The 288,358-nt window shown below is 39.4% G+C and overlaps 7 protein-coding genes and 1 long non-coding RNA gene across 17 annotated transcripts; 4 read left to right on the plus strand and 4 right to left on the minus strand.

Annotated features, from left to right (window-relative positions):
* The first annotated feature begins 414 nt into the window (after positions 1-414).
* Positions 415-2,930, plus strand: LOC120743968 (L-rhamnose-binding lectin SML-like). 2 transcript variants are annotated; one of them, XR_005698281.1, is made up of 10 exons: positions 415-537; positions 901-933; positions 1,011-1,073; positions 1,409-1,544; positions 1,648-1,757; positions 1,841-1,885; positions 1,984-2,116; positions 2,316-2,419; positions 2,567-2,639; positions 2,670-2,930. XR_005698281.1 is itself a non-coding variant. In XM_040048023.1 (9 exons), the coding sequence occupies exons 1-9, from the start codon at positions 507-509 to the stop codon at positions 2,587-2,589; spliced, it is 678 nt and encodes a 225-aa protein (XP_039903957.1). In that variant the 5' UTR covers positions 415-506; the 3' UTR covers positions 2,590-2,930. The 2 variants fall into 2 exon arrangements, 1 of the variants encoding a protein (XP_039903957.1); XM_040048023.1 differs by having other exon boundaries at positions 2,567-2,930.
* Positions 2,931-3,093: 163 nt separating this feature from the next.
* lrrc47 (leucine rich repeat containing 47) lies at positions 3,094-7,651 on the minus strand. The gene is made up of 7 exons (XM_040048020.1): positions 7,031-7,651; positions 6,218-6,679; positions 6,000-6,116; positions 5,798-5,913; positions 5,256-5,358; positions 4,917-5,006; positions 3,094-3,573 (listed from the first exon to the last, which is right to left on the minus strand). The coding sequence occupies exons 1-7, from the start codon at positions 7,598-7,600 to the stop codon at positions 3,352-3,354; spliced, it is 1,680 nt and encodes a 559-aa protein (XP_039903954.1). The 5' UTR covers positions 7,601-7,651; the 3' UTR covers positions 3,094-3,351.
* A 411-nt stretch (positions 7,652-8,062) lies between these two features.
* On the plus strand, positions 8,063-46,074 carry cep104 (centrosomal protein 104). 5 transcript variants are annotated; one of them, XM_040048017.1, is made up of 23 exons: positions 8,063-8,171; positions 9,671-9,797; positions 10,065-10,238; positions 10,576-10,714; positions 11,604-11,666; positions 14,241-14,317; positions 14,672-14,840; positions 18,007-18,162; positions 18,313-18,540; positions 19,388-19,603; positions 20,506-20,673; positions 23,281-23,454; positions 26,925-27,101; positions 31,557-31,757; positions 34,147-34,242; positions 34,524-34,611; positions 35,721-35,793; positions 36,004-36,112; positions 36,260-36,398; positions 38,264-38,331; positions 40,492-40,579; positions 41,455-41,525; positions 44,184-44,318. In XM_040048017.1, the coding sequence occupies exons 2-23, from the start codon at positions 9,685-9,687 to the stop codon at positions 44,208-44,210; spliced, it is 2,814 nt and encodes a 937-aa protein (XP_039903951.1). In that variant the 5' UTR covers positions 8,063-8,171; positions 9,671-9,684; the 3' UTR covers positions 44,211-44,318. The 5 variants fall into 5 exon arrangements, with proteins under 5 accessions (XP_039903951.1, XP_039903948.1, XP_039903950.1 ...); XM_040048014.1 differs by lacking the exon at positions 41,455-41,525 and having other exon boundaries at positions 44,184-46,074; XM_040048016.1 differs by lacking the exon at positions 44,184-44,318 and having other exon boundaries at positions 41,455-41,677.
* A 175-nt stretch (positions 46,075-46,249) lies between these two features.
* Positions 46,250-48,487, minus strand: b3gnt7l (UDP-GlcNAc:betaGal beta-1,3-N-acetylglucosaminyltransferase 7, like). The gene has a single exon (XM_040048021.1). The coding sequence runs from the start codon at positions 48,211-48,213 to the stop codon at positions 46,978-46,980; it is 1,236 nt and encodes a 411-aa protein (XP_039903955.1). The 5' UTR covers positions 48,214-48,487; the 3' UTR covers positions 46,250-46,977.
* Positions 48,488-49,756: 1,269 nt separating this feature from the next.
* On the plus strand, positions 49,757-53,335 carry cunh1orf174 (chromosome unknown C1orf174 homolog). Its single transcript, XM_040048024.1, has 4 exons — positions 49,757-49,984; positions 50,873-50,944; positions 51,134-51,499; positions 52,191-53,335. Exons 1-4 carry the CDS (start codon positions 49,973-49,975, stop codon positions 52,329-52,331), a joined length of 591 nt encoding a protein of 196 aa, XP_039903958.1. The 5' UTR covers positions 49,757-49,972; the 3' UTR covers positions 52,332-53,335.
* dffb (DNA fragmentation factor, beta polypeptide (caspase-activated DNase)) lies at positions 51,920-57,038 on the minus strand. The gene is made up of 7 exons (XM_040048022.1): positions 56,833-57,038; positions 56,054-56,180; positions 55,754-55,939; positions 54,614-54,693; positions 54,342-54,515; positions 53,883-53,983; positions 51,920-53,783 (listed from the first exon to the last, which is right to left on the minus strand). Exons 1-7 carry the CDS (start codon positions 56,944-56,946, stop codon positions 53,534-53,536), a joined length of 1,032 nt encoding a protein of 343 aa, XP_039903956.1. The 5' UTR covers positions 56,947-57,038; the 3' UTR covers positions 51,920-53,533.
* nphp4 (nephronophthisis 4) lies at positions 56,095-228,144 on the plus strand. 5 transcript variants are annotated; one of them, XM_040048010.1, is made up of 30 exons: positions 56,095-56,204; positions 58,136-58,318; positions 58,836-58,973; positions 79,600-79,769; positions 80,499-80,563; positions 92,079-92,228; positions 99,472-99,608; positions 117,803-117,987; positions 122,219-122,351; positions 140,902-141,120; positions 141,652-141,793; positions 145,003-145,055; positions 161,496-161,633; positions 166,308-166,465; positions 169,350-169,538; positions 173,636-173,823; positions 187,074-187,234; positions 187,810-187,993; positions 197,887-198,021; positions 200,139-200,338; positions 201,770-201,975; positions 210,575-210,764; positions 211,446-211,529; positions 216,788-216,944; positions 217,487-217,557; positions 218,367-218,452; positions 219,381-219,552; positions 221,936-222,115; positions 224,668-224,811; positions 227,840-228,144. In XM_040048010.1, the coding sequence occupies exons 2-30, from the start codon at positions 58,139-58,141 to the stop codon at positions 227,978-227,980; spliced, it is 4,356 nt and encodes a 1,451-aa protein (XP_039903944.1). In that variant the 5' UTR covers positions 56,095-56,204; positions 58,136-58,138; the 3' UTR covers positions 227,981-228,144. The 5 variants fall into 5 exon arrangements, with proteins under 5 accessions (XP_039903944.1, XP_039903945.1, XP_039903943.1 ...); XM_040048011.1 differs by lacking the exon at positions 56,095-56,204 and having other exon boundaries at positions 57,539-58,318; positions 141,655-141,793; XM_040048009.1 differs by lacking the exon at positions 56,095-56,204 and having other exon boundaries at positions 57,542-58,318.
* Positions 147,841-154,298, minus strand: LOC120743970. Its single transcript, XR_005698282.1, has 4 exons — positions 154,189-154,298; positions 150,308-150,379; positions 148,383-148,466; positions 147,841-147,942 (listed from the first exon to the last, which is right to left on the minus strand). It is a non-coding gene; the product is annotated as an uncharacterized LOC120743970 (long non-coding RNA).
* Positions 228,145-288,358: the final 60,214 nt, after the last annotated feature.

The raw sequence follows: 288,358 nt of genomic DNA on the forward strand, positions 1-288,358 counted from the left end.
CATATCCATCTGAGCCTGTGTGAGAAAATCAGAAAGTGTTCAAAGGCATAAATTAAAACGTGTAAATAGGAGTACTGGGACTAAAAACATGCTGTATATTTTGTTTGATTTAAAATCCACTTTAGTAGTGTACAGAGGTAAAATGTGTCAGACAAATTATGGACCTAATTACAAAGCGCTTTTCTACTCTGAGCACTCAAATTTTCAAGAATAATGAATGAGCCCATTGTTGGGCTTGAAAACAAAAACCACTTTGATTATGTGAAATTCTTACCATCATCATCATTACAGTCCAAAGACAACAAGTCATTGTCCATTGCCTTTGTTGCACTTGAACAACAAAGGCAATGGACACATGTTCACATTTTTTCACCAGGAAGTAAGAGCCAGTAGTTGTGCAAGATCGAGATCTTGTTCAATTCTTGAGCCAGCAGGATAAATACCAGCGTAACCGTCCCAGCCACTATCAGTTCCGCAAGCCTCTCGAGACTGGAGCTTCTACAGCCATGCTCTCCTTCAGACTCTGCACCACACTGCGTGAGTATACAAGTGATTCACTGCCAGTGTGACAATTATGTGGGTTCATATTCAAATTAGGATGCATTGGAGGTAAATTTATTTATTTTATGATTTCAGTCATTACAGAATAAACTACAGTGTTTGCTACCTATGGAGTAAAGAATGAGGGAAGAATTGATTGATTTGAAACTGTTGTTACCAGTGTACAAACTTTACTTAATAAAATCTGCAGAAACTAATATTGTTGTTAATATGTTCTATGTATTATAAAAAATTAATAAATAATGTATGCTTCTCTGCAATAATAGAGAAATTTTTCAAACTTTAAAAAGTGTAATTTTTTCTTTTATAATAAAAATTGACACTGATGTTTGTTTTCAGTGCTTGCAACAGCTTGTTTGCTCACATCATCAGGTAAATATCTGATAGTGCAGCATTTATTGTCTATATACTTAATCTATATACTTAATCTTTCATATTTATTGCTTTAGTTGTTTCCACGGAGACAGCAGTGACCTGTGATGATGGAATCAATGTCCAGCACTTAAGCTGTGGTATGTGTAAAATATCCAAGACTGTGTGTCAGCATCCACAACAAACAGCACATCTCGATTTTTAAAGCATAAATATTTTTCATCAACCAGCATTGTAGTTTTACACATTAAACATCAGCTTAAATAACCCTGAAAATGTTAATGTTATAACATGATAAAGATGTCAGGTTAAAAATACTGCCTTAGTAGCATTTTTTCCAGAAATGTGTTGAAAGCTCATAAAGCTGTGAAAAGTGCTTTTGCAGTTTTGGCTGAGCATATAATCTTGGCTTAAGGACAAAGTATACAGTATAGTTGTACTCGGGTGCAAAAAGACATTCCTTGGTGTTTAACAGATAATGGAGCGATCATAGTGCAGGCTGCACTGTACGGACGTAAAGACCGTGAGACCTGCAGTGAGGACAGGCCTCGGAATCAGCTTCAAAATACACAGTGCTCTCAAAGCGGCACCGTGGATATCCTTAAGAGAAGGTATTATATTTTAGTGCTCAACTGCCAGAGAGTCTTCAGGTATTTTTCTATATATTTTATGTTATATACACTACATACATAACACTCACTGTTATTCCTAAAGGTGTGATGGCAGGAAGGTGTGCGAGATAAACACAAATGTCGTTCGTACCTCGGATCCCTGCGTCGGCATCTTCAAATACCTGGAGACCAACTACACCTGCTTCCCAGCAAGTCAGTCACATGTCTGCATGAGTCTGCTAACCAGTCTGTGTGATGTGATTGATGTTTATTTTTGTTGGGGTTTTTTTTGACAGTTCAAACAGTGACCTGTGAGGGTTCTTTGGCACATTTGTACTGTGGTAAGATTACGTTTTTTTGTATTTGTGTTGGAACAATGTGACGAACCTACAAATGAGCTACTTTTCATTCCGTGCCTCTTTCCTCTTCTTTGGCATAGATGTTGGGCAGGTGATATTGGTCTACGGAGCTTACTACGGACGCCTTGACAAGACCACCTGCTCTTTCAGGCGGCCTGACTCTCAAGTTCAAAATGTGTACTGCTCAAACCCCACTCCCAAAGTCGCTGAGAGGTCAGTGAGTGACGCATAAACAAGTTCCCTTGTTCACTTCGGAAGGAAATAAGGCAAAGAATGAACCACGATGGTGGAGGTTTTATATACAAGGATAAAAAAAAGAAAATAATTCTAGATGTTGCCCATATTTAGTAATGTATTCCATGGGATCAGTGACTCAATGGCCCTTTTCAGTCATGCCATTCTACGTTTACAGGTGTAACGGGAAAAACAGCTGTACTATCAGCGCCAGCAACTCAGTGTTTGGAGACCCCTGCGTTGGCACGTACAAGTACCTGGAGGTGTCTTACGTTTGTGATTGTAAGTACCTGTTTGGCTGTTTGCACTGTCAGTGCAAACAGCTAATCTAGCCATAAAGAGTTTTTGTGTCGGGGTGTGGAGAAATGCAAGATACACACTGAATATGGCAACAATCTTACCATACCTTTGTTTTCCACTCTTTTGCAGATCCTGTCACCATCACTCCATAAACGTCTCTGATATTAGTTTCATGTCACAAGCATTTACTTTACTTTCACAAATATAAGATCAAAATTTCTGTCTCATTCAAATTTTGAATAGGACACTTTGTTATTCTTGTGGTTTCTCACTGGGAAATATATAATATTTGTCAACTCTGTACAATCTGCATAACACAATAAACATAGCAAATTTGCATACTATAAAAGCTTTGAGTCTTGTTTTATGTTGTGCTGCTGCACAGGAAATGATGCGGTTCATTTTTCCTGTTTGGGTTGTATTCTGCATGAGCAGCTGTAATCAAGAATGTCAATATCTACAATCAGAAATAAAGTTTATTAAAACCTACTTAGGAATGACTTACTTGAAAAGTTGTTTTTTTTAAAGGAATTCTGAAAAAAGCCAATAAAATCTGCCACTAATAAAAAGTGACTACCCCGAGTTAAAATCAACCACCATTTCCACATGAATGGCTATCTCCGTTTTAAAAATGATGCCTCAGATGCACAGCATGATCGCTGAATTTGGAAATGGATTTATTAAAGTAATTATGGTTCAAAAAGCTTTACATGAATCAGCAACATGTATTAACAATGTCAGAGTTTTTCAAAATAAACCATTGTTCAACATTGTTATTGTATGTTTGAAGCACGTTTAAGTCAAAGTCATAAACATGAGCCTCAATGCTCACACAGCCCCATCCTTTAAACTGTTAAAATAACTTCACGTAGCATGTGAATGAGTACAAACATGAGGTTTAATCCAATGCACTGTTACCAAATAATAGTCAAGTTGTTCATGTCGTTGGAGAGATCTGTCTTTGACGGGTACACCACCTTCAGGTTCCCGTCCTGGTCGACCGTTCGCACCTGCTGGATGATCAGCTGGCTGGATGTCTCGCTGCTGTCAGCAGGCACTGGTGGGCCACCCCCTTCTCCATCTGACCCCACCTCTTCCTGATGCTCTGCTGTGAACTTGTTCAACTCTGCCATTTTCTGCAGAGAAACATGAACTGCCTGTTAAATGTGTGTATGCAATTTTTTTCGATTGTTATTTTACCAAGAAGTCCCTCAGAGAGAGATCAGATCACCTCAAAAGTCTATACAAAACACCCCATAATGTAAAAGTGAAAAAGGTTGGATTTAAATTCTTTATAAAAACTAAAAACACATTGGTATTCACAGCCTTTGCCATGACACTCAACATCTCATTGAACCCTGATGGAGCTTGAGAGGTTTCCCCAAAGAATAATGAGAAAAACTATAGGTATGCTAAACTTGTAGCATCATACTCAGAAAGACTTGAGGCTGTAATTTCTGCCAAAGGTGCTTCAACAAAGTATTGAGAAGAGGCTGTGAATTCTTTTATACACGTTATATTTTTGTTTGGTTTTTTTTACTTTCAAAAGATTTGCAAGGACTTCAACCATTTTTTTTTTTCAATTTGCCATTTTTATATAAAGAAAATTAATTTGTCCATTTTGGAAAAAGGCTGGAACTTGATGCGCTGCATAACACTCACCGAAAATTTCTCCTTTAATAATTTTTTTATAATGCCTTTACAATAAATAATCAGCCTAAGCATGGAAAATTTCAATTCTTCTGCGAGGTGTGTAGTAAGAAAACGCCAATTATAAAGGTGCAAATACTGTGTAACACTACAAAACTGCTCCACAGACACACACACACACACACAGAAGTAAAGGTACTTCTTAATGTCACTGATCGTCTCTCTTTTCTTTGATTCATTCTACTCAAAAACCTCTGCTAGGAATTTAAAGCACTTCAAGTCACAGCACGGACTCCTTGTATTTAAGCAGTTCTACAATTAAGAAAGTCTGGCTTTGTACACTGCTCACAGGTTGCAACACCTTTCTGAACTCTCTTCTTCAAGTTTCTTCATTTCCTCCAAACAGTACCGCTCATGACAAGGTGTTAACGGCCTAGAAATACCACTCAGGAGAAAAAATTAGTGGACTTTGCAAACTGCAAAAAAACTGATTCTGTTAAACAGATTTCCTAAACCAAACGTGTGTACCATCATCAATCCCCATTCCGGCCTTACCGGAGGCATTACCCTCACAGTGTCAGTCTACTAAAAGGTTTTCCATTAACTACCAAGCACATTACCATGACTGAGGCTTTCACTTGCTCAAAAACATTCCCCTTAAATTTACTTAGAACTGAACCTTGAATGAGTTTCCTCTTGCTACCCTCAGGACACTGTTTTTACTTCAGGGTCTCTCTAACAAGTATTACAGTCAGAACTGTGCATCCCTGTCTCGTGTTGTGATACAGAGATAAATTATCATTCACTAAAGAAAAGGCAGTGCACTTACTACAATCAGAGCATCCATAACATCTTTACAGGTCTGCAGGCTGGTCGCACTCGTGACCTCCACGAACAACTCTTTGGTCGTCTTCTTGATCTGTACAGTAAAGCTCATGTAATTATTTCCGTCAGATCACGAAAAGATACAAAAACAGCACAATGATGCACAGAACATCAGCTGATAAGCACCTCTGATGAGCTTTAATTCTGTCTTGTTAAATCAGGACAGAATGCAAGCTGACTTGTTATTTCTCTAAAAATCAAATCCATTGTATTCTGTAAAAGTAATGTAAATACTAATGTAAATGACTAATATAAGATAGGGAGAATATCCACATGTACACACCTTGGTTTTCTCACTGTTGGTGATTGGTGGGAATGAAATCACGTCACCTTCTGCATCTACTAGACATGGATAGAGTGGCTTTCCTTGCAGAAGCTGGAGGTATCTTTAAAAACAACAGAAAAAGAACAAAAAACTGTTTGGCTGGTGACAGAGACAACAGAATAGGCGAGAGGTTTGTCTGCAATTAAAACCATTAACCTTGCAGAACTTAAAACTGGTGTTCTGGTATTTATTTCTGAAACCTCAGCCGAAGTCTTGGCACTGCCCCTGACTTTGTTAAACAGAACAATACTTAGTGCTCAAGGCCAAAATACTCAAACCAATTCTGTGGTCTGACACACCTCTGCTGCCCTCATGTGTTTAAACATCTCGCACACCTCTAATCTAAACAGTCCCTTGGATTTTTTTACATAAATTGTTTTTTGTCCTTAAAATTGGTTCGAGCCTTGAACACAAAGGTTTTATGAGGCTGACTAATGGAGATCTTTGACCCAGTGTTAACAAAGCTTGTGCTGTGTGGAAAGGTCACATGCAGTACTGACTTGTGGAGGCCTGTAACATTCTGCCTCTTCTTCTGCTTCCTCAGCTCTTCAGCCTCTAGATGAAGATGCCTTATAAGCTCGACGGCGGTCATCTCCTTCCGACCCAGCGCAACAATCTAATGGTGAATAAACATGTGAAATTAGGAGTCTTTTTTTTTTTTTAAAGAGTGTTTAACAAACAAGACGTCTCTGTCATTTGTACCTTGAGCTGGGTAGGTTGTTTGACATCATACATAAGGGGACTTTTGAGCTGCTGCACATCATGAGTTGCAATGGTTGCTATGGTCCTCTTACCACACAAGTCATCATGAAGTTTTGTCTGGAAAAACAAAAAGCTATTCTTTCTGGACTCTATACCACATATTTGGGTATGTCAGATGTGATGCCGAATTAATATCATAGTGAGGTTTTGGATCTTACCTGAGCCATCAGAAACCGTTTGAGAGCGTTCCCAGACTTTAGGTTCATACCTCTGACTATGCAGCACACCAGGTAGGGTCTCACATCTTTCACCTCTGCACTCACTTTGACTGTAAGTGCCGTGGGAGCATCTGAAACATGGAGAACCCTCACCACCATCTTGTTCAGCTCTTCCACCTCATCCTGCTCATCTGATGCCTTCTCCTTCTTCTTCCTCTGCTGCTGCCTTTTTTTCTTGTCTGTGCTGCGTCCTCCGTCAGCATCACCTTTATCTTCCCCTTGTCTGCCTCTTCCTTTTCCTCTCAGGTAATCGAGGATCGACTTGGTCTGGCACCCGTTGACCATCTTCTCCAGACGCTTGTCATTCAGCTTGTTGCCTTTGAAGCTGATTTCCTTCAGCTTGGGGCAGTCACTCAGATCGGAGGGAATCTCTCTCAGCTTATTATTGGAGAGATCCAGGACCTGCAAAGATGGGCCGGAGGAAGACAAAAACAAGGGCAGAGTGTCACAGGAGTCTCACACTCTAAAAAAGTACCCTGAAGTTTAAGTGTACATAATTTAAGCTTTTACAGCAACCAAGCGGGCACACATATAGGACCTTCTATTTACAAAGCATGTTTAAAAATGTGACAGTTTATCCAGCATATAATATTAGCAAAAAGTGAAAGCCATCTTAAACCATATGTTAAGAGCTTTCCTGCCCTGGTGAACATGGCTCATATTGTGGTGAGCCATGTGTCGAGCAAAATGAAATTAAGGCAGGTTTACACTTGTTGATTGGTGGAAAACAACATTTTTGTGAATGGAGTTCACCTTCAGAGCAGCTAGTTTGTGAATCTCTCCACTCAGCTCTTCGATTAAGTTGTCAGAGGCCACCACGGTGCTGAGCAGGTCCAGTTTCTCAGAGTAAAAGTCAGCAGGAAACCCGATGACGCGATTCTTGGAGATGTTGATGGAGGAGAGCTTGGTGCACTGAGAGAGTCCCTCAGGCAGGACCTCCAGGTTGTTACAGCTCACATTGAGCGTGTTCAGCTCCCTTAACTGGGTGACCCCCTCTGGTAAGACTGTAAGGTTGTTGACTGACAGGTCTAGGACCTTTAGAGACTTGAGGTTGCCGATGACATTAGGGATGGATGCGAGCTTGTTTCTGCAAAGGATGAGACTCTGGAGGTTTGTCAGATGCCGGATATCCTCGTGGATCTCTGTCAGACTGGGGCACTGGCTAACTTCCAGATAATTCAGTAGTGTCAGAGAGTAGATGGAGGAGTCGAGTCCCCCGTTTGAGGAAATTCTCTTATCAACAGCGGGCCCCTGTAAAACCAATTCACGCCTCTTCTCTGTCGCTGCTTTTTCTACTTCTGGCCATTTCTTCGTGTCATCCATGCTGCTAGATTGACGCAAGTGTGCTAAAGCTCACAACTTCCGTTTAAAAATTTCAAACTAAGTGAATATCATTTAAAAGAAATACACGTATGGGCGTGTGTACGAAACTCTAGTAAATGTATCAAAATGTAGCTTTAAGAAATTAAGCAAAGAGTTAGTGTTTTAGTCTCTTTTGCATTTTATTGCCTTTACTGTTGTCATGTTATTGCTAAGATAATTGAAAAACAAATCTTGAAGCTACTGCTACTTTATGCCTTTATTCTGAAGGTGAGATCAAACTTCCTTTATTATTGTTGCCGTATTATTGCTGTTCTGAAGCACAATACAAAACGTTTATGAATTTATTGAAATTCCTACCGTATCCAAATACGCACAAAAAACATACAAAAGAACGTGCAAAAGACGAATTAAAATGATAAACGTCGCTAGCCAATGCTGCTGATAAAACTACACTGACCACAATACATTTAGACTGCGACGTTCACGACTGCGCATGTCTGCAGTGGTTGTTGTCAGCGGTGGTTATGGAGACATGGGGCTTCGAGCTGTCAACATTGCGGTGATGTTTGTGGTAAGATACCTTTAAGGTAAACGCAGGAAAACGCTGTTTACACCAGAAATGTAGAAAAATGTTGTGGGACGCAAAGAAACATAGTCACCAGGAAATGTATCAGATTTCAAAACCCCTAGACATTAGACTACCTTAGTTAGCTACGGTATGTGGGCTGATAGTTAACGGTTAGCTTGTACCCATAAAGGGTTGTACTACGAGGTGAGATTAATAAGGCAGCGAACTACGTAGCGCTCAAAGTAAGAACATGGCGTTCTACCTATCTGTCTAAATCACCGTGGTAACTTATGCTGAAAACACAACCTCGTTAGGTCACTCACACACACACTCTCTCTCTTTCTCTCTCTCTCTATTTCGCTCACACACACACACACACACACGCGCGCAACATGTTTAACTGCGATATAGATTATTATTATTATTATTGTTGTTGTTGTTGTTGTTATTTTAGGAGAAGTTTTATATGTCGTGCCTTACTATTATGAATCAATCCCAGCTGTAAAGTTAACAGCAGTACAAACTTCGCGTCACATTGTTGCATTTATTCATTTGGTGATGCAGAAAATGTGCCGGTGTATTTATGCCCGATTCTAGTTTGCTGCTAACCACTCTGCCAACAAAATAAAGCATGTTTCAGAGCTTTATTGTGCAGCCGTCATGTAAGAAATAAACTCGGCATTAAATAATAAGTGTGAATTTAAAAAAAACAATATTTTGCAGAAACTACTGCCTGACCTCATCTGTCAATCCAGCTGACACCATGTCATAACTAACATCCAACCTGTGGGGCAAATACACTGACAACATTCAACACAACCCCTTTGATTTTCAGTTTCAAACTCAGGATCCTAGCAGTTAACACAGGCATGTTTCGTAAATCGTCACAATCTCAACAGCCCATATAGGAAGGAAGACACTAATTTATTAACAAAGGTGCCTTTCTGGGAATTATAAAATGGAAGTACCCAGGTACGAATTTCAATTGCCTGTGAAGATCATCAATTAACATTAACAGGTGTTAAACAGCTGACACGATGCATGCATATAATACATACATGTTTTGATCAAGGTGATCGGTGGTGTCAAGGGAAAAGTGTTTCCTTGTGATTTAAGTCACAAAAACAAATATATATGAGCCCAATCAATGGGCTTTTTTATTTTAAATGTATTCAAATATTTTTTTTAATTTGTATAATTTGTATTGTTTTCTGAAGTTTGTGGTTGCAGCATCTGTAAAACGGACAGTGGAAAGTGTAAACAAGCTCCACCAGCTAACAAGAAAACCAGTTAACCCCTACCCTACCCAACCTAAACTTATTCCAGGCAGCATGAAGTGGTTTTCTGCGCCACTCACAAAGTATGTCCATGCTGCTTGCAGGATACTTTGGAGAGCTTGGAACCTATCCCAGTTGCACGGGCAAAAGGCAGGGTAGGCACACCCAGGTGTAGGACATATATGTATAAATAATAACACTTCATTTTTTTGTTTGTTTTATCAGTGTCCAACAGAGGGATGCCAAGGAAGATAGGATTCACTGTGGTCAGCTCTTCCAGTCATGATGACAACTTTAGTGCTAAGGAGCTCATGGTGCATGCACCTACAGTCAACGGCTGGAGATCCAGCAGGTACCATAAAAAATACCATAAAGGTTAAACTTTTTTCTGGCAAGTTTTTTAATCAGAATAAAGGCATAAGACAAGTTTACTTCATCTGTAAGATGGAAAATTTCAACACTGGTCGTTATCAGAATGTAGTCAAGAGGAAATTTCCTGTAAAACTGAAGGCCAGCATCTAGTACTCAAAGGCTGTACCCCTTGTCATTTTTCTTGTGACTTCTAAGTTTTTTTTACTTTTCAACTTAAAGAAACATGTGTTGATCACTTTTACTGCAGGCTGTGCTCCTACCCTCAGCACATCACGCTCCAGCTGGTTGAAAGAAGTAGGGTAAGGAAGCTGCAGCTATTGGCTCATCAGTACATGATCTCAACCAAGGTTGAGTTCTATATTGGTGACACTCTTCCTGAAACGAGCTCTCCAGGGTTCCCCAGGCAGCTTCGCAGACTTGGGTGAGACTGCAGACTTGGCCAGGCTTAATTTCCACACCCTGTTGTTGGACGTTAGGTTGATATGAATCATTTCATTTGGGATCCATTTTTTTTATTAACCTAACATACCAGAAACAGGATAGATGCAGGCTTGCTCTGTGGTTCGGTCTTATTCTGCAGACTAGCTGTTCACTCCTGTTGAATATATAGAATTACCACACTGAGACGTGCACTATCTAGATAGCATATAATCACCAAACTGAAATTTAGTAATCATTTCTACTCTTGTAAATGTCATTTACATCAATATCTTAGAAGGAATTTTGACCCAGACTAACAAAACTTTACTTTCACATAGGTATGTGTCTTTGTCGGACAATGAGAAGACAGACTTCAAAGCTCGGGAACTGAAGTCAGTCCATGTAGATGCCGTTGGAACATATCTGAGAATAACCTTCCACAGAAACTATGGCAACCGTTACAATCACCATAATCAGGTACTCTGTTACATGGTAACAATGCACTGTGGCCACTGAGTTATTTAAGGGTAGTCTGGTCTGAGAAGGTTAAGGCTTGCATTTTTTATGAATTCTGCTTATTTATGCAGAGAATTAATTTGCTGTAATCACGTTGTCAGTTATATTCTATACTTCACAAGCTTTATGTGCATTTACATTAGTGGAGAAGAGCCCGATTGAATCCTTTTGTTTTCTTCTTATGCTATCCCCGAAGAAGCCTGTTTTCTAAAAAATCTATAGAATTTACATTATTATAATGATTTTATTTACCTTGAACTCCTACAGCTCTCTTTCGTTATTTATTGAACTTTGAACTGCTTGTGTCATTAAAAACAGGAAATATGGGGTGTTACATGTCGGGTTAATTTTTCTTATGAGTGAAGACGAATAAAGGTTGTGAAAATTTATTATTAATCGTTCAAAGGTTCAAGTAATTTTACATGGCGCCATGGATGTGTCATTCAGCCATTGGACAAAGAAAAGGGTACCACTCCCACACACCAGAAATTATGGGCATGTTTTACTCTAGGTTTGGGTCAGCCTTAACTCGACACCGTAAAGTTTCTGTGCCTTGCTGTGTCATCGCAGGACACATCCTATCAGAACCCCCACACATTCCTAACGGAGGGCGGGTCTTGTCTGTGCTTGGGTCTGTTGGTGTCTGTGTACCAGGCTAAATTCAATACCATAGATAATCTGTCAGAGAGCATTTTCTTTAACTGTAATTAGATGGGTCCTCTATTTGCTTCACACTTACCTATCATTCATTATATTTATTTATTGATTTTTGTTTTGAATGATTTCCTTTACTTTTTGATTTACTTACTTTAGTTCGCTCACCATCGTCATCTTCTTTTAATGATTTCAGGTTGGTTTGGTTGCCATTAATGTTCTGGGAGATGCTTTGGATGGCAATGCTTTTAACACAATAGTAAGTGAGCACTCTCCTCACATATCACCCTTCACTTATGTTTATCCCCTCAGCAGTAGGTGGCGATGTTGTGCTGTGATTCAGTCACATTCAGTCACATTCACTCAGAGAAGGATTCATTTCTTATCATGCGTCTGCTTACGCTGAACCAACCACAGCTATGAACATGTCTGTCAAACAGAACTTGTCAAGTATTCCTCACATGTTGTCTGCGTTTATTTATCATTCACAGAACATCATTAAACAATAAACTGGGTTTCAAAGCTTCAGTTTTCCCCTCTTTTTATTGTTTTAATCTGTGCAGACTTACTTATATTTACTTATTAATTTAATAAACAGCAACTCAATATAATTGGATAGGAGTTGTTGAGTCACTTTATCTTCAAATGAAGTATTTTGTGTTGTTACTGTGCTATGTGATTATATGTGGTGGATGCACCCGTGTTTACCTAAGTGGTGTGTGTGTGTGTTTGTGCGTAGGTTTGTATATATGTGTCAGGCATCTAGTAATGAGACACAAAGGGAGGGCAGTATGCAACAGTATGTATCAAACAGGAGGCCTTTAGTTAGTCAGTGTAATCAGATAGTCCTGCAGATGGACAGCTCCTGGAGGAGTGAGAGCACCTTAAAATACACACACACACACACAAACACAGACATGGAAAAACATGGACACACTGTCGCACAGATTCCAGTGAACAAGCTTTGCATTGTTGGTCTACTAATCCGACTCTGAGCACTTCCATCACAGCAGTGATCTTGCCCAGAGGGTCGGCTAGATCTTGTTCTCCTATATCTGCCTTATGGGTGGAAGTTATGGAAGGGACACTGTGGTGTGAATACAGAGAAAAAGCTTAACTTTTGGCTGCTTTAAATTGTTAGCAATCCAAATTGTGAAAAGGAAAAAAAAATCACAGCAGCTCGTCAACTACAATGATCAGTTTAATAACAACTTCTTTAACTTTAACCTTTGAAACTCACCGTTGCCATTTTTCTGTTAGTTTTTTTTAGAATGTGCATTTTAAAAGACATTTACCACATATTACTAATAATATTAACAATGACTATGCTTTATGCAGTGGTCCCACTGCGCTATACAAGTGTACCAATGAGCGAACATTTACAATACCAAACCATATTTGTCTTTATGTCTTTTTTTGTTTCTTTTTTTTTACCTGTGCTTTTGGTTGTGCAAAGTGTCATAAAAATATCAAAATTAATTTGGTTTAACTTGTTTTTTTCACAGTAGAAAAGAAATATTAGTAACTGATGTATGTTAGATGTAAATAAAAACTGAATGCAATGGTTGGCAAATCTCATAAAACCATGTTTTATTCACAACGGTATATATAAAAGATTTAACTTCTTTTTTTTTTTAAAACCCTACATCTTCAGTTTGATGGCTGCAACACATCTCAAAGTTGGAATGGGAGAAACAAAAGGTTTCTTTTAAGTGATACTTACAAGTTAAAGCTGTAAAAACATTTTGCAGCTAATTATGTTAACTGGTCATTAACATGATTGGGTAAAAAAAGAACATCAGAGAGCCACATTTTCACAAATCTGTAGAAAACTGTGTTTAGAAATTGTGGAATAACGTTCTTCATGTTAAATTATGAAGACTTAATATCATCAGAAATTTTCAAGAATGCTGTGTAGAAGGGACGCGGCTTAAAAGCCGATGTGATGCTGTCGTGGAAATTGTTGCATGGGCTTAAATACACTTCCAGAAATCCTTGTCTGTGGACACAGCTTGTGGAGAAATCCACAAGTGCAGGTTAAAGCTTTGTTATGCAAAGAAGGAGCCATACATGAACATGATCTAGAAACGCTGCCATCGTCTCAGGTTATAGAGCAGCGTATGCTCTGATCTAGATGGCATCTTTTTCTGGGAAGGCCTTGCATATTTCAGCAAGACAATGATACAGAGACATACTGTTACAAGAGCATGTCTCTGCACTAAAAGAGTCTGGACCGGCCTACAATCCAAACAAAACACTTGGTGCCCCACGAAACTAAAAAATATGACCAAAAATAATCTCTATTCTAAACATAAATCATGCAAAGACTATGAAAAATGACATATAAAAACACAAACGTGTGTCTTTTTCTCTTGCAGTATTTTTTCTTATTGAGAGCATAAGAGCAACATGGTATGACTGTTCTTACACATTACTGTGAAGGAACAATATTCTGTGAAAAAGTCTGTCTTCTTTACTATTAAGTTTAATTCTGCTGATAATGAGCAAGAATGCCATCAGTGGCAATGTTTTGTGTAATGCCTTGCTAAGTATTCAAGGTAAAAGCAGTGTTTGCTCTTAGTCTCCATATGGCCGTAGCCTTGAGGGTGATGATAACGTTTGCATGTGTTTGTGTATTTGAGTGAGTTAGTGTTCTTATCTTAATACCATTGTAAGATCCAGGTGGTTGCTGGTGCAGTACTTTTGTTTGATCAACACATTTTAAAGATGCAGAGGGATCATTAGTTTTAGGATAAGCCAGTGGGATTAAAAGTCATGTCTTCCTCAACACAGTACGCACGTGTGTGTAATTTGTCCATCTGTTTACCCCCAGCCAAGCAGAGAGCAGCTGATCGAACACTACCTCAACAGTACCCAGCTGGAGGCTGCCTTGGAGTCGACCTTCATGGGGTGAGGCTAAGTCATTGAACCCTGGTTTCTTTTTCTTGTGACAATAACATTGTGTAACAAAGCCATTTAGTCTGGAAGACAACCAATCAGAAACTGAAGGTCACGTGCATTGGTAGATGATGCAGGTGGTGGCCAGTACAGGGAAAAAACACTTTTTGAAATATATGTTTTTTTAATATGTACCCCCAAGGGATGTTTCACCTAGAGGTGAAGCATCCCTTGGGGGCTGGTGAAGAATTGCACAATTAAGAGATAATACACTGAAATGATCTCGGCTTCAACAAGACAGGTGTGTCAAGCCATATAATTAATTTCTCCAATGTTTGTTATCCGTCTGTCCTGTTTTCAACTCAGCAAATGTGAATCCATTTCCCCCTTGGACGATCTGGCCTTTGATATGTACCAGGACCCCGAAGTTGCCCACATCATTCGTCTCCTGGACCAAAAGAAACAAGAGATGGTCCGGCAAGAGAAATATGAGGAAGCCAAGAATTTAAAGCAGGCTATTGCTGACCTTCAAAAGGTACTGTAGCTGCTAGGAATTAGATCATGGTACTAATAAATAGGTACTGTACAGTGAGCTATGGCATTCGGATAGTAGTGTAAATTTGGGCAATAAGTCTTTGTTGTAGCACACACGTAGTATATGAAGAGACAGATGTAAAGATGGACAAGCAAATATATGCTAAATGCCCCGACTTACTTCATGCATCTATTTCCAACAACAGGCTTTCCCAGAAAATTCCAACAACTGTATTGCTGGAATTTAGTTTAATTGTGGACTCACTTACACCACTTTTTTCACAGATATCTAGATTTATTTCACTACTGTTTGTAACAGGAGTTGTTAAACATTGTTCAGATTCCTGTTGCAGACCTCCTTTGTCTAAAACGTTACCATGCAGACCATGAATTCTTAATAAGCTCGACAGCTGCAGCGAGGGAGAACTTGGATATTTTCTCTCCCATCTCCAACTGCAAGCCATTCTGTAACTGGATAACATACACACCTACTCAGACACCTTGTTAGCATGGCATAAAAGCGGTGGTTGCCAAGGTAGTCATCCTGTAAATCCCTTGTCATCACACCCTCAGGATGTCATAGAATGGTTTATGATGTCACATGATATCTGACAAACGCAGGGACATACAAGACGAAGACAAGAGAAGGTTTTGGCTTGCTGTATTTCTTTCACGTTGGACAGTCAAATTATACACTACTCAAAAAAATTTAAGAAATGCTGAGAAAACACATCAGATCTCTATGGGAAAACTCATGTGAGATGTCTAAACTGACATGGAGAAGGTAACGAGCTGGGGATGAATGGAGGCCACATTTTTTGATGGGAATGAAAATTATCAACCTACAGATGACTGAATTCAAAGACACCCCTAAAATCAAAGTGAAAAAACATGTGGCGGGCTAGTCCAAATTTCATTGCAGCAGCTAAAAATAGTACTAAATAGGTTGTGTGGTCCCCAACTGCTTGCATGTAAACCTGACAACATCAGGGCATCCTCCTAATGAGACAGCACTTGCTGTCCTTGGAGAACCAGGGCATCACTGAGCTTCTGGACAGCCTTCAGTGCAACTTGGTGGCAGCAGAGGGACCAAAATATAATGTTCCAGAGGTGTTCTATTGAATTTAGGTCAGACAAGTCAATGCTATCAATTCTTTCATGACACTAGGCATTGTTGTACTGCCATCTGTCAACAGACATCTTGGTACTTAATGGCAGTCAGGGTGCCGTTGTCTAGCCTGTAGAAGGCTGTGCGTCCCTCCATGAATATGCCTCCACAGATGGTCACTGATCTACTGCCAGACCACTCATGTTGAACGATGTTACAGGCAGCATATTGTTCTCTAAGGCTTCTCTCATCATGTCTGTTTTTGATTGTTTGCTCAGAGACATTCACACCAGTGGCCTGCTGGAGGTTATTTGTATAGCTCTGGTAGTGCTCAACCTGTTCCTTCTTGCACAAAGGAGCAGATATCAGTCATGCTGATGGGTGAAGGACCTTCTTCAGTCCTCCCCAGCTCTTTCTCCTGTAATCTCCAGACTGCTTCTGAGACCGTGCTGATAGACACAGCAAACAAATGGCATATGTTGCTGTGCCATCCTAGAGGAGTTGGACTACCTGTGCAACATAGGGTCATCAAAAATCCAAGTATAGGGTCCAAGTATTTCCTCATGCTACCACGAGTGGCACTGACCCTAGCCAAATGCAAATGTAGTGAAAAAAATAGTCAGAAAAGATGAGGAGGAAAAACATGTCGGTGGCTTTCATCTGTAAAACAATTCCTTTTCTGTGGGTTGTCTCATTGTTACCCCTCCACTGCACCTGTTGTTCATTTCAATAAGCCCAAAGCTGCTGCAACTGTTTAACAACCCCTTCTGCTACTTAACTGACCAGATCAATATATCAGATTTTAAGAGGCTTGATGCTGTACTTGCTGATTAAAAAGTGTTTCTTTGACTTTATCTTTTCTTTTGGATATTTATCATTGAGTTTTATTAACTGAGAAATCAGAAAGAATAGAAAAAAGTTTAAAGTAGATTCAGGTTGTACCATTTGTTTTGTCAAAATTAATAATGTATTATTGTAGGGTCTTGAGTTGCCTTGAGGCAACTGTTGGGATTAGGAATGCACACATATATTTATATATCTTAGTTGAATTGAATCGAAACAGTTCAGAGGTCATGAGACTGTTTCAGTTGGCAACAAATTAGCTAATAAATTTGGTTCACTAGAATTTTCTCGTTCACATGTTATGTCTGAGTTTCTGAAGTTGATGTCAATTTTACATCCTGTAAAACCTGTCAGGTGACACTAATAGTTTTGTTTTATCAGTTCCATATTCCATGTTCACTGTTACATGTTCTCTCATATACACAAGAGAACAACACTGGTCATTTTTTAGTGATTTCATTGGGCATCATGTCTGCTGACTCTTCCCTGCTGTGTCCAGGCAGGTCCCTTATCTAATCAAAATGGGGTCATTCTGATAGTGAGACGGTCTCCCACTGTGTGGTACATGTCAGAAAGGTCAGCTTTGTATAAACTGCCCGTCCTGAGCTGCACAAGTTTTTCAGGAGTTCTCGTATGAAAACCATCAAACCGAAGATGCAGATTTTCTGTTTACACTTAGATTTGTAAGTAGATGCAAGTTCAGAGTTCATGAAACTCTTTCAGTTGGCAACAAATTAGCTACTGAATTTAGTTCACTAGAATTTCCTCATTCACATGTTATGTCTGAGTTTCTGAAGTTGATGTCAATTTTACACCCTGTAAAACCTGTCAGGTGACACTCATAGTTTGTTCCAATAAAGAACATGTCAATTAAATAAACAAATAAATAAAGACCCATAGCCTCCTCAACACTAAATGCAAATTCTTTTTAATAATGGCTCATGATTTGAAGTGTAGTCAAATCTCTCACCAGTAGCGCAGCTTAACAAGATGGAAAATTATAATTTGAGCTATCTCTCCTGACAGCTCAAATTATAATTTAGGAGAAGAAGAAAAAAATAGCACGCAGCAAACAGTACATAGACTTGCAGTCACTAAAGGTACAAATTGACATAAATCTTATCTCATAAATTGTTCTCATCTGTTCAAGCTTGTAGTGTAGAGTCACAGTGTAGCTGCAGGGCTGCTTTTACCTCCATATTCTTTGCACTTCCAGGTCGGGGAGCGTTTGGCTAGATACGATGTGGAGAAGCGATGTGCGATTGAAAAGGAAGACTATGATCTGGCCAAAAAGAAGAAGGAGCTGATGGAGGAGTACAGGAAGAGTGTGTACCAGCAGCTGGAAGTACACAACCTGCTGGATATGACAATGGTATGTCAACAGCTACTGGTTTGGTAACAGCGAGGTGGGCTGTTATTGTTTTGTAAAAGATGGAGAAAATATGCGGGGGAAATCTTGCATTATTCATGGCTCTTTTTGATCTAAAATGATCTCTGTTATTCTATCTTTCCATGTCACCAGGTCACGAGGGCAGCAGAATCAACCCTGGCCCAGTACTCTCCTCCTGTTCTGTCTTCTCCAGGTCGTTCTTCAGTCTATACCAAGCCTCTTGTATCCACAGACACAATCAGCAAAGGGAAAAATCCAGACATTCATAAAAACCAACAATTAGCTGAAGAATCTATCACATCCAACCTGAGCAGCCAACCTGACACACCTTGTACGCCTGCTGCTGTACTCAAAATCGATGTAAGCATCTTCCTGTATCAAATGTGTTTAGATGTTATAGAAATAATGCATGAAACGTGTCCATCTCAAACATACTTTATAATCAAAACAACAGTTTTTCTAAATAAGCAGTGCTTATTTAGACATGACAATCTTCCCTGATTATAAACACAAAGATTTTTTTATTGGTCCAGTTGTGCACATTGTTCTGAATTCCATGAACTCCTGTGTTATTATAAAAAAATAATAATAGGAAAGCACCTTAAGAAAAAGTCTCCTGTGTAGTGTTGAAACCCAGGGCACACAAGGAGATTATGACCAGTGGGGTCCTTTGTGCTTTACTCACCACCTACTAAGACTACCCCTAGTGCAGGTTTAGGTTTCACTATTTAATTAAAAGCGTGCAACAGTTGGCTGACTGCAGCGGCTCCCAACCTGGCCTCAAGGCAGGGCTTTGAGCCTTGCACTAGGCAGCAGTGTGCCAGTTGGCCCAGGGGCACCGGAGACAGTACTCTGCTCGGCTGGCTGGAAGTTTGGCTTGAACAGAGAGGGTTCAATATTCATTGTCATCCTTATGTTGAATGATTGACCTTTTCACTAGATGAATGTTAGTGAGAGTTAGTGAAAGAGCAGAGGTAATCAATTTTTCAAAAGTATTTCTCAGAAGGGAAAATGCAGATCAGCTTTCTCTAAACTTTCCATCTCTAAACTTTCCATCTCTAAACTTTCCATCTCTAATTTTGGATGCTGAGACATTAAACAGTATAGCAAAATCAAACCGCCGTAGTAAGAAAATATAATATACATTATATTTTCTTCAGCATGTGGTGTCAATATTTTTTCAGTTTCTGCTTTCTTCTGGTGACAGGTTACCAGTGTGCCTTACGACGAAAGGCCGCTGCCAGCCCTTCAGAGGAAAGATCAGCCACTGGAGGCCACTCAGAGCCCTGCGGAGGAGCACTCCCCGATATCAGAAGTGCAAAGGACTCCACAGAGCACTGAAATGAGTGGAGAACCAGAACCCCTGACAGAGAAGGTGCTGAGAGAGGCTGGTCTTTCAATAGAGGTCTTTGGAGAAAGCCTGGTAAGAAAAGATAAACATATGTGAAACAAACAGCCAGCTAGGCCAGCGATAGCTGTTAACTTTGCGCTGTGTTTATATTTCTACATGTCAGGATCTCAGTGGGCCTCTGGGAGTGACTACACTCATAAGCACAATTTCTCTTTGTGTAGCAAAGGCATTGACCTTTTTTTGGCACAAATCAGTTGCTTCTGTTTTCAACAATTTTGGCAAAAAATCATGGGTATTGTCCTTGGGTACATACCGAAATGAACAGAAGTAGTTTTAAAAAAGTAATTATTATTGTTATTGTGCTTTTTCCGGTTGTTGTTAAGCCAGTTCCAAGGTCATAGTGGGTGTATGAAGTCAGTTAAAGTCATAGTGTATTTCAAAAACTGAGAAGAAAAACAAACCTAGAGCGTTGTGTTATTTTATGTCACTGGAGTACTTTACTTTCTTACTGTCAGTGCGAAAATAAAACCTGTCAGCTTTTAGTATTTAGTCAGTTTTGTAAGTAGCCCAGTCAGAGAGATTTCAATGTGTATTTGAGGGAAAACCCAACTAACTGTTGGCTTATTTTTAACACTGGATAATGTAAGTACTCTTCGAGTTAAAAAAATAAGTATAATAGGAAAAACAAATTTTGAACTCTTTTGAAAACACTTAAATAGCCTATTTTATACAGATGCTATTAGCACACTAACTATAATTATAGTTCATCACTGTTCGAATGACCATGCAACAAATAGCTGGCATTTCCTTTTAAAAAGTTGTTTTAAATTAATAAGTGAATGCCTTTGGAGTATTTGCTGCATTTAAATCTCACAGCATATACCACACACTTTTATTTCCACATGCTACAATACCAATGTAACTAATATGTATATTCTCATCCTCTTGGTAAATCTGCTGCCATTCACTCCCAGGTGGCGGGGGTATATTCTAAAACCTGGTGTTACAGAGTGGACGCCCTGCTTTCTGTGTATAAGAAGCTTTTGGAGGTCTCTCCCACCACCCCCAAGGAAGAGCTGAGGAACATGATAAGAGCTGCTGTGTTCCTCGTCAAAAAAGCCCTCTTGGATAAAGTCACATCTGTGAGTCATTTCCTCAAAAGAAATTCATCTTAACATAAAAATAAGCCCAATTAACACATACTACATAGGTTTCAAGCAGTGCTAACATACGTGTTGTTAAAAATCAGCACCCGCTTATACAGCCACCCCCTGAACAATGTTCCCCCTGTACCACATGCAGCCTCCCAGAGCTAGCTTCTTTAAACAAATAGAGTTGACAAGGATGGCTTTGTAATCCTTCTGCGTGGAATGGTAAAAATGGATGAAAAAGGCTTGGCTGCAATAATTCCTAGTCACTTTGATGCACAGAATACTCCATTAAGATGTTAACTGGTTAATATACTGCGTAGAAATGGGCTTGTTTAATTCACGCTTAACAACCTTGGTTTCTATTAAATATTATTATATCCTGGTTCTGAATCTAACCTTGGGTAGTTGTTGCAGAAATCTTGTAAGAGCAGGTTTATTGATGTAGGGAGAACCTTTCATTTAAGCTAAAAGATGATACTCGAGTGCCATGTAAGCAATGCCATGAATTTTGCTGTCATTTATAGTGGCTTTACTTCCAATCTTGTCCTGGGCTTTCAGTTTTGTGTGTATCTGTGGGTGTGTATGAGTCCTTCGGCCCAGCCAAACAGAGCAGTGATGCAAGAAAAACACTAGCCAAAATTTGAGAACCCCCCTCTGATTGACCTTTTTTGAGAAAAGTGAAGAACAGAAACACTTTCATAAATTTAAATTCACAAGTTTAATATAGACATACCATCACAATCTAAATTATTTGAGAGACGCAGTAAGGCCAAGGAAATGTCTGTTTCAACAGAAAGGTAAGTGTTCTTTTTTTCTTTTTAATTAATTGCTAATAGTGATATTTAATAAAAGCAAAATGTGGCACTGTTTCAGGGAAATGCCACAATTTTGTTGTACATGTTAAATCACAGTAAAGGACTATTCTATTTTTTTCTATTTTAAACAGGCTTATAAATAAATGGTATAAGATTTATTGCCAAGAAGGATTGTTACAACAAAGACAATTAACCAAACACACATTTGCATACTTTTTGTCCTAAATTTATACACGATTGTGGAATTGAATAAAATGTATATGCTAAATAGACGTTGGCACTCACAGTGCCCAGGCAATATTTATGCAAATTCTAAAAGATCTAATACAATGTTCTAATGTATTTAAAACCAGTTTGTTCAGCTGTGAATAAGGCGAATGGCTAATTTTAGAAACCTGACATCCAAATTAGGCAGATGTAAGCAAATCTTTGCAGAGCTTTTGGTAAATAAACATGCAATGCTGCTCTTTTCTCTTAGATAAGGAGTACCATCACACTTTTTTATTACAATGCAGTGTCACTATAAACAAGTACAGACAAAACCTTTTACTGTATAGTGATTTTATAGAGAAGAGAAAGAGCATTAAAAAAGTCCAAAGTATTTCTGATGATGAAGGGTTGGAATATAAACCAAAGGCTCTTTACTTTTACCTAATCTTGTGAATAGATCACACTCAGTTTTAGCAGAGTTTAGATCCAGTTCAGCTCTCCCAGCTTATGATTGACTAGTTGTTTTTGGAAATGTATCAAAAGCAGACTGTAGTTTTGCAATAGTCAGTGGCATAATAATTTTTTTAAAAACTCTATAAGCATGGTAGTTTATGCATACTAGCTCTGCTGCTATAGGTAGCAGAGATAGTATATGGCATAAACAGAAGAGGTATATAAGACTGGATCCCTGTGTAACACCTATAGTAAGGAAAAATGGACTAACCTGAAAAATCTGAAGACTCCTTTCAGAGTTCTATGAGAAAGACTGCCATAAAAACGACTTTTCATGTAAACTGACTGAGCATAACTTTTCAATCAGAATGCCATGATCTACTGAATGAAATGTTAACTGTACGAAAAGTGTAGCACAATACTGATGGTTATTAAGGTTCGTTGTACTGTGGCATGATTTAAATTCTGACTGTTCTGATGTTAAAATTCAGGTACAGTCACAGTTCAGCACTTATAAAGGAATCTAAGGGCTTTTGATAAGCAGGGCATTTTTGAGATGGGATGTCGATTATTTAGGCCATTAGGGTCGACTTTTTTGTGTAATGGTAGGACCTGTGTTGCGCATCAGATTTTTTATTTTATTTTAGCTGTTGCAAGGGATAAATTACAAATGTATGAGCAGCGATTAGGTCTTCAAGTACATACACTAGTGCAAAATGCATAACTTTTATTACTTTTAAAATGTCAATCATACTGACTATTTATTAATTTAACATATAAATCTGATCAAAATTTACTTTAAATTTAATTTAATCTTCCACTACCTTTACTCTGCTTAATTTGGAATATTTTTTCTTTTACAGCCTTAATTTGCGGCTTTTCTTCTTCTTTATGAGGATTTTAGCATCAGTGTCTCTCTCAGACCTCTTTAAGATATTTTTAAAAAACAAAAAGAGAAAAGATATCAAACATAGATGTTAATAACTGTGTCTGCTCATTAATTGGTGGGAGGCGGTAGGTCCATACAGAGATATATGAGTACATATGGTGCTACCATTGTAGTAAGATTTTAGAAAGAGCACCAAGTTTTAAGTTTCATTACAAAAGGATCTTGCTTTAGGTTCTCCATGCCTCGCTGAAGCTGCTGCGGCTAATGCTAAGCCAGCTGATCCCAGGTGTAGGGCTGGGCCGAGCTGAGGTGACCCACTGCTTGGAGCAGACCTTTCCTAATCTGCTTGCCAGGACCGGAGACTCCACTACTCGCGTTCGGGCCACAGTTTCTGCCTTCATACAGGTATTGTACAGTTAGACCCAACACTATTCATCAACCTTTTGGTCTTTTGTGTCACCCTGCTCTCTCCCATCTTCTTTTTATTGTGTGTTTGCTAAGTGAAAGCCTTTATTTATGATATGTTAGAAAAACCAACTGACCTATGATTCATTCAAACAAAAAAAGTCACCTAACTCACAGGATGAACTGGTGAACTTGGAGAAAAAGAATGCCAGCAGTAACAACCTTTGGCATGCATAGTTTTACACAGTTTTTACACCAGAGGAATGCCCTATTCTTGTCTGGTATGACATTGTAGCTGCTCAACAGTGAAGCTAGAAGTTACACAGAGATTTCTACAGATTCTCAGAATCTTTTGATGAGTCATCTCACATTATTCCCATGCTTGTGTTGTTGGTAGGTTAATGGTAAATTCCAAGTTTTGCTTTGATATCCAACCAAACAACAATGGTAGAGTGAGCCAGCACTAAAATATTCTGCAGTAGGAGTAGCATGTGGGTGTGTTGAAACGTCACATCTTGAGTTAGGTCATGCTTTTTCCATTTATAATTACGGTACATAAAGAAAATATGGCAGTCTAATGTTATAGCTGGGATTTGTTAAAGCTAAACAGCTTTCCCTGTTGAGTACTAAATTTCCCACACAATGACACAATGGTAAAAATCTTTGCTTATTTCTCATTTAGGCAGCCACCATGAGTCTGCATTCAAAGTTATTTTCAAATTAGTATTAATAAATACTACACAATAATCAAAGACACCGAAGAGTTCCAACATGTGCAAAACTCAATCCAACTTTCCTCCCAGTGCTCCTCCAAAAAGTATTACTTTTGTGTGATGCCTCTGTATATCTGGATTGAGGCACCATTTTTAGCACAATATGCTGTTTCATCTCCCTAAAACTGGATTGGTTGTTCCAAAGTATAATATTTTCTGTTCTTTGTGCATAAACATCCAAGGTCCTTATTCCAGCGTAAAAATGAACAAATGATGTTTTCTTAGAATGTCACTTTAAAGTTGGGGCTAAATACTGGTAAATATATCAAAATGCTTCTTAAAATAATTATTAGTTATCCCCTTAAGTAGAAATACTATTAGGAGTGTGGAAGATGACTTCTATGAAACTTAAACTGAGGAGAAAAAAAGGAAAGGCAAAGTGGTAAAACATCATAGCAACACTTAGGTCTAGTTAGTCCAGTTAATTTTTCTAAGCATTGGAAACTCCAGCCATGACTAATCTGTCCAATATTTCTAAAGGCATTCATAAAAAGAAGACAATGGACAAAGCAGTTTAATGCATAATTAATGTAAGGTGTGGTGACTGATTGTGGACTTGAAGCATGCACTACGTAGCACGCAGGACAACATTCCTTCTTACAGGTTCTTTGTAGCAGTTTCATGCATAATTAATGTAAGGTGTGGTGACTGATTGTGGACTTGAAGCATGCACTACGTAGCACGCAGGACAACATTCCTTCTTACAGGTTCTTTGTAGCTCCTGGCTTGGCTTTGAGATGCAAGCTGTGCATTTATTTATTGGTTTGTTTGTTTATAAACCCGGTTGATGTAGACATGGATGGAGAGACTTGAACTATTCATGTAGTGATGATTTGACATTAACGTATAAACTTGCATCACGTAATATTAGTGGTCAGGAAATGAGTAGAAACTACTAAGCTCCGTGTGTACACGTCAGCAGTGCCTAAACACTACAAAAAGAAAGAAGACATACTCTTAAAATGCTGAATGGCATTGAGTTAGTGAAACGCTTCGGCTCTTACATGCTGTAACTTTAAGTGTTAAAGTGATTATTGCAAGACTAAGAAATGGAAACAGTGATGCAGTGATAAATCAGGTGTGTCTGATGGCAGCACTGTTCAGGGAAAGTATTGCAGTGTTCTCACAGGTTTATTATTAAACTGATTAACTGCTAAATATACTTAGTGCACATGCACTGACATGTAAATCGACAACCGTTAAGATAGGTCTGTGTGCTCAAATGGAGGCTAAACGATCGCTTACAAGTTATATTTAAAAGAGATCTCTATGACATTAAATCATTAGCTCACGGTTAGCTTTTTCTAATTGTACTGTCATGAACATTTAAATTAGGCCTGTAAAGTCTGAATAATCTATCTCTTGTTTATTTATTTATTCATTGCTTTTTTTGTTCATTTTTTCTGAGCAGTGCATGGTCTGAGCTTTTGGTAACTTTGCTGGGAATATTGTGGCATTGTATTAACACACCCGAATGCTCCAGATCAACAAACCACAAAAATATCTGGCTTTATCGAGGTGCTCACACTTTCTGATGATGATGTTAATCAATTAGTCATTAAATGCCTTTGATTAGCAGCACCGGACACTTAGCTTCTTGCTATGGAAGCAGCAAGAGTGTATTTTTCGCAAGAGTGCATAGAGTCTTGTAAATCACCCACTGAATGAAAGCAAGTATTACTGGTTGAAGAAAACTTGCTTTCTTTTAGGTGCTAGAAAGAGTTACTTGCAAATGCAAAGCAATCTTTGGCAAATTTGAATCTGTGCAAAGCAGTCAATTATAAATAAATTTAATTATGGGGAGTTTTGCATTTTAGATAGCTAGAAACAGAAGGCGAGTAAGGAAGTGTCTTGAGGTGTTGCGACAAACTGCACAACCTTCAGACAGGCCCCAGACGCTGAAGTCACCACTTGTGTGATTTCATTACCAAAGTGGAGTGGTATAGGTAGGTATAATTTGTGCTCTGTACTGGTGCAAGATAACAAACAAGATAACAAAACATAATGCAGCACAATAATCATTTGATGTCAGTTATTCTGTTTTAACTGTAATTCAACTATGAAATTCTCTTTATTGCACAAGCACGCTTTCATTTGGACTTTTGGGTTGAAAGAAGAAAATGTTTCTTGGCTGCTGGATGGACAGATGACGTACACTGTATATTTGTGTATTTGGTTAATCAAATTCGTTCCTGTGTGCTCATGGATGGGCGTGTGTTGAGTAAGAAAGGGTGGGTGCCCTTTCGCTCAGTAGCTCACAGACTTAAGCTCGCAGCCCCTCTATCTGCTGGATTGTGTTCAGAGCTTGACTCAGGGACTGATTGAATGGTTCTTTGTGTGTCGAGGGCCAGTTGCACACTTCTTTTCTGCGTGTCTTCCTATATTTCCAACATACATTCCACTCACCTGATGTGGTTAAAACAATGACAGGGTTTTCTAAGACCCTTCTTCAGTCTTACTCCGATTGTCAGCTTGTATTTTCTGTCATGACTTGTGCCTATGCCAGAGGCCAATGTTGAATGACAAATTACCGTGTGCAGCATCACAAGCATACACTGTAATTTGTTTGAGGTACATAGCACTTGCATTACTTCTGTACTACAAGTCTACAAGACTTGCAGGTGCAAGTCTACAAATACATTGCGTGATTTACGCCCCCTTAAAACTTGCTGTCTATTTCTCTTGTCCCTCATGTAGGAAATTGCTGTTCTGAAGGATGTCAGGGCCCTGCAGATGATCCCTGGTGAGCTGGTGAAACCCTTCAAATCCAACTTTCCCTCTCGCCTGGCTGAGAGTCGGGCTGAGCTACTCGAGAAACTGCTCATTGAATTTGGTACAGAAAACTCTGGCTTCACCCTGGAAAATGTCATGACGGTAAACAACCTGAACCATAATAAATATGTTTGGTGTGATAATTATGTCACTTATAAATATGAATGTACTAATGTGTTTTCTTTGGGTGTGCAATTAAATAAAGCCTACTAGGTCAAGTAGGACAAACTTTGTTTAAATGATTAAACATTTCAAAAGCTCAAATAAAAAGATACACATTCACAGATAAATAATTAAACAATTGACTGCTGTTTTTCTTTAAGGCAGTGTTTCAATTCATAGTTAATTCCTTTCCAGAAAGAGCAACTACAGCATGATATGTACTATATAAACTATATAAAATATGGAAATCTGTGTCATTCCACTTCAAAGTAGAAAAGGATAAGGAAAGATCCTATAAGCTGACTTTCTGTTAAATTTGGGTCAGTAGTTATGGTGCGACTTTACAGAAAAGCAGCAGTCCCTCCCAGTCCTTCTGTGGCCATCCATTTACGTAAACAGGCCCTCAGTAATGTCCAGTCAGCTGAGTCAATGTTGTCACTGCTGGCACCCTCTTTAACGTCTCCTGCACTCCTTTGGTTTCCAGCAGTGACCTAATATCTATGTGCAAACTATCCAACTGTTAAACTGAAGCAGGCCAACAAACTGTCTCGTACTCCTCTCCGAAACCTTTTTGAGAACCAGTACATGTAATGCTGCTGGCTTTAGTCATTTGTTCAGACATGCGTCACTTTCAAATTAATGTTACTCTCAATTTTATTAACTTATTCTGGCAACAGTAAAAGAAAAAGCCACAGTCTTGCAGTATTACAGTATGTGCTGTTCGGTAGATTGACAGTATGTCTAGGGACACATATAACATGAGGTCAGTTTTATTAATTTAGCTAAAGGATTTCTGTTGAGGAAAACTCCGAATATGAACAAGGTATTTAGTGATTTCGTTTTTCTGTGTGCACCTCGTGGTAAAGGCTCACAAACTGTGCAAAAACTGCAGAATTTGTGATGTACGTGTACCACCGCCGGTGCTGAAATGTGAAAATTTCTTAATGTTCAGATGTATGTCCACTGTGCAGTTTAACATAGTGTTTTATCATATTGGACCAGCTTTGAGGCTGAGATTAGAGATTACATCAAGACACTTATGGCAGGTGTCTCATTCCAAAAGTTTTTTTTCTTCCCTCGTGTCATTATTATCATGTTTCTCCAAGACATCCTGGTCTTTTAAATTAGCTGAGTGAGTCAAAATACGAGAGAGAAAAGCATGCATTTGCAATCTGGTGCTTTTCCAACCAGTGTGTGAACTCAGATATGAAGTAAACTTAAGGTGCTCTTGGATTCATGGAAAGGATTTTATGAATCTGTTAAAAATGTGTGTAATTTTTAACCACTCCTACTTTACCCCCCCCCGCGCGCGCACACGCCGCCCCGTCCCACTCCCAATTCAGCCCTAGTCTTGAGCAAATTGTTAGGTTTGTCCTCTGAGTTTCTCCGCCTATTGAAGCCAAAGCCACATAGGTGGAACTGCGCGGACTGTGTTTGCATGCTTGGGCATGCTTGCATAGCTCCGGACCCTTTTTTGTATTGACTGCCACATGTGTTTGCTTGGAAAATATTTTCTGCCTGAATTGAGATGTAACAGGACCGCTGCGCTTCTTTCCTGACTGTCACACTTTCTGCTTTCATGTAAAACACGAGCAGACAGCATGTTTAAACTGAAAGTCAATGAGAAATTTATGAATTGCCAGTTAGTTTTATTACTTAGTTGCCTTGTCCCCGATCTTTCCCTTCAATATCCCTTAATCCACCTTGCTAATCAGATTTAGAGCTGTTTTACCCACAGACTTCTTCTTGTTAACATCGGGCACTTTTAACAAACCATCATCAGAGAAATTGCAACAGAGGTGTTAATATTTCTCACGGTGAAGACAGAAAAATAGAAATGGTTTGGTTTAGTTTCAGTCTGATACATAACAATAAGTAATGCAACTTTCTTTTTGAAAGAATAGAGTGTTCAGGCTGGCTGCTTGAATTATCCCTGTTGCGCAAACACAGAACTGCTACACTCTTCCTGAGGGTACAAAAGCAATCATGACAAACCACAAAGCTGAGCCCGTATCATCATTGTGGTGACTGCGCATGTGAGCGTTCCTTGCAGTACTGTACTTTCCCATGTTATCGTATTTCTGTCACACTTAGGGAGAAAGATCTGAATGATACTGCTAAACATACATAGCTTATCTATGTTCATTTGATTTGCTCTAGCAGCTAGGTAAGTTACTGAATTGAATGAATGTGGCAGATGAAGCACCTAAAATGTTTTTTCCCTTTAAAAAGACACGAGCACAAGTGCTCAATTCACATGAAGGATGAACTGATGACAGTTGAATATCAAGGTCATTTTCAGTTGGAAAAACCCCAGATACTGACTATGACAGACTTTGAAGTGATAAGGTCATGCTAAGGTCAACTTCACTGTTGTAGTAGTTCAGAATACTTTTTAAGGCCACAGCTCAGGAGCAAAGAAAACTCCATCCTCATTCATGGAAGTTTTTCAATTCTGTTACATCAACAGCGTAAAATGTGAGATTTAATGAAATCTGGTCAAATGAAATTTACTTGATTGGTATACATTCAGTTCATACTAAGCACATTTTCCATAATGAGTAAAACTTTGAATAAATACATATTTGACTATGTATATTTCAGTAGCATTTTACTCAGAATTTTATTGCAAGTTTATTGAGCGTGAAGAATCATTTTTTGGAATGTGAGCATATTTCACAAAAATTACAAACATGTTTAATCCCCACATATTATTTCCATTCAAAGCCTTCCATACATGTTACTGTTAACCACACCTTCACGTGTTCACGGCCCTTAGATAGTAGTTCTAGTTTATCGTGTCTTTGGGCTCCTGTGACTGTCCCCCTCGACAGCTCAGCTACGGTTTAGCTAACATATTTCCTTTTTCTTCCACTGTTACTAGGGTGATCTACTCTGAGGTGGAAGCCAGAGTGAAAAAGGGGGTGATTGAATTTCCTATAATTAAAATGAGAAATGGTTGGAAGATACAACAGAGAATAATGGCATGCTGTCCCTGAGCCGGTTGAGCAAGGGATGGGTGGCCTTTGTACACACTTTACTTCTCAATGTTAATGTCCTCCACTGGCAGGATGGCCTTTCTATCATCCCTCTCTTCACAGCAATTATGCTGGATAATAAGTTCATTTTATATTATGAGTGTCACTCCTCTGAAAGGACTCTCAACAACGTTGTACATGAAGCTAAACTGGGCATAAATCGGATACTGTAGAGTGTAAGTAAATATGGATGTAGCTTAACACATCCGTGGCCTTTCTAAGAAAAACAAAAGGTGTGTATCTCCTGAGGTGCCTTTCAAATGCTAAAAATGTTTAAAGATAGATGACGGAATCTGTTGCAGATATCGATCGAACAAGTTCTCTTTAGTTTGTTAAAGGGGGTGGTTTTCCAAATCAGATGAGTTTTTCATTTATTAAATTTTGTGAATACATTTAGATATCATTTAGAAGTATGTGTTCCAGTATAAAGGTTTAATGGTAGAAGGAAAGGGGTAATGCACAAAGTCTTTTTTGGTTCTTAGATGTAATATATTCCCAAAGAAATCAGGTTTGAAACAGTTAACAAGGTAAGCTTGTAGAAGGTCAGTAATCAGATTTTAAATGATTTTCTCTTAGCCCACGTCTGTCTGTTCATCCATCCATCCACTGTCTTCCGCACTTCCAAATATGCAAACATTGTCCTGTAGTGTTTTGCATGTAGACTGTATACAAAAGATGGATGTAGCCACAGTGACAACACACTGTTTTATGGACATTTTGATACCTCATTTTCATATTTTTCTTTCTTTTTTAACCAAAAATGATCATATTCAGGTTACAGTAGTAATTTAACAACTAATGATAGCAGGCTTGGTTTATTAAACTGCACCAACTGACTGTATGTTCTAAGTAACAAGCAAATAAAATACTAGGATTTCACTCGTCTAAATGATAGCTCATTGGACTGGACGTACTAAACTGGACATTGGTGTTGCTGTGTGGTACTTTTAGTATTTCTGGAAATCTGGTATGTCTTAAAACAAAAACACTGACCACCCAAATGGATATTATATATGGTTCATTGTGCCAGTCTGTAAGCATGTTGATAGCTGACGTTAGCTATTTTAAATGGTATAGTCTGGACTGTTTTGAGCACTTTGCTGTTGGCTTTTTGTTTTTAGCTTGGAAAAATGCAGCTTAAAGATTTTTCACATAGTTTTTCAAATCCGAATTGTAACTGTGACGTCAGCACATAAATGGACTGTCGTTTGTCGCTCAAGTGATGATCCCTAATTATCCCTAAATATTTCAACCTCAGTGTATTATATAATTTTTTTTGGCATATTTTGGATTAGAAATGGAATAATAATAATATAGACCTTTTCATGTTTGTGGAAACCCTGTTGTTCCCTGTTAGTTCTGTACAGCGGCATTGGCGCACAGCGCATCAACAGTTCGAGAGCTGGCAGTGCGAATCATCTTATCTGTGTACCAAAAGGAGAGAAGTGCCGTCCTAAGCTACCTTCCACCCAACGATGCTGCAGTCCGAAAGAACTTCCTCTACAAAAACCTCTTTGATGGCTTTGCCAAGATTGACGGAAAGCTGGTAGAGACTCAGGCAAGTGTTTCTTTTCCCCATTGCTGGTATTAAATTTTTATCTTATACTTGGTATCTTCTCTTCTTAAAAAAAGAGAAGGGGGCCTCTGGCGCATCGGCCTAACTAGGGGGCTCTTCAACTGACGGGGAGTTTGTTCCATCCTTGCAGGAGTCCACTCTGCAGGTGGGGGAGAGTATAGGAGAGGTGGAGAATAAACTTAACCTGGGTGTCTACTGTCTTGTGCAGTCTGGGAGATGATTGAATGTTAGGGTGGGTACAGTTTCCTCTGCGGTGGGGTCGGGTGGGCTGCCCCGGGTCCTGTGGGGCTGCTGCCGTAAGATGGGCCCGGGCTCCCTTGCCTTGGTGGGTGCCGAAGGACGGGGGTGCCTACTGGGGTCAGCGGGGGAGCTGGCCCCAGGGAGGGGCATCTTGCTCCTCCCTTCTTTTCCTCCCCATCCCTGGCTGCCTCCCTCTTCCCGCTCCAACACACCCACCCACACAATTAGGGCCTTGGGGTGCGGGTGTGTCACCAGGGTGCAGGGGAGGCACCCCCCTGTCCCTTCTGTCTCATAAGACATACATATAGGGCCTTGAGGGTGGGCACGTTAACGGTGTCCAGTGGACGGTCTGTATTCAACCCCACCTCTGGTGCCGGTGCCCACCTCTCAATTTTAAATCCATGTAGATATTGAGGGTTCTCGGGAGGGGCCGTGCTAACACCTGCTGCTCTCTGGCAGCAGCACCATGCTCTCCCGTGTTTTAAATGCACCTTAGAACAACACGCAGCAACACTACACATGAGCGAGAGGAGGGAGGTTTGGGGTCTTCACACACCCCTGTTCTCTGCTGGACATCGGGGCGGGGGGGCTGGGAGGAGGTGTTGGCCGTCCGATTGGGATCTGGGATGCGGGGCCTCCCTGCAGCTGCGGAGCCTGGGGCGATCTGCTTGCCTCCACCCCTGGGGGAAAGGGTAACATCTCCTGGGTCTAGGTGCCGTTTCCCCCTCCAGGGGTGAGGGTACCTGGACCTGGGGTATAGAGTTTGTTTGGGGAGTGTGATTGTGTGTACAGTGTCCATGTATGTCTATCCCTATGTTGGGTGAGTGCTGAGTATTTGTATATGTGTGCATGAGGGTGGGAATGCATGTTTGTGTCTGCCGGTAACTGATGCCCTCAGGGGTCGGTGCGTTGGTGGTTCTTGGTGTCCGGGGCTGGGCGCTCAGGTATGTACTAGCTCACTCCCGGTGACTACTTGGCGTTGCCTGGTGCCTGTTGCTCGGTCAGGCCTCTTCCGGGGCAAAGGGGGCCCTCGGGCCTCCGGCTTCTGGGCCTGCGGCTCGGTTCACTCTGGCACAGCTGGCTGCCGGCAGAGCCGGCGGGCATGCCACTGCAGCCCCCTCTGGCTTCTGCTCCGTGGCTACTGGGTGACCCCTCATCTGGGGCTCTCTTCAGCTCTTCCCAGGAGGGTGGCACGGATGCCCCTCTCGCACTCTGGGGCCTCTGGATGTCTGGAGCCTGGATCTCCTCCATGCCTGCTTCATGCCCTGGGGGACGGGGCTATGGCTCTCTACACCCTCTAGCAGACCATTACATGGGGAAACCTTTTGAATACAAGCGCGCTGAGCCACACAGGTGTGCACACGGGTGTTCACTGTTCATAGACATAAACTACACCTTTATTGGCTGCTATTTCCAAGCACATTATGCGCTGTCGGTCCTGCTTGCTACATAACAACATTCAATATTTAGTATTTACTGCTGTTTACACTTAGCTAGATTAACGTGATGGTGTTGTGTTTAGTATGTTGCTCTGTTTTTTTTTGCTTGTTTTCTCTTCTTTTTCTCTCAACAGGTGATCCAGGACATTTTTTTTTCTCTTCTTTCTCTTTTTAAGTGCCCTTTCTCACTGTCCTTCTTCCCTTCTGTTTTTCTTTTCCTTCATCTTTCTTTCTCCCTTTCCTATCCCTCAGTCATGTCTGTCCCATCTGTAACAACTGAAAATAAAATAAAATAAATAATAACAACAAAGGTTGATCTAATGGACCAATACGGCAAGGCCGTGATGATCCATTTGGCAAAGTAAATCCATTGAGTATCCTTGTTGGTCTTCAGACAACAATTCTGACGGCTAAAGAACCAAATGGGACAGGCACAAAAGAAAAAGAATATTAAAACTACCCCAGAATTTGAATGGCTATGTAAAATAGCACCTAAAGCCTCAGTCTGAAGAGCTTTAGGTTTGTGTAACCTTAATTCTAGACCTTAATAACAAGAGATGCCATAACATAAGAAATGAAGGGTAATAATGTGTAAAAAGCTAACAATTACAGAATGAAAATGAGTTGATAGAAGGTAAGCATGGTAGAGAACTGAATATGAAATGGACTAATGGCATGCCACCTTCTCCTAGACTTTAAAGAAAAGTGGGGGTCAGCCGGACGGACAGAAGGAGAAGGAGGAGATCCACTCTCTTCAGGAGCAGCTGGCTGCCTTAAAAGAGATCACAGTATGTTGCGCTGTCATCAGTCTGCAATGATATCACATCTCATAACAACTGTTAATTTCTATTTATGACTCTAGACTGTATTTTTACCCCGTAGGTGGTCACACACCAAGTAATTCACATGCATATAACACTTACACATTATAGCCTCCCTTTATGCCCTGTCTCAATTAAAGGCGAATGATTGCATGTCTTGTTTTTTGGAACTTTGCTTTTTGACGTTGACTGTTCTTACACACATATATATATATATATAAATATATATATTTTGTCTGCTTGTAAAGGAGAGAGGCAATGAAAGCACCAAAGGACAAATAGCCAAACGAGAAGTTCACAAAGCTGAGAAAGATTCCCAGAAAGCTGGCAAAGGAAGTATGTACCTACATAAATCACACTTCAGTTCCTACTCACATCTGCAGGTCTGAGGCAGTGCACAAAAGGGAAATTTGTTTCTATGTGCTGACAAGGATGTGCCGATAAGCTCAGTGTTTTGAAATAGGCCCTGCTCATATGCAAACAGTAGGTGGAAAGGTGTTTTCAAGTCACCTTTATGTTGAGCTGTAATTTACCTGACCCTCCAGCAATTTTGACAAAAGAACAATTTTGAGGACTTTGAGGGGATTGAAATTTGTAACACAGATTTCCATTTATGTGGTTTACTGTGTATCATAAGACTACGATAATCAGATCAATGGTCTTATAGACATGAGAGCTTAAAAATGAAAAGAAAAAGTGTTTATATTCAAGTTTATTGTTATATGTGAAAAAAAGACATCATATAACAACAGTATGCAGACGGCATCTACGGCCTCAGAATTTATAATCTAATTGTTATACCGCTGACAGATTTTGAGATAGAGACCTAAAGTGTGTCCCTCACGCACTTGACTAAATTATGTATGACCTATTACCCCAGTACTTCAGCTGTGCCTTTAGATACAGAAATAATGGTGCAAAAAAACTGATATCAGCATGTGTGAGCATTACCTTTGCTTGAATAGCTTTAAAATTTGACAGGTAGGGTTTGTTAAAGTGTGTAGAAACACAAAGGTCTGTTAACCCTGTAAGACCCACCCCATCAAAAAATAGCCAGAAAATTAGGATTTTTTGCAACTGAGATGTTTATTAACCCTTATAACAAAATCCACATTTTTTTTTGCATATCATGTTGTGTATGATATATTTTTATTATATATTTATTATATATTTTTTGCATCACATTTAATAGATTGGGCGTTTTTGTTAACAACAATGTTAATTTTAGACAAAAAAAATAGTTTTGTCCATAACATTTTGAAATTATGGCAAGTATTGATCATGTTGATGAGATAGAGGTCTCAGAAACTCATGTATCAAATACGTTACAAAGGGCATTGTAGGGTTAATAGAATAACACATCAGTCATGCAAATTCTGAATTACAATATGGGTTTTGATTCAGTAGTGCTGGCTGTTACAGATAACTGTCTTATTAATTTCCAGCTGTCACAAAAGGGTCCCAGAACAAGAGGATGGAAAGTTGTGATGTCCAACAATCAATCAACTGTCTGGACAAGTATGTTCCTTAAAATCCTGTAAGCTATATATATATATATATATATATATATGAATCAAATGGCCTTTATTTTTGAGAGTTTTAGTTTTTAGTGTGTATTCACTGCTTTTTCCAGTCGAGGTATTCATTTATCGTTCATGTTGTGTTCAGTAATTGTCCTATGGTAAACTTTGGTACCATTTGATCCTCTAACTTTACACTCTGTTGTAGCTTGTGTATATTCTGCGGTAAAAAAGACGAGTCTTTCACAGAAGACGGATTGGACCTTCACTACTGGAAACATTGTCCGATGTTGCAGCGCTGTGACGAATGTCGACAGGTAGACTGCTAGTTTTTTTTATTTATTTTTCTCACTAGGTTTTCACTTCTGTTATAGAGCTGAAGTCAAAGAGTTAGATCCAGGTGCTGAAAGTGTCTGTTCTGCATTACCAAGTTGATTGAGTATAGCTTTGCATTGTGTTCACAGGTAGTTGAAATAGCCAGCCTTACGGAGCACCTACTGGGTGAATGTGAAAACAGGTCCAAATTCAGCCAGTGCCCACTCTGCTCAGAGGCTGTGGCCAGCGAGGACCTGGTTCACCACGCTCAGGGTCCTGGCTGCAATCGTGAGTTCTCTCTGATTTTCCATGCAGCAGGAAACTGACTCGGTTTTTTTTATATTTCTCTGTTATCACTTTCATTATTAGGTGGCAAAATGGTAGGCAGGAATGATTGTGAGAGCTTGATCTGTGCATGGTAGGCCTCACTTATATGAGTGTAACTGAGAAAAAAAACTGTACATGACAGCGAATGACAATTTCATAAAATCAAAACTGAACCAGTGAATATCCAATAATAGTAATAAGGCAGCAGTTCCACAATATATAATGCAGCTATTTTTTAATCTTTGGTAATTCAAGGTTGGATCTATTTTGGTTTAACTACATGAAATAATAAACTGGGAAGAAAAAAACAGTTCAAAGATTTGACCTGATAAAAACAAAAGCAAAACATTTACATTCTAAAAACATTTCATTTTCCTAACCTTGTATATTACCCTGGATTTGTTAGTCAGGTGTTAGCCAGGCGACAGGAGGTGAGGTCCAATAATAATAATAACTAATACACACTAAAAGAAGATTTCTACTGAGCTGCATGCTCTCTGTAAATGTACTATTTATTTATTTATTTATTTACATCATTATTTACATTTTTAACTCTGTAATCCTGGAGCACTGTCACGGTCCTGGGTCGGTGACCCAGTGTTTTGAGTTTCTTGTGTCTGAGTTTTTGTATTATGATCTTAGTTCTCTTTGTTGCCCCAGTTTATTCTTTAGTCTAGTGTCTTAGTTTGGCTTTCTTGTATTCTCTTTAGTTTTCTGAGTATTTAGTTAGCCGCCCTCTGTGTCTCCCTGTTATTGTTCTCTGTGTTTCTTAGTTGCTCTGTCTCCCCTAGTCAAGTCTGCGTCTATGTTACATTTCCTGTTTTACTTTGAAGGTCTGTGTCCTACGTGAATGTATTGAGTTTCGCTTCCCTTGGGTCTAGGGCTGGGCCATATCATACCGTTCACGGTAATAAAAAGCTGCCATTTTGAGTTCAATCCCGTTTCTCGTGAGTTTGCGTTTGGGTCCAATTCCTGCCTGCACACAGCCGAAACATGACAAGCAAACTAGCATGCAAATAAAGTCTTGACTATTTGGCTGCATATCATTTGGAGTGAATGATCAGTCTCTCGTAGGCCTGCAACATCAGGTCTGCAAAGCAGCCAGCTCCACAGCTTCCTTGTTTTTTGTTTTTGTTTTTGTTTTTTGCAGTTTTACAGTAACTTAGCTATTTAGTTATCCTTTAGTTACGTTTCTCTTAATCCATGTCTGTGTTGGGATTTTCCCTTCCTTATTTTACTGCAAAAATTTCCCATGTCAGATTTCAGCATTTTATTAGTTTCAGAAGGCATACTTCCTGAAATAGTGATTAATTATTCCCCTATAGATAAACCTGCTTCCCCTCGTGTACTTTTCCTCCTGGTTTTAACTCGATTTTCTCTGGGTTTCTTCCACTGACTTTGGGTTTAGCACCCTGTGGTTGTACATTTCTTTGATTGCGTTTGACTCAAATTACTGAACCGTTCCGTCTGAGAGTTTGTAACCTCTCTTTTCATAGTTGGGTACCGTTGCTCCATCGCATTTACACATGTTCACAAAGCCAGCATCTTCAATATTCTGCAATAAAACACTGCAAGGCTTACACTACTTCTTCAAATGTTCCATGAGTAATTGACACGGCAAGCCTTTTGTTTACAGTAGTTCCTGTTGGTTAGGCAGATAAACGAAACTTTCACTTGTGCGTAAGCATACGTTTCCCACAATAGACCCAGTGCTCAAAGCTGTGTTTTGTTTGAAGCAGATTTCTTTCAGTACTGTAAACTCATTCATGGGAACTTTTCTGTAATTCTGTAAGAGCTGACTTGAAGGTGTCATCTTTGTGTTTCAGCCCCCGTTTTGGGTAAAGGCTCCAACCACTGTCCTCTGTGTCACAACAACTTCATGCCCGGAGAGGAGGTGAGACTGTGTACTTGCACAAGTCAGTTAGTTAATTATGAAATAATGGCAACAAGTTTCACCATTGATTTATTGGCATATGCAGAAATCTTCTTTGTCAGAAGCAGAAGTAGAAATGCTTCACATATAATAAAACAGAGAAGCCTTTCACAAACGAGGCTTTAGCAGCAAACAGGTGTTGAAGTAAAGCACAGCTAATGTTGACCTTTAAGGACTTCAAAGAAAGCAAAGCCTTTGTTCTTAATGGGCTGTTTCACTGAGAAGATGAAGAAAGTACAATCACATTCCTCACATTCCTGCTAGTCTCAGAAGAACTAAAGACAAAAGATTCTGATTAGCTGCTCATAGATAAAACTTAACCGGATACAGATTATTCAGTTTAATTAATTTTATTTGTATACGACCAAATCACAACAGCAGTCACTGCAAAGCTGCAAGTTATATTGTAAGGTAAACAATAATACAGAGAAACCCCAACACTCAGATGACTTCCTTTGAGCAAGTACTTGGCAACAGTGGGAAGAAAAAAATTCCCTTTTCCCAGGAAGTAAACCCCGGCAGAACAAGACTTAGGGAAGGGCGAGAGGAGGGATACAAAACAAAGATGCCCTGTGGACGAGAACCAGAGATTAATAATACCTACAGCGTGGATTAGAAACACATTCACACATAGACAATGAACACATCTCATCTTCCTACAATTGCAAAATAGACCACATTTTATTTGAAACAGCGGCAGTTTGGCTGCTGACGCAGTTCACAGCTCGGTATTATGTAGGTAAAGTTTCATCCCGTTTGTTTCTATTCAAGATTTGACAGTCACTGCGTCAAATGGGAAATATAAATAAACCTTGAATACACATTTGAATAGAAGTTGTTGAATGTAATATAAACACAGGGATAATAGTTTTGTGTCATCTTTAACAAGCAGTGCTCGTATTTCAGTGCTTTTGGAGTCGCACAGCCATCCATGCTTCTCTTTGGTGTGTCTGGGAAGGTGAAAGTGGATACGGAGCGAACAAGATTCTCTGTCTCACAAGGAGACGCAACGCTTGGTTCTCCGTTTCATTCATCTTTCGTTCTGGTTTGTGTCTTTGTGGGGCCTAATGAATCATGCAACTCATGTTTCAAAGACACAGGTCTTCCTGCAAGTGTGCTCGCCCCGCCTGCCTCAGTTAGCAGCAACATTGTTGAGACACTTAATAGACCAGGGCATAAAGACCTAAAGGTGTGACTGTTGGGAAAGTTTGTGGATGTCATATATTACTTAATTTCCCTTGGCAGAATCTGTAGAGCAGATGTTTAATTTTTTCCAAGGAAAAAAAAGGAAATGTAACTAAAGCAAAGTTGTAAACATAATGTAGTAATGGTCCTTTTTATATATGGATAAATGCAACAGTTTGACTCGATCGCCCTTTGTTTACAAATATCCTTTCCTTTCATTAATATTCTATGTAGAAAGGCACATTGCCAAAGAATGATGCTTTACTGCACACTACAGTGACTAACTTCCCTCCTCAGTACATACTGACAATCTGAAGTCAAAGTAAAAAGAGACAAAGAAGGTCTCTAAATGAAATGGAATTACTAGAATGAGGAAAGAGGTTTCAGAGTTTTCACTAAATATTTTTTAACTGTAATAATATTAATGACATAAGTACAGCTTGCTTGTCAGGTGTATTTAATAATATCCATTTAGTCCTGTTGGTATGACAAAATATGGGTTAAGAACGATTCAGAAAAGACAAAGAATCACAAGAATAATTATTGATTAAACTTCTTAATCCTTAAAAATCACTTGCAGCCTAAACAAAACATGAGATATAGATTATACACATCGTTTTTTCCAACTTTATGGTGACACATGCAAAGTATTATTGAGCCTTTCCTGCGATGCGTTTGTGCTCTCATTAAAAGTTTGACTCACTGCATGCAGTTTCTCACTTCACGCCCTCACATAAGGGAGAAAAAACTTACAGAAAGTTGCACTCTCTTTGCTGGAGGAGAGGCTGTAAGCCCAATGAAAGACTGCAGTGTTAGTAGGTAGGGAGGGCAGCCATTTAGGCCTTGACTGGGCCTACAGTAACCCCATGGTTGTCGCAGTCGTGAAAGTGCCTGGGAGAGGAGCAAACTCACTGAGCTACTTTGTCCCTGTTCCAGGCCTGGAAGGCTCACCTCATGGGCAGGGAGGGCTGTAAACAAAACTCACGCAGGACTGCGGCATCCCAAAGAACCCAGCCAGCACAAGGTAAAGCATTCATACACATCCCGGTTTTTTTTTCTTCTTTTTTAGCCACTTTCCCAACGCTTACTGTGACAGGTACAGAAAGCACCCACGTTCAGCAGTTTTCCACTGTGGTTTTGTCCCCTAGTTGATAAAAGGATGTATGTAAATTATAGTGAGAGATTAATTTGGAGTCTAGTGTAATGGGCTTTAGTGTATCATTTAGATTGATGTATGCTAGAACCCTCCTTTTTGGATGTGTGATTGATTGTTTTGTTTTTTTGTATCATACCTGATTGCGTGGTGATGCTAAAACAGCCCGTATTACTGTTTACATTATTTGATGCCAGAGAACCTTTAGTTCACTGTACACTTTAGGGCCATGGATCATTTGAAGCTGTCCTGTGGAGCTTTTTTTGTTGACAGTGTACACCTACATTTTATTAATCTTTTGGCATGCTACTACCACCAAATGACCATCGTGAGAATAACTTGAAACGTATGAAACAGGGACCTGCTCTGAAAAATGTTGCTTCATAAGTCGACTGTTTTTGCAGTTGATCTTCATGTTTTCATTCTCACTGGCCGTCTTTGAAATTCTTTCCAGCTCACATTTGGAAAAGTGGCGTATAGGTGCATCACTGGTTTATAGCACAAACAATAAGCGTTTGATTTGATCAGAATGACATCACCATTGTTATGCTGACATCGCAAAACCTTTTTGTTTATACTGGCCTTTCTAGTATTACAGGTTTCTTTGTTAAGTCTCCTGACAGTGGCGTGTCCAACGGGGTGGCCTGGGGGGGGGCACAGGCCACCCCCCCCAACCAGACTGGCCACCCCGAAGCTAAAACAATAAAATTCAATGAAATATCAAATGTATGATTATGTTTTCACAGTGAAACTCAGATATCCGAGTGTGAGTGAATGCAGCATCGGCTTCTGCACTATGAGCATCATGTTAGCAAAGGTAGGAGAGCCAAGCACAAAAGACGGCACCACAGAAAACAATTTTTTGGCGAAAGATTAACAGGTTAACATAGCTGGACTGGCCATCGGGCATACCGGGCATTTGCCCGGTGGGCTGATGACTTTTTTTTTTTTTTTTTTTTTTTTGTAACGGCATGAACAATGAGAGGTGGTGGATTGGCCAGATGCTGGCCGATGTGTAAAAATAACTTCTTCTCTCATTCTCTCCCCCTCCCTCTCCTGTTCCTACTTCAATCATGAAACTGATCAATGATCAGCTGATCGGCTTTTCTCTCTTGTTTATTTATCGCCCACTTTGCGCCAGAAAGAGGAAACCAGCGGATGTCGTGCTAAACAACAGCAGCACGTTTAAGTTTGATCAGCTGTTGTTAGAATTTATTTAATATTAATTTCTAGTATCAGCTGATGTTTGCTGGAGCCACAGCTGTAAAAGCTGCTGGTCATGATGTTGGTTTGGTTATCTGGTGAGAGGGAAACATGAAGATGAAACCAGGAGATGTCCTTACTGAATCATCAGAGCTGAACAGGTGATGGAGAAACAGGTTTACCTTTTAGGTCACGTGAATGAGTTGAAGGGAAGTTATGAACTGTTTCTGAGAGACAAATAACACCAGCATCCTTTTCTAAGTAGCTGACAGCTGGTAACTGTGCAGGGGCGGGTCTAGGAAAGTTTTGCCAGGAGGGCCAGGTAGGGCATTAACAGGGAAAGGGGGGCACAAAGAAATACTTTTCTTTCTTATTCTCATTTAAAATATCTAGCTTTTATTAAATAATTATCTGAATCTTGCGAACAAAGTTTTTATCTATCTTAAAATGTATAGAAATCATACATATACCAAAAAGACAGTGTACATCACTGTCACAACAGCGTTTGTTTTCATTCAAAGGCTTTATGGCTTTAATACCTGGTGGGCCGGTCTCTAGTCAAAATGCCCAATTTTTTGTCCCAGTCCAGCCCTGCAGGTTAATACTGGCAGTGTCACCATGCCAGCTGACTGTATTTCATCATCAGCCAGTGTTGTTCTTTATACATCAATATTACTAAAGTTTATCATAAGGCAGCATAGAAAGTATTTACTTGCTTTCAGGTTTTATTCAAATGTTAGTCTTTTCAGTTGTTTCCCCACTTTTTTCCTGTTTCAAAATCAAACAATAGTTTGTAAGAAGATTATCTTCTTTTTTTAATAGGCAGATAAATTTTTACATTGGCATTGGCTAATTTGCCAATTGTATGTTAAAAATGTTCGTATTTTAATATTCAAAAATGTTTTTGCCCAAAACATATGTGCACTATATGTCAGTAAAAATACTATGCAAATATTGAAGTCCTTGAATGCTGAATAAACACTGACAAAGCACTGATTGTATCTCTTGTACTTTATCAACACAGTATCTAAAAAACTTTGCACCGTAGTGGTTAAAATCTCATTCTAATAAGAGTTAAAAGCGCATTCGGTTATTAGGTTTATAGGGTTATTGAATTATGGAAAACGGTTGGTAGAATTTTTTTTTAAACATTATCTGCCAATTACATCTGCCACCCTTCTCCAAATCTGTGCCCCTACCTGGCCCCCCCAACAAAAATTTTCTAGATACGCCACTGTCTCCTGAACAATTTATTCTTGTCCTCTGTGGAGGGCACGACTCTGAGAACTTTTATGTAATCTACAGTGTCTTCTGCCAAGAGGAAATCCTGTGCTATCTGCTGACAACTCATTTGTTGGGGCTGGGCTAACAGGTTTTTACAGATGTTATGATTCTGTTACTAAAAATCAAATAGTTACTTTCATTTGGTGTCCTTTGTGGTGGAGGACAAGGTGAGACGGAAAGGATTTTACTCAAAATTGTGCAACGTAGCGCTGTCATGAGAGGAAGTGGAGGAGGGCCAGACATTAGAGTGTGAAGGTGAAAGCTCAAAGGAGGATACACCAGCTTTTGAAGAGCCTGGGCAATGATAAAATGATCACATTCACCTTACATTTACATAATACATATTATTTAATGTAGGGCTTTGAAGTTTTGTGGTATAATAATTCCTAGAATGTGTAATAAGAATACACACACACACACACACACACACACACACACACACACACACAGATCAGATAAAAGTTTGATTTCTTCTTTGACCCTGTTGATCAGTATGATTAATAATATTTATCCTACAAGCGCATTAAACTGTAGCTCCCCTGTCGTTATCAATTCAATATTTAAACAGTACTTACATTTTGCAGTATGTAGCATTAAACAGGAAAACAGGATGATGCTAACCATTATCACCAAGATAGCTGGTCCTCTGAATACATCAAACAGACAATAGTGAACCAGGTTTTCGAAAAAAATTAATATCAGATCACACGACTCAAAGGGAGTTGCTAATTTTTATTGGTAGCATTATAACGTAAAACATTATTCAGCATATTTGTGTTAATGACTCAGATAAGCTAGGATACAGGTTTACTGGTTCTTTCAAAGCCCTTTCTTACATAATACTTTTACATAATATTTTTAGGCCAGGTCTTGGGAGGTTAATGACAAAGTGCATGCAAGAATATAAAGGCTCCCTGCTTTAATATTCCTCTATCAGTTTACTGTAAAGTACCATTTTGTTTGTGCATATGTGTTTTGGTGTTTCCAGGCAGAGCTTTCGGTGGAACCAAGCTAAAGCAGGTCAGGTCATATGGAGCCCGAGCCAGAGCCAGGCCCATGGGCAGGGGCAGCCGAATCCCATCACTGGCTCCTTTAGCCAGAGGGTATCCACCAGGGAAGCGTTAAAGCTGGTCTGAAGAAGCCCAGAGACGTCCCCTCACACTTCAACAGGAGAAAGCCAACAGTACCAGACGACCCCACCCACTCCATTATTTCCACATTCGGGCACTTTTGAGACGCTTCAGATGTATTCACTGACATATGCAATATATTTAAAGCCATTATTACTTTATGATTGAAGCCATTAATATATTTAAAGTCTTATAAGATCACAGAATTACAACACGGTGTTTTACCCGTTGTTGAGACGATGACGTAAATTCTAATCCTGTTATGTGCGACAAAGTTCACACAGAACAGAAAATGCTTTTCACTACACGTCAAGCCTCTAGCCTCTCACACACCTGTCAAGTAAACATAGGCACACAGAGTGCTGTTTGCTGAAATCCCCTTATAGGATTTGTTGGTTTTGAGGCTCTTTTTTTCACTGCCATTTAGAGGAATTGTACAGCTTTAACGGGTAGTCCCTCACTGTTGGACCGCACTTCCCAACTGTGACTTTGTGTGACTCACAAGATGGATTTTAAACAGAGTTTGTGTAAAGGTAAAGCAGCAGTGTACAGGGTGATAGAACTTTAGGCTTGTGTTTTAGAAGTTGACCCCTCATAATGCAACCAGTGTAGTGAGGTTTTATGATTAGTTTCTGAGTGGTTATCTGCAATTTATAATTTATACATCCTTAAACTGCAGTACAAGCTCTCGCGTATAAACGTGCTATCGCAACGATTTTCTCACACCTAAAAAACAAACAAACAAGTGTAGCATGTAAACATTTATTTTATCCTAACCTTCAAATTGTAGAGTTTGAAGAGGCTTATTGCCTTCATCTATGTAAATCTGCTAGTGCAAGTTTGGACCTTTTAAGGTTTCATCCTCTGATCCATGCACCTTGCAGATAGCTAGCTGTCCCATGGAACTAAAATCAACAGTTTCTTGTGTAGAATCGGACTACACCAGATGAATGGGTTGAGAAACTTCTATGGGTAACCGTCGCAGTTTCAGTAAAAATATGTCTAATTGCTACATCCCTTCAGAAGACGATGACTCATACCTTCTTGCACACCCAGTAACAGGAGGCGGAACGAGATCACAGTTTAGTTACAAGCAGATGTTCTTTGCTTTGAGGGAAGCTTTGCTGTCGACTTCACACTTAGCCAACTGTTTACATATTTGCTTTCCTTTTATAATAATTCTATATAGAAATAGCACTTTGCCAAAGGATGATGTTTTACTGCTGAATTTCTAGCACACTGCAGTGGCTTACTTCCCTCCACAATGCCTACTGATAGTATGAAGTAGAAGTAAAATGAGACAAAGTAGGTCTCTGAGTGAAACAGTACTGCTAGAATGAGGAAAGAAGTGGACATGAATATGCTACATACTGTATGTACACCACATGGTTTTCCCTCCAGTGTTCAGAATCACATCACTGGCTTCAAACTGATAGAATCACAAGCTGAAAAGTTAAATCCTACATATAACATTAAGCCTGGTTTATAATTATCTCTTCAGTTGTGCTGCTGTTGTGCTGCACAGTGTTATGATGACGACAAAGTGATTGTGATGTATCTGGAAACGGTAATAACGTTAATGTGAGCGTATGTTTTATTAGTGGGGAAAACAACTTGCTTTAGTATGCTTCTGTACTGAGAGCTGCAGCAAAAGTAGATGTAAAAGTTGTGTTCATGCATTTGTAGTCAACAGCATTTTGACTTCTTTTTTTCTGCAGATGTATTTGTTAAATAAATCATTATTCAGGGATTATTGCACATGTGCTTCCATGTAATCAAAATTCCCCATAAAAGTTACATGTAATACACGGCTCTGTTTAGGAGCCCCCTGTGTATTAAAAAAAATGGGCAGTGTCCAACTTCCAGGATTATTGTTGAGCAATATAAAACACATATCAATCAAGTTTTGCAACGTTATTCAGTGTTTACAAGAGAGCTCTGGTTTTATTGACACTAACACACATGAATTTACAGTGTTACACATGTGGTTTCTTTGGTTTCAAGGCTGCCTCTGTAAATCTTACAAAACAAGGTAAAACAGAACCAATATATTATCTTTAAAATACCCATAATTAGATTTTTACAATTTACAATTTCTATTCAATAAAATAATCATTCAAATATGAATGCAGCTGTGTGTTCTATGCTGTAAATCATGTAGTCGCATGTTGCACTTGAACGTTGCAATGAAATCCTGAAGTCGGAAAAGAAAGCTTAAGGGAAACACTTGGATGTAACAAGTCAGTCTTTTTCGCACCTGCACGAACACCCGTGGGTTTATTACATCTACGTCTCTAAATAAGTTTTTAAATTCAGATTAAGGCAGTACAGTCTGGAATGGCACAGATACACGGATGCTTTCACAATGCAAAAGCTGTGCTCTAGTGGTTTTTACAAAACGGAAAATCAACCCATACAGAAGTGGAGAGGAGAGCGCCAACCTGCCGAGTCAGCTGAAAACAAATCAACCGTTTTAATGTGACACACAGTATTAAATTCAGTTCATCTTCCATGTCAGACCCATGCCTAACGGTAAAGGAAAAATTAACGTGACTCCGCAGATTGCGTAAAGATCATCAAGTATGATCGGCCAAAGAAGACTTTCCGTGAGCTCAGATTTAGTGAATGCATTTACTTTATACTTTCTGTCAATCATATCGAAGTTTTTTGTGCGCAGATCAGGTCTTGGCTGTGCACCACGCTCCACATCCTGAGCAGCTCCTGCGCGCTCAGTTTGTGGACCACGATTAGGTTTTTATAAAAGCAGGGCTCTGTGTTCATTGTGCTCGCCCTGCGTCTGGTAATGCCGAATGTCCTGAAGCCCGGATGCATCTCTGGGGATAAGTGGAGCCTCTGCAGGCACATCCCCAAAAACACATCGTCAATGGGGTACAACTCCACGCCCTCCGAGGCCACGAAGAGCCTTCGGGCTAAATAGGCGGACATCAGAAACCCCCCACCTCCCACGTAGGGTGGATACGGCTTGTCGTACAACTCCTTGGGGATGTAATATTTGCTCTGTCGGTTTCGGATGGGGATCGCCTTGGAGATGGTGTCCCCCATAAATAAGTTGGCCGCTTTGCGCTGCTCCACTTTGAAGTCGATGAGCTCCAGGAGGTTGTGCGTGTTCACAAACACATCATCGTCCCCCTTAAATATAAACTGCACTTTGGGGCAGTAGATATAGAACCACTTGAGAAAATTTACCTCTTTCAGAGTCAGGTTGAAGAAAGTGTCCATGAAGTCCCACTGCAGGATGTCCCCAAAGATTTGGTCCTCATACTCGATCAGTTTCTGTAGGTTCTTGGCGTCTTTGCCAGTGTTTGGGCTTCCGAGTAAAAACAAAGTTTTAATTTTCTTCCCATTCACGGTTTGCTCCTTCCCCCAGGTTTTACGCACGGCCTCCCTCCGGTCGTGCTGCTCGATAACGGACTTGACCACCACAAGGAGGTGAACGTTTCCATCGGCGCACTTCTCCGGGTGATTGATGAGCAAGGGGAAATACCTGCAGTGTCTGTGAAGCACAAACTGGTGAAATCTCTGGTCCAAGCGCCGGAACCAGTCCTGGGTCCTCACCGATGCGTCCGCGCTACAGTTGAGAACCTGCGCGTCCCAAGAAGACCGAGTTACATTCGGGACCCGCTGTATCTCCAAATCCTTGACGGGCACGGGAGAATCTGAGGTCCCCGAACTGGTCGCAACTGTCTTCTTGAATGAAAAACACTCAGAGCCGCACCAGGCCGGATCCCTCACATGTTTAACCCCCACTGCGTCTTTCTCCGACAGTTTCAGCTTTTGGATCATGAGAAAAGACGCAAAGATCAGAGACAGACTCAACAGGGGTTTCAGAAAAGCGGGGATCCGCTTTCTACGAAAAAAGTGATCCATTGCTGTCACCGTGACACGCTGGGACCCTCAGATGCCTTCATAATGTTTCACAACTGTGCGCACCTCAGGAAGACACGGGGTAAGAGCGCTCAGTCAAGTGTCTCCTTGGCCACTTCTTGACCATGACAGCGCAGAGTGAAGTCACACATTCGTCCCTTTTGCTGTCTAGTTCGTCCCGAAGCTTCTTCTCAGGGTTTGGCTCCACACAGACTATCTGGAGACCTGATGGAGGATACCACTATCTCACCCCACCCCCCAAATATCTCCTCCCCTTAATGAACTAAACTGATCTGGGACCGGCAGATATCCCATTTCTCTCTCTCTCTCTCTGTCTAACACACACACACACACACACACACACACACACACACACACACACACACACACACACACACACACACACACTTCACCAGGTTTTGCGATCCACTAGCCACCACAACCTTATCTTATTCTTAATATTAAATATCAGTAGCTCCTTTAATCCGCGTTAATTTTCATGATTACAAGTGATAGAAAACAGAACTAAAATACAACGAAATGATTCAGAAATAATTCAACAACCATCCACGTGTGAGGAATAAAACAAACACCACAGCGTTTATAAAGGAACAGCGATGATGATTTTCTAAAGAAGTTTGACAGTCCAATTTTAATTCCAGTGCTAGGTGAGAAATACTGGACTACAGCCCTCCTCGAGCTGTCTCGGTGTTTTCTGTCTCCTAACGTACAACAATCCCACACTGAGTCCGTGACGCCGAGATCCGTGGGGCCCCACCATCTGTTGCCGCGTGTTGTTGTAGGTTGCTCTGGAGGAGAGGGAGGCAATCAATAGCCTCCTGACTGGAACTGTTCGATGAATGACAGAACATGAAATGATTTCTAAATTATGTTTATTTATTGTTTTGTTACCGGACAGAGTCAACTGTATGTTCTAAATTATTACATAGCTGTTAAAACCGAAGCCAGTGTGATCTGTTGGCTGACTAAAAGAATTAGACGCTTCTTTAAAAACCTTATTGCGCCATCTTGTGGACATCGATTGGAACTGCATTCGACTTCCGGAATCTCCTCCTTCATACGTCACTGCTAAACAAAAGCCAAACTTTGAAACATGGCGTGAACTGGCATTTTACGTATGATTGTCCAATCTCTCAAAATAACACGGAGAAATACGAGCTTACTGTGCACCAGCGTGTCACGAGAACCCCTTTCATTAGCACAAGTCACGAGATGGGTGGAAACAACTCCCGCAGAATCACTGAGATGGCGTAAAAGTGGAGAAAGCCAAGTTTGTCAAAAAATAAAATATTAAAATAGTGTGGGGAAAAAAACCTAAACGAAAATAACATACATAGAAAAATAGATCTAGTAAAAAGCATTTACAACCCCCTCGAACTAAACTACTTTTAATTACATATATATTTTGTAATAGAAATCTAATATTATATATAAAATAACACGTGCATTTTAAGATATACTTATTTTTTTCTCTATTTTCTCTAATGCTCTTTAGTACGGGGTGGCGTCGATGGCGGTGTACTGTGGCGCAGAGGACGTCCTGATATTGAAACTGCAGACCTCTGAGTGAACCTCACCAGCAGGAAATACACCGGGTAGGCGGCGGGGAGCGCTTACGTCGTAAAATTATCGCCGTTGTTTAGTCGCTAGTTGAAGCCAGCCGATTGGAAAGCCAGAAAACCCCAAGGTGGTGCAAACTTTCAATATCGTAGCTGAAAAACCTAAATATCCACGCCGGCAAATGATACATAAGGTAAGTACGTGTTTAATTAAATGAGAAAACCGACAGGCAGGTCAAATTAGTTATTTTTTCTCTCCTACTGTTAGCTCGTAGCTGGCCGCATTAGCTTGTTGCCGAGATGTCGAAATTAGGCGTTTTTGTTGTGTTTAGTGACGCCTAGCTTCGTCGTGACCTTCGTGTTGGTGTTATTGTACCGATACAGACGGCTGGAGTCATTGTTCTAGCAACATAACTAGCATGGTTCACATTATGATACCCGGGGCATTTTTGACTGGGGGTGGGTGGGTTATTTTCCGACGATATTGCTTTGATTTTTCTAGGCGAAAGCTAGCTGCTGTGCTGAGCAGGTGTTGTTGTCTTAGCAGTTCAACTATCAGCTGCCTTTTATGGACTTACATTCGGCGTAGCTCGGGCACGTCTACATGTGAAAAAGCAACGCTGGAGGGATTAGGGATGTACTGGAAGAACTGGGTCATAGTTGACGAGTAACGTGACTTTAATTTGCCAGTAAATTAGCAGGAGTTTAGCCGGCGGAGGATAGAGGGGTGCTGTTGGAGGGTTTAAGCAGCTCAGCGGGACTGCAGAGCCAGCTTTATAGCTATCCATTGACGTTGTCCACTATTTAATTTTTTTTTTGTTAAGACAGTGTTTAAAATGGAAAATGACAAATCTGTATGCAAGCGAAAATTCTAAAACTGTCCCCGTTAAACAGCTGTCCGATAAATTTAGTTTCTTTTACTGAGTGGAGTGAAAACATTTGCTAATGTTCTGCTTAGCAGGAGCAAACGCTGGCATTATGACGGCTTCCTCTCAGTTGACTAAAACCAGTTTGTTTTTTTCCCACGATGTCATTGCATTAATAAAGTACTTCATATAAACAAACATCATGATGCTTTGCAGATGCCTGGTGAAGTTGATCATTTGAAGCCAAGAAAGAGGAAGAGCAGCTCTGAGACCAGAAACTCCAGAAAGGTTTGTTTTGTCTGTGTACATAATGCTGCAGATGTGTGATGAGTCAAAAAGAAAGGGAGGAGTTATAGTTTTCTACACCCGGACAGCTGTGAGTGGCTCCAAATTAACTGGATCTGATTACTGCAGTGGAGTCCCACTGTGGTTACCCCAACATCATCCTAACTTTGTTCCTTAACTTTTGTATCATAGACATCTGCTGCAAGGAGATGTGTGAAAAGTCCAAAGGCGAACTCGTCATCTGAGAGCAGCCCAGCAGTTGGGAACACTAAAGCAGCTGGTCCTCTGGAGAGAGACTCCTGCATCAGCTGTGAATGCCACCAGTCTTCTGGCAGGAGGAGGTGCTCAGCATCACCAGAGCATGAAGGACAGGAAGGTAAAGAGAACACGCTGATGATGGGACAAGATTCAGACAGCTGCGTAATGAATAGCATCTGGGACAAATATGAGCCTGAGCATATGGATTATGAAGAAACGAGCAGAATTATGTTCCCAGATGATGACAGTAATCAGATCCTTCCTGTGGAGCAGTTCTTTGGAAACTTGGATGCTGTACAGGTGAGGCACGTTGGTTTTAATTCCTGGGGGAAACAGGGTTGTTTGTTGTTGTTGTTGTTGTTGTTTTTTTTTTTGTTTGGTAAAGAAAACATCTGCTTACTGATGATCAGTTTAGAAGAATCATCATCCATATCTATTCATTTAAAGCTGCACTTCTAGGGTGTTTTGCAATAGACATGGGAGTTGAAAGATATGTTAGACTTGTTATACATTTGGACCTTGAAATTGGTGCATTATTGGATGTACCAAAAGGCTCTTCCTGCTAATAAAACACAAAAGGTGGGCAATAATGTGCAGAGTAGAAGACCACGAGTTGTTACATAAAAGCCTCACTGTGCCAGGAGTCCCTAACGTATACATTATAAGTTCGCCTTGAGGTTTGGATTCTTTCTCAAATAAATGTGATTGCTGATTTTTTTTCCTTCTCTTTTTCTGGTCTCATTCACAGTTAACATTAAATAAACTGACATTTCACCCTCTTATAAGCAGGGCTGGAGTAATATGAGAGCAGTAACAACCCCTAGTTAGATTTGTTACTCACTGATAACTTTAATTTTATCCATACACATAGATTTTATCCCCCCACTCCCACCACATCTCTAGGCCCATCATTCCTGCAGTTATATCTTCAGCACAATTGGTGAAAATAATGTTGCATTAAATGAATTCTAAATACGGATTCATCCCACAGGATTTTCCTGAAAGATCATCCTCGTCTTCTAGCCGCGCCCAAAGGAAGAACAGGAGGCGACATTACTACGCTAGAGAGGACAGCGATGAAGATGAGGTGGATTTCAGCGGTGTGCAGCGAGACAACGGGGTGGGCACTTAGTGAAGAGTTGCTGCTCTTATAACTGAGAAAGTTCTGCTCGTGAAAAGACATTAAACCTCTCAGCACTTAAAAAACTACCTGCTCAAACATTGCATTCAATCAATAATTAGGTTTTTAAAAAGTCATAACTGCAATAGTAAAATGAAAATGGCCAATGTGAGTAAATGCAGTAATGTTTGTGAAATTATTGCTGAATGTATGCTCACATAACACCTGGTGTAGCTATATCTGGTGTAACCATCACCAGTGTTTATAGCACTTTGTGTAGAAAATTGAAATCCTGAGCGCAGCTTCAGATTAGCCTCTGAGATACTAAAGAAAATGCTGGATTTAAGTTTTTGTTTTCCCATACAAATGAAAACTGATTAATTGCCAATGTTACATGCTGACAAGAGCAACAGAGTGACAATTTCAGTCAAATTTTAGATTACACGTCTGTAATGAGGAGGGATTGAGCATGAACATCTGTACTGAGAGCTTTAATAGCACAAATTCATTGCTTAAGCTGAACATCTTCAACAGTTTTCTGCATAAAAGTCATTCACCAAGTGTCTCTTCATCCTCAACTCGTGTGTGTGCTCACGTTTCTGGCAGCTTTGAAATATATAACATCTGTATCAATACATAATCAATGTAATGAATTAATTTTCCCTGAGAGGGTTCTTCTAAAATTTGTAAGAGAGTGTTGTTTTAAAAAACAAAACAAAGGTTCCTCATACAAGACTGCAGTCTGAAAGACTGGATAATTTAAACCTGAGTGAAAATGTAATCTAACCAAGAGGTTAACAGTAATTGCACTAGATGTTGTCGCCTGTATTTTTTACATGACTGTTCTAAACCGTCCAAATATTTTATATATTTACTGCCTTATTTATGTCAATTTGCTTTTCACATTCTATGCAGCATTCTCAGTAAATGCATGATTCGTTATCATCTTTGTACTTAATTTGTGTACTTTACATCACAGTGCCAATACAGTGAACAAATAAATGAATTTCATGGTTTCTTAAGTGTGGTCGATCACTTCCAATATGAAATTAAAGCTCAGCATGGTGGGTTTGGAGCTCAGAAGCTGATGTCACGATTACGTCGAGGAGATTGCAAAGGCAAATTTACCTTTCCAGCTGATGTGATGGGTTCTTTTCAGAGTTATTTACCAAGTTCATCAAACAAATCACAGTCCACTCATTTGTCACAGGACTTCAAGTCATGCGCCGTTTCTTTACTTTGGGCTTCTGTTTTGCTTTTAGATCCTTGGTGGCATTATTATAGATCTTCTTGGTGTCACACTGCAGGTTGTGAGCTCCTTTTTTGTGGCAGACGATGTGGACCAGCTTCAGGTTTTCCCTCGTGAACAGGAGTTGGTAGAAGTAGTTCAGGTTGATGTCAGTGCTCCTGTGATTCTGCAGAGCTTCCAGCAGAGCGGGAATAACTGTCCTCTTCTTTTCAATCCTGGAAACAAATTGAAGAATTGCATGAAAGGATGTAAAGCAAAAAAAAAAAACAACTCAAAAAAAAAAGTCTTGTAAATAAACTAAAGGTGGCGTGAACCTGTGGTCCAAATTCCAAGTGCTGAAGACAATCCTGCCCTCGCGGCTTCCATAGGGGTTGATAGAGTGAAGAGATTTGCACACTTTCTCATCAAATGATCCCTGAGGACGCAATTTAGAGGAAGAGGAACTTAGTCTGAAGCACATCTGGACTTAATATTTTTGAGACATTTTAAATGTAATGACTGTTAAGCAGAGTTAAACACTACTTTTTATCTTTGCACTGATTCTCACACCACAGTGCACTTTTGTCTCCGACTCTTCTGTTCACATACAACTAACCTCGGACAAGTCATTTGGAGCAGATCCCAGCTACTCTGTACAGATTCAAGAGTCTTTCCCTCAGAGCTCAAAAGCCTGTCTGTGACAGTGTAAAACTCATGTTGCCTGCATTTGTTTCTCATGCCCATTCAACTCTGTTAGACCTCTTAATACCTCACAGCTTGTATTCTTGTAGTACCTGGCAGGTGAACCATCCCTCCTGAGTACAAAGGCGATCTGGTTGCTTTTCAGTCCTGTCAAAGTAGCAGCCATTATACTTGGCTGTTTTAAGCATTTCTGCGAGGCTCTGGGAGGTTTTCAAAAACTCTGCCCTCACTTTTGCTTTCTGTATGGATTTGGTGGCATCATCCAGCTGACAAAAACAACAAAAAACAACTGTTAGAACAGCTGACTGTGGAGCAATCCTGTAGAGACCTCAGGTACAGAGTGTTACCTGGCTCCCAAGTTTACCTCTTTCAAGTAGCCGCGTATCCTGCTCTCACAGTTGTACTTCATGTAGGCAGACTTTGTTTTAAATCGAGAATCAACACCTGAAGAGAAACACAAATAACAAGATGCTCAACAGATTCATTTAGACTCACATCAAGAGAAACATCTGTGAAAAAGTGATCAATTATACAGACGTAGTCACACTGCTCAAACATTTTTTCAAATATAATGGTGTTGAGTCTTCACAATGCTTTTATACTGGAAAAAGACACATGACTGACTTAATCTATTCATGGTTCCCCAGTTTTCTAGTAACAGTAGCACATGTCTTATAGTGCTTTTCTTTAAAGGGATTTCTTTACATTGACACAATATTTGTAATACTGCCTATGTCAGGGGTGTCAAACTCAAATACACAGTGGGCCAAAATTCAAAACTGGAACAAAGTCGCAGGCTAACGTTAATATTTATTGAAATATATTTATTCCTCCAGATATAAGAATGAATCTTTTCTTATGGACTCAAACACGTTTTGCTGAAAAACTGAATATGGAACAAGCAAAGCTTAATACTAAACAATATATATATTAGCTGTATAATACCAGTAGGCCAGCTCTTATAGTAATTTGGTATGGCTTCGCCAAATGTAATTAGGCTGCGGGCCAAATTTGGCCCACGGGCCAGAGTTTGACACCTATGGCCTATGTACAGCACCATAATGGATTTTAAAATCAATCAAAATGTGATTAAAGTGCAAATTTTCAGCTTTATTTCAAGGGGTTTGATCAAAGTGTTGCATTAACTGTTTGGGATTTCTAGTCCTTTTTATACATAAGCCCCATTTTCAGAGGCTCAAAAGTTAGGTTTTTTTTATTTATTTAAATCTATTTATTTATTAATTATTATAATTTATATTATTATTTACAATACATGTGATGAAGTAGCAAAGTCCAGCAGAGAGCAGTAGGGCGGGGCAGCCTCCACCCTTCATGACCCTCATAGGTCAAGGCTCAGCAAGCCTGTTAAATCCCTTGAATTAAAGCTGAAAGTCTGCACTCCAATCACATCTTGATTGTTTGCTTTAAAAGCCACGACAGGAAAAGTCTGAGGAACTCTAAAACAAAACAAAGAGTGCTTCTCCAAGAGGATGAAGGCTGCTACCTTGGAACCAGTCTTCGTCCTCCTCTCTGCTCTCCAGCTCCGACCTATCCTCCAGGTTCTGTAGCAGGTCTGTCAGGATTTTACGCCTCTTTGAAGATTTCTCATCAGAGAGGAGCCCCTTCGCTGCTTCAATGAGGCTGTTGGCATGCCGGTCTGTGTTGAGTAGCTGGCTGATGTCACACACAACTAAAAATCAGATAAAGATTAGGCAACATCACAATCATCCAGCAGTTTAGCTGACTGGGAGAATAAAAACACAAGTTTACAGTAGAAACCCTTGTCTGGTGTTGATCCTCCTACCTCCACTCCAGGTCTGCCCTTTAGATATAAGAACCAATTCGGTGTTATCCGCCAAAGTTGGGAAGAACTCCTCCGTCACTATTGTCCCGTCCTCATACAAGCAAACACGTGCACCAGAGAGTGGCACCTGGACTCGTGGAGAACATAACAGGTAAAAACACCAATGACAAATGTGTTGTGTGGACTACAAGTAGAAGCTTTTTAGACCAGATAACTAATCTGTAAACCTGACATATTTTATAAGAGAGCCATCTGTGAGAGTCTGCTCAGATTAAATGGATTTATTTATCCGATGTAAACTCCAATTAAACCAAATCCCTGCAGTACAGATTTCCACCAACAGATCATTTTCTCTTTGTTTCAGCGAGTTTATACAAAATGTGCCCGAGGCCATACTTAATAATGAACGAATTCTGCTCCCAGCCCATCATAAACAGAATTTAATCTAAACGGAATAAAAAAAGCATCTTGAAATATGAACGTAGACGCTACATGTCACTTTGACCTGAACGTGACATAACTGTTGCTTTTTCACTTACATCCTGTTTACCGAGTTCTCTAAAAATGATGCGAAAATTATTTTATGTCGTATCTTCTTCACAGTGGAGATGATCTTGGACCAAACCAATCACGTATCGAGTTACTACTAATTAGGAAAAATAAAAGCCTAATTTATTTTGTTTACTAGCAGCGATGACGTTTATGTCACATCCTCTCAGATAAAAAAGCGGAACAGCCGTATAAGGTGTTAAAAACTAACTAATTCCCACAAGACTCACCAGTAGCAAATTGCAGGCCTTCTTCAGTAGTTCCTTCACATCTTTTGCGGCAATTCCGTATTTCCTGTTTTCACTGTAACTCCTAATTTTCACAGGTTTAATTTTCCCGAACATTTCGCTGTTTTGTTTTCGGTTTGTACCTACCGCTTCCTTCTTCTTCCTCCTCCTCTTGAGGCTCGGAGCAGCAGCGGAAGTGTGTGATTGCCCCCTACTGGTGCTTTTCCTTACTTTCTTTGCTATTGTGGCGGGATTGATGGTGAAAGTAACTTATATTTATTTACATTACAGTAATATCTTCATGGGGAAAACATTCCGCGTGTAGTAGACACACTGGATATCAAGTACACGTTGTTAATATTAATGATTACAATAATAATGCAATTCAAATGGCTTTATTAGCGTTACAGTTTATATAGGTTATGCAACACTTGATAACAAGTCACACATCTGTCTCAATCCCTTTTGAAATTTTCATTGGATTCTCACAGTTCTGTTTTTGTCTTCCTCTTTCAAACACTGGGCCAGTACTTGGTTAGGATTTTCTCTGCTATATATCTCGGAAAGTGGAGAGCTATTTTTGCCAGATCATAATACATAGATTATTCTGACATTCTCTTTTCTTTTCAGTGCATAATTTGTTTTTCTGTCTATTGGTTTTAGACAGCAGTGTTTTGTGAGAATGGGCAGCGTGTGTCCTTCTGGGGGAACTGAGTCTAAGCACTCCCCTGAATTAGCTGCTCATGTGTTCGCCATATCAGCTTAAGACTACAGCCACAGCTCCTCCTACAAATTATACTCTGCTAATATATTAAAGATAATTATTACATGTGTATATTTAAAAAGAAAATAACATTTATATTGCGAGTGTGGCAATAAACTAACTTTAAATTGGAGATGCTGACGTTCATACAAGATCTAAATGGAAAGATGAGTATTACCATAGCAACTGACGCAGCACGACGGGAAATACCAACTGAAAGGTATGAACGATTATAGGCGGCCAATGCGAATTTTTCTGTATATTTTAAATTTCGGGAATAAAATGTAGACTTGCATTAGAAAATACAGTTCGTATATTAAGTATATTTTCAAATAATGTTCTCCCTCGTGAACGCTCCTGATGAAATAATTTATTACATATCCCCCCTTTGTTCTAAATGATAGAATCTGATTTCAATATGGCGGCCACGGCTTAAACATATGAACGGATGGAGAAGACTAAATTCAGAGTAAAACATTGGTTGCGTTCAACATTTCTGAGTTTTTTTGTTCAATGTCAGGCTAATGTTTATTTTAACTAAAGGACATGGTAAAAATAGAAGACATACCCAGCATGGCGGACGACTGGAAGCAAGTGTTTGAGAGGAACCGGATGGTTCCCCCGCACAGCCAGACCGTAAGGCTGGCTGTGGAAAGCCGCTTCACCCAGTCCCACGGCTTCCAGCTCACCCTCAACCGTGTCACTGCAACTCACCTCCCATCCCAGGTGACTGTTTACAGTTAGCTTTCAGTGCTAATTAAAAACATAGAAAAAACTCTGCTATAGCAATTCACTAGAGGTTTAGCAAACCTAAATTCAATGTATTTTAATCTGTGAGCTTGACTTTGTATTGACTGTCAAAATAAAAGTCACGATAAGGCCTATTCAGTATCCATCTCTGTGACACTGCGCCTGAAGAAAAATCGCGAACCTTTGAAAAATGTTATATTTGAAGGCAACCATACATTTTTTTTAAATCAAACACACAATCAATGTAATGGGATAATTAGTAAATTCGGTCTATATGTAGAGCATCAAACAGTACCAAAGTGAATCTGACATTCACTACTTGCTGGCATTATCAGTTACAGGGATGCAAAACTGAGCATTCAGATATTGGGAACCTCATTCTGGGGTGTTTTTCATGAAGTTGGATAATAGTCATAAAGGAGGATTTAAGTTTAACTCTTCACTTGTTAACAGTGACTTTTCTAAGATGCATATGCTTCCTTTTTGCTCATAGGAGAAGGCAGTGGGAGAACAAAGTGTGACTTACCAACTACGGGCAACGCTGTTTGACAGAAATCATCAGCACTTTTTTGGGAAAACATGGAAGAGCTCACCTCAGACAATAAAAAACAACAAGATCACTTTCAATGAGGTAACTCTTCTCTAACAGGCATCCCACTGAAACAAGTTTACTTCAAACAGCACACAGCTGTTGCATATATATAGGCTCTTTTAAAAACCCCTCTCATGTTATTTTGGCAAACAGCGAGTCGATGATTATGTAGTAAAATCAATGTGTATTCATCCATAAATTCCATTCATTTAGGGCAGCCGTTATTTAATTAAAAGCAACTCAAAAGCTTTACCAATTAGCCGTCTTTAAATTAGCAGCATTGATTTCCCTAAGTTCTGCTATGCTCTTGAGGATCTTGTCAGCTAAAGCACAGCAAATTACAAACTGAAGTGATTGCCAATAAGTGATTCCAGTTACATTTGATGATTTCGATTCTTTTTTCTCATCCTGCAAGTTGAAGAAGAGCTAATTTCCTTGTGAGGTAAAAACTTTGTATTAGAGAGAACTTTGAGACAAAGTTTCATAGAAAATATCATGATTGTATTACAGATGTGTGCCACTTTATGGCAGTGATCAGTTAGTCCTGGAAACTCTAATAACTGGAAAAGCACGTCATTCATTACATTGATAGAAAAATCACATATTATGTCCAGTATTGCTAGAAAGACCTTTTACTCGTTCATTAACTAGTCTTTACTTGTCTGACAGTGGTAATTGTATATAATGTGGTGTAATAAATAGCTTAGTCCCCCCCTGCCCCTCCCCCCCCAAAAAAAACAAAAAACAACATTATACAAATTGAAAAATGAGAGTTTTTCAATTTTGTAATTTTTATTTCAAAAATACCCCCCACTAGCCCGTTTTGATTTTGTTCACTTTGGATAGTGTGCCCAGGTTAAAGTTGTGTGGAGTAATATACAGTGTGTAGTTGTTCAGCTTAATGAACTAGACAAACTGTACAGCTCATCCTGTAACAGCAGTGCCAAAACCAATAGGAGGATCAGACAGATTCATATCTCAGAAGTATGTGATCGCATCTCCCCATATCAGTGAGACTGAAGTTTGCCTGCTGAAATTCACGTGTTATGGTGCCAAAAGTAGTAGTGCAACATCATCATGTTTCTTAATACTTTGTATTACTCTTAATGTCAGGTTCAGACAGAATGACCTCTGTGCAAAGTGAGGGAATTTTCAGCCGCCAGCAAATGTGTTTGAGCTAGTTTCATCTAGAAATGAATGACATGAGAGCTTTGCCCTTTCTGGGCCATTAGGTGAAGTCCAAACAGGCTGAAATAAGTGTGAGTGACCACATGAGACCGACAGCGGCAGGGCAAAAAAGAAAGATGTCCATTTGTAACTGTTCAGCAGTTCTGCTAAGCACCAGCTGGGGGGTTTTGAGTAAGCCATTGCCCTTGGAGATGCTGTGATTTGCTTTCTATGATTGTGTGACAACCAATCATAAAAAAAAAAAAAGCTGCCAGTGTAACATTGTGGAGACTTTGGTTTGTTGTGCTACTTTGGCTCAGCCTTTTCTGCTTCACACTCTCTCTGAACAGATGTGATTGAAAAATCAATCAACTCTTTTCACTCAAGACTGTGTACTAGCTACAGAAAACTTAACATCTAATAGTGCACATAGCAGGGTACCTCATTTAATGTGCTCGCAGTTGCAACTCATTAGTTATCTGCCCATGCACACAAGTGAACAAGAACAAACATGTCTGCTACCTTGCTATAACTGTCATCATGGATTTAACTTGTGCAATCAACAAGATCAGCAGTCCTGCTAAGAAATCAGCATGAGGTTGTTTGCAATTGATACACAAAACCTGCAAAAGACCCAGTGAACTATAAAATGGGCCAAGTAACTTGTGAGGAGTCTTTGGCCATGGTAGCATTTCTGCCTGGACTGAATTACAGTACAGCACCCTGGAAGCCGGCTTCCCAACCAAAACACTCTTTTTTTTGTTTACTCAAAAAAAAAAGAAAAAAGATACAGTGGGCGTTTAGTGTTATCCTACTGTGTTGTGCTAGTGAGATATTGAGTCTCAGAAGATACCAGAGGCTTGTAGTACAAAGCAGGATTTTGTCTTATCCAGATAACTTCTTAATTAACCCTGAGTTTGCCCCCTGACCCTTCAATTCTCTGGAAAATAGCGACACCATTGTTGGACGAGCCTTTGCCCACTGTACCCACATAGTAGGATGGGATAAAGTTTTTTTTAAAATAAAATCTCATATCAAGGAATTTTCCCCCAGTAAGAATTCCCCCAGTAACTTCCAATTCTAGACTTTCACATTTATTCAGTCTCACGTTTATTCAGAGCGCCTTTGTATTTGTGGTTTTTGTATCAAATTTCCTACATTAGAAATCTGTTTTTTTATTTTTATTCTTTGGTTGGTCTCACACTCTTAAACACCACTGAGACTGCAGCTGAAAGAATAAAAGCTAAAACCTGTCTTTTAAAAATTAATTGAATTAAATACTCAATTATATTCCATCAGATTCTCCTGTGGCCTAATGATAGAGCTGTGATACGGATAAATCTGTTAAATTATACAATCAGTATTTTTGCCAGCTCTCTTCCCAGGCTTCAAATACGGTAGACTTTATTACTATAATAGATCTTGTCCAGTCTTATTGACTGCAAAGCACTTAAAGCGCTCACGTGTTTATATAGGACTTTTAGTATTAAACTGTTGTATAGTGCTTTCCCTCTCTCTCTCTCTCTCTCTCGCTCTCAGACACACACACTCTGCTGCTTTTTCTGTAGCAGATGTGTTGCTTTCTGTCTGCATTGTGTGTTTAACAATCAGCTGATCTGCTACCAGTACACTTATCCATGCTTGTAATTGGTTAGCCAGTTGGTCTCCTGCATGGGAAGCCCTGGGTTAACTTAGTGAGCTGATAACCAGGCTCATGTGAGGGCTTATTCTGATTGGCGAAGTTAAAATCAGTCAATCCAGAAAACAGAGTTGCAGAGGGGTGCAACATAACTAAGATTGCCCTTTGGGACAGCTACAAGTACTTATGTAACGCTTGGTGTGATTTAGCACATGTATTAATATTTTTATGTTTATTGACTTGGGATTGCAGTTGTGTGCAGTTTCAGTCAAAGGTCAGATTTGTTGCGCTTTAGTCTTTACGATTCATTTTCTTTTTTTCCAAACATGGTTTCAGTCTGTTCAGAGTCTTTGAGTCTTTTCTTCTCTGTAATCAAGGGGAACAAAAACGGGGAACAAAAAAGTATTTTTGATGTCAAGCTGCATGGTGTACTCTGTGAAAGATCTGCTTTGATGATGAAATTTTCAATTTCTTATTGAAAATACCGAAGGGAATGTTGTGACAGCCAAAGACTTGAGATACAAAAGATAAAATATACCGCACTGATATTGAAGTGCACCGCAACTTGGATGATCTTCATCCGTTGGGTGGGTTTCCTACAAGAGAAATATACCAGGTCAAATCTTGATTGAGTGGATGATGTCTGGAGTTAGTCCCCTAGGCGCTTCATGGTGTCTGCACGCTGCTCCAAATACTTAAGACAGGGACAAATTTTCGTACAGTATGTGGATCAATGAAAGAATCCATATATTCAAATGGAAAGATCCTCTTTTCAGCCAGGAACCCACCAGCGACTTTCCTGTACTGTGAGTAAACTCATGATAGCAACAAGTAGCTTTTTGTGCATCACCAGAGCTTTATTGGTTAGGTGTGAGGATAGTTTGCCAAAGAAGCTCCCACTGATGCATTAACATCTAATGCCCCTACCATGCAGTTTACTAAAGGTTCACTTTATATCAATGCTGGCAGCGTTGGAATTTTCCTTGTAATGTCAAGCCTCCTTTCTACTTTCAAACCAGAAGTAAGATCAGAGCTGAATCTGATAAATCCCCTCGATTTAAAAACAGTATTTTGTTTCAAATGTAACTGTGCCGTCAATCCACACATCTACCCACCCACCTGCTTAAATCACTTTTTTAATGTAAGTGTGCATGCGGTGAAAAAGTTCAAGCTTTTATATTTCAGCCATTACTGAGATTTAAAAAGAGAGGTCTTGTTAAATCACGACGTGCTGTTAGATTTGCTTGTAGATTAGTCCGCCAGTCAGCCATCTCATCTTAACAGCTACTTTAACACTGGATGTTAAATGATTTACAACTGAAGTGGCTGTAATGTGTCTTTTATGTATTACATGAATACATTATTTTAGTTTGCAAAGACTGCTACATGTGGTGATTGTGACTGGATGCCATATTGAAGTTCCACATTGCATGTTGCATTTTCATTTTAATTTATGCAAGTTTGCATTGTACCCCAAAATGGTGAGCTTCTGGTCCTGGCAAGCAGGGAGTTTGTTCTAAGAAGGTGCTTCAAAAGGACTGACAGCAGAGTCAACGTGTAAGTCTCAAAAGATTAGACATAGAATTTTTGAGGTAATCTTTTTATTTGTGCTAAAAGCAAACAACTAACTGCAGATAAATTATGGGATACACAGTATTTTGCAACTGTTTTAGCCACTTTTTTTTAAAAATCCAAAGCTGCTATTGGTGAGGTGTCTCACAAATGAGACAGATGAGATGGCACATGACCCTAAAGTACTGCCAGAGCCATTCAGCAGATGGTATGACCCCTACAGAGCCCTAATGTCGTTACAAGAAAGTGCCATCTAAATCCAGAGATCTCTGGCAGCTGCTAAACTGCAAAATTTTGGAAACAGGAATTATGTACCTCCCTCTAAATTACAGAAAAGTCAGGTTTTTAGTTTTGCATATATGACATCTTCTATAAGAGAATCTTGGGGATGCCACCTTCAGTTTGTGCAGAATAGTCACCCTGCTGATGGTGGGGCTGTATTATCTTCTTGTCTGACGAGTGACTGCATTTACCTGCCAGAAGCTTTCTTTTGAAAAGCCCTTAAGTTGTGAACTACATAAGGTGCCCCTGTGTAGCCGCATTCCTTGAAAATGTTGTCTCCCTGCATCATATTTACTATAATTTACTGGGCATTTTGCTATGTTTGAGCAGATTTCTGGAGAACAGCTGGATGTGTGTGTTCTCTCTCTCTCAATCAAACATCTGAAGGTCTCTGCCTCCTGGTCGGAGGCCAGCGACCCACTGTTTTTATGATTGCATCAGAGCAATGCAAGCTCCTCGGTAGCTTCCAAATTTGGAGGTGCCTCATGAGTTTAGAGTGTTGTACATGGTGTTTTGAGAAACCCTTTTAATGGAAGGGGTACTGTGAACTGTGGCTGGCTGGTAAATGCAGAGTGTTGCATAAGTCTTTGTGCAGAGACACCAATGAGTCACAGCTATGGCACATTCATGATTTCCAGTTTTGTCACCATCTGTTTTCTCCCCTTTCCTCTGCGTGATGTTCTTTTGATCGAACAATATCTCACAGTGAATGGCCTTACTTTGATCCGCCGTAATAGTCATAGCCTGTATAAAAAAAAAAAAACTCCGCTTGGTGTCCCAATAAGCATCCAAATCCAATTATCCATCCAGGGTAATAATATAAACCACATCATATCCTATCATGATGATAAAGTGGGCCTGGCCCTCTCTGTGTCATGCCGCAAGAGCTCCGCTAGCTTTTTTTAAATTTTTTTTATTGGATTTGGCCCAATGCACTTGCATTCATGCTGGTGTTTATGAGTGGCAAATTGCTGTTTGATATCCAAATAACGTCGGGGGGGTTCTCTCCTATGTTACGGGAGCACAGGGAAAATTGCAAGGCACCCCCCTCCCCCCAGTCAGCCATGATGGATTGGTTTTAATATCTGGTGAAAAGCTAAGATGCACGGTGATTAAAAAGAGAGCGCTTACTAATTCTTTTTCCCCCCTCTCTTTGCATCTCTTTCTTTCCCGATAGAGGAATGACATCTTGTCAACTGTGCCAGCTCCTTTGTGGGTTGTTTTTAATTGTTAGGTCAGACTTATTAGGCTTTTATTTTGAAAGTAGTGCCATTTTAATTGCCATGCCAAGCCTTCAGTGGGTCTGAAAAAGATTTATGCATGCAAAACAGAAACTACTGTGAAGTCCAGTCGTAGTTTCAGACCTTCTGAATCAAAATGAACCTTGTTTTGTGATGTGTTTGACTTGTGTGTCAAATATGTCCCTTTTGAGAATTTTATTTTTTATTTTTTGTAATCTTTTTGTTGTTGTACAACTCAATATGTCCTGAATTATCAAACTTACACTTACTTCCCCGGTTGTTGGTTTTCTCAAATCATGACTCAGATTGTTTGGGAGGTATAGGGATATTTTAACTCTCCTTTGAACACATTGAGGCAAAGGGAGCGCTGTGATCAGTAGAGGGCAATGTTGTGCTACAGATGCACAGATTTAGGAGTCGAGAGAATGGTAGAGAGAGAAATGTGCATCTTTCTGCATTGTCTCTCACTGTGATCACTCCATTTGAACTCCCTGCCTTCACGGGGAGCCAGTGGTTTCTTCTCATATGTGCAACATTATCAGGCCGACAGATGGGCTTGAGAGAAAAGGCCAAGCTTTGTTCGTGTCCGTGCAACCTCTGTTTCTCTAGGTCTGCAAATGCTATTTGGCATTGCATGCTATAAACTAAGAGTAACATACACACACACACACACACACACACGCGTGTGTACACACACATGTTTATTCCTCACAATGTTACTAAAAACAGTACCCTTTATACCAGCATACGCATCATCACACACGCATTATTACATGACTTCAAAGAAGTAAAAAGCAGACAGTGCTTCACCGATGGGAAAATATTTAAACATCAGATGTGCAATTCCGCCACTTTTGTTTCTTGAAACGTTTTTCTCTTAAGAACAAACTTTCAAAGTGAAGAATCCCTTATGGTTCAAACTTGAGCTCTGAGTAATGAGTACAAGGCAGCAGACACACTCATCTGCAAAGTGTAAGTTTCTAAAACATACAATAGATTGCCAAATTTAAGCTGTCAGAGCTGTAACAAAGCCACAGTTAAAGCCTCAACCCTTTCTACTTTTCCTTGCTTTCTTAAAGCAGAGACATACTCCAGCAAGGCTTGCTCAGATGAGGGGGAAAAAAAAAACCTTCTCTTTGAAGTCTGGTGTATTTGTTGTGTGCCATGCACAGTGTTTTGCAGTCTGCCACGTATGACTCCACACATGATTCCCAGCCACTCAACCGTGGACATCGAGCTGTCACATACGTCTTTTCGGAAAAATGTGACATGATCTAACTCTCATGTCCACTTTTCATGTCACTCCGTGAGAAGAGAAGAGCTTAACATAAATTATGTTCATCCCTGGTAATTTTAGCTGTTTTGGGTTGAATACAAGGAAACATCTGTAATGGTATTATTCCACTGATTCATTTCACTTTACCAGACTTTTTCTCTGATGATGGATTGCATGGCCTGTATGTTGGTAACCATACCAGTTTATGTATATTTTATTCATATAGCAAGAAATATATGCACTTAGCTGCCACTTAATTAGGTACACCTTGATAGTGCTGGGTTGTACCTCCTTTTGCCTTCATAACTGTCCAAATTCTTAGTGTCATGGACTTAACTAGGTGCTGGAAATATTTATTTGTGATATTGATCCATATTGACGTGACCTGTTCCACCACATCCCAGTGGTGCTCTGTTGGATTGGGAGCTGATGACTGTGGAGGCCATTTGACTACCAGCGAACTCACTGTAATGTTAAAGTAGCTGGTTTTAAATGATTTAAGCTTTGTGACATGGTGTGTTAGCTGACAGTAGTTGCACCTGGTGTGGTCTTCTGCTGCTCTAGACTCTCTGTTTCAAGGTTCAGTGTGTTTAGAGAAGCTCTTCTGCAAGCCTTGGTTGTAACAAGTGATTATTTCCTAACCTCCAGGTGAAAATCACATCAACAAGAGAGCTGCTGGTCACTTAATCCCTTTAAGTCTCTCTCTTCTCCATTCTGATGCTTGGTTTGAACTTCAGAAAGCCATTTCGACCATTTCTGCATGCCTAAAAGCACAGAGTTGCTGCCATGTGATTCGCCGATTAGATAATTGTTTGTTGCAGTTGAACGGGTTTACCTGATAAAGAGGCCAGTGAGTGTATATTTTTCAAATGCAATTCCATTAAAAAAATATACCCTGACTGACTAAAAAAGAAAAACCCAAAACCGTCACACGGTGATAGGTATAATTGATGCTAGTATCTGTACTGGCTTTTATATTGAATTGATATTCATCCATAATTCTGTAAATAGAAGCCTTTCTAAAAGGAGGCTATATCTATGCCACAGCAACTATTGCATTTACTGTGTTTTTCATTTACTTTGTTAAAGTTAGCCCACATGTTTTACCCTCTTTGCTCTAACTATAGTCCACAGATTGTAAACAAAGTTAGAGTGACTGGGAGAAAACATTAATTACACAGTAGGCAGTCTGAAAATGCCTAAAGTTAAAAGACTTAAATGACTCAGTGGTGTCCATATACTGATGAGAGGATGACAGCTCTGGAGCAGTATTTTAGCGCTAATATAATCATCAGTTGATAAGTCTATAAGTAAGTAAGTACATTTTATTTATATAGTGAATTTGAAATTGAAGTACAGTAAAAAATAAAAGGGTTCCTAAAAATTCATGGTACACACTATTTACATAAAGTAACACAACAACAACAATAACTTGTGCTTCAGCCACAGTTCCAAAGATTAGCATTTTCTAAAAGGTTGACAAAAAAGGTATATATTTAGTTTAGATCTGAAGGTTGGAGGTCACATGGGAGGAGTACCAACTCCTTTTAAAATGAATTTCAGCAGCACTCAAGAGTGGTTGGTAAGCAGTCCTTAATGATTTTGAGGGAGAATATGGACATAGCTGTTTTAATAATAATAAAAAAAAGAGTTAAAAGTGCCCAGTTATTCATCAAGCTCTCAGTTAATAGTGGAGGAACAAACAATATGTCCTCTGTTTTGAACTTAGTTAACTGTATGAAACTGTAAGCCATCTATTTTTTAATATCCAAAATGTACTCATTGAGCTGCATTATGGAACAGTGATTTTCAATATTTAAAGGTAAAAACAGATAAATGATATTACAAGATTTTATGTTGGTAAATTAAAAAAAAAAAAAAACTGGTGGGAGGAACAAGAAAAAAGAAACAGACCCCAAGATTGATCCTTGCAGAACTTCAGATGTCATAACTCGTGATGCAGAGGAATATTTTCTAGCGTTAACTGAGAGAGGTTTTTTTTTGTTTTTTTTTAGAGTGTTCGTGAGTTTTAGAACTTTAGACAAAAATGGTAGATTTGAGAAAGGTGGACAATTACTCAGGACATCCACTTCCAAATGTAATTTCTGTAAGAAATGTTGGACTACTGTGTGCTTAATACATACCATTTCAGTATATAGGACCATAAAAATATGATATTATATAGCATAATAAAATTGTATCTGGTGTTAACAAACAGCAGATACAATTTTTAACTCACAGCATGAATCTTTTTAACAGATTTTATGCTTTTCACGTTTAATTTCATGGTGTTTTGTCCCTACTGTGTGGAGATGCCCTTAAATTGCCAGCACTTAATTGAGAAAGCACTTGCCTCATAAATGCAGAGTGAGCATTTTAATTTTAGGCCTGTCTTGATGGCAAATTGGTATTGATTGGTTTTTGTCCACTCAATTCATGCATGAATCTGGCTACAAATTCATTTAATGTAAATTTGCAAAACAAAAACAGAACAAATAATGAATTGCTAAATTCATTTTTGCAGCAATAACACTTAAAGTAAAAATAAACACCAATATATGCAATGAAAAGTAAGCCCATAAACCAAACAGAATCAAACATGCCACTATTTCTGCCCCTACAAATGTCCACAGATTGGTAAAACTTCTCACTAGATCACTCTATAATGAGTTATGGCAACATACTATTGACTACTACTGTCCTATGTTTAGAATAAAGTATTTTTTAGAAATAACACAATTATGGCTCCTAAGATGCATCTGGTGTATATCTAAAAATAGACCATAACTTGCACTAGTTTTAGATTTTATTAAACCAAAACAAGCTCTGCTGGGCCAAAGAAAAAATATCCATCTATACACAGCCATGGCTTTTTCCAGTATTGGTATTGCAGACAGGAAGCTGAAGCAGACATGTTAATTACAAGACAGCAGAGTGTAATTTACTCTTACTAATGGGCAGTAAAATGCATAGCTGGGAAAAAACTCACACTGGAAGAAGACTTTAAATTTCATATATTTAATAAATAACTTGCAAAATAACCTTGAAAAATCACTGAAATAAACATGCAGCATACTCTGTTATGACAATTAGCAGTCAGTTATGTTTCATTCGCAGCTCACTGGGCAAATGATAGAAGTTTAGCACAGTATATTAGGAACCTAAATGCTTTCCTTGTTATTGTTTTTTCTTTCTTTTTTTTTCAAACCCAAATTGTTTTGATCCTGAATTAAATTGTGGCACCAATAATTAAATTGGGAGGTTGCAAAATACTTTAACCGCTAGTGCTGTTGAAGGAGGTTCATAAGTTAAGAGGATCACTAAAGCATTGGCAAATTATCTTGAGGGGCATTTGAGTGTCTTTATAGAATTTTATGTTGAGGTGTTCGATACCTATTAAGTATTTTCCACTTAAAACCAAAACTGTGAATCTCATAGTGGTTTTCAATGGGATCACTAAAGTCACCCTTGATATTTTTCTGTGTGGACCAAATAGTCTAACCTGAAGTTCAGACGGACAATGCCATTGCTCTTATGCTAAAGGCACATAGCTGAAAATTTACCCAAAGTCATTATCGCATGCATTTAGAAAAGATTGTGGACACACTACTTGGTTTTTTGTTGTTGTTTGTTGTTGTTAGTTTTTGTTTTTTTTAAACAATTTGGCAAGGCTATACTTTATTTAATGAACCTTTTCAATTAATAAATGAGAAAGTAAATGTGTGGGTGGTGTCTGCTTTAATGGTGCAATTATCACCTTTATTTTCTATGCTTGGCATTCACTTAAAGCCCATGAGCTCATCGTCTTGTATTTTTATGCAACTGCCCTAACCAGAGAGGTTTTATTGAGTTTAGAGGTCTGCTGCTGGCATGTAGATGGCCTAAAGAAGTAATGAAAAACTTTTTCCTTGATAGATATATTGCTATTGCTTTAGTGGTTTTGAATATTCAGTCGACTACACATAGGTATTAAACTGAGAAGTTGGTTGCAAGACATTTATACATCACCTTTTGACTGCACCATTAAAGGCACTCAATCAGTTTATATTATAAACAGCTTTATTACTGTGTTATTGTGTTTTTAACTTCTTTAATAATTTCTTTAGGACAGATACTGCCATTTTTCAAAGACAAGAAGCTGGCTGTTCTAGGAGTTCAGTGTTTCTAATTTCTGTCTTTTGATATTTAAAAAAAAAAGAATATCAGTAGATGCTTACAATGGTTAACACATTCACTTGGCAAGTGAAAGGTTGCTGGTTCCATTCCAGCTGGAGACATGTATCCCATGTTGGGTTGCTTGAAGAAGGATGTCCGGAGCTACCTCCTGTGGTGACCCCTTGTGGCAAGAGAGTAGCTTAAAATAGCTCTACTACGCGCTATCTACAGTGCATAGGAATGTTTGGGGAAAATAGTATCACTTTGAATTGATTTTTAAAGCCAATTCTGCTTTTTTGGATTGGTTTTTTTTTTTGTTTTGTTAAGGATGTGCTTGAGAGCGACTATATTAAGTCAAAGTGTTGATGAGTTGAGTTGCATTCTTGGTTCTTTCTCTTTGTTGCTGGAAATATAACTACATCTGCTATATATTGAAATGAATTCCTTTTAAGAATGTTTGCTTCCCCAGAATGACTCAAAAGAGAGCTCAGATAATGACTAGCTGTACAACACATATGTGGGTCTTGCTATGTCCTGTCTTCCCTTCTTTGTTTGCTTTTTATAGGGTATGGCACCTTCTCAAGTCAAAGTAGAAGGCTAATGAAAACCCTCTGTCTGAAAAGCTATATGATTGATGGATAAAGAAGCTGCCATGGCAGCATAGACAGGCCTTCAGCTTACCTCTGTGCTTAATTCCTTCTCCCGACTGGCATTCCACACTAAAAGATATACACTTCAATTATACATGGGGACGGTGGGGGCACAGGCTGCTCTGCCTTGCCTGAGAACTGATCAATATTTCAGCTCCAAGGGGACCAAACATCTAGCGGAGCAGCTGCTGCTTAACAGCTTTACACAGTAGAGTGGCACACCCAGTAATATGCAGCTATATACTGTGGGTGTGTGTATGTGTGATCGTGGGATTTCAAGGGCCGCAAGAACTACTGCCGAGGTGACAGTAGGGAGAGATGAGAGCCTTGAGGAGGTTTTAGGTGTGTGTGTGTGTGTGTGGCTGCTTTCTACTGTGTGTGCTGTGTATTGACTTGATTCTTACTTGACTGTTCTTTCTCCATCCCTATCTCATTTCTCTTTCTGTCACTCCCTCTTTTCCCTCCACAGACAAACACACATACACACAGAGCTCGTCCCTATAATTCGGCTATCAGCGCTCCCCGGGGTCTGCACTGCCTCTGTGTGTGTGTTCAGACAGAAGAAAAGAAAGAGAATCTGTCTGTCTCATACTTTGTTGTTTCAGGCTTAGACATGTCAATTCAATCTTTACCTATTTGTATCTGAAGTCTGGCAGACTTCCTCTATTTTCTTTCATTGTTTTATATTTCCTGCATTCCTTCTGTATTGTGATGCATTTCCAGGATTCAGACAGTGCCCACAGTTTGTTTGCGAGGCATTTCAGACAGGATTTACAAAATGTCAGGAGACCAAAACCTGGGTGACAAGCTAAGACTTAGAGCGAGTGCTGAGATCTGTTGCTGGCGAAGCTGGGATGTTGTAGAATTTTGTCGGAGTTTGAGACAAAGCTGCAAACAGAGGCACACAAACCGAAGTGGTGGAAGTCAGAAAATGATTGTGAATATTGTGCTGATCATGAGGAATCATGAGAAAACTGGCCTAGGAGAGTTCAGGCTGTGTTCGAGAATAAAGGTGGTCATACCAAATATTGCCATTCAAGCTCCACCATTTATGGTTGCACATTTCAATGAATTGCTGCAACTATTTCCCACTTTCTTAACAACAGAACTGAGGGGTGGTTTAAGACTTTTTCACAGTAGTGTAAGAAACATATCCAGAAATCCAGGCCAAAACTTCAACATTTCTTGATAACTTAGCTCATTCACCATTTGAATAATGTGATTGGTTACAGTTATGTATATGTGATTTAGTGCTGCAAGATGGTAGACATAGACAACATAGCACAATAGACATTCTATTACCAGAAGACTTCATGCACATACAATATATTTTACTTTCACATTTTGTTCTCGTTGGATGTCATTTTGAAAGGATTTCATCACTTTAAATTTTACTAAATAAAACTAAAAATAAGAAACCTATCACCAGACACTTTTCTCAAACATAAATGGTTTATTATTCTAGCATTCCTTATTGACAATTCCTGATAGTGAATTTATAATGAATAAATTCTGATTTAAATCAGAAGCTGTTTGAAGAAAACAATTAAATTCTACATTTTGATCATCCCCACACATTCATATCAACAAAAGTATTTACATTTACTTTCAGTGGACAGAAAGTAAATGTAGTTCTTATTTAGTCTACTTATATTTTAAGTGATTTCACTAGCTGTTAAAGTTTTCTGTAGTAAAATAGCCTAAGATTTTTGAACACTGAGAATTACTGCCCTGTGAAAGTTCTTGCTGGATAGAAATCGCATCACTGTCACCTCATTCCTCAGAGGGATTCCACATAATTGGGCTATTTCTCCAGTAATTGCTGCAGTCCTCTTTGCCTGATAGCTCGGCTTTTGCCTGTCCTTCACTTGTTTTTTTCCCTCTCTTTTTTTTGTCCTTATAACATATCAAACCTCTTTTTTTAAACAACTTCAGCCACATTACACATCTCCTGGGATGCAGCATTTATTACCACTGTGAATGCAATCCAAGCCGCCCCCCCCTTCACTTAAACCCATCACCGAAGTGATAGAAAAAAAAAACACATTTTCTCATCAGCTCCAATTTTTGTTCTTTTTTTCAACCAGCTTTAGGCTCTCGCTTGCTGCATCCTCTGTCTTCAGCGTTCCAAAAAGAACTTTTCTTTATAAAGTATAGAACATAACAAATTTATTAGGCCGCCTGTCATGAAAACAGTAAGGCACAAATATTTAACAAAATCTGTCAAAACCTTGTTTAAAACTAAAAATTCATGGATAAAAATGTCATTTTGATTAAAGAGCTCGCACCTACTGTTGGATTAAACATTACAGACATAACAAACTCCATCCATTCTCTTCCGCTTATCCTTGTCAGGGTTGTGGGGGGCCTGGAGCCTATCCTAGTTTCTTAGGGCGAGAGGCAGGGTATGCCCTGGACAGGTTGCCAGTCTGTCGCAGGGCTAACACATAGAGAAAGCAACCATTGGCACCCACATTCAAACCTATGGGTAATTTAGAGTTACCAATTAACCTATCCCTACTAACTGCATGCCTTTGGAATGTGGGAGGAAGCATGAGTGCCTGAAAAAACCCCACGCAAACACAGGGAGAACATGCAAACTCCACAGATGATTTAGTTAATTACCAATATTGATATAAACCTTACATTGGGTGATGATTTAATAAACTCTTTAAGAACTATGTAAATTTTCAAAAGCTTATTTTGGCAAAGGTAAGAGTATAAGTGCTAGTCACTTATTCAATTCCACATTTATCCAGGAACAAAAACCACTGCAGCTGGATTCGGTGATCGTTTTTCATAACATGATTAAGATCATTTCTGTGCTGGAGCCCAGTGTGCTTCACATAGATGATCGTTTTCTGACAACGAAGAATGATGGCTGACATATCTGTCCTGTTGATACTCAACAGACTTTGGACCTGTGAGGACCTCTTGTTGAAAGTGTTTTTTGTCTGTCACACATATACATACCAGTCTTACCAGCCCAGAAACGATCAGTGACATTTATTACTGGCCATAAGGAAGCCCGAAGCTTCTAACACTGTCATTTTCTCTGCCTCTCTATCATCCGCACCACCATCTCTCATCTCTCCTATGCTAGCGACAGTTATAGAATTTCATACCAAGAGGATTTGTGATGCTGACACCCGCTGGTTCTGTGCCTGTAAAATGATGTGCTGCGTTTCTCTTGCTTTTGCGCTCTCTTTCTCCCGCTCCCTCTCTTCCCTCTACCTCAAGGCGTTGGCTATGCTGCCAAAACTTGTATCAAAGCACTACAGCTAAGAATCTCCCTGAGCACATGTGCTTGCTTAACTTCATAAATCTTCATGAGCTGAGTTGTATGACTTTGAGTTCAACAGGGAAAGTCCAAGGGTAATAGCACATGGTATACAGCACATCTACTTGTACATCTAGAGTTTAGGGTTAAATGTATATGTGTGCTAGCTTACTGCATCGCCTAGTTGTGATTCATTGTACTTTGTTTTTATTGTGTTTTAGCTATAACAATGACTTTTAGTCAGCTTAGCTACCTACAGGTACATGCATTACATGTGAATAACACAGGCATGCAGACATAGGGAACTGGCTGGTTAGCTAAATCCCAGGTAGCTTACACTTTTGTTCCCAGGCTCCTAGCCAATGTGTGGGCTAAATGGAAATGCCCTGTTTGCTTTTCTTTTGGGAAGCCTCCAATGGTTGAACAACAGGTCGATGTCAATTATACTCCAGTTGCTCTGGACCTCTGTTTGCAAAACCAATGCTCATTTGTAGCCTTTTTCTGTTGTGCATTGCCCATGAAATTCCTCTTAGTGCTTGCCTCAGTAGAACAGTTGAATGACCACCTCAGGGGGGCAAGAAGAATTAGCTTTAGCTTTTATACTCTGACAATGCAAAGACAGGATCATAAATGTGTCACTAGTGCCTATTCAGCTTCTTTAAATATAAACATATCCCATAATATAGCAATTCATGTTGCTTGTTCTGTGTTTTCTTCTATAGCCTTAAATCTCACATCATCAGTCTTTCATGGTTTCATTTGCCTCTTCTCTTTCACCCACAAAGAGGTCCCAGAAAACCTCCCCAGAAGCTGCAGACAAGCTTGTTGTTAGCAGTGACAGTGACTTCCAGCCACATGCCTCTGCGCTGATGATGTTTTAATGTCATCCCGTTTCTGTTCTTCCCTCTTTACTCAAGTTATGGGCATTGAATATTTACCCCTGTGAGAATCGATTACTGCTCTGTTGACGGTTGCCGCAGAGTATAACCTCTCATTAGAGCCGACATATGCTGCGCCTGGCGTTGCTGCCGATGCAAGCTGTTTTTTCAATGACATCTCCCAGTGTTCCCATGGCGTTGTGAGCAAGATCTTACAACACTGCCTTGAAGTGAAAGTTGTGGGGAAAGAACTGCTATTATGTTGGATGGCAGATAGTACAAACTTAGAGATGTGGCAGTGTAATTGCTGGTTGGACCATAATACACATATATATCCATATATGGGGCTGAACATACAGAGTTCAAATTTGTCCTTTTTAAGTTTTGATAAAGTAAAGGCCATAGCCTCCAGTACAACTGGCCGATTGGTTGCTCGGTATACTTGTCCAAGTTCTATTGGTATTTGCCACTGCTACCTTTGTAAGGAGCAAAGGCGCAAATGAGCTTCTGTGGAAAAACAAGTCACTATTTGGCCCACCCTGACAGAGATGGCTGTGTTTTTATTCAAAGTGATGGACAGAAGGTGGAGTGTAAACGCTTTGTCGTATGTTTTGTTTCATATTGTGACACATTTTTTTTCTGCTGGCAGTGTCAAGACTGCACGAAGACCGGTTCAACCCCCAGACTGCTACGATAGCAGCGTGCTCATATAATACATGCAGTGGTTATGTGGTTTAGTATTCTTTTGCTGAAATATACAACACTTTACCTGAAAAATATTTTGTCTGGATGGGAGCACATGCTGTATAAATCCCTCAGCATTGATGATGCCTTTCCAGATATGCCCAAATGTGCTACTGATCTTGCCTGAGCTTGCCATTCAAAACAAGCTAATATTTTTCTTAAAATCATACATTTTCTCAGTTCAAACACTTGATATGTTTTCTATGTTCTACTGTAAATAAAATTTGGGTTTATAAGATTTTCAAGTCTTTGACTTTTGTTTTTATATACATTTTATACAGTGTTTGGACTTTGGTTCTGTTCAGAAACAGTCCATCCAGCCATCACTATTATTATGCAATACAGGGCTGCGGAGCTGTCTTGGGGCAGGAGGCAGGGTAAATTGTGGACAGTTTGCCAATCTGTTGCTCGGCTAATGTACAGAGACCGATAACCATACAGTCTCAAGGGCCATTTAAAATTACCAGCTAACCTAACATGGATGTCTTTGAGCTGTGTGAGGAAGGCAGAGTATCTGGGGAGAACTTATTAGGAGACAGTACTAACTATCACACCGTTATTGTATGAAGAGTAATTGTTATATTATTATTGATTATTGATGGTAAACGTATCTCCTGTAAGTAAGTGATAATAGAGGCAGGATCTTAACAACACCGACGAGCAAAGAACGCTCCACCTGTGAATTTGTACTAGAAAATGACCTAAATAAGACTCAGTATAGCTACAGCAGTATCAGTCAGAACACTTGTTATTATTTTATCTTTAGTTGAGCTTGTCTGTTTCAAAATGTTCAGTCACGGCTGTTCTTTTTAGCTCTGACTACATTTCGTCTGTAAATCTGAATAATTGCAAATTGAATATGGGAGGTATTTGCTCTATGGGGACATGAAGTGGGATTTTTTTTTTGTTCCAGAGACTGGACTGAAATCAATTTGGAGTTGTATCAAAGCATTGGAGCGTATGAAAAAGGAATTCAAGCTTGAACTGGAAATTCATCATGAACAATGTCCATATTTGGATTGCTTTTAGACTGGGGACTGCGTCTTTAACCGCAATGCAGATTCTACAGTATCACGGTGGGAGGGAACTTGGGTGAACATGATAGAATATGCCCCCCCCCCCCAAACCCAAAATGTCTTGTTATACAACTTGGGGATAGGTTCAAAAGAAGTTCGTTCAAAAATGAGGCTTTGATTTGGGAGTTAAGGTTGGAAATAAATAAACTGAGTGAAAGTAAAGTTTTCAGTCCATGAATACTGAATGACATGCATCTAGGGATGTGGGATATTTTTACTTTCTCAGCTCAGCCAGTGTTTGTTGTTGCTAAAATATCTGTCTGAATTCCAGCTCAGCAAACAGAGTAAATGCTCAGTGAGGAAATGTACACCATCATTTCTGAGAATAAGGGAGGATTTGGATTAAAACAGATTGAGTATTTTAAAATTTAATACAAGTTTCTCTAAAATTCTTCATTGGAAGCTTGTTGATCAAAACGATTTCCTCAACAGTTCTCAGCTTCTATGTTTAGGCTTTGAACAAAGGGAAATATGTCATTGTTGAATTTCTTCCAACAGGGAGTTTCTTTTTTAGCAGAGACACCAGTTTGTGAACCACACTATTCTGTAAGTGTCAGCTTCCTTGTTGATGAGGCAAAGACTAGTGGGTGTAGATACAAGCAGACAAATAACTAAACCAAACCACACGAGTACCTTTACTTCCCATGTTTTACATTTGTATTCACCAGTGTTTGTATTTTGAAAAGAAGTCATTTAAACTCACCGTGCATAGAGATAAAAGCGATGTGGCCGAAATAGCAATGCCTCAGAGGCTTTGAATTTGAATAAATGGCTCAGTGGTGGCTGATAGCTGGGTCTAAAGATGAACAGGGTCTGCCTCAGTAGGCTGGGAGAAATTGGTTCTATATTTCAAGATAGCTCATGTCTACTTATACCGTTTTTTTTTTTTTTCTTTTTCTTTTGATGCCGTCATGTTCTTCTCTATGGTTTTGAAAAACAACAGGCTTTATTGTGCTCAGGGACGAATGGATCAGAGAGAATTTGTGGGCCTCTTTATCTTATTCAGGCCTTTGTGCATGTAAATCAGTGTGGCTCTGCTGTAGGTAGGCTGTTATTTCGAATTTGAATGACTGTCCCTTCTGAACTAGTTAAGTAAAAAAAACCAAGGTCATCCTCACCTGCATAATCCTATAGAGTTTCTTTATCAGGGGACATTCCCTCCTCTTGAATGTTAGATTTGCCAATCAGGTATTCTGGTCAGGATGTTTGGCTCATTCTTTCTAGAGACCTGCAATATGGAGACTGACACAGATGTGCTTGGAGTGACCACAGAGAATCCGAAGATGGTAAATGGTAGAAATTTTGAAGTCTTTTTAAAATAAAGAAAAACATCTAACAAGATGTATGCTATCGTGATTGGAACGAAGACAAGCAATCTGTTACAATTACAAAGCAATTAAATAAATCAAAGAAATATGCTTGTGAGCAACCTGTACAGCTGTTGCTGTTTTCCTGTCAATATTATTCAAGAATGAAGCTTGATTGCATGTTGATGTATTTATTCTGTGTACCATGTTTCGGGCTTGCTGGCTTGTTTGTTTCTTTCTCTTTGTACTTATGTACCTTTTATTTCTTGCCATATGAAGTGGCTATTAATAGCCACATTGATTTCATTCACAGTGATCTGAAGTGAATGCATACCAGGTGCACACTAAATATCTCTGCACTGTGTGTTTTATGTGGTATGGTATTTTTTTCACTGTTTTTTAAATGAATTAATGACCTGGGGAGAGGGAAGCCATGTGCCTTAAAAAAATCCTAGTCAGAACAACTATGTGTAGAATTGCTGTGTAGTCATGGAAACTTTCAATTTGTTTTAATGGTGTACTTTTGTAAGGTGGTAAATCAGTTTCTTGTTTTTAGCTGTTTATTCTCAGTGTCCCCGGGATCCCGGTTTCGTAGTCCAAATAGTAAATGTGTATTTTGTTCCTAGTTTGATTATCCTTGTACTACAGTAACTCAAATGACAGCAACATTTGATGCTTCAAGCTGAAGTAGGTACCAGGGGATTGTACACCATCTGTACTTGTTTATAGGTCATTTCCCTGAAATGATTTTCAACATACGCACACAGTTTAATGGCTATATGTCATATAAACCTTCTTGAGCTTAGTACTGTCTGCATTATGCTTTCAATTTGTGCTAAATATGGAACATACATCTAAAAACATGTATTAAAATTGCTTGCTTGCCTAGTTATTGTTCTCATTGTTCTGTTACTTGTTACACTTATTACATTAATATTCATAACCTGTTATTTTGTAAAATACATTTTTAAAGCAAATGTTTATTAATATAGTGTTAATGTAAACACTAATTTGCATACAGTGTTTAGTGTAATTTACTTTAAAACCATGTGCTGAGTCATGAAGTATAAGGAGAACGAAAGATGTTGGGGTACCTTTCACCTGTAGATGCAACTCTTCATCAGCTAAGTGATTTGAAAGTTTTGTTGTCTTCTTTAAGCAGTACAGTTTAGATCCCAGATGTCTGTGATTGACAGGTTGCTGCCTTTGTACCATGTTATATAGAAATTTACACCTTGGATGCCACACATAGGTTAAAAAAACTATTAAACAAAGCAAGATGATGATGGCCAACACGTAAGAGGAGGCAAAACCAGGTTTCCACAAATCATTGGCCCTGTTATTTTCATTTTGGCTTAATTTCGGATCTTTTTTTACTCCTTGTGTTTCTTTTTCTAGGTACTGTATGTCCATACGTCTTTGACTTTACCCAGCACACTGTTGGTTCTGGAGTTGGTGTCATTATCACCCAGACCAGACTGCTCTCATCAGGCTCTGGGACGAGGCTTTACTGTCCTGGAGCTTTTCACCAACAGGCCAGACACCCCAGCTGCTGATGGGGAGAGAAGGTGATTAGTCCATTCTTAATTCCTCTGCCGAAGGATTATTGAACTTTCTCATGAAGAGATTATTAAAGAGCAGGTGTATTTAGAGTGAAAGAGTTTCTGCCAGAATATTATCCAGGGACTTAGAGTTCACCTAGTTTTCTTGGTCTTTCAAATTTTTAGATCAGTATTCATGTGTAACATATAGATATGGCTTTTTACTCCATGTAGACCTACTATTGTGTGTAAGGTGTTTAAATCAAACCTATGTTGGTAAGTACAGTGGAACCCCGACTTACGAAATTAATTCGTTCCTGAGGGTCTTTCGTGAGTCGAAAATTTTCGTAAGTCAAAGCACCCATCGCGCCTTTTGAGTGAACGATAGGCTATAGGCTAATTGCTAACTGCAACAACAATACATCGTTCAAGTGGAACAGCGAAGCGCAATTACGAAAGCCAAGGGGGTTGTCACATGATTCGGAAGGCATTGTGGGCATTGTAGGCATTGTAGGCATTCTGGGCTCAGCCAATCAGAGCCAGCGGATTTCGTTACGCTGGCATTTTGCCGTAACACAGGCAGAAATATTGCCGTTAAGTTCCTTCATAACTTGAATTTTTCATTAAATGGGGTATTCGTAAGTCGGGGTTCCACTGTAGTAGAGTTATATGTAGCCTGTGTGTTTTTGTTATGTGGGGAGTAGGAGTTTTCTTTACGTGTGAAGTCATGGGTGTTGGTGTTATTTTATGTCCTAGGCTGAATCTACATCACGGATCACCAAGAGCCTTGCTTCACCCTCTAATAAAGGACGCTGTTGACTGTAAGAATACTTTATTCATACTATCTATTTATCAGGTGTATTCACTTTAGGTATTTTTCTCTAGAGTACTCTGGCATGAAAGCTGCTAGGACCACAGTGCATGTGGTCTTTAGCAGTATTTACTTCCAGGCCAGTGAATTTACCTGTATTTGACGTAAAACTTTGACGCCCGCTTAATTTTTAGCTGGGGTTAGGGTTAGAGAAACGGCTGTCAACCAAATGTTTTGAGCTGAACAGTTTTGAACTTTGCTACATTACAAAAATGTGAGCTGTTCAAAAAGTGCGTTATACCTGTGATTCATTTGCTGCTCCTACTATCTGAAGGGATTATGTCATCAGGTGTAACCTTTGGAAAGGTTACCGTTATTGTAGTGGTGACCTGTTCTGTCAGTTTTTTCTTTGTACAGAGTCAATCTGCATAAATCTAACTCACAAAACTAAATGCTCTGTACTATGAGCTACAAAATTTCAGGGAAGCAAAATAAAATAGTTGCAGTAGTTATTTTAGGTCAGCTAAAGTGACACAGAGATACTAAAACTTGACTGATGACTAAAGAAGTCTTTGGTGGGGAAAATCAAACAGTTGTTTGCAGTTGGTGCTAGAATAAAAAGTTACAGCTGATAAACAGTATAATAGAGAATGACAGCCAAATGCGAAATAGAGATCAGAGATATAGTAATTATAGTGAGATGATGGGACATCAGGAGGCATTGTGTGGGCCCTCTGCCATGTAAAGTGACGCAAAGATGTGTCATTTGTCAACTAGTATTTTAACTTTTTTTTTTTTAACCAGGTACCATCGCATAAAGATAGCACTTTGGTCAGCTTACATGAAAGAGGGTGTTCAAGAGAGAAAAGGCAGTGACAGATAGCCAGACGTCATACTGTAATGATGATAAAGATTTTTTTATGGCCTCTCAGCGCTTGAATCTTGTTTAAAAATAGTGATCATGACGCAAACTTTCAGAAATATTTTCCATTTGGTCGATCACATCAAAGTGCCACAAAGGTGTGTGTGTAACAAACTAAGAACAAGGACTAGAAAGAGAGGAGCACTTTACAGCAGAGGCAGTAGAGTTATAATAATTAAAAAAATATATACAGTTTTTTTAAGCATGTCATTTTTGACAGATTACAACTCCGAGGTCCATCTACAGTAACATCGAGTAATTGACCTGAATCATTTTCAAGGACAGTGCTCAAGCTGACAGTTGTTTTATTAACATAACATCAAGCGTTACATGGTAGAATCCTCACTCAAAGACTTTAAGTGAGTCTGGGACCATGGGTCACAGAAGGCTGCAGCTGCACCTTTGTGCAAAAGAAGGGCAGCCTCCAGGATTTCCTTCTGGTGAAGCCACTCCTGGCAGGCTTGGAAAGTCCTGTTTTAAGATGCTTTTGCCAACTTTTGATCCTTTCCCCTGGGAGAAATGTTTCCACTTCAAAACTGTTTTAGTGCTAATGGAAAAAGAGACAGATTAAATAAATTGTAGGTACATTATGACATAATTTTTATAACCCTATCCTTTTTAAAATCGACAAAGAGAAAGTCTAACATAACCTGATTCCCGGAGTGGGCATTTCTTAGCGTAGACGATCTAGTCATCAATTTTGCAAATTTATATAGGCTGACAGAGGCATCCCCTACCTGATGTTAGAGAGGAGAGAGGTGTGATGTAACGGGGTTTCTGACACCAGCAGTTGTACCGACCCTAAAGCCTGCTTAAGCCACACATTTGAAGCAGACACCTTCTTCACCTTGAAAATATTTTCCTAGGTAGCACTTGGTCAGTGGATTATTGACTATATGACCTCAATGGTTTTTTTTCAAGGCCATTTTCCCCCTTTGAGACAAAATGCAGGTTTTCGCTCCCTGGTAAAAGCTGACAGTTTTGGTTATCTGGTTTACCTTAGATTTAGAGTTGTTTTGGATAATTCTTGGGTTTTCTGCTAAAGCACTGGGTTGATCTAGAATTGTCTTTGACTTAAAGCCAAGGCTATGAATTACAAAACAGACGTGCCTCACAGTATGAATAACACGGTGCCCAGTGAGAGCCAGAGTTCCTGTCTTGGCTATCATGTCACATGAATATTAGAAAACCTCCTCTCAAACGGACTGTTATGCTCTCTGAATTATTAAACGTAAGCCTGTTATTTAGTGGAAAGTTGCTTCTTTCTTTTAAGAGCCATGTTGCTGCTGCTTTTGCTGTAGCTCTTTTGTGTCCAAAGCCTTTTTTTTTTAACTTTTAATAACTTTTAGTTTCATCCACTGTGACAGAGACCCGCAGTCCCTATCTGCTGGGTGACATGGAATACTTAGGAGTGGTTTTATTATTTTATTTTATTTTTTAAATAAGTGTCTAAAAAAATTTTGTGCAGAAGTGAATTAAGCACGTTCTTATAGTGGCCATTCATGTCTTATGGTGTGGAAGAATTATAATGAGAAATCATTCCCTAGAGGATGTTTCTTTTTACCCTTCATTCATTAGCAATTCCACATTATGTAATTTCCCTGACTTTGTTTTTGAAAATACTGTGGCTCTAGAGAAGGATAATATCTTTTTTTATGTCTTGATGTGTTGCAAATGAGTCTGGGGTTAAAAGTTGAATTGAATAAAAGTGAATGAATTTAAATAAAAAATGGCTGGATTTCCACACGTCTGCTATATTACAGAGATAGCAAGCATTATAAACCCTCTAATGCTTGCTTGATAGCAACCATTAGAGGGTGTTTCCTTATAGTAATTATAAAAGCTGCTAGCTTAAGGGCTCACACATTTTAGTCCAGAAATGACCACACACAGCAAACATATCACTTTTCCATCTCTATGCACTCTATGCAGTCTTGTGAAAAAAATAATAGCACACTTACTGGTTCCATTAGGAATAAAAGGGTAAGTAGCAGGCAGGTGTTGCTATATAGATACACTTGATTAACTGATCTTCAGTAAGTGTGACCATCTGAATAAAATAATAAGTTTTGACAGCCTGCTGGTCTGGAGCGCAATGCTACAGTTTTCTCAGAAGTGGACATCCCAGCAAATTCACCCCAAGGTCAGTTTGTGCAATGCTCAGAAATTGCAAGAAAACCCAAGAGCTACCCCAGTTAGGATGTTAAATGTTAAAGTTCATGACAGTGCAGTTAGGAAAAGACTGAACTGTAATAGCGTGTTTGGAAGGGTTGTCAAGAGAAATCCTGTTCTTTCTAAAAAAGAATCTGGCAGCAAAGTTGTATCTCAACAAAAGACTTTTGCAACAGTGCCACTTGGACCGATGAGACCAAAGTGGAGATGTTTGGCCATAATACACAGTACCATGTTTGGTGAAAGTGAAACACAGCATATCAGCACAAACACCTCATACCAGCTCTCAAGCATGGTGCTGAAGGGTGATGGTTTTAGGCAGTGTGTGATTATCAAATACTTTTATCAAAATAAAAAGTATGTCGTACAGCTCTCTCCATGGCCTTTCATCATATATCTTATAGTTAATTTGGTGTCTTTAATTTTTTTCCAAGGTCAACTTTGACCTTGGGAGCTAATGATCAAGGTCAAGGTCAACCACTTAAGCCAACTGAGGTACTCATGCCCTCAAGGCCTGGTAGATTGGTTTGAAGTTTGAAGATGATCCATGAAAAACCTGTGGATAATATAAAGCTTTTTACATTTGGTGTGTGACCTTGACCCGATTTTCACCAAAATTAAATCCGCTTTAGCTGTTATGGGTTTATACCATCACACAAAATTTGAGCATCAAATCTTTCCTATCTGTCAGACAGATAGACGGAAAGACAAATGAACAAATGGAATTACATAGTCTCTCCCTTTGGGGGAGAAAAAAAGATGAAAGTGCTAAAAGCTTAAAAAAAATTACAATAAACAAAAAAATCTGTAGTATTTTTTCTCTTGTCTATTGATGTATTAAACCTTATACTGCTTCCATTTATGTCTTTGTGATTGTGTGTACTGTGTAAATACTGTGTGAACCTGCCTTATTCAAAAACATCAAGAAAACTTTGAGCCATCTATATACAATAGACCTAATTTTCTTTTTTGAGGCCACCACTTGTGCTTCATTTGTAGGCACACTCAGCCGGACAAACATTCTTTCCACTGTTTGCGGAGCAAAATGCAGCCTTTATCAAAACAATCTACTGAGAATTGTCTGCTAAATCACAATATAAAGCCTTAAAATGAATCAGTAGCAACTTTTGTTTCCTTTTTGCAATTTTTCATGGGAAAATGCATTCATGGGGTTCTTCTCTACGTAAAAATAAAGATAGATCAATGGAAAGAGTGAGTGAAGCGTACGTTTGAAAATGGACCCAATCAATCCAAATGTCAGCAAATTCAAGTTCATGTGCTTTTGGACGGGAGAAAAAGAAATGGGATTTAAGGTTGTGACAGATTTCTACAGCCACATTCAAATGACATTATGGTCACGCTATGCTTTTACTTGACCAACACACTATTACTTTGAGTTAATTAAAGAGGATTCATTTCTTTAATATAACTTATTACGAGATTATGGCATACAAAGCAAGGCGGGAAATGCATTTAAAACTGACAGGCCTCGCTGACTGATGCTCTGAAAGTTTCTAAACCCATTCAACATGTAATTTTTTTTGATTCTAGAAAACTTTAAGTTGAAGTGAAGAATATCAGTTATTTGAAAACTGTCACCTAAAACCACTGAAACGTAAATGTGAGCTTTTACCCCCCACACATACAGTAAATTGTGTTCTGTGTATGTTTATATAGAAAGTAAAGGTTAATGGATGTATTTAAAAGTTTCACAGTCTGTTATAACAACATAATTTTATAAAGATAATGAATGCCTAGTATGGCAGGTCGTAGTGCCAATATAACCAGTGACTGTCTGCCTCTGGTTGAGTAAAATGGATGGCAACACAGGCAGCTGTAGCGATAGTGTTCTGCTGGGCTTCAGCTGGGCTAATTCTGGTCAGTGAACTTGTGCTTTCAACTATGTCTGTTGTGTCGGTCTTTTTATTATAACTGTCAAATAATGTAAATTGGTGTGTGGTTATTTTTGTATACCTTATAAAAAGTCTGTACTCCACTTTTGATGAGTGAAATTCTTGTTTTTTAACTATATGTCTATTAACAATTACCAGATATGTCTGGCGATGCACTTATACAGTCTATAGATGCATCTTACTAACCAGGATTTCTAGCAAAACTCTAGCATAACTATGTCCTCTACCGTATGATCTAAGTATTGTGATAGTGATAAGCTAAAATACAGGCTTCAAAACTGAGATCACAAACCAATATGAGATGCCACATGGGGCTTTGTCCATCTTCTGTATTCAGTCTATGGGGATTGCAAAACTGGGTTATTTAAATGTGAAGCACCTACAGTGTTCAGTGATAAAATGAGGGGAGAATTATTATTCTGAAATGCTGTAGACTTATTTGAAACCCGTGATACTGGGTAAGCAAGCATCTTTTTTTTTTTTTCTTTAAGTGTATGTGAATTGTCTTGACATTTAGATTTTTTTTTTTACTAGACCACATACACTTAAATTGTTACTAATTTTAGGCATAGGCTTGGTGACCTTTATATCAGAAAACCAGTGGAGCAAAGATGTAGACAAAGCAAAAGATTAATATGACAAAAGTATTTTCACACCAGCCCAAGCTACTTTGGCTTTAACTTCACTCTTTCAGCGCCACCTGTGGGTGAAGTACCTCAGTCATAATGTGATGAAATGTAATTCTTTTTTAAGAATTGTTTTATTCATTTTCTTCTGTTTTTTGCTGAACAAACACTGGCAAAGTAAATAAAAGACACCTAATTCTTGTCATATAATTGAAATGAACATCAGGGTAAATTATCTGATAAATAAGGTCAGATGTTGGGAAAAAAAGACTAGTGCAGCCTGGCCTTATTAAAAGAAGACAAACAAAAGTGTTTCATGACTCTAAAAACATGACACCTTAGATAAACATATTTCATCTTCCAGCAGAAGATAAAGTTTTCTTCAATGGTTAAACACTGCTCTAGTCTATAAAACACAGTTCATATAAAAGGCATACAATTGTCCTTCCGTATTGAGTTTCATTATACAATTTGAATTGGAGAGAGCTTAAGACAGGAGAAAATGGTGGCAGCAAAGAAGTCAAAAACCCCCCATTTTCCAGTGCTGGAGTCAGGGTCAAGAGGCAGGAAATGGGAAAAGGAGGAAAAATGAAAGGAAGGAAGTTGCCGTGGGGCTTTTGAAAGTCTTAAAGGATAAAAGCATGAAGGGAGGCAGTATGCTCATTGGCCTGATCTAAGCTTCTCCTCTCAACCAACTGGGAGAAAAGGGGAAGACGCAGAGAGAAGAAAAACTGAAATGAGGATCGAGAGCTGCTCTGGGGACCTGTTAATGTGATGAGAGGACACACAGATGGTACATTGTGTTCATATTAGCATAGCCTTATTTGAAGCCATGATGCATTAATTTATTGTGTATGTCTGAGCATAAGGGGATAGAAAGGTTGTGTCATGACAGATTTTGTCAATTACACACTTAAAAATCCTATCTGTGGCCAAAAAGGAGGTTTTTCAGTGCTTTCAGCAGAGTTATTGCTGTAAATGCTACAAAAGTGTTTGCTTTCGTCACTGCTATGTTTAGTTTGCAATTAAACAATGCTTTTTATCGGATGCAACTCCTTGAGGCTCAAATTGAGCTAGGTTGAAGTCATCATCATGGTGAGGTTTTTCTTGCTGTTATATCTCTTGGTAACTGATTAAACACAGCACTGGTCGCAGCTACATCAACTTCCTCTAGATAGGCTGGTGCCTATTTGCACCAACAAGGTAGGAGCCCATCTAAGCTACTATAGGGCCATAGGCAGGGTACACCCTGGACAGGCTGCCAGTCTGTTGCAGGCCCACAGAGAGACAGACAACCATTCACACTCACGTTCACATCCATGGACAATTTAGAATCACCAATAAATTAAACCCCTTTGGACTGTGGGAGTACCCAGACGCAGACACAGGGAGAGCATGCAAGCTCCACACAGAAACGCCTCGGGCAGATGTGAAGTTGCTGCGAGGCAACAGTGCTAACCACAGCGCCACCATTCTGCCACCTGACAGTTAAAAAATATGTTATTATGACGTTTTATTTTTTTAAAATAAAACGACAGTGCACATAATACAGTAAAGGCAATACAGACATTTTTCTCTCATGCGTAGAACCAACTGGGTTTCTGGATCGGGTCGTGAGAGGGACCACTGAGCCGTACATTGTTGTGTGGATTTAAACGAGGCAGCAAAGCAAAGAATTTGCATCAGTTTTTTGTAATCTGACTTACTTGATGAATCACCACAGGCCTATTAGAATTCATTTTAAGATAAAATAAATGTTTTAAATTTTTAAGTATAATGTGAGTGGACAAGTAGCTAATAGAACCTTTGATGTGAGGCTTGAGAGAGAAATTTGGACTTGCCAGATGACTTGGATTTGAATCTATTTACTTAGTTAATAGTCTGGGAGCTCAAATTAACCCCCAAAATACTCAAAAAATTTCCTGCTGAACAGCTCTGCCAAATAGTCCTGAGTAATTAGCTATATCACCAATTTCATTATGATTTAATGCACACACATTAGGAAACTGTTAGATCTTGATTTAGAGTATACTCTAAATTCTGATTAAAGAAAACAAATTAAAAAAGTCAAAATAAAAGGAATTGGTTTCGACAGATAAACCAGTAGTTCTGTAGATTTTTATCCAGTGTATCGCCTCCCTGCAGGAGTCCATATGATTCAGATGTGCTAATTATAGTAAATCCTAATAATCATATTGGTAGTGATTTAGTACCTTGTCTTGTAAATACAGCCAGAACATTGCACTTATTAAAGAGAATTAACAAGGTCCCAAAAGCGATTGATCCTCTTCTCACTCATCCCTTTGTATCTCACAGGTGGTCTCTACACCCTTGTGTACAATATTTCCCTCTTCATCATGTCTCAGACGACAGTATCTTTCCCTCCCGCTGGTAGTTACCTTAATAGCTCACCTCACAGTTGAGTGATGTCATTCATTACGCGCCTGCTTCACACTGCTGAGTATTATATGGCTGTCGCTGTCACACCGTGATCTCTGATTCACCCTGAACCTGAATGCAGTACAGTTAAGCCTGATTTGTAGACACAAGCTGCTGCGGTACCTATTTATCATTCAGTTGAAGCAAATGAGCATCTTAAAAAACAAAACGACTAAAGTTGATCTGATGTTTCTTACACTCTTCCAATCAAAATGACATAGTTTAACTTGTACTGAAAAACTCTGTAACCTAACATAATGAATTATGTATTTAATGTAGTAAGTTTGATTCACTGCAAAAAATGAATATAAAGCCAGCAAATGTTAAACTAACAAGTGCCCCTGTATGTGCTTGATTTTCAGTAACGCCTAAGCTCTCATCTTTATTACTTCTTCTACACAACCTTCTCCCAAAACCACTACCTCTGTTTGATGCCGAGCCATTTTTTTGTTTTTTTTTTCCCCCCCCGCTCTCCAGTTTCTCGGTTTCACATCTCTTGCCAAGTTGCTGCTCAACTGACTCTGCGGTACCACACTCTGCTGTAAGGAAATTTTGGGGTAGTTTTCTAATCTATGCACAGCATCTGACTGAAACCCAAGCTTGATGCATAATGAATAACACGAAATAAAAGATGAAAAAGTTGCAGACACCTGGGCACCATCTGTGTCAAGAAAGTTCTGTGTTTCTTTTCCCTTTTCCTTTCTCTGCCCATCCTACTTTTCCCTCCCTCCTGTGTGTTCATGGTAAGAAACACCCTTTCAGCGAGAGCTGCTGTTGCCACTAAAAACGTCTGTAGAACAGTTGACACAGTATGACAATCTTAGAATTTTCCCCAAACCCCTTTTCTTCTTCTTCTACTTCATCTTTTTTGTTGGGTTTTGACATAAGCACTTTTTTTGTACTGGTAGAGAGAGTTAAAGGGTTTGTGTGGGATGAGTCATAGACAGGGAGGGGAGGGGAACACAGTGATATACTCCATCATCTTCTTTCCTTCTCAATCCCCTTTCAATGACTTTAGCGATAAAGGTACTAGCGCTGCCCTGAAAATGGATGAAAAGCTGTCTACATCCGAAATGGACGTTCTGTCCATCCTTTTTGGGACTTCAACAGCTTTTCATAAAAATATTATTCTGTGCAGTTGGACGAGAAAAACTAACATTGTTTGTTTTGCTGATTTTTTTTATTTATTTTTAATTTAATTTTTTTAAGCTTAAATATACATGTTTGTGATAGATTTTTATATCAGTGAACTTTGTTCTTTTTATTTTCCAAACTCTGATGCATACAGGGGAAAAAACAGCTTCTGTGTGGCTGAGATTCAGCAATTTTTCCAGACTACTGGATTTTGAGTAGTTTTTCTTATAACTGCAGTGCTGCCTCATCATATTTTGATGCCTGGTGCTTTGGTCTAAAGAAGAGAGTAGACTGAGTTTTTGCGGGCACATTCACAGTCATTGTATTTGTATTAACATATACCATTAACAGTCTTTAATCGTTTGCACAACTCCTTTGCAAGGCGAAAAAGGAAATGTACAAATCTGATGAGAGTTTCAAACACAACATTGTGCCTTCCACAGAGCAGACAAAAGGGTATCCATAAATAGAATAGGAGGAGTTGCAGAGAATATTTTGGCAGGGCTCATACTGTGGAAGATCCGAAATGACACAAAGGTAATCCTATAAAACCCCAACTGCAGGGGGGTTACTTGTCGGAGTGAGTACTCGCAAGCATTAAAGATCTTTAACCATACTGCAGTGCTGTTAGGGCTGAGCTCATTTTTAACCTTGTATGTAGGAAACATACACTGTAGTGTAGTTTGGCCTTTTCTAACTGTATGAAGTTGTGATGAATTTACAAAATCAAAAAAAAGAAAAGAAAAAGAATGTAGAAGGTAATTTTTTTAATTATCATTTTTCAAGGCAAAGTGGTAGAATTTAACATCAATAGCAAACCAAAGTCAAACAGTCTATTTGTGTTAGAGGTTAAAGTTAAACTGTCTTCAGTTGGATCTGCCCATTAAATTTTAATCACATCTTGAACCCTGGATTCCCTGAGAGTTTGTAAAACACTGTAGCACTCTGTTATGGATCCAACTTGTGATGTAAAAATATATTTTTCAGTTTTATATTTTTCCTGAATAGTTTGAGGCTGAAGACATGGTGGGTGAAGAGTTAGCAACAAGGTTATGATAATTAATTAAAACTAAATGAAAATAATAGCCAGGAACAAAACATTTTGGTCGCCTAAGATGAAAACTAAAATTACGATTAAATAATTTTGGGAAACGAAATAACTAAATAAAAAAAATATATCTATAAGGGTAATTTTTAGTATTTGTTAATTTGGTAAAATATGATTAAGTGTTTATTGACACTTTACGGTTCTACAAGACTGTAAATCATCTGCTTTTCAAAACTCTTTGTGTTTGTATTCTAATACCCAGATCTTGCCCCTTTAAATATACTATATATTATATTTATATATCAGTCATATCCAGTCATGACCACTATCATTAAAACAAACAAACAAACAAAAAACATTATTTCCATTTGTAGACATATATATATTTGCTGGTATATGTCACCACTTGTACATGAAAGGTTAGATATGGGCATTAAAAACAGGACAAGGATCAGATGGGGTGGAACTGGGTTGATCAGTTATTACTGCAGGTCACTGACCAGCCTCTAGGTCGGTGTGCCTGGAGCTTTAGCAATCGATTTCACAGTGATTTCCAGCAACCACTTTCAAAAATATGCATATTCTACTGCTTATGTGTTACCTTTAGGTTCCTCAATGCCATTGTCTTGAAACAAGCTACTGAAGTGAATGGAGCATCATGTATTGATTGTTACTGATGCTGTTGAAGGTGCAGTCATTAACCCTGTCAGAGAGAAAGATTGCAATGCTTTGCCAGGCTTGAAGGAAACCAACATACGCAGCGCATCAAACTCCACTTGACTCACCTTCCAAATGATCTGTGCTTTGTGTTGATGGCAGGAGTTGTGGGTTGTTGCTTGTCATTGGACGACCTCCTTGAATGATGACGATGTCTGCTTTATTGCTCATACCTTGTGTCTCATCTACGCTGCAGTGCCCCTCTGGACGAGCGTGTTTTCCAAGTTGAATTGTTGTCATTTCAGTTTCAGCCCTGGAAAATGATGCTTGGAGTGTAATGGAACATTGCACATAAGTCACGAACAGCAAAAATGGAATATTGAAAAATGAAAGCGTCTATGTGTGTTGGGTGTCAGGTGAATCCCTGCTTCTGGAGAAATATTAGATTGCATCGTGCCAAGGAGATGGATAACATTTTTCTGGGGAACTTGAGGATAATGACAGGGTAAAACAGCATATCTTTCTCATTTGGATTCAGAAGAAGAGTTTGCCTATTTGTCATGAAATGCGTGCAGAACATTCAACGTAAATTTGCTGTATGTCTCCTTTTGCAGATCATAATATGTTGAAGATTATTGAAGGAGCACATTTGGCCTGTGTCCTGAAAAAACATCCTGCACTGGATTCTGTCTTGCACCTCTTTCCAGAGAATGTCCTTGTATCCGGGGAAGAGAACATTCCTGGACTAGTAGCTTCCCCGACAGGTAAACTTTACATCACTGAGAAATTTTAGGATCTTAAGGCCCTTTTAAATAGGACATGCTGCGCCCTGAAACCCATTCTTTTCCTTTGCTTGCACCACCACACAATAATTGTCACTCACCCAACTTTGACTGCTACATGCTGTGACATACCTTCATGCAACCAAAAGAAATGAAGCCTAGAGCTGTTCTAAATTCAACCACACAATGTACCAAAACTGAAGAAAGAAAAGTTGATTCTGTGCCTATTTGAGTTCAATAAACTTTATGACATAAGTTTATGTGCATGTAAGGACCTCGGGAGGAAAGCAGTGTGTTGTGGAAACGACAGTTTTCACAAGTAGGGGCAGCATCTAAGCTTTCTTTTTTATCGATGTGAGATACATGTTTTGAATGACTGGGAGTAGGCGCATCTAGTACATGGCGAGGAGTACTCACGTGTACTTAGTTATGCACTCCTCGTCAGAGTTTGTGTTAATATGTCAGCCTGCAAGAGTACAAAGCAGCATGTCAGTTAAAATACGTATGAATATTCATTGTGTGAACTACTTTAGAAAAATATTGATATGTTTTGAGATCAGCGTAAGACGAAAGCTCCCTAATGAATTGAATATCTGTAAGTCTGAGTTTTGGTTTTTACAGCTGGGTGAATTCAAATTGTTTGCCTTCAGCTTATGTGGCTGGATTGTTACTCTCATTAAGATTATTTTAAACACATTAAATCCTAATGACTGTCATGAGGCCTGTGAGCAGGAGAAGTTACTTGTTAGTCATTGTCTTGACTAATCAGCCTACTTTTGCCTTTTACTCATTTATTCAATATATGCTTCTACAGACACCCCCCCAATAAGGTTGGCTGTTAATGTGGTGTGCCTTTGCCCATCTTAAAGCGTCAGTTCACTTATGAAGTACAAGACCTTATAAAATTTCAGAGAGAAGGATAAAGCCCCAAACACACCACAAGCCTAGAGAGTGTTTAGGACCATCTGGTAACTGGTCACTAGAGAAAAATGCGTAATCCTCATTTGGCTGGCGAGTGGTTGCTGCAGGTTGCTTGGTGTTGCTAGGTGAAGTTGGTTGCACAGAAGAACATGATGCTTCATGGAAAACTCCTTGCAATTGCTTTGCTCACTAGCAAATTGCTGTGGTCACTCACATTCTTCAAGAAGGATTCCAGCTTGTCTGCAAACACTTCCTAAATAGTTGCAGAACAGTAGTGAAAGTGAAAAGTGTTACACAAACAAAAAACAGAGACCGTTAACCTTCAAAAAAATGTTGCACCTTTTGAAACATGTTAGCTTTAGTGGGAAGTTACAGCAAACATTCTTTTTTTTCAGTCAACCTTTTCAACTTTTGCAGTAGTTTACAAAAAAGTTGGCCTCTTCCATGTAAATGAGTGGCTGCTGCAATTTTCTAGTATCCAAAGCAATCATGAGGTTTTTGTTGTAGCACCCTCTTTGTGACCGATTTCACCTAGCAACTGCAGCAAGATCGGGGAGTTAGGCCTGGGGGACTGAGGCCTCAACACCTTAGTTCAGTGGAAAGTAAAAGGGGCAAAAGTGAGCCTAAAGAGCATAATTGTGCAGCTACTTACCAGTTAGTAAAGTATTGTGACAGATTGAGAATTTTATTGGGTGTACCTGCACTCATGTGTACTACAGATTGTGTGTACTTGTTGCACATTTTGTCCCCTTTCAACACCCCAGTGAGTTTAGAGTTGGAGTGATGTCACTTGAGTAATATGACACGGCTCAGTCAAAAACATTTAACATGTCATGTCTGATCTTATATTATATAGATCAACCGCTTCTCACTTTTCTCCTTCAAGCTGTCACAATAACACACGGGACATTCATCATAGTTATTCCCTTTTTTACAAACTTAGTTCCATCAGAAGTTGAAATGTCTGCAGTACTTAGAAAGTGAGTTTCTAAGGGGGAATGTAATGAAGTCTGACAGTGCAGAGCTATAATCATTGGGAGTCAGTGGGAGGTATGGTAGCAGGCTAATCCTCTTCATGTTCTGGGGCTGTGAGCAGCAGAGACCTAAGCTGCCTTTTAAGACCACAGCCACTGGCTTGATATTCACACTGCATTCAGAACAGTCCAACTCTGCGCTCCTGAGACAAGGGCTGCAATGAAATGCTCAGTGGCTGCATTACTCTTGAAGAGATTACAATCACACTGGCTATTTACTCTTTGTTGTGTCTGAAAGGGGTGATTGTGGATTCAGACTTTCTTACCTCGTCTGTTTGCTGCAGTGCTTTCTTCATTCAGTTCAGATTCAATTAACGCCAAGTATTCAAAAGGAAACTGTTTTTGTCTGGTTTTTCTGACAGAAGCATTTCAGTCTTTCTCTGGTTTAAATATTCCAGTGACTGGGATTAGAAAGCTTTCCACAAAGCATTAAAGAAATGGATGTACTAAAAAAGGACTGAATTCCCTGATCCAGCTCATGGACACGCCTATGACAAAGAAGGGAATATGATAATCAACAATACAATCAAGTTTAGCAGTTCTGTTACATAACATAAAATATCTGCATTCCCTATTCTTTCACTAACTACTACAAAACCTGAATGGGAATATATATGTTATATATATATATATATATATATATATATATATATTGTTATGTATGTGTGTGGTGTGTGTTGTGTGTGTGTGTATATATGTATAATAGATGGAGATATCAAAGTATATAGTATATATATATATATATACTATTGGTTGTAGATATCAGCATATGATATCTATATGTGGCTATATATCAACTCTATCTAGATATATCTCTAATACGTCTCTCTCTCTCTATCTCTATCTATATCTAGCTCGCATCATCTATCTATCTCTACTCTCATATCTCTAGGGTGTGTATATCTCTACTAGCGCCTCTCTGTGTCATCTCTCTCTCGCTCTCCTCGCTAGTATGTGTTGTGTGTATATCTGTGTCTAGAATCTACCCCTATCTCCCTATAACTCCGCACATATCTCTATCTCTGTATGTCTGTATGTCTGTCTGTATCTATCATCTCGAGATCAACTCTATAGGGGTCGCTCTCTCTCTATATCTTCTATATATCTCTGGACACACCCAAACTGTAGCCTAATATATAGGTCTGTATCTGTTGTGCTCATCATCTCTCTCCCCGATCCATATAGATCGCTCACTGGTTTCGGTTCGGTTCGCTCTTTGTGTCACGGTTCATTTATTTTCGATACAAAAAAATGTTCTGCCTTTTAATTTGTCCATTTATTAAAATTATAAATATATATTTTAACTCACAAGTACACAGTTTTAAATTAACCTAACCCTTGTGCGTGTTTTTTTATTTTGACCCAGCGAATGAGCACTGCGACCACTTATGCTGCAGCCCTGGTTATTTAGCTCATCATATCGCAGCCACAGAAATTATTTTGTCCATGAAACCATAAAGCTGCACTTTCTTTTTGCCTTATAGTCTGATTTGTCATAACTTCTCCGTTTTGTGGTAAGCTTTTCTTTGGCTGTCACTTCTTCACCCTGACCTGTCTTATTTGGCTTAGCAGAACTAAAATATATATCTGTCTGTGAAGGTTCTCAGTCATCCAGGTCATCGTAGTCAAATATATATCCTGCTGCTTTTACACACACACTCACATAAGCTCAGCGATTCTCTGCGCGATCAACCTCTCACATGTTTAAGCTTGCTGCGGGAGATTTCACTTGTCATGTTTGCATAGTAAGCTAACGATTAATAAGACTATGTCAGAGGAATTGGTGCGCAAATTATCATCACTCACAGATCAGTGCTGTCGCTCTCTATACACAGTTCGCACGATTGCAAAGGGAAAGCAAAAAAACAAGCGCAAATTCAAACGCGATTTCAATATGTCACATATTGACAGTGGCTCACCGATGCCAATGACATAATTACCCAGCTACATTTCTGAAAGAATGCAAAAGCATTGACATATATTTTTCCTTCCTACAATAGCCTGACGGGCAGGGAAGAGATAGATTTTGGTAGCCCGACTGAAAAAAATCGCTAGCCCCAGGACGTCGGGCTAGCGATATTGCGAGCCCTGTATCTGATTGAGGAATCACTCATCTTTGGAAAAGAGAGTTTATTACAGAGAAATGTCTCTTTCCAAAATAAAAGCTATACTATCCGCTTCTTCTGGGCTATATTCTCAGCAGCATAAGGAGAGTCATGTGCTAACAGCTGTCTAAATGACTCGGCTAAAGTTAGTAGCATGCTTGTTGTTTTTGTCTTTGCACTAGGATGATGTCGGCTTAAATGTGCAGTCATATTCGTTGTGTTCCCACTAGTGCTTTCAGGTTAATCTCGTTGAAATGACCTTAACACCACAACACGGCAAATCTCCGTTAACGAGCTACCGCCGATCGCCCTGTGCATGGGGCTAGACGGCCAACACGTTAACGAGCTAACTGCGCTAACACACTAGTTCCCACCCATGTAATTGAGCATTGCATGGCACATCCAACATACTGTTTTACTTTAGTCCATGACTCGCTTACCTTCAGGGTCATACGTCACATGAAAACCAAAATAATTCCAAACGCCAGATCTGAATGAGGGTGGGGGAGGTGCCCTGCGCTCTTCCTTCTGACTATGCTGTCTGTGTTGAGCGCTCAGTGGATCTGCGCTCGACAGTGCAGCCTAGGCGGAGTAGTCGAACGCAGATTCACTGAGCGCTCAACACAGACAGCATCGTCAGAAGGAAAGTTGATAAAATAAATTACAAATGTTGTATTGTTCGATACATATGCGTACCGAACCGAAAGCACTGTATCGAACGGTTCAATATCGATACAAATATCGTTGCACCCCTAATATATATATATGTATGTATATATATGTATGTATGTATGTATGTATGTATGTATGTATATACCAAGGGCTCAGAGAAGAGCTCGAGAGGATGTGGAGGGTGAAGGTAACGGTGGTCCCCGTGGTAATCAGAGCACTAGGTGCGGTGACTCCCAAGCTAGGCGAGTGGCTCCAGCAGATCCCGGGAATAACATCGGAGATCTCTGTCCAGAAGAGCGCAGTCCTGGGAACAGCTAAGATACTGCGCAGGACCCTCAAGCTCCCAGGCCTCTGGTAGAGGACCCGAGCCGCCCGCATATATATATATCTGTAACTAGCTTAATTATGACCTCTTATTTCAAGTCAGTTACAGACATGCAATACAGGGCTGAAGGAACATTGTGTTGATGTATACCAGGGATAGTGTGTTAGATGCCACATATATTTCTATGTGATTTGAAAATTCTCAATATCTCAGAAAATGACGGCTATCCATCTTCCACAAGCAGCCAAAATCTGTCTGTTAAGATGTTAGCCAGCTTAGATTCAATTGTCTTAGACCATGTAGAGGGGCGAGATATAGCAGCATGTCTTTGAGCTCTTTTTAATATGTCAAACCAGGACAGAAACCTTTCTGTTGCTGTCCTGGCAGTCACTATTTTCCTGACTGCTGAGCTACTGAAAAATTCCCTTGCTTGGAAGTGTGTTATATTACTTGCTGATAAGTACATATTAACCACTTTCATACTTTTAAGTCCTCAGTTTGTTCTATATGATGTGTTTTAAGTCCTGTTTGTGCAGTTGTGGTCAGACATTTTCATACTCATCATGGACATGAATATCATGATAATTTTGTGCTCTTAAAAATTTATTTTCCCACGATATAATAATTGTACAGCATGAATGAATTTAATGAAAAACAAAAAATGGTTGCATGAGTTTGAATATATTTTGTATTTTCTATAATGCACACAGGGTTAAAATTATACATACAGACTCAAATACTTATATAGACTCCCCTAATATTTGGTTAAGTGCCCTTTAGCATATCGTGCTTCAAACAGACAGTTCAAAGAAATCAATCAAGGCCTCAAATACAAATGTCATTCATGCCCAGGATTAGTGTATGTAAACCTCTGACCATAACTGCAGTGTATAATGTAGATCCTTTAAATGTTCCATATTGTTTTTAAATGTAAGAAGAAATAATTCAGTACAGCAATTTTATGGGGTTAAATATCTTGCTCAAGGACAAATTGGCATGCGGACTGAAGGAGCTGATAGAACTTTTGATTAGTGGACAGCTGGCTCGAAATTCTGAGCTGCAGCTGCACAACTGACCAACTGACTCACTCGCTGATTGTCGCTCTTTCCTGTCAGACGCTTTGGTCGGAATCAATTTCTATGAAAGCTGGAATTTTCAGACTGTCTTTTTCAGCTCATCAATCTTGACAGCTGTAATTCTCAGCTGACATCAGGAGACACTGAACCTTCCAAATGTTATGAAATATTTTTTCCTTGATGGCTGTAAGGTAGCTTACGTGATGCTTCAGAAACTACTGCAAATTAAACTGGACTACAAAGACAATTAGCACATATGGGCCCATATGTGCTATCTGTAGTTTGTAGTTGTAGTTTACTTGGTTCTGTTACGGGACCTTCTTCAGTTTCCACATGCACACATGAGAGCCTAAAGGTGGGGATAACACATCTCTCTGGCTCTTCCTGTGCATACATTGAAAGCCAGAGGCAGCAAGACGGCAGGCACAGAACAGAGAATGTATCAAGAACAACAGATGTGGATTAGGTGCAATAAAGCATGAATACAGAAGCTAGGGTGGAGGTGGATCGCAACGCAGCTTGCAGATATCCTGATTTGGATTTTAGAAAGGTGTCAACAGAGTCATCAGCTGATGCGGCACTGAGATTGGCTGATCTGCCAGGATTGCACATAATGTTTTGTCCTTACTTTATGTGAAGAGAATTTTAATAAATCTTTCATAAAACTGAAAAAAATCCAGAATAAGCTTGTTGCGCATATCATTCACTTTTATATATTAAACACAGAGTATACACACAGTGATTCTGCTTTTTTAAGCTGTGCATTTTCATTTGAAATCAGTCTTTCATGTTTCTCGAACTTCTCCGATGCCATTTTCTGGGGATGATGGAAAATTAATTTTACAAATGGGTCATGAACAAACTGTACTGCAATGTATTTCAGAACTTGTAGCTTGCATGTATTACACTAGATGGTGTTTTCTCCTCCACAGTAGTCCAAATGGAACAGACATTTTCTGAGCGGAAAACACATTTAACAGAGCAGGGAAGAAATCAATTTAGGCTAGGAAAGCACTCTAAATATGACTGAGGAAAATCGTGTAAATATTGAGGCGTGTGTGTCAGTTGATGTTATGTTCACGCTGTCATCAGGAGATGCTCTGCTGAAGCCTCAGACGCTCAAAACGCTGCCCTTCACCCTGAACAGACTTACCATCTCCCTTCAGCCGTCCCTGGAGAAGTTCGAGAGCCAGCTGCTGCAGCTGATCAATGCTGACTGCCAGAACACAGTAAGGCCAAGCTTTCATAACACACACACAGTCTTGATAGTTTTTGCAGATGACACATCAGGGAAGGTTAGATGACTGTTTTTCATAAAATACACAGATCTGTGTCTCATCTTCTTTAAAGTCCATATTCTCATGCGCAGCTCTGCAGTTGGAAGCATTTAAATTGCTACTGCAGTCAAAAACGATATTCCATTGATAAAAAATATACTGGCAAAGTGTAATTTCGAACTATATACACTCATAAAGCATGTCTTTTCCTCATCTTACATCCTATTTCTCTTAAATGCACAGTATATGTGGTGCTTACTTGGGAAAAGCAAATTGTCTTACGGTTCCCTTTTATGAAGATACATGTACGATGCATACATACAGTCCTGATATCATTCTTGTGAGGTGGCCATTCACCAATCTCCTCAAATTAAAGATGACCAGGATGGCCTTGACATACCTCTGCCAAGATTATTTTCTCCGGCCTACTTTCCTTTATCTCACTTTCCGTTTCTTTAGTGTGCGAGCCAGAGCCCTTTTACAGCTGCCACTGCAATTTAAGCCACATCACCTCCCAAACTAAATGGAGCTTATCTATCCTCTTTTCTTTTTTTCTTGTCTGTGGAAACCCAGATGGTTAACCGTATTTGACAGGTGCAGCTTTGGACTAGCAATTATATGTACAATGGCTTCGCACAGGCCCTATCTGTTCACTTCAGCCTAAGTGAGATGTGTCTCCAGTAAGGATGGGAATTGATATGACAACACTGTCACTCCATATCTCTCTCTGCCTGCTCTTTGATACTGCTGGGTTTAATCCCCAAACTCAAACACAGGGGACTAAAGGAGAGTAGATTTGATTAAGTGGAGCAAATAGTAGGAGCTGTTGTAAGTGTGTCTGTGATGGAATAACCAAAATTCTTCAAGAAGGCAGATCTTGTCAATCGTAGCCATCTTGAAAACACTATGGGTGTTTATCTTCTTTTTTAAGAATTCAGTTGTGTGTAAAACTGCATGTATAGAACAAGGTTAGGGTAGTCAGCAGAACTGAAAAACTCAGTGTTGGTAAAATCTGTGGACACAAACAGGACAAGTGTTTGGTCTATTGTATTTCTTGTACTGTTATTGACTTTCTAAATCTTAAAAGCTGACAAATGCCATCAATAGCCAAAATTAAAACTAAAATCAAAACAAAACTAATCTGAAAACTAAAAGAAATTAAACTGAATTTTAAACCAAAATAAAAAAAAAACAAATGAAAATAACAGTACTTATCAATCAAATCTGATTAGAAATGGCCCGAAACATTTGCTGACTTTTTCCAGTGCAGGGAAGTTGTACTTTTAATCCACAGTTGCATTATAATGTTAATGTTAAATAATCAGTATCTTATTCATTCCATGTAATAGCCTAACTAAGATCAAAAAAATCTGTTTTCATAAGTTACCTGGCCAAGAGGACAGCAGATTATTAGCAAAAGAAATCGCACAAATGCAACTCTCACACAGCACAAACAAATAAACACAACATCCACATCATATGCAGTAATATGTCATAAAAAAGTAAAAATTCAAGAGCAATCTCACTGAAAAAGGGAACAATATAAACTTTTTGTAAATCCTCCCACAGTAATGTGTTACGACAAGTTCAGGTCCCCGTGTAGATTACTCCAGAAACAATGGGACAGCATAATTTAAAAGACATTTTGCACAATTTCTGTTCTGACACTGGGGACCAACATCTGTATAACAGCGTGAAAACAAAGGTCCAAACTCATTATGGTTTTTACACATGCGTGTACTGTGACAAGAACAAGCCAACACAAACAATTTTTTTTTTTTATAAACAACCGGTGGAAAAAGGTTCAGACATACAGACATGGCCACTTAACAGCAGCATAGGAAGAACAGTGAAGCATATAAATTTCACAACACGTTCTCATCCCATCGTGTAAAATACCGATGATTGTGACAAATTGTTGCTATGTTACGCATTGTTAATGATAATGCTCCTTTAGGTTCTGGTCTGGTGCATTCATAGCAGGACAGTGTAATTCAGTAATGACAAAAAATATGGCAGAAATCAAGTGTTTTTCTCATTTTGAGTGAAAACTAGATGCTTATTTTTCACACCATAAAAAGGTCGTTTATAGTTGTTATATACCAGCACAGAGTTGACAGCGAGTATAAATATTGGTCTAATTTTTTACATAGAAGTTGTATTCCTTTTGGATAGAACTGTGTAGAATCTCAATAATGCAAAAGATCCACAGAAGAATAAATATTTTATTTATTCATTTATTTTTTTGGCTGACTTATAGTTGGATGGTGGTTCTTATCCTCAGTAGTCTTGTTGTAAACTCGACCAAAGGTATCAAGGTACAAAACCTACTGCCAGCACAACAGTCAGCTTGTGATGATGGAAGATTGAAGAGAATGCTAGTGGAGCTAAGGACCTGAAATTTCACAAGGTTTTACATACACTTGTATATGCAGGTCATGCAGCCCTAAACCTCCCTTTAGAACATTATTGATTGATCTGTACAATCAAACAGTCAGTTAGGATTTTGTCTCCACTACTTTTGCATTAATGAAACATATTTCAGTAAAAACTGAAAAAAAAGACTAACCCAGTTTTTTTTTCTTTTTCAAACAGGCCTATTCCCTTTGGCACTTCAATCATTAAGCATTTACAGGCAGCTCTGTCCTTTTTATGTTTTGTCCCCTTTCTCGTTTCCAAGGATATTTCTTGTATTTCAATCCAGTTTTTGTTGAATGCATACAGTTTGAAATTATTTCTGTATATTTTATTTCCGTACCTAAGTGTAAATATGGGAAAGTAGACTACAACTTTTTCTCTGTGAGCAAAGTGTCATGCTAGCATGACTAATTTTCTCATATTGGTATTCACACTTTTTTTCCCTCCTTGGTGAGATGTTCTTTGCAGGTCCTCATAACCAGCCTATGTTGCGTAGATGAGTTAAATGTTCCAGACTTTTATAACTTCAGCAATATGACGACATTCTCACGTCTGCAAGAGGTGTTAATACATGCAGAAGTCAGCTTGATTGCAGCTTTTAATTAAAACGTGTGCGCATGTGTGTGTGTGTGACAGAGAGAGAGAGAGAGAGAAAGACAGACAGACAAAGAGAAAGGGTGTGTGTGTGATCTGTGTGTGACCTTTAAAGTGTGACTCCAGCTGGATTGTCATCAAGCTGTCTCTGAAGTGATGCTGACACCTCACACGCCAACTCGGTTTTACCGTTGTGTCTGTGTGTGTGTGAGAGAGTGAATGTGTGTGACTCCATGCTAGCGTGCTCAAATGATACTGAGGCAGGAATGGAATAGCAAAAATGAAAAGGAATGGGGAAGCAGATGAATGTACAGTACAGCATGAGACAAAATCCTTATACTGGCTGCTTGTCTAACATATCGTCTTCACTTAATCTCCCCATAAGTATTGCTATTTTTAGCTCAATAAACTATCCCAGTGTTGCTTCTTTCTACAGTCCACTTTCCCATATATTATACAGCCTGTGCCCTAGTTGATGTGTTTTTTTTATGTGGACTAGTGTAGCTACTTTACTTTTATATAACAGTTTAATGAGCACAAGATTAATTTAAATTGCAGTCTTGGACCTCTTCAAACACACTCTGACCCCCTGTTTAAAAAAAAAAAGAGAGAGAGAAAAAATTAACACTACTCTTCAGAGATGCTTGAATTTGTCTACATTCCCCAAAGCCAAAGGTTTACACATCCAGTGACCTGTAGCACCCGCTCACCTATATCTTCAATAAAACCTATTGCGCTTGTTGAAAGGGCCTGAGATCTTGTCAGAATGTATGTAACATTTTAGCTTGTGATCAAAAGAGCAGAGAGAACAGAAGATGATGAAGAGCAGGAGAAGAGCAGGGGAGGACCAATGCCGCGCCGCAAGCAGAACAAAATGCCTTAGGCTGATTTAATGAACGGAGAAAGACTGTGGCAACAAAGCTCGGGGAAGTTTTCATTTGTCCTAAAAGAAGAAAATTCACTCAAAGTAGGACTGCCCCTGTGGACGCGGTAGTATTTTAAAAAAAGAAAAAGAAAAAAAGAAGCATTTTTTGTTTGAACATTTCTGAACAAGAGCAGCGTTCTTGCACATTGTTCTCCAAGGAAACCCAGTTTGACTGTAGGCCACTTACCCATGTAACTGATGCAGTGCAAAAGAACAGGGTTTAATGCAGTTGGCGAGCATAAAATATTCATGGGATCCAGGTCTTCGTAGTGATTGACGATCCAATCATTAGAGGAGATAGACTGCAACTGATTATAGACACTGTAAGTCAGACAAGACAAGAAATGCACAGCTGTTGAATCAGGAAAGAGATAAACTTTAAACATCATCGAGACATTATTACTTAATTGATTTCCAACTGATTCCTTTCTCTCTGCCATGAATTATTTTAAAATCCCTCTGAGTGTCTTTGAACACTGTTTCAGATGACATGCAATACCATACAATACAATAAAGCGCTCCTGAAAAACAAAAATTCTGCAAAAACACTGATTTCACTCTTTCACCTGCATTTAAAAGGTCTGTAAACATGCAAGGAAAATCATTATAAATATATATGTATTTTTTACAAAACAATGTATTGCATTTAAATTTTTTAAGTATTAGTTTTATAGAATTTGAATAGCCAGTATGGAAATGTAAAATAAGCTGAGTCCAGATAGAGAAATTAAAGTGTTACATTCTGTGGTCATTTATTGATTACATGCTGCCAAGCCTCCAGTGAGGACTGTAAATGGGACTATGTAAATTCCAGAAAATCCATTTTAGTGAACACAGATGCCACTTAAAAATAGTTGACCAGTGTGAGTCAGATATGTGTCAAAACCACTGACTGTGACACTGTAAGATAAACTATTCAGAAATTGGAACACGAGAAACAAATGTCATTTATCGATGATATTCCACTAAGCCTGCTTTATGCACTGTCGCTGCAGAGCTGTTGTTGCAGGAAGAGTTGCTACTGCTGATTATCATTTCAATAGGGATTATCATTTCACTCACCTCATGCTGGCTGTTTCCTGACTGTAATGCTGAAGAAACATTTTTTTATTTTTATTAAAACGGCGATTATGTAAAATTACGTTTTTTTGTTTTGTTTTGTTTTTTAGCAACCTTATAATTTTTTAAATCTAGAAATCACCTTACATTTTAGGAAGTATAGAAGTAACCTGATGGTTCAGATCCATTTTGATACGGCTGCCTAAATATCATTTAGCCCTTGTGTCTCATTATTGCTCATCACCTTAAGCCTCAGTTACACAGACTGGCTGGTGACCCCCTGGTGGCTAGGCAAAAATTTATATTCTCTGACTGGCTTGTGAGTGGTTGCTGGATGTGACTGGTAGCAAAGAGAACAAACACATCCTCACTACAGATATGGTTGTCTGTATTGTGTATAGAAGATGCCAACTTGTCTGCAAACGCTCACTGACTATCTCCTGAGCTGTACTGAAACCAGACAAAGTGCGACACAAACCAGGAATGTATATATATGTATGTATAAATGTCAAAGTGCAACTTGTCTTACCCATTAAAGCAACATTTTCCAAAAGGCACAATTTTTACTTTAACCTCCAAAGACCTGCTGTCCACATATGGGGACATCACATTTTGGGCTGTCAACAATACTAAGTTTTACTGTTTCAAATGACCCATATTGCTCAAAGGGACACAATCGGCACTGAATGAACAATGGGCTGGGAGGTCCATTGTTCCTTCAGTGTGCTGATTTCAGTCATTATGCAAATGTACTGTTTTATAGGATATAAGAAACCTGCAGTCAGCTGACACTGAAGAAGTCACTTGGATGAGTGACAAAACGTTTCTCCCACTGAAAACGCTACGTCCAGATGAACAGAATCAACCGTTGGAGATTTACTTGCCTGGATGATTGAGAATGCATCAAGACATATGAGGGTTATCGTTGCAGCACCACATACCTCTACCTGAGTCTTTGTTCTTTTGTTTGTTTTTTTATCTAGCAAGAGCCAGCAACCGTCTGCAACAACTCGCAACCTGATTGCGGAATACACATTTTTCCCTAGTGATGGATGGTTACCATGGAGTCACTGACTGGTCTTTAAGGCTGTGTGACTGGGGCTTAGGAATTAACGAGAGTAATGGGCAGCAGTCTCAGCAATTACTCAAATGTTTAGGGAATATTCGTTTTTACCGAGCAGTTGCCATGTGACCCACCAGTCTTTTTAGGCCTGTGTGACTGGGATCTAAGTGGTGTTAAAAGGGCCTTATATGAGCTGTAAATCACAGACAAATAACACACAGACATTTCATAACCAAAACAAATTTCCTTTTCTGTGTTTGTTACCAAATCAACTAAAAATGCCAAAACTCACAATGTATTAATTCTTCTGTGTTGCATGAGCAGCCAAATCCTCGTTTTTAATTTTGTAAAATGAAGCTCTGTGGTGCGACACTACTTAAGCACATATATTGAACACACAGTTACACAGATGCTCCTTTGGTACTGTTAATACTGAGGTTAAAATTGTCCCTAACAAATTTCAAAGAAAATTCTGAATTGTGACTCATTAAAAAACAAAAAAACAGTTGTCTACAATATAAATAATTAGGCTTGGATCTGAGTACTACAGAGAGATTAGGGTTAAAAAAATAACATGAAATGGACTTTTTCTTCCTGGTGTGTGTTGTCAGTGAGAAACAACCTTATCCTTTAAAGTTATGATATGATATCACATATTTTTGTGCTGTTGGTGCTCATAGTTGGACTCAGCATTAAGGGGTTCCTTCCAAGTGGGACCAACTGTGAGACAACATAATGTGATCATGATGGTGTAGAACTCCATGTGCTGTGGTTGAAAGTGTTACGCTACGCTTAGGGACAAATGGAATGAAATGGGGAGGGGAACGGAAAGGGAGCAGTATGAGTGTGTGTTTGACTCAATATTTTTGGTTGGTGAATTATGGAAGTGTTTCAGCGGTCGGGCAACAGTGATTTATCGGTGGAAGCTCTGTGCCAGTTAAAATTTGTTAAGGAGTAGGGGAGTGGGAGGATGAGAGCAGCATGCTAATGATGCTGCTACTGTTTCTTGCCACGAATGACTCACCCTCAATATGGGGGAGCTAACATCCACTGCGTGGGTAGGAGCACATACTCACTCGCTCACTCACTCACTCACTTACTCACTCACTCACTCACTCACTCACTGTCTTGATATGGGTGAAAATGAACACAGGTCATGGATGCATTTGACTTAAAGGTGTGTGAAGCTTGATCTGCCTATATTACATGACTCTTTCAAAAAACAAAACAAAGGTTTCTATTGTAGGTGTGTGCCCTGATTGCACAGATCAAACAGGTTAAAACATGAAAAAAAAGGTAAATTACCAGCTCGCATCTTCTTCCTGGCTATGTGAGAAGTGTATGATCATAAAAGCTCAGAAGTGTTTCCCTTTGTTTGCCGGTTTTCAAAGGTAAGAGAAATATGCTGGAGTTGTATAACTGACTTGGTAATTGGCTTATACAAAACTCTTGTGGGACATAATTTCAACTGCTTTTTTTCTCTCACACTCTCTTGCCATTTCTCTTTCACACACTCACACACGCCCCTTGAGATGACAGTTGCCATCTGTAGAGTTATTATTACCTGTTACAACAGCCTACACATTGATTTCACAAAGTACTGACATGAAAACTTACTGATTAATAGCTGACAGCTTTTAATGGTGCCTTGCAGAAAAAAAAACCTCAGAAGCATCAGGGAAAAAAAATCTGCAAAAGCTATAAAGGTGGTTTTGCTTTTAATTATTTTGTCCTGAAACCAGTAAAGAACCATTTTTCTGTATTCATGAGGAAGATATACATAGATGGAGGAAAATATCAAATAACAAACAATCGCAATATTCTTGGCCAATCTGAAACCTGCTAATTACAGTATTTGTCACGTAATATATTTTTCTTAAACTTTTCTTTAATGGAAATTTAAAGTTGTAGTAATAATGAAACATAGACCATTAATTACCTTTTATATTTTATCTAAATTGGTACCAAGTTACATTTTATAAAAAGTGCTCCTAGTTTCTGGACAGAGCTGTTATATACAAATAAAAATCAGTTAATTGCATTATACTTTACTTGATTGAAAATATTCCAAGTCTCCTTTTTGCCAGAACCCAACACGCATTTCTTATATTTGTGGTCGTCTGTCCTCAGTTAAAAAACAAAACAACACACATCTTTTCTGAAGCATGTAATTGTAGAGTAACCATTACAGAAACATTAATGCCTACAGTTAATAAGTTTTGTTCTTTTGTTGTGTTTTGCTGTTTTTGCTACCTTAAGGCACTGTAAACCTACACAGTTTTTAATGTTTCTTCATTTTCTGTGTTAAGCTGATTGAGTTTCGTGTAATGAAATCTGCTTTATAAATACAATTGTCATTATCATAAAACTATTAAAAAAAATTATAATACTATAGTCTGAAAGGCAAATGATGGTCGTTCCTGCACTTTTGACAGGTTTTTAAATTCTCCCATTTTATCAAAGTTCTGGGAGTTATCCTTTTGTACAGGCATGATGCAAAAGTTTCATTGCAGTACTGAGATGGGTCAAGTATGAATGCGTTAGGAGTTAGATGTAAAGTATAATTTTTCAATGTGCAGAGTACATTTATTGAAAAGCTATTTGTTAACCCAAACTACAATATTGTCCCTTTACTTAACCAAATAGATTTTAGTGCCCAAACCTTAAAAACAAGATAAAGTGACTAAAACAAAGCCCCAAATGGAATAAGAACCAAACTGGCTTCTGGCAAACATAAGGGGTGTTCACATAGGAAGTGAGTACGCATGCAACAATTGCTGATGGCTGGCCGGTAGTGGACTTTCCAGGCTCTGGTTGCCTATATAGCCCTCTAATGTGTTCACCATTCGGTCATGTCAATGAATGGTATCCTTCGGTCAGAGTAGTAGTCACTTTGATTGGTCGCAACATTTTGAAAAGTTTAATTTCGCATCGCCAGCTGTTACTTCACTTGTAGTTCTCTGAAGTCACCAAATGTTATTGACTTTCTGAACGCCACATGTTTGAGTGGCTTCTTGTATGTATACACCTCTATTCCACCAGAAATAATTTCTCTGAATTTGTTGTGCGAAGTGGATTAGTTCACCACCTCCTAGCAGTAACCTTGTGCATACCATTGTGATGCTGATACATCTGAGCTAAAAGTCAGTATTTCACATTTTGGGATGAGAATGCTTTGGCTGGTCCCCCCAAATAATCATTCAGTTTAGGTTTTGCCTATTTGCTACACTTTCAGTTGAGTAAACTGAGTAATTAAACCTCCCCATACTTTAAGTTCCCATTTGTTTTTTTTTCACTAACACACAAACAAGCAGCTGCATTTCCTTCAGATAGTCAGTGTAAGATAAAGTGGATGATTGGGAATGAGGAGGACTATTATTAATTGTATTGTCAAGATAAGTAAGAAAAGATGTAATTAGTGTTTGAGTGATAGTCATTAAAAATATTTTCCCAGTTATATATTTCAGCTGGCCTCTGCTTTGGCACCTCAGTCACATGAAAATGAAGGCATTTGCCTCTAAGTGAGACGATGATTATATTTAATGGTTTTATTATTAAAGTTCAGCCCAGGAAAGTGCCAGGAAAAAGACTTTCTGAAACCACATTCTTGTTCACTCATTACTAGTTGCACAATTAACATTAACTTCATATTATTAGAAAATAGAGGTGTTGGAGATGTTGGTTTTGGCAATGCTGCTGATGATAACAAGCTGAGTGAATGGCATTGTGGCATTATTTTTTTAAGCTAAAAGTACACTGCACACTAGGCTGCTCATCTGTACTGTTGTTTGGATTTTTGAGCATAAATATCAATGTACGAGTGAGAAACTTGATCAAAATATGTAAATACAGCATAGAACAAGTGACTTTCAGCTGTACTCTTATTCACAAGAGGTCACTACAGCAGGTAGCTCCAATAGGGAATGTTATTGCCCCCAGCCTTAAAGTGTTAGTAAACTATACCAGAGTTGCTTGTCAAATGGATGAACAGTGTCTGAAACTTCCTCCACTCATTACTGGCATCATAATTTGTGTAACTTTCTACACTGAACATTCACACCCACATCCTACAGTTACTGGCCAGGTGTGTGGAGCTGAGAAAGTGCCATCTGCTTCTCTCCAGGTTTCATTTTCGCACTTTACATAGCTCTTTCTGACACTTTCACTGTCATAACTAATGATGGCTTCCAAAGACTGTCACAGAATGTGTGCTGTTAGCTTCAAATGATTATTACTGTGCACCTCTGTAATGACAGCCGGTTTTGAATGATATAACACGGTTGGATAATAAGTAATGTGAACTTGAATACTTTTACCTTTAGGTTTGTTTGGTAGTAGATTTTCAGACTCATGTCAGGAATGTCTATTAGGCTTCATCTTAATATAGTTTGCATAACTGACTTGTATTGATGTGGTTTTCAGTCAGTTTAAGGTTTAATGCACTATGTTGCTGAAAGTAATCGCTTTTTTTGCTATATGCTTTCACACGTATTTCACACAAACTTGAGTGACATCCCATTGTTATTCCATGAAGTTTGACATGATGTTGGGCTATGATGGCTTCAGTTATTCTAGGAAGGCTTTCCACAAGGTTAAGGGTGGTTAATGGGATTTTTTGACCATTCTTTCAGAAGCACATTTGTGAGGTCAGACACTGATGTTGGACACAAAAGTCGCAGTCTCTGCGCTAATTCATCATAAAGGGGTTACATCAGGTTGAGGTCAGGACTCTGTGCAGGCCAGTCAACTTCTTCCACACCACACTCGCTCTCTGTCTTTATGGACCTTGCTTTCTGCACTTTTGTACAGTCATGTTATAACAGAAAGGGGCCATCCCCAAACTGTTACCACAAAGTTGGAAGGATAAAACTATCCATTATGTCTTGGTATGCTGAAACATTCAGCATTTCTTACACTGGAACTTAAGGGCCGAGCCCGACTTTTAAAAAAACAACCTCACGTCATAATCCCCACTCCGCCAAACTTTGCAATTGGCACAATACAGGGTGGGCCATTTATATGGATACACCGTAATAAAATGGGAATGGTTGGTGATATTAAAGTCCGGTTTGTGGCACATTAGTATATGTGAGGGGGCAAACTCCTCAAGATGGGTGGTGACCATGGTGGCCATTTAGAAGTCGGCCATCTTGGATACAACTTTTGTTTTTTCAATAGGAAGAGGGCCATGTGACACATCAAACTTATTGGTAATGTCACAAGAAAAACAATGGTGTGCTTGGTTTCAGCGTAACTTTATTCTTTCATGAGTTATTTACAAGTTTCTCTTTGTTCACAGCCATTTACATGTCGAAGAGGTTAACACGTGAGGAGCGGATCGAAATTGTGTTGATATCTGGTGAACGCAGTAACCGGGTCATTGCAGCAGATTTCAATGCAAGACACCCTACAAGACCACCCATCTCCCATGCTACAGTTAGCAAACTGCTTGCTAAGTTTCGTGAAACTGGTTCAGTATTGGATTTGCCAAAATGTGGACGCAAGAAAACTGTCACTAATGAAGAAACATCAGTGGCTGTCCTAGCTTCATTCAGCAAGAGCCCACAGCGTAGCACTCGCCGCATGTCACTGGAGAGTGGCATTAGTCGAACATCCCTTCGGTGGATATTAGCTACTCACAAATGGCATCCTTACAAACTCCAGCTACTGCAGCATCTCAACGAGGATGACCCAGATCGGCGCACAGAATTTGCAGAATGGGCAAAACAAAAATTGGAACAGGACCCTCAGTTCACGCAGAAGATTTTGTTCAGTGATGAGGCAAACTTTTATGTGAATGGTGAAGTTAACAAACAAAACCACCGCTATTGGTCTGACACTAACCCACATTGGATGGATCCCTCCAAGACTGTTGGAACAACAAAAGTGATGGTTTGGTGTGGTATATGGGGTACAACGATAGTGGGTCCATTCTTCATCAATGGAAACCTCAAGGCCACTGGATATTTGAAATTGCTACATGATGATGTGTTTCCCTCTTTGTGCACTGAAGCTGGCACTTTCCCTGAGTTTTTCCAGCAAGATGGTGCACCACCACATTAAGGGTGCCAGGTCCGAGCATTCCTAGATGAACAGTTTCCTGGAAAGTGGATTGGTCGTTGTGGGCCAGTTGAATGGCCCCCAAGGTCTCCCGACCCCCTTAGACTTTCATCTTTGGGGTCATCTGAAAGCAATTGTCTATGGTGTGAAGAGACGAGATGTGCAGCACCTGAAACTACGGATACTGGATGCCTGTGCTGGCATTTCTCCTTCGGTGTTGCTATCAGTGTGTGAAGAGTGGGAGAAGAGGGTTGCATTGACAATCCAACACAATGGGCAGCACATTGAACACATTGTATAAGTGGTCAGAAACTTGTAAATAACTCATGAAAGAATAAAGTTACATTGAAACCAAGCACACCATTGTTTTTCTTGTGACATTACCAATAAGTTTGATGTGTCACATGGCCCTCTTCCTATTGAAAAAACAAAAGTTGTATCCAAGATGGCCGACTTCTAAATGGCCACCATGGTCACCACCCATCTTGAGGAGTTTGCCTCCTCACATATACTAATGTCCCACAAACAGGACTTTAATATTACCAACTATTCCCATGTTATTACGGTGTATCCATATAAATGGCCCACCCTGTACATTCAGACAAGTACCCTTCCCCTGGCAACTGCCAAACCCAGACTCATCCATCAGCAAAGCGGAGAAGCGTGACTCGTCACTCCAGAAAACATGTCTCAACTACTCTAGAATCCAGTGACGGCGTGCTTTTACACTACTGGTGGCACAAAAGGCTTGGATGCAGCTTGGATTGCACTTACATGCAGCTGCTTGGCCATGAAAACCCATTCCACAAAACTTTCTGTGTGCTGTTCTTGAGCTAATGTGGAGCCACATGAAATTTGGAGATCTGTAGTGACTGACTCTGCAGAAAGTTGGCAAAATCTGCGCATTATGCACCTCAGCATTCAGTGACTCAGTTTTGTGATTTTACATAGCCATTTCATGGCTGAGTTGCTGTTATTCCCAATCACTTCCACTTTGTTATAACACCACTAACAGTTGACTGTTGACCGGACTTCATGCACATGTGGCATCCTATTGCGGTACCACCCTGGAATTCCACAAATGTTTTTGGAAGCAATCAGCATGCCTAGGTGCTTGATTTGATACACCTGTGACTGTGGAAATGAGTGGAACACCTGAATTCAGTAATTTAGATGGGTGAGTGATAACTTTTGACCATAAAAGTCAAAAGCTTGCGTTTTTTATAGAAGCCATTGGAAAAAGAAGCTATGCAGGACCCCAGCCCTCAAATACTATAACTTCTGTCTTTGTTCAAAAGGTTTTTTTTGTCTTTTGACTTGGATGTTACCCAGTATTGCTATACTGGCAGCAGTCAAGAGGGTTCAGGACAACTGTCACGACCTTTAACAAAGTTTCTATCCCATTATTACTGGGATCAGACCCATTTTCTATATTGGGTTTCATATGTCTTAGTGTTAGCCACCGAGGAGAGCTTGCTCCTGCCTTTTAAGCACAAAGAAATAACCTTCAGAAACTAATTTAGGCTTCTCTGAAAATCTACGCTCATTTCCCTTAAAATTGAACAATAAGGCAGCTGCTTCCTGCTTTCCATTTCTTTTTTTGACTGCTATTATTTCTAAATTTGTTCTAAAGGACTTTCTTTTTCAGCACCTCCATTTTATTCAAATTACAATGTCTCCAACTAAATCAGTTTTGCTTACTAATATTTCATCCTCACCCCTGTGTCTCCTTTGCCTCACCCTGGAGTCGGGCCGTTAAATTGAATCTAAGAAAATCTTTGTTGTTAATATGTGACAATGTTAATGCTGTTTCCAGGTGTTAATACTCATAATCTTCCACTTCTTCACTTCAGAGGCTTTTTTTTTTCATTTTATTTTGGATTCAGATACAGATGAGAGAGGGAAATAATGATAAAAAAAACCACTCTGGAAAATAAGAAAGGCAAAAATGTGTCAAGTACACACTCATGCGGACTACAAACCCTTGTCAGCCATTATTGTTCACTACAGTGCATAGAAATATATGGTCTTTGTTTTTTGACTTGGTTTTCTTTCCAAGATAAGATGTGTTTTCCACCAGAGTTATCTTTGACTTTCTGCTGAGGGCTTTATCCCCAACCCAGATTTCAAGGCAATATGATTATTTTTCCTCAAGACTGCAGACACATTAGAAATGCGAGTTTTGCAGTTTAAAAAATATTTCTGTTGAGCCCTAAAGGCTTTATTGGTATCAAGTCACTTTTGGCTTACTCTTGATGGACTTCTGACTAACAGCCATGAGACCAACCATCACAGATAATAGTGGTGCACTGGCACTAGTGCATTTTCAACCCTTTGTATTTTTCCAATGCAAAATGGATGGATAAGCAGAATGCTTAGTTTCCACTTACAACTCCCACATTAGGGCGACTCGTCTAATTAGAAGACAACAAAAATACAACCACAACCATTCCCTTACAACACACTGCTTTTGTTTGTGCTGTTAACAAAGCTCTAAAACAAACTGCATCCAAAAGCATGCAAATTAGTCTTGTTCTGCCTCCCCCTTTTCTCTTTATGCAACAAACACAAAACAGTATTTAGGCATGTTATCAGAAATGAATTCCACTTTTTTAAAACACAGATGTCGAGTGTACATTATGACAGCTGAAGGGACCGTGCTGATTGGTTACAGTGCACTTGTCTGGTTCAGCAATGTAAAAGCAAGCTCTGGGGAGGGGGAATATCAAATATGACACTAAAGTAGGAGACAACAAGCTTATATATGTGTGTGTGAAAAAGAGAAAGAAACACCCACATAGCACCGGTGTGCTCATCACTCAGAAAAGTCCCTCTTCTGTGACTCTGGAAATGGAGTATAATTTAACTTGGGGGCCATTTCATTGTTCCCTTTAAGCTTCTTAGCTTTAAAATATTCATATTTCAGACGAGGGAGGAAGAAATCTGTGACGGCAGCAGACGGAGGCAAGAGGGAGAAGAAAGAGGATAGCGAGCAAGATAGGTAGAGAGAGAGAGAGAGAGAGAGAGAGAGAGAGAGAGAGAGAAACTGATGGTGTGAGGAAAAAGAACAATGAAATGAAAGAGAAACTTGGAGGAGGGGTGTGAGGAGATGGATAGGGAGAACAGAAAGCAGCACTTTAACTGATGTTCTCTTATAAACAACTTTCTCTCTGTCTGTCTTTTATTTTCTCTCTGAAACACTTCATGGTAGACCTGTCCAACAAAAGACAAAGCCATTTCGCTGTCATCTTCCCCGCCACTGGTTTCCGTGAAGAAAAGAGGCGAGAGCAGACAGACTGTGTAGGAAAAGACAATCATAATTATAATCTGGATGTCACAGAAAGCAATTATTTACAGATATCCTGTCACACTTGTGCTGACAACTGCCAGGAAAGCCAAATGCATGATTTTGTTAGATAGGGTAATGTAAAGACAATTCGGTGTTTATAGTAGAAAATTGTAATGGTAAGCTGTACTGAGACAGAAGGATACTTCTGTTCCCAAGACGATATAACCACACAGTAACTTTAGCTATACTATATACAATAAATACAGTAGAAGTCAAAATGAATGGTTGAAATTTTGACTATGACCACGCAGTTTACCCATATGGGAGAAAGACCCTTGCGCAATACCAATGCCAAGTGGCTGGTGGATTTCAGCCTACAGCAGCTTCCCAGAACAAGAATCAGTCAACATCACGATGCACACATCCAACCATTGGTCTCAGACACGAAGAGCTGGATAAAATCAAAATCTGGCCCAATCCACTCAAACTTTCTGAACAAGGTAACAAAATACTTCTATTGATCAATCTGTAACATACTTCTTTGCAACCCAGATGCTCCTTGCAAGCAACATAGCGTCTGTGCTGAGTAGACACACAAATCTACAAACAAGCATGGGTCAAAACAGCATTTTAAACAACCTCAAAAGGTCAAAGAACAAGATACAGATTGGCTGGACTGACTACAACAAAGCTTCTTGTCCCAGATCCATAGATGCAAGAGTCTGCCATAGATAGGATCCACGTTTCAGGTTTTCAAGAGATGTCGGAGCCGATCACCTAATATCAGGGTTTAGGATGCACATGCATGTGGCTGAAATACCATACAGGAACATATGTGCCAAAAATGGCTTAAAAGTCCCCAAGACTCAAAAGTGGTTGAAAATGGCTGAGCTAACTTCTTGTGGGACTTCAGGTTCGAAAGTAATAAGCAGGTGCAGTGCTGGCTTAGCAACCATACACAGCTTGACAATAAGAATAAGAGAGAAATTATGATAGATGTAGCAGTTCCAGGTGACAGCAACATAAGAGTGAGACCAGGCAATACTAGGAGGTGAAGGATGAACTGGAACAGATGTGAATGGTGAATTCTAAACCAACAGGTTTAAACCCAGAGCTCTCTTGTTGTGAGGTGATAGTTCTAGCCATTGCTGCACTGTGCTTTCCAAAAAACAAACAAAGAGAAACACTTCAGGACAAGGTAACTGGTGTTTATTTAATCAGGACTTCTTTGTTAGAAATGAGGCAAATGTAGTTTACTATGTTTTTTTGTTTTTTTTTTCACTTGCACCACTGTATACAGCAATTTAGTCTTCCATAATTTTGTTTGGTAATTATTAATTGTTTTGCTTGTCACTGTGCATGCATGGTGCACGAGATTGACTTCCATGTGATGTTGACTCCTCTGTGTGAGTACATCTTAGTCTTGGCACTCAAAAACAGCAAACAGTAATTGATTAGAGCCTTAGCCTAAGTGATCCAGCTGGAGGACAGTTATGCAAGAGCTGAGTCGGTTGAAAACGGACTATACATGCAGTGTTGCCTCAGTGAGCCATCAAATCTTAAAATAATACAAAAGAAATCTTATTAAAACGTACTGTAGACGCTAGGTCCACAAGCTGATTATTCATCATGAAAACTCGGCACATTAATTCATTTTTACCTGCATCTTATGTGCTTTTTAGTTGCCCGTATATGTGTAACAGCAAGGCTTTCTCTCATCACAAAATAGAGCACTTGTAATAAGCGGATAGTTTTTTGTTTGTTTCTTTTGTTAGAGGATAGTGAGAAATAAAGGAGTCACTTGAGGTTATCAAAAGAGCTTAAATCTTCCATCCCCCTCACCAAAAGAAAAATATGGTATAGAGCTGTGCACATATTGGATAATGTAAGTGAGCGAATGAGCAACGATAACAAGAGGAGCGTAGATAGTAAACATGAAGACAGAGACAGAGATGGAGTCAGCAGGCGCAGAGATGTAACACGAGGAGAAGAACAGCAGCGAGCGGTGATGTATGTGGGCCGTACAGTTATCCAAGCGGGCTGGGCTGTTACTCCTGCTCCTGTTTCTGCTGTTGCTGTTTTAAAAGAAAAAACCCAAAGCTGAATTGATATGCTAATTTGATTGAGAAGGTGTGGGTGGATATGGAGAAGGCTTTAAGCAGCGAGGGGGACAGAAAGAGAAAATGACAACGAAAAGAGAAGGGAAAAAAGGGAGAGTGGGAGTAGCAGATGTGATGGAGAGAGAGAGAAAAGATTGAACTGGAAAGAAAAAATGGGAAAGAGTGGGAGGAGAGGCAGGTTCAGCGTCGCGTTGCACTTCGGGGTAACAGAGTTTACAGTCAGTCACTGAACAGCTGTCAGTCAGCTGCGCATTAACTGCAGCTGATACAGGGTGGCAAAGCCATTTCTGCCAGCACTTGTTTGTTAAACAAAAGGAAACTACATAACTGAAAAAATAAGAATAGTACACACTATTATTTGAATGATGTCTTTCACATATTTTTGTTAATGATAAAATACTTAATTACAATACTAATAGAGCTAGCAAATTATTGGTTAATAGGATAAGTAAACAAGGCTGCTGATGGAAACTTTCATGTTATAAATCAATTTCAACTAAGAAACAAAGTCCCTAACACTGTTACATAGACATAAAATATAATGTAAAAAATAAAATACTAATATTTATTGATTATAAGTGTAATATATGTTTACTTTTTTTCTTCACCGATTCTTAGATACAACCAGGATCAGATGGTGCAATAAGGACAGTTGTCATTCAGGAAAGGAGGCTTCATGTTGGAGTCCACAATGGCTGGTGCTTCCTTGAGAAGCCACAAGTGGTAGTACTGGAGACCTTTCCCTCAGGAGTCAGAGGACGAGCAGGCAGCCCTTCCAAACAGAGCGCTCTGAGAAAGGACAGGTGAGCAGGAGGAACTCTTTATGTCTACAGTAAAGCTTTAATTCTACACCATAAAAGAGCAGAGATGAGCAAAAACCTTTCCAGGAGTGATAATGTTTATGGTATTTCCTCGGCCTCTTCGGATGCCTTTCCTTTTGCTGATGGGCAAGTGATTCGAAGTTTATCTTGCCATGTCAGCACAAGCTGTATTTTTGAAAAAGCTTGGCTGGTATGAATATTATTTGTCTGTATTACTGGTTCAGAGATGCCTAGAAAAAGTTCAATATGCAGACTTTCTTCCTTCCTGGTGTTTCATAAGATATGCAGTATATATAATGTATTTGGTGTGTGTTAATGTTATTATACAATACAATGCATGCATTATATAATGCATGCATTATATAAATAAAATTACGCTGTATTGAATTGAATGCACTGATAAGCACGGCAACATCACAAGGCCTCGATGCCCAATGGAAGATGACAGTGGTGGCTGATTGCAGGATCTTCTGTAGCAAAGAAAAAACCCTTCAGAACAGCCACCCAAGAGAAGAATCAACACACATTAAGAGGTCGGTGTGCAAATGAGGACAGATTTATTAGCCCCTCTATTAAAATTTCATTTTTTAAAAAGTATTTCCAAAGTGCTGTTAAACAGAGCAAGGAATTTTTAACCCAGCCTTTCTAAACGACCTTGTTTGAATTTGGATGCTTAGATTCTTTTACTTTGCACACAGAAATAAAATAGATGGTCTTCCAGATCTTGGTCTTAAACTAATCCCACAGATTTTCTGTGGTATTCAAGTCAGGCTTTGTGCAGGCCAGTCAGTAACATTCACTTTGATTTTCTGGGGGTAGTTCTTCACCAGGAGCAACGCATGTTCTGAGTTGTGCAGGAAGAAAAAGTGACTGCCAAACCCAGTTTTGCTGCTGACTGCATGAGGTATCTTCCACCTTGATGAGATCTGAAATTCCAGACTGAAGCATCCCCACAGCATAATACCCCCACCACTGTGTTTCAGTGTGGGGGTGGCGTTCTTTGGGTTGTACGCCTCTCACGCATTTCTCGAAACATAAGCAGCACCTCTGTGGCCAAAGTGCTCTAGTTTAGTCTCGTCTCACCAAAGGGTGTACCTCCAGTATGCATAATCGTTCTGAGGTTGGCGTGCTAAAGTCTGGCTTGAAGGTGTCTCTTCTGCAGAAGTTTTTCTTGGTCTACAACCTCACAGTCCATTCCTGTGCAGGGTTCTAGTGATCGTCTTCTTTGAGAGGACAATCTCGACTTGGGAAAGTCATTCACGCGTCTCTGCAGTTGTTCTGGGGTCTGTAGAAACATCTCTGACTAGTTTTCTTTCCAGAGTCTTTGAAATATTTCCCTTTCTATCTCTGCCAGGCTTGTTCTGAGCTGTGTGGCTCTCTTTGAATTTCTTGATGTTAGTTCTCACTCCAGTTCTTGACACTTTGTGAACATCAACAATTCTTTTCCTTAAGTCTAAAGTGATTTCTTTAGTTTTTGAAATGATGCTTGTGACGGCTCAAACCCTCACTGAAGTTTTTATACTGTGTTTAAATTGGAATATAACCCTCAGTTTTAACTTGATTTTACAAGTTCTGAGTATTGCATAGTTGGTGGTATGACTCAATAAAAAAGGTCACTTTTTCAGGGAGCTAAGAATATTTACCCTGGTAGTTTTTGTTTTTTCTGTAGTGAAAATCCCTATCTGTGTTAAAAAGCATTTGAGAGGTTTTTGACAAAAAATTTAAATTTCAAGGGGGGAATTATCCTTATCTGTATATAATCCAAGAGTTAAATACAGTAAACAGAAGAAAAGAAGGGAAAATAAAGACTGTCCTATCCAGAGCTGTATTTTCTGCTAAGATTCACTCAAATGCATCAGTGTTCACTGCAAGACACTTCGTTTTACAGATGGACAACTCAAAACATACACTGAATGGCTGTAATTCCACAGTTGTTAATCCATTACTTTGTGAAATCTTTGCTGAAAGTCAGCACTTCAGCTGCATTTTGCATCTTGGTTTTCCAAATGTATTGCAGTGCCAAACTGAGCCAAAAATGATGAAAATTATATCCTTTCCAAAAATATCTGTACCGAACTGTAATGTCACACTCCTGCTTGCTGGATAAATAAGAACTTGTAACACTGTGAAAAAAAGAAGTGCACATTAAATCAACACAATAGTCATAATGTGGAATGGTCATGTCTTGATGTACATTATGTTTAAAACTTTCTGTGTGGCTTTGTAAAATATTTGCTGACCTTGCCCATAAAAAATTCTCTTTTTCATAAGGGCTCCCATTTGCTAACCCAAGCTTAGACCCATAATTTACACACCGTACCAAAGCATACAAGATTCATACCTCATAAAACAATCATGAAGTACATTCAAATGTACTACATTCGGTGTTAAAGTGGTTAAGCCAGTGTAAGGTCATGAGCACCTGGCTTAAATCATGAAAATAAAACAGGAGAGAGAGAACTCCCAAGTGAATTTCACCACTACAATACAGATAAATTGCAATCAAAATCATATTATCCAGACAGATGGATTTATTTATGTATCTACAATAGGAGTGTCAAACATAATGCCCAGAGACAAGAACTGGCCTGGTAAAGAATCCAAATCAGCTCACTGGACAATTCTGTAGATTTCTGTAAACTAACAAAAACTTTTTGAACTACCAGAACTTTTTCTCCAGTTTTAGTTTTACTGGGCTGTATGTGGCCCACGATGTAAAATGAATCCTTGATCTACAATGTCCAGTCCTTAGAACCGCTATTCACAATTGGTGAAATTGATTAAAAACAAAAAAAATAAATTAATAATAAAGATATTTTGTGTTTTTTTTTAACTAATTAATGTAATTAATTAAAAAATATGAATAATTTTTAAGGTAGTTTACAATAGGTACACCAACTGTAACAAGACCCCACAGCAACTTGTTAGCTAAGTACTGTAATTTCATTTAAGTGTAACAAAGATATTTTCTCTGGAGTGAGGAATAGTTTGAGATTTGACTGTTCTGGCAGCTGTGGCAAAAATACTAACAGCTGAATCTCAGTCATACAACAAAATAAAAATAATGAAACTGAGTATGGTGACGTATTACTTATTTTGATTTTGTAAAGTTTATGTCGTATGTGGAGTTTTATTTTTATGCTCTAGCTTTGTCCCTTCTGTAAAGGGAGTGAAGAAATATGTTTGTGTCAACAATACTTTCTGGAAATAACCCATTCTGTCGGTGGACAGTGATGGCAGAAGCTACTGCTTACACTTTCACAATGGTTTTCCACACCTCTCTGTCAGTGTGTGCACTTTCATTGAAGATGAGCTTGTCGGGATGATTAGGAGAAATATTTTTCTACGGTTTCATGAAATAATGATAAACAGGACTTTTGAGCTAAGGATCAAATAAGTCTGTCAAATGTGAGAAGGAAATTTAAGCAAATATGCTAAAATATGCTGTAAAGCTCAGCCAATAACACAGATACACACACACATAAAAGAAGTGAAAGATGTTCCCCTTCTCACTGGGCATTTCAATAAAGAATGTGTTTGCTACTTCACATTCAAGAGTAGCTGATGTTGATGATGATGTGGATGATTATATGAGTGGGTTATTAGTATGAAAAGTAATAACATACTAACCAGCGATCTGTCCTTAATTATGGTTTAAATATGAATAATAATAATCAGTATCCAAAAATTAAAATCTTTTGCACTTTCCTGAATAAAGTTCTTGTAAATGCAGTGATTTAAGACTACAGCACCAATGTAGGGAATAATTACTTTGTTTGAATTGTTTTGGTGCTGCCAGGAAAAGCTGGCAGTCTGTCTTGGTTATGTTATGCCTGATAGTTTCAGACAGCAGAGAGTGAGGGAAAAAAAGGACTCTAGAGAGTCCATGAAGCGAAAAAGGAAAAGGCTCTCGGCCCCACCTCGTGACACGCTAGCGCTCCACAGTATGCTCCCGCCTATGGTGTATGCAAACTGTGAATGACGAATACCAAGAGTGCTGTTCCATTTCTCACACAAGAGGCCGGTGCTTGCCAAGGAACATTTAGCAAATCCTCACAGACATTGATTTTGAATCATTTTAATAGAAAATGCGGCTTTATTAACAGAAATAATGGGACCTGTGCATTTCAGTGACATTTAGTCACTGCTTTGCTAACAGCTTTGCGTCGTTTGCACTTTACTGCATGTGTGTGTCTCTTTGTTTCTTCTTCAGCTCAACATCTTCCCTGCCTCAGATCCTGGGCCTTCGCAGCAGCCTAGAGCTTAGACTAACCAATCATCAGGCTCTGGCAATCATCTTTCAGCTAGAGTATGTCTTCTCTACTCCAATAGGCCGAGAGACTATGGTAAGAGAAAAGCAAAAGCACATGGATTTTGTTAATCAACATTCTAGCCAAAAATTAACTCAGGAGCAATCAGAAACACTCAAACAAGTCCTCACAACATTGTCTCAGCTCCACTCTGTCTTTGTTGTTTCACCATCGCTTTTGTGTTCTTTGAGTGTCACACCTTTTCCCCATCGTCTCCCAGAGGAAATCACTGAAAGCAATGTGGCCTGTGTGAAAGAAGTATGGATGGTCAGATTATAGTGTGAGCTGATGTAAGTTTCCAAAGACATGCAGGCTTGTAGGTTGTATCATAACGATTTGACCAGATCCAACTATACATCAAATTTTGGTGTTTCATGAGAACAACCTCCCATCTTTTTTCAAATTTTATTACAGCTTCTATTTAAGTTTCATAAATCAATTTAATAAAAAAGATAACAACATGCTGAACATGTTTCTTTAAACATGCATTAATGTGTAGTTTTCTGTTTTATTTTTCAGCTTAGATAAGTGTGCACTCTTTTCCTGCTAAAGTGCACACAAAGCTGAGGTTGAAACGTAGAGCTGTCAGATCTTGAAAAGAATCCCATTGCTCTTGGCTGGTTTGGTGGTATAAGTCATTTTATTAACTAACTAAATTAACTAAAATAAGTTATCAATTGCATCACTGAAATTCAGTCCACCTAAGGAAAATTTTGCTGAGTTGTTCAAAGGCTCTTTGAGAAATCCAGCAAGTTCCAGATTATTGTATTTTTTTTTACCATTACAGTGTGGTGTACTTTTTATTAGGATTCTGTACTTTTATAAATACTTTGTTTCTTTTCATTAATATGTTTTTATAGTCACTATGGTGTGCCAAATTGAGACAAATAAATAAATAAATAAATATTGGTCGAGCTACTCTCTCTGTTAAGTCAATTAATGTCTCAGAAAATCTAAACTCCTCACATCCGTGGTAGCCCAAAATATCCAGCAGCATAAATACCTCATCAGACGTCTGCCTGGATATTTTTCCTTCCAGTCGATTCTCCAAAATAATGACACTGTGCATAAAAACAGAATTCAGTGATTTGCAAATATATGTTTAGTATAACATTCCTCAATGCAAAACTGTTAAACAGAAAAGTGTAGTTAAAAATGGGAATTTCATTGTCTTATTGTTTTATGTTTTGCTTTGAACTTCTGCACAATCTGCTTTTTCAACTTTTTAACTCATCAAAAATTATTATGTTTTCTTTTACATAAATATGTCAATCAAAGGTTTTTGAAGGGGCTCATTAAATGTTGTTGCCTAAAATAACGTCACATTAACAAAGCAAAGTCTTGACTAGTGTTGTAGCTACATTTTAGGTAGTTCTACAAAAAATGAAGCTCAAAATGCAGGTCTGCTTAGAGAATTCCTTTTAATTCTCTCTGTTTCAAATATATTATCTTAGATATTACTTATCACAACTAAATCCTGGCCAATTAATTATCAACCAATTAACTATCTGCCTGAAATTTTACCAGATGGTCAAAGTTAGTTAGTAAAAGTTATATGCATTAGGAAGCCCAATCCAAATATACACTGACGCATCTTAATATATAAACTGTGTGTTGATGTTTTTGTTTGTTAATTTTGACTGCTTAAAAATAAAAGTAATAACAGCAATGTCATTAATGTTGTTAGTTAATTGAATATAATATCTAAAGTCCTGTCAGTGTTACATCTGTTTATGTTGGTAGCAGGCACCTCTTGCAAAGCTACAGAGTCGACATGTCCCCAAGGGAAGTAAATTCCAAATTCAAACCACTTAACAACCTCAAATGGCTTAAAAAAATCACAAAAGGACTGTGGTAATTATGTGCGTGGGAGAGCCTTCAACACTTAATGCATGCCAAGGCTGGGCTCTTACTGTGTTACTGCATGTTGTCCCTTACACAAGCATGGGTCACCAGATCACCAATTAAAAACAGCGGGCAAAACAACTAGCCATGGCTGGCACGTACCACATTTGCGTTTATGTATTAATTCACCCAATCTTACCTTTGCATCCACTTGACAGTGTATTGTAAATTGACAGATTCTCCCTTTTCTTTCTTTCTTTTCTTTTCTTTTTTTTTTTTTACCGTGCACAAGAGTGATAATTTCCTGTTGAGACATAATGGTTTTTGGGTTGTGGAAAGGCAACTGTTTATATGGAATAGTTTTCTAGCACATGAAAGCATTATTATAACACTAGTATCTCATAGGTGACTTTTAGAATTTAAAAAAAGAGATTGTGACAAAATGATACAGAGAGCCGTCCTAGTGACTCTGAGCAGTTTAACAGCATGAAATTCTAACGATTACCATTCTCTTTAAACAAACTGTTGGGCTAATTGAAACGTTGACATAGTGAAGGTGCTAGATATAAGCCAGTGGATGAGCAGAGCCATTCTTGTTTATACTTAGAAGGGTGCTTATGTCTGTATTAAACTTTATTGTAGCCTATCAACAGTGTGGAATATCTCACTTAAATTCACAACTGGCTGTTAGCAGTTGATTAAATGTCACCAAAGTGCAACTGACCTATAGCTAGAGTGGCTAAAAGTTACACAATTGCATGTGTATTTAGGTGAGAAAGTAGAAATAGGGGGTGAATAGAAAGAATTTTCAGCACGCTCTACCCATTGTTGCATCTCTTTTTAAGTTTAGTCTTTGTGTAGAGCAGATATGGCCACAGCTGTAGGCTTGTTGACTTTAAAAAGTCAAGACTTTTCATTTTGTTTCATAAAAAAAACAGTCAAAAGTGAAATGATATCATATTTACATAATTGCACCCTTTACTTATTACTAGATTAAACACGTCTGGCAGGATTGAGTTTCACAGCTCATGACGTTACATGTGTCGCACACCTTTCTTTTCTTAGGTTTCTTCCTTTCATCATAACAGATTTGAAAGGAAGCATTGGTGCAAATTGTGATATAGCCTTAAAATGATATCATGATACTTCAATTAAATGTATAGTAGTGATATTTATGATTATATAGAAAAACAAACACTGAAAAATGTTTTATTGATACTTGCAGGTGGCTTTAAGTAAATGAGGTAAATTTCTTTTTCCATCCTTATTTTGAAATGAGCTACTGTCATTTGATGACACACTACCTAATTTGAGGTGTGAATCTATTGAAACAAGGTGGCAGCAGCTGTATTATGCATGTAACATGCTTTGACACTTGAGTTTAACAATAACTAAAGTTAAAGTCACCTAGAGTAACCTTTCCACCATGTAACCGCCTCTCATATGGAGTGCAGCTAGCAATGCTCAGTTGAGTCATTTGTTTACATTTGGTTTGCACATCACCAGCTGCTAGCATCTCCTTCGTAGCCCGGTTGTATTTGGATCAGTTTGACACAACAGGTAATGTTTACTCTGTGTACAAGTTTTTGAAGCACGGTTGAGTCGCAGATGTGAACATGAAGGTGGTCATAATTGGACTCTGGTAGGAAGCAATGAAGGCAAATAAACGTGAAATTAAAATCATTTTTTGTTTTTTGGAGTTGGAGTAACTGAACTTTTTCCCACTGTCAGGGTTACATTAATGTTATAAATTTACTGAAGTGGTTCATGGTCCCAGTAATATGATGTGTGTGTTTTTGATGACCCCATTCCTAATGTGCCACAGTTTGCTTTGAGCATATTTGTGCTCACTAAAGTATGCACTGTATAAATTTGTAAATATGTGTCATGAGGTTTGCCATTAAATCTACCAGCCTTTGTTCAAAACATCAGATTTACACAATATTTCTTACTCTGATAGACATATTGCCATTAAACATTTCAAACTTTCAAGCTCCTAGTGGAATTTTGTGTCTATATTAAAAAAAAAAAACTTCATCCAAGTTTAGAAATTCTAATAAACTTGATAGAACCATCAAATTGTCATCTACATCCCCCCAGAATAGCAAGGGAGGGTGACAAAAACTACCTTCTGCCACACTCTACTTCACCACCTTCACCTTCTTTGGCATAAATGTTTGAATGTTTGATGAGGTGAGAGATATTTAGTGGGTGGAGGGTAATTTTTGTCTCTGTGTGTGGGAGAGGAGTGCGTGTCTGTGTATCTGCGTCCTGATGTGTGCATATGTTATTTGTGAATGTTAATGCACAGGCTGCTCCTTCTTGGGTGTTGACTGATAAGGATTTGATGCGTGCTGCCTCCTGAAGAAATCTCACCCAGCCGCCCACTGCATCTTTCTCAGTCCTGCCATACTATCAGCTCACTGCTACGCCCTCACACTCTATATCTCTGGCTACCAAGAACAGTGTGATGGGACACTATACAGGTCCCTTGACTGTGTCGCAACTGTCAACTATGTGATGCTTTCAAGGTGTTATAGCTGTATTGAGCCAGGGTGTATCTTCAATGCAGACAGCTTTTCACTGCCAACAAGACTTCACACAATTCAATTCAATTCAATTCAATTCAATTTTATTTATATAGCGCCAAATCACAACAAAAGTCACCTCAAGGCGCTTCATAGATACAGAGAAAAACCCAACAATCATATGACCCCCTATGAGCAAGCACTTTGGTGACAGTGGGAAGGAAAAACTCCCTTTTAACAGGAAAAAACCTCCGGCAGAACCAGGCTCAGGGAGGAGCGGGGCCATCTGCTGCGACCGGTTGGGGTGAAAGAAGGAAAACAGGATAAAGACATGCTGTGGAAGAGAGACAGAGGTTAATAACAGATATGATTCAATGCAGAGAGGTCTATTAACACATAGTGAGTGAGAAAGGTGACTGGAAAGGAAAAACTCAATGCATCATGGGAATCCCCGGCAGCCTATGTCTATTGCAGCATAACTAAAGGAGGATTCCGGGTCACCTGGTCCAGCCCTAACTATATGCTTTAGCAAAAAGGAAAGTTTTAAGCCTAATCTTGAAAGTAGAGATAGTGTCTGTCTCCCAAATCCAAACTGGAAGCTGGTTCCACAGAAGAGGGGCCTGAAAACTGAAGGCTCTCCCTCCCATTCTACTTTTAAATACTCTAGGAAGAACAAGTAGGCCTGCAGTGCGAGAGCAAAGTGGTCTAATAGGGTGATATGATACTACAAGGTCATTAAGATAAGATGGGGCCTGATTATTTAAGACCTTACTTGACACCACTTGAGAACAACAAATGTGAGGGTTCATGTGTGATTGCCGCCACAACCTCTTGTAAGATTTTTCAAGCGCTAGTATAACTCTGGTGGTGTTTGAAAATCAGTGGCTTATGTTAGTGTGTGTGTACTCACACATAAGGACACACTGCAGGCCGTGTTGAGAGATGCCAGGCTTTTGGCTAATGGTATTTAGGGAATCACCTTGTTGGTCAAAGAATGCTATTTGTAAAACTGTGTTATCATTGAGATTTTTTCATACTTTTTCTAACAAAGCCCTTAAGTTCAAAATTGTTCTTTGCTGAGGTGTCTGTTACGTGTAGACAAAAGACTGGATCATCCCTTGAATTAGGTGCCTTTTCTATGCTTGAGTGATTCATGGGTCAGTGGTAAGTGGCTTAATAAGCAAACACAAAAAAGCAATAACCTCTCAAAATGGTCAGGTACAAGCACTGGATTGAAAATGGGTGTTAAAGCAGCTAAAAAAAATGACAAGAAAGTTTGTTTCAAAATAGAAAGACAGGTTTTTTTCACCGCACTGTAGATAAACTGAGATGCTACATTTAAGTATACATATTAGTTATACAATATATTAGATGGTATATTATATGCATTAGAATAAAATGAAAGTCCATCTGTTTAATAGAATTACAGGATAACTGAATACTGTAGGAAAGATGTAGAAACTGACATAAACTTGTTAATAAACTGAAGTATTTTGCAGTGTTTTTGCAGAATAACGTTCATCGATTCAGCAATAACAATAATACAGTAGCTTTGTTGTAAAGTTTGGGGGCAGTGGGTGTTACATTCCTGAAGCGCTCTGTTTGTTGCATGTGTGGATTTGTCTTTTGAGTTATGTATGGACATCCTGCTACTTCCTTTGAATCCGATCTTTTAATGCCTATGCTGACACTAGATGGTGCTGTGTAGTGCAGCTTGAAAGAGTTTCATCCGCTACAGAGCTATGCTTGCATGGCAGCAACATGCCAGTCTGCCTTACTGTTTTTTCCCTTTGATTAAATAAAATTATATCTTTTGATGTATTCTGAGGGGGATGAGGTGGGTGAAAACTGTAAAACAATTTTGTTGAAATCCCTTCTCTTGCAAGACATTACCGCTGCAATACAGAGGCAATCACCTGGTGCTCTGAGACTGCCTACATGTCTCATCCTTGCTGTGTTGAAAGCCAGTCTGCTTCTCACAGTAAGACAAAGAACAAGGATGGCCTCCTTTTTTTACAAAAATTGCATTGCCCTTATCGCCTTTGGTTATGAAGAAAGAACATCATGCAGTGTCGTCACTTATCCTCTTTGGTATTTTTGATTTTGGCTATGATCGGGCTCCTTTTTTCTCTCTCTCTTTTTTTTTGCCTGCTCTCCCACTGCCATGCACTCTCTCTCTCTCTCTGAGAGCCTTTGAGCACCCTTTTTTTATGCTCCTTAGCAGTCAGAGGGATGGAGATAACAATTTAAATGAAGGAGGCTGGGGAAAGGAGAGGAACTGGGAATTTGTCTGATAGGCTGTTCTCAGAGGATATCTGGGGTCAATGAACTTCAAATAATCAACTTTTCTTTGCCACCACACACACACACCGTGCCCACAGTCCTTTTACTTGCTTTCTCTGTGTTTTGCTATTTCATTCTCTCTTATCCTTTTGACACCATTGTACTATGCTGCCCGACATACCGCAAAGTGCCTGTACTTTGATTGGGTGAACACAGGGGAACTGTGTCCTTCTATGTCCATTTTAACACACTTCTCCATATTGCTTCGCTTAATGTCGAAGAAACTCGGGGGGGAGAAAAAGACAGCAGTGCTTAAGAGTTGCAGTTAGTTGCTCTGCTCACTGCCTTGCTCAGTAATTATGATGCTACAAAATATTAAGATGAAGGTAACCTTATTTTCCTCCATCTCTTACTATGTTTTTACTTTAATTGCTTATGTATGCATGTCATTGATTTCTTGGACGAAATGTGGCATTTTTAGCATAAACTAATACCTACTCCAATGATATGAGAGATAATGAGAGATTTAAGAGGGTTTCAAGGTAAAAGCTGCCGCTTGACACTTCTTCAACTTTTGTAGAATGTTGAAAAAGTCCTCTCCTACCTTTTGCAGTGTCCGTGCTGATAATTGTTGGCTTAATTTGTTTCAGTTGCTGCCCTCTGATGTTTCTGCTTTCATCACAGTGTGATACAGTGCTTTTGCTGTTTGGTGCTCTTAATGTGGGGTTTGATCACAAAATATTTAGAGGATTTACTTTTCTCTGGCACAGACTTTTTTACATATTAAATGGTTTGAACTAAATCCATCGATTTATGTCAGTGCCCACGACCTTATTGTGTAGCATTTCAGACTTACTTATATGTGTAAACCAAGCAGTTAGTGAACAAAGTAAAGGTCAAGACTATTCACAGCCAGTGCCAGAAACTATCCTTGAACATCATCAGAGGTTACACTTTTATCCCACTTACATGACATATAAACCCAATACTGTATTGGTGTCAAGAACTTTTGTTTTTATGGTAAAATGAGAAGGCCTTACACTTACAATAGAAGGTGAGTAAGGTAAGTTTATGCCAACACAAACAAATGCGTGCAGTTTCATGCCAGCCTTGTAAAATTTTTCAACCTTTGTAATCGCTCCTTTCTCAGCTCCTTCACATGCTCTATATAAGAAGTGGAAAAAACTCTATTCATGATGTACTATTCAACATAGCACATCATGCTTTTAGTTATGCACTTAAAAGTTTAAGTGAATGCCTTCCATAAGCTGCGGTTTGCTCACTGTGCGAATACTCGGGTCACTGACAACTGATGCGAGGCAATGACGCCTCTCCTAATTGTTTTCTGTCAGCACCAATTTAGCCCCGCCGTAACTTCATCTGAGACATCTCTGCCCCTGCTCCTGCTTGCTGATTGCTGCCTCTCCTCAGCTACCGTTAGCGCAGCAGTACTCATCTATTGAGCCATGTAATACAGTTACATAAAGCTTAATGCAAGACGATGGGGCTTATTGTTGTCCGCCTTCTTCTGCTGACAAGCACTAGCTCATCGCTAATGGGTGTGGGGGTGTAGGTTGGGGGTGGGGTGGGTAGTCCGGAGGAAATCAGTGAAGAAGGCTCTGCTGGCCCTCGTGGCTTTGTCCTTTTGCCAGGAAACAATTTGTCGGGGAATTTGACAGCTACAGCCATCCAAAACACTGACACAGGGAATGAGTGACTGCTCGTAGGTCGCAGCCTAAAGAAAGATGGAAAGCAAAATAGATAGATCGACAGAAGGGAAGGGAGGGACATTTTAAGAGAGCTACTTGGTTTCATCCTCTCACTAACCACTGCTATGCTTCTGAGAGAGTGTCAAAAGTGAATCACATCCTCGAAACAGTAATTGGTGACTCTCCCAAGCTGTTTTGCAGCAGCAAACTTGTGTTGCTGAAAAAGGGTTTTGACAGTTTTGCTATGTGTCATGTACTGAAATGGGATCTCAGCTCGAGTAACTGGGCCTGCTTGCAACCAGTGATAAAAGTGTCACCTGCATCACATTTTCAGGTTGTGCCACCTTTGACCCTGACTGCATTCAGTGAGTGGCACAGTTGATTACTGAGCGTGGGAGGAAGTGTGACCATTAATGCATGACCTTTAAATGTACTCACTGTTTTGCCCTTTCCTGAGCTCTCACGCAGATGTATGCAGACGCAGGTCGGAATTTGGCAGCGTGCCTATGTCTTACATGCTATTTAAAGCAACATTCCAATTTAAAGAAAACATGGTCATATGAAAGAAACAGAGTTGGGGTCGGGTGGCGTTTGTGAATGTTGCATTGTTTGCTGGCTGTGGTTTAATTTAAAACTACAATCCTAATACATCTGTTAGCTGTCAGAGAAGTGACAGAGAGCAATTTCCAAATAAATGAGACTGATGACTACAGTGGATACAGAGCTCATGGAGAAATTAGCAATTTCCTGTACCCTGAACTGTACAGAGAGATCTGCGCAGGGAGTTGTCAGAACATCCTGCTATAGAGACAATTAAAGTCTGCAATAAACCGCATGTGCACTAATGCAGTATACTAGTATTATACTGAAATGAAGCAAATCATTTAGAATTGTGCTGAAGATTGTTAATTCAATTCAATTTTGCACATATGGGACCAAATCACAACAGTCATCACAGTGAAAACCCCACCAATCAGCTGACCTTCTATGAGCAAGCACTTGGTCACAGTGGGAAGAAAGCTCAGGGAGTGGTGGACATTTGCTGCGAAGACCGGAAAAAAGATAATCTGTTCCTAATGATTAAATGCAGAGTGATGAATAAAACAGAGTAAAAAGAGGTGATTGAAGGATAAACACTCAGTGCATTATGGGAGCCTTTGCTAAACAGTAGAGTTGAAACTTAACAAAGCAAAATTGTGAGTAATATGTGACTCTGCTCATGTCTTGGTAAATTAGTGCTGTGGAAATATATGTCACGGTCACTTTGTTTTTTTCCATTTTTCTTTAACAAAACTGAAAATCCCAGCCCTTCTGGAGGTGTTTTGGCAGCCCATTATTGTTCATCCCAGGAACATTTTGTTCTGTTTTTACTCAAGCATTGCCGTGTTCCCACAATTGACTGCTCACTAAGCTCTCCTTTAGCAACCGTTTCAGACAGTGGTGAGGAAATCATCTCCCCTCTTGCCAGAAGCTATTACATTGTTTTGCCTGAAATGACAACTGTTGCTAGTGGGTTATATTTGTTGTGTTCAGCTTGTAAATGAATCTAATGTTAGTTTCATGGGTTGGTTGACCCTCTCTATTTTTCATCTGCTGTTTTAAAAGGAGAACCCTGTTGAGTGGTGTTATGCACTTGATGTCTGCGGGGAAGTAGATGTGTTGCTTGTGAGCCAGACTTTTCCTTTGAAAATAACATGTAAACCCACAAAACGAAGCAGCCCTTTGCTTGTAAGAAGTGTTGATTACTACTGTATGTAGTATACAAGTTGGTTGGTTGGAAAATGGGGGTTAACAAGTTCTTTGCTCTTTCCTCTTCTTGCTTTTTCCACTGATATGTGGAGTATCGCTTTCACCATAACCCCACGCAGACTGATTCAACGTGTTCAGCAATCCGAGGCTTGACAGGCCTGCTGTGTTGTCACAGGTGCAGTTCCGCCTTGTCTCTGTGCCTCGACAAGAGCTGAAGTCGCTCTGTTTATTGTGCTAATTAGAACATCAACATAAGGAAATAGTAAGCTGCTCCTCCGGCAGCATATTAAAAACTCTACTGTTAATATATTGAATGAGCCAATACACACTTGACTGATGGCTTAGTAATTGTGGTTCAGAGTCTTACGCGGGCATGTGTCGCGTTTGGTATTTGACAATCCTTCCATTAGCTGAACTATAATAAATATCACTCTCTTAATGATCTTTTTATTCTTCTCTCTGTCTCGGTTGTCACTGCCAGGGGATGGAGGATAAACAGTATGTGGAGCAGAAAGCAGTGACATAGGTTGTGGCTGGGTTTATTAAACGTGATGGTGTAGAACTTCTCCTCTGTGCCACAGAGGATCTTATTTGGGTTTTAATTGGCTCACCAACAGGTATTTCCCTTAAGTAGCTGTTTGTGTGCTTTTGAGTGTGCGTGTGTGTGTTGAGTGGTTTTTGTGGGCCCCTGCAGGCTTTAATGATGTTTGCTGAATGAAAAGTATCTTGCAAAGCTCTTCCCAATCAAATGCTTATCAGAACATCTTCTTTACTGTAACACCGCTCTGTGAACTCACGAGCCCCTCCCTTGGTCGCAGTTTTTCCCGTCTGCTGGCATTACATAACGGGAGGGTGGAGACCTCCCTCTTGGTGTGGCCCGCTCCCTCAATGAAACCGGTTATATATTTGTTTGCTACTGATCTGAAATGTCATACAAATGTTAATTAAATGTTAATCAAACATCTTAAGCAAAGTAATGTCATCAGGATTTAAAAGTGATATATTTAGCTCATCGGTGGCCTATTCTGAGGGCATTGCTCCCCGGGCCCCCGCCCCCTTCCTTCCAAATGTGAAGCTGAGGCAAGTAAGGCTGCGTGCCGCAGAGACAATATTTCGCCCGCCTAATTAAAATGAATGTCAGTTCTCCCCCCAGTGAGAAGTGCATCAATCTCCCCCTGCGATTGGCCCAGAGTGAGTCTTACCCTGTCAGTGGCTGCCAGCAGTGCCATCCTTCTCCAGACGGATGCAGGGCCCTGGCAGCCAGAGAGGCATTGGTGATGATGTTTGCTCATCTAATGGTTTTCTTGTGAATGGCCTGCTCAGACTGGGGCTGTTTTATTTATTTATTTTTATTGATTTATTTTGGGGGGGGGGAATTTTTTTTTTTTTAAATGTAGATGAGATTCAGTCCAGACTTGATTTTCATTTAAAATAGCAGTTGCATAAAGAAGTCAGTAGCATTTCAGAGACATTTGAAGCCCAAGCAGCTGTAGAAAAGTCTAATTTAGCTTTTCCTCTCCACTGTTGCATACAGCTCATCACAACTAGGGCAGATTAGACAAATCTGAGTCTGCAGTATATCAGTGTATCAGTGCACTGGAGACGAAAAATATTACACGATTAATTTTGAGATATCATGTCGACAGGTTTGTTTTGGAAAAGGTATTTGCTTGGCGTAAACTCTCACGCGCACGCGGTGTCATTAACTTTCAGCGAGTGATTATATCAGCTTATCGTATTACGATTATCTTTTGGTGATTTGAATTTTCATGCAAAGAGGTACGAGTGATCTGATGCTTTGATGAGGGATTGATAATCATCTGAAGCACTTCATATTGTCGCTGTCAGTTAAATGTATCTGTATTATTTTAAATGAGAAAACTACTGATTATGTTTCCACTCTCCAGAATTTAATAAGGCATATGTCATGAGTTGAGTTTGTCTTATGGATGTTTTTGCACCCCCTCACTGTGAAAAAAACAAAACTCAAATGGTCCATCACTTAATGAGGCTGGTCCAAAGCGGCGGACCAGCCAAGTGATGTTAACGTCTGTAAAACTGCTAGAGCGAGGATAAAAACCTCCATCCTGAGCATTTGGTCTGTGCCTAAACTATAATTTTCCTAAAAGCCAGCAAAATATCTGCTAATGGGTTTAAGCGTTTCACTATGCTTCTTTTCAAAAAAACATTCCAGAATAAAATTGAGCGAGTCAAACGCTTAACTGTCAGAGCTATGTCTATCGGTGTGTACTGTCGAACATCAAAGCTCGAATAAAAGACATGCATGTCCACGGCAAATTGGCCTGAGCCTGAGTGACTATCATGAACACCTCCTTGAAGTTGTGCCTGTCAACAGCGAGAGCTGAAAAGGAACACAATTCCTTCCCAAGCTTGATTTGGCCTTGGTGAGCTGAGTAGAGCACAGAAGCCTGCTGGGTTCATTTGGACTACTTGTACAGATGGATGAAAATGTGAGTGGTTTAGTGCTCTTAAGTTAATGATCTCTGTGCATGTTCTCTCACTTCCTTCAGGGCTTCTCATTGTAGAGAATAAGTAGCGGGAGCTGTGGGCCGGTGCCTGTCACAGGGTCTTGGCTGAAATAATGACTCGAACAGCCCAACAGACTGCGGTAATGGTAATAACTGTCAGACTTTGTCTCTCATCAATGCTCACATCCCCCTAATTTAGGATTAATTCCTGCCATTCTCTAGAAAGCCCCGAGTCGATGAGTGTCTTGCCATTTTTCTTTGAGCTTTTCCAAAAATATGTTTCTGCATACTGCTTTATCTCGGCGTATCGCAAACTTGGCTCCTTCATATTTGGGCACATTAAGAAAACTTAAACAGGCACAACAGGAGCCAGTCTGACTTGGTGGTTGTTCCTTAAATTAACGGTGGCTTTCCCCAGCCCCTTTTTATATGTTCTTACTTTTTCTGAGTTAATAAGTTGTAGTAAATTGCACTGGTAAGTGTCTGTTCCTCCAGTTCTTCTTGTCTGCTGGGATATGCGTTTTCAGCTCTCTTTGATGTGCAAAACTCGCCTTCTGTCACCTTTATAATAATTTCCTTCTTCCTGTCTTCTCCTCGGTGTCCCCCAAAAGTTTGATGATTACTTTTCTTGCTCCGGGTTACAGACGTGAGATCTTTGTTTCCACTCTGTATTATGTTTGAGAACAGACACACTTATTTGTCTAGAAATGCTGCAGCGTTATGTTTTACACTTCTAAACAAGGTTGATGGATTCTTCCCTTAGAAAACACTTTACCAGTTGGAGCAATTATGTGTGCGGTGACATTGCTGTTATTGTTTTTGTTTTTTTTTTCCTCAGTGCAACTTTATGAAAAAGTTTGCCGCTTCTCTGGTTTTGCCTCAGGCTTTTGTTTCTATTTTTTCCCCCCTCCCCGGTGCACTATTGAAACAAGTGCAGGGTTGCTCTCTGAGTGAAAGTTAATGGCTCTTATTTTAAATGTAGCCTTTAACGCTCAAATCAACGGTGCAATCACACTTTGGGGAAATTGGCTATTGATCATTCTGCCTTGTCCGACATAGTGACCGGCACAACAGCGAACAGGTGGAAAAACAACTTTCAATTCAAATGACAAATTCTTTTGATTAATTCAAATGTTTCCTCCCCAAAACGGCGCGAGTGCAAAGAGTCATACTTTATTGCCAGTGAAATATAATGCAATTGATTTGATGTCTCTCTGCTGTCACCAGCAGGCTTTGCGATTGATTAAGTCTCACTGACACACTGTGGTGCTCAGAATAAGTCGATTCGTCTGACCCTCTCGCCAACTTTCTTCTCACCAGAGGCCCTTAACACAAATGCGTCAGCTGACTGCCTCCTACGGTGCTGTGCTCTTACCACGATACCATTAAAGCCCTTACACCTGCATGTAGATGTACCATTGATCTCGGCTGTCGTGTAATCACGGAAATGAATATTGTAGCGCTTAAGCTCCTGCCTTTTGAATTCTGATGACTGTCTCTGTAGAAGGATTACATGCATATTGTGAATTTTTCTGCCTGGCTTTGAGTGGAACTATTATCCTGTTTGTTTACTCAAACCTCAAGAGTCCCTTTGAGATCCCCTCAGTCCTATTGTTTGCCACCCCACGCTTTTGGTGCTTTATTATTTTATTTTTTTTGCAGTTCATATGTAGATCGCGCAGTCCTGAAGCATTTTAAAACCGCTGTACTGAAACCGTGACAGTGATTCACACTTTGCGTCTCAAAGAGAATTATTTCTTGGTGTGATATCTTTCGTTGCCATTGTTGTAATCGCAGAATTCTGTTTTTGTAAACCTGCCAAAAGAAGAAAAGGCAAAAAAACCCCAAACGCCTCCACTTTGACCATTAATAACTTCATATTTGTAACTTTGATGGGTGTTTAGCTCACTTCTCATTCCTTTTAGATTCCCATTCAGCTACTTGGTGCAATTTTGAACATGGGCTCAGTTTCCTATGATTGGAAGACTGAAAGTGTGATAAGCATTGAGTTTTGGACAGATAAAAGCTTCTTCTTCTTTTTTTCCAAGGCTGTAGGCGTCCCTATAGAAAAGGCCCCCTGATTGGTCTTTTGTCTCTCTCATTCTCTCAGAGCTCGGCCAGCGTTTTTGCTCCCGAATCACTCCTGCAATATATTCACTGAATAATACAAGAAGTGAGCGTTGGGTCATGTGCGAGACACTCATTTTGTTCTTTCCCTCATGTTCTGCACGGAGCACAGAGACGTTACAGACACAAAGTACGAAAAAAAAAAAAGAGACACATTAGATAAATTGCCTTGCAATTTTTACTGGCTACTCCCTGTGCCATAAAATGATCTTTCTCTAGTCTACTCATTTGAACAAAATCATCGCTTTGAAAATAGACTTGTTTGATTTAACATTTCATATAAAGCATCCTATTAATTCAACCCCCATGAAATAGAAAAACAGGCAATGCCTGAAGGGGGAATACAGTGCTATCTGTTTTATGTCTGCCATATAGTTCTGAGGTTAAAAAAATTGTTGTTAATGTCTGTGCTACTAGAGGGTAAAATTATAGTCTGAAACTGGCTCCCTTTCAAGAAGAATGGAGTATTGATCAGCAACTTTGGCCACTTGAGATATGTGAGGCTTTAAAGAGTTTCTTAGATGGAATAACATACCTTTAATGGCAGGACTGGGTACTCTCCTGCTTAATTCTCTCTAAAGTGTCACACAAGCGACAACCATAGTGTTTACACGAGTGTGAAATTGGCAGGTATCTCGGCCCAAACACGAAAACCAAACACAAAGTCCGAAGGTTGGTTTGTCAGTATAAAAGGAAGTAAACGGCAGTCGAAGAACTTAATAAACACTGCAGGTTTAGGTGTTCGTCTATTGTATATTATAAAAGCGAATATTCAAATTTGCTGTCAAGCAGGGAGCTGACATGAATTTAACCTTTACACCTTTACCACACGTAGTCCCTGCTGCAGTGCACTTTCACTTGTAGTATTCAAAATGTCAGCTCCATTAAGCTATCTGAACACTTCACTTTGGGCTTTGTTAACTGGGCAGTGAAATTACTTTGCATAATTCATAGTAAACTGACATTTTGAAGCAGCCCTCAACAGAAAAACAAAGAGTGCACTGGTTATTTTTCACAGGAATAGAACAAAATGATCTAAGTTTAAGCTTACATGACAAGGACCTCTTTTGCAAAGGTCAGTGCACCGCGGTGCTATAAGAAAAATCTCTCAAGGAGGGACACCGTGGTAGATGGCTTGGTCAACAAAAGATACTACAATAACCATGACCACACAGATCACAATTTATTTAAGAAAGCAGGGCACAGAAATGCACCAGTCTTGCTTTTCATTCACCTTAGATGGTGTTTCATCATGCCATATTGGATTTGTAGGTCTATTAATTGTGGTGGAAACTGGCAGCTAATTAAATAGCATGCAGTCATTGCTGTGACAGTCAGTTGCTTGCTTGCAGTGTCCAACTTTATAAAAACTCTAGACTGACTCGTCTATATGAGGATTTTGCACAAGCTTTCATGTTTGAGGCTTAAGGCTCTGGCCGGGTATGTATCAGAATTGGCATATTTTAATATGGTTGCTTCAATAATCAGGTTTTTTGTTGTTGTTTTTTTTGTTTTTTAAATGGCACACGTTCCCAGCCACAGCGTCTCTAGCTCCAGTGTCTCTCACTCAGCAGGTATGCAGACCAGGCCGAATGTGAAGCTTTCTCTTTCATTTAAATAGAAATGTGATATCGCACCGAAAAGTCTTCGTTCGTTCTTCTTCTGAATCTTTCGTTGATATTATGAATGAAAGTAGAATTTTATGAATGTGGGCGTTCGTTTGTTTTTATCTTTTCAGTGAAAAATGTCTGATAAAAACTATGTTTTATTTCAGTGAAATCGAGAAGGATGTCACAACACATATATACTCATCTTCTCCCACTATACATTTCATCTAAAATGTCTTAACTGATTTAGAGATGTGCCTGTCGATTACACGACATCCCTATTTTTCAGAGCACTGGGATTAATTCCTGTGTTTGCGTGCTCTACCCTAGGCGTGCTTGAAATGGATGAACTTCCAACCAGTGTTTATCTGTATCACATCCTATTCAGAGAGAAAGTGTCCACTTACTGTTAATGCCAGTGTCTAATCTGGCTACAGTCCCACTAGAGAGTCCTGTATGATTTTAAGTGGATTGAGTGACTAAAATAATTATTTATTTACAGCCAATCTGAGTTTTTGACAATATTACTGATTACACACCTGATTGGTAAGTTCAAGATTTACAAGTGATTGCAACATCCACTCTTGAGGCTAAAAGATAACTACAGCAATTGTTAGGAGTTGAATCTCAACAGAAACTGTATCCCAAATTGTATACGCCAGCTGGTTGTGGTGACTGTTATCAGGTAGCTCCTGCTGCTGCTGTTAGTTTAGTGTGTTAAACAGCAAATGCCATAACATGGATTGTGGAGCATAATGTTATTTATGCTTAAAGAAAATGGTTTTACTACAAATAGAAAGCCTGGAGAGCCTATCAAGAACATAATCAGTATGGCCCTGCATTTATTTGGGCCTTTTGCCTTTGTTAGCGAACAGGAAAGCAGGGAGAAAGGCTGGTTTGGGTTGGAGTCTGACCCAGGTTGCTACATTTCAGCCTTGCAGCACCTGCTCACCCCATCAGCCCAACTTGTGCCCATCCTGCTTTTATTTTTAAATCTGGGAAAGTTCCATAAGGCCTACAAGGCCATACGATAACATGATGTGTAATTGGGAACTCTGCTGAAAGATGGTACTGGATTGTGAATGAACATCTTGAACTCTAGTGGCAAACAGGAAACAGAAACACAATTACACAAATGCTGCTCCCATCTGGAATAGCCTCTGTGGTACTAAGTAAGATATGTTCTGTCTAGTGAATTTTTGACTTGATCTATCATGGTGAAGACTCTTTTAACCTTTTGGCTGCTCTCCTTTTATATACTGAAGTAAAAAGTGACTTTATGGAAAAGCAGTTCTGCTTTGCTCTCCTACCTTTCCAGACGATGGGACTTAACTTTTTATATAGAATGAAGAAAGAACTGAAACCATCACACTCTGAATATCATTACTTTTTTTTAGTTGACCTTTGCAAGAGTGGTTTTAGATTAGTTTGTAGATTATATGGCACAAAATTAGCTAAAATCTCCTCAACACATTGCATGGATAATTGTATTCTATTGTACCACTAACAGGTACTGTATGACATTTAGAATAAAGACACTACTTTTATGACTGATTTTCTATAGTGCCAGATTATGGTGTTACATTAAAGAACTATTCTCAGTGGAATTTGAAGCATTCAGCAAACTATTGCATGGCCGGCTTTGTCTTGGAGCAGTGTGGGGCTAGCAGGCTTGTTGTGTATTCTGTCCTGTCCTGCCTATGATTGATTACAATCGTCTGAGGCTGACCAGCTTATTAATCGATTCAGCAAAACCACTGAGTCTCTCTGTGGATGATTTAAAGCAGAATGTTTTTTTACTTTTCCTGGGACGGCTGAAGTAGAGCCTCAGCGGCACTGATTGTAAATCATGTTCAAACACAGCAAAGCTGCTTCCAAACCGTGTGTGCGATGTGGGATTTAGAGAATGCTCAGTGCTAACGACAAGCACCACCATGCCACACAGTTTTAAGGCCTCTTGCAGTTCATTTTTGTGATTAGAGATAAGGATTTACAAGTTGGCAAATTAAATTATGTTTTTGTTCTTTGGTTGTACTTGGAGACTGTTAATGCTCTGCTTTATAAATTAAATAACGTTATCAATTGATCACAGTTAAACACTGTAAAAGATTGTAATTATTCAGTTGGATGAAAGAGAAAAGACTACATTCAGTTTAGTTTTTACAACAGTTTAATCGCTGGTTTCTTTTTGCGAGATCATCATATCAATGTCTGAATTCCCTATTCTTCTGTCGTTTTCCATCACACAGCTATCTGCTACCTCTACATCCCGCGCTGCTTTCTTGCATAGCCTTCGTTGGGGGATTTGGTGTCCCTTCCAGGAGCCAGCTGAGTGGAAGGGGGAAGAGATACAGCTTGTATTGCAAGGAGGTGCAAAGCCAAACCCTCATGGAGCCATGGTCTATAGCACAGAGGTGTCTGCCAAAGCTCAGAGCCCTGCACCAATCTCAGCTCCAGGCACAGCTCAGGTAATACAATGGCACAGAAGAATGCTTTTGTCGAAAGACTAAAATGTGAAGAATCCACTGAAAGGTGTTTAGACGAGGTTTTTCAGCAGCCTTCAATACTCACAACACTGCTTCCCTGAATTCAAAAGCTTTCACATCATCTACATTCGCACTTGGGTTTCATGCTAGGCCCCCGTACAGTACCGTTCAAGGTCAGGTTCTATCATCCCTGAAGGCTCTGCTCTGAAATTCTGCATGATATTTTATAGCATGGATGTAGGCAGCTGTCTGCAAGTGACATTGTTTTGGTGACGGTATCAAAAATTTCAAAGGGTGCCCAAGTCGTCCTAATATGACTTAACTTTTCACACCTTGCAGAGGATTGCAACACTGCTTGGGTGTTTGGAAATAACTGCATGTCACTATCACGTCTTCTTTCTTCTGTCAGCTTTTTCATTCGTTTCCCTGCAGAATCTGAACTCTTCATTCTGTTTTTTGTTTTTGTTTTTTTGTTTTTTTTTGTTGAAATGTCTGAAACTTCCTTCTCTCAAGGAGGTCTCAGAAGCAAAGGATATGATCAAATTTTGGCTGTCATCCAGCCTGGAAAGGAAGGCATCCAGCCCAAAGCCATCCCTGAGGATAAAACAGGAAGACGTGCCTCGCCAGAGAAGATCACCTTCATCACCTTCACAGGGTAAATATCATTATGTAATTCATAATAGCTTTTTAAGCACACATTAATTGGAAAGCTCATACAAAGACTTTTCCTCCACAAAAAGACATAAAAGGCTATTCACTGCTTACATCTATAATTTTTTTAAAATGGAAAGAGTGTAGTCTGATTTCTGTGCATGCGTGTGTTTTTAGGTTGGGTGCACTTCAATAGTGCAACGACACCTGTTTGCAATCAGCCAAACTTTGAAGCAACAGGCATCGAACTAGCCTGTCTTGTGCACATGTTATCTCAATAGAGCCACCTGCTCTCTACGTGATCAATATACTTTATGATTGGAGTCTGGGGGGAATAAAGGATACACCTAAAGGGATAGGTGAAGACGTTGGCTGTCCATTAGGGCCTCTTTGATATTAAACCTGCATTACTTTGCAAAATCATCTTACATCTGCTCTCAGAGCGGAAATTCCATGTCCCTTGATTTTTGTTTTGTTTGTTTGTTTAGTTTTTTTTACTAATTGATCTTAGTCTAGCCCCTCACCCAGGACCAGTTTGTTTTGGGAGGCCCTACAAGGAATACATTGCCCCAGACTACGTAGCTCATAAGATCATGTGGACACACAAAGCCCTTCACAAAAATAAGGTGGCAGTTCACGGACTGGGAAATGAAATTTAATAAATATAGTGACTCAAAATAACTGCTCAAATAAGTGCCCAGAGGCGTTTCAGGATGATTGCTTCTACAAGAATATTGCATATTACCAAAATATTGTTGGTGGTTTGTAATATTGTTAAAGCTGCTGAATGTGGTGAAACTGTTTAATGTTTAAACTGGAATTATTCTTTAATATTTTGCAGTAAGACACATTTCACAGTTCAAGAACAAGCTCCACAGCTATCAAGTGAAAACATATGACTGATGATTGATTTTAATGAAAGCCTGTGTGTAGACAGTGCACACTGTCTTTGTGCTTTTTCAGCAACTCAACTTCTGCAGACATTCAAAAAGTAGATGTGATGGATATCGGGGTAAAGAATATCAAAGTGGTGCTAAAAAACATATTCATGATTCATAATAAGCAATAAGTAACGGTAAGATACTCTTACTGTGGGACTCTCTTTGTTGAGGTTTTTGTGGTAAAGCTTTGAAAAACATTTTTCCAGAAATAACATATCAGCCATGCATATTGGCTCTTCTTTGCTTTCCGTAAGCATTACGATGAAGAGTGTAAAATTAAGTCTGAACCGTGCTCCTTATTTGTCACATTGGTAGGGGGTTATCAGTGGATGCTGTTGGATTTCTCCAGCAGAAGCTTCTTCTTCTTTTTCTTTTTCTTAAATCTTTCCCAATTAAGCACGGATGTTCCACGATACTCTAAAAATAACTGCTGAACCCTGAGCTTTGGAGGCCTCCCACTGAAACAAAGTTCTGATTAAATATTCCACATCCTGCACGCAGCCAAAGATAAATGATGTGCCACTGCCTGCATCTCTTATTGAAACACAAACTGCTGATTTGCTCTGTGTCTGCCAGTGAATTGATTAAAAAAGTGTAGTAAACACTGCATACAGCCACTCAATCCCGGTGACAGCAGAAAAAACTTGAGTGGACCCAGGCTGTATGCTCGATGATTTACCTTCCTAATGATGCTGTTAACTTTTGAGACAAGAATGCGGTTGATCAGGGGTCTACTTCATCGGTGTGTAGAGAAAGCTTCTGGCAGTGCGCATTGTCAGTAATGACATTTTAATCAGTGTTCACGCGTCTTCAGAGGGTTGCCCAAGAAGCTTGAATGATTTGGGCTGGTGTTCAGAGGAGAATGAGACCATGAATCACTGCCATTCTTTGATTTAGGCAACTTGATCATCCTCAACTTTGTTTTTTTTCCAAGACTGCATTTGCATGGATTTAAACATATGCCAGAAAGGATGCTTTAAACTGGAGATAGCTAATTTAAATGCACCCTCCATCTGAAATTCGCTGTTATTGATGCATTCATGCCAGAAAGAACCTGATCTCAGAAGGATTCTTTAACTCATACGGTACATGCTGACTTTGCATTACAATGTTGGAAATTCTGAAGTCTGTACGCTTTTATTAATCTATAATTTAGTCGCTTAATTCCTTGTCGTTTACGTGACCATCATGCATCGCACCCTGTTGATACTGATGAGCTAAGAAGATGATCAGGGAGCATATCTGGCTTCTTAAATTAATTTTAATGGACCGTCGTCCTTACGTAGCTGTTTAACTTTACTGCTCGTAAAGGTGTCTGAATTCACCAGCCGCACATGTGGTAGTTCACTCATCTGTCGAGAAGGCCTCTGAGGGATCACAAATAAATGGCTAATTGCACATTAGTCCAGCTAATGAGGTGATACACACTCTCCGTGGGCTCGAGAAGTAAAAACAGTGAGAAAGCCCTAAAAACAAAATGGCTGCCAGAGGGGGTGGGGGTGGGGGGACATGCCAGAGCACATTTGTGAAACAGAGCCAGCCAGTGCAGCACCATGTCCACTCTGTGTGCACGTAGTCCGAACAGATGGGAGCTACACTAAGACACCCCAGGCAAACCGAAGCAATTTCCAAAAGGCCAGTCAAGCCCAGCACAGAGAGCAAGACAGCGTGAGGGAGAGGGAGGACAAAGGGATGCTAGAGAACCTTTCATTTCAGTATTACCATGGCTACGAACCAAAATCTCAGGAAGCATTGTCAGACTTTAAAGTCAGTGTGAAATTTAAATCCAACTCACCTCCTTATCTGTGTGAAATTGGATAGATTTGTTAGGTCTGTAAATAGTTAGGTATTCCAGTGCTCTGCGCGGTTATATACTCCACTGTGCACTGCACTGAGTAAACATTATCACAGTGTATTTTTTTACACCTCAAGATGTCAGCTCACCGCAAATCCAATCATCAGGAAAGCAATTACAAAGGTGGCATTTTGCAGTCAACTTCTATTCCCTCTCACAAGCTAATATTCCACTGAACGTCTAACCAAACTATAAAATGAACTGTGCTACCAGGTGCAGAAAGCATGTGGAAGATATTACAATGTTGTTAATTAACCTTGTTAAACAATGAACTGGAGCTGTTAGCACATTTCCAGATGAATAATGAAGACTTCAGCATGAATACGTCGCAGAAGTGGAAGGCTTTTACAGATGTGTACGTTTCCAGGTTGAATGCCTTTATCTTCTTTGTTGTGCGTTTGTTTTTCTTTTTTCTAGGTCGGAAACGCATTCCACCAGCTTCTCCTCCAGAATCTCCTCAAGGCCCCGGGGTAAGACACCTTCTCACCTATTGAATTTTACAGGTGACCTATAATACTGGCCAGCCAAGAAAGCTTCTCTCTAAAGTTCCAAGTTAATACTTAAAACAAGTAAACCCTTTTTAAAGCTGTCTTTTATACTCATACTTATTTCAAAAGGAACCTGTGTCAGTAGGTCCACACAGACTCTTTTACACAAACAATTAGTCAAAAGGTCAGTCCATTACCTGCTCCAGTCATCTGTCATTTATTTACCTGCACTAATGTTTGCAGGAACTTTGCTCTGTCTCAACTCTTTACTGAGAAAAACATGTCACCCTTTAGCTGTTAACTGTACAAATTCCTCCAGTGGGAACATTTCAATTCTTTGGAAGCAGTCCTCTTGAAATTATATATTTAGAATAGCTTTAGCAGGGTCATGTGGGTTCTATGATAAAACTGGAATTTTTCATGTTGTATTCTATTATGGTGCACTGTTGAATGCTTGGAAATATTACAGCAGCAGAGGGGAGGGCACACAGGCTGTGTGGTTTACACAAACAATGGGGTTTTCTTCCTGTGACCCTGGCAATGAAACTTTTGTGTTTTATTCTGCTGTTACCTGAGTGAAGCAAGAAAAAAGCAAACGCAGTGTCCGCACTTTTTGAAAGGAACTGTTATGAATGCATTTTGGTTGAAAGCTGACCTGGATAGATTCCCGCCTGGATCAGAAAGCTCCTCTAGCTGCCCCTTGTACATGGACACAGCTCCCCTTACATGCTCTTTAGACAGGGATCATTAATTTTGAGATACCCACACTTAGGTTTTGTCTGGTTTGTCGACAGAGATTGCAGGTCAGGTCTATAAATTTAAAAAGAAAAAAAAAAGTCAAGAAAAATTCATTATCTGACCCAGATCTCTCAACAACAGTGGAACTGGGAGACATAATTAAAGAAAGGCACGGGGCCTCTCGCAAACACCCCCCTCTCAATTCCCATCCTGTCACCGAGTGACACTTTGTTTGTAGTCGCACTCACAGCACCCTTCATTAATGTGTAACGTATAAATACAGTGGCAGCGTTGACTTCTTTTCTCTAAGAAGAACATCACAACATGGCTTAGGTGTGCAAAGTGACGTCTGGACAAACAAAAAAATTTCTAGAGAAATGTCCTTTGGACACACAAGGCCAAATGGAGATGTAGTGCACAGTGCCACATTTGGTGAAAACTAAAATTGTCATGCTAACTGTCAAGCTTGGTGGCAGAGGGGTGATGATTTGGGCAGTCCAGAGAGCTGTGCATAAACAAATACCTCCAAACCTCAATGAAAAGAAGTTCATAATAATGTGAGAGAGTCATACATAGAACGATTGCTTCAAAATAGAACAGAAAGTAACAGGACACTTAACTCAAAAATTTGAAGATGTAGAGAGTGCCCAGTCAGAATGGTACCAATCACTAGTGAATATGGTTTGTTAAAGGGTAAAATGTAAGCCATCCTCAGCATGAAAACAGCAAATGCAAAGACGAGGTGAGGTTCAAACATCAATGAACAAAGAGGACTTATATATAAATATTAAATAATGCTAAAAAATGATAGAGTTATACTTTATGTCCTCAAGAACAATTAAAAATGTTAATATGCTGGAGAAAAATTAATAATAAATGTAATTATAAGCAGCGATCAATACAATGTTATTGATTAAACTGTGTTATTATGACAAATGTAGTTTAGCTTAGAGCTCAAATGAATACGTTTTACCCTTTAATAAGCATTAAGAAGTATACTCAATCGTGAGTGCCGGCATTCTGTTTGTAGCATCATCCCTCAGCCTAAGTGAGAAGTGTCAGTGGAGACTGGGAGTTGTGATGGATGGTGCTCTCTCTCAGGATGAGGCCAGTGACACAGAGCGGAGGAGGAGGAGGAGAGACATCAGCTCTGTTTCAGTGTTGGCTCTCTGGGCCAAAATGAGTCTGTATTGTCGACTCATTTTAAATTGAACCAGCTGGGAGCTGTGAGATCATCGCAGCCTTGAACTCTAGAAATCGACCCTCATTTTGATTAAACAGCAAGGGCGGTGGAAACCTACAGAGGGCAGCTCCCAGAGGTTGGGAAGAGACAATTCTGGTCATACTGGGCAGTTCTTTGGGGATGACATTAAAAGATGGTTGTGCTTAAATTAATCTACCATTTTATATAGAGCTCACGAGTCTTATCAAATCAAATTCCCAAAACATTCGGCCCCGAATTATTCTGAAAAAATAAAAATACAAAATTTGCTGACATTTCTGCATATTTCCACTGCAAATTAGGACGCTCTCATATCCTATTTTTCAAGGATTAAGGGTTAAAGTTCAACTGCATTTTCCCAAAAGGAGCAATTAACTTTGCTTCAGAGGAGGAACGCAAATCATAAGGCAGAAAAACACAGCCCAATTTTAATAAGCTGCTGATGTAAATTTTGGAGAAAAACAATCTGTGACCACAAGTGGCCATTACAGCACACTGAATTAATGGACAACCCTCATTCTAGGTTTAAAAGATGATTTTTCATTTTTAAATGCCTTTCAATGAGTTAAAACAAAAACACTCCAAAAACAACAAGAGCAACAGCAAACATATGTCTTTAGGCTAGACAGAATACCTAAATGCAGAACTGTGAAAACAGGTAGGGTGCAGAAACAAAGAATCATCTATTTACAAGCTTAATAAGAATTCAGATTGTTTACCGAGTGTCTTTATAACAGAGGAAACCAAGAGAGCCAGGGGGAAAGGTTCAAAGTGGCAGCTTGTGGATTGACCAGAGGAGACGAGTTTAGTGAAGCCAGGAAGATTAATCTGTGGAACCAGGAGATCAGTGCAGCTCCAGAGCAGAGGTGGATAAGTGGCTGGAGTTTGGCAGCAACTGGAAATTTTTGTCTGTGGACAAAAATGAAAGTGGGTAAGAAGTTTAGCAAACAGATCGGTGCACAGGAATGGCTTGACCTTGAATAACTGGGTAGAGGAGTCTAGGATCTGGTGATGTGGTGAAATGAGAACTGAGACAGTGTTTACGGTGTTATTTAAGTGACCTCCTGGCTAGGAGGTAGTCAAAAGTAGAGGGTATAACAGTTTGACAAAGCTAACTAGAGGCTTAAGTGTCAGATATTTTGAGATGTATTTTTTAAATATTATTCTGATATTTTATTATATCACGCCACATAAATGAGCCTCACTCCTGATTATGTAGATAGGCAATTATTTGCCACCATATCAACCATCATTGTGGGTTTTTTTTGGTTCTTTCACTTCTGAGTGGTCAAAAAGCATAAACCAAGGCAGCTTTAAGTAAACGGTAAATATTTAGCACATTCACATACACTCCTCGGCGAATAATGGTGAAAGGCAGCAGTCATTAGTGCCTTAGATGCTCAGTAGATATCTGGTGGGCATCCAGGATCTTTCTGAAAAAAGAAGAAACAGGAAACGGCGTGTGAATCAGTGCCACTGCTGTTGGCAGCCACCCTACATTTCATCAAAACTCTGTTAGCTGTTGCAAAATTCACAAATACAGTCTATCATTCTCCCTGTCTGTTTTCCTCACTTTCTTTTAAACATGTATGGAAAAAAGTGCTTGTCCAGTCTTATGATGATATTTTTCCCTGTTCAACAAAATTTTCCTTTTCTCTTCAACATGGCTGTCAGGTGCTGATTAATCAGTGGCATCCTTCTCTGAGATGGCTCTGTAAACAAGCTGCATGCTTTAGCTCTGTGCGCCGGCATTGTGGGATCTGACAACTTTCTCTTGCTTGCATAAATTATTGATCTTTGATGCTCTCTCTTTGCCGCGGTGCAGAATGCTAAAGATCCTGTGGTATTTATAGCCAGCATTTGGAAGAGCAGCTGAGTTTGTTTGCCTCTGTTGATGATTTCTCTCATCAGGCTGCGGCCGTGTTTCAGGGTCGCGCTTGTGTTCTGTTGACCCAGGTGGTCTTGTAGTCTGGGGGCCAAAGGTGAGACCGTGTTTCAGTTTGTTGCTGGCAGTGGGCTTGTTCGACAGCAGGCACTTGCTCATTCGGACCTAACTTTTGCAGCCCTCCTTTGCAAAGTGTTGTTTGTGTCTCGTTCTTATATCAATTAAAACAATACTCAGGGTTTCGCTGCTACATTTTATTGTATGACTTTTGAAAATCTAATTATTATTGTGTACTTGAAACTCAATTTCATGCTTTGATGGAACTCACAAGTATACAGCTACTTTGTAGGTATGCCTGAACTTCAAATTGAACATCAGAAAGGGGAAGAAAGGTGATTTAATAATAATAATAATAATAATAATAATAATAAGCACTTTCAAACAAAGTGCTGTACAACTATTTGAAACTAAAGAGATAAATAAAATAATAAAAGCGATACATAGCAATACAAGTAAAAAACAGTAAAAATTTAAAAACTAAAAGCCATAGAATTAAGACATGTAAGATAGGGTGAACAAATGTGTCTTCAACTTAGTTTTAAAAAACCTCCACAGAGCATGCCTGCCTAATATCTTGAGGGAGGTTGTTCCACAGAAACGAAAAGAAAAAGCACGCTCTCCGATTGTCTTTTTTCTGGCTCTAGGAACCTTTAGAAGGCCAGAGTTCTGAGATCGTAGACCGTAGATTGTAAAGGTGTAAAAGGTCGGAGAGGTATGAAGGTGCCAATCCGTTTAAAGCCTTGTCAGTGAGCAGCAGGACCTTGACATCTGCTCGAACCTGACAAGGTAGCCAATGAAGAGATCTCAGTACAGGGGTAATGTGCTCAAATTTCCCAGTTCTTGTTAAAATGCGAGCAGCTGCATTTTGCACCATCTGTAGACCTCTAAAACGTTTCTTTGGTAGCCCAGAAAGAAGAGCATTACAATAATCAATACGTGAAGACACAAATGCATGGACAAGAACCTCTGCAGTGTCGCTTGACAAAACTTGTCTGATTCTGGCTATGTTCCTCAAATGATAAACGCCAGTCTTTGTTATCTCTTTTACATGAGACTCGAAGGAGAGCACCATGTCGAACCACACGCCCAAGTTTTTTACCTTGTCCCTGCAATTTATGACACTATCATCAATTTTCAAGATGAAATTTTGGGACAATTGCTGAAATTTTTGTGGCTCAAAATAAACCATTCGTAACAAACAAGGTATACAAACGAGCATCTCTGAATGCATAACACATCGCACCTTGAAACAGACAGGCTAAATCAACAGAAAACTCCACTGGGTGCCGCTCCTGTCAGTTTAGAACTCTTAAGTTTGCACAAACTCACCAAATTTGGACGATAGAAGACTGGAAAAACTGGTTTGAGGAGTCTGAATTTCTGCTGCAACATTCAGGTGATCTGGCATGAAAACATGAAAGTGGAGGATATTTTCTTAGTTTAGTGCAAAAGCAGCATTCTTTAAACACCACAACCTACCTGTGGTGGACATCCTTTTATTCGTGCAGCCAACCAATCTGTAGTAACTGTGTGATGCTATTGTGTCAGTATGGACCAAACTCTCCGAGGAATTGTTTCCAGCACCTTGTTGAACCTGTGCCATGAAGAACCTGGTACTAGGAAGATGTATCTAATGCAGTGTCCGGTGATTGTACAGTACTGATTCAAGCTTAACTTGTTTTCTAATACATTACAATTGATGTTGTACACTATATACAATATGCAGGTTATAGCTTACTACTTTTTCTTCATGTGTACTTCATTATTCAGCATAAGTCTTTATTTCTTTTTTGAAATAATCTTTAAGTTTAAATCTCAGATAATTGTGTTATTGCACATGTATGTCACACATATGGCATGACGATGTGGAAAATCTGACTGGAAAATATAGAGTTGCATTTAGGGGATGGCACATTATTTGGAGCTCCTTATAGACGGAGCCTGAAGATTTTCCTGCTTTGAGGCTTTGAATTTGTGGGACTGGCAAGAACTGTAGCAAATACTGCGTGGGATCAGTATTTGTTAACAGTTAATATTATCTTGGAGAAGTGTGTCATGTTTGGTCTAGTTAAAACAGCAGAAGACGTGTTTTTAAGCCAACTAATATATATATAAAATCCTGCTTTGGTGGTATTGAGCTGAAGCCCCAAGAATGACAGCCAGTAAGAGAGCATAAGTCTGTACAAACCAAATGCTCGTGGCACCAGAATGCTTAAAATAAATATAATCCATAACAACATTAAAATTCTGCACACTGTGCCTTTCCAGACAAGATAAGTGTAGTATACAGATTGACTGTTAAAGGGGCAGTTCACCCAAAAATCGAATTCACATATGTTTTTCCTCTGTGGCCTGTAATGCTGTTTCATGCCTTCATCTAGTTTTTTTGTTTGAGCTACCCAGAGCTCAGAATCTCTTTTGGATTTAAAAAACTCAACTCAGCAACAATGTCTTTTTTCCAGAAATCATGACCCAGTTACTCCAGAAAATCCACAAACCTTTTATTTAGCAACTATTTTCATTCTCCAGTCAGAATCTTGCAAACAAAAGAAGCACTCAGATAGCTGAGGGACTCCATTAAGGGTTTCTTCTTGTACATGTCATGAGCATGTCATGGCTACATGGGTTTTTGTTTTTTCTTGTGTCATGTACACAACCCCCATCCGTTTTCCTTTTATCCAATTCAGGGTCACAGGGGGACCCTGGCAGTCGTAGGGTGAGATGTGACAGCCTGTCTATGATGGGGCCCAACACACACACACACACACACACACAGATAATATCGAATCACCAGTTAGCTGGTACCTGGAGAGAGCCCTGCCTGGGTGAACATGCAAGCTCCACGCAGCCTGTGAATTCGAACCCACGACTTCCTCGCTGTGAGGGAGCAGTTCTAAACTCGGCACTGTCCTCCCACCCACACCCATTTTTTTTTTATTTCACACCAAAATAATTTACTGTAGATGGATGGAAGATAAGTGAATGTAATTATGAGGTGTTCTGTCCATTTGAGCTCTAAATGAGACTGAATTTTGTATATATTTGGCAGCTATTTTTCTAATCATATTTAACATTCTTAACACAGTCTTAACAAGCTGGCAGTTTACCTCATTCTCTGATTTCCATGCTCTCTGCACGCCAGTTTATTTTACTATTTTTACTTGTTCAGCCTAGATAAAAATAGCAAAGATTGTTGGCACAAAGCTGGACCACAAGTTTAGACCCATATGTATACAGTCCCAGTATTGATCCTAAATATAATAGCCCAAAATATAATAGTCCTCAAACTGTTATGATGATCTACCCAACATAACAACACAGATACAATTAAATTCCCACACATTACGTTTAAGTTATTTCTGCTGTAACAGAGGAATATTTTAGGAATATTTTCACAATTTTGGTATTACTACTTATATATACAGTTGTATTTAATTCAGTGGTTGTCACTATATACTATAACTTGTGTTTCTCTACTGTTACACATTAGAGATCACTTGTCTCCCAGCCACATACATTCTTACTGAACTATAAGTACTAATGTTCACATTGTGACTTGCTTAGATGGTTATATGTGTGGTGCATCAGTAATATTTTAAACCTTCAGCTTTCTTGACTTCTCTGCCTGTTGTTCTCAAGATTTCATCCCAGTAATCCCTGCAACATTTTCACTGGATCTCATTCGAAATCCTCCTCCCTTTAAAGCGACGCCTGACTATTATTTCCTTCCTGTGAGTCACATGGTGAGCTTGATCCCACATCAAGGCCTCTCTCTCTGTCTTTCTCTCTCCTTTATGTGCGCGTTCTGACACTAAGAGAGCGGGCAGATAAACATTCATGAAGCTTCTTGAAGGAATGATGCTGGTTTAGCATATACAGTGGATACGTGCAAAGTTAGGTCCTTACTATAATGGAAATATAATCGTGACAAATGGTCGAAGAGCACACAACAAATTTGAGCTCAACAGTCTGCAGGCTAACAAACAGTTATAGTGTCAAAATATCTCCTTGTGTCACCGGTACACACTTTCTTTCTTTTCCTGCCAGTCCTGCAGTGACTACCATTTTCCCTGCTTCCCGTCTTATTGGACCTTCTCCACCCACTTTACACACATGCTAATTCTGCCAGTAAACCTGCCACTACTGATAAAGGCTCAGTTTTTCTCCTTGTGAGTCTGTTGGAGTTTCTTTTGTCATTGTGTGCCAACTGCTACCCGTATCTATTCCCACCTGAATTCCACCTGAATCTGCCTACCCGTACTTACTGTATCTTGCATTGTTCGTCATTAAATTACTTGACTTTTTCCTTCCTGCCAGGCACATTGATTTGTAAGAGCAGAATTGGAGATTCTGTGTGTGTGAGGGAGGACAGAATCGTGAGCATCACAGATGATTTGAATATGCTGTAGGAATTATATAACTGCATTTGAGCAGGCACTAAGGAGGCTAAAGCTCAATATGAGTAAAGATGAGGTTTTGGTAGCTTATTCACCCTGTACAGTACCCCTTGCCCTAACTGTCAAAATAAAAGCTTCGACAATAGACTGTAGTGTTATACTACGAGACAGAGATGTAAACAGACCAAACAGTGTTTGTTGTGTTATATTAAAATTAACCATTCACTGATCTGATCTCAAATATATATGCAGGCGAAGCCTTTATAACAGAGTCATTTTGGAATTAAAGGTTATTGCAAAATAGAAAGTAGCTCCATATAACGATGGCTGTGTCAGCTTCCTGATTATTGCTGTTTCTAGGGTGTCCTATTTATTCTATTGTCATGAATAATTATAATTATTTGCATGAATAATAAATAAAATGTTTAAATGATTTAAACCATTAAACATGAACATACATAGCTGGTGCTCATTGTAGCTTCCAAGCACAATCCCGTACTCAGAAATCTAATAAACCTGATACGGGGTGTGTGGATTTAGTGTTGTCTAATCCCACTCCATGGGGGATTAAGAAAACTAATATTGTAACAAAAGCAATTTTCATAATAGACACGCTGCAAATCTGAGGATCTGTCGCATCTCAAGAATTTGGCTGTCCATCCTTCCACAGTGCCAGTCCACACTTCTATTATAACTCGGTTTCCTCACGCAAAGCAGACTGAAGCAGCACTCTGAATTTGTTTCGTGCTCAGATCTTTCGTCAGCAGCACGTATTTCCACAAGACACATATGTACGCATTCACACATACTCACGTGCAGGTCCCATGAAGCTAGAAATGACACACTTGGCTGTCAGGACAGACAGGCTGAGGTTAGAACATTGGCAGCCGCAGTTATGCCACGTCTAATTGCCTCTCTCCGTGTATTCTCCTGTTGTATGTGCGTGTGTGTGAGAGATTCTCTCACGCAGAGTCGTCTGCGTAGTGTCTTTCACGCCTTCTGTGTGCAGACGTGATGACTCAATGTGAGATCGCATGCATGTGTGGTTATGTGATAGTCCACTGGTCTTAACATTTGAGGACATTTTGACTTGATCCCAACAACCGACTGCTCATATTTTGGTTTACGCCCACACCTAATATAGTCTTTAGAAGCGAGGAAACTATGAGACTTTGCACGATTCAAAATGTGTCAAACCACTTTGTTTGAAAATCTTCCATTTTTGCTCTGTTTAGGTGTCATTTCAGTTGATTCCAATTAAACCATGTCCCATATGTTCCATCAGTGCCACTTTCCTAGACAGATGGCAGTATTTAAAACTTAAAAAAAAAAAACAACATATATCTGGTTCTATATGCCAGCTCTTTTTTAATTAACAACAAAAATATTTCAACCCTGATTAATTTGATGGCAGTCTTAGTTACTGTGGTGGCAAAAAGTGTGGTTTAATGCCTCCCTTGGCAGCAGTCGGTCCTCGAGAAGCTCCGTCGTCAGAAATACACAAAAGAGCAACTGGTGTTTAGTCCTCAATCAAACAAACACACACTGTTTCAATAAACAAATCTGCCTTTTCCCATCATGGCATGAGAAATTGATTTATTTTGATTTCACGCCACACTCAGCAAGCACATAACAGGGCACATTAAAGTTGGTTATCTTGCTGAGAAGTTGGAGGTGTGCAGCCTGTCACCTGCAGCTCTTTATCAACAGCACAGTTGTTGTTTGTTCTTGTTCCATTACTTTTACAGTGGTGAAAAATATCTTGTTTCCTATGGCATCTTCACAGAAAACGTCTAAGCTGTGGTTGTTTTTTCATATCTTTGATATGTTGAGGAGAACACATGGTAAGCTAACTGGACTCTAGCGCACCCAGGTTTTTCCAAATACAGGCTTTTCAAATTCCTGTGAAACCTAGTGTGTCTGAAAGCAGGAGCTTCTTGTGAGCAAAATAAGTTTTGCGTAGCAACAGGTTTCAAATAAGCGTTGCAATTTAACTAGGACACCAACACATTTTCAAGGGAGAAACAGAATCAGGTATTCTTAGTGTGATTTTTTTTTTTTTTTTTTGTTTGTGGTTTTCTATCTATCTAGCCTGTCTTTTAAAAAGTGGATACTTTTCATGCAGAAGTGGGAGAAAGCTCTGTCTCTTCAGCATCAGGTCATCTGTTGTTTCAAACATTTTTCAAACCGGCAGACCTTGATTTCTAAATGTGATCTTCCGAGAGAGATCAAACACTCTATTTCAGAATCGATATTGAGGAAATCTAATTTATCGGGGGGCATCCATTTTTCCATTTTCTAAAATAGTTCTGTCTTTGGTTTGTTCACTCAGTATTATGCTCAAGATCACATTGCTTCATTGAATGTATGGAAACATGTAATGAGTTTGATTAGCTGCGTGATTATGGCTAAAAATGATCTTTTAATTGTACCGTTGTATATAAATTTTCTAAATTAATCCGTTTTAATTAATCTTTGCAGAAAAATAAACCTTTATTTACCTGGCCTAAATCTTTTAGAAAGAAAATTTAAAAAAAAACATTTGACTCCATTCGTTGTACCTGCCTGTTGGAAGTAAATATAACTCACCAGCTGTGAGATCCCTCTCTATTTCCCCTGTTACATTTTGCATACAGTGCAGATTTTGCCACTTTAGAAAGATAATTGCTCGAGGGGATAACATATCTTTTGTGGAGTATGTTGACCATTTTCCTGACACCTTCGTTACTCACTGTGTTTATTGGTCTCATGTGTGGCCACATGGAATGTGATTGGTTGGTGTTCGTGAGGTGGATGGATATACTGATGTGCTGCACAGACTCACTTTCATGGATGTCTGAGTCTGCCTTGGTGCATTTATTACACTACAGTTTGTGATGTTTTTTAGGTGGTTTGATCAGTTAGTTGTGTTGCTTTGCAGGCACAGACACACAACTTTACAGCACTTTTTGTATATGGTTTGTTCTTTTATTAACATCACTTGCCCTAAATCCGAAGTTTTTCCAAACAATGAATCCGCTTCGAGGGACAAGCTCTTAGTCTTGTGCTGTGCCAGGCATTTAAATTTTGTTGTATCTCTGTCTTTTAATGTTTAATTTACTCGTCCAGACTAGTCCAGGATACTTCCGGCTGTGATGGGCACTGATGTTAGGAGTGCTTGATTTGCTTTTGGCTTTTTCTGCTGGTGGAGCAGAAACTCTCATGTTTGTTTAATTGTACCAAGCCAAAATCATGATCAAGATCAAGATTTGATTAGTTGTGCAGGGTGAAGTTTAATGTTTTTCCAACATTAAAGCTACTTTATATCATTTTAATAGATTTTTGTCTTTATAGGTTTTTTTGTATTTCTCTATTTAGCCAATGTGTGGACATTCAATAAAATTGTGTGGTTGCATCTGTTCACTTATATACTTGTTGCTTGGACACATAGCTAGAATCGTGGGCTGTGTCTCTGTGTGTCTTCAGCACGCAGCTACAGTGTAGCCACACATCTATGAAATGAATACTAGCTATAACCAGCAGTTTGTGAAGAAGTACCCTGTGTCACAGAGACACATCAGAACTTGCTATGTGAAGTCTTCCTTGTTTTTTTTCTTGTTGAGGATAAGATTTGAAGAGAGCAGGGATGTCTGTTGTAGTTCATTTTAAGTATTTGCATTTGCAGTGTCCTCAGAAAAATACCAAAGTGTGTTAGGCCAACAAAGCTGTGGGTGAGTTAGCAATTCTTCTTTTATTGCTCAGTAAAGTTCATTGCAGTATCTTTATTGCCATCTAGAGAGCCATTTGTTTTGAGTGTAGCAGATTCAGTTTGGGTCACAAGTGAACTGAAAGGCCCATTATTAAGGAATACTGCAGTTCATTGACAGATTATTTTTACCATTATAGCCTTTTCTCTCTTACTTATCAAAATGACTTCCAAAGCTGAAAAAATATTCTGTAAAGCTCTGTCGGAGATTGAGCGAATAAGCAACGCAGCACTGATCATACTAATCTTGGTTGGCAGAGTTGTTACACTTGTATATTTTCTAACTAGTTTTTATTTTTATTTCGTTTTGACCTTTTGTTTTTTTTTTAATACGGTTTAGTTTGAGTTAGTTCCCAGAGTGGATTTTCTTATTTAAGTTGACTTTTTTATGATTTGGAAATGTTTCGTTTTAGTTTAGTTTTTATAAGTTTCACTGTTAGTTTTTGTCTTTTTATTTATTATTGTATGGAGGATGTGACAGAGGCAATAGTTACGAAAATTAGTGCATATTTCACAATAACAACACATAACTTTATGAAAGCAGTTGACCGATCCAGAGTGTCAATAAACATGTGTATCCATCATATAGTTTATTTAGTATATAGTAATAAATTTATTTAAGTTCTAAAACAACTAAACTAAAACAAAATAATTTCACAAAGTTTTAATTTCTCGAATGCTTTCACATAATAACCTATGATAACCTTGACATGCAGGATTCAGTGTGCTAAGTTAATTCAACACACTATAAATTATTTAAAGGAACAACAACATCACTTTTGGAAACTGGTTTCCTCAAATGTTTCATATAATTCTTTTTTTTTTACTTTGAAATGTTCTTTACCTGTATTAGGAAAAAAGTTAACATTAATTGTCTAACTTTCAAAAAACAAAAATATCCAAAGCAGGCATCAGGGATAACATCTTTAGATATTTCCTTATATATTACGACCTGGTCTTTGTCTTTTTATTGATCTGAAGAAAGAGGAGGCGTAATCATGAGAATGATAAAGTGGTGTTTTCTCAGAGAGAACTTTTACTTTAATGACTCATGCAAACATTACACAGTTTACAAAAACTGTATGAAATAGATTCATAGTTCATTTACACACGTTGTCACTGCCTCAGACAAACAGAGCAACCACTTAATACTCTATAAAAGCAAACAACGGTTAAAATCTATAATCTTTATAAAATGTCATGTATATAGCTGACATTCACTAGTACAGCCCTCAACACGGAACATAATTAGAAACATTTATTGATTATTGATAGAGTACAGTGGCTGCATGGTAAGCAATGATCGAAGCCTGAGACTAAGTTTTGTGGAAGGACTCAGTGAGGACTGCTGTTGGCTCCAGAGCTGGGCAGATCTGAGGGGGGACTGAGAAAGATGGAGGAAGAGTAGGGCACATAATCAAGAACAAACAGGCATGTACACAGGGCATTTACTGTATAGGCGTACAGTCTGACGGGAGGTGTATGAAGTCCCTTTTAACCCGTTAACCTGGTAACTGCTTCTGAAGTTAAGATGAGTTATGTCCAACTGGTTAACCATACGTTATTATTCACACTTTAGCGCCATAACCTCTTTAAAAACTTTGTGACAAGTTGTATTGTTGGCTTAAGCAAGAGAGCGCTACATTAAATTTTGTTTTGCAACTTTTGGATAAAACAGTTTGTTTTGTTTTTTTAGTTACTGGGATCGTGGAAATCTTAAAGCATCGGAGAGTGCAGTACATTTTAAATTTAATTTGAAAACGTTGTTCAGGTTTGCGGTCAATGAGCTGTGGGAGAATGAATGTGGCAGCACAGAATTTTCATACACTGATGAAATGTTTTCTCTCTTTCTGGGGTTGCTGATTGTGTGTTCTCGAGTTAGAAACTACTATTGTTTCATTTCTTTTGAGGGTATTTCATTGTGTACACGCTTTTATTTGTCAGGTTTTGATTTACTATCTTTTGTTGTTATCTGCATGTCATTAGGAGCCTATGCACAGGGACTATGCATGAGAATGAGCTTTTAGCTATATTTGGTATAATGCATATATTCTGCATTTTCCCTGCTAAATAAATAAATAAAGCATTGCCTTTTTCTCAAAGACAATAGAGGATTTGGATAAGTTTTAGTAATCATTTCACAGTAGCAAACAAAAAGACTTTTACCCAAAAGGTAGATAAACAAACTTGGATAAAATATCTCTTCACAATCCGATGCAATAACCTGTCACCTGTCTAGGGCACAATGGTGCAGATTTGAATGTGACTGTAATTTGGGGGCCATTTAATTAGATGTATTCATTCTGATCAGAGTGTATTATTATGAAAAGACTAAAATAAGACAAAGGATCAACATAACTGGGCAGAAAGTAACATTTATTTTAGAAGGGGCTCAGAGAATAACAGCTGCTCTTTTGCTTAGAGATATAAACAGTATCATTTGGCTATCTGATCAAGATGCCACCTGAGTGTCTCCCTGTGGAGGCCCATCTCTGAGGAAACCTTTAGGCAGACTTAGTCGCTGCAGTATAAAATATCCCGTGGAGTGTGGGAATGCCTCGGGATACCCCAGGATTAGCTGTGGGGAAAACCGAAGATTAGAGCAATTCACATGTGAAATGTATTTCATACTTAATATTATGGTGATTGTGGAGACACGTCTATAGCTCTGAAGTGTCCATATAAGTGCAATTCTACAGCACTTATTCCATCATTGTTAAATAACAAAGTTGTGTTATACACGCCACTCCCCTGCATTTTAATTTTACTCCTTCTTTGACATTCCTCACTGGTGTTCTTTTGATATCAGTAATACGCTGATATCAAAAGAACAATTTAAAAATAAAAGTACTTTTACATTAAGGGCAGTTAACCCTTTAAAGCCGGTCGGAGCGGACACGCTCCATTTTGCGTAACTATTTTAAAATCCCGGTAGCTCTGCAACCACGTAAGCTAGCACAATAATATTTTTTGCATATGAAACAGGAGGAGTTGTACTTACATCTGATGCCATCAGCTTGTCCTCGGTCACAGTTTCCTTCCACATAAAGCTTTGCAAAAATTGCATAAAAAGCGCTTGCAGCAACAAAAACATAATATTCCAGAAACACGCTTTGCCGATCCGATCAGCTGTTCGTAACACTTCCTACGTCCATCAGCGTGAACTGTCGCATGTCCGCCATGACCTGGCCGAAACCGGAAGTGACGTCATTTTGCGGAAATGTAGTTTTTTACCATCAAGGCCTCATGAGCCTATACTGGTGTTTTTAAAAGTTATGTTTGACTTTATGACTTTCTGTGTTGTTTCTGGGATGCTTAGGACTCATATTGCACTGCTGGAAATAGTTTATTTTGATGCATATGCTGTTATTTTGCAAATTTGCATTATAATATTTATTTTCGTTTTTTCCTGCAGTATATGAAAATTGGTGTATTTCAAAAATAAAACTATGAAGACACTCAAAATAAGTTTTCTGGGGTGGGAAACTAGTTTGTGCAACTTTTTTGTATTTACAGTTTTGAGGGATAAGCCTCTTAAATTTCTCTAACTAGAAATATATGTTAAAAAAATCAAAAACGATTTTCAATTTTTTTGTAGTTTATTGCACTTTTTTTGCAATTTATGTAAGTACTATGCACTTAATGCATACATATTATTAAAATTTGGGCTATAATGGTTGTATTGATGTATAGCAACTTGAAATGCTCCCAAAAATGGCTCCACAGCATGTAAAAATATAATATAAGCTCTGGCGGACTTGGTTCTATGGTAGGTCTTAAAGGGTTAATTCCAGTGGGAAAGAGAAACGCAAAGCATAAATAAATATGACAAATTACTTAGAAATCAAGTAAAGGTGAGGTGAGTTTTATTATTTTCACTCTGCATTTACAACAGCTTCAAACAGAAATTAAAATGGGAAAATATAAGAAAGAAAATGCTATTATAACAGAGAAAATTCAGAATAAACACTTTATATTCGTGTATTGATGGATGTCCGAAATGTACACCATCCAGTGTATGTACCACTGAACGTAGGTCTTTGGAGGCATTTTGAATTACATTTCAAGTCCCTTATGAGTAATGATTGATATTTCTACATGCCACTTTTTGCACAATACTTAAGATAATCATAAAGAACGATGGAAACAATCTCACAAGTCAGTTAAAGTTGACCTGCGGGAGGATGACAGCGTGCAAAAAGCAGTAGTTTTGGAGGCAGGTAGAGTGACGAGGGTTTATAAGTGCCAAAGCATTGTAATGGGCTGTTGCCATCTGAGACAGCACATGTGTCTCTCTGGTGTAAAGTATATTTCTGAGCCCTGTTGCTCATAATCATAATAATAACAGCGAATCATTTGCATTGTTTCTCTGCAGCTCTCACTGTCTCAGCTGGCAGCTACTTCACGCTACCCGACCATCAGCCACTCCAGCTCGGCGTTGCCGTGGCAACAGTCGTTTCCTTCTCTGCTCCATCCTTCCCCATTGGCATCGGCCCACCAGCTGTCACATGTCGTAAGATTTCCACCCCCGTTCGCTCACACGCGCACCCACAGAAACGCACACATCCTTCACACACACACACACGCGCGCTGCAGAAAATACACAAACACTAGGTGAAAGTAAGTCATAGATACATTTACGAGGTGTACATTCAATCATAGCGAAGACGCACAATGTCGTACATTGTCCGCTTCTTCACTGGAGTACAAAGCCACACTCACCTTTACAGCACTCAGCTACCAGCTCATACCCATGTACCCATGGAGACACAAACACACACACATCCTCTAACCTGAACTCCAGCCCTGCACACTCTTTGTCTTTGGAGATGCTGGAGGTGCCGAAGCGGATTCTTTTCATCTTTAGAATCAAAAGAAACATTATTTTTTCACTTGGATGTTCAATTATTCTACAAAGACTGCTTTTTTTTAATAAGGTACTCACTGTTCTACGTCAAACTCATGTTTTGACTAATTAGGAAAAAATATGTTTAACCTACCCTGTCCAGTACTTCTTTTATTGGTGATTGGTAATTGGTAACGATTAGCTGTTTTCGTGTCTAAATCAACCCTCCATTTGAAATACAAATTCTGGCAATAAAAAGGTTTTTTTTAATGAATGCCTTTATATCAAACTCTCTTTGATTTAATCCCTATACTTTCCAGTGAACTAGCACGGAGATAATAATGAAAATTACATCAGAGAAAAAAACATATCCGACTGGCTCTAAATGCTAACAAGCTTTATGCATCTGAACGCAAGTCCTATCATTGCAGCCAGAGGATTCACTGCAGCGTAAATGAGGAAGCAAGCTATACTGTTCTGATTTGATTAACTCTGCTGAATAATTTCCTGAAATGATGCAGGGCTAACCTGTTCCCTGCAGTTGTAGGTGTTTGCTGCCGCGAATTGCCTGCCAGACTCATTTTGCCTTTGAAAGCTGCCTTGTCTTTGCTAAATTAGACTACGTTCACCCACAAATATGCATATATTTGGAAATATGCACATTAGAAGCATTGGAAGAATCTCATAGAATGGCGAGGAAATCATAATGCTGTAATCCTGGGATTAACCCTGAATCTTTTTCAGCTTATCGAAATCAGTTTTCACATCCTTATATATGCACATTTGCTCTTTGATGTAGAAAAAAACCCCACATAGCATATTGCCCTTGTTTGAGAAGTATAGGGATTTGTTTGGCTGCTTGTAAACAGTTTCAGTTTAGTCACATCCTGCAGCTGGGGATGGACCGTTTTCTCGAAATGCAGGAGGCACAGGGCATGTTTATTTCTACTTTTATGTTATTAGTGATAATCAACTTAAGCCTGTCACAAGTAGTCACAATATAAGCTTTGTTAATTGCAACTGGAGTGTTGTTGGTTATATCTGCTGTGAAGTTTCCAAAGTGCTCACTGTTAATACATCAAGTCTGCAATGCCACTGGGCTATAAGGGGACGAAATGCACACACTAATCGTTGCCATGGTTATAGCTCACACAGAGATCTTGACCCTGCCATCTTGATGACTCTGTTTTTTAAATCTTGTTTTGTTTTTCTTTCTGGAAAGGAATTCACATCGGCAATTATGGTGCCTAACTGCAAGGACATTTGAATATCATTAGTTATGTAATATTTTGTATTCTTTTTAACTTAACCCCATGTCTCCTGTCTTTCATATGAGGACAGAACTGGTGGCTAATGTAGTATCTAGTCCTCTAATGTACAGGTGACAGTAAAGCACTGTGGAAACACCATTGCAGATTTGTTCAAATTTAAGCGTGTTTGCTTGCCTCCCCTTTATTATCACATTAGATTGTAGGGGCTCGTTCAGTGCTGCCCTGGACTGTATACCTGCTTTCAGGTATACCCCTTTCAGCATAGCTGAGAAGTCCTGCGATATTGTAACTAGTCAACTACAGCTTTAATGGATTTCCTTCATATTTCATGCTCAAAATCTATATATCTTAAACCATGAATCATTCTGCAGAAATAAGCCAGGAACTAGGAATCAGACTTACTGGAAGGATCAAATATAATAAGAAAGACAACATGGCAGAAGGACACAATACAATTTCATTTTGAAAGACGGACTAGGTCGTGTTGTGAAATTGTCAGAATAACTTTATCCACTTTTCTATCTATCTAAAAGTAGGAACATCTTGTACTTACTGGGCTAAATTCCAAGAAATAAGCTTCATTTATACCCATGTTCTCTCATTCACACAAGTTGTAATGCTTTTTATTTCTTTCCATATATATATATCAAATCTAATGTCTGTTTCTGGCAACACAGGAGCATTTCCTTTTTTAGTACCGGTAATAGGTTAGCTTGGCACCTACAGTTGCACTGGTTGGCTTCCAACTGCATCACAGAATGTTTTACATTAAAGGAAAACTGAATGTTAAATTATTTCCGTTACTATGTGTGCATCAATCCCAAAACAATAGATGTAATAATTATTTATTATAATTATTGTTCTACAGTGTAGAAGAGTAGCACATACAGGGAGTGAGAAGCTTTATTACTATGAATTTTACTATGTTATGTTTTTACATAAGACATGCTGTATTATGTTCTTTCATAGTGTATATAACCTTTCTTTAAAGGTCACATTCTGCTAGCAGTTTGAAAATATTACCTTAAATGCAGGCAACTTGTTTAAGTGCCTGACTTTGGTTGCTTGGTTTGTACTTTCTAAATGCCAATACTGTAGAATCCACTGCTGGATTTCATATAGGGCAGAAAACACTGTCAACATTACTGTGTACTGTGTATTTCCTTGGTCTCCGCGCTGGCATTTCATTCTGTTCTGATACTGTAAGCAAGTTTCTGAGACTCCTTTTGCGTATATTGAGTAATTAAACTAGATTGCAGCGTTTATTGTTTAAACCTCCATTTGTCCTTGTAACCTTACACCCTGAACTCACCAGCCTATAAAAAGTGCTCGTATGTCATCACACTCCATAGGTTTTATGGTAGCAAGTTGAGATAAAGTATAACTCAATTACTCTGAGCCTTTTAAATGTGTTAAGACTTCTACATTATGCATTGAAATTCTCTTAGGTTATTATATTGCAGGTTGTTTGATCAGAGAATAACGGTGCATGTGTAGGGTATGTTGAATATACGTATATATAGTAGCATGACTTTGGTCGAGGTTATTACCAGCACGTTTGACGGAAAGCCCAATAATGCTCAGCCTCGCATGGTGTGTAATAGGCCAACTGAACCATGCACATGTATCAAAGACCAGGGGAAAAAAACAACTGCAAAATGACACCATTAGCACTTCTTAGCTAATTATCTTCGCTAATACCCCTCCAGCTGTGTGCCTGTCAATGACAATGAAGTGGGGATTAATGTTTGCCACAAAAAATGTAGAAATGTTGAACTGATCCACAGGCAATTAACTGTGCTGTTTCTTTTCATAAATATATTGTAAAGTCGAGTACTGTAAAGCAGCACAATGCAAACGTTGGTGATTAAAAATGCAAAATGCACTCTTAAAGCAAAATAATTTAACTTGTTATAGGCTGATTAAGTCATCTGTGCTTTTTCCTGAACTTACTGTCATTGGCCCTTCCAATGCTTCGGCAGCCTTAGCTTGACTATAACGCTGCCTATTGTGCATTAGCATTGACATATTTATCCTTTAAAATGCTTTTTATTTGCCCCATACTGTTTTCCTCTTGTATTCTTTATGGAAAAATGTAAATTTGGGTGCCATCTTGACAGATTTTTTTTTTTCTTGAAAAACACCAAAAATCACAATGAATTGACCCTGACTGCATTGTGCATTTATCCAGATTTTAATTTATCGTATCCATCTGGACAATTAGCAGCCAGTGTCGTTCAGTGATGCCCCAAACTATGACAATCAATAATCTACTAAATTAAAATGATGTTTCTTTATTACGGTGACTGTGAGCATTTTGACTCAGGACCACATAACCTGTCCTGTTCTATTAGAGCAAAACATTTTTGAAAAGTTCCCCTGAGAAATGCACAATTTACTCCTGTTTAAATAACATTTGCTAAAGCCCGCAGCGTCCAGCTGTCTTTGTTTCTGACACACTTTGAAAGAGTTGTGTGTCTGCGGTGTATATTGATGGACAAGGCTATTTATAGTCTTGTGACTCATAGATAAGCTTTGAGGATCAATGCAGACATCCAGTAAACCTAACCAGAGTAAGCTCTTTACGTCCTCCGTGACATATGGCTGCTGTTTTTTAAAGATATGCATTTCCACTGTAAGTGTGCGGTTGGAACTGCTTTTCAGAGTATTAGGCAATTTCCTGAATCAGTTTTAGCTAATCCACCACAAGCTTTCATCCTATTGCCTTGTAAATATAATCCAAGTCTCCATAATGCAGTATACATGCTTTCCATACATCAAGGTGACAATAATGTTTTGCAAAGCAAGTCCTCTTTTGATTCCTTTCTGTCCATAACCGTAATACAGTTCAGTCAATTCACGTTGCTGCACATGGCTTCACTGACACGTGTGTGTAATGTTGTTAAGGAACTGGCTGTGTGCCATTCTGTATAATACGTCTGAGTAAGTTATCGTGGTAAAAACAATAGCGTTGACGTAAAATCCTCATGTACTGCAGCCAGTGGTAATCTCATTTATTGGATTATGCATTAATCATTCCTTGCTTTGTTATTAATGATTTTTATTTCAGGCCTGCTCAGCTGTCAGCAACTTCGCCCACCTGGAGATGGACCTTCAGCAAAGAGGAGGTGATTCAGCTTCACTTCATGATGAGGGAGACCAACTTCAAGAGCTGCCCTTCACCCCTGTCCATGCCCCTGTCATTACTCTGGGGATGAATGTGCCCAGGTGAGCCCAGTCTGTTGTCTGCCTCAGACACGAGCAATGATGTGACCCAGAAAGAAAAGACTCTTTTTAAAAAAATAGTTATTGGACATCAACAATAACTTTTATAAAAGTTTGAAGATCCCAAATCTCTGCAATGTTCAGTTCAGTTTGCCCAAGGCCATTTTAAGGTAAAGATCTCATAATGTTATTGAGAGAAAACACAAGATTAATTCTCAAGAACTTAGCAACACTGAGGAGAAAAAAAAAACTCCTTTATTGGAGGAAACCTGTGAAACAAACTGCAATTGGAAAGGCAGCCATGTATCATGACAACTTAGGGGAAGGGGGACAGTGGAGAGAGCAAGAGAACCCAGAGAAATAAGAAATACTGACATCAGATCAGTGTATGAACTTAGATCATGATACTGAAGGTTGAGAGAGAGAAATACCAATGTAGAGAGGGTTTCTACTGCTAGGATCCTAATTGCTGAGGGTTCTAGCTCCCATTTTACTTTTGACAACTCTAGAAAACACACGTAAGCTAGCACCCTAAGAGTTTCTCTATTTGGATAATCTACTACTGTACTGTGAGCTCTGTAAGACTAGTTCATTAAGAGCTTGTGTGTGAGGAGAAGGATTTGAATTTACACATCAAAACACGCTTAAAACAAATGAAATGCCAAATGGCCATAAAATATTACCAGTGTCTTTTTTGTGTGTGTGTTTTATCAGCTAATGTTTTATTTTACTCCAAGAATATCCATCATGTTTTAGGATAGCCTTCCTAAAACATGATGGATATTCTCTTAAAAATGTAATATTGTGGCATATTTTTTCATGCTCTCTCCACTGTGCATCTGAATCATCATTACTCATGTTATTGTTAGTCATTTACACCGGTCTTTAATCCAGCATGTGGGACCACTCTGCTCTCTGCAACCCAAAGCTATCTGTGATCCTCTGTAAGGAGGATATGGAGGCTTTGTTGTTGGCGTCAGCTGTGCACCACAAATTGCAATAAAGGCCAGTTTTTATTTGTAAAACATTAAACAATGATAGATGCCTTTGAACTGCAGCACTGAAAAATGCATTAGCTGAAAACTAACTGGAATCGGGTGGCCACGATTAGTGTGTAAAAAGATGTTTTTAGTGGATTCCTGATTTGTCAAACAACCGTGTTTTCAGCTAACTGAAAAACACAATTTTCTCCCTTTCTTCTAGTTGTACTTTCAGTGATTTCCACCTCGCTACAGCTTCTGATTTGGCTAACCTCTCCATGTCAGCATGGGAGGGTGACTCATGTTTGACAGGAAACATTACTAAAGAAAGGCACTTCAAATATCCTTTCAACATGCTACTGTTTTATGAAGCCTGGTATCCTGCGTGAACTCTAGTACGGTCCTTTATTACCACAAAAGTTTGCTATCTTGCTATCTACAGAGGGATATTGATTGGCTCACTAATTGGCAACATGTTTGCACTGGGTAGGATAACACTTCTGCCAGTAAGTAGGAGAATTCAGGTCAGAGCCAATTTAAAGAAAAATGTTTTGTCAGCTTTTACATCCCACTTTGGGTAATGGTTTCAGCACTGTTTGTTAGTGTGAAATTCATTATTAAATCCAGCTGTAAGGGAGAGGTTTTGACTTTGATTTAGTTGAGCAGAATGCAATGAACTCAGCAGGCAATTTACGATCATAATGTCAGTGGAAATATAGCCAGGTCTTAGACAGGAAACCGAATGAGAGAGTGCATTCTGCAGATAATGGGCACACTAACTCCGAAACAAGGCATTGTACTAGTACAGAGAGTCAGTAAATAAGCAGCTGGCTCTGAAACTGTTTTCCGATCCCAGAGTTTGGATCCAGACACGATGCTGTTCAGTTCAGTGGGCTGAAACATCTCTGCCTTTTCACTCGGATCCAAAACATCTTTTTGACTGTTTTCAGTGTGGAATGACCCAGTTCTTTTGAGAAGAACAATGAAGTCTAAAGAAGTTTAATTGAAGTTGCCGTGCATATCTGATTGAGCCTCTTTTGAAATAAAAATGATGGCTTGAATATTAACTGGGGCTAAATTAAGATACAACTCTGAGCGATGGGGGAGAGAAGGAAAGCATGAAATTGACACAGCTGCAGAGGAAAAGCCCAGTCGACTGTCTTCTTCACTGATGTTACCTTAATTAGTTTGATCAGGGCTTCGTTCTTTCACAAATGTGACACTGTGGGCTCAACATGGACACAGGCAGCATTACTGTTATGAGAAGCCCAAACATTATTGTTCATTTTTCTATGCCGGCACTTTAGTCAGCCATCTGTGCACGGTGTTATCAGACCCAGAATGTTTGGTGTCAGCACTGAGAGTATAAGTTATAAATGTTACCGTAGTTGTGGGAAAACAGGTGGCCACTATGATTAGAGATAACTGCCAATTATGCAAGAAAATCCTTTGGGAGTGCTTTGGCACCCGTTCTCGCTCCCCTGTTAGTATTGTTGTGGTACCGCTGCTTGACGCATATTGCTGACATCCTTATGCTGCCTAATCATCATTTCCCCACATTTTTCTTAAGTCCAGCCGGATATTGAAATTCAGGTTCAGTTTAATTGGATGAAGTCACTAAATTGAAGTTATTGCCCAAAAGATAAACATCTTGAGTCGAGATGGAACTGATCCAAGGCAAGCAAAGCTAGGTCAAAAAATGATAAAAACAGCATTGTATTCCGCTCCACAGATCCAGACATTTTTTTTCCACCTCATTTACAACCGCAAATCACCCAAGTGAAGCCAGTGCAGTGGGGACTAAACGCATTACCTCCTGCTGCTCGTAAAGCATCAAGAACGCTGAAGTCTTTTCTGCTTGGCGAATGATTGATGTGTGCTGAATTTTTCCTCTAATTTAACTCTAGTTCCTGCTCAGTCAGCTCCAGAAGCTCATTGGCCTACCTCTTCTCGGCTGGTTTCCCTGACATCGTGGACACTAGTGGACAGGTGGCTGATGTCCTGGATCCCACAGAACCCCTACCCTTTGATCCCAATCGAGAAGAGAATGACCTGCAGGGAAACTTGCTGGTGTTCCAGTTTCTGGCATTTACTAGGTGAGGCCGGCAGTACTGTGTCACATGTGGTTGAGGTGTTACTACTGTATAGCATAGCTTAATTGCTGTTGTCTTTGTTGCTGTTAACGATTTGGCTTTAACACCATGACAGATTGCAAATTAGTTACTTTTTTGCTTCCAGAAATGGCAGATTTGTTGTATTCTAAGTGAAACAGAGCAGCCATTGATTCGACAACCTTGCCAATATCTTTCTGTACACTGAGCCACTATCTGTGTAGAGATTTGGAGACTGATTGACGGCCAAGGGCGGCTCCTCCCCGCCTCAAGGGTTATCTATTTTTCAAGATTTCAATGCGTTTAAACCAGGCATAAGGTCCTGCCACCCTCTACATACATGTCGAGCACATACCCCTACACAGTATGCACACATACACTCATGGTTGCAGAAAAGCACATTTCCTGTCAGCACAGGCTGAATTGTACCCCTGTCAGCGTCCCATCACAAAAACCCTGGAGCTGGCATCAACTCTGACAGGGGCTGACAGTGGAGCGGGGTTGGGAGGGGGGTGGGGAATGACGACTGCCGAACGATAGGTACAAAACACACAGATTTTTGTGTCTCTCTATCTTGTCATCAGCGCTGTTGGCATTGCTTACATTTGTCTTGTTCATCATGGACTCACCATCATGGTGCCATGACCACCCATGCATCAACCTTTACACTCTCTAACCTCTTGCTGTTTTGAGATGCATAATCAGCGCTTTGTGTGTGACTAGATTAAAAGACTCTGCTTTTGATTATAATTAATTACACTGTCTGAAAGTGCACCATCTTTGCCTGTCACAGCTGCATGTCTGCTCAGTTTTAACAAATGATAGCAAAATCCTACCAATGGTGCAACACTATATTTTACATTGTGCACGAATCAGTGGAGTCGTGTAACAAAGTCCCTGGAAACTCTCAACCATTTAAAAAAACATTAAGAAGGATTTTATTTAAAATCTGGCACCTTTTGATCCTTTTTGGATCAATATTGGAAAATCCAATGTGAAATCTGCCTGCGTGTGGGTCTAAAGTGTCCTTGATAAATCATTAAGTAACACGATTCTTTGTGATGGCAAAGAGGAGGAAAGAAGTGGCAGGAAAAAGGGTAAAGAGCGACAAGCACTTGAAATCTTGTTACCAAAGAGGTATTGAAAAATTTAATAGGGCTGCAATCTTCTACTTTTCGCCTCTTCTTCATTTCATTTTATCAGTAACTTTATTAGTATTTAAAATTTCAGAAAAACATGTCTCTGAGGCAAAGTCTGCAGATTTTTTAAGGTAATGACAGTGTGTGCTTTGTAAATAAGTCTCTATAGAGTAACTTTTCTATGAAAAGTTGCTGCTACAGTAAAAATAAAGGGAAATATATTCCAGAGTAAATTAAGAAAAGATGAAAAAATATATACAACTTTATTTAAAGGAAAAAAAAAAATTGTTTAGGCAGGAGGTTAATACTTAAACCTTCATCACAGTACCTGATATACCTAAAACCATGACAGATGTCATTGTGAGTTTTTATCAAATAAATCAGGTGCTGATTTCCAGAGTTGAACTTGTATTTGGTAGCACTTCACTTTTCAAAGGTTCAAAGAGATACTGAAACAAGTCTAGGAGGCATCATTAGGCTGAAAAACCAAAAATGCATCAGAGAGATAGCAGTAATGTCAGGAGTGGCCAAATTAAAAGTCTGGTACATTTGTAAAGGGAGGGATGCATTGGCCAACTCAGCAACAGTGAAAAGACTAGAAGACCGTGGAAAATGGTCAAAGTGAAAGATGACAGAAGTTGTTATGAAAAACCTTTCACAATATCTACCCAAGCCAGCAACACTCTTGAGGAGGCAGGTGTATCACTGTCAAGCTCAAGAGACACCATCATGAATGGAAATACAGAGTGTTAACAACAACATGCAAACCACTGGTTACACACAAGACCAAGAAGGCCAAATTAGCTGTACCAGAATGATGGGAAGAGAAACGTATAGAGAAGGAAAGGAACAACTCGTGATCTGAAGCCTACCTCATCATCTGTCAAACATGGTGGAGGCAATGTTCTGACAAGGCCATGTATTGCTGTCAGTGGAACTGGTCCACTAGTGTTTGACGATGTGAATGCTGATAGAAGTAGCAGGTTGAATTGTGAAGTGTACAGGACTATACTCTCTGCTCACATTCTGTCAAACGCTGTAAAACTGATAGGGCAGCTCTACACACCGTGTACAGATAATGACCAAATCATACTGTAAAAGCAACTCAAGAGTTTCTGAAGGGACAAAAGTTGGACATTCTTCAGTGGCCAAGATAGTCGCCTGGTCTCAACCCAACAGAGAATCCAAAAGAGACACAGAGACTGACAAACCAGTAGCAACTGAAGGTGACTGCAGTAAATGCATCACAGAGAATCTCAAAAGAGAAAACACAGGCATCTGGTGATGTCCACGGGTTCTAGACATCAGAGAGTCATTGACTGCAAATTATTTTCATCAAAGTATTAAAATCAGTCCTTGCATTTAAAACGATTTTAGTTTATTCAGATACTTTTGAGCCTCTGAAAGTGGGAAGCTGTATAAAAATGAAGGTAATACAGCTGAAGCTCCGCACTTAAATCACGTCTTGATTGTTTTATCTAAAGTCCTCTGTGGTCATGTACAGAGACAAAACTACAAATACTCGTGGACCTAAATGTAAAAGCCGACAGATAAATCACTCTTTGTGCTAGCAATTGGGAAGGAAGGTTATAGTCAGCCCTTGTTTTATTGCAAATTATACACCATGGGTGCAAGCTGAAACACTATCACATTATCAGTTGGATAGTACAAGAAAACATATAAATGTCTGAGTGTATAAATTTACTTAAGTGTTTATGTTGTGATGCTATGAAAGCCTGTTCAGTCCCTCTGGATCTTTTTCATCACCATCTTAGGGCAGCCTGAAGTGGAAACTAAAGCCTCAAACTGGAACATAAATTTTGAATCTCTGTTGGTCGTTGTAGAGTGAGGTAAGGCTGAGTTACCTCAAAATTATGACAAACAGGTATGGCAGACTGGGCTTCCGCCAGCGGCAGCAGTACCATTTAGACAGGCAGGGAGCCTGTGAATAGGCAGTGTAATTTCCACCTCTCACCCGGGCGCCATAATTATCAATCTTGTCTGTTTACTGAATGAATATTAATGCTGGCTCCTCTTTGAAGATGGAGCATGGCATCGTCTTTAACAGTGGAACACCAGAGCTTGTGATTGACTGGGAGGTCATACGCCGCTCTTATTAGTTTCCACTTTGAAATCTACGGCTTCGGCAGTCTGTGGTCATGAGGGGGCCCTCACAGCACTCCCTGCTTGTTTTTAAAATGCTTTTTCTTTTTCCTCAATACTCATTGACTGGTTGATAATTTATTCATCATATGGAAGCAAGAAGCTCATCCTGAAACTTGCTCTGTTTTAAATGTGCTTGGCGCTGAAATCGGGTGCTTGCAGGCTCACAGGGACTTTATGTGGGCTAACTGCAGTTTCAAGTGTGGGATTAGAAATGCGTATGTGTGCATGAAATCACACTCAGAGGGTGGCGTTTGTGTGAAAAGCAGTACACAGCACACAAGGAGGAGGTTCTCATAGCCCCAAAGATTACTTTTTCTAAACAGGAGTCCCAGTAAACAAACACAAAAAAAGTATTCTATTTGTGGCAATAGATAACCTAGATATTTATATATATTTATACACTTTTCTCTCGTCCACAGATCTCATAACACGTTCTCTTGCTGCGTTTCATTTTTTAAAAATGAATTGTGAATTTGTACCCACTTAGTCAGCAGTCCAGTTTTCTTAGCAACTTTAAAGTTAAGCTCTTATCCTCTTTTTGGTTTTGAAGTTTTCACTTTTAAGCAGCTACAAAGTTAAACGACTCCTATAAGATGTGCAGAATATTCATTTTTTTAAACATTTGAAAAGATTCTGGGGAAAAAATTTATTTTCTAAATATAACAGATTTCGATTTCTTTGTATGCTAATTTATTTACACTGTATTCTTATACGGTCATTATCATTGTAATCATTATTTTTACATAATAACAATCATCTCCTGCTGTCTTTTCACAGAATAGCAGCACCGGGTGTTGGTCCCGATTGGCCTGAAAACATCTACTTCACCTTCCAGTTCTATCGCTTTCCACCAGTCACATCACAGCGGCTCAAGTTGCTGACTGGTGACAAGGTTCAGCACAAAGCTAGCAATCCACTTCCCTGTGTCCTCGCCTCCATTAACAAAGATGGCACAGTTAACACTGGTAAGAATTCGCAGCTTAAAAAAAAATATTGTTCATTCCATTTTTTTTTAAATATTATATAATGGTTATGTGTTGCCTTTGTGTCCCCTAAGCGATAGATTTATCAGAAGATAACTGCATATTGCATGCTTTAGAAAATCGCCACACTTGTGTGTGAGACTCTGCCGTTGATTACAAAAAGTGTACGAGGCGTATATCTATTCCAGATTCAGAGTTTATGCCAGGCTGAGATTCATTGTACTGCTCTCCAGGTTAACATTGTACAATCACTTCCTACAAACTGCAATCATTCCATGATGCTCCATGATGTTCTCTGATGCTGAGGCACTTCTCTTTCAATCAGCCAAGCGGGCGCTGATTGATGTCAGGTCTATTCATGTAGCAACTAATGAAATGGAAGAGATATTACAGCTTCTGACAGAGCGTGATATTGAGCGCACAAACAACACCCCCCCACCCCATTCCTACGCCCACCCGTATTCTCTATTCCCCAGACACACACTTCAGTCTAACTCTGTCAATATTTCTCCGACTGTCTCTGCATCTCTCTCAGCCTATAGCATCCGGAATGCACTTCCACAAAGCCGTGCTACATCAAGACAAATCCTTCCAGATATTGTATTGCTGGGAGCCTTTTCACCTATTTCCAGACAGCTGTTGAACTACTAAAGCTTTCCTTTCTTATTTGAAGAATAAAACGCTTAGCTTATCACCACCGGCGGTTAGTCCATTCACAGCTTGTTTCCACAAATGTCAAAATCTGCCTCATGTGCCTGCATGCTTTACTTGCAGAACCACAAAAACTGTTTACGTACAATTAAAAGTTTTCCCTTTCTGTGATGATGTAATTTCAGTTGGCTAGCTCAGATAGCAGATTATAATTTAGGGTATCATTAGCTAAAAGACTAACGCAAGCTGAGCACACAATGACCCAAATGAACTGGATATTTTTTTTTGTATTGGGTTAAATTGGTGATTCTGTTCAATATTAATGGAATTTTGAACATATTTAATGTCACTACAAGAGAATTTGTGTATCTAAAGTAATATAAGCTAAACAGAGAGTGCGAGGGAGGTGAATCTGAAAGGAAAGCTTGATTTACTAAACCCTGGGGTTTTGTTTCTATAGCCTTACTTAGTCTGCTTTGTTACTGCTGCCATCAAGTGAACCTAACGAGAGGGTATTTTTCTTTCCTCTTTGTGGATTCATTCCACTTGATTTCATCCTGTGCATCTTATGATCCAACTGATTTAAAGCAATCTTTTTTTTTAAGAAACATTTGATATGCTGCTCATTTTACTGCCAAAGGATATAGTTAGTACTGTTTTATTCCTAAAAATGAATCTAATGACTAAGGTGTAAGACACAGTTTTCACAGGAGCTTCACAGGATAATTGGTGGTAAAGTTAAAATGAGAGTGGAATGTTGCTTTCTATCTGCTGGGAGACACAATCTCCATAAATTTGTTTTACTGTGTCAGTCTTATATTTCCGGCTTGTTTTGTGCTGCCACAGTAATAATTCTGTAGTAATTTTCTCCAGTCTAGGTGATACTGTAACATTTAAAGCTTGAGCTTTTGTAAGGAATCTCAGTTTACTGCAGTAATGAATAGTTGCAGACCTTCAGCAGCGTAACTACTCTTTCTCCTTCAAAAGCATTGATACAGTGGGTCAGTGACATCTTGTTGCATAAGATTGTTTCAACTTAATTCAGTGTATTTCAGTAGCTCTATTATTATTGAAACTCTTCTGTAAAGCATGATTGAGTCGATTGGAAAAAAAAGTTCCTATTTTATTCTCATTCTTTGAACCTTCATTTCCTGAGGAAATATCTATTTCTTGCTTCAGTCGTTCACTGCTTAGGTGGCTGGTTCAGTGTGGCCGTGTCAAATATAAAATTCACAGTCATGTTTTGTTTGTTTGTTTTATGATGTCCTCTGCACTCTATTCAGCATGATTGCAAAGCGCTACAGTTCACACATTGTACTTTAACGCTCTCTGACACTTACTTTGAAAAGTTGATGGGTTTTTTGCCCTGCTGTCAAAATGTATCTCTTTAACGTGTCCATACCTGAATATCATCATGTTGGCAGGATTTGATTGTGATCAGAAAAAGTCATTGCATATATACAGACACACACAGAATGTTTTCTTGCTTTTATCCTGATAGCTAAATACACCTCAACTTGTGCTAGAACCGTCTCTCCTGGTATAATAAAAACATTTAGTGAGGAAGCAGCTACTGTATGAGGCACCACCTTCCCACCTTTTGGCCTTAATGTGTGTGATGGAAGGTCAGGGGATGGTGGAGACCGCCTGGCCACAGTTCAGTGTAGTACAACATAGATGAAAAGCTGGTTGTCAGTTTCTCTTTCACTACGGCAAAGAGAGAGCCTGGCAGAGAACGGATGGATAGTTTCTCTGGGGGAGTGTCTGCGTTATGTGTTTTATGGTATGGACTTTTCTTTGACCTGTTACAAGTTGTAAAACGTTATTATTTACATTTAAAGTGGCATTTGCTTAGTTTACTGCATTGCATCATTGGGATAGAAATTACTATTGCTATTGCAGTTCAGTGACAGAGGGAGTGCTATATATATTTTACTACTACAGATTAAAGAAGACAGTTTAATCACTGTTTTTCAATAATGTTTTTAATTTCTAGCTATACTGCACAAATTAGTCCAAATGTAAAATCTTGAAAGCACTCTTTAAGTGATTTATAAAGATGTGACTGATCCAAGTATTGTACGAGATCAGTGATTTGGTATCTGCTCTCTGGTTTGAGCTTCCTGTGTGCGTGTGTGTGTGCAAGAAACAGTAAGAGTCAGAGATGGGAGTTTTAGAGAGAATATGGAAACTGACTTTGAGCTTCAAAGCTGCTATGGTTATTCAGCTTTGTGATTCTGTGTCCTACTGGGTGGAAGTTTCCCAAGAGCCGAATGAATTCCTAAACCCTGCTTAAGCAGTCGCTTAATGAAATCATTAGGTCTCGCAAAGTTTCGTCCAATCCTGCTGTAAAATTAGCTTGAAGAGGACACCTGATCAGGTTGAGTGTAAATCTTCACATGCTGTAAACCAGCGGTCCCCAACCTTTTTTGCGCCACGGCCCGGTTTATGCCCGACAATATTTTCACGGACCGGCCTTTAAGGTGTTGCGGAAAAACACAACAAAATAAAACTAGTACCGGTACCGAAAAAAAGAAGATTTATTCATAACACACGTGAAAAGACCCAGGAAGACCGAGTTAAAGATTAAAAACGATAACAAAATAACGCTGAAAACCGCTAAAAACCCTGAAAACCATACATTTCACACCTGAGCCTCAACTCTCGCGGCCCGGTACCAAACGACTCACGGGCCGGTACCGGTCCGAGGCCCGGGGGTTGGGGACTGCTGCTGTAAACCACTTAAACCAGTGTGGCTGTAACAATATGATACATACCTCATGTGATTGTGTTTTAGAATCCATTTTGGTATTGGGCTTATCTTTCTGCCATGTGATCAGCTTTCTACATGGGAAGTGATGAATACGAAGCCTGGGAGCAAAATTCAAAACCACACACCCAGATTTCTTTGTGTAGAGAGTCAGTGCACAGAGAAATCTATGTGTCTTCCAGGCATTTTATGATATACAGACCAAGTGATTGTGGTGCAACTGAACACTCAAAGACTGAGAGGGAAATGAGGCACAGTTGGGTGTCTTGATGTTTACCTTATGGAAGATAACTGAAGCAGAAACTACAGTGTTCTGCCTCAACGGCTGATTTCTCTTATTTATTGTTTTTTTTTTTTCCTTTTTTTTCAATTTGCAAGTAATTGAAATGGTTAACGTGTAGCTGTTACAAATTAAAGTACTGCCACAAAGAGCAAATGAAATTGCAATCATCTGTCTTTGTGTTAATTAGTAATTTGAGGCTTCAAAAAGAGACAATATTAAAGTCAGCAGTGGGACACAGCGGTGGAGAATCTGAACAGATAGTAGCAGCAACAAATCAATATGTGAAGTGTGTTATTTTTTATTTTTTTCTTAGCAAATATCTACCAGGGATAATCCCAGATCCCCACACAGCCAGAGTCCACCCACACTGCTGTTTTTATTTGCTTCCTGATTAGAACTCTTCTCAGGAGTGCGTTTGATTGACGTGTCTGAGGTTTTTTTCTCCTTTTTTTCCTTCTCTTTTGCACATGTATTGCTCATTAAGATTAAACCAAAAAAAAACAAAACACCAACACAGCACCAATAGAATAAACACAATACATAAATACATGTTTATGTATTGTGTTTATGTGTTGAAGCCCTTCTAAACAACACATCGTTTTCTCATCAGATACAGCGTTACACGGTTTGAATGTGCATATCAAAAGTGATGGAGGGGTTTAGTTCGTTCTAGAGAGAAACCTTTAGAAAAGTCCATTATTCTGTTGCATGTTTCTGTTCTCTGCCGACTTGGGGCTGTGAAACATCATCACTTTACACCCACACTGACTCCCAACAGACAAGAGTCAGAGTTCCTTGTCCACTGTGTCACATTTGCATTAATATATAGTTAGACATTTGCTGAAAACGACTGTTATCTCAGCGTGTGGGCTGCTTTCCATACAAATGTATTGATCTAAAAACGGTGTGGATTATTAATCAAGTACATAATAATCCAGACATTGCAATAAGAAGCCCTTAGTGGCCAGTGTGATCTTTTCTTTCTTTCTTTTGTTCGTTCTTTTGTTTGTTCTTTTGTTCTTTTGTTCTTTCGTTCTTTCTTTCTTCTTCTTTTTAACAAAAAGGCAGACATATTGGTAATTGTTGATCTACGGTTCTCATCAGTCCTTTCCACATCTATCAGTACACTCTGTGCTTTCTCTTTGTTTTCTTTGCCTGCAGCCCTCACAGTGTTTTTGTGAATTGTTGATCCCTCCCTGGGTGTTCAGGCTGCCCAGCCTGCTGTAAACATACCAAGTGCCCGCCCGTCCAGGTTAGGGGGAGGTATGTTGGGTGCTGCCCCTTGTCTGCAGGTCGAGCCGCACATACACGCAACCCCGTGCAACCCTTGGGCCAGATCTGTCAGTTCCTCCCCACTTGTGAGCACAAACACACAGCACATTCTGTCTCCTTCTCTCGCTCTCTTTCTGTGCTCTCATTGCCACACGTCCACAGCACACAACCCTAGAGCATGCTGGGAGAATTAATGGTCCAAGTGGAAAGAGTTGGCGGGTGGTTGGGGAGATGGAGGGAGGAGGGATTGGTGAAGGAGGAGGAGGTGTAGGTTAAAGGAGAAAGAGTTCTGAAAAGACTATATCACGAGTGCCGTGGTCTTTCTCTTCCCTCTCTCTTCGCCTGTTTCTTTTGTATACAGACAAGCCTGTGATGCCCTCTTAGTAAAAATCTAAAGTTGTAACTGTCATGTAAGTTACGTGAATTGGAGATTTTTCTATAATCTACAGTGTGTCCAAGTCATGGCCCACAGGAAAAAGTTGGCCCTTCACAAATGTTAATCCAGCCTGCATATCGCTTTAGGTTCTTAAATAAATTTCAATTTGACCTACTCGGTTGTAGAAGTCATCTGCAAAGCAGTGTGCACCTCACACACATGCTAAAACTGGATGCAACAAACAGGAAAGTTAGTTCTTAAGGCAGACCATTTCAGCTGTGGTAGGAGACTGAATAAACTATGCCTTCACCGAGTGTAAAGAGGCAATTTCTGTTTTCAAAGAACTTAATTTGTTGTCTGAATCCACATACCAGTAAAGGTATGGAGTCATGGACAAGGAACAAAGGCTTTGGAAAGTCCCTGAACAAAAAAAAAGCTGTGCAACTGTGTGTTCCTTCAAGGCCAAACTCAAAGTGATGGAGATGCAACGGTGTCGGTTTTGTATCGGCAGCCAGCTTCATGGCAGAAGCTCGGCTGTACGGTAAAAGCTGTTTTCCTTGCCTTATGTTTTTAATGAGACGGTTACTGAGCTCTGATGTTCAGGCCTGCAAAACAGCCTATATGAGACTTGTTAAACAAAAATATTCGCCATTGTTCTAAGCTTTTACATCAACTGTAAATACAGGCTTGTAAGTCAATTTGTTATAATTTGTTTGAATTGTAATCAGAATGCAATATTTTTTCTTGATAAAATGCTGTCATGGTTAAGAAACTTTTGTTTTCTGGCTTAATCCTCTATGCCAGGCACATCAAACTCATTTTACATTGTGGGCCCACTTTCATCTTATGTGGGCTGGACCAGTAACACTCAACTTTCTGTCAATGTAACACATTTTAACTACACATTTAATCAATGACACGATCTTTATATAAGACAAAATAACACAATTTTAACAGTATGTTTGAGAAATGTTGCTAAATTAAATGAAGGAAATCTGTCAGCATGACTCTTTGGGCTTAATTTTAAGAAGTAAATGTGTGAAATAACAGAATTCTATAATTTAAATACTGTGGTGTGTTTTTTTTGGAGAGGGTCGAGTAGGAAGGAGTAGGCTGTAAAATGTAATAAAAAATATAGTTAAAAGTACCAAATTTAAGTCCTCCACATTTTCCTTTCCATGGGCCAGACCAGAGTCTTCACTGGGCCAGTTCTGGCACCTGCGCCTTATGTTATACACTCCTGCTTTATACAAACCAAACTGTACACAAATAGGCTACAAGATGCATAATTTCCCAATCAAATGAAATCCTGTTAATAAACTATATGTCTGACCCTTGGTGTGACCCTTACGTTAGCGAAAGTGAATTTGACACCCGTGTCCTACTTGGTACTCGTTTTTCTTTTTAATTTTGAAATCTCTTTTTAGAGATCTGAGCAGAGGTCTGTAAGACATTCACTGTAATCTTCCTCAACCTATTTACAGGGGGTGTATTTTCTTTGCTACTTTATTGTTGTAACCCCGCAAATGCGGCTCGTCTGTGAAGCACTTTGATGTACCTGGGTCTTTTAATAACACTAGATTTACTAAACCTGCGCAAATTTGCTTAACTTCCCTAAACCCAACACCTCCTAGAATTACTGGGTTTTTTATTTTCTGGTGCAAGTCCCGAGGTGTTAAGCACCCCTGCTGAGATTTCCACAGGTCGTCAGCTCGTTTCTCCTCCAGCTTTTGTTGTGCAAACCACCCATTATCCTTGAGGCCTGGCACATTTGCATTTGCTCACTCAGAGTTGCTCAGATCCAAGTCAGGCCAAACCTCTGTGTTACAACTTTCAGAAATGCCTGCCGTACCTATACAAAATATCCCACACATTGACTGACCTGCAAATATAAAAGACGCACATTCACACCTTCCTTGACTCTCAGCACAGATCTTCCATTGTTCCATTGTCACTGTGTATGTGAGGAAGTGGCATTGCTTGACTACAGCACAGTGCTGTGCATAAAAGCAGACCGACCCAGGCGGGAGAATGATTTCTTGTTCACATTTCTGAGAACGCACATCAGGATGGCCTCCGTATGTGCTATAGAAGTAAAACTGAAACTGGAACTGAACTGAAACTCTCAGCACTGACCAACTGTGTTTGCTCTTGGAACTGTTTCACATACAAGGGTCAGTACTACAGGCAGAAACATGGGTGTGCCATGGGTTCCCCACTTTGTTGACCAATGGTCATGACAACTTGCATATTAATAATCAAGAAGCTGACCTCATAGCCCATTGTTTGACAGTGGTGCTAGTTTCAGTAATTATGCAAATGTACTGAACCCACTGACATCCAGATGAACAGAATTTCCTTACCTGAAAGATTGAGCATGCATCAGGACACTTTCTTCTGTATAATCCTCACTTACATTACACTGTTCCTTGGTGCAGCCTCAGTTCATTCACTGACTGTTAGCTCCCATTAAGCCCAGTTTCTTTTATTGGCTGCCCCTCGCAAGCAAGATTTAAACAGCCGGTGAGTAGGTGGGGCTTCTGCTGTCCCAGGATGGCCGTCCTGACAATATCCCTTTCTCTGACGTCATACAGAGTAGAAGAAAACTCACTCTTCAGATCAGTCAGAAACCTCAGGTTTTTATGTCAGTGAAATTACTTAAACATATGCTAGCCTCATTATCTGAAATTTTGACCACTTATAGAATAGAATAGAATAGAATTCAACTTTATTGTCATTGCACATGTCACAGGTACAAGGCAACGAAATGCCTTGTTTGCATCCATCCAGAAGTGCTTTAGCCATGATATAGATATATTACAAATATATATTAGCAATAATATAGATATGTAAGTATATTACAGAAATGGGTCTATTATGGTATGTTATAATGTACACGGTATGTTATGAATATGCTATAACTATAAGTATGTACAGGCTGTAGTGAGTACAAGCTATGTACAGGCTATGAACAGGATATAAATATGAAAAACTATAAAGAATATGAAATAAAACAACTATACAGAAATATGAGATATACAGCTATACAGAAATGTGAACTATGCAAGTTATAAACAGTTGTAGAATTAAAAATTATCGTATTGTACAGAATGAGTATTTACACAGAATTATACAGTAGTGCAGTTAAGATAAGTGAGATATGTGGATAATTTCTACAGAGGCTATATAAAGTGCTAGTGGTTGTGAGTGGTGGTTCAGTCCATGTTATTATTGTGTTTATGAGGGTACAGTTGTCCATTGTGTGTGTAGGTGTAGGTGGTTGTATCTCCAGTCCATGTGTCTAATGTGAGGCAGAGTTCAGGAGTCTGACAGCTGTGGGGAAGAAGCTGTTCTGGTACCTGGTGGTCTTAGTCTGGAGGCTCCTGTAGCGCCTCCCAGAGGGCAGGAGGGTGAAGAGTCCATGTGATGGGTGACTGGGGTCTTTGATGATTTTCCCAGCCCTTTTCAGACAGCGCTTCCTGTAGATGTCCTTTATGGCAGGAAGTGGTGCTGAATTAACATTGGGTTTTAGGCTAGTTTTTTTGTTTTGTTATGTAGGGACAAAGTTTCATACGTTAATAAGATGATATCTTTGTTTCCAACACCCAGGAGAATTTCTTGTAAATTAGATCCCTTGATGTGAATGAAAGCTTGTGAAAGGAAAAAAATATTAAAAGATAAAGTGGGTCACTGTTTTTTTTTTATTTTGGAGGTCATCAGATTGTAAAAATCTAAATCACCCAAGTAGCTGATTCAAAAAGAACTGGATTTAATTGCCTCTTTGAGCTTAGATCCAGCTATCTTGGAGGCCAACATGTAATTACAGGTATTTGTCTTAAATAAACCAGTCTTTTTGGACCTTTAAGAACCCTGTCTGTTAGCCTCAGAAAAGGCTATTTCTGCATGCATGCTTCATGGGAATACTGACACTAAAGAAGTGTGTGTGTGTGTGTGTGTGTGTGTGTGTGTGTGTGTGTGTGAGAGTGAGAGAGAGAGAGAGAGAGAAATAAGGAAAAAAGAAAGAAAATGTGCAAAGAAAAAAAGTTTTCCCTTCATTTCATGTGTGGAAAGATTCAGAGGGGCATGCTGGTCTCTTAGACACAGCGGGGCTGTCACCAAAGGTCCTCATTACTCCACTTCTATCCAGTCGACTGATTCTCTGCACATTCAACTTATGGGAATAAAGACAGCGTGGGGCTTTGATACAGACTTCCATGGATTCCATGGAAGAGAATTCTGGGAATAAGGTTGGCACGCAGACCCCATACTCACACATTTTAACACACCGGTGTAGGGATGATTTGGACGTAGAGGAAGATTCACTTTTCAGCAGGGTGTATCACACAAAGTATTCAGTTTACGTTCTCAGACTGGTTCTTGGCTTTTACCATAAACCGATTTAATCAAAAATAATTTCTTATGCGTGCGTCCCTGCATGTAGTCTAAACTGCTGTTTAATATGCAATATTTAGTGATGTTTAAGGGCTTGCTGTAGTTCTCAAAACAGCGTCTGTTATCTTACTGTGTGTTCAGTATTTTGTCTAAAGTCGAAAACCTTTTGTTTGAGTGATTAGTCCTTTTAAAGGTTAGAAAGTGACGATTGTGAATGTGCTGATTAAGCCATGACTTTATCCCACTGTTCATAAAATTACTCTTGAGGTTTTTTTGGCAGTTAGGCACCATTATCGTCTTGAATTATGGGAACCCTGGAGAGCTTCTGATTTTGTGAAATAGCTTTATACTCCCTGGGCATTTCACTCTGATTCTGTGCAGTCATCAGACCTAATGACTCCCAGTAGATGGCTAGTGCACCAGTTTAGAAATGCCCACAAGGTTGGCAGCTGATTCCAGATATTATGACTCTTCTCTATATTCAAAGCCATCTGGATAGAAGGAACGGCTAACATAATGAGATTGGTGACTTTTTCCTCAGTCTGACTTGACAAAAGTCAGATTTCAAATTCAAATTTTATTTGTCACACACACACACAACCATACACAGTATGACATGGGGGTGAAATGCTTGTAGCTGTACAATGCCCGACCATTAAATGACAGAAAAAAAAGTTTTACAATATTTACAATTTACAGGTTACTACAAAATTTACAATTTAACTTAGGAATTTACAGTTAAGAATGTGCAAATAGCAGAAGAGATTATAAAGATTATAAATTATAGGAATTATAGGATTATAGGAAATGTGTGGTGGTGCATGTGGTGATGTGTGTGAGAGTCCAGTCTTATAGTGTCGTGTGTGGGAGAGTCCAGTCCTACACCTGGTTCAGGGCCCGAATAGCCTGGGGGAAGAAGCTCCTCCTCATTCTCTCTGTTTTGGCCTTAAGGGAGCGGAAGCGCTTCCCAGACCTCAACAGTGAGAAGAGTCCATTGTTGGGATGGGAGAGGTCCATCATAATCTTCCTAGCTTTGGACTTGCACCGCTTGGTGTAGATGGACAGCAGGTCAGGGAGCTCTGATTGAATGATGCGTTCGGCTGAGCGCACCACTCTTTGCAGATCTCGTCTGTCCTGCTTGGTGCTGTTCCCAAACCAGGTGCAGATGTTTGCCGTCAGGACGCTCTCGATGGTGCAGGAGTAGAAGTTCTTGAGCACCTTCAGTGGCAGATGGAAGTCTCTAAGTCTTCTGAGGAAGAAGAGACGCTGACGGGCTTTCTTAACCAGGGAGTTGATGTGGCAGGACCATGACAGGTCCTGAATGATGTGGACACCCAGGTATCGGAAACTGTCCACTCTCTCCACTGGTGTGCCACTGATGATGAGGGGTTTGTAATTCCTCGCCTGCTTTGTAGTGAAGTCCACGATCAGCTCCTTAGTCTTGCTGATGTTTAGGAGGAGGTTATTCTCCTGGCACCAGGTCTCCAGGTTCCTAATCTCCTCCAGGTAGGCCGTCTCGATGTTGTCGGAGATCAGGCCCACAACAGCAGTGTCGTCAGCAAACTTGACAATGGAGGTGGTGTCTGATGTGGCTACACAGTCATAAGTGTACAGTGAGTACAGCAGGGGGCTTAAAACACAGCCCTGAGGCACTCCAGTGCAGAGTGAGATGGAGGGGGAGACTTGTTTTCCCACCCTCACTGATTGGGGTCTGTCTGTGAGGAAGTTGAGGATCCACTGACACAGTGATGAGCTGAGTCCTAGATCCGTCAACTTGGTGAAAAGCTTAGAGAAAAGCTTTTCACCAAGTTCATGCAAGTTCATGTAATCGACAAAGATATCTAGACCTTGACACCCAAGTATGGGTCAAGCCCCCAAAGAATCGGATTTTATGAGTTTTTAACAGCTGTCTGGACATCCTACTGTTGATGTTGCTGCAAACTATTTCAGTCAGTGAGGGGTGAATCATTCCTACTGACATGATTTTCTTTTGATACAGTAGGTGCAGAAACAGTAAGCTAGAGCAGTTACCTACAGAAGGTTTTCTGAAAAATTGAAAATCATGCTTATTATTATTATTATTATATAGCTGCCACAATCTCATCTAGGGTGGGATGATGTCTCCTGCCTCAATACAGCTCTGAGTGGTTGATTGTTTCTTCAGAAGTTAAATTTAACCAGTCCTGAATCAACTGGGATTTGTGATCATTAGCTGAGCTATTTGACAATGTTTTAATCAGTCAGTCTCTGTTTTCTCTGTATCTTACAGTAAAATGTGGCAAAGTAATAACACAGGTTAGTGCTATGCTTCATACCTTTACTGATGGCAGTTACACAACCGTAATTACAGCACTATAAGAAGAGACACAGAATAGCAAGACTTAAGCTACCATTCTTTCTTCATCTTTCCAAAGGAAAATGGGTAATAGGTGCAGCCATGTATTGAAACGTGTGCCAACAGACATGAAAATACAGTAAATAAGAGCAAAAAAAGAGTATAATACAAACTTGAAAATCATAATTTGATATGACCACCTTTATTCTTTAGCACAGTCTGAACCGTCTTAGACAGCTTTTTTGCAATGTCTTCAAGTATCTTCAGGAATAGTTCTCCAGGCTTCTTGAAAGACATTCAAAGCCCTTCTTTGGATCTTGGCTGCCTTTTGTTCTGTTCTCTGTCAAGATGATCCCACACTGCTTCAGAAATGTTGACATCTGGGCTCTGTGGAGCCCAATCCATGGCTGATAGTGTTACACTCTGTGATTTTCTATAGAGGTATGATTTTAGTGCACTGGCACAGTGTTCGGATAATTGTTATGCTTAAAAATGAAGCTGTTGCCATTCAGATGCTTTCCTGATGGTATTGCATGGAAGATCAAAATCTGGTGGTATTTTTCTGTGTTCATAAATCCATTAATTTTGATAAGATCTCCAAATACCACTGGCTACAATGCAGCCCCAAGCTATGACAGAGCCTCCACCATGTTTTACAGATGGCTGTAGACACTCATTGTTGTAGCTTTCTCTTGACCTACTGTGTACATACTGGAAACGATTTTAACCAGAAGTTTCAGATTGGGATTCATCACTCCAGAAGAGCAGTAGATGATGAGTGATCAGTCTTAGACACAATATTGGTTCATCCCTTGAGTTAGGTGCATTATTTATGCACAAATGATTGTTAGCCACTCTTTAGTGACTTAACAAACAAATCAGTTGACTGAAGACTTTTGCACAGTAGTGTATTTAATCCAGTACATCACCTGAACATGTTTGATTGTTGCAGTAGTTTGTTTACTCCATGGGATACATTCAGTAATGTCAGGCTGTTGTTTCTTGACTGTGTTAAAAATAAACTGGTGTCCAGTTATATTTGGGCAGTGATATTTGTTGTCATTTTGTCTTTTCTGTAATTCAGACGTTCACATCCATATTAGGTTAACATTAATGCTTTCTTTTATTTGAAGTCCTCTCTCTCCTTCTTCAGGCTCTCCAGGTCTGCAGCTGCAGTTCAGAGTAGATGATAGTTTCCTGAAGCCAGGGGAGAAGCGCTGGTTTCTTCGCTACCTGGCCCTCCACGCCATGCATATTGACATCTGGGACAGTGACTCCTTGCTCCTGATAGGTTCTACTGCAATCGAACTCAAGGTAAAAGCCTGTGAGGTCAAACCTGTGATCATAATGTGACTATTATGGTTTAGAACCACAACACTGGACTTCAGCTCACCTGATATTTTCCAAAAACTTCTGGAGTTAATGAGAAATACAAGAAAGACAGCAAGTTCAGACCACACCGTATGCCCCCCTGTCAACTGAGAACAGGAAACAAAGGCTTCTGCATTGGTATTGTCACTGATTATTCCCACAACAATTATGATAAATGAGTATCATAATTGTTATATGTACAAATAAGCCTCTAAAGTCTTTGTTAATACTTATGTTACACTCTCTAAAAGTCACCATGACTCATTAAGAGATCATAAATAATTGGTTTGCACTTAATGCAATACTTTATAAGTAATGGGAATCCATTAGTTATAAAGTTTGAAAATATTGTCATTAAACATGTTTTATCAATTTATTAATCCAGAAATAACCATTTAGAGCAGTTAGGAGTAATGTTTTCTAAATGATGAATGAGTACCTTACTAATATTTAATAGTTTGTAATTGTAAGGTGTTACCAATGTTTCTCATGTTGAGTTTTTTTTTTAAAATCCCTAGTACATGTTGCGTCAGTGTAAATCGGCAGTACAGGCGCTTCATGAGGTGGAGGTACTGACCACTGACTACGTAGGAGAGGATACCTTACTGACAAACCCAGACCTGGGTCGACACTCTGCTTCCAGCCCCATGACGGTTCACACCATTGTCAGAGGCCGGCTCCACATACGCACAGGCAACATTGGCAAGTACAGAAAGACTCAGTTGCAACTCTATTGCTCAATTGTAACTTTCCTGCTTTGGCATAACAATACCAACGTCGCGAAAAAAGCAACAATTCTCTTGAGTATTTTAAATAAATTGTTGCTCAGCTGTAGCTGTGGCAACGTTTTTCAACTGTAACAAGGCCAACTGAGAGAGATTAACAAAATAATATCCTTAGGTGTGACAGCACGATCACTATTCAAGGTCTTCTTTCAGTGCCTTTAATTGAAGAACCATCTCATGACTCTGCAAAAACCTTAGGCTCTTGTGCATAATCACTGATCTGTATTCCATGGCTGCGATGACCATAATTCCCCGCTGTCATGACTTTTAATGGATATACTGTATGCAAGAGACTTTGGATACTGTCGTTTATCTTCATGTTCTACTGGGGACACACGGAAGAAGCTCTACGCTTAAAGCACTGGAAAGAATTCATTGGACCTGCCACTTAGTTGGTCGCAAGTTTTATTGCCGGTAGCAGACACTCTTCGGCTTCCACTGGGACACGGAGGAGTGAGTGTGTGTGATAAAGTGCAAATGGTTCGGCGGTTGCGCTCTGATAATGTGAACGTAAATGTAAGCAAAACCTGGAAAACACAGAGTTACACTTGTTTGAGCTTTTATGGGAAAATCCACTTTCGGTAATCCCTCTACATCTGAAATATTTATGAGTGTTTTATATTCAGGTCATATTCCATTGGAGCCTTATGAAGTAATGTTGTCTATTTACTCTTGCTGATGTGTAGAGTTGAGAAATGGCAGTGGATCACCGGGACTGCTGTTGCTGTTCAGAGTTCCCATTTCCAACACCGGCAAACAGAGGTGTGCAGGCTTGCAAAGCGAACGCTGTGCCAAAGCAAAAATATCTTGATGTGATAGTTCCGCTTCGTCTAGCAATTGAACACCTTGCTTCTTCCTTTGCGCTCATCCAATTTGGGCCCGGCGTGCCCCTGCGGTGCGATGGCAGCTGACGATAGCTTCCCTGCCATTAATCAACTGTTGAAATGATACTCCCTCTCATAAACAATGCATCCTTCTCCAGGCCTCCAAAACTCTTCGGTGTGCCATTGTTAGGGCTAAATATGCCAGCACTTTCTCATTGGGCTTATCACTCAAAGCAGGTTGAGAGCGCAGCGGGTTATTAGGTGTGCTGGGGATGCGAGGAGGAGGGTTGTGTCTGGCATGTAAATTCCAATCAAGGCTCAGATATCCATCAGGCGCCCTGGCCGACAGTCAGAATCAATTTGGGGAGGGAGTACTTGCAAGCACTTTTCTTTGTTTCAGCTTCCATCTGTCGCTGCCTTTCTCACATTCTCCCTCCTCTCTTCACTCTTTATCACTGTCTTCCTGTTTTCTCTTATTCATCCATTTACCTCTTACCCTTCTATCACACGCTCGCTTCCACCTTCTATTTGGCTGTTTGTTTTACCGCTCTCACCTCTCCAATATCCACCGCGTCTCTCTTTCCCTCTCAGCATCTGTCATCAAGCCATAATGAATCAGCACTCTTATTTGGTGGGTGGTGAAGGATGTGAAGCCAGCATTTGATGGAAAGGACACACACGCTCATGCACGCGCATGCACGCGCATGCACACACACACACACACACACACACACACACACACACACACACACACACACACACACACACACACACACACACACACACACACACACACAAGCACAGATGCATATCCAGCCATTCATACATGCCTGAAAGGTAGGCACTCTTGTACTCACAGACATATAGACAGACAGGTGTAACGGAGCGTGGGCAGGTTGTGTGATGAGCCAGGATGGCAAAAATGAGAGGAGGACAGGTAGAGTATATCACTGATATAATATGAGAACCCTGGAACCACAATTTCTCTGATTTTTAAGTTCAGTGGAAGGATTACAAGGCTCCTATATGGATTGAGCATTTTCCTTCTCCCCTGGCTTTAAATCCCCACTGCACAGGCTCAACAAAGGACCACCGGCCAAGCTGAGAGACAGGCTGTGTACTTGTGGTGATACTGTGCAGATACAGCGCCTGGATTTCAGCTTGAGAGGTGAAGGAAAGTTGCTTGAAAATGTCAATGATGGAGGCGTGCGTGGCAGCAGCAGCAGAAATTTTTCAGTGAAGCGTTATTATAGAATGATGTTCAGCAGCCTGAGGTAGTCTGATCTGGTAAATTCTTAAATGTTGGTCACTTTCTATGCCATATTTTGTAGCAATCCTCTGTTTTATCATCTTTTATTTGGTCCTGATGAAAACTGCATTTATCAAAAACAATAAGAGGAAGTGTCTAGTTCACACCAATAGTCGTCTAATACTCTGCACTGTGACGCTTCTCTTGCAGAAATGCTCATTCAGTTGTGTTCATTCAATAATTCCAGTTGATTTACTTCATAGTGAAGTTTCCATTTATAAAATAGCACTGCTCTTAAGGTATAATCAGTGACACTCAGCATTTCCTTCACAAATGTTTCACATTAAAAGCCAGACACTGACTTGCTTGGCATAATGCGGCCCCTGTTGCTGCTTGGAATTTATTTTGATACATATACAGGAAGTGGTCGTCTTAATCCAACTAAATTTACAGAAAAGGACAGAAAAGGCCTTAACCTATCCAATACGGTCCGGGCTCTGGGGAGACCAATTCATGGCTGATAGCTTTCCAATGTGTGTTTTTCTATCCAGGTATGCTTTTACTGCAATAGGAATGTGTTTTGGGATTATTGGCATGCTAAAACATGAAGCTGTAGCCAATCAAATGCTTTCCACATGACCCTGTTTATGTGTTCATAATTTTGAAAACAAGACTCTCACTGTTGCACTTCTCTCATGACCACCTTTGTACATATTGCACAGAATATGAACCAGAATTTTCCAATTTAAATTCATCACTTTGTAAGATCTGTTACCACTGATTTGGAGTCCAGCTCTGGCATAATTTGGCATGCCTCAGCCTTTTCTGTCTTTTTCCCTTGCTTAAGAATGGCTTCTTGACAGCCACCCTTCCACTGTCACTGTTTCAAATGAGGTTTCAGCCAACAGTAAATGGATCAACTGAAAATGCTGAGACATACGCAACTTTCCAACTAATACCTCTTAAGGAATCACCTTGTTGGTGCAAAAATACTATTTTATGTCTGTCACGCCGTGTTATCTTTGGCATTTCTCATATGTTGAACTAAAGTAATTGGAATAAAATTTATGTTTTTGCAACAGGCTGCAAATTGTCTAAAGATAGACTTTAGACACTTTGTCAAATGAACACAAGGGTGGGAATCATATAACTCTGGTAATACTGATAAAATTAGTGCTGTGTTAAATTATTTCTGCATTCTCAGTGAACCCTGATGTCACTGTGGATTTATATTATAAATAATATATGCTATACATGTGTCATTATATTATCATCCCCCAAGCTTTTTATAATTCACAAGCAACACAGACCTGACTACCTACTGCTCGGCCCCTTTTGTAATTTTATGTGTCTCAGTCTTGCATGCTATTAATCATGTCTTTACTTCTGTCCTTTGGGAATTCATCAGAATTAGGCTTTATTGAAAAAAATGAGTGGCATACTGTCATTTCCAAATGAAAAAGAGTGAAACACCGAATGATATCCTTTTTAATTATCACAAGGTGGGATTGACAAGTAATTAATTAAATGGTAATGATATATGCTGTCAGGCCTATTCAATCATTCTATAAAGTAGCTTTTATTAATAACGTCGTAAAGGACAAAAGGATGTGGCTTAGTTGAATAATAGCGAGTTGTGAAATCAAGGGTTTGCTTTTTGCTGCAGTATATTAGGAAGAATGACAGTGCTCCCACATAGAGCGCTATAGGAGCAGATGAGGAGTCTTTAAACCATGACGACCGCCTGCACGTCCCATGAAATGGATTGACTGGTGTGTCAGGAGGAAAACTCTGATGCTTTATTGATTTCTTCTGGTAAACCCACAATAAACTCTGTGGGGTGGGGAGGGGAGGGGGGCTGAGATGGAAACAGAGGGAAAAATGCATTAAAGGGAGGTGCTAATCAAAGCATTACGATCAGTGACCAACTTTAACCCAAAGACAGAGAAGAGACAAAAATTGAATAAGCTTTCTAGTCCATTGTGTCATTATGATGTAAAGCATAGAGCAGCATGTAAAGCAGCTTTTCCATAGATGGATACTGTGCACTGACTGATGGCTTTGTAATGTATTTATTGTCTCTCTAAAACAAGAAGGGAAGGAAAAGCGAATAGATTGAAGTCAGGTGGGTACAGATAAAGGCTGAATGAAGTAATAAATAAACAATGTAAGAAGTAAAGAAGACATTGTTTTTCATAGATTTTAAGCTTTAAAGCCTGAGGACGCCTTAAGAAACCACAACAGGAGTGTATACTGAACTCAAACAGTGGCTCCTTCAGTGGGACTGTGAACATTCACGGCTGCCCCGAAAATCCTTTCCTTACATGTGCTGCAGATTTCCCCAGATGATTTTGCCACTGCAGTAGGACCTAAGGATAACAATATTATCGCTGCAATTTTAGTAAACCCTGGTGCTATTGAAACAATATGATATATATAAAAATAACACATGATATTCATATGCATGTGTCATTGTATGTGTATCATTTATATCGTGTACATTGTTTTTTACAGTTGTTTTATTCATAGTAAGTGCCAGGATGCTGCATTTACTGTTCAAGTAAATGCAAGATTTGATGATAGGACAGTATTATTATTATTATTATTATTATTATTATTATTAATTTTATTTTTTTTAACTGATTTTAGTTAAAAGCATTAGAGGTTTACTTAGTGCCAGCACAGGGTTACATCAGGTTAGATTATCTCTTTCACCGTCAAAATAAGACGATTACCATGAAATTAATAGTTAAACTATTTATTCTCGACAGTTTTATTCAGACAAACAGAGTATCTGACCCCCTGATTGTCTCTCATTTAATCTCTCCCTACATTAGTGTTGGTCTTCACCAAATTCTGTTGCAGGGGCTCTTCCTATGCTCAGACTCCAGTTGGTGTTTTCGATTTTGTTTGGTATTAGGCAAGCAGCCTGCAAAGGGCCTGTGAGACCTCAATACCTGGAAACTGTTGCCTGCACTGCTGGAACCAGGGTTAATGAGAGTACAGAGTGAGAGTCAAACAACCAGCATCAGCTTCATCACCCGGTGACCCCTTTCACTTAAAAGATGATTTAGAGGTTTTTACTTAAAGCTGATCTGTTGTTTTGTTATTTAAAAGTTGTCATTAGTTCAGATTTCACACAGATTTGTTTCTGTGCCCGATCCCAAATGTGTGTGTTTATTTAACAGCTTCTCCAATTCTACCTTATTTGACTCATAAAAAGGTAAAACTGCTTACATTGCCAAAGAAAAAGTTGAAATAGGAGGTGCTTTTTTAATCCACTCTGAAATGACAGTAATATTTGCCAACACTAAAACAGCCCATATGTGACAGAAAGGAAAGCCTTTTGATGAAAACTAGTTTTGCTGACTGTGTCGTGGCTAGATCCTTTCTCTCCAACTCGTACGTTCTGTTGGCGTCCCTTTAAGTAGTCCTCATATACACACATCTCTCCCAACACATCATACACAAACCGACAGCATGTATCTGCTTCAGCACAGTAGAGAAGACAGATTAGAACCTTCTCCAGACCACAGTGCTCCTCATCTGCACCCGCCTGATAAGCCCTGGAGAGACCGTTTGCCACAGCAGGAACAAGTCGAGAGATTTCTGCCCGAAGCTGGCACAAGTGAAACAAAATATCCGGGAAATTTACCTAACAATTAGTTTAGCTATATAGGTGACTTCCCTCGGGGGCGCACAAACAGTATATCTGCTCATTAAAGGCTCTTGTAGTCGGCTGACTTCATATGCCTTGCTTTTAGCCTTGACGTTAGAGAATATCTGCTTATTCTGAAAGGTCAGTGGCCTGGAACGGGGAGGCAGAAGAAATCGAATATTGCAGGCTACTTTGAAACCCCCTTGGTGCTTGCTCCCATTTGTTCTGGGGCCCAGTAAATCAGTGGTTTGTTGTGGCCTTAACCTCGAGAACTGCCAGCAGAGCAATGAGGGCGGGCAGGTGGGTTACTGCAGAGAAGGGTTATTGTCATGCAACAGCGAGAGGCAGTCAATAAATTTGATAGAGTTCAGCCCCCTGGCACTTTGTTCACAATTACTCTCCTCCATACAGACAACGTGAAGCAGCAGACGCTGTGCTGACTTTCTGTCTGCAGCACAAACCTGGAGTATCACGTTGTAATTAAGTACTGAGGACCGCAAGCTCTGTCTTAACAATCTGCCACTGTGATTCAGCAGGTAGGAAAAAAAGATAATACGACACCCACGTCAACCAGAAGACGCACTTAAGTAGGTATTATCTGTTGGGCTTAATGATGGTTGTAGCGATAGCCAATTAATTAAAATGACTGAATGATTAAATCAGAGGATCATAATTGGGTTCATCATCAGTCCATTTGTTTTATTATAGACATGTAGCACTCGGTGTTCATCTTATCACTTTCTTGATGGTTTATTGTGTAATTCTGTCGATCAGCAAAGCCTTTCTTGACATAAACAAAGGGTCCATAATGATGGTTTTGGGAAGGAGCTCTACACAGCTGCGTAACTGATCATAGATGATGATGTGATGGTGATGATGATGACGTCTTTACTGTAATATTTGGGAAACACTGCTGAAAACAAATACATTTGGCTAAGTCGTGTGGCCAGGGAAAGGTGATGGATGATGAGAAGAACGCATTGGGACGGCAGACACCTCACCCATTAATCTGCAGAGCTACGCTGTCTGTGTCTTTTTGCATGGCAATACCAGCTCCCCATTACTCATTTAGCTGCCGCCTATTATCAGATTGCTGATGAAGAAGTTGGCCTCTAAAAGAGTTGGAGGGTACTTCTGGCACACCCTTGTAAAACTCTTATAAGCTAACAGAGGTGTCAGTTCTGGGCATTAAAGCCACTTAATTGCTGCACTCACCATATTTCATATGAAAGCATCCTGGATTATGTATCCCGCAGCCTCTCAGAAAATACTACACTATACTTCTTATGATACAATTAAGCAGCTCAAAGCCTGGAAACTGAGGGGAGTGATGGGAGCGCACGTGTCAAAGTGCACTGTAATTTAAGCAGTTGCAAACTTTTAATTTGACTTGCTTCTTCAGTCAAGTGTTGTAAATTGTAGCTAACTGTTTCCAAGTGGAGGCCTGTACCTGTAAAAGACTATTTGACCTGTGGTATTTAAAAATGCTCTTAGGAAGGTGGGTCGTAGGTTTTGGTTGGGACTCTGTGCAATTACCCGTCACTTCCCTTAGCGGGCATTTTGTGTGTGAAGCACCATTCAAAGGTGTAAACAAGCCTTTCCCGTGGCTGCTATACTGCAGGGGCTCTGCACTAGATGAATTAATGTTTGGAGAAACTGTAATATTGACCATCATTCAGTGTCCTGCTACAAGCGCACCATGAAGCACTTATTTATCCACTTGCCTGTTAAAAAGAGGGAAAAGTTATGTTTTTGCCATCCTGGAAACAAAAAGGGGACACAATTACAGCAGGTTGAATACTCCCGGGACTGTTTTTTCCAAACTGTCAACTGAGCTATTCAAACTATCCTGAACATAGAGCGGATGTGATGGCAAGACTAATACAGTGAGAGATCTTTTTTTTTCTTTATCTAAGAATTCTTTAGAATAAGGTTGTGTAAATCTGTGGCCAGTCCCCATTCCAGAAATACTGGCAGATAGTTCCAGGTAATATTTAACTGCTCTGTGTTCAAGTGTCTTACTTCATCACTGACACCCAGCACTCAGCCAAACCAGACAGAGGCCAACAAACCCATCCATCAGCATCGTGTTGCCAGCTTTTTGTGTCCAGACCTTTCTGGCAATTTCAGGCCACTAATTACCACAGTAGGCTTGTCTGCATGTATTGATCTTCCCTCAACTGTCACTGGAATGTTTTCACTTTGGCAGCGTCGGCAGTGAAAAATGCGTTGTTTTGCACGTGACTTTAAAGAGAACTTAAATCCGTTCGTCGTTGTTTTATCGTAAACATAGAGCATCCCAGCTCTTGGCGATATGGGACAAACACAACAACTTTTAAAGGGTGGAGATGCATTTTACGTTGAATTAGTTGCGCAAAGGAGAAGAATGTGAGTGTAAACACAATGCTAATCTCTTCTATACACAGCCTGTTGTATGCATACCCCAACCAGCCAAAGCTTGCTTTTCAGCAGGACAGAGATGCTAACTATGCTTGCTTGCAGCAATAAACATAATGGTGGAAATGTTGCCTACTGCTGCTGTGACATTTTATGTAATACTAAAAAATAAAGCACAATATAAAAATAATGATGCAATTATTAAAAAAAAAAAAAAAAAAGAATGCCACAACTAGCTCAAATAAATGCTAAATGAAAAGTGACAGACATGAAATGTAACACGCTGTCTGACAAAATACTTCATAGAGGGAGTTAATGAGTATACCCTGATGCTGCAGCACTAATGACATTTCGTTTTATACACAGTAGTAAATCACCAGGTTGAATCATAGAGAGTTTGTAAAAGATGGACAGTATGGGTGCGTTGCACAGACACAGATACCTGCTGATTAGTGCTAAGTAACACCACATATGTTATCAGGGGGTTCAGTTCAATGTGTCAAATTAGTGGAGGTGACAGCTAGCAGGCAGCTAATGGCCTGTGTCAGCATCCACCTGTCATTCAAACAGACCATACCACCAATAAGGCACAACTTTCGCTTTAATACCTTAATTAAACACCACCCTTACAGTAGTTTTGAAGAGGTAATTAACTCATTCACTGCCAGCCATTGGCAGTGAATGAGTTAAACCCATTGACTCATTCACTGCCATTGACGTCTATAGCCGTCAATGGCAGTGAATGAGTTAAGAGACACAAACAGTTTTTCTTTATAAACTTGGGCATTTTAACATCATTGTATGTGACTGGGATCTGGGATCGACTCGGCCACTCCAAAAACATCTACATCATTTGACTGGACAGAGTAGCGTATCTCAAAATATTCAGAGCTCCATCTCTTGGAAAGTATCATGCAATCTTTCTGTATTTCAGAGCCAGATGACTTTTGAGCAAAAATCTCCCTTTATGAGCTTTGGCTAAGGATGACATAACTGCAGCTTTCTGCACAGCTGCCAGACTGTGGAGGATCCTGCCTTGAGAGGTTCTCAGCAATCCAGAGACACTACAGCAGTCTCATACAACCGTTTGCTGCTAAATAGTGACTTGTTCTGTACTCCTTTAATTCCTATAATTCTGATTTATTTGAGCTTTATTTAATAAGCCTTAATCTCACCAGTGTTGCCAAATTCATCTGGAGATTTTCAAAGGTTGATAATATCTTGTCAGCTTTTGCAAAATATTGATGTTATACTTTCATGCCTCTTGCAAGACATTGCACTATATACTCTATGTTTCAGGTGTTCAAAAAGGTATTTCTGGGTTCCTATGTTACATAAGAACCGAGATATCAGTTGAAATATGTTTTTTTTTTTAAACCTAAAACTTTCATTGAAACAGTTGTTATGTATAGTTGTTTCACTGTTGCATAATAAATTGAAAAACAGTGTATGTACACAATGCCATGTGAATGCCATGACAGTAGATAAAGCAAGTGTTAAAAATGTAAGAGATAATAGTGAAGGTGAAGGTCAGCACAGATGGAGCTGGTCTCACAATGACTGTACAGCCCTCCTTTTTTAGTTAATAACTGGGTTGCTAGTTAGAGTTACTGAATCAAAGTTCTTTCAAAGGTGTTTCGTATGTCAGTATATAGAACTAAAAGCTGCTGTTTGTCCTAAAGGGTGCCCTGCAGACTCTGGCAGAAAGAGGCCAGCAGACGTGATGCAGTCTCTCTTGCATATCATCACGCCTTGTGAAGTCACCAGCGGTTTCAGAGGAGGAAGTCTGTCCAGCAGGAACATCCTCCAGCTCAATGGCAAGCATTTTATTCCACAACACACTGCATTTTGCTTTTGTTTGTTTTTTTTCTTCCTGTTTTTCTCTGTTTAGAGTTCTGTGCATGTCTAAGCACATGTAAGTTACTGAGTATTTTATGCCACAGAGTAATTAGTGTCTTTTATTTTGGCAGTGACCATGTTTGTGCCTTGATCAGCTCAACCAGATCTATTTCACATTCTCTCTTGGCTGCACCACAGAACCACTCAATTTTCAAACTAATTGAGCTTACAGAAGCGTCTCTGGTGGCTAGCCACAGTCCTGTTTGTGTTTTATGTGTGTGTGTGTGTGTGTGTGTGTGTATGCACACTCCAAGTAAAGACAGAAACACACTGGGGAAACCAATTTTTTCCTCAATTACACAAACCATCACGAGTCAACTGGTATGCGATTCCTAAATTTGTCCTCAAATGTGAATGACTGGCACACACACACGCGCACACACACACGGATAAAAAACAGATTAAAAGCAAGCTGCAAATCAGCCAGTTGCTTAGAATAGTATAAAGAACTTCATCACACTTCTTAAAACATTTGCTTCGTGCACACCACATACTGATACACAAAGACACTCTAATGCGTTTGGAGGTAGCAGCAAACATGTTGTGTATATAAAATATGTTTCATAATTAATTCATGAACAGGTTCGCCTAACATGTATTCCACAAACTGTTGCAATCATGTATTCACAGCTCTTGTTACTGTGCAAACACAGTCTGTTCACTGCTTGCTCACAGTCTTACCTATATCGCACCTCTCTAACTACCGCAACCTCTCCGACTCCTCTTGTCTCTCCTAAATTGAACTCTTTCCTCTTCTCCACCTTCTTGTGCCATTTAAACACTTTCAGCGCAATAATTGCTTTCACTGGAGTCCAGTCAGCCAGTTAACAGTAAGCACCTGTGAACAGAGCAGCTGCACTGTGCTGTGTGTGCGTGTGTGTGTGTGTATCTCACCATCCCTGTCCCACTTCTGCCTGCCCGTGGCTGTGAAGGAACCAGTATAGCTGGACACTATCAGGTTAGGTGACTGTCAGGCCAGTGCCTCTTTGATAATGATACTGGTTCAGAGAAGAACAGTGATAGTGGGAGTAGAAAACAGAAAGGGAGTCAGATATCCCATCAGGCTGTTATTTATCAAAGTGACACAGCAAATACAAGTAATTTCAGAGGCACTATGACCAGTGAGGTGATGTATATCTAACAACAAATGCAATGCAAAACCCGAAGCATTACAAGGAGTACAAAATAAAGCAGAAGAATAGTTTTCAGAGGATCCTGAAAACCATCTGATGAATGCTTAAGGAATTAATCCAAGTCTAATGTCTGATGCATTCCAATTACCATAGGTAATATTCTTGAAGAGCTTAAATAAACTACTTTACATAAACCTCATGTCTTCTTTCTGTCATTCTCTCTTTTTCCCCCCTCGGTCTCCCCATCTCTCACCCTCACTTCCTGATGTACTACTTGCTTTTTTTCTCCGCACTGAAAACAGCCCATTTCTGTTTAAGATTTGTGGCCAATTTCAGTCAGTCTGGGTTTATCTTCCCATTGCTGTGATGCGAGCTCCATCACTTGGCTCCAAACCGAATGTTGGAAGAGTAAAGCTGTTCTAGATAACAAAAATATGGTTTAAGCAGCTCTCACTTAAAGTTTGTTAATGTCTGAGTGTTATTCAAAGTGCAGGATTAGGCAAATTCTCGTGTAAACAGTCGGGTAATTTGCATGATCCAGTCCAAATGAGGATGGATTATTTGGTGACTGGTAGATGAATTTGATATTTTAATTAGGTGTTTTAGTCCTTGAAGAGTACACATGACCGTGGAGGTGAAAGATAATTTGGGAGGAGAGAGTGAGTTTGTTTTCCCAGCAGCAGGGCTTTGGCCCAGTTGTAGCGGTGCCAGTTGTTTGACTGGACTGTTTTCTGTAAACAAGCTGTTCTTTCTTGTGTTCCAACAATACTTTAATTTGTCAGCGCTTCTCTCTCGTGGACATTTGGAGGGTTTTTAGAACATATGGTCAAAATGGCTAAGAGATTAGACTCCACTCTGTTCAGTAAATATATTCATGATTGCAGCTTGTTTCTACTTCACAGCGAGGAACACTGCACAAGCAGACAGACTGCCGATAAATGAGGATCGGGTGCCATTGTTCCGACGCGGGATCAGAGCTGACGGTGTCGTGCCCAAGGAGAACAGCCTAAACAAACCCGATGACAGTGACCGAAAGCTGAACTGCATGGCTGCAGTGCGCGAGCGGGAGGCCAGCGAAGATGCTAAAACGGCAAAGGTTGCGGTGAGGTCAAACATTGCACTTTAAGTCCACAGTGAGCCAAAAATAGCTCCTATCTAAAGCTGAGCTACAATAATCTGTCCCTCTGAGTCTTCTTCACTGATATCTGAGAAAGACAACGGAGGCACAGCAACAGCCTGTTTTCTTGCTTCGAAACATGTCTCAGAGTTCTCATCACAGTCACAAAAGCACAGGAGGTTAAAGGGCACGCTGTCAGGATAGGTTGTAACACATACACAAGACTGATACGACACTTGTCATGAGCATAGTCTTAAGGGATGGTTGGAACTGTTAAGTCATCTTTAATGCAGCTTTAACATCCTAGGTCCATAATGAAGACATTTAACATCATGATGTCTTTGTTAGAAGAACTTGACTTTAACTAACTGTTCGTGACAACTTGCATTTTTTCACCCATGGGTGCAGGCTTTTTCTTCTTGTGGTAAGACCTTGTGATCTGCTTGTTTCACAGCTTTGTAACAGCTATTACAATTTGGAATATAACTCAGTCTGTTCGCGTCACTGGAACCATATTTTTTGAGTTTTTTCTTCAAATTCAATTTGGATTTAACTTTCTTTCTGGGCTCAGCCGTCATTTGACCAGGTTGATGCTGGGGATCATTTTAGAGGAATAAACCCGTGGAAAATTTCAATATTGTGTTTTGGCACGCACTTAGCTTTGTCACTATGACTTTGAAGCTGAAGTTCAGGTCTTTAATTTATTTTTTTGGACCAATTTACTAACGGGCATTATGAGCTTTATAAAAGTGTTTACATTAAATTTATAATGGCATATTTGTCAGGGATGAAAAAAACACATCTTTTCCATCAGCTTTGGAATTTTTTTTTTTTTTTTTACCAGTTTAATGTTTGAGAATAAACATCAATTACAAAGATCAGTTCTCAGTGTTATAGCACTGATGAAAAGTCTGGATCTATCTCATTTCGCTTAAGAAAATATAAACTGATTTTGAAAAGGTCATTGGCTCCAAAGGAATGTTTGCCTGCTCTGAAAGCATTCTTTAAAGCTTGTACACATCTATGACATGTAATCATAGGCTATTCAGTCGAGCGTTTTTTTCTTTCTTATCAGAAATGTCATGTTTAAAAACTCTGTTTTACTGCAACCTTGGGATCATTTTTTAAATGTCATCATTGGACTCAAAATGACTGCTGTGATCTGGGAAAATGCAAAAGTCAGCGTAAAGAGTTGGGAAACTTTAAACTGTGCAAAAGTTTAGGTAAAGTGAGTGAGTACACCTTATGTTGGTTAGGATATTTCTTTTTAACAAAAATGGTGTGTGTGCAAACTTCAGCACGCAAGGTAGATCAAAAATGAAGTCCCTCTGTCAACTGCGTTGGTAATAATTATGGTAGTTTGCAGCCGAGTGCTGAATTGTTTTTTAGCCTTTTGCTATTTTTCTTTGGTAACAGGCTCAGTCTAAAAAAGCCCAGCTGGCCAATCCCAGTGAAGCCAAGAGCAAAGCAGAGAGCATCGCCAACATGCTGAGCCAGGCCATCACCACCCAGCACCTGCTTTATGCTAGCCTGGGCTCTGCAGAGTACATGGAGTTTGTCCTTAAGAATCCATTTAATGTGCCACAGACGGTCACCATTCACAGCGATGACCCTGAGCTAAGGTGAGATCCTGTAAACTGTGAGCTGTTTGTGAGGTGGTGCCAGACTAATGTCCTATTTTTAACCCTTTATGTGCTGCCATAATTATATTTCCCACTCTCATAGACCAAAAAGCTCGTGTTTCAATCTTTAAAATTAAATGGATTTTACAAGTTTATAGGTTTGCCCCTGTTCTAGCACACCAACTGTGAACATGTGTTTTCTATACTGTATGTGTTTTCGATTATCAAACTATAACTAGCCTTGCTCCACCGTGAAACTGTGTTCACACTTTCTGAATGTGTTTCCGTAGGTGACAGTAAAGCTCTGGAGATTATGTTTTTGGAACCTATTTTCATGCTGCTTTAGGAAATGATGCTTTGTGTTCACACTTGACACTCCTCACTGTGAAACACATCCCATCCAAAAGGGTACACACATTTAGGCTATCCACCTATCCCTTAAACATTTACGTCATCAGCATTAGTATCAGATACTGCCGTTATTACCACGTGGTGAGGGCAGAAAAATTTGAGATATGAGCCATCATTAACAAAGAGGAAGAAAGAAGATGGCCTTCTACACCCTTTTTAAAAATCTTAATTGATGGCTTCAAGTCTGTTGTGTATAAAAGGTAACAAGTGGTGTGCTGAATCCTTATTCCTTCATATTATCATCATTAGGGCGTAATTAATTGCAAATGCCATCCCTACACTCTTTTCATAGACTTGTGATTGTCTTTGTCTTGGTAATATTCTTCAACTATCAGTGTGGTTCAAACTATTATTTTTAATGTATTTTTTTCAGCGCACATTTTTACTTGCCATGCCATGTATGAAAAGCACAGCTGACACTCATAGCATTAATGATGACTTGAGTTATTTAAGTGTTGCAGTAAAACCATGCATATTGAACAAGCATGCACAAAACCGGGACAGTTTGATAAAAAATATGCTTTTTGCTTTTTTTAAATTGAAACTTTTTTTCCTCAAACACAGGCTTTAATCTGTGTCTACAAATTATACCTATCCGGCATAAAATTATGCCCACCTGCTCAATATTGCATTGGTCCTTCTACTGTGCCAAAACAGCCTTCATCTGTCGATGCATCTCCACTGGCACCTGAAGGTGTCCTGTGGTATCTGGCACCAAGATGTTAGCAATAGATCCTTTTAGTTGAGAGGTGGGAACTCCATGGATCAGACTTGTTTTATCCAGCACGTCCCACAGATGCTCGACTGGATTGAGATCCTGTGAATTTGGAGACTAAGTCAACACCTCAATCTCATTTTGCTTCTCAAACCATTCTTTTACTTTGTGGCAGGGAACATTATCCTGCTGAAAGATGCCACGGACATAAGAGAATACTGTTTCCATGAAAGGGTGTGCATGCTCTCTGGTAATGCTTAGGTAGGTGGTGTGTGTCAAAGTAACATCCACATGGACGGCAAGACCCAAGGTTTGCCAGCAGAACACTGCCCAAAGTATCACACTGCGTCCGATGGCTTGCCTTATTCCCATACTGCACAAACTTGGCCATCCACATGATGTAAAAGAAAACATGATTCGTCAGACCAGACCACCTTCTTTCATTGCTCTGTGGTCCAGTTTTGATGGTCATGTGCCCATTGTTGGTGCTTGTGCTGTTGGACTGGCATCAGCTCGGATCTCAGCTGACCCTTCTCACCCTGGACACAGTCTGTTTGACCTGCTCCCCTCAGGCAGGAGGCTCCGGTCCATTCGCACCAGAACCTCTCGCCATAAGAACAGTTTCTTCCCCTCTGCTGTTGGACACATGAACAATAACCACATGACTGTCCCCGCCACTAACACATGACCCTACGCTGTGTCACTGCATCATTTCATGTTTGGCACCGATCACCACCTGCACTCATGTATATATCTTTCTACGTAGCACTCATAAGTCTTATTCTCATGTATATATCTCATGTATATCTCATGCACATATCTTTCTTTCTACATAGCACTTTAATTCTTATTGTTTGCACTGAAGCACCGCAGCAATTTCCTAATGTTGTAAACCTCAACATCTGGCAATAAACCCCATTCTGATTCTGATTCTGATTCTGATCAGCATGGGCACCCGGACTGGTCTGCAGCTATGCAGCCCAATACGCAACATAGAATAGAATGGAACAGACCTTTATTGTCGTGTACTTCAACAACGAAATAGGTGCCCCATGCTCCGTGCAAAAGTAAAATATAAATAGTAAGACAGCAGGAATAAGTAGCAAACAAAAGAAATATGTACAGCTAAGAAGAATATATACAAAACAAGAGAAAGGCACACATTGGAGAACAAAGTGCTTGGAAGCAATGCAACAGGACATGTCTGAGTGTAGAGTCTCTGTGTTAGTGGCCTGAGTGATTAGGGTTATTTAGAACACAGTTTAGAGTGGTGAGGTGGGTGGGAATAAACCGTGATTCACTGTAAATTCTGGCATCTTTCTGACAGCCAACATTAACTTTTTTGGCAATTTGAGCAACAGTAGCTCGTCTGCTGGATCGGACCACACAGGCCAGCCTTTGCTCTTCAAACTCGCTCAAATTCTTATGCTCGTCCATTTTTCTTGCTTCTAACACATCAGACAAAATGAGGACTTTAGATTTTGCAAACATTAATCAAATCTTGCATGGTTTCGGATACCTTACAGTGCTTGTAATGTGCCAAAATACCACTTGATCATTTTGAGGTGAGAGCAAATTTCATAAGTGTTATGATTTTTTTGCAGTAGATACTGCCAAAGATAGTTTAGTTACAATGAAACCAGAGCAGGATGTAAAATTGGGGGGAAAAAGCAAGCTTTACTTCAAAAATAACAAGGTCCTAAAAGCAGGTAAGGCATGAGGTGCAAAAAAGTTTTCTGGAAAGCAACGGCAAAGAGCACAAAAGCAATCTGGCAGAGTAGCAGTGGCGAGCTTATATATATATCCTGCAGGGTTGATTAGTGAAGTGGCTCCTGGTGATCAGAGGCCAGGGAAGATCAGGTGATGCAGGCAGGAAAGCAGGGCAGGTGAGAGTGGCGAGTCTGAAGAGGGAGAAGATGGTTTCGTAGGAAGATGAAAACCAGACTGAATGAATGACTACATGAAAGAAATAAAGGCAGAAAAGAAAAACTAAAAGCTGCTGGCTGCCATGTTTCTCATTTGACTATCTTTATCAAGATCATCTGTTAATGTACGGAACAAAACATGATTGCATGCTTAGCCTCTTTATATGTTTCGTAAAAGCTCGTGTTGCTTATGAAGCATTTTAAGACATTTATTTCTTATGTAGTTGGGGGAGAAAAACCTCCTAAACAATACGTGAACCTAAATCTGAAAATTGTTTCCTGTGGAGAAATTTAAAGCAACCAAATTGTGATGCAACTCGAAATGTTTTAAGAATGATTAAGAATCTCATCATCCAAAAGCTGTTGTTAATTAGGTATATACACAGCTATATGTGTAAATATGCTTCTAAAAGGGTGATACGTCAACAATGGGAAGATTATGTGATAAATTCATGAAGAGGTTTGATTGTGTGACTGTGTATTTTTTGCAGGTCTGAGTCACATATTGCTCACTGATTTGAAATGATGCATGTACGTGTAGGTGTGTGCTGGTGTGCGGGTTTTCATCTATTACATTTTTAGGACTTGAAATTGGGTTTTTTACATCAGTGGGCATTCTCTGTACATGCATTATCATTTTAGCCTGATCCAGTTGGTTCCGGTTTGGGGTGAAGTTTGGAGCAGTTGTTGCATTGTTGGCCACAGTAATATATCAGTAAGGTTAGCTGGATTATTCATTATAAGCAAGATTAAATAATGGGCAGTCTTTTGCACAAGACACGGGATGTGATTATTGCAATGATAATAAGATGAGCATTGCATGATTATAAAGACTTTTTGGCTTGACTCTTTACTTTCAGAGGTACTGCAGGCACTTTAGTCTGAGGAAGTTATTATAATTATATTAACAGTGTTTGCTGCACTGTCCTAAAATGTATTAAAGATAATTAATTTCATTATTAAGATGCTTATGTGTTTAATTTGCTGGGCACTTTTTGCCACCCCTCCTTTCTGCTTTTTGCAATTTCAACCCTATTGTGTGAATCTCACGCAGGTGCTCTGTTTTACATAACTTAACATCGACCAGGTCTCCACATTACTACATTTGCTAATTATACATAATGATGATCTCTGCCAGTGTCTGTGTTCTACCAGAGAAAAACGAACCCATTTTTCCGACCACATTTCAGTTGTTTTATCAAAAAAGTTAAAAATCGAAAGTTTTCAGTGTAGTGCATTACATTATGTTTTAACATTTCACAGTTTTTCATGTACGTAAGCACCTTTCAACCTCTCCTTTCCAAAACTCTGACAGTATTTGAATGTGTTGACTTCATGTCTAATTACACACCCTAATCACCCAAATCTCAACAGGTTCTCCTGAGTTACATTCAGCACAGCACAAGTCTGACCTACAGTACGTGCAGTCACTTCAACAGATCTACAGTATTATGATGCACTGACATAGTTATATATACTGCAGTGGATAACTTGTAACTTGTAATTCTTGGAGGATGGGGGATGAGAGAATAATCTCTCACACTGACGATCATCTGCTTTGTTACAGTAAGATAACAGTGACATCATTCACACCACTGGTTTCTATGGTAAATGTTTGATAGATGTTGAGATCATTTCTAAATATAGCTGTGAAAAACATTAACATAAGATAAGATCTTAACAATAATCAGCACTTTACTATTACAGGAGTCCTGTTTTTAGTCTCGAATGCTTCCACTTTGCCCTGCAGTTATCGTTACAGCTGACTGAGGAATATCAAGAAAGTTTAGAGTTAAAAGGACAGGAATTTTACTACTAATTGTTGCATCAGTGGCATTTTTACATTGCCATGATGCTGTTTAGAATGACACCTTCATTTGGTCTTAAAAATCCTATCTCGGTCAATCTCTAATTAAGGGGACTGGCTTTGACTTTAGTGTATGTCTAGACCACATAACACCACCATATTTCTGGGTGTAACAAACAATGTTGTGTAATTTCATGTCTGGCCATGAAAAAAGAATATTTTTATTCCTTCCACAGCACAATCACTTGTCCTTGACACAGAGGCACACATTATGTTCGAGAGATGCTAAATACCCTCTTTAATCTGCCCATAGCAGCCATTATGGCTGATGTTTCCTGAATCACCCATTCTGGTGTTTGTTTCCTTCAGTTAGCATCATAGTTAATCCCCTCTCTTTGAGTCTTTTGTTAGTGATTCTGCTCATGCCTGAGCTTGGATTAGGATATATCACGTTGATCAACAAATGCTGCAGTGCGCTCTGGATGACTCATTATGGCATTAGCCCGGCCACCGGGCCTAGCAGGTCTAATTGAGAGTCATCAATCCCTGCATCTGTCCTCTTGCTGGCTTAGCACCCTGTTAGTTTATTCATTTCTTGATGAGACGGTGTGACACTTTACACCAAACCGTCTGTCACCTCTACCAAGAGCCCTGAAATGTGTAAATTAACGAGCAAGCGCCAGCATTGGATGCGCTTTTCCTGCAGCCCCTTTTTATGAAACAAATGCATAGTGCACTATGCAAGGCACTGCTAATGACACATTTTCATTTTATAAAACTGGTATTTAATCATAGATAAGCAGCGCTGTGATATGGATTATTGTAATGTACATGTGAATGCTGTTTCCACAGACACAAGAGGGAAATTTATATAAAATCAATATTAACTGGGTTCATTTCAGTCTTTTGTGTTCTTTAACATGTTGCAGGAAATACTGGACTGTCACATAGTTTTGTTGCAAGTTCTGTCCTTAATGTTATTTGGAAACGGAAATCTGATTGATAAATTTGTTTACTTTGACAGATCTTAAACTCTTTGTTCACACAAAAAAAACCCCACACCTTTCCCACAAGCTGCTCTTTTAGGATGACGGTTCTTAGAAAGTAATCTGTATAGTTAGTATTGCTGCATTCATCGTGTTAGTATGATTTGTCTTCAGTACAAATAACAGCCTGTCATAGGCTAACACAAATGTATACACTGTATACACTTCCTATACACAGGAATTAGGACATAAAAAACAAGACGCATTAATATAAGGTGAACCAGATGGTGGAAGTAATCACAAACTTTAAATGCTACAGGAAAGCTTCATGGATGAAATATAGTTTGGTGACAAATTACAAAGAATTGGTGCCCTCATCTTTTACCCATATACTGTTTAATGTATATAACAGCCAATACAGTTTTCCTTAACTGTGAGGTTAAGTATTACTCACAGTAGTCCTCTTTAGTGTCTTTAAAGGGACGGAAGGTGTACAAAAACAACAACACTGGCCTGAATGACCGTGTTTTCCCACACTCTATGAATTGCAGTTTGGCCATTGCACTGGAGTTACTCTGCACCTACTTCCTTGTTTATATTGTGGCCAAATAATTGACAAGGAGCTTTCTTGAAAATGTAAACCGGTCCCCGGGTCAGCTCTTTGTTCTGCAGGAGCAAACAAGAAAAAAAACAAGTTTAACCTTTCACCGAAATTTGAGCGTCAGACTTTGAAAGGAGAGTACTTAGTGGCAGGCTAGGCTAGCTGTGGCTTTGATGTTTGCAGTGGTTTCAAGCCCAGAGGCTCCTCTTGACATGGAGGAAAGGTTTGCTACCTGTTGCCATCCATTTTCATGGCTACATTTCACACTTGGCCTCACAGAGCCCAGCGTGAGCCAAGACTGGTGGCTAACAGAGACAGAAAGAATTCTGCTTCATCCAACTGCTTTCTATCTCATTACTTTTCACGCTCTCATTATCCATGTTCCTCTCTGCTTTCTCGAGCCTTCTCTCCTGCTGTCCTTTTAATTATCATCTTCGTTTTATTCCTTCTCCCTTTTTACTCTCAACCTGTTTTTCCTCATTACCTCATTCCATTTTTCTATTTTTTTTAAAGGCGTTATCAGCCTGTTGTCTTTGTTTGAGGCTCAGGTGGACAAACACTGCCGGGATGAGCCGGAGGCAAAATCCTTTATTTCAAGTGCACAGGTGGGAATAGCCAAATAATTTTCATAGAATAGCCTGTTGCATCTCTCCTTAATGTTAGTGAGGTGGGGCCCTGAAAAATTCATAAACTCACTCTCCTATTGAGAGACATTTCCCTCTCCATGCCCGTGGCTTGAAACCTTTGAAGTTTAAACCAGCACTCCTCTTTATGCATTTGTGTGTGAAATTTTTGCATTCAAGGGAAGAGGAAAGCGTAGAGGCAGACCTCCCTTGGTTGGAATGTGTTATCTGCTCCTGACTTTTCTCCCCGGAAATCCATTTGTTGAGGAGTAGAAGGGAGACTTTCACTGACCCCTGTACACCTTTCTCCCTGTCTACTGTTGATAATTAAAAGCAACGAATTGTGTGCAAGTGATGTAACTCTTGGCCGTGAAATTTTGGTCACTTGCACTGCGGTGAAATTTACATTGCGAGATTCAGGTTGTAAGTGTGAGAGGTCAGTATTATTTTTTCTGTTTAGCTCAGAAAGTGAAGGGGGGGTGAACGTTTAGTGCTCTGTGGGATTTATATGCAAATAGGTGTCTTAACGGTGCGGTCAGTATGTAAAGGATCTTTGGTTCTTCTCTCTCTTTTTTACTTTTGCCTTGAAACGAGTCTCAGATCATTATGCTAGCATATATGCATGCACGCTCTGTTCCCCAAAGTTTTCGTACTTATCTAAGCACTCTGTTTGAGGCAGTTTTTTTTTATTATTATTTCTATCTCTGTAATACGTCACTGAGAGCAGATATGCCTAATATGGTCATCTCAGGCACACAGCTCTTGAACCAACCGCGTGCTGTTTGGACCTTCTGTTTGCAAGGGGCCGCCAATCAGAACAAATCGGGCTTAAAGGGAGTGTGATCTTAATGGTAAAGCTAAATTGTCGTTAAAATGAAGGACTGCCCCAGGGCCTGGCTTTAGATAAATTTAGCTTTTCTGGGGGAAACTATGAATCATGCAAAGCTATTCTTGTTCAATCCAAGACTAAAATTATGGAGCTGGAAATGAGCATATTAGTTCCACTATAAATATACTTCCCCTGTCACCTAGAATAATTTTCAGAAGGACATAAAATTGTCAGAGTGGAGTATTATTGGGGGCTTGAACTGGATATTGCTTCACTTGTGTGCTGTGGGATTTGTGGGTTGTTGTTACAATGCTCTCCAATCTCTTGGTCTGGCCAATCTTGAAAAAGACGGCTTTATCTAGATGAGACATTTACTTCAGTAATTAAAAAATACAATAATTACAATAGTTTAAAAAGTGATGGCGGTTGACTCTAAATATACAATCAAATGACAACTTAATGCTTCTTCTTCTCTACATTAATTTTTTGCGCCTGATTTTAGTTGAATCTTCAGCATAGGGTTTATTCTTCTATATTCCTCTCGGCACAATCTCGTCATAGCTTGTAATAAACGCTGTAGTATTCTGCAATGAGGGATCTTGTCCACGTAACAAGTCCAGCTCTGATCCCCTGATGGATCTCTTTAAAAATATGTAAGAGCCTCCTTTCATCTCAATTGTGGCCTTTAATCTTTTCATCCAGTGTCATCACAAACACTGAGGAGTGGCGTTACTTCAAAGCGTTAACCAGAACTCCTACCCCGCTGGAGGAAAACATGTTCCACTCGGAGCAGGGTGCTCCAGGTCCTAGGGTTTACCTCCGGCCCAAAGAGAGCCTCCACGTGCCCCTGAAATACCAAAGCTTCCTCTGCGACCACACCATGGCCCTTCAGGTATGGTGCAGAATAAAGGTGCACTCTCACAGCATGTTTTATAAAGTGTGAACTTGCTCTGTAAGGAAAAACCACATTCTTGGATTGGTAACTATTTCTGGCTGCAGGATGTTAGACAAAATTAGAAATATTTTTTTTTAATCAGTCGTTTTTCTTGAGTCCTTTAAATGTTTAGATTTGTCTTACAGTAAGAAGCAGTCACCACATTTTTTATCACTACAGATGAACGATCAAAGTAACTTGTGTGAACCTATAAAAAAAATCTTCTTTCATATACTGATCTCATGTCATTTAAAAAAAAATGGGAGTAAGAGGTGGAGCATGATGAAAGTTTATGTAACAGTCGTATAAATGTCAGTACACCTCAAGGTTTCTGTAACCAAAGCCGACCTATTTCAAGGGCACGTTTTACACACATAAAACCAACCCAGTCTTTGTAGTTAATTTGATGCCAGAAGTACAGTTCAAAATAAATGTCATTTAGATTGGCTGCGCTCTTATCTTCTTCTAGATGAAGGTAGTTTTTAAACCCTTTGGTTATATTCTGCTTATCGTGATTATATACAGTTTTCTTACTGGATGTGCAAATGCAATTTTTCTTTTTGCTCTTTTGCTATGTTTTTTTTGGGGTAGATGTTCATTTTTGATAACAAATGTGGGCTTCTTATCAAATCCTCACAGGGACCAAGCCTGAAGGCTACAGCCAGAGGTTCCCAGGTGGCCAAGAAGAATCTGTCCAATATTATTGCTGCCAAAACTATCAAGGTACAGAATGTGTTACTTATGCTTTAAACCATTTTTATATTATATATCTGAAGTCTTTTGCCTCTCAGTCCCTGATTTGTTTTTCTTCAGGCTGAATTTAAAGTGCAGAGTGCATCTGCTCTTCACTTTGCACTTTAATGTAAATGTTTCTCTGCCGTAACGCAAGCTTTAGAACTGAGATCTACACTTTTTCCCATATTTGGCTATATAAACTGATCATTTGATTCAGGTGAGCTGAGAAAGATGAAAGTGCCTTAAACTCGACATATATTATAAAGCTTGTGATTAGAGATGTACCGATCCGATATTAAGTATCGGTATCGGTCCGATACTGACCTAAATTACTGGATCGGATATCAGAGAGAAATAAAAAATGTAATCCGATCCATTAAATATCAAAAAAGCAGCTCACATAACTTGCGACATGGCGTAACTCGGCTCATAACCGTAGCGCGTCGGAGCAGTGTGCGTCACACGATAGAGCGGCGGTGGCATGCGAGATCTGTTGTCTGGTTCAGCATTTGGTGCCTCGCTACCAAACTGGCATTTCATTCCAAAGTTATCCCAGAGAGAAGTAAAGCAAGTGTGTAATCTCTAAATGTTTGTGAAGCATTCCAGGGTTAAACTTACCAACCGATATATGGAGCGACTGCCTCTTCTCTCTCCCTCCCTCTCCTGCTGCTACTTCAATCGTGAAACTGATTAATGATCAGCTGATCGGCTTTTCTGTCAGTCCGTCTCTCTTGTTTGTTTATCGCCCACTTCGCGCCAGAAAGAGGAAACCAGCGGCTGACCAACAGCAGCTCGTTTAAGATTGATAATCTGTTGTTAGAATTTATTTAATATTACTTTGTACACCACGATCTTTTTCTACTTAGCTGACGGCTGGTAACTGTGCAGGGGCGGATCTAGCAAAGTTTAGCCAGGGGGGCCGATAGGGCATGAACAGGGAAAAGGGGGCACAAAGACATACTTTTCTTTCTTATTCTCATTTAAAATGTCTAGTTTTTAATAATGAATTATCTGAATCTTACACCCAAAGTTTTAATCTGATGTAAAAAGTATAGAAGTCCATTACTGTATATAGTAACTATTAAGTCTAATATACCCTAGTAAGCTAGTACTTTTGCCTTTGGGAAGGTACCATCTGTGCAGTCTGCAGTTCTGTTGAAGAAAGATGTTGAATCTATTTAAGTATTCTTGAAAAATAATGGATGTCTGTGCATTTTTTTTCACACTGCATCAAATTAAAGTTGATTACGTCGATTAAGCATCATGAGGTGGAGGGTGGGGGGTGGTTCCCTATTTTTTTTTTTTTTTTTGCTGGGAGTTTGCAACCCTATTAATTAGGTTGCTTACTCTTTAAAATACCAGAATAGGGAGGATGGAGTAGGTTTAAGTTTATTAGATTGATCAGTATTGCTGAACTATGAAATATTTTGGGTGCAGTGTATTTTTTGCATACAGGTATAACAGAATAGCTTTAGTGTTTGTTTGTTTTTTTAAACTGGAATTTGAACTTATTCAAAATGCAGCAAGATATTAAAAAAAACAGTTTTAATTAAAAAAAACACACTATATCGGATTTATATCGCTATCGGCCGATATCCAAATTTATGGTATTGGTATTGGACATAAAAAAGTGGTATCGTGCCATCTCTACTTGTGATTGCAGTTTAGTTGGGTTAACCTCCTGCTAGATCCCAAAGTCTAACAACATCCACTGTACCCGCACTCCCAGACAACTCTCTGAGGAGTGGCAGTGCACCGCCTCCTCCCTCCTCTCCTCTCCTATTCTTTCCTGCACAGTCACAGCACAGACACAAATAACACTTTGAAGTGTCGACTATTAAAAAAGTTACGCTAGCCAGACAAGATTGTCAAGCAAAATTATATGCTGAAAATCACTTTTATCTTACTGAACATTGTTTATCTTCTCCAACTGGCAAATGTCAGGGTGGAGAGTTAAACTATCCCAGGCTAGACGACAGCTTGACACGTCTGGTTAATCTACTTTAAATGAACCATGCATGTACAGTATTACTCTGAAGTTATTTGACAGTATTAAGAACTTATTCAGCTGTTTATAATATGTAAGACGGTTAGAGGAGGGAGAAACACTGTGAACAGGCTTGTTGGGCTGTACTATAGATAAGTCCTCCATATCACCACGTGAAAGAATATTCTTTGTGCTGCAGTTGTCACTAAAATGAAATGCTGTTTCTTATGGAATTCATTAAAACGAAACTTAAGGCTTCTTGTTAAATACTGGAGCTTAAATCTCACGTTATTGGAATGTAGCCTGAATGTGCTGAAAAACAATATATTCATCACCTCTCGCTAACCTGCAGGACCTTACAATAATCCTGTTGTTGGTGTAGAGTACAGTACCCAGAAGCTCTCACATTGCACAAGCTGATGAAATATTTGCCAGTCTGCCAAGCGTGCGTGTGTGTGTCTGCCTGCAGTTTGTGCGTATTGTGTGCCGGTGTCAGCACTGCTGCTCTGAGCAAAAATCCTGTCAGGAGGTCAAAGAGGTCGGGTCTGGATCAAATCTGTGTCCCGCTAAAACTGACAAGTCCCAACAGCAGCGCTGTCAGGATGCCAGCTTTGGCACGGCTGTCAGTCAGCACACATCACCAGAGCCAGATATGGGCCGCTCTTGTAGGTCAGCATTAGCCTGCAAATCTGACGCATCAACGATTTGGACAGCTGCTGTGTGTTTAATGACCAGATTGTGGGAAGTTAACTTCAGAGTGTAGGGCATTCCTCGTGGCTGAAATTTGAGTCTGTTTTAATCAGTTGCTGTAGTGTTCCTTTAGTTATTTATTTATTTATTTTGTAATCTTTTTTTTAATTCTAGCACAGCAGGTGGGAATGCAGGAGGTGGGACAGAAACCATTTTTTAAAAGTTTTTAGTTGTTACCTGGGGTGATGCATTAGAATGTAACACATTATTGTGACTGAATTCAGTAATCACTTAACAGTTATTGATCAAAATATTTGGCTTGTGCTATTCAAGTTCTTTCAATCACCCGACCTTATTTTGTGGTAGAGGTTGGCTAAAAATATCAGGATGGTTTATAACCTTTCAGAAATGGAAATCTTTGCAACAAAGTCGACAAATCTATCAGATCTATCAGTCTATCTGATAGACTGATAGATCTGATAGATGTCAATGACAGACATTATGGGACTCCGGTGATCCACGGTGAGAGCCATTAGCCACAGATAGAGATAACTCAGAGCAGTGGTAAATCTTCCTTTACCTCAAGAGCTCATCTACAGCTCATCCAGGAGGTTACAAAATAACCAAGAACAACATCTAAAGAGCAGTAGACCTCATTTTTCTCAGTTAAGATAGAGTTCATGATTCAACAATAAGAAAGAGACTGTGCAAAAATGGCTTCCATGGAAGAGTTAAAGGTGAAAACTGCTGACCGAAAAGAAAATCTTGATGATCTCCAAGACTTTTGGGAACTAATAGAGTAATCAGACAAAAGCTGAACTTTTGGAAGGTTTGCACATCATTACATCTGGCAAAAAACTAACACAGAATTTCATAAAAAGAGCACAAAAGAAATGCCATACCAACAGTCAAACATGGTGATGGTAGTGTGATGGCCTGGACCTGCTTTGCTGCTTCAGGACGCCTTGTTGTAATTGATGGAACCATGAATTTTGCTCTCTGCTCTCTGTTAATGCCCTGCAGCTCAAGTATACAAGTCCACCTCTGATTGGACCTAAAAAACTAAAATGAAGGTTTTTAAGTGGCGTAGTCCTGATTAAAATCAGATTGAAGTGTTTTTGAATGTTCTTAAACAGGCTGTTCATGCTTGAAAATCCTTCAACGTGGCTGAATTAAAACAATTCTGCAAAGAAGAGTTGGGCCAAAATTCCTCCACAGAGATGTGAAAGACTCATTACCGGTTATCATAAATGTTCGATTGCAGTTCTTCCTGCCAAGAACCACTTATTAGGTTTATGGGCAATTACCTTTTCACAAAGGGCCAGGTAGGGTTGGATAACTTTTTTTCTCTTAATAAATGACATCATCCTTTAAAAACTGAATTTTGCATTTATTCAGGTTATCTTTGTCTGATATTATTGTTTGATGATATGAAACACTTAAGTGTGACAAATACAAAGACTGTACCCTCCTCTTGTCATATGACTCCACTGTCTCTGAATTGGATAAGTGGTTAAGAGAATGGATGGTTGGATTATCAGACCTACAGTTTGTGGTCCGGCAGCTGTAGCAGAAACTGTCTCCGACAGTGAAGTCACACCAGCACACACTAGTTTTCCTAAAATATGACGCTTTGTGAGCAGGAATGAGCAATTCCAGTGTGTTTTCATATGCCGCTCTGATGTATATGCCAGTTATCATATATAACCGTGCAGAATGACTACATGTGTATGAACACATTTGTGTTGATTCAAACAACTCCTGGGGGCTATGTTAATGCAGCAATCTTCAAAGCACATTCAGTCAGTCTGTGGGGGTTTCAGCAGTCAGATTGCAAGCAACTTTTATATTCTAGTGTACAGCTTTCTCCATCATCATAATACTCTCTGGTGAATTTTAATATAAAGTTTCCCCAAGGCTGTTTTTAAAAAGCCTGTATATGTTGTTTAGAAATGAACTGCTTCAGGAAGAAAACATGGCACACAGAGAGAAATCAGGAGGAAAAAGCCCTGTTGAACTAATGAAACCAGTTTGTGCTGTTACTACCTAGTATACACGACCTGGCTATTAATTCCAGTAAGAAATCTGGCAGCGCAGGAGCCCTAGAGGTTTTAAATCAGTCTATTTAACTAATCTTGTTTGGAAGAGAAAATGATTATGTTGAAAGTATTTGCTGTAGCCTGGTTAACTTTGACTTACACAACTACTAGTGAACTTTCCAAAACTTCAGTTGTTTACTTTTAGATTTACCTCTAAACACTAGAACGCGATAGATGAAAGATATGTATTCCTGCTACACAGATTTGTTTTACCAAAGTTTTTCTACGTGTATTTTTTTTTGTTTCCAGTACTGGATACCTTCTTTAAATTTCCAGAAACCCCTCTGGTCAAACTGCACAACTTACCGTGCATGTAATGTATTTGCAATGCGAGGTAGTAACTTGAAGCTTCTAATGAATCTTAAACTACCTTATGATGCAAAACCTGTTTTAATGCACAGAATATCAGACTATCAGGTGAGGAAGTGACATGCTGCTAATAATGCTGAATTTTCACTTTATCTCCACAGGTTACTTTCAAAGCAGAAGATGGAAAGCCAATGGCCATCTGCCAAGTGAATGTGGAGCCAACGCCCCATGTCGTTGACCAGACTTTCCGACTTTACCACCCCGAGCTCTGTTTCCTTAAAAAGGCCATCCGCCTGCCAGTCTGGCACGACCCTGCAGGTTGTACAGATTACCCTGGCTATCCCCCATGAGCCAAGTATTCCTCGTCCTTCAGCTCATATTTCTTGCTTTCTGAACTGTGCTTAAATTAGTCGTTTGCATATATTCCAGTTTTAATCAATATATCAAATGAAGATTAAAATATACCTTCAGTTCTCATACTGACTTACTCTCCTGTGTGAGCATAAATGTGAATCACATGTTCACACGCACAAGGCGAAAACAATTTTGACAGCTTATGTGGGAAATGGGAATGAGTAATGTATTCTGCCTTCACTTTATTATGTTTTTTACTAAATATCAACAGAAACAACTTTTCAATATCAGTGCAGTTTCTGTCAACAAAAAGGGTAATAAGAAGAGAGAAGTATCTGGATGCAGAGCAGGAAATGAAAAGCAAGAAATAAAAGTTTAAAATCAAGAAAATGTTTGATTGGCTTTTATGACTGGCTTGATGTTCTGAACTATAATAAAAACAATTTATAGTAAATAGTAAATTGATCTTATATTTGTTTTTTCCTGCCTCTTGTTGGGAAAACCAGCTATCAACCCAGATACTCATGTTTCTGTGCGCTGCAGTGACCCTAACATCATCTGCCAAACAAGGATGCTGGTGAGTGAATGACATTGGATTTAATTCCTTCTGCAATTAACATACAAATATTAACAGGGTTAATTACTGAACTGACAACTGTTTGGAAGGGAAAGCACTTTATTCTAGCTGCACTGGTCTCTTTGTGTGTTGTCCTCCCTGAGTGTGACCATAGATAAACAGCCAGCCAAACTTCTTTTCAAGAGCCATTAAAGTGAGCGTGCTTGCTCCTTTAATGGCTTCATTCACAGCAATCACATCAAACTGACATCACTGAATTGGAGTGAAACCATAAAGACACACACAAACAACAACAACCTCTTATTAGGTTGTCATGTAATCCTCAGGTAAATATAGTTAAGTGCTAACACAGGACACTACAAGGTAAGTATCCTATAGGTATACAATCTAATATTTACACATTGGAAAATAAGCAGGTCAAAGGCAAACATATGTCTGCATCATTATCTCAGAGACTTCAACAAATCAAGCTACTGCATAGACAGTGTGAGGATAAAGGCTATCTCATCTCATCATCTCATCTCAAAATGTCACAAAACCATCATCAGCCAGTTCTGTTTGAAGGATTGGATTCAACATAAAGTGTAATTCTTTGAGCTTCCTTCTGACATGTTTGTCTCTTTTTTACAAAACGTAATCAGGACAGAACTCTAGCTCATTTCTGATAGATTACAAGCTCTTTTGATAGAAGAAAAGGCTTGCCCTTGTGTCGTGCCTTTACACTATTGTAGTGCCAATGTGGGGTCTTTTTTTATTTTTGCCTTTTTTTCCCCTCTACTCTTCCACCTTTTATCTGTTTCTATCTGTAGGCACCAGGAGAGCCTCAAGATGTGTACTTGAAAGTGCCAGGGAGTCCCAGTCCACACATAAAAATGTTCTTTGTAATGGTTTTCACGTATGTATTATTTACTGGCCAGACACACACACACACACACACACACACGCACAGAGCTTAGCCTGAAGAAGCATTCATCTTTGCAATAATTAAATTGTTCATGCAGGCTTGAATCAATTAACTAATCAGACTGAGGTTTCATGCTCTGGCTGCCTGCAGTTCCACAGTCCATCGTCCAGTTTGCCTAATCTCCATCAGGATTATGCACACCTTGTTTTTAATGTGATATACAAATACTTGTTTTCTATTAAATATCAGAGAGCTGTCGTTTAACTCTGAGGACATGAATATAAAAGCATTTTGCCTCGTTTCACATGATTTCATTGTTTTCCTCTGTCACTTAGTGGAAATGATGGATTGCATCATGCATATGCTCATTCACATGCACTCTTTCACAGTATAAACCAGTCCCAAGTGCTGTAACACAGTCATTTGGCCCCCTTGCATTAGTGGTTGAGCATTCTTTAATTTTTCACCCAAGTGTCGAGCAGCCAACCCGATTACCAGCAAATTACACACAAATACATTTGTGAATTTGATCTGGATTTGATTTCTAACATTTAAAAAAAATATCTGACGATATCACTGTGAAAATATTTTAGCTTCAACCCTCCAGATGACGTGTTTGCCCTCAAAACCCCATATCACTTGAATCCTATTCCAAATAACCACAAACGCTTTATGAGAGCTGTTGTCTCAGAGCAGACCTGAGTAGGTGACTGCATCGCCTCCCACTCTGAGTCAGCTAGGGCCACTGAGACTGAATTCCTTTCATCTCAGCAGTGTGAGGATGATGTTGATGGCTCTGCTTATTAAAATGCTAGCACAGCCGTAGATCAGCCCTCCTCATCTCTTACCCCGTGCTGCACCGGCTGCATCTCCAGGGGGCCTTAGTTTAATTGTTCTTGATGATGTTTTTCCTCTGTAGTGATAAGTGGATGGCAGCGCCCTCCCAGATCTGGCAGATTTACGTGCACTTCCTGGAGCGTGTGGACGTCAGCTGTGTGACTGGCCAGCGGAGCTGTCAGTCACTCGTTCTGAGGGGAACGCAGGCTATCCGTAAGGTCAAGTGTTTCTCATCACACCCCGGCGAGATTGAGGTACGATTGTCACTAAATGCACCATTTTGAAATTGTAAACAATGTGCACATGTTCTCTGCAGCGTGGGATTCAGGCCTCTATCAAGATTTAAAGATTCATCAAAACTAAAATCAACTCATGGTGTCGATCACATGTCTTCTAGTGAAGTCATTATTTTATTAACCTGAGATTTAAAAAAAAAAAAAGTGAAGAAAAATGTTTTAAAGTGGGCTTTTTAATGCTCATTTCACACTGCATATTTTTATTCTTAGATTCTACTAAAGCACCTTTGAATGATTCACTCCTCAAAAGACTTTGTATTTACTCTATACCTGGCCTTGGTGCAACCCCTGTGTTCATTTTCTCTCTGAAACAAGCTGTTTTAGCTCCCATCCCCTTTAGTTTAAGTCGCCTTTCTTCTGATTGGCTATCCATTACAAAAAAATAATGTAGTAACAACACTTTTTTTTTTTAAAAAAAAAAAAAGCAGGTCGGTAAAGCTGCTTTGTGCCACTTGGATGCACTTGTCTAATAGACATAGCCAAACTGACCCTCTTCTGTAGCTCAGATCTTGTGTGCATCACAACCATTGCAGTAGAAAATTGTTGCTTTGTGGCAGATGTGTGAAGTGAAAGAAAAATAACATGTATTTTTGCTTTTTTGGATGACAGCTGCCCTTTAAGTGCTGGAGCATCGTGCTCCTGCTGATGTTGTTCTGACTCTCTGTTAGTCAACTGGATTTTGGATGAGGTCTTGCTTCCCTTAGGCTTTATGTGGGTCCCTTTAGGATCCTGTTGCACTTAATGTTTAAAATTAATTTTTGCACATTGGGCTCATTTAGTTCCATCGGTCCGGTTTTGGTTTTAGACCCACGAAGACCTCTAGTGGAGAGCTCCCGTTCAATTCTTTATGAGTCCCAGTGACAGTAAAAATCTAGTTATTTAATCCAGCGTTCATAGCACTTCAGCTGAATATATAATTCTTGTTTTGAGTCAAGTTGAAAAGAGATCAAGAGCATGCAACCAGCAGTAGTAGTCTGAGGTGATGAACTATGCGTTACACCCTCTCTACCACCCGTACACATTCCCTGTCCTGTCACTCTCTGTTTCCCCCGCCACTTAACATTAGCTTGTGGTTCAGAGACTGGAGCAGCATCTTAGTCATCAAGGGTGCTTGGGTCTGGATGCATTTTTTATATGTGAAAGTGGCATGTTTGAACTAAAATTAGGCTTTTACTGTATTGTGTTCTTTTTCAATTGGACAAAATCCGACTGATGCAGACGACACTCAACATACAGGACAAAAAAAATGCATAAATCTCACTTATCTAAAAAAAATGTTGAGGGATTTATTCTTGACAAATTATCTTTTTATCGTGAGCAATTTTGAAGTTGCTCATCTAAAGTGATTTAATGCAAATTGTTCTCTTAGCAGCAAAAGGAAAAAAAATGGAAGCAATTCCTTCCCTTATAATACCTCCAGTTTAAGATCTGAATCATTGTCAAGAACATGCAAATGCAGATTGACAGCATAATAGGTCTTTTTATGGGGTTTCATTTCATTTTATTAGGTTCCCTCGTTACTTCCTGTCTTCATGCCAGATCATGTCGGGACCCAGTTTGATACAATTTGAAAAAAATTAGCAGTGGCTTTTATGCACTCTGAACATGTGAAAATATGCTCCAGGAGTGTCACATTGCCCTCTATTTTTAATAGATTGTTTCTTATTCATAACTGAGTACAAGAGTAGAGGGAGCATGACAATACTTCTTCCTCAGAGTTGGAATAAAAGGGCATTTTATAGCATTCATGGAGAAAAAAAGAGAAGTGATAGACTGTCACAACCACCACGGGTGCATACAGTATGACCCAAACATGTTTTAACTTTAGAAATAGGGTACTGGCTGAAAAAGCGACAGATGTATTTTTTAAAGATTTTGGCGTACGCATGAGCAGCTGCTTTGATCTGACTCGCGGCAGGTTAGCTCACAGTGGAATGCATTGGAGGAGTTCTATAAAGCAGGATAAAGCTCAGCGTCAGTGAATAGCTTTGCTTTTCTCAACAGATTGAAAAGGAGCTGCACAGTAAATCTCATTCCCACATTCTTATTTCTGTCACTTTCCTGCCTCTACTTCTCTCATTTCATTGTCTGCCTCCCCCCTTTTTTTATTGAACCTCATTCACCCTTTCTCTCACCCACTCTCCTTTAATCTGCACACTTCCTTTACCTTCCTCTGACTCTGTTAAGCATCTTTTCCATTAATTCTGTCCCTCTTCCATTTCTTATTAAATGTATCTCTTCTCTTTGAACACTGTCACATTCTTTTTGTCACTTGGTCGACACATTTCTCAGTCCACTTGCCAAACCCAATAAACTTTAATGGCCTTTGCCTTCTTTTTAGGTGGACCCAGCGGGTGTGTTTGTTTTGCCTCCTGCAGCAGTACAGGAGCTCCAGCTGAAGGTGCAGCCATGGCAGGCTGGCAGCCGCTTTCTGTACGTGAACGCGGTAGATGTGGAGCAGCAGCGGCTGGTCACCGCGTGGCTGCTCTGTCTCAATGTTCACCGTCCTGTGCTGTCCAAGGTAGGACCCTAAAAAAAATCTTGTGTTTTTATCGTTTCCTCATATGGGTATCGGCCTTTGTGTTGCCCTTCTGACAGAGTGGCCATCATTATCCAGTGGGGCACATTTGGCAACCCGGGTTTTTACCCTTTTCTTCACTGTGCCAGCAGCAGCAGCAGAACAGTGTGTTAAATACAGTTCCAGGTGTCTGTTTGAAAGCCAAACACTACAGCACGAAAGTGTCAGATTTGCAGACCTGCTCATCACACCGCTCTGCTGCAAATGTGGTTGATGTGTTAATTAAAGGTCTCCCTTGAACTTGAGCACCCCCCCCCTCCCAGTCATTAAAGGACAATGTTTTAATCATTTTTGCACTGCTGTTGGTTAAATAACAAAATGCATTTCTCTGAAAAAAGCACTAGCTAAAGCTGGAAGCTTGATTCTGCTTAAAGGTAACATGCTAACCCTTCCCAGGCACCTACAGGAGCTCAGTCATTCATCTTTTTCGAAAAGCAGGACAGTGTCTACCAAGCAGCTAGCTGCCTAGCTTGGTAACTTGTACGGCAATAATCTACCACAATATCAATACAATAAAAGTGTTTGTGCCCCCTAGTTTTGTCTCACCAGTGTTGTAGAGTATATTTCATTATCAACCTTTTTGGGATTTGGGATTTTCCAACTCTTTGGACTCTCCTGCTCTGTACTCGTAACATTAGCATTGTGAGCACTGTGCGCATTTAGTCAATGACCTAAATTTGCCTTTCAAATGTGTTCCTTATGCAACAGTGTTGTGTTAATAAACTGCATTATGGTTGCCTCTCATTTTATCATCACTTTGTGAAGCTCTAGTGATTTAAAAGGGAACCCCCAATTTTACATAACACTGGGAGTAGTACTGCCTGTGCGGAAAGAAGATTACCAGCTATCATCTGCAGCTTTCCAGCAGGGGTAACCATTACTAACCTAACACACCACAATCTACCAGCAAACTGGCTTTGGCTCTGAAGGATTCTGGACATGCGTTTGAAGGATATCAGTGTATGAAATAAAAAAAATATTTAAGAGGAAGACAGAAGATTTGACATCATGATTTCATTTTTATAGTACTTGTATTTGTAACAGATTCAATACTTGAATCATCCGGGTACTTCCCAAGGCCAGCTCAACATTCCCAATCCCTTTATAAAGAGCAGCAGACCAGTGCTTAGATCTAATTGTCTTTAATAATGCTCTTCTCTGCCTTTCTCAATCAAATGTCTAATCAATTGACTGTGTACCTAACTGGCTGACTGGATTATGCTTTATGCATTATAGGTAAAGTACTAAATTCTTCTTTTGCCTGTTGTGTACAGAACATATTTCTTATGCACTACACAGCAGAAATATACATTTAATCAAATGAAATCAATTTAAGTTGATCAAATATCCACTTCTCCTAAAATGCTAAACAATCAAGTGATTGACAACAATCACATTTTCTCTGACAACAAAACAAAGAAAATGTAATGCTTAAAGGGTATTGCAGTGGTTATTTATCATCTCACATTACATAAAGTTATCTTGCTTTAAGTCAGGGATTGCCAAACATTACTTTAAAACCATGAAATAAGCATCTGAAGCCAGTCTTGGCCATAGGATGGCTGTATGTCTTCCCTGTGTGGTGACCTATCTAGGTTGGATTCCCAGCTGTCAAAGAGTGAGAGGCAGGGCACAACCTGGACTGGTTGCCAGTCTATTGCAGGGCTAACACAGAGAGACAGACTCACGTTTACACTTATAGCCAATTTAGAATTGACAGTTAAGCTAATGAGCATGACCTGTGGGTGGAAGCTGGGGTACATGGAGAGGACCCATGTAGGCACGGATAAAACATGAAAATTCGGCATAGAAAGCCACCAGACAGTTGTTGAATTCAAATCCAGGATCTTCTTGCTGTCAGGTGTATGCCAAACACTGTAGGAAAGTATTTCTTTCAGTAGACATCCCTTTACAGATGCTCATTAGTGGTAGTGGTAGTGTAGTGGTTAACACATTTGCATTAAATGCAAAAGATCCCTGGTTTGAGATTGGCAGGAACACAAACCCAGCTTTAAGGGGTCATAGGCTAGCGTACTCTTAGTGCCAGTACCAAGACTGGATAAAAGTGAGGGAAGCACCAGGTGTAAAATCTGTGCCAAATGAAACATGCGGATCCATCCACTGTGGCCGCTGTACAAATGCTCATTACACCAGTTCACAGGCAGCCAGCTTATCCTGCCAGCTTTGTACCATTACTTTGAAGTATCAAATCACATTCAGATCACACTTACAAACTGTTCAAGTTCATTTACTCTTGCAGTTTCACTGTAGGCAGCCATGGGCTTCCTTTTGTTGGATACTTCATCAAATCATCTGGTGCACTTGGATGAATCCTGCAGTTTTCTCAGCTCTTGTTTTCAGACATTTCAATCCCTCCCTCATTCCTCTGTGCCCAAGAAGGTTTGATGCTATAACACGTGTGTGTGTGTGTGTGTGTGTGTGTGTGTGTGTGTGTGTGTGTGTGTGTGTGTGTGTGTGTGTGTGTGTATTTGCAGGCTTTTGAAGTATGCGTTCCAGTTGGCGGTGGACGCGGCAGTTCCAGAAAAATCACCTACACCAATCCGTACACCAGCAGCCGTACATTCCTGCTTCGCTCTGACCATCCAGATCTGCTCCAGTTCAAAGAGGATAAATTCCAGGTAAAATGAGACTGGAGGCCGTCCACTTCTCTTACCCCCATTAAGAGTAAAATCAATACTTTAATTAGTGACTAGAAGGAAAGAACCCTCCTCCTTAACAAAAGCTGCTCAGATAGTTTTGTTTCACGGAGTAATGGTACATATGTTGCTATGATGGTGTAACTGATGTCAATAACATTAGCTTTAACCAGCGGTGCTACTGACCACGTATAATCTGACACACTTTTGACTAAAATGAAACTCTTTTTGACAGATTTTAGAAAAAAACTAGGCTAAAGTGCTTCCTGTGTGTCTAAGCAGTTAAGTCTTCTGACATTCTGATGGAGATTTCATCTACAACCGATATGATGGAGCTGCCGTGTAGGAGGCGAGCGGTTAGATATTATTGTACTGGATCTTTTTCCCCAAGTTTCTTCTGGAGATTTTAGCCTGGTATCAAGCCCTGTCATCAGCTTTCATGCCCTCCCAGTCAAAATCATAAATGGGTTATGGCATAACAACGCTACTGTTTTGACCAAAAGGCTTATTGTAGAAAATATGAGTGTATGAGTCGTGTGTATACAAAGCAATACTGTTGACTTTCTTGTCATCCTGACAGGTGAGTACAAGACATCAATAATTTCTAGTCTTTTATGTTGACTGCTCATTCCTCCGTAAATGGCTTCCTTGTCGGCTTTCAGAACTGAATGCAAAGAATATTACAAAGTCATTAGTGCTGCTGTTTTATTATTGTGCGGTCAGCCTCAGTGTCTCTAAAAGCTGATTTGCTCACATTCAGACACGAAACACTGCTGTCATTGCCTTTAATTTAGTGAGGTGTGATAAAATGCTAAAACAAATGAGAAACTATCATTTTAAATTAAGAAATAAATGAATGAGAGGCGAGGGGAGCCTGTTTTCACATAAACTATTAAAGAGTCTCATTGTTGTTGGCCAGAAGACACTGCATCAATTAGACAGGGAGGGTGAGCCAAGTGAAAAACAGCCCATTGTTTTTTCCATCTTGTCAGTGAAGCTCCAGGTGTCTTATAAAGAATTTACCATGCCTGTGGCATTAGGCAAATGTGGAGGCACTTTTCTCTTTTTTGACATAACTACCTCACCGTGATAAAACCAGCTGTCAGGAGGAAAGGCGAAGCAGAGATCAATACTGCCATGCTTGTGGGAAAGATTACAGCATAAATCCCCTAAATTGACCCATATTTCTGTTGTTGGCTATTACAGAGAGTAGAAGGAAATATTTCTGGTCAATCTACAGTAGCGAGAAAGTAACAAAAAAACACCTGTTAAAGATCTACCTCACTGTGATGCCTGAACAGAAAAAAAATCACAACATACAAATAAAAAATTATAATACTAGACTTTCCACAGAGGCAGTCAGGAGGTTAGAACAACTGGTGCTTCCTCATTTAATAATTGTGTTTTAGACATGCCTGAAAAGGAGATGCCCACAGCGATGATAAGCATTAAAACAGTGTGGATAACCATTTGCTCCATATATGGGTCATTTTTGTCCTGAGAAATGTTTTCATTTTTGAGTCAGATCAGTAAAATACCTTCAAATCTAACTGAAATACACTCTGTTTATTGTCTAATTACTGCATGGAAGAAGGAAACTAATTGGATACTGAAATGAGGTCACCGGAGTCACAAAACATGCGATTAAACACTTAGATGCGTATTTCCATGTGAAAGAACCAGAGCTCACTATTTTTGCATGGCAATTGTATTTGATTTGTAAAGTAGGTTCTCTGTATATGTTAGGAGGTAAGGGAAAAATCAATACAGAACAGTATCACAATATTGTGCATTGCAACGTTGTATTGATACACAGATACCAAATAAATTGTATTAAAGAAGTTAAAACATAAAAAACAGCTGAACAACTTCTGGTGTCTAAATGTTGCCTAGAGCCTAAGATTAATCACAAGGCGATACCTGGGTCACCTGATAGGAGGTGACCTTTCTGCAAACAGTCCCAGTCTGACCTGGGCTGGCTGCAGTCACTCTCAGAGAGATTGTTGAAGGTTTGCAAATAATTGCTGTCTCATTTACAAATGCTCAGGTTTCCAAACATGTTGCCATCAGTCTGAATTGAGGGGATTCATTTCAACTGGCTGCCAGCTGGTAATAATCTGGTTATATTCATACAGAACGGGAAGATTGCTGACGTAATAATTAAATAGAATTATGTTAAATGTGAATTTCTGTCTATGTAGACAGCAACAGATATGATTTTCAACAATTTCTTACAACTATTTGTTGTACTATCAGTAACTCACAATATATATTATCGCAGTATATTGCAATAATATCGTATTGTGAGTGAAGTATTGTGATAATATTGTATTGTGAGATGTCACCTTTGGTATATATTGGTTTCAGTTTTTTAAATGTGTTGTAGGATACGTATTTTTTCACTCTGAGGCATTGTCTTCATCTCAGAAGAATGAGTGGGGGTTTTCATTCAGAAGTCTGGCTCTGTTACCGTGGCTACATGAGCACAGTGAAGTATATATGGTTAATCTAGTGTAAATGATCTAGTCTAGAAAAAGGGAGTCACATCTATAACTGGTGTATAGCTCTAATAATGTTAACAGATAACATCAGACAGTGTTATTGATCCCTGTCAGGAAAGTCATTTAACCCATCCTAAGCATTAGGAGCAGCAGGCGGCCACAGCGTAGCACCTGGGGACCAGCGCCTAGTTAAACCCAGAGCCATGGTCCAGGGCACACCGATGGAATTAACAGCATGTTTTTGATCGTGGGAGAAACCAGAGCAAGCACAGTAAGCCATGTTAGTTGCTGTGAGGCTAACCACTGAGACACCGTGCTGCCAAATCGGTCTCAGTGACTGCCATTTATTCAGGGTTTTTATCTTGGGGCAGATCTTTGTGAACAATGCAGTTCAAAACAAAAATGATGGATTTATTATTAAACGTGTGAATTTGCAGACAGGTCAGCTTTAATAAGAAAAAAAAGATAAAGATCTAAATAAAATTATGTGTTATTTTTACTATGTTCAGATTGGAGGGGGAGAGAGTTACACCATCGGACTGCGGTTTGCCACGAGCCAGAGTCCCGGATCAGTGGACATCCTGGTCTACGTGAACAACCTGGAGGAGAAGACGGAGGAGACGTTCTGTGTGAAAGTAAACTATTCATGAAGTGAAAGTTGTTTGAAAAAACAAGTAGAAGCTTCAGTGGAAATGTTGACTGTGCTGTACTTTGTAATATACTTTAAGAGTGTGAAAGAAGCTGAAACTTTCCTGGCTCTTTTGTCATTTTGTATTAGATTATTCTTCAAGAAAATAAAACTTTGCAACACTGAGTGTTTTTCAGTCTTCTCATACAAACTTGTTTATTCTGGACTGCGTGACCAAGAAGTCTGAATGAAATTTGTTACGATAAAATGAGGTCACGTTGCAGGAATCAAACATGTTGAATAGAATCGCCAGCTTCCTTTCTAAACAAAACAAAACAAAACTGACTAGAAAAGTTTTATTTGCCTAAATTATGCACTAAACTTAAAAGTACTGGGAGCTATAAACAGGGTGCAAAGCAGCCTGAAAAGTAGTAAATGATGTTGTAAATTTGCTTTGTTTCATAATCAGCAAAGTAATGCATGCAATCTGCAATTAAGGTGTCAAGGTTGATTCCCACTAGTGAGCTGTCCTCATCCAAAAAGCCTGGCAAATGCCTGTCAGTTCAACCCCAGCCATCCGAAGGTGGGCCGAGGGTGAAAGCAATAACATTTTATCGACTTTAATTACCCAGCAAACCCACTTGAATGCCACTTGATGGCCGAGTTTTAATCTAAGACAAGCCGGGGGTCTGCGCTCCTCGTCCCCTCACCTCCCAAACAACTTCTCCTCATCACTGGCATTATTAGAAACAGCGCCGTAATGAAGTATGATTTTCCAGCGAGGCGCACATCTCTTCACATCGCCCTCATTAACACCAGCACCCTTTTAAACCCTTCATGCTCTCCCTCCTGCTTGTTCTGCCATGTCTCTCTCTATTGGAGGTGCTGAGAGGGAGAGAGAGAGAGAGAGAGAGGAGGACCGGAGACGGAGAGAAGGCCGTGCATATTGTGTTATGTAACAGAGTTACACAATCCCTCCACCTTCTGCACCCCCCTCCATACTTCCTTCATCCTTGCTTTCTCTCTCATTAGAATGCAGGCTGCAAAGTAAGCCTCACCAGCGTGGCAAAGCCTAATAAAACGAAGATAGCAGCCAAGCCTAGTGCACTTCATCTTTACCTTCTCAAAGCAAAAAAAAAAACAAAAACCCAAAAACATCCTTGGTGTATTATGCATTTCATGTTAATATGGTCACAGCTTACAAATATACACATTTAAGGCTGTGTAACCACCGACATGGATGGGTTCCTATATTTAATTAAAGTTTGCCTTAATACAAAAGCTAAATGCCATACGGACGAAGTGCTGGCTGGTGCACACGTTCCTCCTGTTTCATGCTGAAATTTTGAGAGACTAGAAATTGAGTCCATTCTGTGTCGATGCATTCAAAAGTTCATCTGAGGCTAACGTGTGACCGGCCGTCTGATCTGCCCCATAAATGAACCACTGACTTAATCTGATTTTATTCAACATAACATCTGATTTTTCCTCAAAAAGAAAAAAAAAAAACGTGCCAATTTTGTTTTGTTTTGCTCTAACCAATCAGTGGATTCCTTCCACATGCACAGCTGCACACCATCCCATGTAGAGGCTTTAAAACCCAACCCTATCCCTTAAATGGCGAGGCAAGTGACTTCAGTTTTCCATTCACTGCCCTCACAGCGGGTGTCTGTTGGTGAGCTGTCCCACGTGTCTCTGCCTGTGCGTGGAAAAGATTTCCTCCTCCCATCCATCCTAATCTGGCACAAAATAGTGCATAGCATCTCCGATAGGAATGGGGTGGTGTTTTCTGTTTGTGTGAAAGTGTGGAAAAGAAAAAAACAAAACCCTTCCCTCTGTTGGTTTTAATACCTGGATCCTGCTTGGTGCAGCAGGCCCTTCGGTGTGAGCTGCATGGCTGTTCTCTGAGCGTGGGGCAGAGCTGCACTGACACCTTATTAGTGGTGCCAGTCCAGTTGTTGTCAGTTCCTCCTGAAGGAGCACAGACACCCGCCACAACAACTCACACTGTCTGCTCACCTTGTTAGTGTGGTTAGACGGGTCCTGTCTTGCTGCCCGAAGTCAAGGCTGCCTTGATGGTTTTCTGGGTGGAAGCGTGCCCATTGTTGCCCTGATTTAGGAAAAAAGGGTGGGGAGAAAAAAGCAGGCCTACCTGCTGGTGCATGTCTCTGTGTTAGTGTGGTCTTTTGTGAATGTGTGCGTGTGTAGGTGCCTGGCCTGAGCCAAGTAAGTGGGTGCATGTCTGTGAAAGCATACAGCGACGCAGGTATCAAAGAGCTTTGTAACTGAAGGAATATGCAACCTAGCAACAAGCCCTCCTCCTCATGTACACCGCTGGTTTGGATCGGCACTCGTGCAGCGGCGAGAAGAGTTTGTTATTATTACTGCGGTTCACTTGAAACGGAAAACACACACATTACAGCAAAGGAGCTAATGACGGTTTTTCCCTACTGGGGGAAAAAAAGAAATACTGCAATAAAGAAAATTCAAAGATTCACTTCTTCCCACACCCGGATGAACGATGCCACGGCAGTTTTTTGGTTTTTTTGTAGCTGTGAAAGGCAAAACGTCTGCTGTGGCATCACTGATTGGGGTGTGGCTCGAACTGCACACATTTTGAAGCTTTCAAGCAGCAGGCTTGAAGTGCTTTTGACATGGGGATTTATGTAAACAGTCGAGGTTCTTTAATAAACATGAATTTGTGACATGAGGTGCAAGAAGGAGCTCTTAATGAACTGAAATTCAATTACCTCATTACTTGTCTCAGCAGGACCCTCCCTCAGCCATGACTGCTGAGCACAGAGGGAACGTGATTTTCTGAGGGAGCAGACGCTGTTCCTGCCACTGCAAACCTGTATCTGTCCAAATTCAAGACAGTTCTCAGTAGATGGCAGCCTTACACATACAGCTCAGTTGTTTTGCCATTCTTCCTTTCCTCTGAGGCTTTAGTGAATTCAAGAGCTTGTATAAGACTCCCCCCATTCTGATATCATGAAACACAAATAAACCAGCATGTATAACCTTTTAGTTATTTAAAAAAAAAAAATAGATCAATCACGTTTATTCTCTTTACTTATCTGTGTGAAACCTTTACAATCAGTCCATCGAATTTCATGTAGAGATAAGTCAGAATTGACTTACCAGAGAGTTAATCAATAGGGGAGAACTTCCTTGCAATGGGTGCCATTAACCTGATAGTCCAGAATGAATATGGACTTTAACGGGTTTCATAAAAGGTCATTTTCCTCACGTTTTTAGTAGAATGAAGAATAAAGAATGAAGAATAAAGAATAAAGAACCTTGAACCTTGAATGGGTTACAACTAGAGATGGACCTATCCGATATTAGGTATCGGTCCGATACTGACGTAAATTACTGGATCGGATATCAGAGAGAAATAAAAAATGTAATCCGATCCATTAAATATCAAAAAAGCACCTCACAAAACTTGCAACACGGCGTAACTCTGCTCATAACCGTAGCATGTCGGGGCAGTGTGCTCACGTGATAGAGCAGCTGTGTGTATTTGTGCTACCAAACCAGCATTTCATCTCCGATGAAGTTATCCCAGAGAGAAGTAAAGCAAGTGTGTAAGTTCATCTCTGAATGTTTGTAAAGCATTCCCGCGTTAAGCTTAACAACCGATATATGGAGCGACTGCCTCTTCTCTCTCCCTCCCTCCGTCCTGTTGCTACTTCAATCATGAAACTGATCAATGATCAGTTGATCGGCTTTTCTGTTGCCAGTCCGTCTCTCTTGTTTGTTTATCGCCCACTTCGCGCCAGAAAGAGGAAACCAGCGGCTGAACAACAGCAGCACGTTTAACCTTGATAAGCTGTTGTTAGAATTTATTTAATATTACTTTCTAGACCAGGATCCTTTTCTATGCAGCTGACGGCTGGTAACTGTGCAGGGGCGGATCTAGCAAAGTTTAGCCAGGGGGGCCGATAGGGCATGAACAGGGAAAAGGGGGCACAAAGACATACTGTTTTTTTCTTATTCTCATTTAAAATGTCTAGTTTTTAATAATGAATTATCTGAATATTACACCCAAAGTTTTAATCTTATGTAAAATATATAGAAGTCCATTACTGTATATAGTAACTGTTAAGTCTAATTTACCCTAGCAGCTATAGTACTTTTTCCTTTGGGAAGGTATACCACCTATGCAGTCTGCAATTCTGTAGAAGAAAGATGTTGAATCTATTTAATTATTCTTGAAAATTAATTTATTTCTGTGCATTTTTTTTCCGACACCGCATCGAATTAAAGTTGATTACGTCGACTAAGCATCATGAGGTGGAGGGTGGGGGGTGGTTCCCTATTTTTTTTTGCTGGGAGTTTGCAACCCTATTAGTTAGGTTGCTTAATATTTCTGCTAAGTACTCTTTAAAATACCAGAATAGGAAGGATGGAGTAGGTTTAAGTTTATTAGATTGATCAGTGTTGCTGAACTATGAATTATTTTACAGGTATAACAGAATCACTTTAGTGTTGTTGTTTATTTAAACTTGAGTATGAACTTATAAAAAATGCAGCAAAATATTTAAAAAACAGTTCTATTGATTTAAAAACACACTATATCGGATTCATATCGGAATTGGCAGATATCCAAATTTATGATATCGGTATCGGACATAAAAAAGTGGTATCGTGCCATCTCTAGTTACAACAGTGAATAAAGTTCTATAAGTACTAGATAAACAAGCAGAAAGTGTTTAGCATTAGCTACCTAATACCCGTCACCCTCCAGAACCCCAGTCATTTTGATTATATAGCTTTTAATACACATATGGTTTTCTTTGATTTAGCTCTCAATGTTTATTATAATTAACTGGTGCCATTATGAGTCTTTAATTTACCAAACACCATAGCAAAATGCTAGCACTTTGTGAAGAAAATTAGCGTCATTATACTAAATAAAAAAGGAAATGGGATTATTTTTGTAGCTTTTATATTTCAATTCTGATATTCTGAAATATTTTTTTCAAAACTAAAATAAAACACAGTAGTGTGAAAAAGAAAACTGAGTACACCTCATGATTCAGTAGCTTGTAAAACCAAATGCATGACTGTTTGACTTTTTCAGACACAAGGTTGTGGCCCACTCATCTTTACTGCAGGCATTCGTTCATGCACAGCTCTTTTAAGATACTGCGGCAGGATTTCTAATCAGGTTGAGGTCTGGACTTGGACTGGGCTATTGCAACATCTTGATTCTTTTTGTTGTAGATTTTCTTCTGTGCTTTGGATCCTTGTCCTGGTGCTTCAGCCAAGCTTCAGCTGTAGCAAAGCTGGCCTCTTAAACAAGCCCAAATCATGACTGCTGTCCACCGTGTTCGACAGTTGGTATCAAGCATGTGTGTCTGGTTTTTGCCAAAAGTGGAGCTGTGGATAATAGCCCAACATCTTCTTGTGTGTTCAAAGCATATTGTTGCAGAGGTCTTGTGGTTTGTTGAGATGTAAGTTTACAAACCTAAGCTGCATTGCCAATTTCTTTTTAGAGAAGAGGCTTCTGAACAGGTGCTCACTTATTAGTGATCAGTTAATCAAGTGTATTTGATTAGTAGCACCTGTGCGCTACTTAAACTCATCCCTAACCCTGGAAATGGTACAAGGGTGTACTTCTGTGAAATGGCTTTTATAATAAGTGAATAGATTTGCATAAATTCTACTCTGTAAATAAAATGGGGACTTAGACAAAGTTTCTCTCCTTCCTCTCTGTGGACTTGATGTGATGCTGCTCTGATGTGTAAGTGGATCAGCTGTGACTTATATATTGTATTAGCCTGGCTCCATTTTCAAATGTGTTGACCACCAAAAATAGGACTGGTCTTGTTTCTTTAATTAGTAGTTATAAGTGGGACTAAAAATGTTACATTTGATAAATAGGACAGCTTTAAGCTACTTTCTGTGCCCTGGGAACATAACCATGCTTAAAAGAAGTCAAGAGAAATGATCAGAGATCTCTGGGAAGAAACAAGAACAAACTACAAAGTAATATCCAAAAGTTTTGTGGAATGATAACTGCAACAAGTTTTATTTTATGCATTTAATCTTTGAGATTAAAAATGCAATTATGTACAGTTGCATAAATTAGTAGCACACACAGACACATACATCAGTTAAGTAAAGTCAATAAAAATAAAACTGAAACAACTCAAATATATAGACTTCACTGTAGACAAAAAAACAACAACAACAAATACCTTGGTAAAGGTAACTTATAAGTGGAGGTTTTCTGAATGAAATATTCACCCGTGTGTTACATTTCAACTGGTGGTTCACACCTGTTGCTGTATATAGTCTTTGTGATTTTGCTGTTCATGCATGGATGCATCATTTTTGACAATTAGTGCAGAGTAAGAGCAGAATTTCTCTCATCAAATGAGGTAAAGGCTTTAACCTGCTCTACCTGTGACTCAAAGTGGCCACGCCCCTATCTTTAGCTCCAAAGATTCAAGATTAAGTTTCAAACATCTGTAACACACACACACACACACACACAGATTCTAGGTCTGACCAACTGTCTCGGCCGTGGGCAACAGTTGACCAACGAACCGATGAAATTCTAAAGGATAATTTATTAGAACAATAATAAAAAAAATGAAAGGATAAAATAGTCCCATGTCCCACTTGCAAAAGAGATAAAACACACAGTACAAGTCAGATGTACTTTACATGTTGACCACTTTAACAGGGACCAGCAGGTGTCCTCCAAGACCCACCACCCTGTAAGTAGAAGGCAAGTAATCAACGTCAGCAACCCAACTCTGCCTTTAGGCTGCAGCATATAGGGCCTGGCCTGCACAGAGAGCAAAATATCACCATGTCTTCATTATACAATTAACAGAGCAGCAAACTATCCATCATTAACATATTTAAATCAAGTCATCTTAGATCTGGCCATATAACTTGCACAGAGTGACAAAATATCACAGCAGGGTTTGTAGTATGGGCTAGTAAGTAGACTAGAGTATCAGCGCAATCAAATACACCTGCCTTCAATTAATCCAACCCCATCGCAGCCATTTGCTCACAGCAAATGTAACACACAAAACCATTCCCAAACCAGTGTCAACTTCCCACAACAAACATGGAGATGAACTGTTACAGGCAACATTAGGCTACAATGTCACACATGTTCTGCCCTCATGATTGTTGTGAAGGGGTAAACATGCTTGTGTCTATTGGGGATTTTCACACACGGATCTACTGCAGTTGACTTGTTTTCTTAACCAGCCAAGAGTGGCCACCTCAGTGCAGTGCAGCTGTTGATGTAGCTGCTTGCTCTCTTGTTGGTACCCGAGCAGTTCTGTGACTATTTCACGACCTGACCAAAATTTGAACTCGGCTGTAACTATCACAGTTTTATTAGCACACAAATAAAGCACATTTGATTTAAATCATCCCTCAGTCATTCTTCCAGCACCACTCTCGGAGCAAACTTATCAGATTGTTGTTTGTTTCATCCACGGCTAGTATTGACCTGTCCCTCAAGCAACCCCTTTGTCTTTTTATATTATCAGATAAAATTAGTCAAACATTTTCTTTTCCTCAGCTGCCGGGTCGATGTTTTAACTAACACTGACTGTTCACCGAGGAAGATGGGGGCAAGGGTATTTTAAGGCCATTTAAGTGAGAGGAGATATGTTGATGGGCGTGTTGCTACAGGGTGGAGATAAAAGAGAAAACACCAAACAGTGAGCAAGAGTTTATTAAATGTCAAGAAACCACATAGAGGTTCATAGTTTGTATTTTGATGCCTGATGCTTCACCATCAATCATTCATGTCAGCCCTGGCAAGGTAAGAAGCATTTATGCAATAGAGGCTGGCAGCCTACTTGGTATGAATATTTGCTTGGATTTTTATTAGTAACCATGGCACTGCATTTTGCTACAGCTCAAGTCTTTTTGACCTGCACCCTCTGCTGCAGGACCTCCTGCTGTGGTAATTCAGAGATGTCGTAGAGGGGAATGAGAAATTAAGTTTTTTTTTAGTCACATAGCTTCTTTTGGTGGCACTTGACAGGACACATCAGTAGGAAAAAAATATATGAAAACTCATTTTGGATTAGAAATCATACAGTACCATTTCAAACAGGTCTATCACGGTGTTGTATATTTCTATGGCTCTTTATACAGTAAGTGTGTACTGCAGGTAGCACTAATGATAAGTGGCTAAACGAATGAAATGATGTACAGTATTGTGCAAAAATGTTGAGCCGCCCCTCATTTCTTTATATGATGCTCTTGATCAATAGGTCTCCAGGCTTTCTGAAGGTCTTTCAGGGTTTTCTTCCTTAAAACTGATCTTTGAATCACTCAAGAGTTGAACCACTGACAGCTTAGCAAAGAGCCAATTTTAAACTGTATCTTTTTTATTTGCAGTCTGTCACTAAAACATAATTTGTTCCACTTTATTTAGTTGAACCTACACATAATAATAATAATAATGATTATAAAATACCAAAGTATCAATGAACAGTATCTGAAAGTCACACACTTAAAAATAGTAAAATATCCAGATCTGACTCCATTTATCCATTTATTGTTCACTGAAGCCTCATCAGAAATAGCCTGAGTAGAAGGGAAACAGGGAGAGACGTCTGAGGTATGCCACGTTACACAAGAACTGGACTGAAAGTCAGTGTCAGCAGGTCTTATTGAGGTGATCAATCAGCATTTGATCAAATAAGAGTTCAGACTGTGTTGAAGAATACAGCTGGTGGTACCAAATACTCGCTAAAAACAACCTAAACAGCTCAGTTTTTACTTTATTCGTTGCTTCTTTGTTTGACTTTGTTTCCACGTGTGTTTGTACATATTTCACCTATTTTTCTTGCGAAATTTATCTCAAGAGCTTGAGCGGGTCGTCTTTGAATCAGAAGGCTGGTGGTTTGATTCCTGTAGTTTTTGGGCAAGAGAAAAAAGTGCGTGTATGTATGTGTGTGTGTGTGTGGTTGGGCGAATGAGAATTGTAGTAGAATAGAGCTTTGAGTGCCCAAATTGAACAGATAAGCAGGACACAAGTACCAGTCCACGTATCAAATCGGGATGACTGGAGACTTTTGCACAGTACTATACTTATAAGGAGACATATCCTCTATTAACTGGGTCAGTGGTTCGTTAATGGTAGTAGTCACCTCTACAGTAAGTCTCCTTGAACACTTTGTCAACCGTATCTGCTCCTGCGCTGTTGATTACTTTGAGCTGGATCGTCAGCTAAAAACCAAAATTGAGGCTGTAAATTAGCTCAAGTAAAGAAAAGAAAAAAGAAAAAAGCAGAGCTACGCCGACTGCTGTTGAGGAGTGGGAGGAAAAGTAGATTGAAAGCTGTGCTAAATGCATTGATTTTTTTTTTTTAGTCCTTCTGGCTTAAGAGAAGAGAACATTTTCCATTCCCAGCTGTCTGCCTTGGATGTTGGCTAACAATAATTCCTGTAGACCATTAAAGGAAGTTTCCTGTGGGTGTATCGGATAATAAACCATAGATGTATTGTGGGCCAGTGCCCCCTTAAAGATTTTATGACAGTAGCAGTTACATAAAGTGAATGATGATGCGAAATTGAGGACTGGGCGATGGGACTTTCAAGTGTCCTCGTGTATCCTGTCCGCGGGGATTCAAATATGTGTATTTTTCTGCAGTGGTCTAGGAATGAGACCACCGCAGTTTGATGGACTGCCGCAGCGTGGGGCATTCTTACTGCAGCACATCAGAAAAGGTAGAAAGGGAATTGCAAGAATCTGCAGATAGAAATATGCTCCTTGGGATACTACATTTTGGGCCTTGTTAAATGAAAGGTCTGAATCAAAGGTAACACTGAAACTTTAACATATTTCCCTTTCATAGCTGCACAGCCACCAGCAGTAAATGAGAGGTCTGATCCAAATGAGTGGATGTCTTTCTGCATGGCACTAAAATGTTGCAGTGTTAAGGGAATGTAATTTCCCCACCTGCTCTGATATAAACCAGAAGGTGCTGTCTCAAACTCTGTGTTGAAATCAAAGAGCAGTGATCCACTATAGAAGCAGAGGGATGATCTCTGCATGCTACAGGCTTCTTCGATTTTATTCTGAGGCCAGCCCCACTATGGGTGCCTGAACCAGTGTGTTTGATCATAAAAGACTCATCGCAGGTCATATTACTCTTTGATTTGTTGCAAAGAGAAGTCTTGATGGAAATGTTTTTGCAGTAGCAGTTCAGTAATGATTACTACAAATCTGTAGTAATACTGATAGGAGCATAAAGTTGTGGTTGCAGCGAACCCCTGCTGTGGCTAACTCTGTGCTCGGATGTTTTTGAAGAGAAAAGAAGGAGAAAGAGGCGCAACCTCTACAGCGGACGCACATCAAAGAGGGATCTGTCTTCAAATATGAATTATTGCTTTTTGTTTTCTGGATATTTTTATGGGATTCTCTTTAAAATGTTGGATTAAACATCAAAAAGTATGGGCACCCTGCAAAGTCATTGCTTATTAATTCCATTTTTTTTGTCAGATATCACAGCTTGCAAACATTTTTTTTTTCTGTAGATACCTCAAGGCTTTGACTTTGGAGGTTTTTCACCAATTCATTCTTGCAGATCTCTTCAAGTTTTAAAATGTTTCCCAACTTTTCTCAGGCTTGCACAAAAATGCAAATATCTGCTTACATATTTTAAAGGATTTTCGAGTGAGGGGTGCACTTGCTTCCTGATAAACTTTTTCTATTTGCACCCAGAGGTTGGTTGATATCCTGTGCAAGGATTTCTTCTTTCCATCTGTCCACTGTTTCTAGCTGTCACACAACCCCAAAGCACAGCATTGCTACCCCTCGCTTAGTAGTAGGAACAGTGTTCTTTCTCCAAGCTTGTGGTGACAGGGGCCAAAGTGCCTAATATCAGCTTCAGCAGACAGATGGCACTTTGAACAGTGTAGATGTTGACTTTAATGCCTCTTCCTGCTTTGTGGGTGTCTATAAGTTTCTTTTTCACATCACCAGTTAGTTGTTAGAAGTCCACAGATGACCACAGAGTTACTTAGGAGTTATTTTAAGAGAATTGTTTTTATTTTTCACCCCAACTATTCCACTGCATTGATTCCACGTCTAAATCACAATTTAACCCACGGTTGTTTTTACTTACTTCTATCATTTTCACAACGACACGCTTTTCCAAGTTTCCTCAGCACGATCCCTCCTCCAACACTTATTTTAGTTTTTCTCTTGTTGGATAGTGAGTTGCTACACCTACTGGCTCTGCAGCCTACAGTTTGCTATTTGGCGTTGCCTTCATTTCTGGATACCGAAAAAAGCAAAAAAGCTTAGCCTCATCAAAATTCACCAAGAATTCTAAGCTGAAGAAGACCCACAGTGGAGTGCTGATGATCACCACCAACAGCCACCTCTGCAGTGACTGCAGTACACTGTAAGTTTTAGAAACTTTCACTGGAGACAAATGAGATTGGAGGATAAGCCCCTGTTACTGGTGAACGGGCCGAGCCCACTCGCCTCCTCTGAGGACTTCATGCTTTCTTCCTGGCGACATTTGGTGCACTGCTGTGGATACTGTTTTACTGTCTGCATCAGTATTGCTATGACAAGAAATTACTGCTTGTACGTTAGATTTTTTTTTTTTTTAAATTTTAGTTAAGGTTAGTTGCTGGAATCCAAAACAAACTTCATCTTGTGTTAAATGTTTACAAAACTGATCACACCAAAGAAACAGCCACAAAGTTAAGGAAATATTTACCATCGACAGTGGAGGTTAAAACCTACTCTTCTGATGTACAGAAGCCATCCATCCATCCATCTTCATCCACTTTATCCGAGGCCGGGTCGTGGGGGCAGCAGCCTAAGCCAAGAGGCCCAGACCTCCCTCTCCCCAGCCACCTCCTGTACAGAAGCAAAAATTTAAAAAAGCTTCTGGCATTTCAGAGCTTTCGCTTTCTCATCATTTTGGAAGCTAATTTATGCATTTTGAAACATTTTGGTTTTTGATATTTTGGCTGCTTTTTGAGCAATTTTAAAAAATGTTGTTACATAAACCAAGAACGCAGTTATTTGTGCTTTGAACAGGCTTGGACTGTTTCATAACCAGTGTAGAATTCACAATTTCCCTTTCACCAGGGAACATTGTATCTGTAAGGTCACAGACAATGTCACATTGCCTTAACTGATGTTGCCTGGCAACAAGAAGAAGACCCCCTTCAAAAACTGAGACCGCTGTTCATTTGAACTTCAACCTTCGGCGGCACTGGACTTCCTTGAGTTTCCGACAACACCACCCGGCAATTCTGAAGGAGATTGCATCATCACAACCTTTCATCCAAAGCAGCCAGAGATTCCCAGATTTATACGAGACAATATGCGCAGTTTTATTCAGAGAGGCATATTTGAAAGGGTTAGCAAAACCAGGTTTTCAACACTAATAAAGTCATTACTCATATAACCGCCTTTTTCAATTAGAGCACCCTGGAAGGTCAAGCAAATTGAATTACAAGCAGCAGGGCATTTCAGAAGCTTGTATTTTCATTGCCAAGCCTTTTAGAGAAAACACACAAGGGTCCTCTGACTGAGTTTTCCTGCAATCAAATTGAAATGAAATGGATTGATGCAGTTAAGGTGAAATTATTCAATCTGATGCAGATACAAACTGCTCAAACGGTAGAGGGGATTTAAATTACTTAAGTGTTAGCCTGTTATGAATTTTAAATGGGAAATCATGTCCCATTTCCTGGGTTTAATCAAGGCTCTTTGAAAATCAGCCACCGGATTTCTGGTTTAATGTACTAACGGTTAAAAAGGAGAGAGAGAGAGGGGAAATGAAATATGGAGTCCTGATTGGGTGTCACGGTGCACTTTCTGTCTGTCAGCAGAATGGCCTGGCATAATTAAGAAAGGCAGCACAATGGAGGTTGGGAGTACTGTGTTCAAAGCCAAGAGTTTTAGTCCTTTCTTTTTTTTTTTTTTTTCCTTCGGCTTATTGGAGGAATATCCGCCTTGCTTTTAACCACTGCACATCAGAGTGCGCTGCCACTTAGTAAGCCTGGGATGTACAGAAACATTATCAGTGACATCAGAGACACTACAAAGTGGCCTCCCGCCTCTGCCTTGTCCTTTCACATTTACACATTGCATTTACAGTACATTTAAAACTGCGTGTCAGTTTTAAATGTACTGTACTTTTTAAATGTACAAACGCTGGAAGATTATCTTGGGGCTGACTGTCTGCACATTTTCATATGCAGATTTCCTGTGACTGACTACATGCAGAAAATTCATTTTAAGCCAATCAGACTAGGCTATGAGACAAAAATGAAATTGATGTTATTAAGCTATTGCTTCAACACTGATAACAAAGTGCAGTCCTGTTGCCCTAAGCGCACTGTTTTAGAAATATGGTAAATATTCATGAGTGGGCACCAGGTCCCCTGGAGATAAATTGGGCCTTCGACTGTGTGTCCACCTTATCAGGCTAGGGGTCAGAGCTCAGGTATTTTTTTTTTTTTTTTAACTTTTCTTTTTCTTTTAAAGGCAGAGAGTAAAGGCAGTTCAGGACATTTCCATAAAATCCAATCTGGAATGAAAACTTCTCAGCTGGCATCATTCTGCATTTACTGCTGTCAGCAAAGCCTCGTTACAGGAAAAAAATTAGGCCCCATCAAGCCTGGTCTCTGATGCAGCGGTGCAGGACCTTCACCTGTCAATAAAAGTGTGCTATCAATATGCCTGCTACTAGTACTGCAAAATTTTGGTATAGATTTGACACCAAGTAAACACAGGGCTGATACCAATTTTGATACTGATACTTTTAACCTATAAAAATAGCTTATTAAGGGGAGAGCAGTGTGTCATGATTAATGACGTGGATCATCATCAGTTTTTCAGTGATTTTTTTTTACTTTCCACAGTAATATGTTAGCACAGCAAAGAACAATACAAAGCATGTATTTTGAAACTGTGTTTTTCGGAGGCCTGGAATGTAAATGTGCCTGTCATTGTGTCAGCCTCTGCTGTTTAAATGTGCTGCAGGATATAAATAAAATAGACGTGGCAGTCAACACAAAAAGGTTCAGACATTTTTCATAGAGCGTGTTTGAAGTACAGTTTTTCATTTCCAAAATAACGAATTTATTTGATACAATTCCTACATGCTCAACTTGACGGATAGAAGCAAAATATCGATCTTACTGTGTTAGTATTGATCCAATAACAATACCAGCAGTGGTATCGATACTATTGATATTTTGATTGATCTGCCCTAAACTTTGATTTTTTTTTTTTAACCTTGTGACAGAAAACAACTTTTGCTTCTGCTACACCTTTCTTACTTTGTACTTACTTTGTACTTTTTTGTAGCTCTGTCCCTCTTCTTTGTGTTCCTCTCAGCTCATTCTTTACTTTTACAACCTGCAGCTTAAATATTTTGGTTCAGTCAATGCTTTCATTAACTTTTTAACCAGCAGTACAAGAGTAATCACCATATGATAATATTGTTTCTAATGGTACCACACACACACACACACACACACACACACACACACACACACACACACACACACACACACACACACACACACACACGGTTTCATTTATTTCACTAGAGAAGTTGATCTCACTAGACTGTTTGTGAAATCTAAGAGTCTAACATAAGTTACGTTAACATAGTTGAGTTGTCTCTTGGCCTATTGATTTCAGCTTTCCCCCTGCCTGTTGATGAACTGACATTTCTTCCAAGCCCCGCACCCTTGTCTGACCTCACAGTCTTACTTCTACCTCTCTCACTTGCCAGCACCTGGTACATTTATGACACTGATCTTGCACTCTACTGTCCTGTGGCACAGCAGACTTTAATACTACTCTGCGTTCCTTGTGGTCAGCCCCATGCCTTTGCCCCGAGTCTACAGACAAAGGGGCAAAGGGCTGAGTATCACCATCCAGAGCCAGCAATCCACCAGTCAGCCTCTAGAGACGAGGGTCAGCAAAGGTTCATCTACCCTTCAGAAAGAAAGTGATCTGATGTGAGTGGACAAGCTCACAGTTCATATAACAGCAGGCATCTCCACCCCGAAATCAAAGATGTCCTCATTATTAGACGGGACTGATTCAGTTTTATGGACAAACATGCTTTTTGTTTCAGTGAAGCTAAGAAAAAAGGGCGGTCTCATGTACCGGGTCACATGTTGCCTTTTTATTGCCACATATTTATTTTAGCATTAGCCACTTAACTAAAACGCTTTGATAAATTTTCACAAGATAGCATGAAGTTGTTCAGTAGTGGTGTTACTTGGGTTTAATGGAGAGGTATAATGTTACATTATCTAAATGCAAATTCAGGGGCTTTTTTTCCCAACTGATGGAAAAACTCAGGGGGACACTTAAAAGCACCGTTTAAATGGGCTCTCCAATGATCTAATGTTGTACTTCCATAAAGTTGGAGGACTCACAAGAGAACGATTAAAACAGAATGGTCAAAATCAAAGCAGCAGCAGATGGGATGTGCTGGCTTTTAGTCCTTCATATAGATCAGTGGATCCTACAGTATGGTTCCTATTAACTTATAAAACTCCATAACACAGTTTGAAACACAGACTTCCTGGTAAAGGGTGGTAGTGTAAAAGCTCAGGCTGAGATAACACCGTTGAGCAAAAACACTTTAACTTTATTAAAACTTTAATGTAGCAGTCTGTAGGACTTGGATAAATGTGGGGTTATGACATATACGGGTATGAATGGACAGGTTGTTTTGGATGAGAGTAGTAATTTATCCCTTTTTCTACTTGATTTTACAAAAATGCCAAAGTTTCTGATGTTTTTGTACTTTTACTGTGCACTTGTTTGACTTGATGCAATAAACACACAATTCCACACACTTCTTCCATTTTCCTGTCCTACTGTAGTGATTCTGCAGGCTTGATTTACAGGTTGGTAGTGACTGATGCTTTCAGGCCTACTGCAGCAGTGCTGTCCGTGGTGCTGAAATTCCTCCTCACTCAGGGCAGTGAAACCTCTGTAGAAACACAGCATGTACGTGCTTTTGCTTATGTGCTGACTGCATATAAAATGAACAGAGCGTAAAATAACAAACAAAAAACAAAAATGAAATGCCAGTAATCTGCTTTTCTATCTGTTTTCATATCTTGAATTACAATAATTTTAAGGTCCTAGCTGCTCATACATGGAGAAAATGACCTATTCTTGTCTTGGCCTGGGTCTGATGCTGTTCTACATGAAAATCATGTGAAAATAATTGCAGGTGCTCTATCTCACAGCCTCTCCAGGCCTCCCTCAACATGAAATTTCACTTCTCTCCTTTATACCAGGCACTTGAGTCTCTGCTTGGCTATAAATAACATCAGGGTCAGGGAGAAGAGAGAGGGCACAGTACCATACAGATTATAATGAGCGGTGTTAGAAGTCTTTAAAGATTTTTGTGTAATTGAAGCAGCATATGGTAAGACACCTGCTTCAGAGAGATGGTGTTGTAACAGGCCTCTTATTATACGATTTTATACACTTAACTATTTGATGAGAAATCAGTGTTAATTTAATCTGAATAAAAATGTTACTGTTAATCGTGTAAGCTGCTGAGTACAGAGTACCTGCTATTTAATTGGCTAATATATTTACACAGGCCTTCAATGACTTAACACAGCAAATTATATTATTTTTTACACTAGCACACACAACTGCATTGCGCATCACAATAAAATGATCCTCTGTGATCAATTAGCCAAATTGTGTCATTGTCTTTGTACTTAATGGCAACGTTACCCCGAGCCACACAATGTTGATGTCAGCGGCTTTTCTGAAAAGTACTCACAATATAGTGTGTGGAGAGCAGAAGCTCAATCTAAAAACTTCATATTTAAACTCTTTAATACGTCAGCATTCGTGAATGAGCTCACATCGAATCACTGCGGACCGCAAATATGGAGGTCACGTTGAAAACAAAGCATTAACTGGGTAACTGCCAGTTTTGATCCCTCCAGTCAATGCACTCTCTCGTCATTATAAAGTGTGTGGCTCAGATCCCGGAATACTCAACGTAGCAATTATAAAGCCGACTTATCTGACACTGAATTAATTAATGCTAACATACTGAGAAAAGAGGAGGCAGGACTTGAGAGGGAAGGCATGCAGTTGAACGTGACTTCTGACTTTTTGTTTCCTGCCTGACAACTGCAGAGCTTTATGTGAGTTGCAGAGCTATACTGGAATCAATGGTGTAACTCACTGGGTTGAGCAGGTAGCCCATATACCATCAGGCTGTTGCACCAAAGACAGTTACTGCAACTCTCTCCCCAGCTTTCCTGTCTTCTCTCCACCTCCTGTCTCATTAAAGACTAAAAAGCCACAAAAGCAAGTAGAAAGAAACCCTTCATGAGTCTCCGCTGCACATGCTATGTTATATATGTAAGCAAAACTGGCAACTAAAGAGTGGTGTTACTGCTAATCTTAAAAAACCCTCGGCCACTTTTGCCTTTTCCTCTGACATTCAGAAATAGGCTGTGATGTTAAAAATGGACTGTAGAAATGTAATTTTCATTCTGACATGACAATATGAAACGTTACTTTAAAATGTTTGTTGACCAAAATCTAGGTCAAGCTTACACACTATGCTCAGAACTGCATTTGGGAGAGGTAGCAGATCTTGATAAAAATTGGAGCAAATCTCTCCAGAGGCCAAAATGCAAAAATGTTTTCCAAACTAATACTAAATGATGTGGGATTTAAATGATTAGCACCAACTAGAGATCACAGAACAACAACAAAAGAACCATTTGTGTCCCCTTGGCTCCAGTTTATCATTTCCCTCAATATTCAAGAGTACAAACAAAGCAAACTCAGACCTACAGTAGATGGGGAGTGGGGGTGGGGGTGTTCAGGTTCATTATTTTTTTCTGCTCCACAATTAATTACTCCAAAATCTGGTGAAAACATCTATGTGGCAACCTTTGTAATGGACAGGGAAACACAATGTAGCGAATGATGAGTAATAATTTCAGGAGAACAAACTTGCTTTCACAGAAACTGGCATGCTTCCACTCCTTGGGTAGTAATTGGTTTCTTGTAAGAACTAGATCTTCACATTCTGAGAAATGAAGGGCAATTTGAAATTTGAAATTTCTCCTTGTGATTAGTCAGCATTGTATAAGCAGGATAATGCACAGTGTACAATGACTTTCTGAAACAACAGAGATGGAACTGAAAAAACACATTAAGACATTGATGTGTGACATACAGAAGGATCAGTTCTCATAAAACATTCAATGTGAATTAATAAAAATTGCAGTTAAGAAAAAAGAGAAAAACAAAAGAGCAGGTGCACGAAAGTCCTTGTTTTCTGTGGAACAATGTCATTATGAGTTTATAGCTTACATATTTTCAATTTTAAACCAGAGATAATTTATTTTGAATAAAACAGATTACTCTGATTACTCAGATGTAATTATTTCTGGGTTAGGTGTTTAGCGCATGCAGTCCCGATCAAAAGTTTAAGACCACATGCCTTTAAAAGGCCACATCTGTGCAAAAATGTGGATTCATTGTCATTTTCTGTCAGGTAGTCACACTGTCATGACATTCTGATGGCAAAGCAAAAAAACGTTCCCTTTTTGAATGTGGTCAGGGTGTTGAACTGCATAAGCAGGGTCTCTCGCAACGCGCCATCGCTGCCGAGGTGGGATGCAGTAAGACATCCATCCATCTTCATCCGCTTTATCCGAGGCCGGGTCGCGGGAGCAGCAGCCTAAGCAGAGAGGCCCAGACCTCCCTCTCCCCAGCCACCTCCTCCAGCTTATCCGGGGGAACACCAAGGCGTTCCCAGGCCAGCCGAGAGATATAATCTCTCCAGCGTGTCCTGGGTCTGCCCCGTGGCCTCCTCCCGGTGGGACATGCCCGGAACACCTCACCCAGGAGGCGCCCAGGAGGCATCCTTGTCAGATGCCCGAACCACCTCAGCTGGCTCCTTTCGATGTGGAGCAGCAGCGGCTCTACTCTGAGCCCCTCCCGGATAGCCGAACTTCTCACCCTATCTCTAAGGGAGAGGCCAGCCACCCTTCGGAGGAAGCTCATTTCTGCCGCTTGTATCCGCGATCTCGTTCTTTCGGTCACTACCCACAGCTCGTGGCCATAGGTGAGGGTAGGGACGTAGATCGACCGGTAAATTGAGAGCTTCGCTTTTACACTCAGCTCCCTCTTGAAGAGGGAGCAGTAAGACAGTCATTTGGAATTTCTTAAATGATCCTGAGGGTCATGAAACAAAAGTCAAGTGGAAGACCCCAAAAAATTTCACCAGCACTGAGCCGGAGGATCCCATTGGTTGTCCGTCAAGACACTGGACGACCCTTGACCCAAATTATAACCGGGATCATGCTCTTTGTTAATTTTTTGACTATTTTTGTACAGGTAAATTTGTCCCTAAAGTGAGATTAGCAGTTCTACTGTGATATTCTAAGGCGTGTGGGGGGAGAACCCTATTCCTTAAAAATTAATTGAAGGCATTGCTGTTTTGACAGTTTTAAAAAGTTGCAGACAGTGTTGACAGCAGTGCACTGCTGCACAAGGAAACCACCTTTGAGAGGAGGGCAGCTGAATTTCAGTCATTCATGGTTTTTTTTGCTTACTACAGGAGCAATCACTTAACTTTTTCACCATATGCCAACAGTACCTAGTTTGTAAGGACAACTGCAGCACGCAGTGAGAGTAAAAAGAGAAAGCATGGCTTAGACCTGAAAATTGCTCATTAAGAAAAAGAAATCTGTGTTCACCTGATCATGTCAGCTGTGGTTTTGTGGAATTAGGTGCTCACCATTTCTTCAAATTGCTTTAAATCATTTGTCTGTGGAAGCTTTATGTCCTCCAGTCTCAATATGACCCAAGATAGACTCCAACCTACCAAACCTGACAGACACTCAGTTAAGTGCATTGGTCTAGTGAGTAGTAGCACAGTTAACTTTGAACCTTTGTTAGCGTTTGTCGTTTCTGTATCACTGCATTACACTGCTTAGGTTCAACCCAGTCTAGCTTCACACACCTGACTTTGAAACTGTACAGTTGTTATTATTATACAACATTAAATAATTAACTTTGTTAATAATTAATTACAAAATTATATTACATTAATTACAAAAATAAACAATTAAATATCAAGTCATTTTACATTTTTTTTATTTTAGAAATGATGTATTTCTTTACTTAGTTCCAATTTTAATCCATTAATGACACTTAAATAATTATTTAATGTATTTATTTAATTCATTTTGGCACTCGTTATCCTCCATACATCTTACCCAGAACCGTAATACAGCGAGAGAGCAGCAGAATACCTTTAGGGTTAATTCTAAGTTTTTAAGCTTATGAAGGTTCACCTGTTACCCAAAGTTACATCACCGTGGTAACTAATACTGGAGACCTCACATCCTCTGGAGCAGGTTATGTTAGAAGTAAGAGAAACGTGCAACACCACACACTACTGACTGAAGAGTTCTATGATGTCACCATTTCTGGAAGATCACTCACACGTCAGATCACATCTTGTTTTTAAAGAGTGTGTAAAACCTGCTGTCTTTCTGTCATGGTCGCTCAGTCCTCCTGTGCTGGCTCACCATTTTCTCTCTCTCTTTCTCCTCTCCTCTGTCTGTCTTTGTTTGGGAGTTAAATTCGTGCTTGTTTTTCAGAGTTGGGACACATCTTGGGTTCCTGCCCTTTGGCTCCACGCACCTGGAAGTAATGAGCTCACCTGCTCCTCATCGTCTCATTTCATGTGTGGTGGTTTGCCTTCAGTCTTTGCAGGATTGAAGCTGGCTCCCTTGCTTGTTGTTTTTGCTATGTTTTTTCTCTATGAAAGCTATTTACCTTGTTGTCTTCTGTCTGGAAACCGGAGAGCTGGGACTTGTGCTTGGTGACAGAGATTCTGAGGAGAGAAGGAACTGTGGATTTGTCTGTTTGTCTGGAACCTCGGACTTCACTAACACAGACCTTTTGTCTGAACTATTGCCATCCTTGTGTGCTTGTGAATAAACTTTTAGTATAGAGTTCTGCATTTGAGTCCAATCCACTTAAGTGGTTATGACAGCGCCATGCGTTGCCTTTACAGAAAGGCAAGCAGAGATGATGCCCCCACCCCACCTCCACCCCAACAAAAACCATCTTCCTCCACGATTTACCAGTTTAACAAGATAAAAAAAAAAAAGATCAGCTGACTGTCTGTGCTCCAGCATTTCTGTAATATACTTACATATCTATATTATTGCTAATATATATTGTAATATATCTATATCACTAAAGCACTTCTGGATGGATGCAAACTGCATTTCGTTGCCCTGTACCTGTGCATGTGCAATGACAATAAAGTTGAATTCTTTTTCTTCTTTTTACATGGACATCCTCACATTTCTACAGTCCTTCCTTTGGCGGAAGAATTGTAAAATATTATTACTGCTATAGTTAAAAATCTACTATATTACCAAAATTATGTTTTATTAGCTGTAAATGACAAGCAGTGGGACGTTTTTAAAACCATTCCTTTATGTAGATTATGAAGAAATGAGAAACCACAATGAAAACACCTTTAAATTGAAATGTAAACAAAATGCATTATGAAAAGTAAAAATGCAGAGAAATGTTCCCCAGCAGTGTTAGATTAAATGATATTACTGCTGCATACATTTAAGGTTGAGCTCATTTTAAATAATTTATATTCTGTTGAATGTCCAGCATCATATTCTTTGTAGTGGCTGTCCTACAGATCTGTGAAAAAACAGATGTTCATTAGCTCACAGGCCCACATCTAGAATTCCTCAAAGTCTTTTTAAATATATTAATAATGATAAAAACCAGCTGAATTAAAAGACTTGAGCAGTGGAGAATGAACTCAACCTGGGTGTCTATTGTCTTGTGTAGTCTGGGAGATGAGTGGATGATGGGGTGGGTGCAGTTTTCTCTGCGGTGGGGTCAGGTGGGCTGCCCTGGACTCTGTGGGGCTGGGCAGTACTGCTGCTGTGGTCCCCGGTCCGGATGGGCCTGGGGCACCTTGCCCCGGTGGGTTCCAGGGTGTGGGGGTGCCTACTGGGGTCAGTGGGGGAGCTGGCCTCAGCCACTTGCACATGCAGGGCTTGGGGTGCAGGTGTGTCACCAGGGTGCAGGGGAGGCACTCCCCCTCTGTCCCCTTCTGGCCGCCTGTGCCTTAATTTTATTCCGTGACCTAGACTTCCACATTACTCATACTCTCATAACACATACATATAGGGCCTTGAGGATGGGCACGTTAGACGGCGTCCAGAGGATGGTCTGTGTATTCAAACCCACCTCTGGCACTGGTGCCCAACCCTCAATTTTAAATGCATATAGACACTGAGGGTTTTCGGGAGGAGCCGTGCTGCTCTCTGGCAGGAAGCACCATGCCCTCCTGTGTTTTAAATGCACTTTAGTACAACACGCAGCAACACTACATATGAGCGGGCGGAGGGAGGTTTGGGGTCTTCACTCACCCCCGTTCTCTGTTAACCGTCGGGGTTGGGAGGAGGTGTTGGCCGTCAGATTGGGGTCTGAGATGCGGGGCCTCCCTGCTACTGCAGATAAGGTGGCGGTCTGCTTGCCTCCACCCCAGGGAAAAGGGTTACATGTCCTGGGTCTAGGTATGGTTTGCCCCTTTGGGGGCGAGGGTACCTGAACCTGGGATATAGCAGCTCGTTCTCACTCCCGAGGCGTAACATGTCGACGTTTTGTCACGTCCCGCGGCGTTCCTGAGGAACGCGAAAGGAGACCTTCGGCGTTCTTATGGTACGCGGCGGGCTATGGCTGGAATCCAGTGCAATGACGCTGCCGTGGTAATAGACGTTCCAGCCCTAAACCTAACCTTATCCCTAGCCCTGACCATAACCTTATTCCTGACCTTAACCAGGACTTTAATGATGTTAAATAGCGTGTTTGTAAGTGATTTGAAGAAAAGGAGCAAACATGTGTAGATTCAGTGCAGACGGTTCTCATATTTCCTCTTTTTTCCGAGGTCGTTATTTAGGAACGTGGTGGGTAGCCGAAAACATAATATGGTGACGATTTGTCACCTAGCGTAAAATGTTACGCTTTGGGAGTGAGAACGTGTGGATATAGAGTATGTTTGGGGAGTGTGAATGTGTGTACAGTGTCTATTTGTGTCTGTCTCCACGTCGGTTGAGTGCCGGATATTTGCTTATGTGTATATGGGGGTGGGAATACATGTTTGTGTCTGTGTGCACCTGTTTGTCTGTGTCTATATGTCAGGTCGGGTCTTAGACTCCACCTCTCATGGAATATCTCAGGCTCTCCGTGGTATGGAGGCCTATCTCCCCTCACCACACTCCCTGCCAGTGGCCGATGCCCTCAGATGTCGGTGCGTTGGTGGTTCTTGGCGTCTGGGGCTGGGAGCTCATGTATGTACCGGCTCACTCCTGGTGGCCGCTTGGCGGGGCCTGGCACCTGTGGCCCGGCTGGTCCCCTTCTCAGGGGTAGGGCGCCCTCAGGCCTCCTGCTTCTGGACCTGGGGCTCGCTCCTCTCTGGCACAGCTGGCCACCGGCAGAGCCCGCGGGCACGTCACTGCAACCCCCTCTGGCCTCTGCTCCGTGGCTGCTGGGTGACCCCTTGTCTGGGGCTCTCCTCAGCTCTTCCCAGGAGGGTGGCACGGTTGCCCCTTTGGTGGTCCTCCTTGGGTCCTCGTACTCTGGGCCCTCTGGATGTCTGGGGCCTGGATCTCCTCCATACCTGCTTCATGCCCTGGGGGACGGGGCTATCGCTCCCCACACTCCCTAGCAGATAGTTGCATGGAGAAACCTTTTGAATACAAGCGTGCTGATCCACACAGGTGTGCACACAGGTATACACATGAGTGTTCACAGACACAAACTACACCTTTCTTGTCTGCTACCTCAAAGCACATTGTGCACTGCCGATCTTGCGTACTGCACAATAACATTTAATATTTAGCATCTACTGTTATCTACTGTTAGCTAGTTTATTGCAATGGTGTTGTATTTATTATGTTGCTCTTTTTTTGTTTGTTTTCTCTTCTGTTTTTTTCTCTTCTCTTGACAGGTGATCCAGGTGGGTTTCTTTCTCTTTTGTTTGTTTGTTTGTTTGTTTGTTTGTTTGTTTGTTTGTTTGTTTGCTTGCTTTTCTTTTTTTCTCTCTCCCCTCTATTTTGTCTTTCTCTCCCTCTCTTTCTTTCATTCTTTCTCTCTCCCTGTCCTATCCCCCAGTCATGTCTGTCCTGTCTATAACAACTGAAAATAAAATAAAATAAATACATAAGGTCAATCAAATGGACCAATATGGCAAGGCCATGATGATCCACTTGGTAAAGTAACTCCGCTAGGCATCTTTTTTGGTCTTCAGACATGGCTAAAGATCCAAACGGGACAGGCTTATTAAAAAAAAAAAAGACTTGAGCAGTGTGATATGGTTAACTGTCAATATCTACAGACATAATTAAAATATGAATGAAAAATGAAGGTGGAGTGTTGGCAAAACAGCTGGTTAGATGTATTATATTTAGACATTCTCATAGATGCCGATCTGACATGGTCAGAGCTGCTGCGCCCTCTCCATCATGGTTGCAGTTTTCTATGCTGATGTACTAAAGAAGTTATTAACGTTTCCAAACTCCATCTTCTCTACGTCACATACGTTGGCCAGTGTGGTTATAAAGAAGCTAAATCATTGAAGCTCGTTTACTTGATAATGTTGGCTGTGATATTTACAAAGGATACAACATTAAATCCTTGCACTTGTTGATCTTGCATGAAATTTGCAAGTCAACCTACGTAATCAGTTTGAATTCATTTTTTAAAAAGTTGCCTTTAACCTGGTCTCAGTCTGTATAACAGTCTAAATAAACCCATCTTTCGCACGTCCATTCAACCACTCTGCTGTTTGGGCTGCAGTGACTGTGTTCCTCCATAGTGTATATAACACGTGTTTAACCTCTTAGCATTTTATAATAGCCAAGATCTCTTTATTTTTACAAACAAGCCACTTCACTGTGAGTATTCAACGTTTGTGATTGCTCACATGCTGCAAGCATAACCCTGTGTTGACTTTACTTTAACTCCATAGTATTATTTTATTTTAATGTTGTAGTGTCAAATGTTACTCATTTAGACAGTACAAGGGGAAGGCAAACAGATGGAGAATAGATAGAGAAATGTGTCAGCTGTGGGATAATAGAATAATAATAATAATATAATTTATAAATAAACACATGATCTGCTTGGAGGAACTAAAAATATGAAATAAACAGCGCTTAATAAAGTTTAATCAAATTCTTGAAAAACGAGTCGATGGAGAACTTGGTGATGAAGTGCTGGATCAAACAAATATATTTAAAGGTCTGCAAAGAATTTATCATATGTGGCAAATACACCACCTTGACAAAAATCCATTAAAGATGAAACAAAGTTCTGATTTTCACATCTCGAAAAAGATCCTTACAACATCTTACAACAAGTATCATCTGCCAGTAAAGACCCAGATACATCATCTCCAATCTACCACAAATGCTGTGGTGGGAAGCATGTTGTAGTGAGTAGCAACACTACACGGCATGCTACATGAAATGACAAGACACTGGTGGGTAGCAGTTTTTATTTTTAAACACACTTACAGTAACATGTCAGAGTTCCAGAAAGCTGTGTGCTGCTTTAATGTCTGAACACCGTGAAGATGAGCTGGCACAACGACTGAGCGTGAGCATACAGAACAAGGATGAAAGCATATGTAATTGTGCTATCTGTGGTTTCCCCCACTCAGCACAGAAAACCTCCACAATACCTCACTCATGTTGTTGGGTGGAGATGAAACAACATCCGGCCTGCATAATAGAGTCCAAATGACATCCTGTCCAAGAAGTCGTCCCATCATACCTGAGAGGAATCACCCCCACTGGCTGATGAACAAAGACAAACTCAGTTAACACATCAACCCACAAACAGTGACCAGCACCCTGTGATAAACAGTAATATCCAGTTCCTTTGAACAGAGTCCAGAGAGATCTGGAGAGAGATCCCTGTCACTCCAGGGATCTAGATCCCTGGAGTGACAGTGCCCTTGCTCAACAGCTGAGGATACCATTAGCTTCCACCTTGTTTGTAGAGGACACGGAGACCTGGTGAAATATTACATCTTTCTTATCAACCCACTGATCCATTCTACAGAAAACTTAATGGTTCCCTTTGCCAAAGCTGAATGTGGTGGAAGAACATGTAGTAAATCCTGATCTTTCACGTTCTGCTTCCAAATTGTCAAAGCTCAGGATACAGAAAGCTGTAAAGTTCTAGATTATTTGTGAATCTGCAAGAAAACCCAAAAGCAAAACAGTATGATAGACACAGAAATGTTGCATATCCTGTCCCAGTAACCAAGGAAATACCAGATAGTGTCTTTGGATGCTTCTCCATTGACCTTACTGGATTGAAATAATGTGTAGTGGCAGGCGCTGACCTCAGGAGATCACACAAAACTGCAAAGTGTGAAATTCTCCAGTCCCCACCAACCTAAACATTTACTGGACAGCTGTTTTGGGATTTGGTTTGCTTGTATCATCAGTTTAAACTTCCACTTTAGCAGTGTGTAGAGAAATATACAAAACTGAAATGTGCCATTTAGTGTTGACAAACCTGAAAACAAGAAACCAGTTTGAAATATTTCTAGCAAGGCGTGGTTCTTCATGAAGCTGCTGCAGAAGGATAGTCTGTGCTTCTTTTATTATTCCAAGACAACCAACATTTGACCCAACGTGACTGTTTCCTCTGGATGTTGTTTGGTCTGCTCTTTGTCATGATGATCCTACAGTACTGCAGTATTGTTGAAGTACGAGCTCTGGTGAGGCCAGTCCATGACTGATAGTGTCCCCCATTGTGTGTTTTTCCATGCAGGCATCCTTTTTTTTTTTTTTGTCCCGTTTGGATCTTTAGCCATCAGAATTGTTGTCTTAAGGCCAAGAAAGATGCCAAGCGGATTTATTTTACCAAGTGGATCATCATGGCCTTGCCATATTGGTCCATTTGATTGACATGCAGGCATACTTTTACTGCAGTGGCAGGGAGAAAATAAGTGAAAAACATGTCCAAAGAATATCCTTTAAAAAAGTGAAGTTCCTTGGAAGCAAAATATCAAGATATAAGTGGTGAGGTCAGAGGGTAGCATCAAGTCCACAGTGATTTATGTCACTGATCAAAAAAGTGAGAAAGAAAAGGTGCCAGATATTCCAGGCTGAAAGAAAACTATAAAAACAATAAATTTAAAAACAATACCAAAACCCATAAAACAAATCAGGGACCTTTTTAAAATGGACTGACTCTGTATCGATTTCTTAGAGGCTTTTGTTTACGGCGTCTTTAAATTAGTGTGTGGACACAGCATTAAAATGTCAGTTTTAACTGAGTATTAGTAAATAGCTTTCATGTATCGTAATTTTTGTTCATCCATGGGATGGAATAGAAAATTCAAGCTTTACTGAATTGCAGCATAATAAAAAGTAACACTTATCCAGAGCTTCTGGGCATATATTAAAGGTGAGGTCGACGCTGCTTTTCAATTTCAAAAGCTTGCTGAAATGATTTTCCTGTTTTTACCCCTTTTGTTAAAAACAAAAGCATTTTTTATTGATCAAAATGAAGAAAGAACACGAAATAAATGTGAAATGTATTGCAGTCTTGCAGCTACAGATTCAGAAATAAAGGCGATCGGGGCAGAAAGGTGGAATCACACAGAGAATAAGCAGGATATCTGAGTATATTAAAGAATATGAACTTATTAGAAAGTGAACTTTGGATATAACGAGTGTAGGCCCACATTTCACTGTTGTGCATGTTTATGTTTATGTCTTTGGGAGAAAGAATTCATCTTCATGGATATTGATCGTTCTGTCCTAGACAGTAAAAATGAATTAGAAAATGGATTCGTGAATCAAATATAATTCACTATGAATGATGCCATTAAAACTGCTGACACATTCCAAGAAAAGCAGCAACTTCAATCTATGAAATGCATTTTTTTATGCAGCTCAAAGTCACTTTGTGAGCCATAACACGGATACCTATAATTTATCTATAAATGGAAGATTGTGTTGCCAGCCAGCTAGTTTTCCACATACAGTATGACAAAGCGACACTGTTAGTGAAACTGAACAGTTTCCTTTTTTCTGGTGTGGCATTAATCACAGTTCCTCCTGAATAATGCATGAGAGAAAGCAGGTGTGGTAAAAAAAAAAAAAAAAGATCAAATATATAATAAAATCCAAACAACATAGATACCTAAAGAAGGCAGAGTATCCTAATACTCAGCCTTACAGAAGACTACCTTGATTGCTTGATTCCAACACTGATCACTCACAAAAGGTGGTTGTGTTGTCTTCAATACGAATACAGTCTGACTAAAACCACAAGCAGTTTTTTTGTCACGTTTTCATTAAACATGCTGATTAATCAGTCACCGTCTGCATAGGAGAAAAAAGTACAGGAACACTTATGTTCATAACTCGTACAGCTTCTCTTTGGCAAAATCCTCCATCGCACTTTTTCTGTAACTGCCTATGAGGTTTGATTTTCAGAGACTGATTAGCGCAGAGTTTAACTTACTCCTTCTAACCAGGGCTGAATGATTGCTAAATATGTTCCTGCAGCTGTATAGCATTTTAACGCTCATTTTGAGGCATCGGTGTGATGACATCAGACAAATGATTTTTTTGTAGAAGCCTCTTTACTGCTTTCCTGGTTGGGGCTTTAATGGAGATACGTTTCTGGATAGCTGTGATGGGAAAGATGAGCAAACGCTTCTAAGAAAGAACGTCAGCTAAATGCAAAATGATCAGAAACATTCACAGTGCTGGGAAAATTCTTGATTTTAAAGTTTCTTTGCTTATTTATTTATTTATTTTAAAGAAAATGCAGTTTTTAATTGATGATTTCATTTCCAATAAATCTACCTGGCTCTGTGTGAAAAAGTCATTACCTCCTAAACCTGATAACCCCTTTTTTTGTGCCATCCTTGGAAGGAGGAACTGTAATCACTGTAATCAATTGCCATCTCTGTGTAGGAACTTTAGGCCACTCTTCTTTACAGCATTGTTTTAATTCAGCCACACTGGAGGGTTTTCAAGCAGGTCATGGCAAACATGTTAATTAAATTTAAGCCCAGACTTTGACTAGGCCACTCAAAAAACCTTCATGTTGGATTTTTTTAGTCATTCATTTCCTAATTTTGGTAAGGTTCACCACTGTTCCAAGTTTTCTCTGTTTAGGGATAATGGTGCTCACCGTGGTTTGATGGAGTCACAAAGCTTGCAACCCTTTCCAGTCTGATGGATGTTGATGACTTTGTTTCTGAGGTGCTCTGGAGTTTCTTAAGATTGTAGCATGATGTGCTTCACTTTGTCAGACAGGTTGTATTAAAGCGCTTTCTCGATCCAACAGGTCTGGCAGTGGCTAGTGAAACTGAACTCAGCTTTCCATAAAATGTAGTTCATCACAATTAATTCAGGATTTAAGAGTTGAAGGGTTTCAATTTCCACATAGAGCCAAATGGATTTGGAGAGGTTTTTTTTCCATTAACAAATCCTCATTTAAAACTGCATTTTGTATTTATGCAGGATATTGTTGACTATTATTTAAATTTGTTTGATGATCTGAAACATTGAAGTGTGACAAGTGTGATCTTGTTTATTTTGTTCATGCCTTTCTCTCAGGGTGAAATACAGAGACTCTGCAGGGTTGTTTGAGGACAGAGCAAAAGTCTTTGCCTGGTCTTGGTCAAAATTTGAGTCAGGTAGGCTAATCTTTTCTTCAAGTTCTTGAAGTTCCTCACAAGTCAGCAGGGTTATCTTTTATTAAGACCCCACTTACTGTAATCTGTTTATCTGCCCACAGGGGAAGGGATTTAAGTTCAAGGCCAGGTGTGACAAAGTCATAATTCTGGGACAAAGGTGTAAGACAATAACCTCAAACTACTGTGCCCAACCTTTTGAGTTTGTGGTATTTTGAAAATACTATTATTATGGACTGAGATTTTTTTTAAAGGTATGTGACAATATTCTTATTATTTAAGAGAAATGTTTATTTTTGTATTTTAATTATAATTCTAATTTTAAAATGTGGGTTAAGCAAGAGAAGAGATTTTTATTTAAGTATCTTCCTGACTGTGACAATGCATTTTCTTCCCCTTATCCTTTTCATGGTCATGGGGCACCTATCCCAGATACCATAGGGAGAGAGCTGGGATACAACCTGGACAGGTCATCAGTCTGATGATGTGGGTAATTAACTTTACCCACTTTTATACTACATTTAAAAAAGATTCAGTACTTTTAAGTGCTTTCTATATATATGATATAATATATAGAAAGGGGTTCACTTGCACCAAGGGGTACAGGGCAACTGGGGGTTTAGCCCACTTTTCCTTCTGGGACAAATCCAAAAAGGGGCAAAGTATCTAAGATGCAGTTTTTGCAGTGTTTGGGACATACAGTTTTAACACATCTATCAAGTGTTCTTTTCCTTTGTCCTGAGTTCTCGGTCAAATCTCACCTTGACCTCATTACAGACATTGTCCAGCAGAGTCAAGTAATTTTCATTAAGAAAAGAAACAGGAGGGGTGTTTGACTGGCTCCCGACCCGACTGTGTAATATTACATTAAGTAGTAAAAGTTGGGGAAGTATGCATGGTCTGGTGCTAATGCTTTTGGCATTAGCATTTGGTGGAAATGTGTGCAACTGGTTCCACAGTGGGCACTGGTGCACAGGAAAGCATAAAGGACTGAACATTGATTGTAAATCATTGCAGATCTGCAGTGAAAGCGTGACTGAAGCTAATCTTTCTGCTCAATTAAATTTGAACACAGAAAAGTGAAGCTGTTCAAGCAAACAGCACAAACATTTTGCCCACACATAGTCAAAGTAGTCATAATGTTGCCACACACACAGATACCCACACACAAAGTTTTCTTTGTAAATTTTTCTACTGATTTGTTGTTTTTTTTTCCAGTAATCATGACAGTCAGGAACAAATTGGCTCCAAAGCTGACTTGCAGTAACAGTAAATATCTTAAAGCATTCACTAACAACAGATATTGCTTCTTCCAGTACCACCGTAGTAAACACAGCGTCAGTGACACAAATGTAGGTTTCAAATTATCGTGTAGAATAGTTTGGGGGTTCTGGAAAGGTCTACAGATTGGTGCATAAATAAAGTTTGGGCTTGCAGACACAACCCAACGCAACTGAGTATGATTCTTAAATGTATATTTTGCTTTTGTACTTTGCAGCATGACAGAAATGGGATGCAGACTCCTGCTGTGCTCACATTTTATCTTGGAAAGTCTGCAAGTTCTTCGGCAGACAGTAAAGAATGGTGATGTCGGTCTATACAGTAATGAATAGCTAGTCACTTCCATGGAAGAAAATTAAGGGCTAACCCCGGGCTTTTCTGGGTATGTGAGCGCATATTTGCATAATAATCAGTTCTAACTTATAGCTGAGATCAGAGTGACTCGTCACTGTCTTCAGGCAGGAGGCACAATGTACACCAGGGCCTCTTCTGATATAGTTGTAACAACGGATGTGATTCACAATATCACTGTTTTTCAGCTTGTGATTAAGCCTCCCACCATTACCCAGCAGGTATGTCAGCGGATGTGTCACCCACCTGCTGGCTTTGGCCCACAGGCTAAAAAGGCTGAATTGTTCCCCAGGTGAAAACACATCTGAGGCAGACATACAGAATATTTCACCCCCATTCACCCGTGGATTTGTGCTGTGAAAGACTAATGCCCACAGTAATAAGCCTGCTCCCTGCTACAACGCAGGGTTGGCTTCTTTGTGTGTTTGAGCTCAGTCCCTTAGCTGCCATTAGGGCCCTGTCCAGCCTCATAGCAGCAAGTGTGAAAGGAGCCGAGAGACGAGCTGGACGCGCAGACTCTATTGGCTTCATTACTCCCTTTTTGCATGGGTGGACATCTTCCCATTTATTGTGAGTTTGCTGCCAATAAATTCTTCCTGTACATTCAACATTTTAATAAGGGCTCCTTCAATTATAACGATGGAAAATGAGCAGTTGGAAAGCAAGCCTGTGCCTCTTGTTTGTGCAGAGCGGATCTTATTGGAATGATGACAGAAAGAAATTGGTTAGAACTCAGTTTTGCTGGGGAAATGTCAGCTTTGCACTATGATAGTGACTTCATAAACAAACTGTCACATTTTTGGTTCTTCAGTTCATAAAGGCTTTGGGACAAAATAAGGGTTTGATAGTTAATGGTGATGACAAATGACTAATTTAGGTTACATTTTATAACACATAAATATTAGAGATGATGCTACGGTGATTAAAGTAATTTAAGCAGTTGCCCAGTCAAGTTTATTCTGCAGTGTCTCGGCTTTGCTCACCATTCGAAATTGTAAAAAGCGACAGCAACAGCTGAACCACATTGAAATAGCTCCGAACGATGGCTATTAGTGTAATCACAAAGAGCGACTGATAAATGACCTATTACCTAGTACTATTTTGCACTTCCTGAATTATTTGTAAGGTACAGTGGGAACTCTTAGTACATTACGTCTAGGAGGCAAATATTTAAATCGAGAATAGAAGTGAGTAATTTATAAGCAAATGTAATTATTCCTCAGTCGTAGCTGCCAGGGTGAATACAGATGACTTCACATGTAGAACCAAAGATGGGCCAACGATTTACTTAAGACTCAGACTGACTCATGTGATTTAATGTGTAGGGAAATGAAGCCCAATTAAATTAAAAAAAAAAAAAACATTACAAAATAGATTTACACTGACAATTGAAACAGTTATAAGAAATAGGTATCAGACCTTACAATTATGGACCAGACTCTAGAGTTTGGAAATTGCCTTTGTTAGATAATGATAGCTTACATATCTAATGATGTGTTTACTTCACAGCACTAAAGTTTCTAACATTAGTCACGTTGGTGAGAGAAATGTAGGAGAGTGATAATTTGTTTGGAAGTTAGCTTAGAGCAGAAAAGCAATTTGCTTTTTCATTTATTGAAAATTTGGGCAGCTCCTACAGGTGCCAGAACCAGGAGCTGCTGACGCTGGTAACTAAAGTAGCTGTGGGCATCAAATGAACCACACCAGCTATCAGTCACACACATCTCACAATGAACTTGTGTCACAAATAGAGCTTGAGTCATATGTACAGGAATAGAGACAATGGTTTTGTGTAGATGAAGGAGTGAAGTCTCTTGTTGTCATCTTCATAAAATATACCAGGAGTTAAAATGGGATTTGGCAGGTTGGGGAAAAGAATTACTCTTTATTTTTCTTTGTGTAAGGCTGTGATCAGCTGACCTGTGCCATTTTGCCAGTTGATTTCAACAAGATAGAAGCAGATGTTACAGCAGCTGCATGGCTAATTTTCCATTGCTAGAGATAAAGCTGCTATAAAAGATACAATTCAGTACATGTATCAAGTCAGCATTGTCGCCTTAAATAAAAATTCATGTTTTTTTCTCCTGATGTAGCCTTAATAACAGAAGATGATCGTAAACTAGCCAGTTTAGCTAGAATGAGTATACTTCAGGTTTTTTTTACAAGATGTTTCACAAAATCACGATTCGGCAAAACATCATGTGCAGACTAAATATCTGATTACAAGCTCCAAAATGAATAAGGAGATTACATGTAAGATTTTAAAGTCCAGGTTATCAATGTCACCTTTCAAAGGTATCTTGTATCGTCCTCTCCCTTTCCTTTTGTTTTTCTCCATCTCTTAGTGTGGCACATTAACATTATAACAAAATGCACGGAATCAGTTTGAATCTGGTGATATTTCATTTTGAAAAGGTGGATTTTATTCGTTAATTCTTGGTCCCTTCTGTAGCTGGCTACATGCAGCAACCTTAACTTTATATCTGGATGAACGCAATGAAGAGATAAAAAGGAAAAAGGATGTGGTGGTGAAGGTGTAAATGCGCAGTGGGATGTAAATTATCTTCTTATTACTAAAAAAGTCATTCCATACAGTCACTGGAAGCAACACCGGGCTGCAGCACATGAAAAATGAACTCATTCAGTAGTAATATGCACTAATCTACCTATCAGATTTTATTACTCAATAACTCAATAACTTTAACACCTGAATCTAACTCTGTTCATTACTTTGTGAGTAAAAGCTGACATAATATAAACTTTTTAAAGCATTATAAATAATAGAAATTATCAAGCAGGAATTTAAGAATTAAAAAAACTTTAGCCGAGCCATAAGTTTTCATATTGAGAACTGCTTGTGATGTCGCCTGAAAATAGTATTTTCTTTTACCTTGGACTACTTTTAGAGGTACGAAACTTTCACAACGGGAGAAGAAGAATGATGAATTAGATCTGGACAGGAGTGCATAAAGTGGCTTTAAAATGATTAATTCTGCAGTAGATTTTTAAAAATACATGTATTTTCTCAGTATTATGCAGTTTTAATAGTTTTAAGAAAGATCAGCATGTAAGAGTTGACCGTGTAATTCCTGACTGAAAAACTGAAAACCATTTCCTCTGAAAACAAAAGAAAACAAATCATCAGCAGAAAAAGTAACAAATCACGGGAAATTTACTGCTCTACCTTTTCAGCTTCTTTGGTTGCTCTTTCCTGAGAAAAACATACATTTCACATTGCCGGCATATTAAGGCAGTTGATATAACCAGTCTAACAGTGCAGGCTGAGTATAGGCCAAGCACCGTTTTCACACTCATGAGATTGAATTCCTGCTGTGAATAATGTGTATCATAGGGGATCGTGTTTGTCAGTATCATAAAAGTAAGCTCTTGGTGCAAGTAAACAAGCACAGGGACCAGTTATTGATCTTTGTCATTCTCTCTGTCTCCGTTCCTCTTATGACAGAATAGGAAATTCCAAATGGAAGTGCCAATCACCATCGCTGAGCCGCAACTGTGTTTTAATATTCAGGTAGCTTCTTGTGAAAAGCTAGTAGAGTCAAATGTCAGTATTTCACAGCACAGCCACAATCCCACCTGTGATAAGCATCTAAATCAAAGAACACAAACTAAAATGAAAAAGGATGTTTGTTATGTATGATTTCCACGGGCAGCTTATACCGGAACCCGGAGGAGAAGAGCTTGTGGCTGGAGAGACACAATAACCAGCGGCAGCAGGGAATCGGGTGAGACTTCAAAAAATGGTTGTTATCATATCAAACTAGTGTGACAGGAAATTCTGCCGCAGATGTTGTAGAGAAATACTGTCTGTTAGCCTCTGTATCATATTATAGTACGAGAGTATCTGTGAGCCTGTTTCAAACTGTGGTGATGCTGTGTGAAGTGTAAATAAAATACAGTGCTTAGAATAAAAAACCTAAAAAGGAAAAACTATGAAGAAAATATCAAACAATTAAAAGTTGTTTTTAAAATACGTTTTCTCTGTATTATGTATTTATTTTGTGTTTAATGCCAGGAACAAATGCCAAAAAGAAACAATGATCCAAATGATTGGAAGAGGTGAAACATACATTAAGTTTATTGGTAACATGATCTGAAGTAAAAAAGAAATAAGTGGGGAAAGAGTGAGTGTGCGAACTGCAACAAAACAGAAGATTGTAAAGAATTTGGCAATTTCATCACATATGGTACATAGTATCATTTAAAAAAAGTAAATATAAACAATCATTTGAAGCCACAAAGCTGAAAAAAAAAACTTCCAAAAACATCCGAGAACACTGTATGTGCTCAGCAAGACTGCTGCATCCTCAAAAAAGGTAAAACTTCTGCATGCAAAGAAAAATGCACATATAAGGTGCAAAAGCTTTCTCCTGTCGTAAACTCATTTAAGATGGATGGAGGTCAAGTGGAAAACTCTTGTGGGCTGACAAATCAAAAATTTAAATCCTTTCTAGAAATCTTCACAAACTGCATCCTCCCTGCTAACGAGGAGGGGAACAGTCAGACTTGGTTATTTACAAGAAAACCACAAACCACATTCTGCATCTATTGCAAACCCACGGCTCTGCACGAAAGTCCACGGTGGTTAAGTCCAGACCTGTCACCCTTTGATGGACAAAGGAAGATCGTAAAATGAAAAAAATATGACAAACAAGGCCTCAAACTTCTAGTAGCTCATTTGAACCATTAGGAAAACATTTCACTTTTAAAACTCTAGTGGCAGCCTCCTCAGTTCTCAAACACAGACTGTTGTTCGAAAAGGTGATGCAACAATGTGGTAAACACTCCCCGTGTCCCAACTTTTTGAAATGTGTTTCTGGCATCACAATAAGCAGACATTTTTACAAAAAAAAACACACAATACAGTTTCTCAGTTTTGATATTTTAAATGTTGTCTGTACTTCAAATATTCATAATATTCATAATATTTTTAAATATAGAATATAAATCATTACAGTAGGAAATCATTGTTTGTTTGTTTGTGTTTTAGTTTAGTTTAGTTTGCTTTGTTTTAAACTCAAATTCCCAAATTTGGAAATAAACCTGCATCTGCCAAATAACTGCATCCTTGAGCTCCCTCTTTTATTCTCAAGTTATTTATTTCAGTCATGTCTTATATTGAGTTACACAAACAAATAGAAAGTTCTTTTCTGTTACTTATAGACAGGAAAATGCTTAAGAGAGCTTTTGGAGCTCCATCACATCTGGGAGAACAGGTGGTGAGAAGACGCCCTGGGGAAACTCCACTGGAGCAGACCTGGCCCGTAGGCAGCCTCGGGTACCACGGCTGTCTCGCCAAAATGACAGGAATGAAGCAATTTTACTTTCCCTGTGATCATTTCATATGTGGGTTGAGTCCAATTTTTCTTTTTCTTCAGACGTGTCCTTCAATTAAAACTCTAAAAATAGATTATTAAAATGTTAGTATTGTCATTATCCATATATATCTATATCTATATAAATAAATAAATAAATAAAGGAACAAATTTAATCAGTATAGCAGCATATAGCCAGTTAACCCTCTGGGATATTGATCTGGTCAGTTAAGTATCAGAGGGGGTTGCTAATCAGTTTCAGGTGCTTTCATGTTAATTAAATTAACCACAGGTGCACAACAATGAGACAACCCTCAAACAGGAATGGTTTTACAGCTGGAACCCACTGACATTTTTTTTTTACCAGTTTTCACTCGTTTTGCATTTGGTCATGTATAGGAATTTCTTTTACTTATGTATTAATCACATTATTTTATTGTATAATGCCTTGGTGCCACTGGATTTTAACATGTCTTACACTCATACAGTAAGACAAATGGTGAGGGTCTAGTTAGGAAGTTGGGGGAAGCAGACAATTCCACAGGAAGAATCTTTTGTCTCTTTGAGGACTCTCAAATTACGTTCTTTTCATTCTAATTCCATTGTTTTCATTCAAATCCTGTTGTTTTCATTCAAATTATGTTGCTTTTATTCAAATTCTGTTCATTTCATTCAAATTCCATTGTTTTCATTCAAAATTTGTTGTTTACTTTCAAAATCTGTTGTTTTCATTCTAATTCCGTTGCTTTCATTCAAATACTGTTGTTTTCATTCAAATTCTCTTCTTTTCAGTCTAATTCTACTCTTTTTATTCAAATTCTTTTGTTTTCATTCAAAATCTGTTCTTTTCATCCACATTCCGTTGTTTTCATTCAAATTTGATTCTTCTCATTCTAATTCCGTTGTTTTCATTCAAATTCCCGTGCTTTCATTCTAATGCTTTTGTTTTCGTTGAAATTCCGTTGTTTTCATTGAAATTCTCTTCTTTTCATTCAAATTGCGTTCTTTTCATTCTAATTCTTTTGTTTTCATTCAAAATCTGTTCTTTTCATCCACATTCCGTTGTTTTCATTCAAATTTGATTCTTCTCGTTCTAATTCCGTTGTTTTCATTCAAATTCTGTTCTTTTCATTCTAATTCTGTTCTTTTCATTCTAATTCCGTTGTTTTCATTCAAATTCTCTTCTTTTCATTCAAATTCCGTTGTTTTCATTCAAATTCGATTCTTCTCATTCTAATTCTGTTCTTTTCATTTTAAAGAATGTTAGCTACCGCTCACCGCTCGTCTGCAGGCTTTATTTAATGGAAAACTTCCACAACATTCAGGGTCTGTGATAACACCGGTAGCAGGAGGCAATACCCGGACCCTACAGAGGTTGTACAGCTAGTCTTCTAGTGGGCCTTGTGCTCACTGCACCATGGAGCACAGATGGCCACGGAATACCAGAATTGGCAGGTCCAGTGGAAAAGTGTGCTTTTCATAGATGCAATCAGGTTCATCTTGAGCCTTGTGAAAGACATGAGAGGGTGTGGGGAAGAAGCTTATACTACTTGTAACATCATTTATTATGTGTTGGACACTCAGGGACGAACATTATGCCCAAACTGATCCCACAAATGTTCACCGGGGGTTGAGGTCAGGACTGAAGGCCATTCCATCCTCTCCTGTCCTCCTCTCTAAATTTTGGAGATGATCTCCGATAGACCCTGCTCTGTGGGAGCGAGTGTTGTCATTTTGGAGGATAGAGATCGCTCCCAGACTGTGGGGATATGGGATTAGGTGCTAAGTGCTGATAGGGTGAGGAAATGATCTTTTTACAGTGTCATCTTGTATGGAACTTGGCCTTCAATTTGGACACGATACTAGGGCTCAGTCCAAATAATGCTGGGGTTACAGCTTTAGGCACTTTGTTACTAGCAACCTCTACTAAAACATATAATTTTCTTCCATTTCTTTATTCAAATCTACAAAAAAGGATAAAGATAACATATTTTGACAGACATAGAGTACTTTTGCACCAACAAAGAGATTCCCAAAGAGCTATTAGCTGAAAACTAATATAACTCAGCATGCTGTGCAGTGTGTCGTTAGAAAAAATTTCTGGACAAGCGGCGAACAAAGGAAAAGAAGGACAGGCCTAAAAAACTATCCTCAGCAAATGAACAGTCCACTGCAAGACCAAACTTATTTAGGCTAGTTTGGTGCGTCACATCTAATTTGTTTCAAAAAAAATTTATTTATTTTTTTTCACAAATGATTTTTTTTTTTTTAGACACAAAAATCACTTGTGTCTAAAAATTACTTTTTATGCAAAGTAATGTTTAGGGTACAAACTGATTTATTTTATCACAGTATGAACAAATAAAAAGCGATGGCTTCTTCTACTGTGAATAGAAGCGATGGCTTCTATTCACAGTAACCCAAAGTGAATATTGAATTCACTTTGGGTTACTGTATAAAAGTTGGAATCAAAGTTACTTTAAAGTTTTGGTATTGTTACAGTCAAGTGCCATTTCTCAGAACATTTCTCTTTCAATATAAAAATAAAAATATTTTAGTAAAGATGCTCTCTAATTTAACTTGTAAGAAAGTGTTAGTTTATCAGAAAAAGTTAATTATTTGAATAACAGAGAAAATGCCACCTGCTTCTATAGCATTACTTAAGGCTGCACGTACCAGTACTTACTGCCACTTCTTTTACGCATGGTTACATTTGAGTCAACGAACTTAAAAATTACAACTCCAGCACATCTTAGCTTTGTGAGGGCTCATGTTTCACTGACAGTTCCTTCAGCTACTTTACACCAAGATAAAGCCAAGAACAGGTTGTATTCCAGCACTTTTCACTGCTCTGACTGCAGCCTTGACAGTAATTGTGTAGTCTGTTGAAAAGGGTGTAAAACTGGGTTCCCACTTCGGCATGGAAGTAATTTTATCCCTGCAAAGATAAAATGATAAAACTTCTGGGCAACTGCTATTTTTTGTCTTGAAACTGGCCAGCCTGGAAGAGAATAAATTACACCTCGTGTGCATCCTGCATCAGACCTCAAACTCCATTCAGCACTTAAGAATATCTGCAGCTCCACCTCTCACTGATTTATGGAGTATCATGTACACACAGAAAACAAAAATGCTGCTTCTCTTGTAAACTGAATTTCATGTTTGGGTTTTGTAAAATACAGTGTTTATAGTTTTGTTGTAGTATTGCTACAAAACTGAAAGAAAATTACAACGTAGGTAGACTATTTCTCTGAACTGAATAGTAATTTTGTGTACCAGGAGCTCAATGGTCGCAATCAAAGACTGTTGCTCTCCCTTTACGGTAATCATATTTCTCTGGGAGCATTCAGTCTGTTGTGAACTGTTTCACAATGCCTTATTGCAGTTTCCAGTGACCCATTTTGGTGGTGTGCCACTTGCTTGAGTCCCACCAGCAGACTGAAGTTTTCCATCAAACATTAGGTGTCAGTATCTGGACTACGACCCCTCTTGGAAGTAGATAATGCAGTTCAGTGTTTAGAGTGTAGCTAGAGTTGAGCATATTATATGATGGCCAAAATCATCCATTGATCCATCCATTGATCCATCCATTGATCCAATTCAATTCAATTCAATTCAATTTTATTTATATAGTGCCAAATCACAACAAAAGTCGCCTCAAGGCGCTTCATAGGTACAGAGAAAAACCCAACAATCATATGACCCCCTATGAGCAAGCACTTTTGGCGACAGTGGGAAGGAAAAACTCCCTTTTAACAGGAAGAAACCTCCGGCAGAACCAGGCTCAGGGAGGGGCGCCCATCTGCTGTGACCGGTTGGGGTGAGAGAAGGAAAACAGGATATAAGACATGCTGTGGAAGAGAGACAGAGGTTAATAACATCCATCCATCCTTCCATCCTCTGCCGTTTATCTGCAAAGATGCCAAAACCTCAGCTGCTTCATTGCCCGAGGAAGTCAACAGAACCACATCATCTACCAAAAAACAATGAAATTCTGCACCCCTTGGCTGTGCCTAGTAATCAAATAACTGTGACAAAGGGCCACCCTGGTGGGGTCCCGCACCAGGCTCTGGCAACCGTTGTACACCTTAGACCAGGGGTGTCGAACTCCAGGCCTTGAGGGCCGGTGTCCTGCAGGTTTTAGATATCACCCTGTTTCAACTCACCTAAATCAAATGATTAGTTCATTACCAGGCTTCTGGAGAACTTCAACACATGTTGAGGAGGTCATTTAGCCATCTAAATCAGCTGTGTTGGATCAAGGACACATCTAAAACCTGCAGGACACCGGCCCTCGAGGCCTGGAGTTCAACACCTGTTATAGACTGTTATAGAGGGAATGATGAGAAGCGTGATCCCTTTAAAATTGGAACAAACCTTCAGGTCCCCCTTCCTGAAAAGGGGTACCACCACCCGAGTCTGCCAATCCAGGGGCACTGTCCCTGTCTTTCACAAAATCTTGTAGAGGCATGTCAACTACAACAACCACAACATCCGGGGAAACTCAGGGTGAATCTTGCCACTCAGGTTCTGATTAATTTGATATCCTAATCTTGATGACCTCCACCAGTGATGGGCAAATCACCCCTTTGTGTCTGGACTTTGTGTGAGTGAGATTTAGGAGCTCATTAAAGTATTCCTTTCACAACTAGTTGAAGACAACAGAGTCCCTCAGACCTCACTATATACAGTGTGGGAAGGACACTGCTTCCCCCTCCTGAGTTGTGTGATGGTTTGCCAACTAAAAAGGTTGCTTCATGACTTCACTTATCTCCTCCACTTAGGATTTTTCCTTGGCTACTGCAAGAGCAGTGCCTGCCTGCTGGTACCTCTTTGCCACATCTGGAGTCTTGCAAACTAACCATGCTCAATAGAACTCCTACAGATTGATGGCTCCCTTCACCTCCGGTGTTCACTATCTGGTTGGGGGATTACCACCACAACCCACATCAACCACCATGTTTCCAGCGCTTTATACAGCCACCTCAGCAATGGAGGCAAAGAACATGGTCAACTTGGACTTCCCCATTATGGTTTCTGCAAGAAATTCCCAGGACCTACTCACTGTCCATTTGGGATCACCAAGCCTATCCAGCATTCTCCCCCACCACCTAATCTAACTTACTAGAAGGTGGTGATCAGCTAATATCTCTGCTTCCCTCTTCACTTGAGTGTCCAGAACATACCACTACAGATCTGAGGATACTATTAGGAAATCAATCATTGACCTTTGGCCTATGGTGCCCCATGCAGAAATCTTTCTAACCCAACAAAGTGTTAGTGATGCACACACTGTGGATAACACAGAAGTCAGACAACAAAACACCATTCAGGTTCAAGCTGGGCAGACCATTCCTCCCAAGGGCCAAGCAGCTCCTGTAGGTAGTCTTATATTATATTATATATTATATCTTATATTAAACAGGTCTGTACAAATACAAGACTTCCAGACAATTAAAATCATTTTGAATCTATGCTAAACTGCAGTTGAATAACATTAAACTGGAATTGAATTCTGTTTGTAGTAGGCTGTGGATCATTTATGTGCATACTATACATATTAAATCTTCTGAAAAGGATAGATAACAGTTTCCCAAAAATACACAGATGATTAGCTTACAGAGCAGATGATAAAACAGTTCCATAAAAACGAGTCTCCTTTGCTGACCTAATTTTGTATTGATTTTTATCTCCATTAAAACAAAAGTGGGAAAACAAACATTGTGCGCAGATTAGAAGGGTGGCTGCATCTAGAGCTCCCAGACTGGCACAGTGCTTATCATGTGAACACACGGTCGGAGAGGAGATGTGCACTTAACATCAAAGCTGATCAGATATTATAACTTCATGTCAGGCATTTTGCTGCTATTGTACTTAGAATTATTATACCTTCTGTGCCTTTGAAGGTTGCCTGTAGTATTTGGTCTTTTACACAATATGTTCTGTCTCTCACATGCTGTAAAGTGAAGTAAACCTCAGTGTGAAATATTAACCTTTTTTCGCTCTTGTGTTTTTCTAGCTTGGGGTACATTTTGCATTAGAGACAAATACAATGAAATCCATCATCTGTTCACAATAAAAGCCCTCTTCTCAAAACATTCATCTCAAAATAAGTAAGAAAATGGATTGTCACGTGAATTATAGACTTTAGGTGCAATAAAATTTCAACATAATTTCCTTTTACACCCACCTTGTCATAATCAACTACAAGACATCAAGTTCTGGTGTCGGAAACGATGATTATAATCTCAAAATAGTCATCTTTCTTTGTCATCAGGACAATACAATGTGTTTCCAGCAGCGTAAAGAGAATGTTATTCGAGGTTAGGATTAGAGACACGCGATTAAGCTTGTCATGCTACATGCTGCTGGGATCGTGTATATGATCATTTTTGCTCCTGCTGATGCTTTCATTTTGCAGTGGCACTACCATTACCGGCATAATTGCATCTCCAAACCGCCCAGAGATGCGTCCTTGTTGCAAAATCCATTAGCACACCACAACACTCTGCCCCTGGGACGAGGGCTGGGGTTTCCAGCAAGGCCTGATATCACTCCGTGAGAGTGAATAAAACATGGACACTTTCCTCCTCTTAGCCTGCTCATCATTGATTGTCTTGGCGAGACGATGAAAAGAATGGAAGAGTAAACTGAAAATCGTCAACACCTTGTGTGTCTTTGAATGCAAAAACTTTTGCAAACACATTAAGCAACTCCATTAGTGTACAGTTTTTGACATATATTTGCCAAAGAAGTTACTGGAAAGAGTTTGATATAAGAGCAACAACCTCGCGATGCTCCTTATTTATGAAAAAATAATGTTTCCATTCTTTACTGGATATTTTTTCTTTCAATTATGTGAAAATCAAACAACCTATTTCAATGCAACGCGAAGAGCATTTCTCAATTTTCTTATGTGGGTCCCTGGAGAAAGCCACTGCCTGCTTTCTTGCCTCAAGTATTTTCCTAGCTTCATCCCACACTGCCCTATATTGTGTGTTATGTAATACTTACACACCACCTGAGGGTATCGGTTCTTCCAGTGGCAGGGGAAATCTCATAAACAACCACTCTCATTTTTGTTTTGAATTAGGCTTGATATTAACTTCTTTACACATGGTCTCAAACTTGAGACATATGAGTCAAAACTTTATAAAATGAGAAATGAGCTCTGGAATATTGCAAGTGCATAATATATGAATCTCCAATAAGACAATGTATAATTCACAAAGCACGTCATAAACCTTGCAGGAAATTAAAGTGGCCCTTTCTTGCAATTACTGCACACTGAGGCAATTAAAGAGTTTAAAGTCCTCTGTGTAGGCTCAGTCATTACAAAAGTTTACACTGAATTTAACATCTCAAAGAAAACCAGCAGCAGACTGTAAGCAAGCTAGGCCAGCTTCAAAACACTCCGAAGAATTTTGCAAGGAGCATTCACTGCATAAAAAGTGGGCTTTCTGTTAGTAAGATGCACTGCCGTGGGAGTGCTGGTTCACAACTGTTAACTAGAATTTATAATGTAAATGGAATATGTGGCAACTGAAAAGCTTGGGGATTAACTTCCCCGCCTGTAAGCCTTGAGCTGATATTCACATGTAAATGAAAATGCTGTGAGCTATACACTTCGAGATAGTAGGGGGCGCCACTGCTCTAAGTTTCTTAAAGAGGACGCTTAGACGTGAAGCAAATGTATGTTTCTTGTAACACTTATGCTTATTGTGCTTATTGTACACATAATATTCAACATGAATGTTAATATTATTATTATTAGTAGTAGTATTATTGTTAAGATCTCATTTCATCCTGCATGCTTGGCTGGTTCTATGTGATTTACTTGAGAAACAATGCTAATTAATATTTATATTTTCAGCCATGTTGAGCTCTAGAGCTCTCTCTGCTGCTGTCTATAGGTCACTCTTATTTTACTTTTGGCTTTTAGGACTCTCCTTATCTCTTTCTTCACTGTCTTTACTTCCTTAGACAGTTGGACTCATCTTCTTTTTTCTTTTCCAGCATCAACCATTTTCAGCTACCTTTGAAAACAACCAATACCTCCTGGATAAAACAAAAATGGTCTGCTCTTCCTGTTCTTCCTGCTACCCAGGCTTCATTTTCCTCAGAGAGTTTGTAGCACGAGGAAGGCAGAGGAGTTGCATGGTGAAAGAAGACCTTGTAGGCAACCAATCTAAAGTTCAATCATGAAAGTTTTTGTTTGCCCATTCAAGGTGTAAAAAAAATAAATAGATCCATAAACACAGACAACCACCCATACTCACACTCATACCTACAGTCATTTTACTTAACTAAGCCCCATGCATGTCTCTGGACTGTGGGAAGATGCTGGAGTACCCGCAGAGATTATGCACTCTGCACAGGAAGGTCCCAGACTGGATTTGAACCCACTGTGAGGCAACAGTGCTAACCACCAGGCCACCCTATGCACTACTGATATGATCACATACTGTGTGATAATTGCTGCATGAGTGACCAGGGGAGGAGTAGAGTTTAGATGTGTAAACTACAGGGAAAATAGATAGCACTAGAACATAAGATGAGCACAGGAGCAGAGTTGTAATATTGCGTTAAACGTTCAGCTTGATTTCAAAGAAATATGAAGAAGAATGCAAAGGTGAATAATAGCATAATACAACATGTTGCATGTTGGAATTTAAAGTTTGAACATGTGAACCCGACTGTGACAGTGTGATTTTGCATCTGTGATGATTCAAGTATCAGCAATTAGGCTACTATTATGCACCTATCTTCACCACTCGTCTGGCAAATGTAATTAACTTAGTTTCCTCTTGCCCACTTACACTTGCTGCATCAAGGAAAAAATGCTCCTTGTTGGGATTTTGCTGTTTGCAACATGACACATCATTTACAGCTACAACTGTGCACAATGAATTTAGAGTGTCGCGAAGCAACATGCATCAATATACTGAAATGCATTTACAATTCTTAGCTCCCTGTGGTCCACCACACTCTCACATCCATACAGAATTTGACATACAAGCAATTTACTCTTGGTGCTGTAATTTGTCTCTTTTTAAATGAGGGTTTGGTGGATGACAAAAAGAGCTTAAGGGGGCAGAGTTTGAAATTTTCTATGGGCAGTTCCATTCACACAGATGACTGCTAAATATTAAAAAAAAAACACACAGTTTTCACTAAAAGCCTTTCAATATTACCTAAAAATGTCTTGCATGTTGTTACATTTCACTACAGAGATGACACAGTGACAATGGCACAGCGAGACAATGCAATTAGCTGAACTTGTTACAGGATTTGCTAATGACAGCAAAAGCCCAGCTCTTCCTAGAATAAATAAACAATTTTAAGAGTGTCCATATGGCCTCTTGGCTGCTAAGTTACCGAACAGACACACACTCAGACGTGCACACACGCTGTAGCACTGGTAGCTCCGTCTGCCTTGCTGGGAGCACTCACCACTCCAGTAACAGCTGTTCAATGGCGTCCCTTGTGGCTCTCTGCCAAACAAAATGTGCGTGACAAGCCACAACCGCACAATGCTACCTTGCACAGTGAGGCGTGTTTGGCACAAATGAGTAAATAAAATGAAATGAAGAAGTGTATTCAACACTTAATTTGCCTCCCAAGAGCATGGCAACTACCGGCTCTTAAAACATTAAGTGAAAACATGTTGAAAGACAAAAGGAACAAGAAAAAGAAGATTGAAAGCAGCTTTTGGTTGAAAAGATGGAAGTCCTACTGTAAACAGGGTTAAAAAACCCCAAAGGATTAGAAGAAAATGAGTTGCTTGCATGACGGCATAAATCAGTGGGAGGCATTCTAATGGAAAGTTGGGCCCTCTACTGAGAGCCTTATCAATCACAGAGATAGAGCTGCCACCGTATTGACTATGCACCAAACAAACAATATCTAGGATGAGTTCTAAGTGCTATTCCCAAAACAGACCACACTGTAGATCATTCCTCTGTCAACGTCTCTTGGGAGCATGTTGAATTACTGAGAAAGTGTATGTGTGTGAGTGCAGAGCATGGTTACTTTGAAAGGAACCAAGATCATCGTTCCTTTGCTGCAAACATCACCACAGGCTGCATTTATTGTAAAATATCAGACTGCAACAATCTCTTAAGAGAGGCCAGTTTTACAAAACTATGCAAACTGTGTGGGAGTCTGATGCTAATGACATTTGTATAATGCAAAAGTGTTCCTATTATGACTACTGGCTCAGGCTCAGACCTTAGCAAAATGTATGAAATGAATGTGACTGTGTTGTGTTAGTGAGTCATACATTTGGCTCCCTAGTATTTCTATGATATATATTCCTGTGACTGATTTATATAACCCAATTCATTAAGTTGTAATGCCTCTCCATGCAAATACTGTTTATTTATAATTTGAAAAGAGGTGAAAGATAGGAAAGGAAACAGGTTTATAAAAATGACATTTTTACATTTAAATTTCTCATCCACTAAGACTTTTCTATTTAGTCTGCTTTATCGTTCTTCCATACTGAGTGTCAAGGTTTCGAGTGCGGGACTCACCCTGGGTAAAAGTCAAAAGGAGGTTTATTTACAATGGTGACACGGGGTGGAATATACTGTATACAGTGCAGGGAGAGAAACAGGGGTCCAGGGCAGCCATAGAAAGATCCGTGTAGGGAAGGTCCAAACTCCTCTTCTCACAGCCAGTGACTCACAACAACTCACAACTTTTGCAGGTTACAGGGAGGAGGTTGAGATTTGATAGGGTGTTCTTGTCCAGTATTTTCATGTGTGTGCGGGTGCACGGGTATGTTGGTATGGGTCTATATTCGGGGTGCAACAATACTCGTATCGATATTGAACCTGTCGAGTGCAGCCTAGGCAGTTAGCTTGTTAACGTGTTGACGCCATCCAGCCCCACGCACGGGGCGATCCGCGGTAACTTGCTAACGGAGATTTGCCACGTGTTATGGCGTTAATGTCATTTTAACGAGATTAACGCTGACAGCACTAGTGGGAACACAACAATAATGACTGCACATTTACGCCGACATCATCCTAGTGCAAAGACAAGTGGAAGCAGACAAAAACAACAAGCACGCATGCTACAAACTTTACCCGAGTCATTTAGACAGCCGTTAGCACATGATTCTCCTTATGGGGACCTGATATGTTTAATATGCTGCTGAGAGTATACCCCAGAAGAAGCGTATAGTATAGCTTTTATTTTGGAAAGAGCCATTTCTCTGTAATAAACTCTCTTTTCCAAAGATGAGTGATTTCTCGATCAGATAGATTTATTTTTTTTATTATTTTGTTGTTTCAGCAACATTAAATTTAAAAACTGTACTTTTGAGTTAAAATATATATTTATAATTTTAATAAATGACAAATTAAAAAGGCATGAACATTTTTCGTATCGAAAAAAACCCCTAGTATATATATATCTGTAGGTTGTGTATCCTTTGAGGTGTTACTGGGGTTATTGAAAATGTGTATATGTGTGTATACGTATGTATGTATATATATATTTGTGTGCTCAACACAGACAGCATCGTCAGAAGAAAAGTTGATAAAATAAATAAAAAAATTTGTATTGTTCGATACATATGCATACCGAACCAAAAGCACTGTATCAAACGGTTCAATATCGATATGAGTATTGTTGCACCCCTAATATATATCTATATATATATATATCTATATATATATAGATGTATATAGATATATGTAAAAATAAATAAATAAAAATACACGTAACATATAATGTAATTGCAAGGAGGTATTTCTGTAGTCTATTGATTACTAGATAGTGGAAAAGGGGTGGGATTAAATAAGTTCATGCTTCTTCCTGCTCCTTTTTGAACATGAAAGTTATTTGTAGTTGTGGTTGCTTGTTTTCCTTTTGTTTTGCTTTGTTTATTTGTCTCTTTTTAATTCTATGTTGTTGTACCTTTTCAACATGTTCAAAATAAAGATTCAATCAATCAAACAATCCACAATCCAATTCTGTCCAAGCTCACTTATGCTCATCCACTCGGGGTCCATGTGGAAGGGAAACGTGACCAGATTTTCTATATAACTTCTATATGCATCTTTGTACTGCTCTGTTTGTGTTTGATCCTTGCTATCTAGTTTGAAGTTAGTTCTTAGTTTATATATTCTAGTCTGAGTTTCTGTTAAGATTTTCAGTTTTAGATTCCTGTTTTGTTTTCTTTATAATCAACTGTTTTTGATTCCTTGTAACATCACAGAGTCCAAGCTCTGTTTACTGCATGCCTGTTCTAGATTAGTTTTATTTTTCTGTGTTTTGCTGGTATTTTTCTTCATTTCTAGTACCGGTAGTAGTAATAGCCTCCCCAGTGTTTCTCTTCATGTCTCCCTTTGTCTCATACTGTGAGACAGAGGGAGGCAGTGGTGCCTTTCATTTCCTTCTCTTTTTAGTGATGAAGCTTATGCGTGCGTTCAATAAGGAAGATCTGTAATCACTCAGCTGTCTGCTTTCCCAGGTGTTTGGCTGCTAGTCTATCCATTATGTTACTTCCACTTTCTCACGCTGTAAAACTCAATGTTAGCATCATAGCTGTAGTCCAATCATCTTTCTGCGTGCCCTCTTCAAACCAATAAGATACCCCCCTCAGTCTTGCGTGATATTACACCTCATCCTTGTTGAGTTTGTGAATGCGTCCTCACGCTACCCCCTCTTTTGGTTATATTATCTGACTCCTTGAGGCAACACTGTGATCTCTAGTTAGAGCAGAGAGCAGGTAGCAGGTAGAAGAGAGCCTGGAGAGGCGGTCCATTTAAACTTGGACTGAAATGTTGGAGCCCAAAGGAAACACAGGCGCGAGCAGTAACACAGAGAGTGACTAAACTGTGAGAAGCATGGGAAGCATGATGTGGACTAAAAAGCAGGTCATCCAGAAAGATGACCTGCTTTTGGAGATGAAGCCATTTGCCCCACAAAGCACAACACTGCTTAAATTAGTGATTACAGTCCAGTGGAAGATGAAGAATTGTGATCAAATTCTGGTTAATTATCCTAAAAATAGCTCATTTCAACTTACCTATATGCAGTTATATAACAGGACTTGTTTGGGGCTTGTGTTCTCCATCTTCGTGCATTGTAATTTCTCTGTTTTCATGAAGTACAATGCAAACATAGCATGATATGTGTCAACTTATCATGCTATGTTTTCCTATCAGAATTAAGAGTTTTAATTCCTATCAGAATTAAAACTCTTTTCCCAACAGGGTCAAATGATAAGGTAATAATGCAGGATGGTACACCACCCTCAGACACCATGACATTGTTCTCCTTCAGAGCTGTCTGATATCCAACTTGTGATCCTGTAGCTGAATTGTTGTGTTTTACATTTTTCGTGTACCCATTTCCTCTCAGCCTCCATTGTCAACTTTTGCCACAGTTAGCAGTTTCTTGTATTTCCCAGAATTGCTTTTAACAGCTTTCAACAAAAGGGTTCCCTGTGCTGTAAACATGTAGGTGGAGAGAGTGATAGCAGTACTGCAGCAAGTCGGAGAAAAACAGAGAGAGAGAGAGACGCAAAAAGAGAACAATGGCATGGAATTGTACTGCTGTTCACCCTCTAAAATAAAACCTTTCCTGCTGGGCTCAGGCTAGTAGGGTCAAAGGAAACCCAGACCTGACATCCAAACAGACAAAGCCTCTGTCTCCATATGCTTTTGTCCATTAATTGTATTCTCTGATGATGGGATCACCTTTGTTACAAGGTCCACATCCTTAAAGAAATTATCATCTTTATGGCTCAGGTTAAATTGGATCAAACCATTTGACTTTTGACAGTGGCAAAAACAATTAGATGTGCTTTTCTTTTAGCCCTAAGATCAGACAATTTACCCAAAATACAGAAAGTGAAAAAAAAAATCCCAGATTTTGCTCCTAATGGTGATTCATTACAGCTGTTTCAATTTTGATCCATATTGTATCTATTAAAATGGATTTTACATCCACCAGTGGGGGTCAGAATGGTCGTAGGCAATCTTAAAACTGTGTATTTTGTAGCTGAGCAGCAGTGACAGAGTTCAAAGGAGATTTTGACACTTGTATGAGATCTGCCTGGGTTCCCACCACATATGGCCATGTTCCCAGTGAGACAGACGTGTTGGTCTTTGAAGTGTCATGGGTAAATCTCCAAAAGACAGAGTAAAACAGTGTGTGGTTCTAATTGCAGTAATCATTGTCTCTAGAGATGCATTTAAACTACATGGATAAAGGTAACTGTGCCTTTCACCTCGCTCTAGGTTTGCTACACCACCATCTGTGCTACGATGTTTAGCTGAAGAGCCATCAGGGAAATTCTGATGACCCTCAGCTCTTTACTTTGGACCATGTCCCGGTGGAGCGGCAGTGAGAGTGGATGTGTTCCTGCTACCCTGTGCATCTGACCTCCTGTTATCACTTGTTGAGTCTTGCTTTAACTAATTTATTTATTATTAATTTATGTTAGGTTTTAATACATAAAAGCAAATGTTTTTTCTTGTTGATTCTTGAGATTAAAACAGAAAGTGTTTAATCAAGTGTTAAAAATGCTTTAACTGCTTTGCTGACAGCGTGATAACATGTAAAATATCATGGAAACACAAAAGACCTGCGAGTAAAAATGTAATTGTTTCAGTGATGGATGCCAGCGAGAGCCCTATACCCAGCTGCAGCCAATCAGTGCATCTCACACACTTTGCTGGATACTGTCAGCGGGTCATGAGGTTAATGATTTTGTGCTTTGTCAAATCAGATTTATTATCGGAGCATGGATTAATTTGTCAGTATTGTGCGGTCCATTAAGACACCACCAAGCAAAGCCTTAATTAGAGAAACGTAATTGCAGTGATTACCACCCTCCTCTTGAGGCGTTGCAAATGGGTGGAGGAAAAGAAATCGCCACCAACTTTTGGGAGTGACACAAATTAAGCATGGCGCTCGGAGAAGTCGTACACTGCGACTGCATGTTGAGCCTTGCACTCTTCGTGCTTCCTCCAAGATGTGATTTCCTTAATCTCTTTGGACAGCCTGAACAAAATTACTGAGTGATTGCTCAAGTGTTGTTCACAAAGATAATGTTCTGTGTGGGAAAATCACAACAAATTAAATTATTCCTACTGAGGGAGTATTGTTTTAGAGGGCTGGAAGCGCACGAAGTCGCAATCTCATGGAAGAGACACAAAAACAACCCCAAAACAAAGTTAGCTCTGTAGGCAGCACAAGTGCTTGTTTGTCTGTGACACTGATATGCATATGCAATCAGATGAAAGACTGGAAGGCTGCTTTTGGACTGGAGGGCAGAACTGAGATAGAGCAGCCAGAAGCACATTACCTTATCTCAACCTCTGCTCAGTGTTTTCTTTCTATGTGCTGTTCCCCAATGGTAATGTTTCCCTGCACCACCATTCTGCAGGTGAAGCTGAAAACACAAGCTGTTGTGTGGCTGTTAGGCTGGTTTACACCGTCTCAGTCTGCATTAAAATACTTTTGTATTTATATAGCTGCAGTCAAACTGAATTTGAATCCTAAAGCCACGGAGGTTTATGCTTCAGCAGGGAGTCTATTAAGTTGAATTACATCCTGTCTCAGTGGTAGTTGATGCACCTTAATCAGAACTGGATCTCTGAAGCTGGAGAGGATTTAATGATGTATGAATGGATATATTTGCAATTTTTCCCTAAATCTAATGTCATAAAAATACTTGCTATGCGTGCTATATATGTGGCCTCATCTGATAGTTGCTGTAATGTTTTGAGCAGCAAAAATCTTGTATCAAATTAAAGCTCAGCTTTAATGGGCTCCTCAGTTCATAAATGCTTGCAGAGTGTTGCAAAAGAAGCAATGGTGCACGAGTAAACACAATGTCCAAAAAAAGCAAGGAAAAGGTGTTACAGATACAAATTTAAAATTTAATATGTTTTTTTAATCATTTTGATATATTTTATTTCTGCATTTTTCAATTAAATGATAAAAAAAAAATCCTTTCATATCCATAATTGCATTGTTTTGTACATACCCACCTTTTTGCATGTGAATTAATAACCACAAAATCTAAGAAGTGGTTTCCAAAAACAAATAGTACATTTTGTAAAAACACATTTCATGTTGACATAAATTGCAAAGGTTTTAATAATGTAAATAAAACAAAATTTGCATCTTAAAATGCGCAGAAATTTTGGGTTTAGCAGCCCACTTTCACAGATGGTTTTGTCTGCGTCTGTGTGTGTTTGTGTGTTCTTAACAAGTCATATTTGTTACAATTTATCATATGAGATCAAACTAATTTATTGCGATTATTATATATAATATGGACTGTAATTTATGAATCTGTGTGAAAGCAACATTTAGCTGTAATTAAACAGGCTTATTTGTAGATGGCAGGCCAGTGTGCTTGGCATCCCATGAGATAACTGGAGATGGATATGTGTGGGTGGGGCAGGGTAGATGAAGCACAGAGAGGTCAGGTTTATCTTCACTGAAAACATGTCAGTTACATTTAATTGACAGGGTGCGTGTTAGAGTGCAGACTTACTGTTGCTTTCCCTCCAGATTTGCTGTCTATTTGTGTTTTTACTTGTTTGCTTCCTATCACTGTGAAAAATAATTTTAGTTTGTGAACTTTGGTGTGATGACACGAGGTCACTTGGAGATTCTCAACAGCTTTAAATGGCTAAGGTCTACAACTAGTGATTCCTTTTAGTGCTTTCTATCCACTGTGTAGTTCTGCAGAGATAAAAGATTAAAAAAAAAAGATATTCTTTATATCTTTTATCTTGTGTTCCACTAGAACAGACACCAACAGCATAAAAGTAATGGAAATTTTACTACATCGCTGCAGGGATCAGTTTATCATATTGACAGCTGGTGTCAGTCAAGTGTGTGACATTGTAAGAGACTGAAAAAAATAACAGAAGAAGACTAAACATCATTAAGTGAACAACAGAAGTTAACGCAGTATAAACATGGTTGCACATTTATCAGAGGGATATTAAGCCTCCTTCACGATGTGGCTCAATTTGACCTGGATAATTTATATGTTTATAGGTTTTACAACGATCTTTTTGAGAGAAAACATCTATTTTCAGACAATATCATGTTTTGTTTTGCCTGGTTGGTGAATTGGTGGGATTCCATGTATATAACAATGTGTAACCATTTGATACTTTCCTTGCTATATTGTGAAAAAATAAATAAATTTAAAAAAAAAATCAAAGCAATTAAAATTTATATTTATAGACAGTAATTAATAATAATAATATAAGGGTTCCAGAATTACAGTAATCATCTAACGGAAACGGTTCATGCCCATATGATGAATCGAGGTTTTGGGTTTCACAAACTCTAAGGAGCAAAATATTTTAGCTCCTTATCTGGTAAGTGCTCCACTTTGTTGCTTAGTTTCACCATTTAGTGCTGAGTAAGTACTCTTCAGAGTTTTCCTGCCCCTTTCTGCTGAAAATATTTGTAACTACAGCACAGCGAACTACTGCTAAAGTACACTGCCAGACTGTTAAACCAAAAGAAACCATTGAAAGAGAGCTACAGTGTGAGATAGAAAGTGTGTGTTTCAAAACTGCACCATGCCTGAGTAGAAAGAAAACTTTCTTGCTTTGTGTCTAAGTAGTTCATAGATGGCTTCGAGAAGTCACTGTGGTTTTGGTTTGAATGGCAGAGCACACAAGATCAAAACTGTTGTCTGTGACTGATGATTAGCTGCTGCCAGCCCTAATTGTAATACAGCAATTTGTCCTTGTCAAAGTACATATTTATCATCATGAAATCTTCTTTGGACACTGTCAAAGCTAGATGCCCACGTAATAGTTTAAACACAAAACCTTCACAGGTTTCTCTTCAACACAAATTGTCTTATTAATTGCTTGTTATTTGCTTTAACAGATTTATGCTTTAAAATGAAGAACACTTTAAACAACCTTATAAAAACATAATATGGATGCCACACTTATAAATTAAGGAAAAAATATAAAATCATAATCTAACATGTTATTGCAACATGTCTGATTGTATGCATACATCACTTCTTATTGTTACAAAAATAAAAATGCAGCTTTGATAAAAGTATTTACTACAGACCATTCGGGGCCATGGCTCTGCAGCTTTGCTGAACTAACACTATGATTGATTTCTGGTTTATTAATAAAAACAGAAATTTCATACAAAGCAATTTTATGCACAGAAGACTCGTGACAGTAAGACAACTGAAAAAAGAGAAATGAGTTAAGAATAATCATACACATGAAGAAGAAGTAAATGCTTTATAATGCTTGGTGAATAATTACTATACCAATCAGGGCTGTAAAACAAATTTAAACCTGTGTTTAAAATATATTGATTTTGCATGATTTTTTAGATATAAGATTTCAGAACCAGCCTACCAAGAAGAATATTACATCAAAGTTTTGATGTTTCTTTCTGCTGTGCATTGACCCTGAGTCACAGGCCCAGCAAACATCTGACACAACCTTTGTTTTGACTTCTGCTGTTTCTTTCAGCTAACACGGAGAGATACCCTGATGTGTGTTCTGTCAGCTTGTGCTCGTGTCCGCCTGGGAAAGACCAAACGGTAATCTACAAAAGCACTGTGGTGAACTGTCAGGGTTGAAGCTTGTCCTGTTATCCTCCCCTCTGTATCAAAAAAAAACGTGCTTTTCTCTTTGATGTACTGGCACCTCAGTGCTGCTGGGTATGATGCCCCCAGCTTTTCTTTGCATTCATCCCCTGTCAGTCCAACTGACATCAGTCAAGAGTCTGCATAAATGAATCCTCTCCAGTCTGCATGAAACGGTTTTGTCACTCAGGACGAACACTCAGCACTACAAACATAACGCTGAAAAACAGAGTTCAGATGTTGATGTTGGTGTTTTTGACATATGTGTACAGGATGACAAGAGAAGCTCAAGGTGTTTTATGGTTTGTAGAGTGCTAGGACAACTTTTCATCCAGCTTGAACTTGCATTTCTTATTCCCAGAATATATCAATTTCTTGCTCATCGAGTTTACTGCGGAGGTTGAAGTTGGGATCAGTGTTATTTGATAAGAAAGAAGAAGTACATTGGAAAGGTTAGATTTTTAAAGGTTATACCCTGATGACATCATTTTTTCTAAAGACTTAAATAACTTGGCTTGTTATGAAGAGCACCATTAAACACATTTTTATATCTAAGTAAAGTGAATGTTTTAGCAAGAATGCAACATTTAATATCAGAAAACGGATTTGTAACTGGAAGGTAGATTTTTGTAAGGAGAGTAAAAAACATTAGGACTAAGCAGCGTTCTGATATGGCCCTTTGTCTTTGTCACAGAGAAGGCTTCCGGTACTGTTCTCACCTTTTCACTGCGTTGAAAAGGTTTATAGTTGGAAAAACACTTCAAAAAATTGGCTCATCTTATTTATAGAAAGCAAAGAGCAGCAAGCTTTGACAACCATATTTCACAGCCAATTATTATTAATTGGGGACTGTGTGTTGGTAAATGTGTCTTCTTAAAAGTGGGTGAGTGGGTTGTTGGTTTGCACTACAACCCTCCGTATTCTGACATTTTCTCTAACGCTATCACAGCAAGTATGACATCAGTGATATATGTATTATAGTGTTATTGTCCAGCAGAGTCTGTTTGTGTGCTTTTCTTTTTTATGATCAACAGAAAGCTTGTATTCTATCACTCGGTTGCCTACTAGTAATGCTTCTTATCAGATCTAGGTTAAAGCCAACAGATGACAAGTATATCAACATAAAAATGGCCGTTCTTTCTTTGAGACTGAGCAAAAATGAGAAGATAAAGATGAACTTGCAGCAAACAAAATGCTATCATAAGTGGCGCGTGCAAAGAATTCTATTTATCTTACTATTATTAGCTGAGGACACATACATCTCAATACAAGACCGTCTGTGAGGCAACCTCAATTTGATGCGGATGCTTGGAGTGCAGCAGGTGGGTGATCTGGTCTCCCAGGGTGGGTGCGGAGCTGCAGAGGCAAAGGCACCCGTGGTGTGATTGATGTGTTTGGAGAGGAGCCGCAGCACCTGTTTGAAAGACATGATCTGAGCCAGGATCAAGCGGCATTTTCTGGTAATGATCTCCAAAAGACACTTCGATTTTTATTCACATACAAATGCAGTGAAATAGAGATGAACATTAACCTTGAATGTAGCTCTAAATGTAATTTTTTCTAGTATAGGACGACTTTTAATATTGCTGTTCTGTATAATTACAAGATGTAATGAAAGGGTTGAATCGTTGCAAAGAAGCAATATTTTATGATGTCCATATTATTAACTGGTTTGATCAAACTAATGAGCAAAAAATGAAAATTATGTCAAAATTCAATTTCTACAAATTAAAAGAGTAGAGCCCTAATTGATATGGCAGAGAAATAACTTGTTTGTCTGGTCATACGACTTTAACCTTAACCTTAACTAGACTAAAAGACTAAAAACTATGACTGCAAAATTAGAACTTGGCCTTGGACATAGAATGAATTGGAATCCCCTTTGATAACTAGCTAAAGATACCAAGAGTTATGAAATGTAAACAGATTTAACAAGGTTAAATATCGACATATGAATCTTTATCATATAAATTCTATGTAAAAATAAGATTTGGCTCTGAAAACAGTGTTATCAGGTTGATCAGGTAATGTAATACAGATTATTTGATCTTTGAAAGTGTGTGAAAGTCATGGAATTGTCATGAAATTGTGCAAAGCAAAAGTCTCATATCCCAGTGTGAAGGAAAATCCAAATTTCACATTGTTTCCATTTAGAAACACTTAAGATTTTAGTTAATATATAATCTGGCAGAAAGAAAAGTAAAGAACTTGATAAAAATGTTAGTGTGATAAATAAGGGATCAACGGCACATGAATGTAACAAATATTTTATGAAGCTCCGTAAGGAAACTCTATAATCACTCATCTGCCTGCTTTCCTGTGAGTTTGACAGCATGGAAAAGCAGCCTATCTCAATACTGACCTCATTACTCTAGTCCAATTATCTTCTCTCCCGCCTTCTTTGAGCCAATCAGCCTCCGGCTCTGCTTGGTTTAAATCTCTGCTCTCTGTCATTCTCCCTTTCAGAATCTCTGTTGTGCATCCCACGTCCTCCTCATCTCTGCCTCACTCACCTCAGCCAGAGCTATAGTCAAGCCTCAGTCTGCATCATCACCATCACCAGCGCCAGCGACTCTGGAGGGTCCATCCCTAAATCGTATCACTGCTGGGATTCTGTTCTGCTCTTCCATGTATAATATTTTCTTTATCTCATAAAATCATGTTCATTTCTTCCAAGTGATCTCTCCTTATTGAAATACAGTCAGCAGAACAATTAACACATTTCAATTCTTCAGCTATAACTATAACTAACAGCTATAGAACAGCTGTGGAACCACCAGATTCAGATTTCTATTCAAGGGGTGAATGAAGGCAACAGTTACTCCAATTTTTAAAAGATCAAGGAGCAGTGGTCCGAGGATCAATCCTTGGTCCACTGCTGTTAATTTTATTTATCAATAACCTTCCTGCCTGTTGTCCAGAGTCCAGCTGCTAGCTTTATGCAGATGACGCAGTCAGATATTGACCAGCTAAGTCATCATTACACATAAACGGCAATTTGTGGTTTAGTATAATGTCCAATTATAATTTGACATGATAACTCAGGAAGCAGGAGATTAAACCTCAGACTTTTGGATGAACATATAGAGTCCTTTCCTCCTGAACAAGTCACTCAGTCGACTACTACAAAAATGAGTGTTAGTTCTCAACTAGAAGGCTGTTGCTTTTTTGAGTTTTTCTTTGGTTAGATGCTATTTTCACTTTTTGCTCTGTTCCCCACTTGTGAATGTTGAAGCTTCTGCATTAGACATTTGCTAACAAAGCAAGACTGCAGAATTTACTGAGGCGATTAAAAGTCCTCATGCTGAGCACAGAGCTTAGTGTTGGCTGATGTTTTAAATGACATACATCCAGCAGTTTCTCAGACTATGATGTCAGCAGCATCTTTTTTTTTTCCTTTTTTCCAGTGTCGTAAAACATTATAAATACAAGAACATTGTCTAAAATACAGGATGGGGTTGATTCATGTTATCAAAATGTTTTCATGCTCACATATCTCCTGCATACATGTAATTCAATGACAGCTTTAAGCCCCCCTGTGGGTCAGGCAATGCTGACATCGGAATTCTGCTCTCAGATAAACAAAGAGGAAATAATGCTATACAAGTAACTCGTTATCGTGAGGAACAGAGGTTTGTTAGTACAAGATAGCTAAACAATTAAACTGTTATCAGAAGAAATGAAGCTTTGTTATCTAGAGATATTTTTTTTCAAGCGATAGCAGCAATAAAAAAATGATTGTAGTGGCCAGTCACACTGGGATAACTACGGAAATTTGTCTGCACACTGTAATCCAGGCTAAAACAACCATACGTGTTAGTCACGTCATAAAAACCCATTTCTTATACACAAACAAATACTGAGGAAAATCGGAAACAATAGCCTAAAAGATCCTGGATTAAAAAAAAACAAAAACAGGATTTAGTCCTTGTGTTTTAAAATTGTAAAAAAATAAAATAAAAATGTATATTTTGATTGATTTTTATGGTTCATGCACTTTTATTGATTTTATATAGGGCTGTTTTTATTATTCACATAAAATATTATTCAGTATTATTTTTGGCCTGGCCTTATGTACTCTGTCTAATAACAATATCCAATATAATTCCAGCACAACAAAATGCTAACCATCCAAATCTCCATTAAGTGTAATATTTTTAATTATTTTTCAGAAATATGTCTTATGTAAGAATGGATAATTAACAGGTTTAGAAAAAGTAGAAGATAAAAATGGTGCTGTACTCGGTGGAATCAAAATCTAAGTGAAAAGATAAATACATCTGGTGTCTTTTTAAAAATGAAATCTTAATAAATAAAGTAAAGACAGCGCGAAACATAAAGTGTCTTAAATATGTAATCTCTGGTATTTAGACAAGCAGTGCAGGACTTGTCCCTTTTCTTCGGTGGATAAATGAGAGGTGGCCAGAAACTGATGACCTTTTTGTGAATGATGCAGATCTTCATTTTGCTTGGCAGCTGTAACAGAGTCAGTCATGCAGAAGGAGCAGAAGGTTGACAGATATGACTTTCTTTTGGCGTGAACATTTTAAAATTTGTTAGTTAGTCCAATGCTTTGTGAGGGTGTCATTGACAGAGATTCTGAAACCCTGGACTGGTAAACAAAAAATAAGCAGTTAGTGATCCATGCAGAGTACCAAAATAAATACATAACTAAAAAATACACAGCCCGTGCAAAGAGATGATCTGAGCCTGTACTACGAGGCAGGATTTTTTCTCATCCAGGTAGCTTCAGGGTTAATCTCGGGTTTTCTTTACTGTGATGGTGGTTCACTTCCTATTGGGCTACATCGCCAGGCATGAAATCACTGCCTACTGATCAGATCTCCAGAAAACAGCATCATGACTCGTGGAAGACCTCCTCAGATCTGTGTGTACAGAGTAGGTAGATTTTTTTTTTTATAGGTCTAGTGCCTTTGTGTTTCCCTGGTGAGCATCAGCCATAATCAGGTCAATAGATTCTTATATGTAACTTTATTCCTTGATTTTTTTTAAAATTCGGTTTTATTTAACTGA

Source organism: Simochromis diagramma, unplaced genomic scaffold (genome assembly GCF_900408965.1).
Source record: "Simochromis diagramma unplaced genomic scaffold, fSimDia1.1 OVJJ01000387.1, whole genome shotgun sequence".
NCBI lineage: Eukaryota > Metazoa > Chordata > Actinopteri > Cichliformes > Cichlidae > Simochromis > Simochromis diagramma.

Coding starts and splice junctions, on each gene's coding strand:
- LOC120743968 (XM_040048023.1), top strand. CDS start 507: ATGCTCTCCTTCAGACTCTGCACCACACTGC. Junction 934..1,010: donor TTGTTTGCTCACATCATCAG/GTAAATATCTGA, acceptor TTATTGCTTTAG/TTGTTTCCACGGAGACAGCA. Junction 2,420..2,566: donor GGTGTCTTACGTTTGTGATT/GTAAGTACCTGT, acceptor ACTCTTTTGCAG/ATCCTGTCACCATCACTCCA.
- lrrc47 (XM_040048020.1), bottom strand. CDS start 7,600: ATGGATGACACGAAGAAATGGCCAGAAGTAGAAAAAGCAGCGACAGAG. Junction 6,680..7,030: donor ACAAACTAGCTGCTCTGAAG/GTGAACTCCATT, acceptor CCATCTTTGCAG/GTCCTGGATCTCTCCAATAA. Junction 3,574..4,916: donor TTATGGATGCTCTGATTGTA/GTAAGTGCACTG, acceptor GTTTCTCTGCAG/AAAATGGCAGAGTTGAACAA.
- cep104 (XM_040048014.1), top strand. CDS start 9,685: ATGCCAAGGAAGATAGGATTCACTGTGGTCAGCTCTTCCAGTCATGAT. Junction 11,667..14,240: donor GCAATGCTTTTAACACAATA/GTAAGTGAGCAC, acceptor GTTTACCCCCAG/CCAAGCAGAGAGCAGCTGAT. Junction 36,399..38,263: donor TCAGGGTCCTGGCTGCAATC/GTGAGTTCTCTC, acceptor TTTGTGTTTCAG/CCCCCGTTTTGGGTAAAGGC.
- b3gnt7l (XM_040048021.1), bottom strand. CDS start 48,213: ATGGATCACTTTTTTCGTAGAAAGCGGATCCCCGCTTTTCTGAAACCC.
- cunh1orf174 (XM_040048024.1), top strand. Junction 50,945..51,133: donor AGACCAGAAACTCCAGAAAG/GTTTGTTTTGTC, acceptor TTTGTATCATAG/ACATCTGCTGCAAGGAGATG. Junction 51,500..52,190: donor GAAACTTGGATGCTGTACAG/GTGAGGCACGTT, acceptor TTCATCCCACAG/GATTTTCCTGAAAGATCATC.
- dffb (XM_040048022.1), bottom strand. CDS start 56,946: ATGTTCGGGAAAATTAAACCTGTGAAAATTAGGAGTTACAGTGAAAAC. Junction 56,181..56,832: donor AGGCCTGCAATTTGCTACTG/GTGAGTCTTGTG, acceptor CCACGAGTCCAG/GTGCCACTCTCTGGTGCACG. Junction 53,984..54,341: donor AGGGATGGTTCACCTGCCAG/GTACTACAAGAA, acceptor TTGCGTCCTCAG/GGATCATTTGATGAGAAAGT.
- nphp4 (XM_040048010.1), top strand. CDS start 58,139: ATGGTAAAAATAGAAGACATACCCAGCATGGCGGACGACTGGAAGCAA. Junction 145,056..161,495: donor AATCTCCTCAAGGCCCCGGG/GTAAGACACCTT, acceptor GTTTCTCTGCAG/CTCTCACTGTCTCAGCTGGC. Junction 187,994..197,886: donor CATACGCACAGGCAACATTG/GCAAGTACAGAA, acceptor TTTGTCCTAAAG/GGTGCCCTGCAGACTCTGGC.